The 288358-nt window shown below is 34.2% G+C and overlaps 4 protein-coding genes across 11 annotated transcripts; 1 reads left to right on the top strand and 3 right to left on the bottom strand.

Annotated features, from left to right (window-relative positions):
• The first annotated feature begins 28887 nt into the window (after positions 1-28887).
• LOC123552839 (uncharacterized) lies at positions 28888-30835 on the top strand. Its single transcript, XM_053550584.1, has 3 exons — positions 28888-29442; positions 29857-30004; positions 30576-30835. The coding sequence occupies exons 1-3, from the start codon at positions 28888-28890 to the stop codon at positions 30833-30835; spliced, it is 963 nt and encodes a 320-aa protein (XP_053406559.1).
• Positions 30836-31609: 774 nt separating this feature from the next.
• On the bottom strand, positions 31610-35658 carry LOC123547237 (uncharacterized). Of its 2 annotated transcripts, XM_053551517.1 has the most exons (4): positions 35548-35658; positions 34325-34716; positions 33745-33884; positions 31610-33291 (listed from the first exon to the last, which is right to left on the bottom strand). In XM_053551517.1, exon 4 carries the CDS (start codon positions 33241-33243, stop codon positions 31624-31626), a length of 1620 nt encoding a protein of 539 aa, XP_053407492.1. In that variant the 5' UTR covers positions 33244-33291; positions 33745-33884; positions 34325-34716; positions 35548-35658; the 3' UTR covers positions 31610-31623. The 2 variants fall into 2 exon arrangements, with proteins under 2 accessions (XP_053407492.1, XP_045190110.2); XM_045334175.2 differs by lacking the exon at positions 34325-34716 and having other exon boundaries at positions 35548-35629.
• Positions 35659-112534: 76876 nt separating this feature from the next.
• On the bottom strand, positions 112535-125248 carry LOC123548031 (ventral anterior homeobox 1a-like). Its single transcript, XM_045335265.2, has 3 exons — positions 124727-125248; positions 115817-116004; positions 112535-112824 (listed from the first exon to the last, which is right to left on the bottom strand). Exons 1-3 carry the CDS (start codon positions 124836-124838, stop codon positions 112609-112611), a joined length of 516 nt encoding a protein of 171 aa, XP_045191200.2. The 5' UTR covers positions 124839-125248; the 3' UTR covers positions 112535-112608.
• Positions 125249-159511: 34263 nt separating this feature from the next.
• Positions 159512-282978, bottom strand: LOC123547234 (TWiK family of potassium channels protein 18-like). Of its 7 annotated transcripts, XM_045334165.2 has the most exons (4): positions 282964-282978; positions 230100-230250; positions 162426-162929; positions 159512-161937 (listed from the first exon to the last, which is right to left on the bottom strand). In XM_045334165.2, the coding sequence occupies exons 2-4, from the start codon at positions 230221-230223 to the stop codon at positions 160937-160939; spliced, it is 1629 nt and encodes a 542-aa protein (XP_045190100.2). In that variant the 5' UTR covers positions 230224-230250; positions 282964-282978; the 3' UTR covers positions 159512-160936. The 7 variants fall into 7 exon arrangements, with proteins under 7 accessions (XP_045190100.2, XP_045190104.2, XP_045190103.2 ...); XM_045334169.2 differs by lacking the exons at positions 230100-230250; positions 282964-282978 and adding an exon at positions 207654-207827; XM_045334168.2 differs by lacking the exons at positions 230100-230250; positions 282964-282978 and adding an exon at positions 203082-203307.
• Positions 282979-288358: the final 5380 nt, after the last annotated feature.

The raw sequence follows: 288358 nt of genomic DNA, 5'->3' as shown, positions 1-288358 counted from the left end.
ATTCGAAATACCAAACTAATCTAGAATTGATCATACGTTCTATAGTTTTACATAAAAAGCTAGTAAGGGCTATCGGTCTATAATTACTTGTGTTCGTGCTATCTTTTCCGGGTTTTTGTATGGGAATTACAATAGCTTCTCTCCAGGAGTCTGGAAAAACACCAGTTTTCCATGTAATATTGTAGATTTCAAGGAGGTTTAATGATTCTTGTGGTAAGTGTTTTAAAAGTTGGTAATGTATTTGATCTGGGCCAGCTGCAGTATCATGACATTTGTCTAGAGAGGCAAGTTACTCTGTGATCGAAAAAGGTTTATTTGTTTTTATATTCTTATGAAAGAGACTTTATGTTGAGCCTTTCTCCAAATACGCAGGCAGATATTATAACTGCATTTAATGATACATCACGTTATCTGGATGATATTCTTTATATGGATAATCCGTTTTTTGGTCAATTAGTGGGTACTATGTATCCTAGGGAGCTTCAGTTAATTAAAACTAACAATTCGGATACTGATGCTTCAATTTTAGATTTACATCTCTCTATTACTGACAATATTATACGTAACAAAATTTATGACAAGAGGGATGATTTTAATTTTAGTATTGTAAATTTTCCCAATTTGGATGGGGATGTACCTCAGGCTACATTTCATGGGGTATATATTTCTCAATTAATTCGGTTTGCCAGAGCGTGTAGTCATGTCAAGCATTTCGATGAACGTAATCAATATATTACAAGTAAACTTCTTCAGCAAGGCTACCGTTATTACAAATAGCGTAAATGCTTTGTCAAGTTTTACTACCGTAATTCTGATTTAGTTTAAAAATTCAGTATTAATTTAAAGACACTTCTGCGAGAAGGTATTTCTAAACCCGTTTTGATTATTTGTCTTCTTGCCTGTTTCGTCGGGCCCTTAAGGGTGTTTCTCTTGTTGCTCTGTCTTCTGAAAAGGCATTGAGTACATACGTTTTTGGTTCTTAAGGTCTTATGTGTTGGCTTTGTGTACGTGTGTGTTGTTCGTTTTGTCCTTATGTGTTGGCTTTGGGTGTGTGTGTAGTGCACGCGTCTGCGTGCTGGGGGTTTCGTTTTGAGGAGGCTACGTTTTTGGTGCGTGGCATTCCCTGTTTGATATTTTTCTTTGTTTTTATGGGGATGTGGTTTACAGACTTCGTAAGATCTTGGGTCATGGTAATTTTCCAAATGTATTTGATAAAATTATAAAACGTTTCATTAAAAAAGGTTACGACCCAACTGTTTTGAGACATACCGCATGTTCAGTTTTCAACCCGTTTACAGTTGGACACTACGCTTCCCTCATTGATTGTGTCTGACGGAATAGGGGGAGGACTCTATGATAAGCAGTTTTTAAATCCTACCAGGACTGGACTGTTTTGATATCTGTCTTCTGGCCTGTTTCGTCGGGCCCTTAAGGGTGTTTCTCTTATTGCTCTGTCTTCTGAAAAGGCTTTGAGTACATACGTTTTTGGTTCTAAATGTTTGCTTTTTATATTTTTATACACGAGCATTTTTGTGTTTTACATGCCATGCCATTTTGTTTCCATTACGTGTGTTAGAGATTCACCTGGAGGGGATTACTTTTATTTACACTGTCCCGTGTCTTTGGAACATTGTGGGGGTAAGAGTGAGGTTGGGTGCGCACCATAAACCGATTTAAGCTCCCCCAGTGGTGTTTTTGCCACCGACAGTTCCAAGGCGGTGCCCCACTGTGTTCCTTTGTTTGCTCGTTTTGTCCTCTTGTGTAGGCTTTGTGTGTAAGCGCGTGTATGTGTGTGTGTTCCTTTGTTTGTTCGTTTTGTCCTCGTGTATTGGCTTTGTGTGTGTGTGTGTGTGGTGTGCACGTCTGCGTGCTGTAGGTTTCGTTTTGGGGAGGCTGCAATTTTGGTACGTGGCATTTCCCGTTTGATATTTTTCTTTGTTTAATCTCAGATCCCATTTCTAAATTCCAGTTTGTTTAGTTCTGCTCATTGTTTTCTCGTTTAGGGCAAACCCGTTATTTCAACTGGGGACCATACGCCGCTTTTCATGGAATTACACGCTAGAGTAGCATTGAACGTTCAATGTGCACCGCCGTATGAACACATCTGTGGATGTCTATAAATTGTTTTTTGTACTTTTAGCATGTGTAAATGTTGAGTTCTGCTCAACCCGGGGCTAGAAGGCGTGGACGGTAGCATGCATTTTAACTATCGTCCATGAACAGGCTCAATCAAACCGAGCCTGCAACATTTTCGTTTTTGTTGTGTTGAGCGACCTGTGGAGTTTCCACTTTTTCTATTTCATTAGTTGACTGTGTGTATGTGTTCGGGTTTAACGTCTTTTTCAACAATTTTTCAGTCATATAAACGACGGTGTCTACTTGTAGCAGTGAGCACAATGTCCAACTTTATAGGGCTGCCTCACTGGAATATCGCGCCGTAGACACGTGGCATGATACCCCACCTAGTCACATTATACTGACACCGGGCTGACCAGTCCCATCAGTTGACTGAATAAATAGAAATCTTGGAAATGCCATGTTGGATGTGTATGGTCGGTGAGAGGGATTTTCACCTTCCGTGCCGTCTGAGTCTGTTTCGATATGCGGTCGTTTGTTTTTATTTTGATTTTCCATGTTGAATCTGTTTAGATTCGTCACACGCAGCCCCCATCCGCCTTAGAGTCCAACAAGGGAACATGTAAGCAGAGCGGATATCCAGCTCAAACATGTTGGGGATACTGTAGTGATATACTCGGCCAGGTATTTTACAACCTTGTTTATATCACCAGCTGTATTGCAAAATTGAAATAAGGGGATTCAAGGAATTGCTACTTTACCCAACCAATTGACCCTAAGCCACCGCCTACTAGGAAATAGAAATTGTAATACATATTGCCGTGACGTGTTCAATACTTTTGTGTGAACGTACTATGAAGTTTGTTGAACGCAGTAAAATATGACAATAGAAGGAAAGTTCATTTGATTTTGTGTGACGTTAATTTGCCAAAAAGGGGCCTCCGTGGCCGAGTGGTTAAGGTCGCTGACTTCAAACCACTTGCCCTTCATCGATGTGGGTTCGAGCCTCACTCGGGGCGTTGAATTCTTCATGTGAGGAAGCCATCAAGCTGGCTTACGGAAGGTCGGTGATTCTACCCAGGTGCCCGCTCGTGATGAAATAATGCACGGAGGGGCACCTGGGGTCTTCCTCCACCATTAAAGCTGGAAAGTCGCCATATGACCTATTATGTGTCGGTGCGACGTTAAATCCAAAATAAAAAAAGAAAAAAAAATTGCCAAAAAAGATAATTGTGCATTGTCAAAAGGAAAAAGATATACAGATGTAATTTGATATGACGAATAAGATGTAAGGGTAATTAAAGTGAAATTTCCTAGGGCTTGGCATGACCAGCCGATTGATCGTATCGGGCCAATACGACCACAAAAAACGTCTAGACCGAATTAGAGGTCAAAAATGTGTGTTGGCACCCACACCCCGAAAAGGGGATGCACACAGGTAAACAAGCATGCATCACCTCCCCAGGGTGCTATGGGGTACCGCAACATTCAGGACCCTCCACTCCGGCTTACGGGCCGCCACCCACGGCAAACGGGCGGCTCCATTTTCGAGGGAGTCGTACCCCTCTGCATGAAGATACAGCCGGCATTTTCTATCCCCCCACCAGCAAGGGGCAACGACCGTTCATGTAAATGTACAGGCTCAAACCAAGCCTGCAACAACTTCGTTTATTTCGTGTCGGGCCTTACAGATCCACATAATTATGATGAATTCAAATGCAAAAGCCCCAAGTGTGCACATCTATACAACCAGTATATAACAATATTGCCCAATTTTTCAAACTTAATTTTGTCTTTTGGCAGTTCCTGTGATATGCAGGCTCCATAACCTCAGATCCCTTTCTAAATTCTAGTTTGTTTAGTTCTGCTCATTGTTTTCTCGTTTAGGGCAAACCCATTATTTTAACTGGGGACCATACGCCCCTTTTCATGGAATTACACACTAGTGTAGCATTGAAGGTTCCATGTGCACCGCCGTATGAACCCATCTGCGGATGTCTCTTAATTGTTTTTTTTTTTGTACTTTAAGCATGTGTAAATGTTGAGTTCTGCTCATCCCAGGGCTAGAGGGCGTGGACGGTAGCATGCATTTCCACTACAGTCCATGAACAGGCTCAATCAACCCGAGCCTGCAACAGTTTCGTTTTTGTTGTGTTGAGCGACCTGTGGAGTTTTCATTTTTTCTATTTTACAGAATTTTTCTCAAGCTTGGTATATTGACTTCTTATAGTCTTTGAAGTAGAAGTACGTGAGATGTGGAACCAGAATTTGTAGTCCTGTTTGGCGCCATATAACCAATACTGTGTTGGTGCGCCGTAAAAAAAAACAAGGAAAAATATCAAACAGGGAGTGCTTCGCACCAAAAGCGCAGCCTCCTCAAAACGAACCCCCAGCACGCAAACGCGTGCAAACGCGTGCACCACACACACTCAAAGCTTACACATCAGGACAAAACGAACAACACACACACACACACACTCAAGGCCAACACATAAGGACAAGACGAACAATAAGCATACACACACGCGCGCACACAAAGTCAACACAGAAGGACAAAACGAACAAACAAAGGAACACAGTGGGGCACCGCCTTGGAACGGTCAGTGGCAAAAACACCACTGGGGAGCTTAAACCGGTTTATGGTGCGCACCCAACCTCACTCTTATCCCCACCATGTTCCAAAGACATGGGACAGTGTAAATAAAAGTAATCCCCTCCAGGTGAATCTCTAACACACGTAAGGGAAACAAAAAGGCATGGCATGTACCCAAATAAATAAATAAATGAATAAATTTAAATGAAATTTGGAAAAAAATCACATGTCAAAATGCTTGTTTCTGAATTATATCTGTATGAAAATGGCAAATTTGCCAATTGCAAGGGGAAGTAACTAAACATAAGCATGGTGACATGAATCATATTTGATTTCTGTTAATCGGAAATTATAAGGAGTCAACATACCAAGTTCGAGAAAAACCTGTATGTTGAAAAAATTTGGCGTATAGTTATAAAGGAATAAATTTCAATTGAACACATTTATTACATGATATAAATGCAGAAAATAAATAGAGCATTTTAATGGCTTTCAGTACATAACTTTTACTCAAAACGAACAACAATAAGACCAGACACTAGTTCTTCAAACTCGTCTAAATACAACAAATTACAAAAGGGCCACGACTGATGGCCTACTTTTCAACTAAAACAAACAAGAGGGCAGTGAATGATGGCCTTGTACTGCTCATCTGAATAATTTGCCTTACAGAACCATATAATTATGAATTAAAACGCAAACAAGAGCACCGCCAAGCAGGGCAATATACGCCCGAAGGGTTACATCAATGGGTGAGGATGCGTGCACAATTTAAAGAAATTGACTGTTGCAGCCAAACGGAAAGGAACAACAAAGGGAAGAAATTCCAAACTAAATTTAAATAAGTCCACAAAATCCTTACCAGTTACAGGTATATCAAAATACACCTAAAAATTGGTGTTACCACCCATGTTGTACCACAGAAAAGTGGTCTTTGTTTTTCCCTACAGCCAATAATAAAAAGATTTGAAAATAAGCTATATATAGTAACATAAAAACGGAAGTAATTAAATTTGGTTTTTATTGAAAAACAAGAAGGCCATGATGGCCCTATATCGTTCATCTGAGTACTATTGGCATAGATCACATAGGCATACACATTCAATATCATCAGGATAAGTATTTTCTTCTAACAGTCCTTTTTGACCTATGGGCCACGTACTAGTTAGGGCCAATCTCCATTTTAAGCTTGAGGGTCGTAGGCTCAAATGTTGCATTTTTGTAATAGCATGACTATTCCTTACCCTGGAAGACTTATATAACATTTAAAACCAATCTCATTAGATGCTGCTGAGGTATATTTATTTACATAAAATAAAGGGAGTTAATTAGTCATAAATTCAGTCAAAAGTTATCTACCCTGATTGTCTCAGTCCATCTGATGGCATAAATGACATTCCAAATCGGTTTCTTCATTGGTTACTGAGATACATACATTTTAATTCGAAACTAGAATGCGTCTCGGGGATTATTTTGGCAAGTTCCCAATTACAATAAAGTATGTGTTTTCCCAATTAGTTGAAGAAAATTCCCAATGAATAGCCAATTTTAAATACTGCTGTTATCCATAGTGATAGAATGTGGTATTAAAATGAAATAAAGACCATTTGAAGAAGTTACAGAACTCTTGCAAAATTAATTATTCATTCTGTACTTTTTCCCAATTTTGTAGAAAACAACGAATAATTCCAAATTCAAAGGGTTGTACTGTGTTCCCAGCATGTCAAAAAAAATCCATGTGTCTGTAGGACACAGGGTGTGTTTCCCCCCCCCCCCCCCGCCCCCCACCACACACTAGTACATTTGTCACAAATAAAGGGTAACAATTCAAATGTGTGCGTTGTTAATGGGGTTTAGCCTAAACAAACATTTTATGAAAAGGATTTATTATTCAAGGCCATATATTTTGAGCTATGAGCATCACAAACAAAACATCCACTTTATTTCATCATCCATTTCAGCTATGTAGACTAAATAAGTAGGCCGTGGTCTTTAGTTCAATTATTGCCCTTGACATCCCACACCGAAGGCGGAGGAATATAGTTTTGCCGTTGTCTGCATAAAACTTTAACTGATTTCATAGTCCAAAAAGGGCCATAATTCATTTAAAATACTTAACAGAGTTATGTGCTTTGCCTACAGATGGAGATCATGACGATAAACGTTAGTGTTAAAGGTTTCAAAACCACATGTCAAATGGTTTTGACAAAACGTCGACTTGCATGAAAACTGAACCGATTTCCAAGTCCAAAACGGTCTATAATTCAGCTACAGTGGTTGACAAGAGTTATGTTCTAATCTAGTAGATGACATTTTGATGAGAAAGTTTTCATTGTTTCAACGCCACTTTTGACAAAACATAGACTTGTACGAAAACTGAACAAAATTCAAAGTCCAAAAATGGCCATAGGTCTGCCAAAATATTTAACAGAGTATGTACTCTTGATTACAATGACTGTTAAAATAAGCAAGTGTTTAAAGTTTGAAAGAAATATCTCTTGACAGTATATAAGATATAACCATTTCATTAAAACTTTAACCAATGCAGATGCCAGGATGAGTAGGATAGCTCTCCTTATTCTTTGAATAGTGCAGCTAAAAATAAGCCTTGTCCAGTTTTTCTGCGCTTAAGAATGTCAATATTTTTTTTTTCATATTCAATTGACCAAAGAACTGCACAAGAACTAACATCCATATTCACATATACAAAAATGTTTATGGAATAAAATATCTATCTATCTTTATTCACAAATAAAACTTAAAGGTCAGAATAAGAGGATAATAAATTTAAACTAGAGCTGCTTTTGAGCAAAAGTGCATGTCTCCCATAACTGCCTGATCATCTGAATAGTAGTATATGACTGAACCATACAACAAGACCTCTACTGCCTTATCAGACTTGTGTGCTTGTGTGCTCTGATTATCAAATACAAGTTTTAAAGGCCATGATACCAAAGTACCTGGGCTGATTCGGCTAGTTATCAAGATTGGCCGAGGACTTATTTGCAAACAAATTTTGTTCAAGTTTGGTGAAGATTGGATGAGAAATGTTCAACTTAAGAGTGCGGTCAAGATTTGTGACACACACACACACACACACACACACACACACGCACACACACACACACACAGACAGGAGTAAAGTCAATATGTCTCCCACACAGTGTTATGTCTCCCACACAACTGTGTGGTGGGGGACATTATAATAAATTCTGTTAAGTATATACCAAGACACCAAATTTCCAATAACTATGTTTATTAAAACGGCCTCGGTGAATAACAATTAGTTACAGAATTATCATTTAAATTGTATTGTGTAAGTAACACATACTTTAAAGAAAAAGTACGAGAAACTATTGTTTATCCCAGTGAAAACCTTTGATACTTCTTCCTGTAAGCGAACAAAGATGCTGGAAAATGTTTGTCCCTTCAGTCTTGTGGCTGCCATTTAAAGTTTTTCCTCATGGTCTGCTCTGCCCTACCCCTGTTATTATCTGTCTGCAAATTGAGCACAATCTCTGTTCACCCCACTCCTGTGCAACACAACATACCATACAGAAAGTATGTTCGCATGGAATAAGAAACGCGTCCCTGTCTCTATGCATGCAGATGCAGCGCACTGAATGCTCGAAGAATTGAAAGTTACTTGGAAAATAAAAGAAACAGGTCGGTAAAACCAGAAATGCTTCTGAATGCAAATATCAAAATATGCTGGAATTTTATGTCGATCAACATAAAAAGCTGTACTGATCGAGGTATTGTGTACATTGTGTTCTCAAATTGGTTCAAATTATCAAGAAAAACAAAACAGAGAACTACTAAATTGTAAACATTCTCACGTTAGTTATTAGCATGGGGTCTCAACACATGTCCCTCCAGCTGTGATACTAGTATGTAAAAAAAACAACAACAAAAAAAAAAACAACAATTCAACTACCTTTACTGTACTTTGCTTTATAAGATAGTAAGCCTGTAGCAAATACCCATCAGGGTACTCAGATATCGAAATTTACGGCCAGGAAATGAAGTATGGTTATTCTCTTTGCCAATATTGTTGGATCATGTTTTTTTATAAATAAACAGGATTATTTAGAAATGAACTTGAGATAAAAACAAGTTGATTAGCTTTATCACTGAATTCTAAACAAGGGCTGTCACTATTAGTGCCCAAGATGTGTGCCCAACAAAGCTAATTGTCTGCGTAAAATTTGCCAGAATAGTTTAGGTATGAATCATTTTGTGATCTTGGCCTTGACCTGAGAGACCCGGGTCATAAGCGTGACACACTTTCTCAATACTTGCAGTTTGTGTTCCAGCAGAAATATGAATGTTTTGTTGCATTTGTTGATCACATTGTTGGATGAGGTCGTGACGGATGCCTGATAATAAAATATACATGTTCATAAAATAAACTATCGTCATGAACAGCAATGACATTTAAAATTATCCAACCTTTGGTCCCACTAAAATAGCCATATAATTAATTAATTAATTAACAAATTTATCTAATCTAAAATGTGTTACGATGCAACTTTTTTGACGTCATTTATGAACTCTGTGAACAATATGTTTAAATTTTTTTCGGAATAAGCCGCCTGTCCGACAATACCACACCCACCCTTAACTATCAAATCTTAACTACCAAACTCAACTTACAGAAACGATTTCACTGCCGCCTTCGCTGTCCGCCATCTTCGCTCTTGACTGCTGGAAAACGCGCGCGCTGGTGATGTTATTTTGTAATTATAAACGAATACTTAATAGATGTTTATTTACGGAGATAAAAATCATCTTTAAAGAAGGGGTTATTTGTCTTCATAATATGTAAATTCTTTCATATAAGATTACAAGCATACATCAATATATACATCTGTTACATACACTCTCATGACTATTTATTTAATATTGAAAAGCAACGTCGCTGTTCGGCCAGCGTTCTGTTTATAAGCATAAACATGTTGGATCAAAACATTTTATATGATTTTACAAGAATAATATGTGGTAAATGTTATAGCATATATTTAGTTTCATATCTTAGAAATAAGATATTTCATTAATATTCAAGTTATATGATGCATATATAAGGGGGGGGGGGGGGGGGGGTTCAATATACGTTTCCCTACATAATATATACAATTGTAATCTTTTATCAATATATAAAGCAAAGAAATCTATTTTAGTTATATTGAACATAATTTTTCAAATACATGTTGAATTATATGCTCTATGATATATTTTCGAATAAATATAGACACGATTTATATAACATCTATTTAAAACTGAGAAAAACTGCGTTTATTTATTTCTTCGCGGAAAAGAAAGGCGCGAAAGCTGGCATACGGAGGTACTAATGAAGTTGAAACCTTGCAGGTATATTTTCTTTTTTTCCCGTGTTATTTCATGAGTTACCGTTAAAATTCACAGTTTTCCTTGACATGATGCTGTATGTTGCTGGGAGTAAGTATAGTCCGAGTGTTGTTTTTAAGATTATTTAATTTAAATTTCATATTGTTGTTGTTCTGTTTGCTTCAACATTTCAAGGACGTTTTTTGGTTATACAATAGTTGTCTTGCCATCTGATATATTTTACATTGTACTGTTATTTGTCATGCCTGTCACATACCCTTATGGGCCCTAAACAATAAAATAAGCTTGACCATGCTGTTGTTAACTCGGGCACGAGTGAATTGATATCATTGTCATCCTCTGTACTACAGTACTGCGTTCTCAAATTTAAATTAAACGAGTCTGATACTCGTGACTCTGGTATATAGATACTGTAAATAAAAAATTCCAACATGGGGGAAATGAACCTGAAAATGCTGTCAAGCTATGACTGTGTTGAATTGATTTTTTAGGAAGTGTCCCTGTCACTTGTGCCCTACTTAGGAAACTCCAGTATCCTCAGCCAAATCTATGCGAGGAGATATAATCATCATTATATTATATACCGATAGTAAACGATACTTAATATTAAGTATCAATATTGAAAAATATTTTTAGCAAAAATTTTCATCAAATAATGGTTTGTGCAAAAATAAAATGGTGCGTACTCTTACATAAAAACCATTTTGTAGCAGTATTGCCAAACACCCTTAAGATTTAGAAGGGGATTCCTTGTAAAAGAACCTCTGTCAGGGAGTTGGTTTCAAGTACTGCCTTCATGATGTAAATGTTATTGGATTGTCAGATCTTTGATAACAACAATAAAACTGCATGTTTGTAAACATGCCTGTTCGTACTCTGTTGCTGAAATAGAGTCCAGTATAGTACATGTAAAATTGCAGACTAATATTTATCTGACGGCCTAGATATAGGTTTTGTATTATTTAAATTGATATGCCGGAAATTTGTTTAAAAAAAATGGTTGTGCACATGCTGAATGCTTTTTTATATTCGAGAACTGGGCAAGGAGACCTGGAGTCTATTAAGCCAGGCCTTTGTGTGGAGATGCATTTCCATTTTCTTAAAACTGTCTAATGTTGCCTTACTTTGAGCATTTAAAAATATCAGGAAAGAAATCAGAAACTTCACCCAGTTTGAACTGCAAAATAACACTCCCCGAGTCAGTACTATCATACCATAGGCCATCAAATTTCACAAGAGCGTGTATTGCCATGTAAAATTGCGCACTTGGTACTGTAGTATGAAAAATAAACACTTCACAAGATAATACAAATGTATAGCCTTTTCATATTGATTGTGATACAGCATTTATTTAGCTATTTTTTTTTTAGAAAAGTGTGCTTGAAGCATTTTTAGCTTAGCTTTGATATTTGAAGAATTTGAAATTATAAATACATGACACTATTGATCATTTAAGCGTTTTCAGATCACCTGTCACATAGTGACAGGGTGAGATTTTGTGATCATCCTCCGTCTGTCGTCCGTCCACAGTTGCTTGTGAACACGATAGGGACATTTTGCAAGCAGTGTTAATCAAACTTGTACACAGCTTGTATTGGCATGATATCTCGGTTCCTTTTGAAAATCATGGGTTTAAGAGTTATGGCCCCTTAAATGGCCAAAATTTGCTATTATTTGCTCGTAAACACAATAGAGACCACATTTTGAATTCAGCTATCAAAACTTGCACACAACTTGTATTTGCATAATATCTTGGTTACTTTCGAATACGACATTTTATATTTGGCTTTAACCACACTTACACACATCTTGAGGCACAATCAGATTTTGGTTTCTTTAGAAAATGGCTAGATTCCATCATGGTTCTAGAGTTTAGTTACTGCCCCTGAAATAAAGGAAAAGCTTGTTAACAAGCTAGAGGCCACATTTACAACCCTATCTTCATGAAAATTTGTCAGAATGTTTGTCTTCTTGATTTATATGCCAAGTTTGAAATTAGGTTATATTGAGTCGACATCTAGGTAACTCGGGCAAATCAAAGGAAGAGCTTCTTAACACTCTTGAGGCCACAGAAATTGCCATATCTCCAAAAACCTTGGCCAGACTGTTTGTTATTATGACGTCTTGGATGATTTAAAATCTGGGTTACATGTGGTCAAAACCTAGGTCACTAGGTCAAATCAAACGAAAAGCTTGTATACACTCTAGAAGCCACTTTCTTGCTCCAGTCTTCCTGAAGATTTGTCAGAATGTTTGTTTTCATGAAATTTTTAACAAGTCTGAATATAGGTCAAGGTGGGTAAAAACTATGTCACTAGGTCAATAAAAAACATGGTTGTTTACACTCAAGAGGAATATTTTTTGGTCCAATCAAGGGTCTTATTTACAGATTTTATTAATGAAAATTGGTCACAATATTTGTCTCCATAACATCACTAGATAAAACATGTTTACACTGTTATGGTGTGTTACTCAGGTGAGCGACATAGGGCCATCTTGGCCCTCTCGTTTTAAAATGTAAACTGATGACAGGTTGTCAGAATGTATGTGGTGGAATAGTAAACACAAATTATTCTGATTAGATTATATGTTACTAGTTTGGCAACATTTGATACTGTCATTAAAGCTGTCTAAACATTGATTTCTAAATAAAATTAGCTTGCCTGAACAGAATTTTTAGTTGTCAAAACGGAATGCTGGCTGCACGGACAACAGAACGGCTGCAAATTTTGCTATGTTGTGTTGGTGTATTGTTAAAGTGCTGTCATTGATGAGTGGTCAGCAAGGATGCTGTCATTAACTCATTTGCTGTTGTGTTTCAGCTTAATGTTCATCTTAACAATTTCTCTTTAGGCTACAGATGTGTCAAATTCCATGGTCATGGCCATCTCACCCAAACAAGTACATTTGTTGCTGCAGGGACCCCAACTGTAAGTAGTATGCTAGTAATTTAAAGTAGGTGTTTTATCTCCATTGACTTACCAGATATGGATGTTTCAGTTACTTGACTGAAGTATTATTGGTTCCTGAAAGTACAAAGGCTATGGCAACAGTGCAGAAAAGAACTTATAACTGTGGCACACTTCAAATAAATCCCATATAATTTGAGAAATTGCAAATAATGAATACATATGATATGCCGTGTCGGAACATTTTCCATGGTGTTTATGCAGGAAGTTTTTTCTATGGCTACCATCCCCTACCTCTGTTCAAAGTATGGACATTTTTGGTTTGTATGGGAAATTTTTGTATAAGGTACTGGTAAACGACGTGGCTTGCCAAGGAACAGTATAAGCTGAGGTAACCGCCCTACATAACTGAAAGATTGTCGAAACAGGGCATTAAACTCCAAAACAAACAAACAGAAACATATGAAATGTACAAAAAAACCCTGTTTGATTTTGTTTATTTTTATTTCTAACTTCAGATGGAAATGAGAGCTGACAGAAAGTGCATTGTATGCTACGACCGGGATCCATTTGCAACTATTACATGAGTGTGTTATGTAACATTTGAATTGATTTAACCATCTATTACATGAGTGTGTTATGTTACATTTGAACTGATATAATAATCTATTACAGGAGTGCGTTATGTCACATTTGAACTGATTTAATCATCTATTACAAAATGTGTTATGTCACATTTGAACGGATTTAATCACCTATTACATGAGTGTGGTATGTCATATTTGAACTGATTTAATCATCTATTACACAGTGTGTGTTTTGTCACATTTGAACTGATTTAATTGTTAGCTCCACTGTTCAGAGAATAGGGGTGCTATTCTACTCGCCCAGGCGTCGGCATGAGCTGTTTTGGTTAGTGTTTTTCGGCAGCCTATATTTTTAGCTCGACTCTTCATAGAATAGTAGAGCTGCTGGACCCGCCCGTGTGTCGGAGTCCACGTCGGCGTCCCGATTAAGTTAATGTTTTGTATGTAAGCTGGTATCTCAGTTACCACTTGTGAGAATGGATTTAAACTTCACACCTTTTTACTGTGATCAACTAACTTAAATTGCACAGGTTTCATAACTTTGTTCTGCTTTTTTACAAAATAATGCCCCTTTTTCGACATGGAAATTTTTGGTTAAAGTTTTATATGTAAGCTAGTTTCTAAGTAACCACATGTGGGAATGGATTGAAACTTCACACTTTTATTCACTGTGATAAACTAACATACATTGTACAGGTTCCGTAGCTCTATTTTGCTTTTTAGCTCGACTATTCAAGAATAGTCTAGCTATTCTACTCACCCTCGCGCCGGCGTCACACCTTGGTTAAGTTTTAGCATGCAAGTACATACAGCTATCATTTAAAGGCATATAGCTTTGAAACTTACTTTATATTTTTTCTAGGTCAATTACCAACCTCACTAGGCCAAGTTCCATAACTCTGACATGTATATTGAGCAAATTATGCCCCCTTTTGGACTTAGAAAATCCTGGTTAAAGTTTAACATGCAAGTTACTATCTACAAAACTAATGCAGATATTGAATTGAAACTTCACATGTGTCTTCGGGGTTATAAAACTAGTTGATAGTATCAAGTCCCATAACTCTGACCTGCATTTGGCCAAATTATGCCCCCTTAGGACTTAGAAAATCGTGGTTAAAGTTTTGTGTGCAAGTACATACAGCTATTACTTAAAGGCATATAGATTTGAAACTTATTCTTTCATTTTCTAGATCAATTACCAACCTCACTGGGTCAAGTCCCATAACTCTGACATGTATTTTGGGCAAATTATGCCCCCGTTTTGACTTAGAAATTCTGGTTTAAAATGCAAGTTACTATCTCCATAACTAATGCAGATATCGAAACTTCACCTTTGCCTTCGGGGTTATAAAAGTAGTTGATAGCATCAAGTTTTATAACTCTGATATGCATTTTGGTCAAATTATGTCCCCTTGTGAACTTAAAACCCTTTTGATATTTTAACATTTTGGGTAATATTTTCTTGCTTCTGGGACAATATTTCGAATAGTCGAGCTTGGCTGTCTTACGGACAGCTCTTTTTCGACTTAGAAAGTTTTGGTAAAGATTTTGTATGTAAACTGGTATCTCAGTACTTTTTTATGGGAATGGATTGAAACTTCACATACTTGTTCACTGTCATGATCTTACATGCACTAAGCAAGGCCAATAACTCTACTTTTTTTCAAAATCATGCCCATATTTCGACTGAGTAGTGTTTGGTTAAGTTTTTGTATGTAAGCTGATATCTCAGTATCAACTAATTGGAAAGGATTAAAACTTCACACACTTGTTCACTGTTATGATATGACATGCAGTGCAGAGGTTCAATTACTCTACTTTGCGTTTTACAAAATTATTCCCCTTTTTCAACTTTTATATTCATTCAATTGACAAGGCTGTTGAATAGTCGAGCGTTGCTGTCCTCCGACAGCTCTTGTTTTTAGCTCACCTGTCACATAGTGACAGGGTGGGCTTTTGTGATCGCCCTTCGTCCGTCGTCCGTCCACAATTTCTTGTGAACAAGATAGAGACCACATTTTGCAAGCAATTTTGATCAAACTAGTACAAAACTTATATTGGCATGATATCTCATTTCCTTTCAAAAACTGGCCAGATCCCATCATTGGTTCTAGAGTTTTTGTCCCTTAAAGGGCCAGAATTTGCTATTTTTGTGCGTCAACATTTTCTTGTCATCACGATAGTGGTTTCATTTATGATTTTATTTTAACCAAACTTGCACACAACTTGTATCAACATAAGATCTTGGTTCCTTTTTTGAACTGGCCAGATCCCATCATGGGTTCCAGAGTTATGGCCCATGAAGTGCCAAAATGAGCTATTTTGACCTTGTCTGCACAATAACAGTTTATTTATGATTTGATTTTTACCAAACTTGCATACAACTTTTATCACCACAAGATCTTAGTTCCTTTCTTGAACTGGCCAGATTCCAGTATGGGTTATGGCCCCTGAAAGGGCCAGAATTAGCTATTTTGACCTTGTCTGCACAATAACAGCTTCATTTATGATTTGAATTTAACCAAACTTGCACAAAACTTGTGTCACCATAAGATCTTGGTTCCTTTATTAAAATCAACCAGATCCCATCATGGGTTCCAAAGTTATAGCCCCTGATAGGTCCAAAATTGGCTTTTTTGACCTTGTCTGCACAATAGCAGCTTCATTTATGATTTGATTTTAACCAAACTTGCACACAACTTGTATCACCACAAGATCTTGGTTTCTTTCTTCAACTGGCCAGATTCCTTTATAGGTTCCAGAGTAATGGCCCCTGATAGGACCAAAATTAGCTATTTTGACCTTGTCTGCACAAAAGCAGCTTCATTTATGATTTGAATTTAATCAAACTTGCACAAAACATATGTCACCATAAGATCTCGGTTCCTTTCTTGAACCAGATTCCATTATGGGTTCCAGAGTTATGGCCCCTGAAAGGGCCAAAATTAGCTATTTTGACCTTGTCTGCACAATAGCAGCTTCATTTATGATTTGATTTTAACCAAACTTACACACAACTTGTATCACCATAAGATCTCGATTTTTTTTATTCGCCCGAAGGGACATATTATGTTATCACCTCAGTGTTTGTCTGTCTGTATGTCTGTTGGTTAGCAATTTCCCTTCCACTCTGTAACTCTTGAACCCCTTGAAGGATTTCAAAGAAACCTGACACAAATGTTCACCTCATCAAAACAAGGTGCAGAGCGCATGTTTCGGATGGCTCACCTCAAGGTCGAGGTCACACTAAGGGGGCCAAAGGTCTTATGGCTTTGTTTTGTGTGTATATTGCTTTGCATTTGCGTAGATTGCAGTGCTCTTGTTTTTATTTGGCAGATCCTTTTGATCACTTACAATACTTTTTTTTTAACTACTTCCCTTTTATGTTACTATAAATAGCTTATTTAAGAAACTTCTTTATTATTGGCTGTAGGTAAAAACCGAGACCACTTTAATGTGGTACAACATGGATGGTACCTCCAATTTTTAGGTGTATTTTGACATATGTCTGTACCTTGTTAGAATTTTTTTTAAATTTTGGTTAAATTCTTCCCTTTGTTGTGTCCTTTTAATTTCTTCCCTTTGTTGTTCCTGTCCTTTGGGCTTCATCAGTTAAAATTTTGCTCCTAACCTCCTCTGATGTAATCCTTCAGGCATGAAACTACTGGCCTGATTTGAAAATAATTATGTCTCCCCCAGGAGACATATTGTTTTTGCCTTGCCCTGTCCGTCCGTCGGTCTGTCCGTCCGTCCTTCCGTCCTTCCGTCCGTACGTCACACTTCATTTCCGAGCAATAACTGGAGAACCATTTGACCTAGAACCTTCAAACTTCATAGGGTTGTAGGGCTGCTGTAGTAGACGACCCCTATTGTTTTTGGGGTCACTCCGTCAAAGGTCAAGGTCACAGGGGCCTGAACATTGAAAACCATTTCCGATCAATAACTAGAGAACCACTTGACCCAAAATGTTGAAACTTCATAGGATGATTGGCCATGCAAAGTAGATGACCCCTATTGATTTTGGGGTCACTCCGTCAAAGGTCAAGGTCACAGGGGCCTGAACATTGAAAACCATTTCCGATCAATAACTAGAGAACCACTTGACCCAGAATGTTGAAACTTCATAGGATGATTGGCCATGAAGAGAAGATGACCCCTATTGATTTTGGGGTCACTCCGTCAAAGGTCAAGGTCACAGGGGCCTGAACATTGAAAACCATTTCCGATCAATAACTAGAGAACCACTTGACCCAGAATGTTGAAACTTCATAGGATGATTGATCATGAAGAGTAGATGACCCCTATTGATTTTGGGGTCACTCCATCAAAGGTCAAGGTCACAGGGGCCTGAACATGGAAAACCATTTCCGATCAATAACTAGAGAACCACTTGACCCAGAATGTTGAAACTTCATAGGATGATTGTACATGCAAAGTAGATGACTCTATCGATTTTGGGGTCACTCCATTAAAGGTCAAGGTCACAGGGGCCTGAACATTGAAAACCATTTCCGGGTCAGTAACTTGAGAACCACTTGACCCAGAATGTTGAAACTTAATAGGATGATTGCTACATGCAAGTAGATGACCCTATGATTTTGGGGTCACTCATTAAAGGTCAAGGTCACAGGGGCCTGAACATTGAAAACCATTTCCGTCATAACTGAGAACCACTTGACCCAGAATGTTGAAACTTAATAGGATGATTGACTCATGCAGAGTAGATGACCCTATTGATTTTGGGGTCATCTATAAAGGTCAAGGTCACAGTGGCCTGATCATTAAAACCATTTTCCGATAATAACTTGAGAACCACTTGACCCAGAATGTGAATTATAGAATGACTGAATAGAGATTTATTGCATCATAGCCAGTGATGTAGATTGGACTCCCTACTATGATGATTTTGAGGTATACCACTTTTGAGTCACTTGGTCAAAGGTCAAGGTCCAGGAGCCTGAACAGTGACTTGAGAACCACTAGGCCAAGAGTGTTGAAATTTAGCAGGATGACTGGACATGCCAAGTAGATGATCCCTATTGCAGCCAACCATCGGTGTCTCTTTGACTTTCGCTCCTGACCCCTATAAACCTCTTGCCTATAGGACTTTGCATTGGGGGAGACATGCGCTTTATTACAAAAGCATTTTCTAGTTTTATTTGAAGTAACCTTAAGAAAATTTCAACTATATTTTGTCATAATTCTTTTGATTGATCTTGATTATGAGTTTTTGACCTTCTTGTCCTTAAGTGCAATGATAACAGGTGAGCGATATAGGGCCATTTTGGCCCTCTTGTTTTTTGTTATTATTACTTATATCTTAATGTAACTTCGCATTAACATTGCTCAGCATGCAAACAAAAATGTGCAGGGGCTGATCCCATTATACCCAAGGTCAAGGTCACTAAGGTGTTATATTTAGGTTACTTTTAAGGTCGAAAGTGTTTCGGCAACCTTCCTTTGTCTGTCATATCTTTGTTACTATTGCTTATATCTTATTGAATCTTCAATATAACATTGTGCAGCATACAAACAAAATATTTGCAGGGGCTGGGCCATTATACCCAAGGTCAAGGTCATCAAGGTGTAATACTTATTTTTAAGGTTAAGGTTTTTCGGCAACCTTTATTTTTCTGTCATACCTTTGTTACTATTGCCTATATCTTACTGTAACATCACATTAACACTGTACAGCATACAAAGTATTTTCAGGAGCTGGGCCCATTTTACCCAAGGTCAAAGTCTATAAGGCGTATTAAATAGGTTATTTTTAAGGTTAAATTTCTTGGCAAACTTTGTTTTTCTATCTGGTCTTTTGCTTATATCTTACTGTGATTTCATATAAACACTGTCCAGCGTACAAAAAAGTATATGTAGGGGCTGGGCCTATTATACCTGAGGTCAAGGTCACCAAGGTCTTATACTTTGTTTAAAAGGTTAAAGTTTTTTTCGGCAACCTTTGTTTTTCTGTCATATCTTTATTACTTCAGCTTATATCATACTGTAACTTCACATAAACATTGTCCAGCATGCAAAAATATATGTGCAAGGGCTGGGTCCATTATGCTCAAGGTCAAGTTCACCAAGGTGTTATATTTTTAGGTTATTTATCAGGTTAAGGTTTTTTCGGCAACCTTTATTTTTCTGTCATATTTTTGTTACTATTGCTTATGTCTTATAGTAACATCACTTTAACATTGTGTAGTAATCAAACAAAGTATTTGCAGGGGCCAGGCCAATTATTCTCAAGGTCAAGGTCACCAAGGTGTAATACTTAGGTTATTTTTAAGATTAAAGTTTTTTGGCAACCTTCTTTTTTTCTGTCATTTATTTGTTCCTATTGCTTATATCTTACTGTGATTTCATATAAACATGGTCCAGCATACTAAACAAAATGTATGTGTAGGGTTTGGGCCCATTATTCCCAAGGTCAAGGTCACCAAGGTGTTATACTTTGTTTTTTTATATGGTTAAAGTTTCTCGGTAACCTATATTTTTCTGTCATATCTTTGCTACTATTGCTTATATCTTACTTATTACACCAAGATGTAATACTAAGGTTACTTTTAAGGTTAAAGTTTTTTGGCAACCTTTGTTTTCCTGTCATTTCTTTGTTAATATTGCTTATATCTTACTGTCACTTCACAAAAACATTGTCCAGCATACAAACAAAATATTTGCAGGGGCTGGGCCCATTATACCCAAAGTTAAGGTCACAAAGGTGTTATACTTGGAATTATTTTCATTTACATTTTTCGAAAGCTTTGTTTAAAACATATCTTCGGTACTTTAACAGGCAATAACTTGAAATTAAAATTATTTCTTTATAATTATCATCTGCATGTGTGGTTACAATCAAAGTGTTTTGGCAATCTTTGCTTTCTGGATATAACTTGAGTACAATATAGGATAATGACTTGAAACTTAAAATGTATCGTTATCAGTACCATTTGCTTGTGTGGTAACAATCCACATAAATCTTATTTGTATTTGTGACCAAATAAGTCCCTTCCATAATTTAACAAGCTTTGTTTTCTGGTGCTATATAAGATAATGACTTAAAACTCTAAATATATCTTTACCATCTTCATCACCCTTTCCCTACTTGACCTTTAACCCCTCTAAGTAGAAGGATCTTTTTTATATTTTAGTGTATCTTCCTTTTAAAGTAGAGGTCTCTTATTGAGACATAAATTAAGTTTTATAGGATTGTAATTATTTTTATGTTATATGCAGTGGCATTTTTAATAAATTGGCTTAGTTTTGTGACAAGGCCATATTGTTTAAACAAAACATGAACATTATTCAGATTATCTTAGTTCCTTTTGATAACCAGCCAAATCCAGTCATGGGTTATAGCATTATTGTTCTCTGTGAAAAGCGCAGGGACCATGCTTTGGCACTGTCAGACCTTTCATCCTATTGAAGCTTTCTTTTACAGACCATAACTCGAAAATCTTTGGGAGGGAGTATACCTTTTAAATGCAACATATTCAGCAGCGCAATGTAATTCATTAAATTAAATGAAGGGATTTTGAAACAGCTTGGCATATATGTTTCCCATAATAAAACAATGTGTCCTGCGCAAGACCAAGACCCCTAGCTTCAAGGTCAAGGTCAGACGTGGAGGTCAAAGGTTAACAGAGTCTGTTTTGTGTCTCCATGAAGGGATTTTGAAATAACTTGGTATAAATGTTCACCATAATATAATAAGGTATCGTGTGCAAAACCCAGATCCCTACCGTCAAGGTCACACGTAGAGGTCAAAGGTTATCAGGGTCTGTTTGTGCCGGTCCCTCACTCTACCATCCATGAAGGGATTTTGAAATAACTTGGCATAAATGCTCACCATAATTAGACGACTTGTCCTGAGCAAGACCTGGACCCCTAGCTTTAAGGTCAAGGTCAAACTTTGATGCCAAAGTTCAGATATAAGAATGGCTGTCCGAGCATTCATTTTCTTCTCATGCATGGAGGGGATTTTGATACAACGTGACACAATTGTTTAACGTTATGAGGTGTAGTAACGTGCGCAAGAACCAGGCCCCTAATTAAGAATTTCTTCCCCATGTTGTTACTATAAATACTTTATATTATAATTATTTTTAGCCTACCTGAGCTCAGGGTGAGCTATTGTGATCGCTAACCATCCGTCGTCCGTCCGTCTACACTTTCCTTTAAATAACATCTCCTTAACCGTCAAGTCAATTTTGATGAAACTTCTTAGGGAAGATCCTTGGATGGTCTTCTTTAAAGAATTGAATTCCATGCAGAACTCTGGTTGCCATGCCAACTGAAATAAAAAACTTCAAAAATCTTCTTGTCCAAAACCACAAGGCCTAGGGCTTTGATATTTGAATGAGGCATCTGTCATCACACTTTATTTCCGATCAATAACTGGAGAAAAATTTGACAAAGGACATTGAAATGAAACTCCATATACCTATTAGGATTAGCCTTGAGTCGTATATGACCACTATTGATACTGGGGTCACTAGGTCAAAGTCGCATTGAAATTGGTTTCAGCTTAGTAACTGTCAAACAAAATCACCTAGGACCTAAAAACTTCAAGGGTGTATTGGTCTTGATGCTTAGATGACCGCTATATATATTTGGGTCATTTGGTCAAAGGTCAACGCCACAGGGACCTAACCATTGATAATATTTTTGGTAATTAACTTAAAAAGCGATGTGCATATGACCTGTAAAAGTCATAGACTTTATTAGAATATGACCCTGTTGATATTGAGGCCGCTGGGTCAGGGTCATAGGAACCTAAAACATTGGGAATGATTTCCGTTTAATAACCTGAGAACCATTTAAACTTACTGGGGCTAATGTGAAGATGAACCATATCGATATCATTGGGTCAAATATCAAAGCCACAGGTACTTGAATATTAACTACACTGACGAGATAAAGAAACGCCTCATTCAAACTCGGTATACAATTTTTCGTTAACCGTGATTCAAAATTAGAAAAGAACAATTCCATTCGCAAATTTGATGCTTTACAAGAATTTGTGGTCAATAAGAAATCATTTCATTGTCGCATTATGCTTAAATCTTGAATTTTAATAGCCCGGTCGGAGAAATTGCATTAGAAAAATCAGTAGCGCTTGTGGCCACCTCTGCTAGCAACCACAGCAGCAAGGCGACGCCTCATAGTGCCGCACCAGTTGCGTAACAGACACCGTGGGATTCTGGCCCACTCCTGGTGCTGCGCTGCTACCAGTTCCCGGACGTTTGCTGGCTGGGGTTGACGTTGGCGTAACCGCCGTCCGAGATAATCCCACGCGTGTTCAATCGGATTGCAGTCCGGTGAACACGCCGGCCAAGGTAAAACATTAATGTTTCTAGCCTGTAGAAAGTCCCTGGCAACGCGTGCTGGCCGCGATGGTTGCGGGCCCAAATAAGACGTTGGTGACGGTGGCGTAACGTTAGAATTAGACCGCGGTAGGGCCTACGACAGGTAATTCCACGTTCTCTGAGTCAATTTCTCACTGTATGTCGACTAATTGGACGTCCACGGTTACCTACAACTATACGTGACGTAAATTCCACCGTCACAAATCTGTCACGTAAATGACGCCGGCGTATATAATTATCCTTTCGTATTGACGCTACACGCGGTCTACCTGAACGTGGTCTATCGATAGACGTTCCCATGTCTCTAACACGTCGAATAAGACGCACAATTGTCGAACGAGAGACGTTAAAACGTCTAGCAACTTGTTCCTGCGTTCGCCCACATTCAAGCATAGCCAAAACCTGAACCCTCTCTTCAGAATAAAGCCTCGGCATTACGAAAACTAATGTTTTTTTCAGAGAATAGCTGAAAATATGGTTGTGTGTCGTATTACACATGTACCTGTGCAAAAATCGTTCAATCAAACCACATGGTTTACATGCACGGACTGCACGAGGAAATCATGACCAGGTACATGAAGTGAACAATTGGCTGAATGAAATCGCGCGAGTTTTTGTTCACTGTGTTTGTCGGTCAGAGTACATGAAGATTTACTACATTTTACAACAATTAAAAGCGTTAGGAAAAAAATAACGCCAAATTTCAATGAGGCGTTTCTTTATCTCGTCAGTATAGAATATGTCTGTAGGACACAGGGTTTGCCCCCTCACTCCCCTACTGGAAGATTTTTCACAAAAATGGGACATAATTCAAATGATTGCAGTCTAAATGAAGTTTAGCCTATTAGTAAACAAACATTTTATGAAATAGATTCATTATTCTAGGCCATATACTTTTTGAGCTAAAGTGTGCATGATAACATGATAAGGACTCTACCAAGGTTTCATGAATTTACATCAAATACTTTTTCAGCTAGGCACATTAATTAGGTGAAAGTGTGCATTTTTTTACTATTTCAGGGCCCATAACATAAAAATAGGGCAAGGAGCCAGCAAAAAAAAAAAAAAGAGGTGTGCAAGTTTATATCATGATAAAGACTCGTGCATGTTTTCATCCAATTATATCATATACTTCTTGCGCTAGGTGCATCATAAGGTGAAAATGCATTTTTGCTATTTTCATATCATGATAAAGACTGATGCAAGGTTTAATCAATTTATATGTAATACTTTTTGAGTTAGGTGCGTCACAGGGTGAAAATGTGCATTTTTGACTATTTCAGGGGCCATAACTCTGGATATAGGGTACTGACCCAGATAAAAATAGGATGTGCGCAAGGTCCTAACATGATTAAGACTCCTGCAAGGTTTAATAAATTGATAATAAACATTATATGAGTTAGGCGCGTCACAACGTGATAATGTGCATTGTTACTATTTCAGGGGCCATTACTCCATAAATTAGGGGGCATACCCAGATGAAAAAAGGAGGTGCGCAAGTTCATATCATGATTAAGACTCAAGCAAGATTGCATGAATCTACATCAAATACTTTTTAGCTAGGCATGTCACAAGCTGAAAATGTGCATTTCTGACTATTACAGGGGCCATAACACTAGAAATAGGGGGCGGAGTCAGACAAACTATAGGAGGTGTGCAAGTTCATATCATAATAAAAACTCACAAAAGGCTTCATCAATTCATATCAAATACTTTTTGAGCTAGGCGCATTACGAACTTCGGACGCTCGGACAAGACCAAATATGTATCCCCTTGCCACACATGGGGAGGGAGTGGGGGGGGGGGGGGGGGGGGGGGGAAAAATGCTTTCCACTCACTAATAAGAGGAGAACCGTTTCACCTAGAATGTTTAAACTTGATAGACTTATTGCTCATGATCAGTAAATGACACGTAGGTGCAGGTCACAGGGATCTGAAACATTGACAATGGTTTCACCTTGAATAACTTGAGGACCGTTTCACATACGACCTTCAGACTTTATAACCTTATCGGTCTTGACCTGTAGATGTATATTGAAAACACTGGTTCAAAGGCCAAGGTCACTGGGACCTGAAACATTGAGAATGGTTTCTACTTAACAACTAGAGAACCATTTCACGTAGGACCTTCAAACTTTATTGTCTTATTTTTCTTGATCAGTAGATGGGCCCTATCTATATAAGGTTTTTCAAGTCAATTGTCCTGGTCACAGAACCCAAAAATTGAAAATGGTTTAATGATATATCTGTGATATGGCAAAATAGCTAATTTCAATACTGTTTGAAAATTAGCAAAGTCAGTTTAAATTGACTTACATCAGACTTCACTTGATTGGCAAAAGATTTTGGAAAACTGAGCAGATTGGATAAAACTGTACAACCGAAAGTAATGCGCCATTGACATTGTAGAAATAGTTAAAATTTAAAAAGCTTTTGTGCATGTGACACCTTCATTTAACTTTTACCCCGCTAAATTTCTATAGCGAACTAGTCCATATTTCAATTTTGTATGTACCATTAACAGTCAAATGAGATGCTTTCCAAAGAGATACTGGCTGGTCGTAAAGGCAGAAGCAATCGTTTCCAGCATGATCAAAGGGTTAATATTTGAATTTTTTGAAACATTGCCAGGTCTGTAACATGTGTAAAACTTCACAGGTGTAGTGACTGCTTAACATTTTGGGATCTAGAGGTCAAAGCCAAAGGAACTGAATTTGAAACTAATTTGAGTGTACTCCATAATTAGAGATAACATAAACTTCATATACACTTTGGTCTTGGATAGAACTTTAAGAAACGGTACTTTTAAAAATGGTTTCCACTCCATACCATTTAGACTGTTGAACCTAAAATTTTCGGACTTCATTGGCTCATTAAGGCTTTATGAGTCAGATGAGTGCTAAATATATAAAAGCACTAAGCAACTACACCTAATTGAAAACCCTTAACTTTCGACAGATATATATGTAAACTGAACTTAAATGATATTAAATAGATTGCCAAGTGTGTTTGGTTTCATTAACGTTTTGTGCATACTTCTGTCATTTTATGGACAAAATGAAAGCTTGACAGAAATTAATTTCTCAGAGAAACATTAAGGTATTGCTGAATTTGTGTTAAGGAAGTAGGTTACCTTCATATTTGCATGTGCGCATGTCCAACCGGAAGCTAACGTGACTATTTACGACGACGTTTACGACAAACTAAATGTGTTTGTATATTCATTCTTCTGAAAACAAACCATGAACTTGTCTTCGATCTGATGCTTTATGGTTTAATAATGCAGAAATAATGAATAAATTGCCGCAGAAACGCTTCAAAACAATGTTGCCTTAAAATGACGTCATTGACGTCATAACGTTACGTGTCAGTTACCGCGCAAAATTAATAGCTTTTATCTTGAAAGTACGTAATTCTGTACATTTTCTTCATTTTAACTATTTTCAAACCATTATTTGCTCTGAATAATAAATCTTTTGCTTCTTTTATGTAGTTATATTGAAAGTGGATGATGGCAACCAATGTTATTTGGAATATAGTTAGGTGAAAGGTTGCTTGTTACTAGTCTGGTTCCCGTTGTACTATGTATTTTAGTACGTCAGGCAACTGAAAATAATGGCGGCGTCCAGTGTACGTATAAAATACCTAGAAAATGTAAATATTTTGATTAAGGTCAAATCCCTTGAGAATTAATTTCTGAGGAACATTATGGGGAAGGTCCTAGGACTATTTATACAATAGCTCATGCAAGCTGTGTTAGATTTTAAATGTGCCAGCACAGCTATCAAGAAAAAATGCATATGAGCCGTGCCACATGAAAACCAACATAGTGTGTTTGTGAACAGCATGGATCCAGACCAGCCTGTGCATCTGCACAGACAAATTATATTCCCAAATGTAGCGAGTGAGAAAAAATGTATATTTTGCCCTTATTTTATAATTACCTTGAACAGGAGACAAAAATTACATAATGGTGCGGCAATTTTTGGGTGGGAGCCGGGTACTCCCTCACCCCCAAACCCCTGGATCCATTAGTGGTAATGAGTGGTATATATTTCATCATCAGCTGATATACACATTTTGGATATGATTTGTTTACACAGAAGGTTTTGACAGGTCAATTAAATTGGACAATACAATATCAATATGTCTATATTTTTTTAAAAACAAGAGCTTCAGTAGACAACGTGCTCGACTATTCTCAGTGCTTGATAGTATAATTTAAGCTATGAGTAAAGCTGTAACATTAAAATAAGCATATTCTAAGTTGAAAAGGGGCCATAATTCAGTCAAATCGCTTGAAAGAGTTGTCGTCTCCTTTTTACAGACTAGGGCGATGGTGGTAAACAAGTATGCAAACTATCGAAGCTATATTTCAATGGATTTTAAGAATATTTGGGGAGATACGCAAACTTTAACATTACAATAAGCATATTCTAAGTTGAAAAGGGGTCATACTTTAGTCAAAATGCTTGATAGAGTTGTCTACTCCTGTTTACAGACTGGGGTCATGATGGTAAACAAGTATGCAAAATATGAAACTAATATCTCAATATGGACTTTGAAAATATTTGGGGTGGTATGCAAAATTTTAACCTTGGTGTGACGCTAATACCGACACTCGGGCGAGTAGGATAGCTCCCCTATTCTTTGAATAGTTGAGCTTATAACAGAAAGCGTGCTAGAATTTCCAATCATTGAAGAAAATGCTTAGTTTTACTGTCTCAAAAGTGCATACAAATGTAACTGTGTACAAAGCATGGGTAGTTAAATGGTAGAACACCATATGGGAGTAATCCCTGTGGAGATTCGGGTTCAAATCCTGACCCTTGCGTACAGACTGCACAAGGTATGCATTGAATCTAGTAAAATCAAGTCTTTTCTGTCTTTAAAAATTGAAATACAGGGAATCGAACCCAGGACCTGTCTCATCTAAGCCTAAGGCAGATATTCTATCACATTACTATGAAAGCTACCTCATATAGCAAGGCAGTATAAGTGCACCCTTACACATTACTATATACACACCCTAATTTTGTTCTCGTGAGTTGTTTATGTTGGGCGCCTGGATTTCTTATTTAGGGTGAAACAATCAGGACGTGGAAAGTTTACAGGAGAAATGTCTAGATGAAAACTCTTGATACCATAAAAGCTAGCTTACATGTATATAGCAATGTGGTGTAAGTGCACCAATATCCTATACCCAATTATGTTACCGGTAGGGCTTGAATCATAAGATAAGTTAAGATAAGATAATCTTTATTTAGCATTGGTTATAACAAACATTAGGTTATACAGGCTAATTTCCAACATAACGTGATTATCTTATAACAATACAATCTAACAAGATAAGAAAACCACATGGTTAAAGATAAGATACTTTAAATTAATGGTCAAAAGTTAGCATTGAAAGCACATACAGCTGCATATACAGGCTGGAAAAAAAATGCAAAGATATCTAACAATTAAACTACTGTATACTATAAGCAGATCTATTCTAAAAATTAATGCAAATTTCACATACATGTCAAGAAAATGGGATAAAATCATATTGCATTATTAATCATAATCAAGTATTCATTATTAATCATAATCAATTATTAAGACAAAATTAAATAATTGTTCCTAACATATGTATGTATAATATTCTTCCAGGGTAAAAAGATTTTTTAATGCATTGGCACTATACAATAAGGCAGTTGGTCTGAATATAGACAATTTGAAGGAACTTCAGACAGAAGCAATACTGACAATAACTGGAGGAAAGGATTGTATTTGTTCTTTGCCTACTGGTTATGGCAAACCTTTGATATATGAGCTCCTTCCTTTTTTTGACACTTGGTGTTTAGTTCTTATAATAGCTCCTCTCAATGCCATTATTGAACAACAGCTGGAAAAACTTGGTAGCATGGCGATGCGTCTAAAATCTGACCTTACATCAGTTAAAAACGGAGAGATTAATTACATGTTCAGTCATCCTGAGGATGTACTTGATAACAGAAACTTTAATGACTACTTCTCTTCAGAAAATTTCAGGCAAAGAAACATCAATGTACTTGGTGATTGATGAGGCTCATTGCATTTTAGAATGGGGCCAAGACTTCAGACCACAGTTCAAAAAACTTGCACAGATAAGGTCAGTACTTAAATGCAGAACCATTGCTCTGTCAGCAACAGTAACAGAATGTGGGCAGAAGCAGATCAGTCAGAGCCTTCTTATGAAAGACTTCTCTGCAATATGTGCAAGCCCTGCCAAAAATAACATTGCACTGATAGTTACCAGCAGGCCTAGTCCCAATGCAAAAGGAAACTGTGCAGAAACACCATACTATTACATATTCAGTCCTGTAATAGATGAACTGATGAAAAAACAGGATACCTTTCCTATCACCATCTATTGCAAATCAATGCAGTGGCTGGGTTATGGCTACCAGGTTGCAAGACAAAAATTGGGAAGTTATTTCTATGCTGGAGAGAGCAGACCTGAGAACTCCAGAGTCGTCATGTTTCACTCTTCTATGGAAAAAGATTCCGGAAAAGTAAGTTTTATGAAATAGCATTGCATATCAGCTATTATTAAACTCTCTAAGTTCAACTTAGTAATGTTTTCTAAACCCGATTTCTGAATTACAGTATTACAGTATGGTGGAACTTGTAATTGGCCACTGCATTAAATTCAACTAATATGGCTTACCAGAATTTTAAAAAAATTGAGCCGTGCCATGAGAAAACCAACATACCGTTAGTAGGTTTGCAAAGTCTGGTCAGGATCCATGCTGTTTGATAATGGTTTCTCTAACTGAAATTGTCTTTGAAAGCTAACAACATGGATCCTGGTCAGACTGTGCGGATGTGCTGACTGGTCTTGATCCATGCTGATTGCAAAGTCAATATTGGTTTTCAAATGGCGCAGCTCAATGAATTAATTATATAATATTGCTAAAACTTCACAGCTGAAAGAGGCCATTCTGTCAAACTTGCAAAAGCCAGATGGAGGTTGTCATATCAGGCTGATATTTTCAACTGTGGCACTAGGGATGGGAGCAGATCTGAAACAGGTTAAGAGAGTTATTCATGCCGGTCCACCAACTTCACTGGAAAGTATGTCTTAATTTTACATATAGCTTGCTCTTCAAAAAAAGGTACCATTAATTTTGTTCAACAGAGCCACTCCATTTAATGAAAAATCTGTAATATCCTTTCGAAGCACAGCAACCAAGCAAAATGATTGCAGACTCTGTTTGAATGCGACTGTTTGAGGACATGAATTGTGCAACACACCTTTGTGACAGCTTAAGTGGAAATCTGTTACAGTTAAATAGTATGGATGGACCATAAAATATACAAACAATGAATAACACTACACTTGTCCAGCATCATGTACTATTTCATTTCAGATCCAATATCCAAGATTATTTAAATACAAAAATGTAATTAAAATCACTTAAAGTCAATAACTGTGATTTCTTTTTTTCATTGGTCTTTGTCTTTGATAAACAATAACATCAGCAAATACTTCTTCTTCTGATATAAATTAGATAACATATTAAGATAATTTAAGGTTATACAATATCATAACAAATGCTTTTTGAAATATAAGAGTAATCACCTTGAATTTCATTCTACATATACACATCGTTATCTAAACTTCAAGCACAACTGTCTTTTTCAGCATATGTTCAAGAGATTGGACGCGCAGGAAGGACAGGTTCAGATTCACAGGCTATTCAGTATTTCAACAGAGGAGATTTAGCTTCAGGTTCAATGAGAAAAGAAATGAAGGAATATTGCACAGACACTTCCAAGTGTAAAAGGGAAATAATTAATAGCTACTTCGGCTTTCACACAACAGTTCAATTACAAACATGTTGCAGCATATGTAACCCTGATATTGCACTAGAGTGGCAGTTTGAACATATGGGTGTTAATTGAGATACTGCAATTTTTGAAGTGTTCCAATGTGTCATTGAAAAATAATGTACACTACAATTTGGAATGATACTAATATAAAAAGCCTTCAATTTGAGCAGGCAGTTTTTTACTGATAAAATGATAAAATTTGTGTTCTGAATATCCTTTCATTCTCCATGTGCAATAACATCATGTATCATTTTTTGTTTCAAGAACTGTAACTCCACTTTGGCTGAGTGAAGTCACAAACAGGGCCCAGTTGTTCGAAACTTTTACAGGCCCTTAAGCTGACAGCTGATTAACTTTTAGGGTTAGTTTTCGACATTTTAGAAAACTTCGAAAAACAAATGTTTTAGTTTAGAATGATGAAATCCGAAAATTCTTTACAATAAAATCGAAACATCATACTAGTCATCCCACCAAGACTAGTGTTTTGAATCAAAATTTAACAAGCGGTTACTTTAACAGCCGGTTAAAGTTTCGAACAACTGTCCCCAGAACACCAGGTGTGCAGCATTACATGCTATATAATCACCACTCTGGTCTGACTAAGTAATATCTCTAACAAAATCACAAATGCACAACTTCACATGCTAGTAATATTCCTTTAATGTATCATAAGTCTGGGACAAATACTTTATAAGATATATATGACACAAACTTAACCTGTTTTAATCCTATTTTAAAGTCAAGGGTAATAACTCTGGTCTTGCTGTACAAGATCCAAATTCAAACCTATCACGCCATAAAGTGTTGTCTACAGTTCATAGAACAAATTGACCTCATGGTTTTTAATCCACTTGATGAAATCATCCAAATTTAATTTGGTGATTGGAATTTTTGGGGGCTTTTTCCATCGATTCAACTTGACGACCTGGAGTTTTCAGAAAGGGTCTAATTTTCCTAAGATTTTTTATTATTTTATTTTCATCTTCAAAGGATGACAACCTCTTATGTTTTTGTGCTCGCGTGACTGTAGAAGTTTCTTTGTCAAAATGGTCGGATATTTCATTCATACCATAAAAGGAACTACTCCGTTTAACTAAGGATTGTTCTGTTACGTTTGAGCACATAGACCGTAAGCGACCTTTTGTAAGCCTCACTAAGTATTCCATTTGTAAGTCTGCTGGAATTATTGATTTTCCCGTATTTACGAAAAGACCATTAAGTGTCTCGTGCGCAGTTCTTTCACTCAGCAGTGCAAACTGATGACATAGCAACCTAAGTATATCAAGAGCATACTTTGACCTATTGTTGTGACCCTTCAACATCATCTTTAGATATTTCATAACATTCAGCAACCGGTCTCTGTTTGGGTTTTTTACAATGTTACAAAGGTTCATGAAAATTAATCCTAACTCAAGCACAATGTTTCCATAACTGTACACAGGATCTGGATTTTCTTCTTGAACATATGTGCCATTTAGAACATTTCTAGTTGATTTGGTAACCTTTTGTATGATAGGGGATACTTGACCAACTAACCAACTTCTGATCTCTTCAGATGACATTTGGGCAGTGTCTGGAATATTTTCAGGAACAATGTCTGTATCTGGCAGTCCTATATGCTCACAAGCTGCCTCAATCACATAGGCTTTTATCACTGATTCTGCAAGATCTTTGCAGCTATCATAATGGTTTTTAACATCATTTCCATCTGCTTCTTTTCGCAAAAGTCTGACCTTTTGGCTATATAATGTAAATGACTCTGTGCTTTGCGTACTACATAAAATTTGGTAAAAAGTATTCAATACAGTCATCTGTAAATGGAATAATTCAAATGTTATTGGATTAAGTCTTTCCAACCGCTCAGTTTCAGTAAAGGCTGCTGCTCGGAGGCGCCTAGCACCAGAAAATCTCTCACGGGTGAGCTGATCACCACCTATATGGACCTTCTGCGGTTCTATTTCAGCTTTTTCAAATGTTGAGTCACAAAGTTTCTGGTATGAATCCAGAATGTCAATGACATCTGCATACTTTTGCTCATTTTTGTGCAATATAGGCAGAGGTATCACTTTATTTCGCACATTCATACCAGGAATTTTGTCCTCTACTTCATTCATTGCAGCCTTAGCAAACTGCAACCACGGAAAATGCTCCACCATAATAGGCGCAGCAAGGTATGACATGTAATACACTTCTTCGTTCAAATCTGACTGAGACAGCAGAAAAGTATTACATGGCAGTTGGAGCAAATCACGCTGGGGAGCAATATCTGACAATGATGGGAATTCCACATTTTGAATTAATGCTGCTGATCCAAACCAATGTTCCATGTGTCCTGATTTACCAACATTTTTTCTTGCCTGTGCAACACCAGTGTGAAAGTTGATGTTATCACCAATGATCCTAAATCTTTTCCCATCCTTCACACTGTCGATAAGCTCAGAATTGAAGCTGCCAGATACACCCGTCATAAACTGTAGCATTCCATTATGGCTTAGACTGACACCTACTTTCTGCAGACGATCATACACCTGTGAAATGTATTATAATGTAAGTAAAATCAGTGGAATGAAATATGTCAAATCAGCATTTTTTTTTTCAATACATAAGCAGCTTATTCAATATGATGCAATGCAAATAGATGCTTAATTTAAGTATCTCTCAAAAAGTGGTCCATTTAAAAGAAAAATGTTCTGAAAACTGTGTAGTTTTATTCCAACACTGAGAGTTGTGGTTAGGTGCTAAGTTTTCTCTATACATTTACAATATGCTTACTACATTCTGTAGTCTGTTCTTTAAAAACCTCACTACATAAGACTGTTTTCAAAATATAACTCCAACATGGAAATATCTTATCGCACATGGAAACATTATCTCCAAAAGGATTGTAAAACATATGTCTGGTGATGTGAAAGGCAATGAATATGCAAATGTCTCAATGAACACTGGTAACAAAACTCCAATAGCAGAAAATATTACATTACCTAAATGGAAATATCTTATGGCACATGGAAACAGTACCACACATGTGCCATTGAGATTTTAACCAAAAGGATTGTTAACTGTGTGACAGGTGATGAAAGGTAATTAGGATCCAAATCTTTAACTGGAAACTTGTATCAAACTGCAACAACAAAACAGAAAATATAAAACAACTTGAAACTTTAAGGGAAAAACAGGAATACCATTCACCAAAAATATACATCATTGCTTTTTATACCTTTGCCCTTTTTTCAGAGTGAATTTCATGAAGCAAAAAATTACTACTTTGATAGTCAATGACTAAATGTGCCCAATTAATTTTCTTTTCAGGGCATTTAGACCATAAGACAAAATCAAGGTTATATTTACATCAGTATGCTACATAAATTACATAAGGACCCACAAGTCCTTATGTCTTCATGAGCCTGATTTCTTGGTCTGAAAACAATTTCATTTTTCAACTTCAAGATTTTATAGTTCTAAACTTTTTAGAGATACATTTTACATTATGCATAAATATATGTAATGGCATTCCAGATATCAAAAGAAAAACAAGATCAACATTGATAAAAGGTAACATACTATTTGATGTGTCTGCTCATTTGCAAGGCTGGCCGTAATAAACTTCTGAACTGCACTCAACTGACCAGACCGCTGCTTCATTAGCATTCCATAGACAGTTGCTACCACTGGACAGAGGGCTTCTGTAGGGTTTCTACAGCCAATTTTGCCAGTAGGCAAAGCCGCTGCTAACAGCACTTCAGCCAATGTGGATTGTCTTGTTACAAGCTCATTGAAAATATCTGACCATTTGAACTCTTTCAGATCTTTGTACTGCTTATGACTCAGGATACTATTTTTTGAGCAACATTCCCGTGCGTCCATTTCTATGTCAAAAATCAGGAGAGCCTTTATTTCTTCTGCTAATGATGATGACATCAGAGCTCTTGCAAATTGCCGTGGAGTACCAGAGCCTAATGATTAATAAAAAAGTCACTAGAAACTGAATGTTTTTTATGACAGCAATTCAAACTGTCTAACTAACTATACAAACAAATGCCAGCAATACAAATGTGTTACTGATGTAAGGATGTGTAGTAAATCAACCATGCCTTGTATACATCCGAGTTCTCTTTGCTAATCTTTGTCAGCTTGTATTACCTCAATGAAATTACTATTAAACAAGAGGTGTCAGAGATGACAGTACTTTTGACTATTTTGATGCTTGAGAGTGAAAGTACATAAAAATTTTAAAACGAAATTCTGAGTGAAACAGGGCCACTATTCATGAAATATTGTGTGAGAGTTGACATTTGTGTCATATGATATGAGTGATAATGAGAAACAACTAATTCAAGTCTGAAATAAATCCATAAAGTTAACTTAACTAAGACAAGAATGTTTGTCTTTATGATAACTTGGTTAAGTTCGACACTGGATCATGCGGAGTAAAAGTCTAGGTTAGTAAGCCAGACCAACTCTGGTGAGTGATATAGGGCCATCATGACCCTATTGTTACATTACTTTTTAGTAACTTATTTTTTTTGGAAGAACAATTATATTTTTGTCCAGTCCACATTTGTTTATGGTAAAATACTCTCCACTGGGACTTGAACCCAGACCTCTTCATACATGGTATAATATATGAAGCATTCTTACATTGAACTATAGAGAAGAAAACAAATTCGTGTATGCCTGGAAAATACTATAAGCAGATTTATCTGTAATATAGTGAAGAATCTGGGGAGATTAGGGTAGCTCTCTTTATACTTTGTATCGTGTAGGTTATAAAAATAATTACTTACAAAGCACATCAATCAGGCTTGCTTTTTCTCCGTCAGATATACCAAGATAATTCCTTAATCGCTTTAAAGCTGTTCTATGCAGGTATTCTGCACCAACACTGGCAACTGGCTGTAACAGGAAAATACAAACCAATAATTAGAACTCTAAATACCAATTAATTAAAGTTACATTCTGAAGAATGAAATAATAATTGCCAGTTTGACCACGAAAATTTTTGTATTTCTGTTGCCTTCTCAGTCACAAACGTTAATCTTTAGTTTGGGAATGTTTAGACTTCTGTACCTTTCTTTCAAACAGAATTTAACATTGATGTTTCAGGATTATTTTACTCTAAACAAAGTTTTGTTCAGTTTAACATCAAACTGACATAATTTAGGTCACATGGTGACTGTTCAGCTTTTTATGGTAAAGGAAGACTCTAATGGAGGAAGACCCTAGGTGCCCCTATAAAATTTATTTTATCCTGTAAACTACTGACTTACGGCAATTTAACAGCTTCCTCACATGAAAGAATTCCATGACAATTCAATGCAGACAAAACCAGTTAGTAAATCTAGTTTTTACAGTTCAGTAAGATTATATGTCGCAATTGACACTTAATTAAGTCTAAATACACTCCACCTTTGATATAATCTAATGTTTTTTAAGCTTTCGTGTGATATTTTAAACCTATACGAGTTAGTTGTATAAGTTTTATTACAATCGTACTCTTCACTTTAATAAAAGCATTGCCCGGCCATAATTTTAGGGATGACTGATTTATAGATATTACCTATTTGATATAAAAATAAAAAGCAAAACAAAAACTTGCACAAAGTATGTAATGCAAACTGAAAAAAAATGGGATTGAACTCCCGACGGAAAGGTATAATACGAATACCGTAATTACGGTGTTCCGTTTGGACAATCGTGACTTTTTATTGAATTGTATGATGGTACGATGGTGAAAACGCGATGGCACAATGATAAATCGCAATGATGCGATGGTACGATAGTGAATGTCGATGTAATATGTTTTCATCATCGTACCATCGCGTTTTCATTGCCGTACCATTGCGTTTTCAGCATCATACCATCACGTGTTCACCATCGTGCCGTCGCGTTTTCATCATCGTACCACCGCAATATCACCATCGTTCCATCGCGTTTTCACGATCGTACCGTCGCCATCCGGTGGTCATGCGCAGTGGTACCGTATATGTGTTAGTAAAATACACGCTTCATACATTTCCCCAGCATTTTATTTACTTTCATGCATACATAAAATAGTGCACGGAACTACACATTTCTAACTTGAAGGCGATGGTACGATGATGAAATCGCGTTGGTATGATGGTGCAATGTTGATGTAATACCGCGTTCTCATCATCGTACCATCGCGTTTTCACCAACGTTGTTTCACATTCCTACCACCGCGTTTTCACCATTGTACCATGGCGTTTTCACCAACGTTGTTTCACATTCGTACCACTTTTCAAGGTTGGACCGACGGTTTTTCCATTTCGTTGTTTAGGTTTGTGTTGTAAATATTTGCATGTTCTGTTTTGGCTTGTAATGTTTATTGTTTTGTTTAAATAATTGTTCTGTATAAGTTTTTCAAACGAATGGTGGACTCATTGGGAATGCTGAATTTATTGTACGTAGTGCTTCTTGGAATGGTACAGTGGTAAAAACGTGGTGGTACGAATGTGAAACAACGTTGGTGAAAACGCGATGGTACAATGGTGAAAACGCGGTGGTAGGAATGTGAAACAACGTTGGTGAAAACACGATGGTACATTGGTGAAAACGTGATTCTGGGAACTATAAACTGGACAACCATTATGTTTCATGCAAATATATGAAACAGTGGCGGCATTTTGCCTTTCGGTAATAAATTATTTTAAAAATTAAAAATCACAATGTGTGGGTTAGTCGCTTTAAAACCTGCAATGTGTTATTTGTTTGTACCTAGAAATTATATGCTATTTTAATGCGTTTAAACGGGCATAAACCACACTGGGCTTCTTGAGAGTTAAAATGTCAGTTCCAAACATAATAAAATCGAAAAAGATACAATGTTCCGATGTGGTTTGTACACGACTAAACGCACCAACATAGCATTCGAGTCTTATATTTACAATTTTACAATAGCTTGTTAATATAATAGGTAGTTTGCTTTCCAAAAGTATCAGAAAAATCAAAATGAATGTCGAAGAATGAAGTCGATCTTTTCAACATCAATATAGAACAGTGAAAAATGAGCCAAAAAGACCCGCCCACATTAACTTGTAATCAGTTTTCCAATATAAGTACAGTTCATAATTATTATCAAAAATATCTTTAAATCAAATGAAGAAAATTTTCGTCTCCAATTTTAAAGATTTCTTTTCGAAAGACGCCAGTTGAGAATGATTCAGGTCGCTTGTGCCATCTCGTTGAAAGGGACATACTTTATGTTATTGCGATAATAAACGATTTTCCTTTCTATACAATATTTAAACTGAATGTAAATTTTCCAATGTTGGAGCTATACCGTTTTTGTGACGAGGCAAACTAACTGGTCAGGATTTATATAAGAACTTCGCTCCCACTTTTCTGAAATTTCAGAAGTCTAAAATATATAATATATATGTGGTATGAAGAAAACGAGTAAAATTTATGAATTAAAGTTTTTTTTTTAATCAAAATATCTGTTATACTTCTGGATAGTTTCTTTTGCTGTTCAGTATAGTTTTTTTTCAAATTTCGAATAGAGAACTTGGAATTATGAGGTTATAAGGGTTTGATTCTTGGAATTTTATGCAAGATTTTAAGATTTTGAAAATATTCTTTTTCTATACAGTGAGAGCGCTTGGGTCTGCATTTTCTTTCCGACGCCATTTTTAGCTCACCTGTACACAAAGTGCTCATGGTGAGGTATTGTGATCACGCTGTGTCCGTCGTCCGTACGTGCGTCAAGTCGTCCGTCGTCTACATTTGTGTTTAAACGACATCTCCTCCAAAACCACTGAATAAATCTTGATGAAACTTGGCCATGGTGTTTTTTGTGTGGTCCTCTACCAATGTTGTTCAAACGGTTCCGCTTGCTTGTACATAGGGGCTGCCAGAGCTAAAAATAGAAAAAAAAACTTCAAACGACATCTCCTAAAACGATGGTTCGATTTTAAAATAATTTCACGCAAATGGTCCTTATGTCACCCTCTACCAAGAGTGTTCAAATTATTCTGATTCGTCAAAAACATGGCCGTGGTCACTTTTCTCTGTATGTATAAAGTGGAAACTTTAAAAAAAATCTTGTATGAAGCTGCTTGCCTGATTTTAGAATAATTTCACACAAATGGTCCTTATTTGACCCTCTACCAAGATTGTTTAAATTATTTTGATTTATCAAAAAACATGGCCGCCAGAGGGCGTGGTCACTTTTCCATATGTGTATATAGTGGAAACTTTAAAAATCTTGTTGTGTGAAACTGCTTGCCCGATTTTAAAATAATTTCACACCAATGGTCTTTGTGTGACCTTCTACCAAGATTGTTCAAATTATTTTGATTTGTCAAAAACATGGCCGCCAGAGGGCGTGGTCACATCTCCCTATATGTATATAGTGGAAACTTTAAAAATCTTGTGTGAAACTGATTGCCCGATTTTAAAATAATTTCACACCAATGGTCCTTGAGTGACCCTCTACCAAGATTATACAAATTATTTTAATTTGTCAAAAAACATGGCCGCCAGAGGGCGTGTTCACTTTTACCTATATGTATATAGTGGAAACTTTAAAAATCGTGTTTGTGTGAAACTGCTGGCCCGATTTTAAAATAATTTGTATAAATAGTTTTTATGTCACCCCCTACCAAGATTGTTCAAATTATTCCAATTCGTCAATAAGCATGCCTGCTAGTGGGCGTGGTCTCTTTTCTTCTCTGAATCAATAATAGCTGGAGCCTTGATATTTGGCGTGTGATAGCAGATTTGTAATGTCTACCATAATTGTTCAAATCATTGCCCTAGGTTCAAAAGTGTGTGTGACATGTATACAATATAGGCTAAAATAGAAGAAACCTAACTCTGTACTTATACAAACACACTTGAAGCCTTGTACACAGGTGAGCGCTTTAGGGTCAATGACCCTCTTGTTATTTAGAGACATGCTTCTACACGAAGGAATTCTATATTTGAAATTTAGAGAAAATGTTTTTGAAGCTTTTAACGTCAATATTTTTTTAGAATCACCCGTCATGATATGACCAGCCGGTAAATAACAGTATTTAGATTCTTTAAATTTACAACTTTGTCTGAAAAATTAAGCTCTATGTCTAAATCCGATGCAGTTGTATTGTTATTAAATATTACGTTTCTATTTGGTGTATTATATTTGTAACAGATAACAGGTGTTTCCGAATTCTTAAAATAAATTAAGTGACGTAACATAGTACTGAGCACTGTTATATTTTTAAAAACTGTATACATGCATACTGCCAGGATAATATAATCTATTTGTCATTGCGATTTACCGTGCAAGTCAAGTGAAACCAAATATATCACTAGAATGCGCCGAAGAAAACATGAAGAGTAAATTGGCCGAAAGTGTGGACACAATACAAGTGCTGTTTCGTTTTGTTTCATTTTGTGCGTCCTCGTGATAAATTCTTCGCATCTGAACTACAATGACTTTATTCAACGACAATCAGAAAATGAGAGATATATTAGTTTTTAAAATTAATAACAAAAAGGAATAGAAATTTTTGATGCACTTTTAGAAAATTACACCGAGGTTGAATGAATGATGAACGTAACACCAGAAATGTATTTTTTATTCTTAAACATTTCTTAACGGGTTGTTGGCATCATAATTGGGATTATATTATTATAATAGTAATTTTAGCGTGTGGTAATATTATATTTGAACTCATATCAAGTTAGTATGCTAATTTTTAACCAGATTATCTGTTAACATTTGTCATTTTTGTCGTATAATGCAGTGAATCTTTCCAACACTGCCGAAGCAGACTTTCTATTTTACTTTAATATTTAGGAACAGAAACTATTCTATTTCTGACAGCCGTAACTTTATTTAAAATGTAAACGCCAACGACAGAGTGGGATTCCTTTTCACATTCTATGATATCCTTAAACCCTCCTTACCTGAAGAATGCAAACAGCCTGCGTCATTAAAATAATATTGAGGCTATGTTGCACAATATATCCACTGTTTTCAGGTAAATTTAAATATATAAAGAATATTTAAAAGGTCTCCATACAGTTGTTTTAACGAGATTAATTTTTCTAATTTGAGCTCTTATAAAGGTACAAAACGCAAAGAACCAGTACAGTCATTATATTTTCACGGTGCTGGTCCATTGTTTTAAATGTCAAATCACAATTGTTACATAAAGTAATAAGTAAGAAATAAGTTTTGACTATGATCGCCTCGTGATATCTATCTTGACTGCCTAAATGTTGCTTAAAAAAAACATGGATGGAATTCTATATTAAACAGTGGGTTCATGTTCAAGGTCAAGATAGCTCAATTAAGCTTCATACTTAGAAAATTCCGCCATGGCGCAGTGGTCAATGTATTTTTTGGTGCTGTTGAACCGTGGGGCAGCGGTTTGAACCCTCTCAAATCCAATTCCTTTTTATGATAAACGAATCATAAATGAGTCATTCTATATTTTTGTCACATTTTTGATTTGGTAACTTTTTAAAATTAACCATCATCATTTGTTGTTTTCATCTGATGAATTGAATATGTAAATGTTATCTCAATATAGTATTAGCAGGTTGCAAGCTTAATACCTCTTTCTTTTGCCAAAATAGAACCCATTCTTGGGACAGAACAAGCATGTTTTTCCCTCTTGTAACGAAAATATCATTAACAAATACTTAATCATACATGCAAGATAAACAATTAAATTAAAACCATAACAGTATGAAAGTTTAAGGTTGATTTTTCTAGGAAAAAAAATCTACTACCTTTATGTATCACAAAACATATATTTTCACAATGTTTGGGATAATTTTTAAAAACACTTATATCCCTACATAACTTCTTCATTATACTGTTAATTCGATCATTGAAGCACAGTTACATATATAACACTGTTTATAAAGAGAAAACAAGTATTTCAAAGGCAGCTAGCAAATATATAGATCTATCACATTTAATATTATACAAGAGTTTTTTTGAGATTCTGTTTACAATACCATATTTATTTAATTTAACAAAATCGCAATATCATGAAAGTATTACTGGACACTTCTAAACAATTTTAACAACTATTCTAAAAAAAAACTCTTTGAGATTCAAAAAAAAAAGACTGAATGCACCAGTAAAGTTTGTTATCACAAAGGAAACATATGGACCACATGTCATAAAGCTTTCAACTGGCGTTCTAAGGAAAAATAACTCTGATGTTCCAAAATACATGGTCATAATGATAAGAGAATAATCGAAATATAAATTGAAGATAGGGTGGGGTGTTACAGCAGGGACAAACATGTAACAGTAAGGGCACCTTCTCTTACGGCAGGGACATTTAAAAAGAAAACTAAGATCTGTAACTATATTTATTCGAAATAAAATAAGAGCAATAACGTAATAAATTCGAAACATGTCTTGCAATAGAAATAGCTGAAATATTCACATTCCTGTGATTTTTCATAATTGCAGTAATTGAATGTTACACGAAGAACACTAACTGTTACAAGAGAGACAGTTAAACAGGAAACTTGTAGACTAAATGTACTTGTTTTAGAAAATCGGGTGATCATTTGATAAATTTGAAAAGAGACAGCATTTCTGTAAAACAGAACTTGAAAATTTGTGGAATATAGTAAAAGCTTATGAAAGAAAAAATATTGTTATATAACATGAGTGAACAATATGAATTTTTTCTTCTAACATTCTAACTAAACAGTGTTAACAAATATGTTTTGAAACAGTTAAAAACAGTATTTTCTGTAGAAAGAGATACTTGTCTCCTTAAACTTTGATTTAAATTTACTTAATATTAAAACTCTACATATAATGGTAAGAAGATACATGCGTTACTTATTGTAACATTAGGGACATATCCTAGTAGATACACAATAATGATTTATACTGTTGATCAGTTACAGCTTTGCGTCAATGCTGCCTAAGTGCAATGTGTCTACGGGGATAGCATTAAAATAGGTAATCAAGATTACGAAGATAAACGATAACTGATACCCTATCTTAACAATTTAACTAGATACATTTTACTTTTCTGTAATTTTAGACGAAATGTAATTCCAAATGTTTTCATTCATTCTATAACGGGTGTTGCTCCCGGTTACAACTTCCGGCGCGGGAATAATTCCAGTTATATTTCCTTTGTTATACCAGTTCTGATCCTTCACTCTCTGAGACAAAGTGAAAATGTTTTCATTTTTGATCCCAACTTTTTTGATACAATTAACAAACATTTATGTTTCGCCAGTTTCCTCGACTATACCTGGGTAAGGCCTTTTACTGTACCTTAATATAACGTATTTTCCACCACACGATTTCATATCTTAGATATCAGTGATCAACTGATTTGGGATTAATTCTGACATTTCTTTATCTGACATATCCGATTTAAAAACATCCTGAATTTCTAGTTCTTGCGTCATTACGCTTTCATTTCATTTGTCAATTCTGCGTGCATCTTCAGCATTTGTGTGTTCATATTTATCTGTCATTTCTTTATGTGCCGTATCTTCAGGCGGATTGGGCTCTTCTACTTCCAGCTCTGTTGGTTCTGTTTCTACAGGTGTCACTTCTACCGGAATTTATTGTTCATGAATCATTACGCTTTCATTTGTCAATTCTACTTGTATTTTATCTTCAGTATTTGTGTGTTCATACTTATCTGTCACTTCTTTATTTGCGGTATCTTCAGGTGGTTCTGACTCTTCTACGTCCAGCTCTGTTGGTTCTGTTTATACATGTGTCACTTCTACCGGAATTTCTTGTTCATGAGTCATTATGCTTTCATTTGTCAATTCTACTTGTATTTTATCTTCAGTATTTGTGTGTTCATATTTATCTGTCACTTCTTTATGTGCGGTATCTTCAGGTGGTTCTGACTCTTCTACGCCTAGCTCTGTTGGTTCTGTTTACACATGTGTCACTTCTACCGGAATTTCTTGTTCATGAGTCATTATGCTTTCATTTGTCAATTCTGCTTGCATTTTATCTTCAGTATTTGTGTGTTCATATTTACCTGTCATTTCTTTATGTGCCATATTTTCAGGCGGTTTTGGCTCTTCTACTTCCTACTCTGTTGGTTCTGTTTCTTCAGGTGTTACTTCTAGCTCATACAAAGACTTGTTTGTTTCTTGATCTTCACTTACTATTTGTTCATTTATCAACCCTTTGGTATCTTCATCGGCTCAGAACTGGAAGAATGATTGGTGCTTTCATTCATTTCGTACACAGTTTCATATGTGTAATCCTTTTCTTGTTCTTGTGTTCCTTCTGTTGACTTAGTGTCAAATGAAATATCATACACGCCATTTGCATTCTCTTGAACAAAAATTGTTATTACATTCTCGTCCTCATTTTTTTCAATTTGTCTGCTTTATTGTCTTTCACGGTACCATCCGTCTCGTTATTCAACTAATTTATATTGTTATTATTGTCAGTGTTGTCTTCAAATTTGTCGTTTTCTTTCTTGATAGCATGTGTTTCATATTTAATGTCTCTCACGTTCTTTTGTTCAGAATCACATTAACGGTCTTCCTTTTCTTTATTATCCTTATCTTTGTCTATTGGTATTACTATTTGTTTAGCTTTTGCATTCATTGTAACCGCAGATTCATGTGTTATGCCGCCATCAATCTTGTCTTCATCACGTAGTATAGGAAGTAATGGCACGAAATGAGTAAGGACCCAGTGCTCGTTTGTCATGTCATCTCTAATAGAACTCTAAAGAACAAACAAGGGATCTTTTTTAATTTCTGGCACATTTTGTAACGGAAAAATAAGCCTATTTAAGTCTTTCCTTACAAAATTGTTACCAAGTTTTGGATACACAGAATGAATATGTGTATTGAGAATTGTAGCCAAGGCGTGTATTTGCCAAATGCCCATAAATAATTTGTCTTCTGTTATTGACATAACCTCATTTCGGTACAGATCTTGAACTTTGTTTTTATTCAACTTTATTCCGAGAATACACTGATCTCTGTTACACTATCAGTTTCACCAAATACAAACACACTTCCACATGACGGAAGACAATTTCCATCTGCATTTACTATGCAAGGACATTGCTCTTTGACAGTAGGGATGTCATCAGGCATATAGCCCATTGCATGTAGTTCTGGATGTGAGCTAAAACTTATGTTTTGAGAAGAAAATGTATAATTTTCCGATGAAATTTTCTTGCACTTTTTCTTTAATGCCGTATATGTTTTACAAGCATTCTGTTCACTAAGTAGTCTACTGAACATTGCCCTTCTCTCTTCTACTTCACTTGTATGACACTGATTGTCTTTTACGTTTTCTTCTTGTTTTTCTGTATTTCTTGCTTCTGAAACACTCCAAGGACAGTCTTGGCCGGATTCATTTGTAGTGTTGTTTCTCTTTTTTTCTGTTATAGTTTCATGGTTTACTTCCTTATTTGTTTTATTATCACTTTTCTTTGTTTCATGTTCTATATCCTTACTAATCATTTTACTTTTGCGTGCTGTAGCTTTTATCAGTTTTGGGTTTATAAGGTCAGCCTGCTTTAAAGATTGTTTGCATAGGTCGAAGTCATTTTCGCACGTACAACTCTGAAGTTTTAATGTTCCTGATATTGGCTTTAAGTTATTATGTTCAAGTTTTGCTTGTGCTACTTCAATTTCTTTTTCAGTCACTTATATAACTTTTGTTTTTCCACCACTAATTTGTTCAACAAAGTTACCAGCAGAAGTAATGTTTTCTCCATACATAACTTTCCTATCTGCTTCGCCTTTTATGGAACCTCCTACTGCATCGGATATTCCTTTACCGTGCTCGGGTTAAAAAAAAAGACCGCTTGACTGATTTAAACCCCATCTGTTCAGGTTCGGTTGAAAGTAGAAAGAAATTTCCTTTTGTTTATATTGAGTAGTGGGACCATTATTAAAGAACTCTACATTGTTTATGTTTGGATTTTGTTTCCTGATGTCTATTAGCACTTTGCTCATATGAGCCCACACAGCACTTGGGCGGCCATGATTTAGGGGTTCGGACACTGCGCAAAATGTAGTTACCTTTTCCTGACCTACATATATCACTCCTGTTGTAATGTTAATTGCTTTTTGGAAGCACCAAAATGCATGCTTTGTATTTCCTGGGCCATTTTACATACATAATTTTCTGAAAAGTCTACATTATCTTTCAAATTTTCTCTCCTCTCCTTGAAATATTTGTATTGGGCCCATCGGTTAAACTCGTGTTTCATGTATGTTTCTAAAGCAGTACAGAATTTTTCAATAACCTTTAAGCTGAGTCAGTGATTTTCTCTTTTCCTGTAAATGCTATTTCTTTCTCTTTGCCTCAGCATTCTTTTCTCAGACTTAGTTTTCCATTCAAACCAACTAATTTCACCATTTGATGTTGTTTTTTTCTCCATTATTTGCTAATGGTTTACTTTACATGTGTTGCACTTACCATACATGCACTCATGCTTATTTACGTCACATACTTTTTCTTTCAGAATCTGTTCAGGGTTATCAAATGAAATGGCACATGATTTGTACGAAGCCAGAGTCATTAGTTCAATATTATCGCAAGTCTTGCACAAGCATGTATTTCTGTCAGTCTCAGACGGAAATAATACCCAGAGGGGCCCAAGACTACAAAATAGGGCGTAGCTCAGTTTTGTTTTACCTTGACAAAAAATTCCGATGAAGGTCTCTTAAATTATCACACAAAATGTGTCTTTGTTTTTTCTTCTTGCCTTTAGTGACAGTTTTTCCATACCGGTGATCACTCTTGAGTTATCTTCTCGAAGATAAAACTTTCTGACTTTTTCACACTCTCTTCTGGACAGGCTCGTTCTTTCTTTGAACTTTTTCCTTGAGGTATTGATTCCAAGCAATTTGAAGGTTTCTGTTTTAAGATGATACTTTCTTAAGATAGCTCCAGATATGTTCTTCGCGAACCTTAGTTTGTCTTCCTTTTTATTTTCTTCATACCTCCTTTTAAGATGTTGTACCAATACAGCATAATTATTATGTAAACAAAGTTCTCTGTACTTTTTTTTTAATTTCGTAAAAGTTTCCTTGTTTTGGCTCTTTGAGATTCCTTGTTCTGTGTACTCTTTACCCTTAGCCATCGTTACTTATACATTTTTACTTTCTTTAGCAGGTTTTTGATATCTAAGTCCTTTTCTTTATTATCTCTATATCATTTTGCGATTTCTTTTCTTTTCTTGTTTTTACTCTGTTGGTTTTGACTGCTAGGAGGACTCCCTTCTATGCCGTCTGGTGTTGATGGCGGGGTTATTAATTTTTCTTGTATTTATATCTTCTTTTTAGCCTTGCAATTCGCTTCCGAATTCGCCATTTCGTCCTAGCACTTCGCTTCTCTCTATCAGTCATGTCTTTCACATTTCTTTTTATTCCTACTTCTTTATCTTGTTTACATTTGTCCTTGCTTTTCTGCAAATATACACGTCCTGAGTCTCTGAGGATTCGGTATTTTCTCTGTCTTTCTGCATCTGACATTCCCATATTCTGTGCAAAATATACATGAAAATGTGTTAATTACTTAATGTTAGATTTCATTGAGAGATTTACAAGTTAGATAATTTTATTAACAGTTCGTAAATGCCATTAACTGTAAAAGAACACATATCTCAAGCAGTCATACATCTATAGATCTATTTGCTGTTACATGATTTGTCACACAATAATAATTTATAATTAAACGCAATACATATACAGACAAAAACAAGAAGTTCTGTTCAAATAAAATATCCATTCCATATTTTCATTCAATCATACAGGTAAAATATTATAACCGTAACAGCTTCCTGTCCCTCATCTTACAGGTCATGTTTCAAGTTTCCATGCATGTAAGTATAGCGTTGCAGTGATTTAAATTTCCCAATGGTGCAAATACAAAATGAACATCAAATTCTAATTTTGTTTTGAATTTTGAACACTCAAAGAGAGTTTTTTTATATTTACAGAATAAAAGTCTTTCCTGTAACAGAATTCAGTCTTTCCTGTTATAACTGTTTCTTTAAAGCAATAAAAATTACAAACTTCCTATTAATTAAATGAAAAACAAAGACAAATATCAAACAGGGAATGCCACGTACAAAAAACGCAGCCTCCCCAAAACGAAACCCACAGCACGCAGACGCGCACACCATAAACACACGCACACATACACATACACGCGCGCGCACACACACACAAAGCCAACACATTAGGGCAAAACGAACAAACAAAGGAACACAGTGGGGCACCGGCTTGGAACGGTCAGTGGCAAAAACACCACTGGGGAGTTTAAACCGGTTTATGGTGCGCACCCAACCTCACCCGTACCCCACCATGTTCCAAAGACACGGGACAGTGCAAACAAGTGAATGAAGTATTGCCATGCAATACAAAGTCCCCTACTGGAAGGCAACTAATTTTCTCTCCTCCAGTATAACATAATGAACTGATATCTGTCAATAATGTATAAACAATATTGTACTATATATACAATATGTTATAACAAAACACTTGGATTAAAATTTGTATACATGTATAAAAGCCTATAGTTTGGCCGATGATCAAAAAGGTATCATATAAGTTATTTATTATATAATAGTAAAAAAACAAACAAGAGTGCCAGAATGTCACAATATACGCCCGTCATAGCAAATGTCTTTACACTACTAGCACCTGTATTTGCAAATGGAATTTTAATTCTGTGGTTGTGTAGTAATTATTGTAATTATTTTGTTTTCCTGAATCCACAAAAAAACTCACCAGGAAGAGATACCTTAAAATTCGGCTAAAATTTGAAAGTAACATCCATGTTGTACCACAGAAAAGTGGTCTTGGTTTTTCCCTACGGTCAATTATAAAAAAAGTTACAATATAAGTTATTTATAGTAACAACTATGGGAAGTTAATCTTAAAAAAAATCTACACAAAAATCCTTACCCGAGGTAGAGATAGGTCAAAATACACCTCAAAATTGGATGTAACATACATGTTGTACTACAGAAAAGTGGTCTTGACTTTTTCCCTATGACTAGTAATGAAAAAGTTACAATATAAGCTATTTATAGTAACAACAAAGGGAAGTAATTCTAAAGAAGAGACCAGTGCATGACGCTCTGTCTCATGATGGTGTACAATTGTGCCAAGTTACATCAAAATCCTCCATGTATGAAGAAGAGATGCTCCGGACAAAGTCATTCTTGAATTTGGCATTTGACCTCTAAGTGTGACCTTGACCTTAGACCTAGGGACCTGGTTCTTGCGCACAACAATCCGTCTCATGGTAGTGAACATTTATGCCAAGTTACATCAAAATCCCTCCATGAATTAAGAAGAAATGCTCCAGATAAAGTAATTCTTGTATCTGACCTTTGGCCTCTGTGACCTTGATCTTCAACCTAGGGACCAAGTTCTTGCGCATGACACTCCGTCTCATAGTGGTGAACATTTGTGCCAAGTAATATTCAAATCCTATTTTGCATCACAAAGTTATACACCGGACAGGAAAAATGTCCAACTGACCTTTGATCTCCAATTGTGACCTTGACCTTTAAGCTAGGGTTCTGGGTGTTGTGCATGACAAATCATCTCACCATGGGGAACATTTATGCCAAGTTATATTAAAATCCCTTGATAAATGAGTTCTGGACCGGACAGGAAAAAACCCTATTTACCTTTGACCTCCAATTGTGACCTTGGCCTTTGAGCTAGGGGTCCGGGTTTTGCATATGACACGTTGTCTCATCATGGGGAACATTTGTCCTAAGTAATATTAAAATATCTTCATGGATGGTAGAGTTATGGTCCGGACAGGAAAAAAACCCTGTTGACCTTTGACCTCCAATTGTTTCCGCATGACACGTTGTCTCATCATGGGGAACATTTGTGCCATGTGATATTAAAATCCCTTAATGAATGACAAAGTTATGGACCGGACACGAAACAGACCCTGTTCATGCCATGTTAACATCTGACTGCCAAATGTGACCTTGACCTTTGAGCTAGGAGTCTGAAAGTTGTACATGACACATCGTCTTATGGTGCCAAATAATATTAAAATCCCTTCATGGATGACAGAGTTATGGACCGGACAGGAAAAAAGCCCTGTTGACCTTTGACCTCCAATTGTGACCTTGACCTTTAGGCTAAGGGTCCGGGGTTTGCGCATGCACGTCGTCTCATTATGGGGAACATTTGTGCCAAGTAATATTAAAATCCCTTCATGGAGTTATGGACCGGACACGAAATTTCGGACGGACGGAAAGACGGAATGAAAAGCGCATTCCTATAGCCCCCGAAACTGGTTTTCAACCAGTAGGGGACTAATAAAAGTAATCCCCTCCAGCTGAATCTCTAACACACGTAATGGAAACAAAAGGGCATGGCATGTACAAAAATGCTCGTGTATAAATATATAAAAAGCAAACATTTAGAACCAAAAACGTACGTATTCAATGCTTTTTCAAAAGACAGAGCAACAAGAGAAACACCCTTAAGGGCCCGACGAAACAGGTTAGAAGACAGATATCAAAACAGTTCAGTCCTGTCAGTCCTGTTAGGATTTAAAAACTGCTTATCATAGAGTCCTCCCCCTCTTCCGTCACTCACAATCAAAGAGGGAAGCGTAGTGTCCAACTGTAGTTTTACAGCTATCTTAAAAGGATTAGCCAACAGGTATTCAGGCTATTCAAATACAACTAATTTATGTGTTATTGACTTAGATATCACTTAAAATACGAAAAGTTGTCTTTCCTGTAACAACAAAATTAAATATTATGAAAGTAGAACCAAATGTATTAGTTTTATTTTTATCGGTGCATGTTTTTATTTGATAATACAGTCATGGAAATAGTGTTTTAATGTAAACCATATTCATTCTTCGCATATTTTACTTTCTTCGCTGTTTTACAAAAGAATTTCCTTCCTATAACATTTTGTGTCTTTACTGTTATGAAAATGGCCGTTATAGGAGTGACTGTAACAGGTGTGAATTATTTCAAGAATAAGAACAATTGAAATAATAACGGATCCCATAATGGATGCCTCATGTGCTATTTTTGAAACCATTCCAGTGAAAACACTTTCCTTCTCCTTAATGCAGCTTCAAGCCTTATTCACAATTAATAATAACTGTTACAGCAGAGAAGAGAAAAAGATACGCATCCACTTACCAACTTGAAATGTTATTTCCTCTATAAACAAATTAAAATGTCTTCCATGACACCTCACATGTTATGTGGAAATGGATACTCTTCAAACTGGAGATAATGTTTAGATAATATTACAGAGGGATCAGCTATTAATTTTATCAAACTGCAGTCTGTTACAGGAAAGACATAAAAGTTGGGTACAAACTTTAGTATTAATTTAAGGAACGAATTATTACCGGATTTGTTTTCTTTTGTACTCTGTCACTTAGGACATATGTTAAATAAATTTTGATGGTATAGTGTTTAGCAATTGAACTGCGAAGGTTTTTGAAATACAGCTTCAAACATCAAACAATGCACCTAGGGACAGCATAAAACGTCAATTTTAGAAGTTTCAACATACAATTAAATATATTAATAACATTAATCGGGTAAAACATCTTGGATAGGTAAGCAGAATAAGTCAAATAGTTTCACCAAAAACATATTTAAAAGTCATACGTTTACACTTCTTCGAAATATTATTCTGGGACAAAAAATGTGACGAAAATATAGAATGACGCAAATAACATATGGCAATGCCACATCTACTTTTCATACATCTGTACTTTTGAATGGCATGATTGGATGCAGTCAGATAGAACCGGACCCGTTTTTAAACAATCTGTAGATGTAATGCATAGTTTGAAAACCTGGTTTGACCATGTATTCCTAACAAGCGATTTGCAAGAAGAGTTTTGTAACGGTTTCAATTAAATTGGCGAAAAAATGTAAGTGTAACTCGCTTGTTTGAGTTCATGATAAGAAAAATGTGGCTGTTTAGTTGAATTAAATTTTTTTTTAACAGATTTTAAAAATCATACAGCACATTTTGGCTGTTGCCTACAATGAACAGTAGATTCTGTAAACGAACTTAAAAGAACTTTTGTATGAGCATACTGACAAAGTTTCGGAATGAACAAGCTTGAGAAAATTTATGACACTAACCTGTGATAGTACTAATATCTTATTGTTTTGCAATATATCTGCGAGTTTGTCTGGTAGATCATTGAACTGTTGTTTGCGGTAGTTGTCAAAATAAATCATGCAAAGAAACAGTCTTGCCCTCGGTGCAAATGCAATTTTCAACTCCATCTGCGTAGAATAACCTATGAATTAATCGCAATATTTATTTTTCTGCAGTCTGAAGGAGCGTCTATATCAGGCACGTGACTGGAAACGCCATAATAAACAAGTACGATTTTCCACCAAGGTGGTAGATAAATGTTAGCATTAACAGACAAACACTGAAATACTTTAATATTCCAAACTAACAGATACCTTTATATATCTTTCAAACATGTGTGCTTATTAACTCGCAAATGAATATTTGACATCAAGACCGAATGTATGTTTTATTACTTAGGAAAATGAACCTTTCGAGGTCTTCAAGACTATGCGGTCTTTAAGAGTCTGTATTTGAATACATGTCTCTCGAGTTAACAGTTTTCAAGTACCTGTAAATTCATATACATTGATGATTTAGGATCCTGTATATTTTGGAACGTGGGTTTCTGTTTGATGTTTATCCTTGTTTTTAACAATCAGAGCCTCGGATGTTTCGTTGAAATGATAAAATTGCAACATTCTTCATTTTAGTAAACAGTTATATAAAACCGGGCTACACTTCCTTTTTTAACGATTAATTTTAGGCTTATATTTCATTTTTTTTTTACTTTTGGTAAAATACAACAGTTAACACTTGAAATTGTATAAGCTGATTAGATAATTATATAATAGTTGTTGCTTGGGGATATCTGTCCATGTTTTGAAGTGTGTGTAAATGTTGATTGGTGTCGATTAAATTTTATCGGTAAAGGGATTATAACCATTGCTTATCAATAATTCCAGTGAAAACCATGTCTGTTTTGACAGACAGAACGAATTGGGCAGCATCTATTATTTTAGATGAAACAGACCTTGATTAATCTGCCTAGTTTATGGATTTTATTGGCCAGTTGTATATTTAAGTAAAATATCAGTATAATGCCAAAAAATTTGTTAGCCTTTGACTTCGCCTGACATTTCAGAAGCGTTTCATCAGACTGACAGTAACAAAAGTTCGGTTTCCTGAAATTTATTAGTAGACTCGATACAAAAATGCAAATTCAAATAGCAAAAAGAATGCGACAAAACAAATCAAATAGGCTTAAGAATGCATATTAGTCTGGATGGAAAAGAATTTACATTAAATACACTTGCTTTAAAAGAGTTTCTGGAGAATAAATACTTGAATGCTTTCGTAAATTTGTCTTCTATATTATTTCAGACAGAACAGATAAGAAACTATCCACTTGAGACTTGCTTTCCCTGAAAATAAATTGGGACAATGTTAACTAAAACTGTTCTTCAAACGTTTGTTGATAAATAAAATCATTGTACTGTCCAGACAAATATAGAAAGCTTGTTTCCGATTCCATTGTTATGTTGCTTCATTATCCTTATTTGGTTTGAGAAAGCAATAATTAAGGATGACAGGAAAAGGGTGTAAGAAAAGATATGTAACGTTACTACGCTTAATCATCGGATCATTAGAACACAAGATGAACCTGGTAGTTAACCAAATATATTTAGAACTACCCCATGTTATAATCAGACGTTATACTCGAAAAGTCAAACTCTGAATCTTACCAGTGCTTATTGAGTGACATTTATACCGATACACCTGAAGAATAAACATTTCATTGCACATAGACCGGTCATGATTTGAACAATGTTGGTAGAGGTCCACTAGACAATGCTACCTGCCAAATATCTAAGTTTTGTGCATTTTGGTTGAGACAAGAACATTTTTAAAGGTTTTCCTTATACAACTCTATGTAAAACTAAGTTTGCGCAGGGTGGGGCCAATTTCAACCTTAACCCTAACCCTAGAGCGGAATGATACCGATTATTTCGAATGTGAATACAAAGTTAATAATTATTCCAGAATCCGTTGCTGTTTGTTTTTGTTGTTTAAAACAGTAGTCCTGATCTGCTCACACAATATCAAGATTATAAAAAACAAGCACATTCGATGAATTGGTATCCCCCGCCGAAAGGGGTTGTGGTGAGGAATGGCAAAATATATATCCGGCAAAAAGTTAAGGATGTTACTAAGAAGCAAATAATTTCAATAGTCATAATCAATTTAACAGAAAATGAATGTTGTTTTTTTTTTGTTTGGGGGAGGGGGGGGGGGGGGGCGGGCAGCGGGGGTAACCGGGTGAGGGTATAAACATCACATGTTGATTATAAATATTGATGGAAAATTGAAAATAAAAAAAAAAAATTGGTTGGGGTGGGGATTGATGCATGATCGGGGTGGTGGGCATGACTCAGCGGGGTGGAGTGAGGCGGGAGCAGTACAACTTTGCATGTTGATAAATATTCATGGAAGGTTTGAAAAAAAATAATAAAAAGGAATGATTTTTTTTGGGGGGTGTGGGTGGAGGGGGAGGGGGTGTGACCATAGCAAGGTGGTGACCAGGTGTGGGTACACAACTTCACATGTTTATAAATTCTACCAGCTTGTTACTGAGAAATGGCTGCAGACGTGGATTTTTCATTAAATCAAGGGCAATAACTCTAAGGGAAATTGACCAATCAAAAACCAAAGTTTGACGGGCATCATCGCAGTATGTTGGTGCATGTTTATTTCAAGTTTTATGAAATTCTACCAGCTAGTTACTGAGAAATGGCTGCGGATGGACGTTTTTGGGCATTTTTCATTAAATCAAGGGCAATAACTCTAAAGGAAATTGACTAATCCAAAAACAAACTCCACAGGCATCATCACAGTGTGTTTGTTCATGTTTATTTCAAGTTTCATGAAATTCTACCTGCTAGTTACTTGGTAGTTGACTTAGAGCTATAGCCTTTTGCTAAAGTACTTTTCTCAGTAAGATAATAAACAAATCCTTTTAAATTATTTAGTGCGTGTTCATTCTATATTTAAAATGTCCGAAGCATTTCTTATTCATACTTCTCTATTAAATCAGTTACCATGTTTTCTCCGACCAAAGCTCGTCATGTGACCTAACAGTGTGATGTTTTAACAAAACAAGAGAAATAAGAACGCAATTCTTTGGCATTTTCTTGATACAGTGGTACGAGTACAGTACGACAACTAGCAATCATGGTTATGCCATTTATTTAGCGCATGTATTGGTACCGCAAATATTGATGAGAAACATAAATCCAAAATTTTAATATGATAAAGAGTCGTTGGTCGTTGATAGTTTTCTTTCAGAAGTAGGTTAGACATGAATGAATGAATATTGAAATACGCTTTCAGGGAAATTTACTGTTTGGCTTTATAACATCATTCCTTCAGTTTATTTAACGCAACTTTCCTCTTACTATCAGAACGTCAATTTATTTTCCACATTGATATATGAGTTAATACTTTTAATTAGAACGGCAACAAAATGTTGTTTTCACTTTACATAATACGCCTGAGTACGTTTTATATAAAAAGTATAACTGTTTACTGCAGAGTTCAATATTCATACATTTCTTGGTGTTATAGGAATAAAATGCCATAATTTCTACATCTAAAGATATTTAACGGTTTTGAGCCGCTTGTGGTAGGTATCTCAAAAAAACGCAGAAAAACGCCCTCGTAGCAAACATGAAACAGTCTGTTTCTGCGTTTCTGAATAGAGACGATAATAGCAGGGTTAAAGCGGGTAAACGGTCCACAAAAACTCAACATAATGTGAAGAAACAAATACGTTTGTTAAATGACACTATGAAAAATTTGCATATGAAATTCCTTGTAGAAGAAAAGAAAAGCATGTCCTATGCCATGTTTTGCCGTCTCAGGCCATTTCATATACGACCACCAACTGAAAAGGACAGGGAGACTTGCTTATGTCGCAGACATGAAAACTTGCAAATGAAATCAAGGCGACTTAAGGAAGAGCATGTGTTGCAAACAGAAAACATTTCTGATATAATGTCACGGGAGCACACCAACTATGTACACTGTTGAATACCACCAACCTACACGTACAGATGTTCTACATACCAGACGAGGAGTTTTCGGTGTCTACAAACCACAATCTACATACCGTTAAAGGAACATTGAAAATACACCAGGTATGAATGTTTTCCTTGTTTCAAAAGAAACATTAATGTCTATATATTATACTCAAACTTGACGAAGTATTGCTAATTACAAGAGCAGTATTATGTAATATAATAACCATTAACTGCTCATTAACTTAATACCCCATGGCCACGTGGTAACGCCCCTGTCTTGCAACCCTGAGGTCCCAAGATCTAGCCTCGGCTAGGCCTGTCGGCCACATTTGTTATGTAGTGATTGGTCATAAAACTATTTCTATGCCATTTGCTCCCTACCTCTGATTCAAGTATGGAAGTTGTCAGTTACTTGTGGGAGTATGTGCACTAAGTACTGGTAAACCGTTCAGGTCGGCTGATCCTGCGCAGGAACAGTGTGAGCAGGTTAATTGACCGCTGTGATATGACTGATATAATGTTGAAAAAGCCTTAAAACCCATTAAAACAAACAAACAACTACATACATGTTAATAGTAATAGCAATGTACAAACTATGTATGCATTTATGTAAGCCATTGTCGGGTCGTTTTTTCATCTCTATTGCAGGTGTTTTCGACATCGAAGCACGTGATCAGCTATCGGGACGTTAGCTGCTTTTGCAAGGCGCCAATGGCATGCAACTGTTATTCCCCAACGGTGAACAAATTTTCAATAGATACCGATTTCCTGCTTCCATGCTCAAGTGCAGGTAATTTATACAGTCTTTAGTTTAAAATATAACTCGGCCAACAATTATATGCCTGTAATTATTGCATTATTGTTTCGAAAGGTTAATCTTACATTGTTATTTGTATTTGAATATAGAGTCACAGATGCTACAGCCCACGAGTGACCAGCCTCTGCCGCCCACGAGTGACCAGCCCCTGCAGCCCACAAGTGACCAGCCTCTGCCGCCAACAAGTGACCAGTTTCTGCCACCCACGAGTAACCAGCCTCTGTCATCCACAAGCGTCTTGTCAGATATCACAGGTAGGTGGAATATTTCTATGGCTTTTCTCTCCATACCGCTGTTCCATGTAACTCATGGTTTCTTACAAAATAAACCTCACAATCGTTTACACAAGATAGATAGATAGATAGATAGATTTATTCAACATAAAATGTATATATTTACATGGCAATTATAATATTAAAACATGTCTAAATTAAATATTCATGGATTAATAGATTAGCCATGTCAAGTCAACATTAAATGTCAAGGATAACACAAAATAGGGTTAAAAATAAACCCTTGTTTCCATTGTGGTCCTTGAGATGTAGTGCTGATATGACATAGGAAATATCTCATAAGAATATCACAATAAGGATAACAGAAATAAATTAAGAGATTACATAAATAAAATTACTTATCACAGTTGGTTGTAATTTAAAAATTTATAACATGGATTAATTACAGAAAGCGTTTAATAATAACATATACATGTAGCTATAGTAAAGAGTTAAAATTAATACTAGCAATGGGTAAAAATCAATATCATATGATATGGTTGTAATGCTATATAAGTAGCGCAAGTAAGCCAATCGTCGATATCATTGAATTTACTTATTTCAGTTGATGACAACCTTCTCCATCAGTATTGTGTGGTGAAGTACGATAACGTGCCTTATCCTGGCTTAATCATGAACGTCGAGTCTAACGGTGACGGTCTTGAAGTCAGTGTATTACGTAGTGTTGGTGACATTAGATTCTTCTGGCCAAGGATGGAGGATGTGTGTGTTTATGCAATGGATGATGTGCTCACGCTGATTCCGCCTCCCAAGAAAATCACGCGCCACTACCAGGTGGACAGTGAGATTTGGAGAAATGTAAAGGAACACCTGAACATTTAATCCAATGCAATTATGTTACTGTTTGGTTTCAATTTGTTAAGACGTATTTGTGTTAATTACTTTTCTATCATACTGTGACATATTACGCGCAAACACCATTTCCAGGACACAAATTCAATACTGTGACGCAAACGTCCACTCCAGAACGCTCATTCCATACCGAAACGATGGTCAAATCTTAATTTAGCATTGCTTTCTAAATATATGCTGTGCTAGAATTTTTTTCAATGTGTATCTGGGCGCGAAATGTAGCTATATAGAGAAACACATCACACAAATTTAAAACCATGTTGAAATAAAAGAATTTTAAAAATCACTTTGAATGAGACTGTTTCAGTTTGATATGAATAATATTGAGTTTTGTTAGTTTTTTTAGCTCCAAATTCGTTTTTTCTTGTATTCAGTTAATATTCTCATAGGCACTAAAACATTTCACGTGATTTTGGGACAAAATCTGGTAAAATTAAAACGTTTTGGCTCATTTTCAGAACGTCACGGAGTGGAAAAATTTACATTGGGTCAATCTTTTCAATGTCATATTAAAGGTCCTTTACATCAATTTTTTTCATGGCCGATCATGATGTGTGCCACTTAATGTTATATGAATATAAACCACAAAAAAATCTATTTGAATTTGTTATATTTTTATTATCAGAATCAGTACAACGAAAGTTAACGCTAGTTGTAGAATAACCCATATCTCAAACAGTGATTGATCTTGAATAAAATCATTGTTTGGCAGTCTCGTGATGTAACTCCTTCGCATCTGAACTCAAAAGAATGAATTTATCCAACGACAAATCGCTGTTTAGGATATTTTATTTCTTAATTGTTCTGAAATTAAACTTGTAGTTTTCCTCCTCGTGTTTTTATTTTCAAAATTTACATTTATCTGCCCTAGTTGCATTTTGCATATGTTGTTCACTTGTTTCCCTATGACCCTGGCATTGAATTCTTCATGTGAGGAAGCCATCCAGTTGGCTTACGGAAGGTCGGTGTTTCTAACCAGGTGTCCGCTCGTGAAATAATGCACGGAGGGCCACCTGGGGTCTTCCTCCACCATCAAAGCTGTAAAGTCGCCATATGACCTATAATTGTGTCAGTGCGACGTTAAACCCAACAAAATAAATAAATAAATGTTTCCCTATGAATCGGTTTACTACATCGGTGCAATAATTAAAGGTATATGGATTTTGTTTCGTGGTGACTTGAGCACCTAACATTGGTTAAGTGTTTAGATTAAACAGTAAATGATTGTGCATCAACGTATGTAGGGCAATGGTATTATCAAAATGTTAATTTGAACTGTTCCAACATGCAGCGTATTGATGTGTGACATTTAACTGCTCTAAGGATACAACAAATTATTCCGTGTTCACTTCAATTCAAATGGCAATGTTCGGCAAAATGTGGTTTTCCACCTCTTCTATTCTTTAGAAAATGATCAGGTGGATAAACACGAGGAAGGCAAAGTTTTCCCGGTATATGTTTGTTGTAAATATGTTTTATGTGTTAGGTATGTTAAAAGGATACCGACCGTTAGAACATTGAACTGTTGTCTGAGGTAACTATGAATCATGCATTTAATTCTCGTTACAAATGTATTTATTCGCTTGGTAAACAAAATCTTAGAAATAACGTACGAATAATTCCTAACATCAATATTTCTGCAAGTCTGAATGATCTCCAAAGGGTGAATTCTTTTATCCGTCTGCAAAAAGAATATAGACTGTAGTACCATTTGGATTTCATAGCAGATATAATTACGCCTGGTTTCCTACGACAATGATTGATTACTTTTTACATTTGTACAAACATTTGTTAACTTATTATTTCTAAAACATTCTGATATGATTGATTTAGTAATGTAAACAAATAGTGCTTTCAAAACATAGTTTTATACAAAAATCAGGAATACTTCTGTTCTGACAGAAATCTGTCCCAAAAATGTAACAATGAAATACAATGTCCTTTTGGGTATTGCTTCTTGTGAACAGTACATTCTGATTGCATCTACTATATCTGAATTCTTATTACTCACTAAAACCACTTACTTTAAGTTTTGAAATTTTCCTCAAAGAATATGGTGACATTTGATTATACTTTAAAAATGCAGCATTGGAATCTGAAAAAGACACTGTTAAATACGAAAACTAAAACTCACATTATATTGCAATTAAATACAACAAGAAAGTGTAGTTTTCTGAGGTGTACAGTTGCCTGCGTTTTCTGCCATACAGTCCGTCAATCCATTCGTCCGTCCTGAAATTATTGTAAATATATCTTTTCCCAAACTAGCATAAATGTGCAACTATGGAGTGGACGTGTGCATATTGTTAGGAAATGAATGTATCACAGAAATTTTAGACATTTTTTTTTATATTGCGCGGAACTAATCTTTCTTCAGTTTTCAGATCTAAGATGGCCTTTAATACTGCACAAAACAAATATGTCTTGTCCGGGTAATATCTGCAGTTTTAAAGAATCCAGACCACACAATTACTGTGAAGAGAAATGCGCATATTGTCTATATTTAAACGCAAAAGCTAGTGTATATTTTAAGGACCTACCCCATGGGTAGTTGCACATCCTTATTAATCAGGATACCGATCTACTTAGTAATAACTGGTATTTGCACATCAACATCTACCCTTGATAAAGCATGCAAATACAAGTGTATGTTGGGATTAACACCAGATGCGTTGAAATGTATACCTGGGACAACCTCTTTGGATGCGTCGATATTGGACAGTCTCTGTAGATGCGTCAATATATATATCATATACCTTGGGAAAACCTTTTCGGTCCTATCTAGTCAGGATATCGGACCATAATGATAACCGATATACATACATCACCATCAGTTAAGATGAAGTGCATATATACAGGTACTCCTTTCTAGTTTACATCAATACCTTCAAATTACCACAGGAATCGGATGAACGGTTAAAAATAGCTCTTTAATATTGCGACATCATAATAATCGTGTAACACTTGTAAACATAACACAAAAGTACGTTCCAGAAGTTGACAATATGGCATCGTAGAAATGATATTACACCGTAGAAATAAATACATCGTCATAGATTAACAATGGAGGACCTAGGCCTATGTAATGAGATCTTCTTTAGTCAAAGCAGTTATATATAAAATCTACATCAGTAAAAAGCATTATAATATGTGAATATAAGTAGAATCACGGAGACCAATGCATCTCTTTGGTTCTGCCATAACGTGGTAGTTCAGACTAGGCATACTGCAAGGTTCGGTTTTACATGGTTTTGTATTTACTTCATAATATTGTTGTTGTTGTTGTTGTTGTTCTGTAAGGCTAAAAGTGCCTATTCTATGAATTTGACTTTCTGCTTTTAAAAATAAAGTTAAGACTGCCTAATAAGTGTTTCTTTTACCTTGCTAAAGAGCTTTTTGTGTATTTCTTAATAGAAAATGTATTTCTGAATAGAAATGTCTCGTCTGTGAGTTTTACTTCTCAAGGTTTTACGGTTGAGAAGAAGATACCACCTGAATGCAGACACCCGTATTTATAGTCTTTGGAGTGCCAATGGCAACGGCTTTGACCAATGAAAATCCTGGCTTAAGACTAGGTAATGTGATACGCCCAAAACAACATTTAACAATGAGAACAATAAAAGTGCATTACATTTCAGGCTCGAGTACTACAAGCACGGCTTAAAAGAAAAGCCACATAATTATACATGATATACATTATGAAATAACAAATTGACAAAAAGCCGGAGCATTATAAGCTGAGCGTAGTGATAAATGCAGACGAAATTTGTTACGCTAACAATATATAGTACATACATAGTAAAATGTTAAAATTGATGTGAAATATCCGGCTTACATCAGGCTTTAAGTTATTTAAATCCCTAAAAGTTTCATTCATAACAAAGATACATTCACGAAAAGCCGGACCCTAAAAATGTAGAAGTAGTCCAAAGTTCCGTGTCCGCCATTTTTAAATACCGTAAATGGCACAAGGCAGCATCGCCAGAAATGTTCCAATAGGTCTGTAGATAGTCTGATGTGGTAAAAATCTCTTCCTGTACATGTCGGGGAGTAATTAATTTATTCGCTAGAAGAACCATCTGCCTCCTGTACTAATTATGACAAGAGTTACGTATCCTAATGTAGAGTACTCTCTCACAATGAGAAATGTCAACAACGATGACATTCTAATTTTTATGAAGAATCTTTGTAGGAAACAGTTCATTCGAAGGAAAGTTACTTAGGTATGACGTATATAAACACTTTAAATATTGAAAACAGTCCTTGTATCAAGTTAAATTACTCTAGTTCAGCAGTTACTTGTATGCTAAATGTTTATTTGTCACATAATTTCATGACGTTCATTTTGTAAGGGGGAATTCCATTACACGATCATAACATTACCTGCGCTTCAAGTTATCGTCACTCCAAACACTCCATCATCTCATTTATCATAATGACATGATGAATAAGTGTCAAGTTTGAAAGCCATTCGTAAGATTTTGTAAATGGCCTTTATAAGAAAGATATTCATATTGTTTGAAAACAAATATACCTTTTGCAGCTGTTTTTGTTGTTATCATACTGAATTTGTCACAATAAAGTGTACCAGGATATCTACGACTTAGTACTGATGCAAGAAAAAAGAAATATGTCTTGTAAGAGCGCAGCCTTAATATGTTTGATCACACGGAAAAAGCGCGAAAAAAACCCAATTGGATAGGTATGCTTCCTATGTAGCTTAATCAAATTAATTCCATTCAAATGCTTACTTAAGAAATAGATTTATAATTTCGGAGCTTATTTGAAATGAATGACATAATACGATTGACAAAGCCTTGATTGGTTAATTTGCCGATCGTTTGTTTTGCATAACCTCCGAAAACAATAATTCCATTTCTTATATCCCGGTCCAGGCACTGGAATTTTTTTACGATCTCACTACGTAAGATGCCAGTACTGGTTCTTCCCAGGAAAGTCGGCTTCGCGTGTATCGGTGCTATACACCGGGCATGTTAAAGAACCAGACTGTCTACTTGCAAAGAGCTAGACAGGCCTATATCTAAACTCTGGTGGTGGGGGGGGGGAGGAGGGGTGTGAGTGGCTTTGTTTAAAACCGCGTCAGCTTTTATTGTGCTTGGTTTTATTCTATGCTTCTAAAACTTTTTTTCAGATTGTATTAACTATCACAACAGCAATCTTAAAATGCCGTGTGGCGGCTATTAAAAGTCTCCCTTTTCTGGTTCTTTGGGATCATTGAGTCCATTCAGGTTTGCTTTTTATGTAAATATACAGGAGCAGTTTTGTGTTTTACATGTCATGCCTTTTGTTTACATTAGCGGGGATTACTTTTATATATACAGTCCCTTGATTTAGAACATGGTTGGGATAAGAGTTGGGTCGTGTGATCACCATACACCGGTTTAAGCTCCCCACAGGTGTTTTGCCACTGACCGTTCTAAGGCGGTGTCCCGCTCAGTTCCTTTATTTATTTGTTTTGTCCTCGTGTTTCTTGCTTTGTATGCGTGTGTTTGTGCGTTTTGAGTGTGCACATCTGTGTGCCGGAGTTTTGTTTTTGGGAGGCTGCGCTTTTAGAACATATCATTCCCTGTTTTATATATATCCCTGTTTTTTATACAGAATGAACGGCATAATTACCAACGAGTCAAATAAGGAGAATGTAAATTTTTATCACTGTTAGAAAATACTGATAACTTGCACAGGCTAAATAAAGCGCAACATAACAAACTATTTAAGATAAATCTGCCATTTATCATTACTGGAAGCTTTGGCAAATTTGTAGGCATACGCTGAGTGTAACTACCGCCTAACACTGTTACATTTAATTCAGAGCTGAAAACCATTTCTGAATGTATGCGGATAACTTACCTGCTAGGGAAACATAGAAAATTACGAAATATTATTTAAAGGTAAACACCCATTATGAGACTTAAAGTGGGGAGAGAGAGGTTAATGTCACACTGACAATTATAACCATTTATTGACTTTACTCCTGCGCGGGCGGGCCACCTCTGTAGGACCATCGGGGAAGTGAAGTATTGAACCAACAGCTGTAGGGGCAAGTGTTATAAGCCAGCGACTTTATCCACTCGGTTTGGAGAAGAATCTTAAAAAACAATGAAGTTGCAGTATGTTAGTCGTTACAGTTTTATGAAATAGTGTTGTACTGACGAATGATTTTGGTTATATTTTAACTAATTATCTTTCAGTTTAATATGACATTTTGCGTGTTGGGTGTGTTTTTTTTTCAGACAAACCCGTAGCAACGAGCACACTACCATATTTTACAGTGGCGTCTAAATGGAATATCAGGCCATAGACACGTAACATGATACCCCCATTCAGACACACTAAAATGTAACTGGACTGACCATGCAGTCCTTGAACTATTCTGTTAGTGCGGAGTGCCAATCGAGGAAGATTCTGGTACCATTTGTTACGTCTTTGATATGATGCGACCAGGGATTGAAGCACGCAAAGCGGGCTCTCAACCACTTGGTCAACGAGGCGGTTAAGATGATGTTTGAACACTTCCCGTAATTGAAAATTCATGTGATGAGTAATAATACCGATGTTATAAGAAGTTGAAAACATACTTAATCTTGTCGTCAGATTGTTTCAACGTGAAGAGATAAGACACAAGCTTACTTATAATTGGTTTCTCTGCAAATAAATTGGAACAATGTTTACTTAGTATGTACTTTAAACTTACGCAGATAAAATAGATCGTTTTGCTTTCTTTTAATTGCTGTTTGTTTACGTTTCTCTTGTTTAGAGTATTGGCAAAGATGGGAAACGTTTTTTTCTCAAGTACGTCAAAGAGCGCATTGTACGAATATAGGCTGCCTGAACTTAAGCGGTGACCACATTTTCTTGTACAGTTTGCCAACTGTCAACATTTGCAGAATGCAAGTTATTTAAATGCAAACATAAATGGATTTGCTTGACCAAGGACAAAAAGCCATTAGACGTTGTTTTCGTAAAAACCGATTAAATGATTTTAACACACAGATTATGTTTGTGTCTGCGTACTTCTTCAATATGTATGTCTCGTAAAATACATACCAAAATCACATTCTAAACAGAATAGGCCTTACCTTTGAGACAGAATGTTTGAAAAGTTTAACATTTCTTGCCATATAAGCTATCGAAGAACGAATAATTATGAACTTGAATCCTTCGAAAATTTATCATTCAAATTGTTGAATATAAAAATCAAATAGTAGACAATTAAGAATTATTGCTGGAACACTTTATATATATAGTCTGCTGTTCAAACTCTCACTGAAGTAGAGACAAATAAATAAGTCAAAACTAAATTTCGTTTGAAATGAAATTTACAACACCATTTATTACAGCGATAATTAAGTCCGTTTTGCAGACCAAGAGAAGCAATATTTAATGGTGATAATAATGTAGATATTGGCTGATAAGGAAATACCAACTTCAAGTATATTTAGTTTGGAAGCTCTAAGGTGCTTTGTTACTGTAAAACTTTTGACCTTTACCAATAACCTTTCAGCAGAAAAAAATCTTAAATTCAAACTAAATTTCGAAGATATAAGGAGAAGAACAAAATTATTTTTGAACTATTACTGAAATACAAGTGCACTTTGGCACCTGGCAATATGGTCTTTGACATTTCCAGGGAACTGTAATTACATTTTATGTTATAAATGGGAACATCGAGACTGCATCGGAATAATTCATGAACCCGCAGAATAGAATAAACCGTATAATTTACATGAAAAATATGTTTATTGCCGTTGAACTTTACATTTCACATTTTCAGTTATTTAACGAATTATTAAGCATCATTCGAAGGAAATGATAAATTCTATACAGTGCATATGAAAATGAATAAGACTGCCTAAAACATTTAAACCAAATTGTTTTGCCCATTTAGGAGTCGGAGGAAAGCAATCTTCTCATTCTGCAGCTGTTAAATACTGCAGCTGTCACTCGTGGAGATTTTTTCTCAGTTCTTTCCATTCAGTATCACACTAAGTGTAACAAAAAACATTAATGGTAGTGACGACGGAATTGACCTTTTATCTTAGTAAACTTAAATCAAGCTTACTAAGTATTGATAATCTCATAAAAAAACCTTTGCGATTTTGTCCAACTTAGATATACCATTCATGTGTTTATATATCTGTACGTTTAACTCTTAACACAAGAATGAAGATCAAGCTCTCTTGTGAAAGTGCTGTTGCTGTGACATTATGCTATCATAATGAATAAACTATTGATAATGCTAAAAGAGGCATATTTATCAATCTGTGTGAAGTTAGCAGAATGGCAGAATAACTCCAGCAGAACAGCAGAATAACTCCAGCAGAATAGCATAACAGCAGAATTACTCCAGCAGAATAGTAGAATGGCAGAATAACTCCAGCAGAATAGCAGAACAGCAGAATAACTCCAGCAGAATGGCAGAATAACTCCAGCAGAATAGCAGAATGGCAGAACAACTCCAGCAGAATAGCGGAACAGCAGAATAACTCCAGCAGAATAGCAGAATAACTCCAGCAGAATAGCAGAATGGCAGAACAACTCCAGCAGAATAGCGGAACAGCAGAATAACTCCAGCAGAATAGCAGAGTGGCAGAATAACTCCAGCTGAATAGCAGAAAAACTCCAGCAGAATAGCAGAATGGCAGAATAACTCCAGCAGAATATCAGAATAGCAGAATAACTCCAGCAGAATAGCAGAATGGCAGAATAACTGCAGCAGAATGGCAGAACAGCAGAATAACTCCAGCAGAATAGCAGAATGGCAGAATAACTCCAGCAGAACAGCAGAATAACTCCAGCAGAATAGCAGAATGGCAGAACAACTCCAGCAGAATAGTAGAATAACTCCAGCAAAATAGCAGAATAACTCCAGCAGAATAGCAGAATAACTCCAGCAGACTATAGCAGAATGACTCAAGCAGAATAACTCCAGCAGAATAGCAGAATGATTCCAGCAGAATAGCAGAACAACATTAAAAAGACAAAAATTCTAAACGATTTTTGTGCCCCCCATGAGTGGGGGGGGTGGGGGGGCATATAGATTTGCTCTTGTCCGTCCGTCCTTCCGAGAATGTTGTGTTTCATTTTAATGTTGTGTCGCACATAGCTCCAAAAGTATTTGACCTAGAGTCACCAAAGTTTACAGGAATGTTGGTCAACATGTGCAGTTGTGCATCTTGGGTTTTGCGTCCGGATTCAATCAGTCTTGTAGGAGTTATGGCCCCTGACTTAGTTAAAAATTGGTCATTTTAATGTTGTGTCGCGCGTAGCTCCAAAAGTATTTGACCTAGAGTCACCAAAGTTTACAGGAATGTTGGTCAGCATGTGCAGTTGTGCATCTGGGGTTTCGCGTCCGGATTCATTCAGTATTGTAGGAGTTATTGCCTCCTGACCTAGGAAATCATTGCCATTTATTGTTGTGTCGCGCGTAGCTCCGAAAATATATATTTTACCTACAGTCATTATTTCACTATACAAAACAACTTCTTGTCCAGACTTACTCAAAAAAAATGTTTGTGAAACATGTCTGTTAAAATGTACTTTACCTAGAATCGTAAAACATTAGAGGATTGTTTTATAGCCTATGAAGTGTTCTCTTTAGGATGTTACTCAGCAAGGCCAGATTTATGGCCAACTAAGTGAAATATACACATAAGGTTCTAAAAAGTTTGTGTTGCAAACAACTTAAAAATTGTTTAACCCGAGTCATTAAACCATGTTACAGTGGCAGGAGTGGGGACCACTTTTCTGCTGGAGATATTCTGCTGGAGTTATTCTGCTGTTCTGCTATTCTGCTGGAGTTATTCTGCTGTTCTGCAATTCTGCTGGAGTTATTCTACTATTCTGCTGGAGTTATTCTGCCATTCTGCTATTCTGTAATGCTGCTGGAGTTATTCTGCTGTTCTGTCATTCTGCTATTCTGCTGGAGTTATTCTGCCATTCTGCTATTCTGTTATTCTGCTGGAGTTATTCTGCTGGAGTTATTCTGCCATTCTGCTGGAGTTTTTCTGCTATTCTGCTTGAGTTATTCTGCTATTCTGCTGGATTCTGCTTCTGCTATTCTGCTGGAGTTATTCTGCCATTCTGCTATTCTGCTGGAGTTATTCTACTGTTCTGCTATTCTGCTGGAGTTATTCTGCCATTCTGCTATTATGCTCACCTCACACAGATTATTTATCAAGACATTATCCGAAACTTTTCTCTCTTATTACCTAAACTATAAACGCTACGATTTATGAACGGACTCCGTGTTTTTTTAGTATTTCCGGCTTTTGGGGATCATGAAATTTATCAAAGTTAATACGTTTCAGCGATGACTGTTGGTAAAAAACGGAAATAGCCGAAAAAGCATACGGAGAATACACAATTTGGTGATTGTCATTTTGGCTCTTCTACCTTTTGAAGAAGATACTTAAGTTTTAAAGCCTGAAATAAATTTAAAAAAAATCCCATTATGACCGTCTGTCATTATCCGCAGCATGTTGACATAATCCCTTTTTTAACTTCCAATAAATGTATTCATATTTTTAGCTCACCTGTCACATAGTGACAAGGTGAGCTTTTGTGATCACGCGTCGTCCGTCCTTCCGTCCATGCGTCCGTAAACTTTTGCTTGTGACCACTGTAGAGGTCACATTTTTTTGTGGCATCTTTATGAAAGTTGGTAAGAATGTTCATCTTGATGATATCTAGGTCAAGTTCCAAACTGGGTCACGTGCCATCAAAAACTAGGTCAGTAGGTCTAAAAATAGAAAAACCTTGTGACCTCTCTAAAGGCCATATATTTCACAAGATCTTCATGAAAATTGGTCAGAATGTTCACCTCGATAATATCTAGATCAGGCTCGAAACTGGGTCACGTGCCTTCAAAAACTAGGTCAGTAGGTCTAAAAATAGAAAAACCTTGTGACCTCTCTAGAGGCCATATATTTCACAAGATCTTCATGAAAATTGGTCAGAACGTTCATCTTGATGATATCTAGGTCAAGTTTGAAACTGGGTCACGTGCCATCAAAAACTAGTTCAGTAGGTCAAATAATAGAAAAACGTTTTGACCTCTCTAAAGGCCATATTTTTCATGGGATCTGTATGAAAGTTGGTCTGAATGTTCATCTTGATGATATCTAGGTCATGTTCGAAAGTGGGTCAAGTGCCATCAAAAACTAGGTCAGTAGGTCAAAGAATAGATAAACCTTGTGACCTCTCTAGGGGCCATATTTTTCATGGGATCTGTATGAAAGTTGGTCTGAATGTTCATCTTGATGATTTCTAGGTCAAGTTCGAAAGTGGATCACGTGCCTTCAAAAACTAGGTCAGTAGGTCAAATAATAGAAAAACCTCGTGACCTCTCTAAAGGCCACATTTTTTTGTGGCATCTTTATGAAAGTTGGTAAGAATGTTCATCTTGATGATATCTAGGTCAAGTTCGAAACAGGGTCATGTGCGGTCAAAAACTAGGTCAGTAGGTCTAAAAATAGAAAAACCTTGTGACCTCTCTAGAGGCCATACTTGTGAATGGATCTCCATAAAAATTGGTCAGAATGTTCACCTTGATGATATCTAGGTCAAGTTCGAAAGTGGGTCACGTGCCGTCAAAAAGTAGGTCAAATGATGAAAAAAAAATTTGTGACCTCTATAGAGGCCATATTTTTCATGGGATCTGTATGGAAGTTGGTCTGAATGTTTATCTTGATGATATATAGGTCAAGTTTGAAACTGGGTTAACTGCAATCAAAAACTAGGTTAGTAGGTCTTGAAATAGAAAAACATTGTGACCTCTTTAGAGGCCATACCCTTGAATGGATCTTCATGAAAATTGGTCTGATGTTCATCTTGGTGATATCTAGGTCAAGTTCGAAAGTGGGTCACGTGCCGTCAAAAACTAGGCCAGTAGGTCAAATAATAGAAAAACCTTGTGACCTCTTTAAAGGCCACATTTTTCATGGGATCTGTATGAAAGTTGGTCTGAATGTTCATCTTGATGATATCTAGGTCAAGTTCAAAACAGGGTCATGTGCGGTCAAAAACTAGGTAAGTAGGTCTAAAAATAAAAAAAAAAACCTTGTGACCTCTCTAGAGGCCGTACTTGTGAATGGATCTCCATAAAAATTGGTCAGAATGTTCACCTTGATGATATCTAGGTCAAGTTCGAAAGTGGGTCACGTGCCGTTAAAAAGTAGGTCAAATGATGAAAAAAAAATTTGTGACCATTCTATAGAGGCCATATTTTTCATGGGATCTGTCTGAAAGTTGGTCTGAATGTTTATCTTGATGATATATTGGACAAGTTTGAAACTGGGTTAACTGCGATAAAAAACTAGGTCAGTAAGTCTTGAAATAGAAAAACATTGTGAACTCTTTAGAGGCCATACTCTTGAATGGATCTTCATGAAAATTGGTCAGAATTTTCAACTTGATGATATCTAGGTCAAGTTTGAAACTTGGTCACGTGCCATAAAAAACTAGGTCTGTAGGTCTTGAAATAGAAAAACCTTGTGACCTCTCTAGAGGCTATACCCTTCAATGGATCTTCATGAATATTGGCCAGAATGTTCATCTTGATGATATCAAGGTCAAGTTTGAAAATGGGTCGGGTGCCTTAAAAACTAGGTCATTAGGTCAAATAATAAAAAACCTTGTGACCTCTCTAGAGGCCATACTTTCCATGAGATCTGTGTGAAAGTTGGTCTGAATGTTTATCTTGATGATATCTAGGTCAAGTTTGAAACTGGGTCAACTATGATCAAAAACTAGGTCAGTAGGTCTAAAATATTAAAATCTTTTGACCTCTCTGGAGGCCATATTTTTCATTGGATCTTCATGAAAATTGATCTGAATGTTCACCTTGATGATATCTAGGTCAGTTTCGAAACTGGGTCACGTGCCGTCAACAACTAGGCCATTAGGTATAAAAATAGAAAAACCTTGTGACCTCTCCAGAGGCCATATTTTTCATGAGATCTTCATAAAAATTAGTGAGAATGTTCACCTTGATAATAACTAGGTAAAGTTCAAAACAGGGTCACGTACCTTGGAAAACTATGTCAATAGGTCAAATAATAGAAAAACCTTGTGACCTCTCTTGAGACCATATTTTTCAATGGATCTTCGTGAAAATTGGTTAGAATTTTTATCTTGATAATATCTAGGTCAAGTTTAAAACTGGGTCACATGAGCTCAAAAACTAGGTCACTATGTCAAATAATAGAAAAAACGACGTCACAATCAAAACTGGGTCATGTGGGAAGAGGTGAGCGATTCTGGACCATCATGGTCCTCTTGTTAAGTGATAGTCCTCTTTTTTTTTCCATTTTTGTATTTAATTACCACGTATTTAAAGAATTTATTGGTGACTTAAAGCACTATCTATTTCGTCTATGTAAGTTATTCAGACTGTTCAATATCCCTTTAAGAATTTATTTTATTTAAAGTTCCGATATGTCATCAACAATCTATATCTATTGAAATACTTTAGCATTATTGTAATCAACAATACCTATTGAAATATTATCACCAATATATCTTTTCATTAATTAAATCCTCAATATATATAATCTGAATTATGTAACTGCAACTCTGTGACAGTCACTGTTACAATTCATAAGAGCCTTTTTATGAAACTAAGTAGAAAAAACTGCAAACTTACGGTTATGACTCATTTCTACCCGAGTATCAATTTTTGTCATATTACTTTTCACGTCAAAATATTTTCATCTCTTTTCTTTATATGCAGTGCTTTTGTAAGTATCTTGGAGAAACATTAGAGTGCATTATAGTGTAAAACAATGCAATGAATTCCATACAAACAACATGTGTTTGAAATTGCTGAGATCAACACGTAGAAATTGATTTTAGGTTTTTGTTGGTAATTAGGGTACCTTAAGTCGAGCTTAAAGCATAAAACTGGCTCCCTTCCGATGGGTATAAACAAAAGAGGTTATACCATATCAGTACATTATTCTTTTGGAAAAATAAAACAATTTATTTCGCCATTCAACCGCAGCTCAAATTGAGACACCAGTTTAATACGACATGTGCGGTAGGTTTTTTCCATGACACATGATTCGGCTCTTGTACTTATCTAAATCTGATGTCTACAATGTAACGCTAGCGCATATCATGGCACATATGTTTATGTTCTCAATAATTGAATCTCGTTTAATATGTACTTAAATGTCATTTAAAACTGCATTGTCAAATAACGTCAACAGAACAAACCGATAGAAATAGCAAACACTCTACAATTACAAAGGAAAGCAACAGCAATATTTGATTGTATTTAATCAAACGACCATACGGTTTAATTATCTTTTAGACTTACATGTATCTCATAGCCATTGCCTCCAGCATCCTCCCGAATATGTTATGCGTTATAGTCACCTTTTTTACAACTAGTTAAAAACGATTATGGCTTACTATGTAGAATCGCTGCAGAATTTACTAAAGATCCAAGGACTTTAAAATAACGGTGCAAATTGAATGTTTCAGAGAGATTGACTGTATACTGCCTCATTTATTATCATGACCGATCCCACCTCTGAATGCTACGATTATAAATAAATTTTGAAACAGTAAAAAGAAATGATTCAGTTGCCACAATAGCATTTGCTTGCAAGCTACAGGTTTATACGGAACTACAGGCAAACTAGCCCTTACACGTCAAAAACGGTATACAAACAATGCAATCACAAAATTTAACATGGCAGTAATGAAATCTAAAACGCCTACCAGAGTATTGTACTGAGCTGATATATTACGACAACGTCCAATTAGGACATTCGTTTGAAAATGAAAAAGATTTATTGAGTTTGTTCCGACTGTTGAATATCGTTAGCATCTTGTTTATGCCATTATGCCATCACTGATGAATGCGTAATATTCGGATTAAAGTAATTACGGTAGCGCTCAAAAGGTTAGATAAGTCACACTTGTTACATCTTATATCGACTGCGTCGATGTTAAAACGACTAACCCACACATTGTGATTTTTAAAATAATTTATCACCGAAAGCAAAATGCTGCCACTGTTTCATATATTTACATGAAACTTAATGGTTGATCAGTTTCTAGTTTCCATAATTACGGGAACATTCGAGTTTTCGCATTTTTTCTCGTGCTCGTTTATAAGCTGTTGCACGATTTACTTTTGTAAACATTGATAAATTTAGAACGAGACGTGACAGTATTTTTAGACACTATCATCACGTGGGCAGCAAACCAGTGCTTCCTCCTTGGTCGAGCGGTTACGGTATTCGTATTATACTTTTTAGTCGGGACTTGTAAAATGTTTGTTTTTCAAATTGTGATTTCCTTTTCTTCAAAATCGATGTTATATTCACATATATAACATTTAAGACTGAGTATAATACTTTAGTCTCGATTTTATCATTTTGAGGCATTTATTTTCAGAAACTTCCTAATTAATTTTCATGTAGTCGCTGCTGGATAGTCCTTCCTATCAAACCATTGATACATATTTAATCCCCAATTACAACTAGATTATTGCTGGAAGAACTTATCGCAATGCAAAAAGAAAAACGTTGTCAGATACATGCATATTGCATGACAACAGAAAATGTTTTAAATCTAATGAAATATAATTCAGATCCACTATTTTAGGTGAAATTTAGATATATCGTGTATTTGTATAATTCCACACATCATATTTAAAAACAAGAAAAATAACTCCTCAGTATGTACGATGAACATTGACATTACAATGAAATGGCTTATCACTAAATCTTTAACCATAGAGTATTCTCACTTGTGCGATACAAGTGTATAGGTAAATGCAAGGTAGGATTATTATTTGTGTCATTGATTGAGTTCTAGTACTATATATTGAACTTGTTGGATTATTCTTGATTAATTATCTAACGCTCTAATGATTTAAAGAGGATATCTCAAGCGAAAAATAAACACACATTTCCTTTTTATGTTATGTTATGCTTTGCCATAGTTTTTACCAGTTTTATTCAAATTATTACATATTTTTAACTTCGTGAAAATGTACCAGATATTTTACCCTGAAATTAATAGATATGGCGTCTAGATTTTAATTTCATGTCCTACATGTCATTTTTACAAATTTTACTACATACAGACCTCACTCCAGAATTTTTTGGAACAGGCAAACAAAGAACTAAGTACACGTGACATGAATTTCTGAGTACTTTTAAAGAAATATAGCACAACATTCGTGTTGCTATAGGCGCTAAATGTATAAATAATTATTCTCTGTGACAAATTTCTTCCTCTGAATCATATAAATCTCTGAGAAATGTCTTAGTTTGAACATGATTATAAGTGATATGTCACTATCATTCGGTGGCAGACATATCGAAGGAAGTGTTCATGAAGCCGTTTGAGATAGATTTCTTCAACATGCATAGTGTTTTTGTAACGAATAGATGAATATCTAATACACTGTTGTTAAACTGAAATCCTGATATTTATTTCTTCTATTTATGTGAAGTATGTGAATTTAAAGCTACAAATGTGTCGTCTGTACAAGACCATGACAAACAAAACTAAAACGCACATAGTTTTTCGGATCAGAAGGTCATTGCTCAAGGTCACAATGACTCAAGTCTTAGACTGAAAACAGTTTATAATACAGATAGATACTTTATTTTATTATAAAATGGCCGTCAATTTTAATTTGCCACGCCAATATGTGGCAAAAACAGCAAGTACTTCTGTACACGCTATCTTAAAAAATCATTCACGAAAGTAAAGTTCTTTAAGTCCTCATGAACCCCATACATTTTAATTTGATTTAATCCACTAATCAAGCAGAAATCAAGATAGAAAACTAAACTTTCCCATGGGAAATACCATTTTCCCATGGGAAAATAACTTTGTTATGGGAAAGTGAATTTTCCATGGGAAATATATTTATTTCACAAAATGATAAATCATTATTTTATGGACTTATTCTACACTAGACATATCACAACATGGCTTGGGAAAAAGTTAGTTGTGTTTCTAACATTTTTAGATTTTCCAATGGGAAACCGTTTCAATATTTTGGCCACGGGAAGTATTTCCTATGGGAAATATTTTCGACGGGAAGACTTAAATTATTCTCATGAAGTATTTCCTATGGGAGTCATTTCCCATGGGAAGTATTTCTAAAGGGAAGGAATTCCGATGGGAATATTTTGTATAAAAATAAGTTATGAAGATGAAGATATACAGGAAAATACTTTATAAGAAACATAAAATCCTTTACTAAGTACCTATTTGCATATCACAAAATAATTCTGCAATTCTGAAATATACTACGCTAGCAGGTAATCAGCGGGTAAAGTAATACCGTCCCCCGAACTATGTATTTTCGGAAACTGCATTTAGTGTCATAATGAAATTTACACAAAACCATATATGTCTGACCCAGTTTATTGTTGCAAAAATAATATTTTGTCGTTAATAAAAGGTCTACACAGGCATCATTCGTTAGAGTATTTTAAAATAAATATATCTGTCATATAATCCTTTTAAATAGCACTTTCAGAAGAAGAAGAAAAAAGAATGTCCCTTATCTCTGACTGTTGAGATGAGTCTAGAGAGAAAAGGGTTTTCTAAGAAATTATCATTATGAAGAAAGAAATATTAAACTTTATCACAAATTACTTGATCTCAGTTGGTTCGCCATTTTAAGCTTTAAACTGAGTATCTTTTTATTTTGTTTTTCTTCTTTTTAACAAAATCTCCCCTGAAATTAACATAGATTACAAGTTGCATGTTACTTAAATTTCAAGACAACGTGACCGCGAATTTTTCAGTTCAAACTCTATAAATTTTGTTTATCGTCTTTTCGCCGCCAGATTTCATTATAAATGCTGTTCTTATGCCAAAGATTTGTAATTTGGAATAATTTTCGGTCTTTTTATAACAGCGTTCTTCGTGCTAAGACAAATTACAAAAAATTACCCATGAAGAGTTGCAATGATTTTTTTGATGGGTTTAATGTCGCACCGACACAATTATAGGTCACATGGCGACTTCCCAGCTTTGATGGTGGAGGAAGACCCCAGGTGCCCCTCCGTATATTGTTTCATCACGATCGGGCTCCTGCGAAAACAAAATATCTAAATTAAATTATCTAAACTGACACCATCCGAAAGGTAATCTTTTAGTGTAAATAAAATTTCTAATAATTCGAAATTGAACATGTAATATAAAACCATTACCTTACATTCTAATAGGAACTTTCCGGTTTATTTTCATTACAAAACGCCAATTTGGACGTTACGTCAGGTTGATGTCATTTTGACATTATACTGTTTGGCACCATACATGCTCAAAGAAGTTTTGCTTCGCCGTTTGACCCATCTTTGTACATTGAACATCACGGAATCGAAGCAATGTACAGCAGAGCCATGTTTTAATAAATTAAATTTACAATTGTCAAAGACCTCAGTAACCTTACAGAATACATTCTGTAAAAGATATCGTTAACAGACACAAATATAAAGTAAGATATATTAATCACAACGTTATATTGAAGCATATTTCTTTCTCACAAAATTTTTGCCAAACAATAATGCTAAATAATTAAAATATGGCTAATATGTACCAATTGACCAAACAGATTCTACTTGTTGCTAAAGAAAAACACCCTTATTTTGGCTGGCATTTGCTTAAAATTGATGTAAAATGTACAGTGGTTTAGGGGCGGTAATTTCAAATATCTATTAAAGTAAATTAGGTTTGGTTCTAATAATTTTCTAACTAATATATTATAATGATAAGCTACAACTGAATAAAAGTTTACAACATAGCGCTTAATATTATCTAGGAAGTATGAATTAAAACAAAAAGAAGTAAAAATATCACAATTTACCAGTTTTTAAAGGTTTACTTTTCTAAATGTGTCTCTTAGATGCACGAAGACCCCAACATATCAACATATTTTTTCTTCTCTTTTGAAGCATTTTTGTCTGTAATTAAAGCAGTAAAATATTTTTAAAATCTTAACAGAAGAGTTATTTTTAGATTGGAATACGCTTCTTTCCACTGAAAAAAGTGGGTGGTGTAATTATGCCAACAGGAAAAACGAAATACATTTGTTAGTGACGTGTATACTTATATAATACTGATATCACCTTGTATTCATAGTAGACTATAGTTACATGTAAGACCTGATATCCCTATAACTTTGAGTGGGATAATATATGTTACTTAATTTTAGAAATGCTTAAATAGTGGGTGAAAAAATGCACTATGAAATAAAAACGAGTACCGTAACGGTGACTTGTGCTTTTTCTGCCCTTATTTGTCTAATATTCTTCAAGCTCACAGAGTATTGAAAAAATTTTACACTACACTGACCGCGGCATTAGTGACCAAAAGAAGTCATGTCGAACAATCATATTTGAAGCGAAATATATAGATATAATTTAATTATATAGATCAACGTGTTGTAACATTAACATCAAACCATATATTGGGCAACTGTAGACAAATCCTATTTATACTGCATCTAAATTAGAAACAAAATCATGTCTAAACGGACGGAAAAAATTCGAAACCAACAGCTTATCTTCAGTAAACTTTTGCAGTAAACAGTTTGACAAAACATTAGTAATACGTAAATTCGGGTATAGTTTTATACTTTCAATACTTTCAACAGATTTATCGTTTTAGATGAAACATGACTTTTTTCAAGTATAAATAAGTAACGTTTTCATCCTCGCTCTTTAAATTTTGGTATAAACAACGAAGCATATAAAACTTCCATTGAAATGCTGGTTCCTCATACGGTAGGTCATTGTATCCTTCCTCAGAAAACATTTTTATCTTTAATTTCCAGTTTCTATCTTTACAGTGTATCTTTATTACCATGCTGAACTTTTCGTAATTATTAAAATGAAATTTGTTAGACAATATATCATGTTGAGAATGATACAAAATGCCCATAATGAGAAGTGATATTGGATACAGACGATTCTTATATGTTTGTATAGACAAATACCATTGCTTAAAACAGTTGCATAAAGGGAAAGGTATTAAGTTTGGTTTTATTGTATTATAAATAACAACGGTTAGGGAAAACGTTGGATTTTCTTTCTTATCACGGTACTATGAGCGTAATTACCCTATTATTACCCAACATATCAACACTATTTTTGCGAAATTGATATTAGTTTATAGTTGATTTATGAGAAAGCTTAAATGACAAAAGATATCTATTTTTAAGGTTACAAGTCAACGACCAGCTTGTAACGATCATGAAAATGTGCTCCAGTATTTGATCTTCTAATTTACATTATTGACGACATTGCGAAATTCCGCGAGACTTATGTGTGCTAAGCTAATTTTGTAAAATATCTAGAAAAATTGCACTTGACAACTGGCTATACCTACTCTATCTACAAATATTTGAAAGAGACCCGCTCTCAAATAAACGAAACCTAACAGCAGCGTATGTTTTTGTATGAACAGGATAAATGTATTATACACAGACAGTTAGAAAAAGTAAAATATACAAGACTCAACACAAAGTTGATTATGACACCGCCTCAGAGTGTAAGCTGCACAAATTCCATAGAAAAGGTATATTGGACCCACATTTCGGATCTGTAAGTATGTACAATCTCTACATACACATTTTGTAAATATAAAACTAACCGTTAACGTTTATTAACAGTACTATACTGTACACATTTAATACATGTATAGTTCAACTTACTAGTATCATTGTGTACTGAAAAAATGGAATTTATAACGATCTTATGGTACTGCATAGAACAGGGGCATTGGGTATCTTTAAACCAAAATCGACATATGGAAGGCAATATCATTAAAAAAATATGTTGTTTACGGGAACTTCCATACAATGATGTTGAAATATATCACATACTGTCAGACAGGGACATTCAAGTATGTATCTGAAGAAGGAACGCACAGTTAAATGCAAATTTGTTCCTAGAGTCCTTAATTAGCATACAAAAACGACGTAATTGTAGACTCGGCGGCAACTTATAGCCAAACAATGTTTAGTTGAATTTCGTGGGTTACTTGGATTTTACGGCGAATCGTTTCAATTGTTACAAGCAAGCAACAGGAAGAATAGTATAATCAAAACAACATAATACATTTAAATACGGTTATTGCTAACAGCGGAATAATTGATAAAACCGTAAAGAAAATGATTACCTTATTTTATCAGTATATATTTCTAACAAATACTATGCTAAAGAAATATGTCACAGAGAAAAGCGGTTGTTTGTTCTTTGTTTTGTTTAGTTTAATGTAGCACCGACACAATTTTAGGTCATATGGAGACTTTCCAGCTTTGATGGTGGAGGAAGACCCCCAAGTGCCCCTCTGTGCATTATTTCATCACGGGCGGGCACCTGGATAGAACTGCCGACCTTCCGTAAGCCAGCTGGATAACGTCCTCACATGAAGAATTCAACGCCCCGAGTGAGGCTCGAACCCACACCGATGAGGAGCAAATGATTTTAAGACCATTCGGTCACGGTGCCCCTCGAGAAAAGCGGTCGTATACAAATCAAGCGCCTAGGGTAGAAATATTTTCACTACCGGTCCCGATTGCGCAGTTTGTGTAAGTAGACATTTTTGTAGTTTAGTCAAAATCCAAATCAATTATAAGACAATTAGAATAACCAAAGTGGCAAAAGCTAACGTACACGTATAATCAAGACTTGAATTAGAATTATATAGATGTCTAAATGATATATGTACATGCTTTTGTTATGAACATGCTTTTAAAATTAAGATTCTAACTGAAAGTGATATGTATCTACTTCCGCCACAACAAAAAAAAAACAACACATTTGACGTTTAGATTAACATTCCGTCAGAAAGTAATATATCATCTCCCGCCTCCGACTAAAGATAAAAACACAATTAACGTGTAGTGCGGGGTTAAGACACTTTTATCTCAGACTTACTTCATTAATCAAGCATCCTAAAATCAAATGTTGATAATACAAATGTGACCTTATAACGTGTGCAATTTTCCCGTTAGATAAAAATCGCTATGCTTTTTTATTGAACAAGTGAAGCATTGAATCGCATGACAAACGGCAGTCATTGCACCCTAATTTGATGTCAGGTGAACACAACTCGTCTACATCACTGTCATAGTGAGATTTGATATATGAAATAGACTAAATACTCGTATATGAACTGAACTGTTAAAAAGGCAATATTCCTAATAGTATATGGTTTCATAACTAGGTGAAATATTTTAATATATATGCAACACAAATTTTTCATCACATTATGTGAATTTAAGAAAAACTGATCTGGTTGAGTAAAATCCGAAACAAAACACCACTAGCACAACTCCACATGTTATATAACAATTAATCCTTTTTATGACTCTAAGTAAAACACTTTTTGAGACACATGGCACAGAAATTTGTATGCCCATTATGCATTTTGACAAGAGTCATAACTCTGGTCTAACTGACAGAAATCCAAAACAAAATCCCAGGTGCACAACCCCACATGCTGAATAGTATTCCTATGATGTTTCATGACACTAGGTCACATACTTTAGTACAAAACATTAGTTGCCTAGCTAGCTATATTTTCTTTGTGTTATAGCTAACAATTTTGTACTACTTGTATCTCATTCAACACAAATCGAGATTCTGCCGCCAAGCCTTATCGAAATTTCATTCAGTAGAAAAAGGTTAGAGAAAGTATACAAACTCTGGCACAAAGCTAAAATATCAAGTAAAATAAGGCACTGAAACATGGAACTTTACGTAGTTTCAAGGACATTTATGTTTATATATAGCTGATCAGACGTTCCCTACATTTCAACATGATTGAATTTTGTTATTCTATAATGCAAATGAAATTGGAGAAGAGTCCATTTGAAAACGATAGACACGCTTTTATTTATTTAAGGTGTTTCTCTGCAAATACTAGCATGCATGGCCATTATGTGTACTACAATACTGCATACTAAACGTTGATTACACCATCATGTCCTTGCTAAATCATAGCATTTACTACGTCTCTGGTAAGATGAAGAATTGTCCCTCAGTTAGATACTTTATTCATATGTAAAAAAGAAACTGTTCAATTTTCTAGAAGTTTAGTAGTGATATCCTTTAAAAAGACTCAGTACTCTTATTTTCTGGTCCTATACGGCCATATAGTTCAAGCAATGTTTATGGATAATATAGTTCTGGTAACGCAGCTTCTAAGGGGCGTGAGAGGTGTTGTGCCTTTCAGAACCTCTCATGAACAGAACAAGTCTGCAGTTGCTTTAGCTTGGCTTCTTTCTATGCTTCCAAAAGACCTCGTACAAATTTTATTTGGTTCTTAGGATGTGGCGTTTTATCAAATTCCTTTGAAACAGTCGATTTTAAATTTAAAATAGCAATAACATATTGTAGTGCACACAGTGTAGAACAATGTTCTTGTGCTTACTAAATTACTAATTAGTAATGTTAAAATGGGCATGAACGACCATCTATCGTTCCTACAATACTATCTCATTATACAGAATGCTTCTATTTTCTTAGTAAGTAATTGGTTCTCTTATATTAAATAATAAACGTGTTTATATTACACTGCTTAACTGCAATGTTTTCCCAAATGAATAGAACCCTTGCTCTAGCGTACGATAAATTGATATTATATTTAGAACGATAATGAAAAATGTGGTTAACATGCGCTGGATTTTACGGTGTTCCGTTAGGGCCAGCGCCTGCTCCATGTGAACGCGAAGCGCGACAGTACGATGGCGAAGTGCGACAGAACGATGGTGACAACACGATAGTGCGATGGCGAAGCACGACAATACGATGGCGAAGCGCGACAGGACGATGGTGTCAGTCTTTCGTACTGTCGCGCTTCGCAATCGTACTGTCGCGCTTCACCATCGTACTGTCGCGCTTCGCCATCGTACTGTCGCGCTTCAACAACTTTCCTCTGTTTACTTAAGGGCCGACTTTAATGTATAGAATTGTGTGGCCAGACGGAGGGACGTGCTTTGGATGTACTTACTAATAGTCTTGTTTAACATAAATCTACATTTCTATCCAATACGTTTCTTCAATTAAAACCTTAGGGTCAGTGGTAAAAAGACAGGGTCGGTCGGGTAAGCGGAAACAAACTAATTTACACTTTTGCATAAAATTTACCCAAAAGCTTTACAAGCAAAATTTATACAACAATGTATTTTTATTATTTTTAGTTGACAATATATACTTTTAAAGTTTCATGGCTTGAAATATATGAGCTGATTAAACAACATTTTCTCACAAAACAATTAATTACATGTAAATACATTATCACTTATTTTTCCACAGAGAGGTTAATTTTGAATATAGTGTTATTTTGTTCATAAATAACATTCGGTTGGGTGATATTCGTTTTTATTATCCCTCAGGTAAACAATGTAAAATAGCCATAGACCAACGAAGCCTATTTTGGAATAAAACATTTCAAACAATATTAAGGTATGATATTTTTTTTAATATCATCATGCTAGATGATAATACTCATTTGAGTGACACACTGCCGGGGAATTTTCATTTGAATAACATCAGGTCTGGTACGGAATCCTGTTCGCGCCACTTAAATTGTCGCCTCGCCAACACGCGACAACGCGACAATTATCGCGTTCTCGCCCTGTCCAAAAACATATGTACAATGCGACAATGCGAGGTTTTACTAATTCTCGCAAGTATGTCTATTGGATTTCAATTTCACGACGCGAGAATTAAGAAAAACATGCGACAATTCAGACGATAATTATCGCCCTCTTAACCTCGCGAGGATTGTTAAATGTCGCATGTACATATGTTTTAGGACAGGGCGACAACGCGATAATTATCGCGTTGTCGCGTGTTGGCGAGGCGACAATTTAAGTGGCACGAACAGGATTCCGTAGGTCGGGTGATTTTTTCATTTCAATAATACCCGTGCCGAAAAGCGTCCCAATTATTTGATCATTGGACAGAGTTGACAATACTGTACCCCTTAAACAGAAAAAAGAAAGTGAAACGCGACAGTACGATGGCGAAGCGAGACAGTACGATGGTGACACTTCGATAGTGAAGCGCGACAGTGCGATGGCGAAGCGCGACAGTACGATGGTGACACTACGATGGTTAAGCGCGACAGTGCGATGGCGAAGCGCGACACTACGATGGTGAAGCACGACACTACGATGGCGAAGCGCGACAGTACGACGGGCTGTCACCATCGTACTGTCGCGCTTCGCCATCATACTGTCGCGCTTCGCCATCGCACTGTCGTGTTGTCACCATCGTACTGTCGCGCGTCGCCATCGTACCTTCGCGCTTCGCGTTCACAGGAAGCAAGCGCTGGCCCTAACGGAACACCGTAGGATTTGGAAATACTGTTGCAATTTCTCTTGTCTAAATCAGATAAGTATTCATATAAGGAAGCATATGACGAAGGCAATTTTAATAGCGGTTAAACAATAGTGGATTAAGATCAATATGGAAGATTACTTTATCTGTACGTGTTAAATACATGTGGATTATTTGTGTTTTTTATTCTATACAGTTCAAAGATACCGTATAATATCAGGGCCGGATCCAATATTTGAGTGGGGGGTGGGGCACGAATCGGGGTAGGTGCGGTAGGGGGTAAGGGGGTAGTCCCCTTGATAATTTTGATATATAGGTATGAAATGGTGGCCTCTGTGGTATTTTTGGTCTAAATTTTGAGTGATTATTTGATCTTTACCTGCCGAAATTTACTTGATATATGAAAACAAATGCACATTTCTATTCAAACACGAAAAATTTCGCGTCAGGTCGACATGTCATTTAAAAGTCCTTCCATATTTCATCTACCTATTTATATAAAAGACGTTTCAGAATCGAAATGATATAAACGGCGTTACACTTTATCAAAACTCTATTATTTAAATATTTCGAAACATGGTTCTGGCCATATATTATTTCTTAAATGATACGACTTTATAGATAAACAATGACTATACAATAGCATAGAAGGTTATACTGAAGTAACAATTGGTAAAACAAGTTTGCAGTATTACTGAAATATTGAATTGTCAATTCAGTCTAAGATATATATGTTTCAAAATACAACAATACATTGTTTTCAAATAACCAAATATTATGCATGCCGAAAATGGCAATGACTTTATTAGTGATAAAGACGTTCTGAAACGTCAGATTATTTATTTCTAATTTAATTCACTTATGTATTTTTACATTTGTCCCCTTTATGAAACTAATTTTGTGATATCTAGTTATTCCTGACTATAGACAACAGGTCTTAATTAAGCCATATTATTATTTTCCTCATCAGTGTCGCTACTGAGTAAATCTGGAAGACGCATCTTCCGATTATTGTTTGTTGCAAAGACGCTAACAACACTGTCTATATTCAGGTTTATGTCATGGTGGACCGACATAAGGCACAAACCCGTGAGTCTTGACTGTATCATTGTAGACCTTGTTGCAGTTTTGACAATTCCTAGAGTAGAGATGGATCGCTCACACTGGCAGCTGGCCACATGAAATATTGCGGTGATCCATAGCATGACGTTTATATTTGGATACATGTTTTTTTGTTGCACACAGTCGATGCTGTTGTTCTTGTGCCGCTCCACTTTCTTCTGATCAACAGGAATCAGTAGCAGAGCCATCGAAGCGCGTTCCTGAAGACCTGTGAAACACTGCTAGAACTGCTGGTATTGTAATAAATGTTCGAGAAATGGAATTGTTATCGCCCGCTTGTAGTAGTCTTCCGGAGTGTTATAATGAGTAGTTTGCCATTCACAGCGTCTTTCAACGACGAGGTCAACACCGACTTTGGCATCTAGGTTCACAGCCTCTGCGAATACCGTAGTGTGGAAAACGTCCACGTCTGTCCGCTTGTTCTGGATTACGTCTCTTACAACCTCAACATCCTTTAACGCTTCAACAACATCTAGTGCTCTTGCTGAGAATGCAAAATGTGTATCATATTAACAAATAGAATATGAATATTGTAGCCATAACAACTAAAGCCAGCTTTAACATGGCGACACAGTTTTCATAAATTAATGAGTACCACAGGCGTACAATTTATAGGCTGATATGGATATACAAGTCAATACTAATATTTATCACCAGAAATCCTACAAATCAATACTATACAATTATTGCCTGTTGGTGAGGTCGATATGTGGATTTATCGACCTGATAAAAGCGATATCAACCTCGGGCGCATATGTGGATTTATCGACCTGATAAAAGCGATATCAACCTCGGGCGCATATGTGGATTTATCGACCTGATAAAAGCGATATCAGCCGAGGGTGCAGACCAAGGTTGATATCGCTTTTATCAGGTCGATAAATCCACATTTCGACCGATCTTAAAAGGCAACAATTGTTTTATCATTAAATCCAGCCTACTCATAAGTATAACACTAAATACAAATATCTGCAGCCTTTGGTCATTTTTCGTGGTAAATTGTGTACGGCGTCGCATTGTCAAACCGTGTTGACGTCACAGCTGGAGGTCGATACGCGTTTTTTGGCTCCGCCTTCTTGTCAATACGACTTCTTATCATTGATCATGTGACTACATCTAGACCAATGGAAATGACTATAAATATAGATTTAATAATAATAATAATTATCACCAGCAATCCCAGTCTGCAAGAAAACTTTAATTTGCCAAACGTACATGTATCTTTAAAAACAATAGTTTTACAGCCGAAAAAACACACATATGTAAAGCTAATTTCGCAATAGTACCAACATTCTGTGTTATGTCAGTACAGATTGATACTGTGCTTAGCTATACATTTTTATCAACCTAACAGGTGGTACTGTTTTAAGCACAAATAATTAATTTTATGTTAGCCTAGATACTAAGAAGATTTTGGTCATATTTTCAAATTGAATTTGGGTGTAATCATATCTTTAATAATTACTATTACACTTGGTATATGTCAATCATGTGCATTGTTAGGTAGCACCTTTTTATTGAACACACCACGAGTCAACCGAACCCTAGGCAGTTTTACCTTGAAGTGAAGTGCTAAGGGCCTTCAAATACTACATGCATCACTTTACAAATAGCAGAGTTGCCACAAACTGGAGGTTGGTGGTGGCGTGAAGTATGCCATTCGTGTCTACAATAGCGTCTGGTCGCTTCTACATGTCCAGGATTGTTTGGAGGCGTCCTCAATAGCTGGATTGAAGTCGACGAACACATGAAACGCATCGTGACGCTGAATCCGACGCGTGCGACACGGCGTCTTCAGATCGGCCCGCTTCTCTTCTCGAATGATATTCATCTCGGTCTCGAGAAACGTCTGTCTCTTGGAAGAGTCGTTGAAGAAGCGGGCACACTGCAACAGGAAGAACAAGAGTACAGTTTATCATTATCGAATGGATGCCATTACCTACACATTTTAAGGTAATTAGTGTCGATTTTTTCATTTGCCAAAATAGTTGGGTGTAACTTTGACAAGAATAGGTCACTTCTCAGAGACACTAGCTTAAAGTTGTTTACATGTAGTATTGATTGTTTTAATTTAAGAATTCCGATTGTTCAATTTCAAGTTTTTCTTGGATCGTTTGCTCTAGGCAAAAATTATCTCGGAAAAGTTCGTCTTATTTCGAATTTTGTGTCAGGAACAGTTGCACAAGGAGATGCAGCTGTAATTTGTTCAGAGGATTAATTGACACGAGAAGAGCTACTTTTAAAGGAGACAACACTAACTAATTTAAAAGTAGATCTAGAAATGAATTTTGATTGGTACTGAGGTTAATACAAATTAAATGAACATTAAACAAGCATTTACATAATATCAGTGTTTACTGCTGCAGTAAATTGTCAACCCCGCCTTTTTACATTGTAGCTCAAAAGGGAGAGATTAGTGCATATCTGCTGGTCACGGAGTAACGAGCTCGATCTCATGTAAAGGCGCATGACGTAAGATATTTAGTCTTAAGACATTTTGTCCTCCACTATTATTCAATCCAAGAATTGCAGTTATATTGCGGAGGACTGGTTAGTACTGGTTCAGAATAAAGGAACACTGGTTAGGATTATTGCCCGCCGTTGCATATTATCAACTGAAATAGTGTTGGAAAACGGCGCTAGTCCCAACATAAAAGGCAGTGTAAATGTTACCAGCACATTACTTGAACGAACATCATCTTTACCAACAATTTACCTAACCATGTTCTGCCGTACTGTCCCGTACGATGGGTACTAAAGAATCTGAAAAAGTTGTCCACTTATAAAAATGAATGCCATTTATAAGAATTAAACAATTGCTGAAAACTACGTTCCTCCTAGTTATGTGAAATTCCAACACTGGGACATTATTGCAAATGCATCGAAAAGAAGATATGTAAGTTTGTTTGTAACTGGTGAGTTCAGACGCTGAACTGTCCGAAAGTGTGGCCCCTTGATTATGCAGTCCTATTCTTGAATTCAATGTATATATCAGTATACTGACATTTTTTTTGTATAGTAATACATGTTTTATATGTTGTTGAATTGTCATGTAAAACAACCCTTTCTTTCTATGATTTGGTTTTGTTTGATTTTTCTCAAAATGTAAGGCTAAGCGTTAACGTCTTTTTCAACAATTTTTTATTCATATAAACGCCGGTCTCTGCTAGCAGTGAGCACAATACTGAACTTTATAGCGCTGCCTCTGAGTAGACATGTGACATGATACCCTACCCAGTCACATATTGTCACTGGGCTGACCAGTCCTAGCACTATTCTCAATGCTTAGCGCCAAGCAAGGAAGCTACTAGTACCATTTTACATCTTTGGTAAGACGCGCCCAGGGATGGAACCCAAGACCTCCCGCACTCGAAGCGGGCACTCTTCCAATAGGCTACCGAGGCGTTAATTGTCACGGATACATGTGTCAAGAGTCAAAACTTTACAATGGGCCTTTACAATGGAACCATTTCTAGAAACTTGAGTGTACGAATATAATGTCCTTTGGCGAAAGAATATACTCTATATCACCAGTTTATACATTTTTATGTCTCCCCCAGGAGACATATGGTTTTTGCCCTGTCCGTCCGTCCGTCCTTCCGTCCGTCCGTACGTCACACTTCATTTCCGAGCAATAACTGGAGAACCATTTGACCTAGAACCTTCAAACTTCATAGGGTTGTAGGGCTGCTGGAGTAGACGATCCCTATTGTTTTTGGGGTCACTCCGTCAAAGGTCAAGGTCACAGGGGCCCGAACATTGAAAACCATTTCCGATCAATAACTAGAGAACCATTTGACCCAGAATGTTGAAACATCATAAGATGATTGGTCATAAAGAGTAGATGACCCACTATTGATGTTGGGGTCACTCCATCAAAGGTCAAGGTCACAGGGGCCTGAACATGGAAAACCATTTCCAATCAATAACTAGAGAACCACTTGACCCAGAATGTTGAAACTTCATAGGATGATTGTACATGCAAAGTAGATGACCCCTATTGATCTTGGAGTCACTCTGTCAAAAGTCAAGGTCACAGGGGCCTGAACATGGAAAACTATTTCTGATCAATAACTAGAGAACCACTTGACCCAGAATATTGAAACTTCATAAAATAATGGTACATGCAGAGTAGATGACCCCTATCGATTTTGGGGTCACTCTATCAAAGGTCAAGGTCACAGGGGCCTGAACATTGAAAACAATTTCCAATCAATAACTAGAGAACCATTTGACCCAGAATGTTGAAACTTCATACGATGATTGATCATGAAGAGTAGATGACCCCTATTGATTTTGGGGTCACTCCGTCAAAGGTCAAGGTCACAGGGGCCTGAACATTGAAAACCATTTCCGATCAAAAACTAGAGAACCACTTGACCCAGAATGTTGAAACTTCATAGGATGATTGGTCATAAAGAGTAGATGATCCCTATTGATTTTGGGATCACTCCATCAAAGGTCAAGGTCACAGGGGCCTGAACATGGAAAACCATTTCCGATCAATAACTAGAGAACCACTTGACCCAGAATGTTGAAACTTCACAGGATAATTGTACATGCAAAGTAGATGACCCCTATTGATTTTGGGGTCACTCTGTTAAAGGTCAAGGTCACAGGGGCCTGAACATTGAAAACCATTTCCTGTCAGTAACTTGAGAACCACTTGACCGAGAATGTTGAAACTTAATAGGATGATTGATCATGAAGAGTAGATGACCCATAATGATTTTGGGGTCACTCCGTCAAAGGTCAAGGTCACAGGGGCCTGAACATTGAAAACCATTTCCGATCAATAACTAGAGAACCACTTGACCCAGAATGTTGAAGCTTCATAGGATGATTGGTCATAAAGAGTAGATGACCCCTATTGTTTTTGGGGTCACTCCATCAAAGGTCAAGGTCACAGGGGCCTGAACATGGAAAACCATTTCCAATCAATAACTAGAGAACCACTTTACCCAGAATGTTGAAACTTCATAGGATGATTGTACATGCAGAGTAGATGACCCCTATTGATTTTGGGGTCACTCTGTTAAAGGTCAAGGTCACAGGGGCCTGAACATTGAAAACCATTTCCTGTCAGTAACTTGACAACCACTTGACCCAGAATGTTGAAACTTAATAGGATGATTGATCATGCAAAGTAGATGACCCGTAACGATTTTGGGGTCATTCTGTGAAAGGTCAAGGTCACAGGGGCCTGAACATTGAAAACCATTTCCGGTCAGTAACTTGAGAACCACGTGACCGGGAAAGATGAAACTTCATAGGATAATTGGTCATGCAGAGTAGATGACCCCTAACGATTTTAGGGTCACTCTGTTAAAGGTCAAGGCCACAGGGGCCTGAACATGGAAAACCATTTCCAATCAATAACTTAAGAACCTCTCGACCCAGAATGTTGAAACTTCATAGGATGATTGTTCATGCAGAGTAGATGACCCCTATTGTTTTTGGGGTCACTCCGTTAAAGGTCAAGGTCACAGGGGCCTGAACATTGATAACCAGTTCCGATCAATAACTTGAGAACCACTTAACCCAGAATGTTGAAACTTCATAGGATGATTGAACATGTAGAGTAGATGACCCCTATTGATTTTGGGGTCAGTCTATTAAAGGTCAAGGTCACAGTGGCCTGTTCATGTAAAATCATTTTTTGGAAATAACTTCAGAACCACTTGACCTACAATGTTGAAACTTAATAGGATGATTGGACATGCAGAGTAGATGACCCCTATTTATTTTGAGGTCACTTGATCAAAGGTCAAGGTCACAGAAGCCTGAACAGTGACTTGAGAACCACTAGGCCAAGAGTGTTGAAATTTAGCGGGATGATTGGACATGCCAAGTTGATGATCCCTATTGCAGCCAACCATCAGTGTCTCTTTGACTTTCGCTCCTGACCCCTATTGACTTCTTGCCTATAGGACTTTGCATTGGGGGAGACATGCGCTTTTTTACAAAAGCATTTTCTAGTTTTTTCTAAATTCATTCACAAGATAAATCACAATGATTTGCATCAGATCTACGCGTGCGGTTTATTTTGACCTACACGATTTACGCTTAAACCATTCTCTACGTTACGGAGAAGCTGTTTTGTTTCGCTTTGTGTTTTACGCTGTTTTGCAACATTTTTTCAGTCGTGTAACGGCGGAGAGTTAACGAAACCAGTGTTCTTGGATTCTGTACCAGTTCAAACCTGTCCTCAGCAAGTAACTGCAAACTTTCTAACATGAACCAGACGTAGACGCCGAATGATTTCAGGCACAATGACCTTCGATTGTAACATTTACCTTTTACCTACTTACCAAGATTCTGCATAATTCCAGCGGTTTAGAAGTTAAAGAACGGACACAAAGTTAATCTGCTTGATCTTTGACCTCCTAAAGCGACCTTGACCTTGGACCTAGTGATCCGGATTTTACAGTAAGCACGTCTTCTTGATAAGGTAAAGATTGTTGCTTGTTTTTTTTTCTAGTGATTGAAAAGACACGGAACAGACAAGAATTTGTGATTTTTGACCCGCGATCTCCAAAGTGTGACCTTGTTTTTGGATCATTTGCAAATAAAAGTGCTATTTTTCTATACCTAAAAAGCAAATTTTATCAAAAACTGTCAGCGGTTCTTTCAATACACATATAATTGGAGGGCTGATTTGAATAGCCTCTAGTTAAAGGCTTTTAATTTTAAACATGGCATCCTTAGCTGTGTCAATAAAATGACACCTATATACCGTAAAATGCAGTCACCGTCATTGTGGCAATCCCTTGTCACGCCTCATGTAATTAAGATAGGATATGTACTTTTTCCTATGTTCAATGTTGTTAAAGACAAATACATTTCAGCCCACGTACTCTTTTAATTATAATACAGAAGACAGTTCAACATCTTTGTAAACAGATGGGTTTAAATATCTTAACATCAGTCTAATTGAAATCGATTTTAGCATCTCTAACATACTTGTGGATGCTATGATGTTCAAGTATCAATTTATAATATAATTGGTGTTCCAACATTTAGAAAAGGGATGTCGATATGTAACAGCGTTTTTGTAACCATCAAACAATTGATAGCAAAACGAAATTGGTTTCAATTTATTTTATGTAAATTATATTGCACTAACACGCTTTAGGTTGAACGTATATACTATTAAATCATGTTATGTCGGCACAAAATTTCCTGGTTAAGCTAAAATTGGTATTTTGCGAGAATATGAATTCGTGGATTTCAAATGTGCAAGATAAAATGAGGCCACCTTTCATTTATTTTCTGTTTTACGAGAGATTTTTCAAAATATTTAGTATGCAGGGTAGGCATGGGGGTTCGAACAAACAAATAAAACCACATTTTTCCGTAGAAAACAATTCCTTTCAAGTTTAAAGTGTATTCACACTCGAAAATGGACTATTCTTAACTATCTTATAGCCAATCATATGAGTATATTGTTTTGTTCTGTACGTGTACCTTGCATACACAATGCCATTTTTGTTAACAAAGAGAGACGTAACATGTCAGTTAGTGCAATAATGCCTGACACCTTTATCAAGTTCAAGCCTACAAAGTGTATTACTGGTGTTGCAGTAACAACTTTGCACTAGAGTAACTTAGAAATACTTTTTCTTTCTATTTAAATTTCTTATTGTCCGATTGGAACAGAACATGACAGAAAAAAACACATTGATTGTTCCTATCTGAGGGACTAAGGTATAATATGACAAACCACTTATCAGATTTGAGCACCTTAAAGATTATTGCATGTTTTATGCTGCATTTAAAATTTCTCTTTATCTTATTATTCACCAAGGGTATCTATTATTTGTGTGTTTGTGTATCCATGTTATAAAAAAGGACTTGCAGAAACATTTTCATTGTAGACTACACACATACTACAGTTGACGTAACATTGAGTGAATGAGTTGTATTGAAAACGCAGATTAAAACCAATCTCTAAAATCATTCACAGAGACTTAAAAATATTAGTTACAAACATAATAAAATCACAAAATACGTAAATAAAAATGTATGAGGTTCAGATTGTGTGATAAGTCTCTGTCTGCTTTAAAAGGGATAAAACATTGCCGATTAAAACTTTTTTAAACAATTTTTAATGATTGAACGTCATAGTATGTACTGCGTTGTAGAGTGAAGACCAGATAGCCAATTAAAATATGTTAAATAGTAAGCGGAACTGGACATAGTACACATTCAGGCTGGTTTTCTTTGTTCAGAACGTAAGACAGTATGACCTATTCGTCAGCGAGAAAGTACAACCCCATACCTGCGAACAGATCTGTTCGCGTGTTGCCATTCTGCTATAATAGTAGGTTTTATTTCCCTGTTTGATACTTGTCTTTGTTTTTTATATACTAAGATATTGAATGAAATCCATGACGATTGTCATTTAGATAAAATGTATTTATAAAATCTGGTTTAAAATCAGTATATTGTGATTGCAAATTAGACTGAAACCATGAAAATAACTTGTGTATGAAAAGATTTGGAACCACTGCTTTACCCTTGCATGACGGCGAGGTGAACCACGTTTCGGTAATAAGTGTTATTCTAGCATGGAATAAATGTAAACAAAAGTAGTATTTGACCAAAAGGAGGTTCTGAGAAAATACATATTTAGCAATATTATGCTTCTTTACGAACTGAGTGTCAACCAAACAGCAAAATCAACCTTGCAATATTATTGACTGTTTAGCCAATCAATATTTGCGCTTTCTAATTTTCGTAATATATATTGCGGAAGTTAAGTATTGCCCATTCACGTCCAACGTTTGCTAATATTGTTCATTCAAGATATATTCGACCGCGATGGAATATCTTTAAATAAAGATTCTCTTGAAATTTTTATATTACGGTTTTCGGATGAAATATTTAGATTCAACAATACCTTTTTGTCAACTGAATTTGGAGAGTTTTCCTTCAATATCGGAAAAACCATTTTTCCGCTGAATACTTATTTACCGGAGACGATTTATGACGAGAAAAAAGCTCTGCTGTGATCAAAAGATTTAAATGTAAGAAACATGAAAATCAAACTTACGAATAAATATAAGGTTATAAATTGGGTCATTTAGATTAGATTAGATTTTTCTATCTTAATTTGCAAGTCCAAAATATACAAGTAATACAAGTATACAAGTAATGCTTGATTGCTGACACTTTTATAGACTTCCAGATATTTGCAATTCCCAAGGGGGGAAATGTGGCGCTTACAACTAAAGAAAAACCGTCTGGTCTTAAGAGAAGCTGTCGGGATGACTCCTGATAAAACGTGCATAGAATAAATCTGTCTGATAAAGCCTTACATTACATAACTGTAGAATCAAAATCAGTGTACAAAAGTAAAAGTAGAATCCCTAGGGACATTGAACATGTCACTGGCATCAGGAGGCACACACGAAAAAAAAAACAAAGACAAATATCAAACAGGGAATGCCACGTACCAAAAACGCAGCCTCCCAAAAACGAAACCTACAGCACGCAGAAGTTATGTTCTGAAGGCGTCAGTTGGAAAGTATGAAATTATTAGACGGAGTCCTCCTAGTCCTATACACACACCATGTGCAAAGGCAAACGATATTCTATTATTCGTATACAAGTGTACGTGCGGTGATGCCTGTGCGAGTGCCATACAAGGCACCGGCAAACACAATTTCGAAACGGACATCGCCTAAGAGCGGTTAACAACTAAGGTAACACGAAAGCAGTTCTTTTGAGTGCGTAAGTGGATAGCCAATTTTATTAATGATACTCCAATGAACTAAACTTTAGCACTAATGACAGTATTCATTATATATCTTCAGTCCGTTATGTTTGAGAACTAGGCGTTTAAAAATTGGAGTTTTTCAGGTGCCCTGATGTTCACAAGATGCTGTAACTTGTCAAAAGCCCTTTTTGCGACTTCTACGCCGATGTGTCAGTGGTTTTGTACAGGCAGGTAGAACATACAAATGAGATTTTTTTTTACATCTAGTCGACTAAAAATTAGATATAAAAGATTATGTAACCGAATGAGCTGTTGAACCCATTATTGACAACCAAAGCATTATATCGTACACTTAAACATGTTTATTCTTTTAATTCATTTGCAGAATAGTTTAGAATGAATAGTTAAAACGCAAGCTTTTAAATACGTTACAAATCAGATTATATGTATTAATATGGGTATACACCCGTTACACAACTGCAATACTGTTGAAAAACGGCGTTAAACTGAAACTATTGTCAAATCATAACTGAAATGGATAAAAATAAACAAAATCCTAATCATTATTTAGGACAATTAATTGACATACTTAGTTAAAGCTGGTGCCTGGATAGTTTCTTACTTTGACGTCATGGGTGTGTAATCATAATCTACGTATGCCAGGTTAGGAAAACCGAAGAACTGCTATGTGTCATATTTCTCTTTTCTTGCTAAAAGTACGATAAAATTCCAAGGTCGTGCATCATTTGATAACTGTTCACATTTTAGCAACTTCACAAATAGTCATATAGTCCTCATATTAACAAGATTTAATTTGATAAAACAGCCAATTACCTTAAATCTGAAAAGATAAAGGATCTACTGCTTGAGGTAAAATTGTTACTGGAAGCGTGTGCCGAAAATGTTCATTCAAAGTTGTGACCGATAAAATTTATGTAACCTACTGCAGCATATTTGCACACACATCTTGCAGTTTTCGAGAATTATTTTGGCCAGGGGTGAAACATGAAAAATGGGGGTGACAAAATGAAAGTGCTCAAATAAAAGAAATAAACAATTCTCTAAGTAACTATATTACTTGTTGTTTATTACGATAATGTGTAATAAGAAGTGTTTGACATCACAGACCAGACTTCAATGAAAGATGTCATTTCGTGTGTTTCACACTTAAGTTAACAGCTTCAGACTTTGCTAGCAGGCATGCTCTTGCAATGACTTCTTTTTCATCGAAGTCGGGTCTGTTGATAGCATTATCATTCTGTTTTCTGTTGGTTTTTTTTATTCCTTCTGTTTGTAAATCTTGTAACGTGTCTATTCTGTAATGCGAATCCACTCTCACTGGGCAAAGAAGTCATTGCTATTGTGAGCAGCAACTGAGCCATTTACAGAAGTCTGGAAAGTCATCTATGTAATCACTTAGTAGCAGAAAACACATCTCACTCAATGACTTCCGCCTTTTAACATTTACAAGATATTTTTATTGCAAATAGGATGCACGGGCTCTGTTACCATCAATTATGTCTAACCCCTGATAAAATTCTAACACACTCTAAAGGGAATCATTACCGTGGGCTACAAAGTCAAGCCTACCTGCTGGTTACTTCGAAGGACTGAGAATTTCATTTAAATGGTTCAAGATGTCTGTAACTGGAGAACCTTTTTCAAATTCTGATAAAATATGTCTTGCAAATTGCCTTCTCATATTGACAAGAACAAGGTGATCTCTCAAGAGCACAAGCCAGATCAATGCCTTTGTATTGATCTGTTTGGTCAGTTTCATGAATGAGATCGCGAACACTCTCAGGTTTGTAATCACAGAAATTATGTCTTTAGTGGCCTGAATCATGTTTGATACCTGCTCAATGTCTAAGGTGTCTTTCTGTAAAACTTGATACACCTGTACCTCATAAACATTAACTGGAATAGCAAATTACATATAAGCTTAGTACTGTACAAATGCCATTGTTTACAAAACAAAGTTCTTATTTATAAATATTCATGCCTAATTATACACAGGCTTTTACCGTTTCCATCCTGAGCCTCTGAAAAGTTGTATGTCTTCAGTTTTTCTCCAATCTCCTCATGTAAAGACATGGTTGTACTGGAGATTTTGTAACATCCAGCATTATCTGAAAAAATATTTACTCCATTCAACATAGGTAATTTGACCTCTAAGTCCTACACTACATCGCATATTACTGCGGCTGTCACTGGAGCATCCCGAGACACCCAATGGTTGAAGATGTGAATGTAAGTTACAGTTTGAAGTTCATCTTGCCGTTTGTACAGACATACAGATATGTGCCAGTTTACACACCCGCCCCCTCCCCCCCCCCCCCCCTCTTTGCAAACCAATCAATTTGCCCTTCTCTAGATCTTCTTGAAAGAAACTTCATAGTCCAGTCACAAGTAACTAGGACATCACCATCCTTTATGTTATGATGTATTGGTCACGTGCTTTAAACTGATTGTTGATCTTACAATGTGTGCCCGGGGCTATTTTATGTCATTAAAAGCATTTTTTGATCTGAATAAAAAAATGTATATACATCTTCATATTTAGAGGGGGCAACCGTGACCGAGTGGTTAAGGTCACTGACATCCAATTACTTGCCTCTCACCGATGTGGGTCCGAGCCTCTCTCTGGGCGTTGAATTCTTCATGTGAGGAAGCCATCCAGCTGGCTGGTGGAAGGTTAGTGGTTCTACCCAGGCACTCGCTCGTGATGGAATAATGCACGGAAGGGCACCTCCTCCACCATCAAAGCTGGAAAGTCGCCATATGACCTATAATTTTCTTGCCTACCTACGCGCTAGGGAAAGATATTCCTGTCTTTTCCTAGGGAAATACCTTGTCTAAAATAGTGTGCACTACGGGAGAAGTCACATACTACTGGCACTATTATGACGTCATAAACTAAGAAAATGATGCCAGGAAATACCTAAATCTATTCGTCATCTCGATCTATTTTGAACGTGGTAGGCAAGAAAAATTATCCAACGCTCGGTTACATTCCACACTGTCCCTTGGGCAGGAAAAAAGTGTGAGACAGGCATGTAAGATCCTTATAGTGTCAGTGCGACGTTGAACCAAACAAAACAAATCATACTTAGAAACGAATAAAAATGAATATTCTCTGACGCAGACAATACAACTATGAAAGGACAATGTTATATGAGAGAAATAAACACCATTTAAAACTTCTCTTTATTAATAAGTTGTTCCTAACAATCGAGGTTAAAATGTTCCTTATCTTACTCAATGGCGCAGTGATGAACATTTTGATTAAAGTAGAAGAACTGTACCTTAAATAATACCGCATCTTTGTCCATTCTTTCTCTTCAGTCACCTTTACACAATCACCCAAAACAGCATCTATGTTTACACAGTCACTGCAATTGCTATTATGAGATTCATTGCAGTTGACTTGAAAATAGGCTTCTTCAGGGGAGCTCAGAGCAACAGATAAACAGTGGTCTATTGTTGAACAGTGTTTGGTTAGATTTCCCTGTACAAAAAAATGCAAATCAATTTTCAAGAATATTTTGGACAGTGTCTTTTTTTGACAGCGTCTATATTTGGACAGTGTCTTTACGTCAGGTTTTCTTCAACGGTGTCCCTTTGGGTATTATTTTTTCACGGGCGGGCACCTGGGTAGATCCACAAACCTTCCGTAAGTCAGCTCGACGGCTTCCTCACATAAAGAATTCTATGTCCAAAGCGAGGTTCGAACCCACATCGGTGAGGGGCAAGTGATTGGAAGTCGGCGACCTTAACAACTCAGCTAAGAAGTCCCCTTCAGAAGCCATGTACAAATAAATCCGTTTGTTCAAGGTAGAAAGGTTTGTTATTACTGTAAATGGAAACTATTCACAAAATTTACATCAATTCGGACAATGTGACAACTTTAACAATACAAGTACTTTTAACAGGTAAAAAACTGTTGTATACGTTACTATAAATAGTAACAAAAAGCCGTTAAAAACGATCATTACGGCTTTTGTTGACGAATCCATAATGGCGCAGTGCGCCTCACGCGCCATAATCATAATGGCCCCGGGTACCCGGAATGTCATCACGTTCTGACGTTGACGTCATGTAGCAACGTCATTATGGCGGACCAAAGGGGGCTGATTCATTCTCAGATATTGTCAAATATTGATGCCACTGTTGATGAAAAAGCAATACAAATGATGCTTAGGTCCCATAAGTTTGTAAAAAAATTGTAAAATGAAAATACTAGGATGAATATGAAGCGAAGGTATATATAATAAAAAGGTCAATAAACGGTTGGCTGTGCCTTCTAGCCATAATGGCACACCTAGTTTCATAATGGCCCTCGGGCTAAAGCCCTCGGGCAATTATGACACTAGGTGTACCATTATGGCAAGAAGGCACAGCCAAGCCTTATATTAACCTCTTATTATTACACAAGTACCTATAAAAAGTCACAAATTTGTGCTGAAAATGCTCCTGTTGTCGCAATGCGTCATTCGTTATCACATTATTATAATTAGACCCTGAGCCATTATCGATAATGTCCCTGACATTAGCGCGGGAAATTAACGTCCGTAAACAGAAATGACGTTATGACGTTTCATGGAGGTAAAACAGCGGATATTTCAGTTTTAGTGTTGAGCCAAAAATTTATTTCAAGGCAATTTTTAAAGTTTCTAATACATACGTATAGGGAAAAGAGACCACGCCCTCTGGATGGCCATATTTCTTAAAAAATAAGAATAATTCTAACCATATCGGTAAAGGGCCACAAAATGACCACATGTGTGGAATCATTTCAAAATCTGACAATCGGTTTAGGAGACTGAGGTGGTTTGAATATTTTAGCTCGACTATTCGAAGAATAGTCGAGCTGTTCTATTCCCCTGCGTCGTTGTCGGCGTCGTCGTCACACCTTGGTTACAGTTTTGCATGCAAGTACATATGGCTATCATTTAAAGGCATATAGCTTTGAAACTTATTTTTTCTTTTTCTATGTCAATTACCAACCTCACTGGATCAAGTCCCATAACATGTATTTTGGCCAAATTATGCCCTCTTTTGGACTTAGAAAATTCTCCCTCTATCCGTCCGTGCTTCGGACATTGAAAATGGATGCTTATAGTTCAAAAAGTATTTTAGCTAGAATTATCAAACCTCACATGTAATATTACTCCCCTTGACCTAGTAAAACCATTATTTTCTCCTTGATTTGGTAAAAATAATTATATGTTTGTATCTCAAGGAAATTTAATACAAGTATAGATCACTTTATGGCAATGATGCGCGCGAATCGTTTATAATAATCTCTTCATAACTGCAGATTTATTGCCCTTCAGTTGTTTTAAAATTCTTAAATTCAAAGACAACAAAGTCATTGATGGATTTTGACTGTATCTAAATATTATTAACCTATTTATTGATGAAATTTGATAAAAAGATAAGATCTGTTGTCATGATATCTTAAGTAATTTAAAGTTGTTGCCCTTTGGTTATTTCAAATCCTGTAATGGTAGAATTTCATAACTGAAGTATTTCAAGGATGAAAACTTTATGGAGTTCGGCCAGGGATAGCAGTTCACTTAATTTGCCTGTTTGGAATGCGTTAAATGATTTACATGGGACTTAAGGTAGTTCTGCACATTCAAATCAAAATATTTTTTCTACACTATAGAATTTGATTTAACCTTGATTTTTCGAAACTTCGGATTGTACTCAGAAAATCAGGGAAATAAAAAGGTATGGCCGTATGCTAGATTTTTTGCTAGAACTAAAATACTACCTCACACAAGTTTTCTTAGTGGGAGTCTATCTAAAATTCACAATTTCAGTAATATTTTAGCGAATAGATAAATTTCTGAAATGTAATTTAAATGAAACTTCTCATAATTATAAACTAACGACGAAATAAAATGTATAGTTCGTGTGCTTGGTTCTAAGGTATTTGCCAAAGAGATGTGCTCATTTCAAGCTGATTTTGAGACATTAAAGTGTGTAACTATTAAACATCATATTTAACTTCTAAAAGTATAGTAACGTTGCCGTTTTAATATTTTCACGCACATGTAGCCATAAACGCATAAAATGATTTTCATTTCCGTATATCCAGTCCAGACTTTATTCTATATTATCCGGATAAATGCGTTACGCTATTACTTCCGGTTTATCAAACGTGCAGTACTACCTTAAACACGACATTTGCGTATATTCTTTAACCGATGCAATTTAAATAATTATGCTTTGTTATACATGGAAAGTGTGTATGGTTCAGTCTAACGCAGGTTCTGTCGTCTTTAATCGTTATATTCTTACTTTTATCCATTAATCCCGAAAAGAGAACTACAACGGTAAAAAATTATGTAAGTAGTCTTTATCAAATTAATATTATGAAATAGATATTTTAGAACCAATATGATCAGTGTGTCATTTCACTGCATCAGTATAACAAGAGACCATTAAAAAGACGCCCCCTACTGGCGGGTAATTGATGGAATAGAGTAGCAATGATCCATGAATTACATTGCATACAAAACGTATATCGGATGTTTATCGAACTAACTAACCACTGGAACGAATGTTACATTCTACTTTGTATGGAAAATGCAGCTGTGTATCTTGTTGTCTTTCCCATAAAAAAGAGATAAACAAATTAAATTTTCTTGGAACGGAGAACTTTGTAAGAGACCGGATATTAATTCTATTGACAGTGATCTGGAATTGATTGCTTTCATACATGTTATATTGAGTTCACAACACCAGGCGAACGGAGAGTGCTGTGCGTGTATTCTCTCCGATGCTTTTATAGGAAATATTTGTTACACGGTGATGAAGTTGTAATTGAATTTAAGTCACGAAACAATATATTTATAGCAAGCGCAGTCCACTTTGTCACAACACAGACGAACACTAGCAAACATTGGTAGGCTTACTAACAATAATTACTGACTGCTGAGCAAAGCTGTGAATATTGTTTAATCTGTATTGGCTCGCCAACTGCATGTGTCTTTAACCAGATTTTATATTGTCGAAGCCGGTAATATTTAACACGCACATTTTGTTTACAGTTACTGTAAAGATATTGCTTACCCGTATTCTAACTGTATACAACATGTTGATGAACGTTTCGATAGCTTTCTGATTTTATAATAGATACCCGATTGTTTTGAAAAGGACAAAATTGTTGCATTATTTGGCAAACGTAACTTTGACCGATGAAAGTGGCTGACAACAGCACGACCACTTTCGAAATATAAGTACTTGATTAATAATTTAATGAACCACGCAACTTTGTTCTTATTATCAATATTTATTAAGATCTAATCTGATTTAAATTATTTAGCATAGCATAATGTCAAAGTCTTAAGGGCGATACTACACTACCGACATGGCCAGTGCTGAAATCTACAGATACTGTGGATGCTCCTTGTTTGGAAAATAGTTTTTTTCTGATGGATATTCATCCTTTTCTTTATTTACTTCATATACATACCATAGTTGGATATCAGTGTTTTGGACTGTTCAACATTTTTTCGTTCTTTTCACATGATGACAGTTTTAAATAGACAACTGACAAGTGAAGCAATCCGTACAATTTCGTTTCCTTGTTAATAGTTCTTACATTAACGCTTTCCACTATAGATGAACAGACGTCCTCACTGAACCTATTCTCAGTTTCGTTGATAAAAGAAAGCTGTAAGAAAAATAGACCGGAAATTAATACGCCCAGAAATGTAATTGCACTTGAGTTGTTTCCTCGATATTCAAGAATTCAAAAACAAATACAGAGTTAAGTATTCTTTAAATATCTCAGTCAAGTTTATTTCAATTCTTATTGCTACAATTACCAATTCTATTCTTATTGTTACAGTTGTATATTACGCGTCGCTGACAACGGCAGATAAACTTCTGAAAACGTTTATTAATAAAATGTATCGTTTTTCCTCTATACAATCAGGAACTGAGGTGTATACAATTCTGATATATCGTTTAATAAAATGTCAAGAATCGTACATGGCTTTAATTCCTATTGTATTTCCCAGGTAAAAGTGAAAGGAGTTCACCTTTATTTATAGGCAATAAGTGTCATTTTGCTTTCACCCGTGGAATAATATAACATTACAAATAAACGGAAGTATTGTTGCCTGGATTCGTACCACGTTCATCAATCTTTTGGAAACATTAACGTTCTGAATAATTAATTGATTTTAGAGCTATAGTTCTGATACTGACAAAATGTTGTTATGGATATTGCAAAACATCGTTTTTACGACCTACATATGCAAAAAAAACACAATATCATGTGGCAATTAAAATATAGACTAAACCTACGCTGGCATAATCATTTCTTCTGGCATATTCGCTATCTTAACAGAAAATAAACAATTATATAGTTTGTCGTGTTGATTACACCACACTGATCAATAATGTAAATGATTGCAAAAAGTGTACAACACTACGTTACGTTACATGCAGTCAAAACATCGTTCACGGCCTTCTGCTTTATAGCCCTTGAACTATTAAAAGGTGAGAGATTCTTCTTAATAAATATTGTACATGATTAATTGTTAGACTTTCGAACAAATATGGTACTTGATCAAACTAATTAACAACCTTTAAAAAACGTCGTAGAATGTTTTGGCAATAATTTATTACAGTTATCAAACGTTTGACTAGCTATGATCATACTGAGCTCAGACACACTGAATGTTTCGTGTTCAGCCCTTTTACGCGACGAAGTTACAAATAGGGGATTGCACGGCAATTAGACTTTGGCCTGCATCGGCGTTGCTTTAGTTGTGTCTCTCTTAGCTCTGCGGAGACATTGAGTACATACGTTAACAGTAGCATGGATTTGTATTGTGTATATTTATATGAGCATATGAGCATATTTGTTTACAATTTTTTTTAGGGTTAATGTAGCTTATGTTAGTGTTCACAGGGTGAAGTGTAAGTTATTAACAATTAAATGTCTTGTAATGTGGGAACTTGGTGGAGATCAAATTGTTAGGTTTGGCGCCAGTTAACAAGTTTATAAACTACCCGACTGTTACAAGATGGTGCTCTGCTATGTTCCTTTTCATGTGTATTTGTGTCTGTTTATTGTTCGATGTGTTTAACTTATTCATGTCAAGCTGTTAGTATACTATTATTAGGTAGATGATCTTGTGTCAGTTGTAGACAAATTACATAAACATTTTCTCTTAAATTATTGGTAAGAATTACATCCAACCTGGTGTATAACATTTTTGAAAGGTTCTCACAGATTAGTTCAAATTTGATTTGCATAACAAAAATTAAAATGATGCAGACTCGGTTCGATTGAGCCTGTTCATGAACGATAGTTGAAATGCATGCTAGCGTTCACGCCCTCTAGGCACTGGTTGAACAGAACTCAACATTTAAACATGTTACAAGTACCAAAAACAAGTTAGAGACATCTGCAGGTGTGTTCACACGGCGGTGCATATGGCAACTTCAATGATACACTAGTGTGTAATTCCATCAAAAGCGGCGTATGGTCCCCAGTTATAATAATTGCCTTGCCCTAAACGACAACTAAACCAACTTGAATTTAGAAGGGAGGTCTGAGGTTACGGAGCCTGTAAATTATTAAACTGCCAGGGGGAAAATCCAGGCACTGTATCCAAGGGGTGGTTATACAATACCCAAAGCTACGAAAGCGGGAGTACTGGAACCACCTTAGCCAAAATATTCAAGTTAAAACTTAAAAGTACCAATAGCACTACATAAAAGTTGGCTGAACGATTTTAAAAGAACGAAATATAACAGCTAAAATCGACTTACTTAATATGAATTGCACTACGAAACCAGGTTTGTTCTCAGGAAGAAAGTTGTACTTTCTCCCAGTCGAATAGGTAGGATGTGTACCATATCAAGCACCGTTTACTACTAAACATATTTCAACTAGCAGCGCAGTACATACTATGACGTTCAATCTTTGAAAGAGTTGTTTGAAAAAGTTTCAATTGGCAATAGTTTGTCCTTTTTTAAACAAACAGGCATTTATCACAAGATCTGAACATCATACATTTTTATTCACATGTTTTGCGATTTTTATTATGTTTGCAAGTTAACTGATATTTTTATCTATTTTACTATATATATGTTTTACATCAATGAGTTTAGAGATGTTTTTCAATTTACTTTTTCAATACAACTTCTCGGTGATATATGGTGTTTTTGTGTCTATTCGTCGTAAAATCAAACTCACTCACATACTCACTCACTGTTTCACCTCCTCACAATATCTTTCAGACGGATACACGACAACAGATGAAATGCACTTGGTGTGTGTAAATTGCCACATTTATGAATAATTAAATTGAATGCAGAAACTGTACATATGAAACTGTGCATATGCTGTCTTTGCAAATGTCAGTAAAGACAGTTACAAGAGCGGTTGTTTACAAAATGATTTCTTTAATATTCCAGATATGTTTATTAACTCAAATCCGACTCTGAAGAGTCCCTCTGAATTATTTGCAAAGGAAAACTGAAAAAAATATTCTAACTGGAAATGTCAATTTCCATGAAGAACTCATCTCCTAAAATTGCAATCTACAACAGTGCTCACAATGATTTCACACGAACAGCAAACACAAAAGCAAAAGACAAAACGAAACAGACAGCGAGGATGAAATGACTACTAAAAGTAAGTAGTAGTGGTGAACCGCCTTGGAATGGTGAGTTGCACAAGCATCACTGGCGCATAGACACGCCCGGTAATCTCCAGATTCATAACCTTTAGGTTATGTATGGAAATGCTTCTGTTGTGATTTCCGGTTATGATGGTTTTCTCGTAAAAACGTGACACAGGTAAGGAATTCTTACGTTTTTTTCTAATAATACTATAAATGAAAAATCAGCGAATGCTGTTCTATGCAAGATTGAACAACGATTACATACATACAAGATTTTCCGTGCGGCGACCAACAATTTGCTTCCTGTAAACTTCAGAAGTTTTTGTGCCACCCATACAGCTTTCTGCTTTTCAAACGCATACATTTTCTTGCGCCAAATAGTCGGCGTCAGTCGATCAATGATCCACAAACATTTCAATTTATCACCACAAAAACGTGCGAGAGCGTTGTTTACGATGGAAATGTTGCAGTTTATTAGGTGTTATGATTCGGTTGATGAAGTTATGATTCTTCAAAGGGGGTTATGATTCTTCGTAAAACAAGATCTGCCGTAAGAAATCCAAACTATTCTGTCACGAAAATAAAAATAAAATCATGCATATGCGGATTACCATGTCTGCATTGAATGTCTATTTGTTGTTGCTAATATTATTTCCATTATCTCATTTGTTTTACGGTAAAGTCACGCTTTAAAATTTTCATATTAGAAATTATAGCATGATGGTACAAAACGTAAGCTTGTGAAACACTTCCGTTGGTGTCCGAAACATTTGTTTTAACAATTCCTCTGTCATGTTGAATTCATACTCATTTAGTGGCCTATAGCTTCGATCTATATATACGTAATGAAAATCTACATACGGAGAAATAATTTTTGCTACGAATACTGAGTATATTTACATAACCGAAATACAACTATTGATTTTTGTTTCAGAATGGGCTTTTTTAAAGGCAAGACGAAACGAAAACGAGGCTTAAGCCTGGTTAGAGTAAAACATCATCCAGTCTACAGCAGCAGATGTCAAAAACATTTTAATCTCCGACATACATAATGAAGTTTATTACATACTCGTTTCTATTCCCCGTTTAAGATAGTAATGTTTACAAAATGGCCTTTGCTTTGTATATTCTGAAAGGTAACCGTGTTTTGCACTATTTTGCAAAGTTTTAACAACTTTTACTGTGCCGTTTTTTTTATAAATTTTGTATAACTTAGTATCTCTTCAAGCTCAAGTAGAGACCAATTTCAAAGTGATAGCCACTATCCAAAACGTTTGCAGAGAACTCATTTTACCATTAATTTTAATAAAAGAAACATCAAACTGTTGGTAAACAATTATAAAACACAAAATAAAAATGTTAATATCATTTTTCCGATGGTGCCTCAAGTAAACGGATTTAATGAGACAGAATTCATACTTCAACATTGAAAAAATAAGGTCGAATGCTGTGTTTCTGTTTTGAATTTTGCTTACTCCATTTAAAAATAACCTTAGGGCAAACGTAAAACCTACCTAAATTTCTTCCACAATATATAATCTAAGAGTGAAAGCAAAATAGAGTACTTTCACCGCGTGTAACTCAATATTTTTAAAGATATGTAACTCTTCTCCTTCTGTTAAAGTAGTAAATTCACTTTGAACACCAAGAAATCGCTTATAAGATTCATTTTTTTCCATTTTTGTACAAGAAATCAATAATAAGTCTTGAAAGAAGTAAAAACTTACAGAAAAAAAGGAAAATAAGGGAAAAATTTTTTTGTCCCAGTAGGGCTTGAACCTACGCCCCACTAAGAATTGCAGTAAAAGTAGGTTTATGGTAGGAATTGAATACTCTTCAAAAAGGAGGTTCTCTATTAGTGATCTAATACCTTAAGTTACACTGGCACCGGAAACGTCAATATTTTTCCATACACTGACGCCTGAATTTCATATCGGGTGCTTGACTAGTTCAGTGTGTGTTGTTGCACTATTTTTTCTATTTAGTTCAGTATTGTCAATCCTATTCAGGCAATTGAACATATTATTGATATTTACAATATATTTAACGTGTAGATGGGTATGTAATAAAAAGGTTATTATCTTTGCATCGGGAAATATGCACTCGTTCTTCAGCGGAAGAATATTGCGCTCCTAAAGTCGCGCAATATTTCCGCTGAAGAACTCGTGCATATTTCCCGGTACAAAGCTAATAACCTATAAATATATTCGAACCAGCACTCCTGCAAAATCCAAAGAAGGCTTTATTTGACTAAAATTACAGATTCTTACGAAATGGAGACTTGAATGAGCTGTATAAATCGGGTGACTGTTTTTCGACATCTGCTGATGTAGACTGGTTGATGTGATCTAACCAGGCTTAAACCTCGTTTCGTCTTGCCTTTAAAAAGCCCATTCTGAAACAAGAATCAGTAATTGTATTTCGGTTATGTAAATATAATCAGTATTCGTAGCAAAAATTACTTCAAGCTCCGCATGTAGATATTCTCTACGTACATGTAGAAGCTATAGGCCACTAAATGTGTATAAATTCAATATAACAGAGGAATTGTTAAAAAAATGTTTCGGACACCAACGGAATGTTTCACAAGCTAACGTTTTGTACTATCATGCTATAATTTCTAAAATGAAAATTTTAAAGCGCGACTTTATCGTAAAACAACTGAGATAATGGAAATAATATTAGCATCAACACATAGACATTCAATGCAGACATGGTAATCCGCATATCCATGATTTTATTTTGCTTTTCATGACAGAATAGTTTGGATTTCCTACGGTAGATAATATTTTACGAAGAATCATAACCCCCTTTGAAGAATCATAACTTCATCAACCGAATCATAACACCTGATAAACTGCAACATTTCCATCGTAAACAACGCTCTCGCACGTTTTTGTGGTGATAAATTGAAACGTTTGTGGATCATTGATCGACTGACGCCGACTATTTGGCGCAAGAAAACGTAGGCGTTCGGAAACAACAGCAGAAAGCTGTATGGGTGGCACAAAAACGCTGAAATGTCATCATGTGTACAACTTCCAAAGTTGCAAATATATTGACAGGAAGCAAACTGTTGGTCGCTGCACGGAAAATCTTGTATGTATGTAATCATTGTTCAGTCGTGCATAGAATAGCATTCGTTTATTTTTCATTTAAAGTAATATTTAAAAAAAAATGTAAGAATTCCTTACCTGTGTCACTGTTTATACGTGAAAAAAATGTATACCCGGAAATCACAACAGAAGCATTTCCATACATAACCGAAAGGTTATGGTTCTGGAGATTACCGGGCGTGGTAGAGGTTAAACCGGTTTTCTTGTGCGCGTCCAGTCTCTCTCTTAGTCCCAACCTTGTTCTAAAACCACAGCAAAAATTATTGCCACCAGGTGAACCAGTTACATACGCAATGGCAACAGAAGGCATGACATGTGAAACACACAATTGCTCTCAGACTAGAAAACATGATAAAATTTTAAGACCGAATCTCAATTACGATAGTAAATATTAATGTATTTAAAAAGTTCATAATAACAGTCTAAAGAAACTAATCTGTAAACGTATTGATTACAAACCTCAATATGACATTAAATGCTTCTCCTTTAAGTTATTTATGACCAGGGACTACAATAAGTCTGATTACAGTAGCAAGATTACGCATTTTATGTTTTTCAAATACTTTCGTTGTCGAATATATATTTTGCAGATATGACCGGCAAGAAAATCCTAGAAATTCATAAAAACAAATTTGCAACAATAAATATGGATTTTGCATAATGGTAGAATTAAGTTCATTGACCTGTTTTCGTTTTCTGAGAATATCCTGAACTAAATTCAAGCATCTGCCTCTAAATTGATTCGTACGGGATTCGTTAAGTAATCCTCTTGACAGAATTATTTTCTGCGTAATCGGTTATGTAAATCTTGGCAGCAGTTCTTCTAATGATACTTTTTAAGTCAGTGACCCTAAACCTTCGCATTAAACCATTAAATGTTTTTGAAGGTTTTAAGGGACTATCCTTCAGAAATGTGCAAATGAGATAGACCAATTATACTTAAAATCTTTTTCAACACATTTTTTGAACATTAGCTCACTTGAAATGTTTCTAATTTTAGAAACATCTTTGAAGCTATATAGCGTACACAAGCGAGACATTTGTTATTTACAATTGTGAGATGAAGAATGTCTTAGAATATGGTCCTTAATCATGATTAAAAGGAATTAGACACTCTTTTTTTTAAAAAGTCCAGTTAGTATTGCGGTTAGGTCCCGGTTGATTCCCTTCAATAAAGACATTGACATCTGACGTTGTTGTCAAGAAAGTTTCGTAAGTAAGTAAATAGTTTATTATAGTGACATGTGCATATCATGTATTACAGACAAATAGTTATGTACAAAGAAAACAAGCAACCGACCCAATGGACCTATAAGTCACATCAACTATTAAGATAATAAATGTGCGTAAAAGTAAATAATGTTACAACATAATAAATGATTTTAATGGAAAAAGACATGTGATATCAAATTAAAACAGCTTCAGTTAACAGATATTTTAAACAAATGCAAATTAAAGACAAACTTATCGTGCAAAAAAACAACATTTGTTAGGAAGAAATGCTGATTTTTGGCTCACAATTATGACAGAGCATTTTTACTTTAATAGTTATGTTGTTGAACGCTACAAATTGTGGACTTTTGAAATTGTTTTCAAGACCTCCTTTTTACTAGACAACTTTTTGGGCACTTCTAGTAACAAAGCTTTACCTGTGATCATTTTCTTTAGAAAAGGAAATAGGAAAAGACACAGGGACGTACGTCAGGAAAATTAGGTGGGTGTTAAATAACTTTTTCATATTCTAAAAGGTTTTCTAGAAACTTTTCCCAGCTATAAATACTCTATTTTATTTTTTGTAGAACTTGCTCCTGATGGTTTTATCCTTTATGCATGGAATTTGAACGACGGGGCAATTAATACAACGGGGCCTTTTTCAATGACCGGTAAAATTGTAATTTAGTTTTTAGCTCACCTGTCACAAAGTGACAAGGTGCGCTTTTGTGATCGCGCAGCGTCCGTCGTCCGTCCGTTAGTCCCTCCGTAAACTTTTGCTTGTGACCACTAGAGGTCACATTTTTCATGGGGTCTTTATGAAAATTGGTCAGAAAGTTCGTCTTGATGATATCTAGGTCAAGTTCGAAACCGGGTCAGGTGCGGTCAAAAACTAGGTCAGTAGGTCAAATAATTAAAAACCTTTGTGACCTCTCTAGAAGCCATATTTTTCATGGGAACTGTATGAAAGTTGGTCTGAATGTTTATCTTGATGATATCTAGGTCAAGTTCGAAACTGGGTCAACTGCGATCAAAAACTAGGTCAGTATGTCTAAAAATAGAAAAACCTTGTGACCTCATTGTAGGCCATACTTTTGAATGGATCTTCATGAAAATTAGTCAGCTTGTTCATCTTAATGATATTTAGGTCAAGTTTGAAACTGGGTCACGTGCCTTCAATAACTAGGTCAGTAGGTCAAATGATAAAAAAAACTTGTGATCTCTCTAGAGGTCGTATTTTTCATGGGATCTGTATGAAAGTTGGTCTGAATGTTCATCTTGGTGATATCTAGGTCAAGTTCGAACTGGGTCAACTGTGGTCAAAAACTAGGTCAGTATGTCTAAAAATAGAAAAACCTTGTGACCTCTCTAGAGGCCATACTTTCGAATGGATCTTCATGAAAATTGGTTAGAATGTTCAACTTGATGACATCTAGGTCAAGTTTGAAACTGGGTCACGTGCCATCAATAACTAGGTCAGTAGGTCAAATAATATAAAACCTTGTGACCTCTCTAGAGGCCATATTTTTCATGGGATCTATATGAAAGTTGGTTTGAATGTTCATCTTGATGATATCTAGGTCAAGTTCGAAACTGGGTCAACTGCGATCAAAAACTAGGTCAGTAGGTCTAAAAATAGAAAAACATTGTGACCTCTCTAGAGGCCATACTTTTGGATGGATCGTCATGAAAATTGGTCAGAATGTTCACCTTGATGATATCTATGTCAGATTTGAAACTGGGTCATGTGCCGTCAATAACTAGGTCAGTAGGTTAAATAATAAAAAACCTTGTGACCTCTCTTGAGGCCATATTTTTCAATGGATCTTCATTAAAATTGGTTAGAATTTTTATCTTGATGATATCTAGTTCAGGTTCAAAACAGGGTCACATGAGCTCAAAAACTAGGACACTATGTCAAATTATAGAAAAAACAACGTCATACTCAGTTCAAAACTGGGTCGTGTGGGGACAGGTGAGCGGTTCAGGACCATCATGGTCCTCTTGTTTGCCAGTGTAACATTTTGAAATTTATCATTTATTATAATCAAAATCATTGCAAGAAGCATTATTAATTAATTTCTAAATTTCTTTATGCCCCCGCCCCCCTTCGAGGAGGGGTATATTGTTTTACAGACGTCGGTATGTCGGTCGGTATGTAGACCAATCAGTTTCCGGATGATAACTCAAGATCCCTTAGGCCTAAGATCATGAAAGTTGATAAGGTTGTTGATCATGACCAACAGATGACCCTATTTTGAGATCAGTAGGTCAAAGGTCACAAGGTCACAGTGACCAGGAACAGTTAAACTGTTTCCGGACGATAACTTGAGAACGCTTAAACTTAGGATCAAGAATAGGGAGGTTGATCATGAACAGCAAATGACCCATATTGATTTTAAGATCAAACTGGTCAAAGGTCAAGGTTACAGTGATCCGGAACAGTTAAACGGTTTTCGGACGATAACTTGAGAACGCTTGGGCCGAGGATCCGTTACTTGATAGGGAGGTTGATCATGACCAGCAGATGACCCCTATTGATTTTGAGATCCGTAAGTCAAAAGGTCAAGGTCACAGTGATACGGAACAGTTAAACCGTTTCCAGGCGATAACCTGAGAACACGTCAAACATCCAGTGCTTAGTGACCAAATAATTTCTGTTCCTTCTGCAGTTACTGAATGCATCATGGGGTGATTTCGTGTTCTACGAGCGCTTGTCTTACAAGGATATTGAATACAGTGAACATTTGTAAGAAGGCCTTGAGATCCTAGATACCAAACTAATCTTAAAATTAATCATGTGTTCTATAGTAAGGCCAATCGGTTTATAGTTGTTGGGGCTCGTGTTGTGCATAACATCACTTACGAAAGACCGATATCCATTAATCGAATAACGGATACCATAAAATTACATGCAGTTTGAAATAAATAAGATTATTGATATCATAAAGTGTTTCTTACAGATGTCAAAACCAAATTTAAGTATGATTAAGAAGAATAAAGGTTTGAGTAAGATAAAATATTATTTAGAGATATCCAAATTCCACTGCGGGATATCTTACTCATCTGATGAAATCTTTTAATCATTTTATGATATTAGTAAATACATTTAATGATATCTTAAAATACTATAATTCATGATATTATTAAATACACCATGTTTCAAGATATCACTATATGCATTAAATGATATCATTAAAGAAATAAAGGACATCACAAAAAGAATTCAAGATATAAAATAGTGAATAAAAAGTGAAACGGCATAGGAAACGGACAAACTTCTCTCCAAAGAGTCTAATAAAACCAGCGTAGGGAACATTCATTATTGTATAGTAACTGATTTGGCAAGGCTACAAATTCTTGCGGGATTTTGTGTATTATTTTAATGTTAGTGTATTTTTGATTCTGAACACTATGATGACTATAATGGTCTTTTTCCTACTACATGTAACTGCATTCAACTGTTGAAAAATAACAGCAAAACAAGATACGACAAAAGCAAACTTTAATTCTCACAAATTCAAACAGGTTATAAATAGTCATGATTTTATTTACATTACATGGAATACACTACGTTTTCACGTGGGACTATATCCTGATAAAGTATATGGGTGATACGCCGGAAGTAATGGAGTCAGTATCGGTGCACACTGGGTAACCGTTGGCGGATCTTGCTGGAGCATGCGCATAATGTTACATGCAGCGAAACTCTCCGATTTGGAGTCACGTACTTCGGCATCACGTACACGATCACGTTTGTACTTTGTCCGTCTGTTCTGGAACCACACTTTGACCTGAAATAAGGAAAGACAGATAATGGCCATACCCGATGATATAGACCTCCGAAACTTCATTTCGTACATGGGCTAATGAAAAATGAAAATTTATACAGAACCAAGCGTAGCGTATGTTGACATCAATGAAAAGGCTGAGTAACAGTTTATAACGCACACTGCATAATAATGCAGTTTTGAAACGTCCTAACGGCTTTTTTTCTCATAGTATATTCATTCGCGGGTATGGTGTATTATGAATTGAGACGTTGCCTTTTCTACAGGAACCCCCGGCCATGCAGCTTCATTTCAGTACTTTCCGAGAAACCAGTTCCTGCGTGGATAAGGGCCCTTTCGGAATTTTCTACGGAAAGGAGTCCATTTCGCTATTTCCCGAATGCCAAAGAAGGTATTTATGGGTAGAAACCTAGGAAATTGGACAGAGATGTCACATACTGGTGAAGTAGTAGAGAACTTTATAAGAGAACGAATAATGATACATACACATGCATTAAGATAAAACAAAGTCGGAAAATAAAACTTCCAAACAAACCCGTCTCACAAAAGGGTTGTCATAAATACATCCAGAAGCTCTAAATTCACATATTTATTTAACATGTCGTTCATTGATAAGTGTCTAAATTACGTTATCATGATCCTGGTGTCTAAAAGGAAGGAGTCTTAGGAAGACCACTTTTAATTGTTTAAAAAAAACTTTCTTACACATTTAAAGTCCTGAATCAAATATGAACTCTGAATTAAATATTAACTCCCCTGTGTGATATAAACAAACTCCCTTGAACGAACTACCTCTTTGAAGGAAGGGACACTACTACTAAATAAAATGCTTGACAATGGTTTCCCGATTTAAGTTTCTTTAATCAACTCATCTGATTTTTTTGGTTTAAACAATTTAAAAGGAAAATACTGATCAACATGACCAACCATTCAAAAGAATCTCAAAGGATGATAATGTCAACTTTTTTCATTTGTCGAAATACAATAATAAATACAATCATTTTCCATCGTAAACTTCCACCACATGAACTAAATTTTTTACTGCAAAATGAAACTTTGAATACCCTTGCCATATACATAGTACATATATATCTGAAATTAATTGTAAAAGAAGACACAACCAATATGAAATTTTAATTTTGTTAGTCACGTCAAAACATCTTTGATGCTTTGTTATTTTTGAACGATTGGTTGGATAATTTGCAAAGCAGATTTAAATGAAGTTCAATGTACCAAAGGCCAGTCTGACGAAACCCCATCTTAATCAAATCAGAGGATTTCATATTAACCAGATCATATATGCACGGGCCACTAACAAAGCAAAAACTGTTTTATTTTATTAAAGTCCGCTTATTTTAATACACGTATATATTTAATGGCGTTGTACAAAAAGTTTTGAAACAAAAAATGAAAATCGTTACGCCACATCTTGCCACAGCATGAAATAAAGATATCCGTATTGTGTAAAATTAGTGCATAAACACAATAATACAAAATATATCAAAAGTTGACTTGTACAATGCATAAACCTCTCTTGAATATTTTTTTTTTTATTTCAAAACATCTTTAAGTATTTTACACTGTCTGATACTCATACGTAACTTAGTACTGGACCTCCTGTACTTAATTTCTGTCACTAAAACACTTTCGGATTCCTTTGTTGTTTTCTACATAATAACATAGACCCCCTCCCAAATGTAGTGTCTGAAGACCATACAATAGAAGTCTGTATAGATTTTACTCTTGTAGCAATCAAGCATGGAGATTTTACAATAAGCCTTATGAGTCTTATCCAGTTTGGTTAAGACACTATCCTAGTGCCACGACTCCGCTTGAAATCACAATTTACATTCAAGATTACATTAATCTCTACTCCACCTTCCCCACATCGTAATAAAATACTTGAGAGTAACTAAATGTCCTTAAACGTTTTTATTCAGATCAGAATAATACAATAACCATTACAATGACTTTTATTCAATTCTGGATTGTTAAATTGCATTAAATCTTGAGGGAGGACTAATTGACAGTAACAGCACATCTTCAAATAGCAAAAACCATGATATTTGATAAAAATATTACTTTAAACAATAATATAACATCGGAAGTGTGCAAAGTATTAAATTCCACTTTCTTATACGACTTTCCTATTCCACTTGCGCGGTTAAATAAGTATCCAAACTGCTAAATACAAAAGTGGAATTCATATGGTTTTTATGATAATTTTAGGCGTATAATTTAACTATCATTTTCTTGCAATGAAGAATGGACCTGACTCTTGTTTAAAGGTATACTTGACACAAATTCCATATTGATTTAGCTTTGAAATAGTACTAGCTAGTATACGTACTAGCTAGTATACACATGTATATGAATAGCTAAATACAGTATACCAGAAAAAAACGTATATGTGTAGTACCACTAAAAATCTGGAAGTTTCTTAACAGTCGACTGTTGCTGCATAACATAAAATTAAGAAAGTAGCACGAGATACACATTTCATCATTTCATACCTCATGTTTTTATTTCGATGTAAATGAGATGTGAAACCAAAATTTGTAGTCCTGTTTGGCGCCATATAACCTATACTGTGTTGGTGCGCCGTCAAACCCAAATAAATAAATAAATAAACTGCCTCTTATATATGTGAAGAATTCGGAGTTACTTTGCGAAGAACATACAAGTAAATACTGATAAGAACTCCAGATGATAAAATATATCATATTTCACTAAAATATTTTATCTTTAGATATCTACTATATCGAATATAGAAAATTCACATCAAATGTATTTAACGTTACTACATATATAGATGAAATGTGTATCTCGTGCTACTTTTTTAATTAAATGTTATTCAGCAACAGTAGACAACAAACGACCTTAGACTGATTATCCTATGACAATTATTATTCAAAACATACACCTCAACCGTGACTCGAACTTACGACCTCTCCATGAGTTTGCCGTGCGCAATATAACGTTTGAAAATATTCACCTGAGTTTCTGATAACCTGAGTCGTTTTGCTAGCTCTGATCTCTCCTTCCCTACTAGGTACTGATTTCGTTGGAATTCCCGCTCCAGTTCATATAGTTGGTCGGGTGAGAATGTTGTTCGTGCCCGCTTTGGACGGTCAAGGTCTAACGCTTTTGGAAATACCAGTTCTTTTACTGTGCCATTTGCTTCTGAAAATAAAAAACAATTTCATACAGGGATATTGCACTACATGTAAACGATACCGGCGATTTTCTGATTCATACGATAGTTTTTGATGGCATGTAAATATATTTGTTATAATTCGTGCACACCGGATGCCTAAGTCGTGTGCACGGTATATCGAAATTAAGGTACCGGACCCGTAATGACAATCGGCTATTTCCGTTCTTTTACGTATCCCCTGCATGCGATTTCGGCATCCCTCGAGCATAACCGAAACTTATTTTTCATATCAACCGGAGAATGACGAAATTGCATACGGCGGATACGTAAACAAACGGAAATAGCCGAATGTGATTACGGGTCCACTACATTACTATTGGGAGATCCTTTGAAAGCATATTCTTGCACAGGCCAATTGAGTGTAGTCACATTTTGTAATAAAAATGATGTCAAAATTACACGTGTACAGTCAGCAGTTTTTGTCATGCGCAAGGTCATAATATTAGCTAAAACATGTATTATCCAATGATATTTTTTTCAGTCAGAAAACATTGTAACTAGTAGGTGTAATCAGATGATATGTTTTATTTGTCCATATATAGCGTATAGTACTATGTTAAAGCCTAAAATCTTTTGGAAAAGTTCATTTTTACTTTTGTTGTGCATTTACATATTAAATGAGATTAAGATGATTCACTAATTAGGCCTAAAAATGTTTGTTTCCGGTATCCCAACCTATCCTAAATTTTTGACCCGACCCTAAATGTTTTTATGGCCTTGGAGAAATTGTCGAAAACTTGCAAAACTGCATTTTTATGCTTTAAACATTGTCAGTGATGTTAGAAATCAGCTTACTGATGCTCCAAAGGCATAATCCCTTATTTGCATTCATTTTTTACCGAAAAATCCCACTTAATAAACAAAAATAAAAAAAAAAATATCGACCTACCGGAAACAAACAATCTTTTTTTTTTTTTAGGCAAAGTTTTCTATTCTATTGTTATAAAACAAAGGCGGGATACCACTGACCACTGACATTGTTATAAAGAACTCTAAAATATTCATGTATATATGTAGGATATACGAGGGTTAATCTATACGCGAAAAAAAAACGTGTGTAGATCAAAAACTCTTCTGATTTTGCATATACCGGTAAATTTATTGGTATATGTAACATGTAATTTTCACTACCATATCAATACACTACAATATAATACAAATAAAAGTAAAAAAAATACGATATTTTTGTTTGTTGTTATGAATAGACTGTTGATTATTGTATGCCAGAGAGTATTTTTCCGTGCGTTTTGCAGGTGCTTAAAAACATCTCATGCTGTAATTTATGAATGAATGCGTTAATTGATATGCTACTAAAATAAAAATGTTTAAAAAAGTATTCGTTTTATTTTTTGAAGAACAAGGTTTGCAAGAATGGTTGAAGATGCAGATTAATATCTGACTCTCAAGCAACTTTTTTGCGGTAACTCGACAGAGCCTTATTACCGCCTAAACAGTTACCCTTGAGCGAAATATTTCAGTTCCACCTTCAACCAGTGAAACATTCTTATAATATTCTATTCTACTTAACGACTTAAGAAGAGCCCTGCCTTCCATTAATGGAAGAGAGGCAATAATTGAAACTGATTTAGATTGTAAATGCAGCTCTTTAGCGCAATGGTTAAAACGAGCCTACATGACAAAATCGCAATTTGCGTCATGCTGGGAAATTCAATTGGCGGTTTCGGACCAAACCGATTTTAAGGTGTTACTATGATACGGGCGGTGATTGCTTACAGCGCATTATATAACACTAATGTCCGTCAACAATACGCGTCAAGACCGTATCCGTATTTTCACTGAAACGTCCGCGTAAAAGCAGAAATTACTAATACAAGAATTTGATCAACTTCAAATCTGACTGAAAGACCTTTTGTGTTAAACGCTACGGGATGCTATAACGGAACACATGTTCAAGAAAACACTGAAGAAAATTCAGTTTAACTGATCGTTATGAAAAAAATGTGTACTTAAATTATTTAATAATGCAGGTATAAAATCAACATAATTATCATTCCGAGTCAACAACGAAATGAATCGTAATATCAGATGCATTTCCTTTAGTTTTTTAGACAAATTCGAATAACCGCATAATACTTTAATACATATTACATCGCGAAAAAAGGTAGAAACATTCTGCCGTCAGTTCAGTTGCATTATCTATGATTATTTCCTTATAAAATATCTACAAAATTCCCAATTACAGTTATGACAAATAAACCGAATCACATAACTACAGCAAAGCTAACGATGTGAATATCCGAAGACAACTACTTTCGTTCAGTTTAAGTATTACTTTTAGGTTAACCAGATCAAAAACATACAAATACCTTACGTAAATATATACATTGGAGTAAGGTAAGGTTTAGTCCGTTCTGACTGTTCAGTAATAAGAGAAACTCAAGATTTTTTTTACTTCAAAATTGAACCATTTGTTCTGCATTTACAGTATTTTATCATACATTTTAATTTTTTTCTACATTAATACGCAGTGAAAACAGTTTAAAGAAAAGGTCTTCTCCACCAGACCAACGATGATCGTATCATTCCCGCGAAAAAAAAAACAAAAAAAAAACAACACTCAAAGTATTACTATTCATATCTTTTTTCGTCCATTATTTTGGTTAAACTTAGGTAGCACTTAAAACAAATGTGATCAAATATACACATTTCGCTTTATGGAAAGTCATACACGCCTATGTTATAATGGAAGTCTGTGTGAAAATCACTGGTGGTCTGCACCCTTTACATTCTATTTATACTAACTGAACTAGCACGGGATCCATCTGGCCTAGTCGCGTAATGGCGGGTAGGTTATGACACACAGCCATAGATGTTATAAATGCGAGGAGCGGTTTTGCTTAATTTTTTTACTGTAAATGTTTTTGACAGACATAAATTTCAGTACTACTAGTACCACAAGAGTGTATTGATTGCGATGCAAGTCTGTAAATTAAAAAAAAATCTCATATATGACTCATGACCTCTACCTTTATTAGCTTTACGAAAATTCTCCGAAGTGAGGTCTTAAGCAAACTGTAAAACGGTCCTGGCTGTGTGAACAAAAAAAATATGTACGGAACAGTACTTAGTGATCTAGTGTATTTAATTAATCTATACGTTTGCTCGCTATTTTTGTGATAACACGCCTCCCAAATCATTTTGCCCACAATTTTTACATGTTTGATAAGATATTGAAATAAATGATATGCAATGAGCATTTTGTGGCGATTTAAATCATTACGGTATCAGACGAATGCATTTGATTTTTTTTACATATAACATTTGGATGATCACGTCAAACACCTCATAGTGAATACATGTCATGACTAAATGTCACTTATTAAATTTTTCGCATGTATTTTCGTACAAACATCAAACGTTTGTTACATCCTCGGGGAATTTAGTTCAGTTCTCGAGACAATCGTGGAGTTTCTGTTTACAGTTTTTAATTTGTCTCTCCGCAGGACCTCGATATATGATCAAATCTGAAAATCTAATCTTTCAAATAAAATCGTTTGTACCATTCTAATCATTAGTATTGTTATCGAATTCTGCGACAGAATGTCATTAAAAGACAACTTCATTAAATTTGAAACCGACATTTAGTCCCAATTAATGTACGCACTTAAAAGGCCACGTTAAAACGTAATTCGCGGTGTCATGATTGGCAGGTATTCATTCTTTAATAAAGTGAAAACTGATTCATCCGAGATGTTATCAATATTATAACATTTTCCCCGCGAGAGATATTAGAATGAACAAGGGGTTGTCTTATAAAAGAATTTTCCGCAGATATTAAATTTCAAATTTCTTTTTCGTGTATCAAGAATAGATTTTTTTTTTGTTAATGAATTGTATATATAGGCTCATTTGGGTGGACAACAATTGTCCTCCTGTGATCTGCGCTACCGTTCTGTATGTACTTTAGAATTGATTTGAAAAGTATTCAGACATAAGAAACGTACCGGTTTCGTTATTATTTGCAAACATGACAACTATAATATCTTACGGTTTTATCTATCTAGTTTGTCTTCAAGGAGACTGCAGCTTCTCTACCTCTAATATTGTTTCAGATGACATAAGCATGTAACATTTGACCAGCGTACATAGTATGCTTTGCAATTTTACCGGAAAAGTTCATCATAAATTGTAGACAAAATGCCGTCCATTAAAATTATTTCTTATGTTTATATCGGATGAAAAAAAAATCAAAACCTTTTTGACTACCAGAAAAAAGAGCTTGAATAAACACTCATTTTAAGAGCCTTCCAGCGTGATGACAAACCATGAATGTTCTCTATTAGACATTGCAATCTGTTTATTTAGTTAATTTGTACGGTGTAATGTTACCGTCGCCCGCCATCATGACGATATTGATATCATCCTTCTACTTGTGTAATAAAGAAACCGGGTAATACAAAACTACACCCACCCTTCAGTAAGGATGCTACTTTTATGGTAAAATTGTTTAAAGGAGCCCTACCAGAGATCAAAGTAAAAAAAAAATCATAAATTTGATACTAGAACAGATTGTTCTATTGAGCTAAAATTATGAATTTTGATATATGTTACCGCCTGTTATTTTAAACTACAGCTAATATTGTGCGTAGGGGTCTCCGTGACCGAGTGGTTCGAGCCTCACTCGGGGCGTTGAATTATTCATGTGAGGAAGCCAACAAGTTGGCTTGCGGAAGGTAGATGGTTCTACACAGGTGCCCGCTTGTGATGAAATACTAAGAGCAAGAGCATCTGGGGTCTTCCTCCACCATCAAAAGCTGGAAAGTCGCAATGACATATAACAAAAACCGAGTTTTATCTCAAATATCACCGTTACTATAACATGGTAGAGTATTAAACAATCAAATAAATTTTTCAGCATCTAACGTAAAATTACATTCTCTAGATTTCAGCCGATTTGTTACAAATCTACGGGTGAATGTCTTTAATTTATAACTCATTATGAATTTACGCATCGCCATCCTATGAATAATGATTAGTCAGCAAATTTAGTGCGATTGTAGCCCTGTACGGATGACTCTTATTAAGGGGTTTCTGAGATAACTTAACGAATTTCTTCATAAATAAGATCAACAGCCATCGTATAAACAAAAGCACAGAAATAATTCTATCTAAATGTTTACATATTTGGCTTTACTTTCACATTTAGAGTTACGCGCGGAATACCACCTAAAGTATTACAATTCATTAATTCGCATTAGGGAAACTGCATTTACGGTGAAAGTATTTAATGCATGTATATATTCATGTACAAGTGAATGCGTGCAAATAAAACACGCTAGGATAAAAGTGTAAAACAGCTTCTATTACCATTTAAGAGCCTTTAGTATATGAGTTATCACTTTTCCGAATCAATATACATAAAATATATCAGACAGTTTCATAATACAAATTCAAATTATTTTATTATATTGTAACGTACAAATACACAGTTTCTTGTTACATACAAACATATTAAAATAATTTGATAATACACTTGTTTCCGAGTTGATTTGTCTGCTGGATAACAACAGATAATTGCACAGAACAACAATATCTAAACAAATTGATTTTTGTAAGAAATACAATCGCAATTATATATGTACACAACATTTGATTTGAAGTCAATTGTATGAATATAATAAACAGGGCGGCTAAAATTAATCGGCAGTCTACTAATGTCCAGCTGATATATTTGCCGTTTTGTGCCAATTTGCACTAAATTAGCGATCTACGATTACATGTTGTCTCGCACCGTTGTATGCTGATTGTATATAGATGTCTTTATCGCGTATTATTCAATGAAATCACTACATTAACGGTGAGATAAATATCTCAAAATTGCAAAACATACTACTTTCAGTAAAGAAAATCTTATAGTCTAGTGTTCATTTGAGATTTCGTGGCGGCAGTGTGCTCAAACCGTAGATATACTGTTTGCACTTTTCTGCGATTCTACGTTATGTTAGTGTTCCTTTAGTAAAAACAAAGTTAAATGGTTTAGAGACTATAACGTCAGTATCACCTAAGTAAGCAGTGACTCAGAGATAAATGTTGGTAATATAGACCATATTCATAAAGTACATCAAACCGCATTTTAGTGTACACTGTAACATATTAAGCTAATGAAAAACTTATATCTACAATACTTCCCTTTTTTCTTTCCCGCAAAAACGAAATTTAATTATTAATTTTGTATTCCGTGAAAGTCATTCAACGGAAAACGTAAAACATCAAAAAGAGACTAATTATGTCCCAGATCTATACAGTATTGTATCTAACTAATAAAACCAATGTTACTCCCATTCTATTAGTGTATTGTCAAAGTAGACACTTCACTTAATTAATTCTTACATTCAGTTCCTTTGAACAAATATCGTGAGAAAAGAAATTTAGCATTGCAGATTTACAAGATTATTCAAACAAATCCTGCCAAAGTGGTAATTTCGTACGCGGAGCACCACTTGCTATTACCGATTCACTTAAAGTAAAAATGTAACTTTGTGTAATTGCACAGTGAGAAATCAAATAATGGGCGAGCTTAGGTAGATGCTTTATTGTGGTGAAAAAAATGAAAGTGTTTTTGACAGATTGACTGTTCGCCACATGTAAAAAATGGCGGAACAATAACTGTTCAGCTCTTTTGTAATTTTTTTGTTTGAATCTATATTTTCACAGCAAATAAAATCTTGAAAACGACTGCCTTATATGAACTATTCTAGCAGATAAATTTTATATACGCGAATGAAATGTTCTATTTATTTTTGTTGTTTTAAAAAAATATTGAAATATATGAAAATAATTTAGGAAACGAAAAAATAAATACTGAAAAATGATAAACAGTTACTTCAGATTTAATTAAATTGATCTTGTGAGAAAGATGGAATTATTGATAAAAGAATCAAGTAAATGATTATTATAAAGATAAAAGAAAATCAGAAAATTGCAATGGAAAAAATATTCACAAAAACACAGACACCCGAAAAGAAGCAATAGTATTTTTCAGTTTCATCTGTACCCACCTTTGTCAAAGAGTGCAAAATATTTGAAATATTATAAGTAAAGTGCCGAATGGTAAACAGAATTTATAACATGTAAATTCCCGTTCTGCTGTAGCATTTACATAGATACCTCACTTAACTGACACAATATTAAGGTATTTGTTAAACATCAAGAAAACGTAAATTACTATAATATTACCTTCTTCTATGATATATAACGCATAAAAAATTAGCAGTTTTCTAAAAGAAACGCCGAATGTGAATGGATACGGTTCCGTCAAGAGTTTTCTTCTTTATTTAAAATAATTTGCGTGTTATGGTTTAGTTTCTGAAAAATTTAAATTTTACTCAGCGTATTCGCACACGTTCAGAAACAATTTACTGAAGTTTCAAACGTTTGAATGAAAATCCAACTGTGTGGTTTCATTTTTTATTATTAAATTGTTTATAGCTTTTTACTTTCTCACACAAAAATGTATTGAACGCTAACCTTGGGAGCTTTCATCCATCTACTATGGACTTCACCAGCCCCCTGATCTTCTTTACATTGACTGGGGATTAGGATTAACACCCCTCGCATTTTTGTGTGAGAAAGTTAAAAGCTATAAAACACTTTAATAAGTTTCAAACGTTTTGATTATCCTTTTCAGCGAGCAACTCATGTTTTCATAATTTTTAATTGTAATAGACGGTAGTAAAAATATTCCACTGTTTACTCAAAATTGTTCGGGAACATTTGTCTTTCTTCTTTTTTTCATCAGCTTTATCTATAACTATTGTTACAATCCTTGAATATTTGATAAGATTTGCTGAAACCTGACACAACAAGTGTGCTGTATTTGAACAAGAAATTCTTCATAATCTTGATTACAGTTTAAACAACGAAAGAAGTAAAAATACAAATGAAATCGTGATAAAATGTAATATATTGGAGTTAATTACCGAGTCAGTTTCAGCATGGCATTGCAATAGTAGATCGTCGCGTCTGCTTTTCTGCATTATGAAAATCCTGTTTTACATGGTCAAATGAAAGTATTTCTGTCTGTCAGTTCAATTGGGATAATTTAGAATATCAACTTAAGCCAGTCGACAGCCATTATTTCAGTAAAGCGTGGTATTATTGTAGCAACAAATTTAAAGAAAAGAAAATCAGGTAGTAAAATTAATTCTTTGTTTTTGTGTAACATTTTTATATCGTGAAGATTGCTCAAATTATCACAAGGGATGCATTGAAAGGGTCATTTAAATAATTTCCTCATCTAATTTTACTGCCTTTAAATTCTGGTAATTTAAACGTAAAACTTTTCATTTATTCAATAACGTGCATGACAGTCTTAATAATTTATGATATTCAAATAATAAATAGACTGTGACTTCAGTGCCAAGGGCGTCGTTTTGGCGACTCCGAACGACGAAAACGCATGTGCACTGAACGCGCTATGCTATAAAATTCGACATTCCATAAATACAAATGCATTGAATGTCTTTATGGTAGATAGAAATAAAAAAAAAGATGCGCAATCATAAAACCTACATATGGGCATGAAATGATATGATCATGACAAAATATTATTGCAATTTAAGACATACCTTTATGCGGTAAGCAATCAACAAAATAATTATTACTCCTCTGCATTAAAATATAACAACAAAACACACGCGTGTTGTATATACTGAGTAATTCACATACCTTGCACACGTATAGTACGGCAATATTCCGGGTATTTTCCCGAAGCCTCGTGACTTTCAAGATTCTGACACATCTCCGAAGAATTATACAACAACTCATTTCCTGGTCCCATGTTTAGCTTCTTATGCGGTAGATAAATTTATAAATAAGTTATATAATGTCATTCTACAGTAGCTTTCAAGTTGTCGGAATTAAGTTAACCACATAACTTACACAAACACATCAAGCTATAAATTTTTTTTGGTTTTGTCACTTTATTATAATTTTCAAATTGCACTGATTGTAAGTTTTATATTTATACTAATATCTTAATTTCTAAATTCAGCGATTCTCCTGTCTTGCGTCTTATAATCTTGAACAATTGCAAGACTTTATTAATTAGTGATAAACGAATTAAATCTGATATAATTGATGAATAATTCTGACCTTATATATAAAGTGTCTCAATATAATCAAAAACAAATCCTGACTTTATTAAATAATATTAAACTATACTATACATTGGTATCTTTTAAATTCCAATTACAGCGATATCATTAAACTCATTATAGAATACGATAACTTTAATCACTTCATGCCCTTATATCAACAGAACACGATATCGCCCCGCCTCCAAAATGTTGGCCATTATTTGCTAGCAGTTTTTCTCCCATTATCGCCATACGGGTAGAAAACACGTTTATTTGCTTTATCATTATTGGATAGCGAGATCAACGTTCATTATAAACCTAGGAATTAAATCATAAAAGTTTTCATCATATAAATCAGGTTATTAAGTGATAGTATAGTATTTGAAAGTTGCAAAAAGTTAAGCAGCATTAAAAGCCCAAAGCAAACAGAACTTAATAGGTGAATTGGAGAATAAAAATGAATGGGACAACAACGACAAAAACAACGACAACAACAATAAATACACATTGTAGCCCGATCTAAACTAACTGTTGAAGCTAAAGGTACTACATCTGTATTAGAGGATATTAATACAAACTAACTCTTAAATCACTTATCAATTAACCCGTTTATACAAGGAAGATGCCACATTTTAGAATCGAGAAAAGTTAACTTCACATATCTCACTTTACACTTCTGAGAACTGTGAAATGTGAAATTCACATTTCCTTACTTCTCATTTAATAGTTTTTATGTTTCATAGTGTATAATAAGAAATGATAAATGTGAACTTCACTTTTCTCAGTTTTGGTATCGAAAACGAGAAGTGAAAACTGTAAAATTAATGTGAAATTCACATTTCTCATTTCTCATTTTTGTATCGCAAACGAAATGTGGGATCTGTGGACTTTCTTAGCTCTAATTTCATAGTTTCTATATGTTTCATAGTGTATTGTAACAAATGGGAAATAAAAATATGAAATGTACATTTCCTGCTTCACTCTTCTCAATAATCGTATAAAAACGAGAAGTGTGAAGTGAGAAATGTGAAATTCAAAGTCTAATAAGGTTCAAAGACCTTTTAGAGAATGACCAAGACAAAATCGCCCAAACAGGCTTTCGTAGGTACGTAATAAAAAGGTACGTTTATATAATGGTACGTTATTTCGGTAAATAAACTCATTTTGAACTATGAAATGCAGTTGTGAAATTGCATGAAATAATACTTTCAATATAGATCTACAGGAAGCACGAAATAAAACGCACATCCCATATGAAATTATGTACGTTTTGCAGATACATGGCACATTTTATTACCTCTCATGATCAAACTTTGTCAAACCGAGTCTGCTTATATTTTGCTTGGTCTTCCAAATGACCTATTTTATACATTATATTACATATCCGCTTTCTTAGACTAGCCTGATAATAAAGATATTTCTACATTTTTCCTTAATGAGTTTTTTGTCTAATTCTATTTCCTACAGACAATAGCCAGTCTATTCTAGAGATTTTCTTAGAGAAATAATATTGAATGATATTGGACACTGGAAATAAACTGACTCAGTTCACTACTTTGAATCAAACAAATATAGAAGAAGAAGAAGAATCTTTATTATGCATTAAATCTTATAAGATCTATGAACATAGCATGATAAATACATGTATTCAGTTTATCTAAAAATCAAAAATCGTGGCAAGATGGCAAGACATTTCCTATTTAATACCCTGTAAATTCAAACTCCAAAATCATTTAGTTTCAAAAATGCAGAAATTGCTTTTGTGGGAGAGACAAAATAACATGAAAATGTTTTGCCTTTCACAATACAATACAATATGACAAAAAACAGAAGAGATTATATTTTGACAACAACAAGGGTCTTTAATAAAAGATTCTAGGTGTAAGTATCCATGTTGTTTCTAACAATATTCATTCGACTACCTTTTTGAAAAGCTTTATAGATGTATATCGAGAGATTTCGGATTTCTGTTGCGTTTTCACTTTTTAATAATTGCAAAAAAAATTACTCGGATTTTGCCAATAGTATTTTCTTATATATCATAGTCTATGAGCTAGTCTATCGCTTTCTGTATATTCTATTTGAACCGATTTTCTGAGAGGGAACGTATTATCTATTCTAATTAAAGACATGACTTGATCTAAAGAAGACTTCATAAGTATACTGTTTTATTCTAATATTTGTTATGTAAACCTATCATATATTTCAAGTGTTTCTCACATGTTAATCAAGACAGAACTATTCCAGATTTACTATGTCACACTACATGAGTAACTGCAAACCAGTATTTAGTCTGTATAAATTACTTTAACTAAAAGCACTTATTTACTTCATACTATCGAGAAAAATGTTGATGGACAGGAGAAATACTGTATAAACGTACTCAGCATTCAGTTGTAGACATTAGGCAGTAAACGTAAAAAGATATGTTTTCGCAGTGTATGAAAGTACATTTCGTGTAAATGCCATTAATAGTGGTATTCTTGTTGTAAACTAAGAATTGTTTCTTCCTTTCAACCAGGAGCTACACCAAATGGACAATAATCATTCATTCAGTTACTATATTCTCACAAGTAATATTAATTACAATCTTCATCCAAACCACAGAAGAAACATAATATATACATCACAATTTACGGGACTTTGACTGTGCTCCGTAAAGCGACAGACAGGCTGCCTTCTCTCTTAACTATATTCGATTTTGATTGAAACTAAATTTCAACCTATTGTCGCAATGCCCGCACAGCTAACTTAAGAGTCGTTCGCTTTCTAAAGCCACTTCAGTGAAGATCACTTGACGAAAATAGTGAAATAGAATGTTGGGGACGCTTGTCAGTTTTAATTAACATAAGGACATTAACTAATATTCTTAATGGAATATTAATTGTTAAAAGTGTGATTAATTTATGACCAAACTGTTCTTTCGATATTCAGCTTCTGTCACACACAGACCACCATGGTCATTTTAGCAAATCAAAATTAAAACTTCACTTAAGAGGTACATATGAGTGGGGTCATGAGGCTTATTTTGATGAAGCCAGTCAGATAATTTAGCTTTATATCAAACACATTTGACCATAATTCATCAATGATTTAGAATTTCTGTAAAAAAGATAAAGCATGTAGAGTTTCTACTTAATTTTATACCAATTTCTATGGAAAAAGAAATTATTTGGGGAGCAATGTTGTGTACACGAACGTGTTTTGGTCTCTTTATTTCTCAAAAGAAATTTAGGAAATGTAGTTGTCCGAATCCACTGCGAAAAAAATGTACAAGAAGGTGAAAGAATTCTCTCCCGCCCCCTTTTTACCGCCTAAATTTTCATTTAAAAGGGTCGTAAAGAAGTTACTTTTCTCTTTATTTTAAGTTTTGAGTTTACTACCGTGATGGAGATCCGGTATAACATTTCTGGTAAAGATAACAAAGTTGGCGGACGGGAACACAGTGAAAGTTACGACTTTGTTTTCTTGACTATTTTCTTTAACCACGGGAGAACCAAGCAAAGTGAAGCTCATATAGTTATGTTTTTGATTGCATGTATTCCCTAATTTTTTTAAGTAGATGATTTTTTAATCGGGAGACGGTCATTTCGTAATGTTTTCTCTTTAACACCCGTTTTCTTCCATCTACAGACTTCATGCCTAGATACTCTATGAAAAGCACGAGTTTGTTAGATCAATTAATGATTGACGAAATTAAGAACTTTCGGGTTAGATGGGAAACAGTATTTAACTTGGAAATGATGTGTCTATATATTTCTGGAGAAATTTGAAAAAGTAAGTTTTAATTTTAAAACCAGATTCTCACATTCGTACGAGAAAAGTGCTAAACAAATCAAAACTTAAGTTTTCCGCAATCAATCTTCTACGCGTGAACTAACTATTGGATTCGAAAACATATTAATAATCACTCTCGGATACACCACCATAGTGTTAACCTCCCCAACATGTCTTACTCTTATAAAAACTATGATTAAAAATCTGAAACGAATCCTGTAGTATCTAAATCCAAATATAGTGAGATCAAATCAGCATAATTATAAAAAAATCCTATTCATACCGATGGTTCAAAACGAGATAAAAGGCCACCAAAATCAATCAAAATTACGCGTACCAAATGATGCAGCAACATTTCCAGCTAAGGCACTTAATTGTATATTGAAATATACTATATTTCACCGAGAAAACATGTTTATTCTTTTCCGACCGACTTTCTCTTTTGCAATCGATTCATAACCGAAATAAAGAAACTACTTTCATTAAAAATATACCCTCAGGGTTTATACACTATCTTTAAAATGTTTATGATATTTTATTGGATTAAAATGAAATCTTTTAGAAGATCCATTGGAAGTAGGAAAACCAACCGATCAAAATAATAGACCGATTTGATTGAATCTGAATGTGCAACTTCCTGAAGCCTACTTGCACCGCCTTAAGCGGAATTCTATTTTAACTGAACGTACCCAACGATGAGAAAGGACCTGAAATTATAGCAACCCCAAGTCCAAGAAAGGAGAGACTTTTTACAGCTGCCAAATTGCACATAACGACTGCTGTTTTGATAGTTAATAAAGTCTACAGGAAGCTCATTTGGAAGCATAGAAGGCAACTAAGCAAAATAATAGTAGACTCAGTTTGATAGAGTCTGTTCACGAGAAGTAATAAGATGTGCAACACACCACACGCTCCTAATGAATTCTGATATAGTAAAATTGAATGTACTCTACTATTTGAAAAGACCAGAAAATATATCACTACTGAGTCTAAGTACAAAGAGATTTTTACAGCCGCGACAAGGCTCTTAAAGACAGCTCGTTTGATAGCTTATAAAATTCATAAGTCATAGAAAGCAACCTAGAAAAAAGTAGCAGACTCAATTTAATCGAGTCTATTCATAAGAGGTAATGAATTGTGCAACAGTCCTTACACCCCTAGCACCTGTCTGACTCATCCATATCTTCAGAAGACAGATCAATATGAAGGTATACCATGTCAAGGACCACTTACTATTAATCATATTTTAACTGACTGCGCAAACTTCCCTCCTCAACGTATAACATTCTTTGAAATGAAAGAGTTGTTTAAAACAGTTTCTGGTTGCAATATTTTATACTTTTTAAAACCGAGGGGATATCTATTTCAACATTTTAACAAGTAATACTTTTACTTAACTTTGTTGTGATATGAACTCATTAACTCTCGATTTTAGGTCACAATAGCCTAAATAGTTTTCCCTATATATTCTATATAAAACTGACCTTTTTCAAAGAGCTACCAAACATAGCTAGACCCATTTCAGAGAACAAATCCTTACCTCATTTTAAAGAGTTATGATAAAACTGATATAAAATGAAGAGAAAAGTAGGGGTCATGTATCTTCTAAGAGAGATTTCTCTGGTCACATTTGCTTACTGTAAACTGACATCAAAATCACACTGCTGTGACCTGGAAGTACTACTCATACTAAAATTGAGCTTGACTTCACCAAATACAACCTGCTCTCCCATTTTTCCTACCAAAATGTCAACAATACATCCACAATGAAATTTAAACAGAAAATAGCCTTAATTTAGACCTCTGTTGCCATGCCAAGTGAAAAATTAGTGTTCAAATACCTGGCAGCCATTACGCGACTAGACCAGATGGCTCCCACGCTGGTTCCTTTAGTTTATTTAGGCCTTTTATCAATAAGTAACTTAAGATTATTTGAAATATCAGTTAACGTGAAATCGTGACGTATGGAATCATGGACATCACGCTTGCAAAATTTATGAAATTTTAGAGAGCCTAAAGTGCTGAAGTGTGAAATCGTGAGCTTCGATATCACTTACTTTGAAAGAAGTGTGAAATAGTGAAGTACAGAATACATATTCCTTAAAAAATAGGTCATCCATGCAAAATTGTGGTGTCGCGGCATCTAAAACGAAAAACTAACAACTTCTTCCCAGAAACCGCTGCCACAATTTACAAAAGGTTTCACAGCTACGTTCTTTGGGTGACTCTCTACCCAAATCCCCCAAGTCTTGCTGAATTGTTAAATTAAATGGCCACCAGATGACAGGGCTAGTTTTTTTTCTATATAGCTGTTTGGAAAATTTTCTCCTCAGAAATTTCTGCCCGATTTCAAAACAAGTGTTCTTTGGGTGACCCTGTACCAAATTCCATCAAACTATTTTGATTTCGTTAAAACGTGGTTCGTCCGACAATTTCATCAAATGATGCTTAGTTCGCCCATTACCAAAATTGGTAAAGTCTTCTTTAAAACTCAGATCAGCGATCTAGGGTCATCATGTTCCCCTTATTAATAAGTTTTAGAAAAAATCTCGACATGTGCAGTGACATTTTCCCAGACGTTATCTCAAAAACTGCTCACTTGATCAGTAGGGGAAACTTCCCGGGAAGTCAACCACTGGGTTTTCCTTACTTCCTTAAACGGGAAACTTGATGCGAAATATAGTAACTTGTTTCCTGTTCGGGAAGTAAAATCATCGTTTTTTACTTGAATCTTTCCAATGCCAATGCCTAAGAATATGCATGCTATCATTATATGAAATGCACCATTGTAAACTTTAGAAATATATCTAAAGTTTTACCGTTAATTTCTTTTAGATATCCTAATATGAATTTTATTTACACTAAATTACTTAATGTTAAATTTCCCGAATTGGAAAGTTAAATTCCTGATTTGGAAGCTCATTATATATGTTTATACTGAATTGCTTGTTTTTCATAGAGTACAAATAATACAAATAATTAAAACACTTTTTAACATTGCCCTGCTTGATGATAGTTTAAACAATATAAATTTTCCAGGAGAGGAAACTTATCTAGTTATCAGTTATAGCAGACGCTATTTTCCTGTCCTGACACTGATACATGAAATCGGCTATGTTCCCACAAATCGAATGTAGTTCGCAACAACTTCTGGATTGTGCATAATAATGCTCATAACAACATGTGAAATGCACAAAACTACTTGTTGTCACTTCGCAACAACTTTAATAGTGCAAACACTTTTAAACTGTGCATAGGAGCTTACAAGCTGTACAGAACTGTTCGCAAACACAGAATAATTTGTAAAATTCAGATAACAGCATGTTTCCTCTATTAAACAAGTTATAAAAGTCACTGAACAGAACAATGAATGAACAAAATAGCTTATAAAATGCACGAAACACTGCTTCTGACACTATGTGAAACATACAGAATAATTTACAAAATACACAGAACTACCTGAAAGTGAATACAACAATTTATAAAGTTACACAGTAAGACACAGACCAACTTTGACAATGAAAGGAATAACATGTAAGATGTACCACCTAAAAACAAACAAAAATAAACACACACACACACACACACACACACACACACAAATCGAACGGAAGAACTTTTTAAATGTAAATGCACAGAACTTCCTGTAAAATACACAAAAACAAATTTCAAAATATACAGAACAACTTCAAGTCGAACGGAACAACTTCATGAATGTAAATAACATCTTGCCAAATGCCCGTAACAGCTTTCAATATGCTATGAACGATGTATAAAATGAACTTGTAGGCATCCTATATGTTCCTTAGTTTTGTCCTAGTTTTGTCAATGCTTTTAAGCATCTGTGGTGAGAGGATTTACTGTATTTGAAAATTTGAAACGATAGTGGTGAAAAAGTTTCAATGTCTCTTTTAGATCTGACTGAAAACATACGTTGAAACTGGTTTCCTGATGTATACAATGCACGCGTTCGCTCAGAGTAGCAGAGACATAAATGTAAAAGGGTGAGAACTACGCTATGTAACTCTAGAAGTTACATAACAGTTACTTCCCGTTTATATGTCTGATGTCTGTTTTAGTGGTTTATTTTATCTAAAAACCTTTATTATTAGTTTAACGGCATTTAAAAATAGTATTGCTGTATATTTACAACGTGTAGTAAAATTGTTCGGCGGACAAATATGACGTCACTACTCAAGAGTAGCCGGAAAGTTATGAGTGTATACCTCGCCAGATACTCTAGCATCTTGTTAGTAATACGGTACTCTACTTTAGATTTAGAGTAGCGTAACAAGACATCACTAGGTATGTACGACGATGTCCTGTCCTATACAGGACATTCCGAATTTGTTGGACCGCGGGGACCGGAAAACAAATAAATATCAACCATATGTGTATCTACATAAATACGAAATTGAAACCCCTGTTGTCTGTGAAGAGTCTTATTTCATATCCAGAATGTAGTTACCATTGCACAATCTGTAAATCCACTTCCTTTTCTTTTGACTTGTCAATTTGAAGACTGAAAGTTATTTCTGTTTCAGAATAATATTTATTAATATGCAATTTGCTCAATATCTTCTTAACATTAGTATTCCATTTCTTGTAAACTATTTGCGCTTAAAACCTAAGAGTAAACAAGAGCCATGTTAGACATGGCTAATGCCCCCGCCGGGCATATTATAATTGAAGGCTAAAGTTCCTGGCAAGTTAGTGTCTGAAAGTATTAATTTTGGGGAAAGCTTTGAAGAACCGTTTAGTTGTGGTCCGCATCAGGGGTTTTAAAGATGTGGAAGAAAGAATAAGTCAGTGGTGAGGTGGTTTACTGCTAAATTTTATTAATTTTCATGAACAGTATAGCTATGATGTTTTTCTATATGGCTACTGTAAAAAGAAGGAATGGAAAGCTAACAGTGAACAAGAGTGCCAGAATGTCACAATATACGCCCGTCACAGCAAATTTCTTTACTCTAGCAGCTGTATTTGCAAATGGAATTTTACTTTTGTGGTTGTTTAGTAATCATTGTTGGTATTTTATTTTTCTAAGTCCACAAAAAAACTCCTTACCAGGTAGAGATACCTTAAAATACACTTAAAATTGGAAAGTAACATCTATGTTGTACCACAGAAAAGTGGTCTTGTTTTTTTCCCTACGGTCAATTATAAAAATGTTACAATATAAGTTATTTATAGTAACAACTAAGGGAAGTTAATCTTTAAAAAAAAAATAAAAAAAAAAATTGTAAGTCCACACAAAAATCTTTACCAGGTAGAGATTGGTCAAAATACACCTCAAAATTGTATGTAGCATGCATGTGTGTACTACAGAAAAGTGGTCTTGATTTTTCCCTACGACTAGTAATGAAAAAGTTACAATAAAAGCTATTTAAAGTAACAACAAAGGGAAGTAATTCTAAAGAAGGGAACTGCGCATGACACTTTGTCTCATGATGGTGTATAATTGTGCCAAGTGATATCAAAATCCCTCCATGCATGAAGAAGAAATGCTTTGGACAAAATCATTCTTGTATCTGACCTTTGGCCTCTAAGTGTGACCTTGACCTTAGACCTAGGGACCTTGTTCTTGCGCAGGACACTCCGCCTCGTGGTGGTGAACATTTGTGCCAAGATATATCAAAATCCCTCCATACATGAAGAAGATATGCTCCGGACAAATTTTTTTAAGAAAATATGATGAAGGGGAATAACTAAAAAAATAGGCAAGGTAGAGTTATTGTTCTTGCACACTTCACTTTCTCCCAATGTGTTCTGTCAGTGTATAAAGTTTGAAGAAAATCCCTCCAGTACTTTTGGAGTTATGCTCCGGACAATTTTTTTTAAGAAAATAAGGTAAAGGGGAATAACTCAAAAAATAGGAAAGGTAGAGTTATTGTTCTTGCACACTGCACTTTCTCCCAATGTGTTCTATCAGTGTATGAAGTTTGAAGAAAATCCCTCCAGTACTTTTGAAGTTATGCTCCGGTCAAAGCCTGATAATCGTTGCGGACAGACGGACGCACGCACGCACGGACGGACGGGAAGCATTTCTAATATCCCCTTCGCCTTTGGCGGGGGATAAATTAGTTGGCCAGATTATACATTAAAACAGTAACGATTTGGATTCTCAGAAAAGGCGACATACGATAATTTCGACTACTCCAAGCAGACCACCAAATTCACAACCAAACAAAGATGGAACACATAAATTATTATAGAATATCATGCTTTGAGTGACATTAATTACTAGCAAAATGATGATATAATCCTGATGTTATAGAATTTTAATTGATTTTAAATCAATACAAATCAGGCAGTATATTACGTCCATGTTCCATAACTGACTGCAAAGGTTTTGGCCTGACATTTGCAGTTTAAATGTATTTGAAGTACATGTAGGTGCATTGTTTCTGTTTATTTTTGCAAATCCAGGCCCATATATGTTTGTTGCTTTAAGTTGGCTTAGCAAACTAATCAGCCGCCGGAACAACTTTTACAGCATACATCATACAAACTTACAATCTGGTTGATGCCTAACGTATTTATTTCTTTTACTGAGAGCAAATACTCCCTACAGTACCACACTCCAGTACAAAATTATCGAGTTTTGACAGCGGAAGTCATACATGAACGGAGATGAGGGACAGGAGTTACATCCCGTAATAAAGCATCTCCTTCAATTATGTTACCTGGTCTAAAAGTCACAGCTCAGTCGCTCTGAGTAAGAGTGAGAGTAAGCATTATAAATATCCATCATGCATCGGAGTAGGCAATGATCTTGTGTTTCTTTAATGACATAATTGAAATTGATCCATACTCCTCTAAAATCACGTCAATAAGCTTGGATACTATATTTCATCGTGTGCAATTGTGTTTGTTTGTTTGTATTGAGTCCTGTTCTCCGCAAGTAACTGCCAATTTTTGATACAGAAACCAAGGATGACGTTCCAAGAGGATCATACCTGCTATAAGAACGCATCCTCGTCAAATTGCAATGTACTGCAGTGCATGCATGGACGCGCACAAGACCAACACAGATGCACATGTTCGCGCGAACACACACATACACACACACACACACACACACATACACACAACAACATTAAGGGCCCGATGAAACAGCCCGGAAGACAATCATTAAAACAGCCCTGGTTCTTACCTCTGTTTAAACTAATACCTAATTCTACGGTAGTAAAATTATAGCAAAATATTTACACAGTTTGCTGAAGAAGTTTATTTTTCAAAAGTATAACTACAATATCAAAAATGGACATGCATTTTTCAGCAGGGTTGGTCCATCTATTTGATGCAACTGTTCGCATTGCTACGTGCATATCAGAGGTCTAAGCATGTATAACAGACATAAAATTGGATTATCCAATTTTAAAAGTCAACGTTATTTCCCAAATAACTAACAAATTACCCAAAAATACGTACTTGTCAATAAAGAGGTGATGACTACAAATAGCAGATACATGGTCGTCACATTGATCCGTCCCAAATCAAATTGTTTACAGCCTTTTCTGGACCAATAGCGACAAAAGCTGAACAAGGCTTCAAACATGCAAGTTGTGCTCATACTCAGCATATATATTGACCGCTACATTATTCTCAGCATTTTTATATTCCATCTTCTTTGTATAGCTTATAACCTATCTACTGAATTAATAATCAGTAACAATAAGAATTCTGTTGCTTATTTTTTATAATAAGAAAACATGCAGTTTGAAACCAGATGTTTACTAACAAATAATGCGACTCACGTTACATGTACTTTTACAAATGGCATATTTCGAATTTACGCGAAACATTAAAAGAACGATAAACATTGAATACAAAACTCAGTCAAGCTTATTTTATCCTCAAAGGTAAATAAAAAATGAATAAGATAATAATATACTAATAATAATAACAAGGAGCTGCATTTTTAAAACGCAAAATTATGTCCCTAAGTGTATGACAAAAATGTTGTTTTTAAGTTTCAATATCATATAAATGTCAATGTCATCTATATATAGGCCAGTTTGTAGGTCATGAAACATAGTTTGTTTAATGTGAGCACGATTGGTTCAACTATTTGGGTTATAGTACCAAAACTGTTGTTTATTAAGATTTTAAATTTGAAGGTGAAAGTCATTTGATGTTCAAGGTCATTTATACATTAGTAAGGTGTAGGTCTAGAGAGTGTGGGTATGAGCTAAATTGGGTCAACATTGTGAGCTGTAGGCAATATTGTTTTGACGGACGGATGAAGGTCAATGTCATCTATTATAAAGGTCAGTTTGTGCTTTTTTTCCAAAATGTTTGTTGAGTGTGAGTATATTAAACTAAACTGGGTCGTTGATGCGGACTGTAGGACTAAAACTGTTGTTTGTTAGGGGTTTTACATTTGAAGGTGAAGGTCATATTTTGGTCATGGTAATCTAGATATTAGTCAGTTTGTAGGTCTTGCCAGAAGGACTGTTTAGTGTTAGTATGAACTAAATCGAATCATAAATGCGGGCTGTAGACAATGTGGTTCGTACGGACGGACGGACGGACAGTTCAATCACTACTGTGAAATCATTATATTTTTTAGGGGGTTAATCTTCGTGGATTTTGTGGTTGGGATGATCCACGAATTCAAATCCCCTTAAAATTTCAGCCCGTCCGCTTAGCTCAATAGGGAGAGCGCATACCTATGGATCTCGGGGCCGTGTGTTCGAGCCCTGGGCGAGGCTAATGTTCTCCGTGACGATTTAATAAAAGACATTGTGTCTGAAATCATTCTTCCTCCAACTCTGATTCATGTGGGGAAGTTGGCAGTTACTTGCGGAGAACAGGTTTGTACTGGTACAGAATCCAGGAACACTGGTTATGTTAACTTTACATAAACGTTACATAACTGAAATACTGTTGAAAAACGGCGTTAAACGCAAAAAAAAAATCAAAACAAACCTTCAAAATTTGTGCCATCGATTTTAAATAATTTCACAGTATATATTAATAAGGATTAATAAGGATTACACATATTAATAAGGATACCAATTATAGATTCTTTATTTAAAAAGCGTAAAACTTTTTGCATTTTATACACAACATACAATTTTTTTTCAATAACTACTTCTAACAAATACAAAACCATTTTCACATACACATAAATATAGCACATTATATAGAGCAGACTTGTAAATAGAAATGAACACTTGTGTACCTAATGAATGTCTACACTGAATGAATAAAGAAATTGAGGAAGATCCGCCCTTTTTGTGTAATGTTCAAATCGGATTATTCATGATCAAGGTCGAGGTAGATCATTTGAACGGAATTTCAGTGCGAAAGTTTATGTATTATAGAATTGATAAAAGATTGTCTGCAGGCATTTTGCTATTTTCTTTTATCTTAACCTTGAAGGACTCTGTCTTTCATATAAAATTATTATTAAATTTATATATGCATTTTATTTGTCTAAATATAGTCACATAAGGAATGATAAAAAACGTCCTACTGACTCGAAGGCGGAGCCAATGCCACGTATTGACCTCATAACAGTTGACATCATAACAAAGTGACCTCGCACACCAGACCAAAACACTGGCAAAAAGACCGACCAACCGCTACAAATACTAATAAGCTTTGATAATGTGGAAGTTGAGTCCAATAAGTCCAGGGGTGTTCAAAGATAATCCGTCATAGATCCATTGTAAAGCAAATATTGGATTTACCTGTATTGGAAAGCAAACAGTGTCGATTGTATTGAGGTCAACTGCCACATTATCAAAGTTTATTAGTAGTTGGGAAAATATTCTTGCCTTTTACGTGCCATCAATTTTGGGTTTTATCGATCTCTCCAAAAGGCAATAACTGTATTTTGGAGTTAATGTGAGTTCATAAACTACTTCCGGGTCATAGCGGTCACGTTCAAAGTGGTTGTTACATTTACTTTGCCTGTTTATAGAATCTTTAAGAGTGTTTGTTGTTGTTTTTTTCGTTTTTACTATATATATGTAAAGCAAAATACGAATGGCAAGACTAACATAGAAATAGTTACAAAATGTGACTTATATAGGTAAGGAATGATAACTAAGAACTGCACTTTTTTTCTCTTAATATAGCAATCAAGTCGTAATCGACATTTAAAGCGATTTCTACAGGACTTAATACGGTTACAGACTATTTATCAAATTTATTTGCAGATCCGTATCAATCAGAATATTAAGTCTGAAATTTAGAATTAGACATTATTTTGGTTTGCTAATAATTCTGGCAATATCCTAGATAAAGTTAAAATTGTAGGGTTTCTTCTGTCAAGTCATATAATTGGCCTGCTTTATATACCTTTCAGCTACATTATTTGATAAGTCAATTAATGGCAAACTGCTATAATTAGAGAATGCTTTGCGAGGAAAATTCCACATTTCTCGCATGTAATTTCAACAAAAACGAGGACAAAAGTCCAGTTGGAAAAGTCACGATCAAAGAACGTAGCGACCCGTACAACAATCTAGCATTGTACTTTGGGTATGTATAAATATATACCCGTACACAGCGGCTGAAAATAAGTTACTATAAAACCACTTGCACATGGTAGCTGATTTGCACCATTTCGTTATTTCGTTCTGTCGCAGCTACAGAACGACAAACGTCGTTATGGCGCCCGGCCGAATGCAGCCCTGCCGAACGTGGCCCTGCCGATCATCGCCCTGCCGAATAACGCCCCGACAAAGGTCGCTCATCCGAAAGTTGCCCCGACAAACGTCACCCCACCGAATGTCGCCACGCCGAACGTAGCCCCGACAAACGTCACACCACCGAACGATGCCACGGCAAACGGCGTCCAGCCGAATGTCGCCCCGCCGCACGTAGCCCGCCAAACATCGTCTTTTCGCCTTCCGGAATGACATGGTACTTATATTAGTATTATTAATCAAGTTTTAGACAAAAAAAACAGTTAGATTTTAATAGTTATGATAAATTTGTTAGTTTCTAATGAAGTTTTACCAGAGGAAATTGCCCACTCTTACCCCCACTCCTCCATCCCCTCTCCCCACCCACCCCAACCCTCGACTTAACGGTTACAGTAGTACCCCTTGTGTAATTTGTAATTGGACTGGGTACTCATATGTTTAACATATTTAAATGACAAACAGATGTTGTCTTAACCTGTATAAGAATTTGACCTTCAGTTGATATGAAAATGTTCATTACATATTATTTTAATCAATTTTATCTGTTGATGTATGTTAAAAAGTCTCTGCCTAAAGACACGAAATAGCTGTACGAAAATCAATTTGAAAAAAAAAAAAACACCAGTTTATATGTCTCCCCGCAGTGAAAAGAAAGATTGGCATGAAATACATTTTTATATTTATATTATTTCAACGTCTGCTATGAGGCATGTATCAACGTCTCTGCCGAAGGATACGAAAACAGCTCTTAGACTAACAAAATAAAAAGTTGAATTTTGCTTTAAATGGGATGCCTTTCGTGATCTTGGCTGTTCTAAATAGTTTACAGGGAATAAATAAGAAATATCTATCGTTAAAGCAAGATATAACAAATGAGGTGCTTCATCATATTCGTACAGTAGACGTGAAAGTAATAACTGAGAGAAACCATTTCAAGCTTGGTTAATCATTATAATTGAAAATCATGGACATTGTCTGAGGAAATGGCAAATTTCCCAAGATATCCCATAGTGTCTAGATATTTTACATTAAGCACTTGGCAGGATAAATTGATAGATTTAACGAGACACTTTTCTTCAGCTCAAGTATTTTAGAAATCTTTCAGAAAGCTGTCAATGGAGAGTAATTTAGTTATTCGCGACAGTTCTGTCTTAAGCCCGCACCGTAGACGACATTTTCTGCTGTTCTTTTTTCTCGCACTGGAATTAAAAGGTATAATTTCGTATATATATTTTAGGTTAAAATCTCATGTTTCTATTCAGACTACAGAAATGAAAAAAAGAAATTTAATTTATAAAATTTATTGAACAAATATGTATGACTAATGGGATTCATTACAAAATTCTTAACAGGCTGCTTTTAATTAAAAATGTACGATAATTTCCTTAAATTTCAATGAACAAATCTACAAAATAAAGTTTTCATTTCAGAATCGGCACATTTTTCGAAAAATTGATAGGAATTATCTTGCCTGTTGAACAGACAACATGTGGCTACTTGCGTTAAAATCTCGAGCTCTCTTGGCAATAGTTGTGTACACAAACTTCTTGGATTACCTGCTCCTAACCGCGGTTGGTAAGGAACCTTTTTTGTAAATGTTAGTTAGTAAATTAGTAATGATCCACCGCTAATCGCTTTAAAAAAAGTCTAAACATCAAATTTATTCGCGCAAAAGTGCTTAAATATTTGCGCATTGATAAATATTCATATTGAGGATAAATGTACTAAACTATCTATTCTGCGTGCTTTACTGTAACGTAACATCAGAAATTGCATAATTGTGATAATAGTTGCATGTCTTGCTTACAGTCGTTTCATTCTTTGTGTCTGTTGGGGTTAAAAAGTCACAGCTTAAACTTGAATCTCTGAACATTTTCTGATTACATGTGACTTATGTGATGCTGTACAAAAATGTGTTCCATTCGTAATCAATGTCTTCCTTCAGTTTTTTTCCCTTTCCTTTATATTAAAAAGTACTAAAGGTTAAAAATCATATTTATTCATTTGTTTTGATAATTGTAATAATTGCATGGCTCCTTATATAAATCACCGATCAATAGTGTGTTCTATTGACTGGTCGATAGTTCAACTCGGGTTTGCCGAGCTAAAATCAAACCTAAAGAGAAGAAAAGTCTTAGAAATTTATTTCTGATGTCATGATATAAAACACTTATTGATCCTTCGGACCTCGGTCTAAAAGATTTGATTACTGACCCGCAAGCCATCCTGTAAGTGTATTATAGTTCGTACTCGATAGGAAATCCTGTTGTAAATACCGTCGCCATGTGATGCTAGTTATTACTTGAGTACGTTTTCTAACCAGTATCAACTGTTTTATAATTATAATTGAGCCGTGCCATGGTAAAACCAACATAGTGGGTTTGCGACCAGCATGGATCCAGACCAGCCTGCGCATCAGGATCCATGCTGTTCGCTTTCAAAGACTATTACAATTAGCGAAACCATTAGCGAACAGCATGGATCCTGACCAGACTGCGCGGATGCACAGGTTGGTCTGGATCCATGCTGGTCGCAAAGCCACTATGTTGGTTTTCTCACGACACGGCTCATATTACTTTTCTGAAATGTCGTGTATTTATTTTCCATATCTACAATAACAATCGTATTCTATCATAACCAACACAATATTTATGTAGCGTTTTCCAACGTGCTCCTACATGATACTTACGACATTCATATGTTTCATCTTATTAAAACGCGATAGAAACATTTCAAATTCAAAATTCCAAAAATTGATTAAAAAAGAAAAAGTTAAAACATAAGAATTTGAATTTTTAAACATACGAATATTGTAGTCAATACTTATCTCCTGGTGGTACTTTTCTTACAAAGATTTATTTACACCTGTTTTATCTGGATAGTTCCAATTATTCCTGATTTTCTGGTGGAAGCTGATTCAAGAGATGCCGAGAGCGAGATTGATTACAATCTGACCTCAGTTATGGACAATATTACAGACATCATGTCGCTGTTCAATGAAACGTTTCACAATGAAACCTCTACCGAAAGAACATTTATTGAAAAGGTGAGGTTATCTAAACATCTGTACACAAACTGAATTTGAATCAGTTGATTAGTTTCAATTTATTTACGATTTTTTTTTGGGTCTGTCAAGTATTACAAATATTTTTATGACATATAATTTATACTTCCTTTTTGAAAGTTTGAAGGAATTTTATCCCATCGGTAATCCTTCATTAGCAAGTATCATTCATTAATAAGACATGTTCTTACACATATTTCTTTTAGTGCTATCATTTTCTTTTAGGTACTGCATATTCCAGTTCGTGCAATTAACGAAAACAGTAAGGTCGGATGGCTTTTGGGATCCAAAGCTTTGGTTCAAATGGTGGCAAATCCTATCGTTGGCTACCTCTCAAACCGGTGACATTTTTACTTTAGTTCGATTCTAAATTTCTGTAAAAGAAACACATCTGAAAGCTATTGCTTATTTTTTTAATTTCTTTCCAAGGACACGCTAATGTATGCATCACACACTTTTATTTTTTACTTTGATAGACAGACAACATTTTCTTCTTAACACCATTTCAGAACGATCGTTCATTAAATTCAATGGAAAGTGTTAAATGAATCCGTACTAGGTCCTCAAGTATCCGAAACCGTCGTCATAACAAACTTTTATTCGTTCTTGTAGATTAAGTTTGTGATCTCATATATGCCCACATTGAACAAACAGAACAGCTCCAAAGAATATATGTACAAGTAAATTTATCAATCTCTTTTGTATTTATATAACTTATATGTTTGTATACAAAGTTACATTCTTTTCTTTTTTTTCAGTGTAAGTTACAGAAATCTCCTGCTGTTTGGAACTACCATATTTTTGATGTCTGCTTCACGTGAGTAAAATCAGATATGAAATAAAACATATCAAACCATTGTTGTAGTACATTACACACTCATTAATTTCTGATAGCTATTCTTTCTTTTCTATGGGGGATTACTTTATTTTTTTCGTACATTTATGTATAATAACTAAAGTATACTTTTGCAGAGTTTTGAGAATACAAATATTTGTATACCTTAAACATAACGTAAAATGTTATGTCCGCTTCCAAATGAGATCATTTCTGGATTTCGTTTAAGTGTTTGCGGTTGCGGAATCCTTCTGGCCTTTCCTGATTGCACGTGCATCACAAGGTATTGGGTCTGCTGCAACAACAATTGCAGGTATAGTAGACATTACTTGCCCATAGATGGGATGATCTTTTTCAGTATGTTAATTTCCACAAAAGGTTAACATAGAATGTATATATGACACTGATCATGTAATGTGTAAAAATAAGTGTTGGATATTGGTAAAAGTGCAAGAGGAATGTTTGTTTTCACCATCTTTTGAAAACCCTTGCAACAATTTACTCCATTCTGCACGGTTGTTTATCAGGATACCTTGCAAAAATATTACGTCAATAAGTTTATACTACTGGTCGCCTTCACAGTACCCAAATTGGATTTTGAGAGGAAAGATTTTTCGTCGAAAATGAATTAAGAGTCTTTTTATATGAACATGAAAGTCCTAATAACAATGATTAATAAAGCATTTTAAAACTTCAATTTATTTTACATAATAATTTTATGATTTCAACATTATAGTTTTAAATTATATTATGTTTCACACAGTTCTATGTTGCAGAATTACTGTCTTAATGTGTTTATAAAAAATATTTCGGTCATACATCAATTTGAAACATGAAGAAGTGTTGTTCAACGTTACCTTTTAAATTACTTAGTTTGATACGATATCACGAGTAACTGTACCTTTTTAGAAGAAATCCCTCAAAATGTTTGTAGGTATGAGTCTGATAGCCGAAAGTTACACGGATGACAATGAGAGGAGTAGAGCGATGGGAATTGCCATGGGAGGTTATGCTCTTGGTATTCTTGGTAAGAATTATTTTCTGTATTCAGTTATTTTCAGCCATTTTTGTTGTGTTCATTAATTGCCATTTGAAATAACTATATATGTTCATGAAATTTAAAGGTTGTCTATGTTTCTTTTAAACTTTGAATTATGTTATTTATGATATGTATTTTACTGATATTTTTTCGATTACTGATAGCAACGAAGCAACGCCTTTATTTCTGAAAAAATGTAACTATGCCGACATTTAAATTTTATGAGCTTCAAAATATTATTTTCAGCTACTGAAAAGGTAAGAATGAACAAATTGCAAGAAAGCTCTTGCAAATGTTTTACTGAATAAATTCTTCAAGAAAATCCTTTGTAAACATAGAAAGCAACCAAATACAAAATAGCAAGTTTGGTCTGATTGATTTTGTAAATGAGAGGTAATGTACTGTACAAACCACGACACATTTTTTTCTTATTTTGAAATAAAATACTTGCAATGGTTATGTTTTATATATCCTCATATAATAGAAATTAAATATATATTAATATGCTAATTATTTCTGTTTCCGTTTCTCTGCGACTGTTCAGTTCTATTCTAACATCAACTTACAGTAATTCGTATGTTACGTTTATCGACAGGGAAAATGACCATTTGGGGAAATGACCATTTAGTCTAAAGCATTATAAAAGTTCAGTTTCCTCTTCGCTACATGAATTACATTAAGAATTTTTCTTACGGAAAACTCTTACGGAAGGTGATGAATGCTTATAAGCTGTAATTACATTTATGTTATTGACCACAATGTCTGGCATAGCTGCAAAATGATTTAATGGACATAGTGTTGTTATATTTTTCGTGAGTGGTGGATGGATGTTGCACGTTTCATTATCTCTCTGAACAGACTCGTTCTAACGAGTCTGATAATATGTTGCTTGGCTGCATTCCATGCTTCCAAAGGATCAAAAAGATCTTATCGATTCTTTCTGATTTATTTCCATATACAGTCTTCTAAATCAGTGACATGGTATTTTCTGCAACATCTATGCTCTAAAATGAAATTATTTTCTTCTTCATATTGGTGTCACTGCTGTATCGGATGTTTTGTCTTTCATGTAATAATCATAAAAGGTACTGACAGTATGCTATTCGAAATAGACGCATTGCTTTTATACACTCTTTATTCGGATGCAGTTTTGTCTTTTGAATTGTGTGCGCTTTGTAGTAACAAGTGAAAGATCCAGTTCGAAGAAACACATTGTAAGAACTCCCCACGCTTCTGATCAAAATAACTGCATTTGTTTATATATATAAGTTTAGGTATGATTACCACGTACAAAAAAATTACTTTTATGTTAACCCTAATGCTAGATATTTCAAGCTAAATATTTATGTCAGATATTCTAGATACAAAACTGATTTGAAAACATATCAAAAGCTTTAACTTTGGCCTATAAGTACAATAGATATTCCAGGATTAATCAATGCAAGTTTGCAAAAGCAATATATCACAGCGGTAAACATTGTTTACGTAGAAGTCATTAACCGCCAGTTCCTTCTTTTGTTTAGTTCATATTCTTGTTTACAGTGGGTTATCCATTTGGAGGCATCCTGTATGCAATATCCAGTAAAACCGCTCCATTTCTAGGAATAATATTGTTCTGTCTTTTAAACATAGGTAAATATGTCCTTCCATAACTGTTACAATTATATAATTATATAAATATTATGAAGTTCCTAATAAGATGAAACTAAAAACTTAACTGAAATATATTTATTATTCAAGACATATATGAGTTATGTAAGATTAAGAAATATAGGAAATGTATATTAGTATTTTTAAACAAGATGTTGCCATTTACAAAACTATCTTTTTAATGTTTACAATTGTAACATAGTTGTTGAAAATGAAATCTAGTAAATTTTAGATGAGCGGTTTTCCTCGACTTATAAGCCATTTGTAAAAGGTAGAGATACTAATAAGAGTAATTGTTTTATGATTATTCTCACAGGTATTCAATTCTGGTTTCTTGACAGCATTGTGGGAATTAATCAGGTAAGAATTGCATGTTGTGTTAAACACAATTTCAGGGAGTGGACGTGCTGTGCAGTTTGCTCTTCCTAGGTGATACATGCGGTCTTTGACGATATTTTTTTACCATTTGGCATACTTGAGGATACATTTTCTTGCGTCTATGTTTTTATGCTTTGCGATCTTCCAAATGAAAACGCCCATTTAGTGTTCTTGTTTTAAATTAGTTCTTTGTCTGGCCTGTCTATCTTTATTGGTAAAACAATTATTGACGACACAATGCCCGTTCAAACTGGCGGGTCATGAAAATGGGATTTCCTTACAAAACAAACAGTATACGAGATATTTATAAGTTTGGTCTGGTGTTGTTTTTTTTATATGAATTGCATTTTCATACATGATTCATACATCGTTACGATTTGTATCGTCATTTTGAACGGCTACTGTACCTAAATAACTTTTTGCTATTAAAGATAAGAACCAAAAGTAGGTTATTTATGTAGACAAATGAACTTTATCATTTGAAAGATCAATATTCATTAACATACTTTTCAACGGACAATTTGCACCCTGATTTATCGAAAAGTAAACACGTTTCATCATGATTTTTAACTGTAAGAACATTGTTCAGCGAACTGAAAGAAACGTTCACCCCATCCTCCGTTTAAGTATATTAATTTACCAAATTACCAGTTACAGGTATATAATGATCGACATAATTGATTGTATTTTTCATTGCAGGTGCAAATGAAATCATCGTCTCTTCTTAAACTTCTTGTTGATCCTTACATCATCTTGTGTGCCGGTATGTTTCGTTTATATAGGCGTTAGATTGGAGGATATGCAACATACCATAATCCATTGGACTTGCGAGTTCCAGTCAGAATTCATTGGTGGTCTAGATTGCCCATATCAAATGCGTAATAATTATAATACCCCCAATTAAAACTAGATTTTAATTTCGGTAAACCAGCCTCCTAGCTAGCGTCTTGTGTATTTTTCGTGTCCGTTTAACTATGAGAGTTTTGTTTAAAAAACAACGAAAAATACCAAAAGTTTAGAATCTCACGGAGGCGTTTTATGCCCCGCTTTCTGTGCGAGTAATTGCAATGGGAAAAGCTATTGCAAAATACAAAACCAAAGAGACATTTCTTTAATGAAAGTTGGCTGGTTGATGGTAAACCAGTATATCTACTTCATAAATCTTTCAGCAAAGGTTATGTTGAACATTAGCATTATAAATGGACCAGTGCCTACTTTTTTACAGAAAGCTAACCTTGTTACTCTTCTTGGGTTTAAAATGTCCTATATTGAGAATAGTTAACTGTTAACTGGTTTTAATATATTTTATACTATAAGTTTTGAACTATGTGTTTCAGGTGCCATCATGATAACAAGTATGTCTTTGGCTGTATTGGAATCAACAGTACCTATATGGGTGATGGATACGATGGAAGCTCAACAGTGGCAGCTTGGTAGTATCATTCAGAACCGCTTACTCTCCTTTTTTAGTTTATTTGACTTACTAAAAACGCTGTATTTGTTGTACTGAATTGGTGTATTTTAAAACATTAGATTCGTTTTCCTCTCCGCCTCTCTCCGCCGACAGCACGTTTTAAGCCAAACTAAAGACCCAACTGGCAGTGACATTGTGATGACAGTAGGGAATTTATTCCTTCTTTTGTTTATGAAATGGTTTCTGTTTATATAGAAATAAATGATGTCCTGATCAAATAGAAGTGTGATGATCGTGTGTGTCCGCTACAGCGTCACGCCTCCATTAAAAGTTCATGAAAGTCCAAATTAGTGCTTAAGATTATTATGTGAAATTTTTATTGAACTATTTCAGGGCTTATATTCATACCTGACAGTGTGGGATACTTGTTTGGAACAAATGCTTTTCCAGTAATAGCGAGGAAATATGGACGGTAAATATAAAAACATTAATCGTTGACATACCTATCATTTAAATTCCTAGACTTACGAAATCGCATTTTTATTAAAGACAATGCTGTAGTCCACTTGGAGCATTAAAAGAGGAACATGTGTATGAGCTGGTTGTATTTCATAAAATCACAAGAAGGTAGGAACCGAAAGGACATTTTGATCATTTGTATGCAGTTGTAAAGTTCATGGCGCACAGCATTATATACATTTTTCAAACTCTTACAGAAATTCTATCTCCAATTATATTGATGTGCATGCGTATAGCTCTCGCCCAAACTCAGTTTAAATTCTACTGCTACTATGGTTATAACAATGATCACAATTGTAACAAATAATCATATTTGTAGTGACACTGACTTTGCCTTTACAATGTACGGTCTAATCTTCACGTTTGATTTTTCAGTTGGAAATTTACACTTGGGTCAATGTTCCTTATTGGAGTTGGTATGGTAGTGGTAAGTGCGTGTTGTCTTCGCATAACCTTATAATGTGCACATTTCGAAACCCAATTTATTTGTCAGTAATACTGCCAGTAATATCTGGTAATGGCTTGCAGATATTGTATCTAAGGCTTAAGAGATACAGAAATCAATGTGCATGGCGCAGAATTATTCATAAACAACTGTTACAGTCAAATATACGCAAAAGAGGAAGGAAACGATTTTCTGCTAAAGCAACCATTTTTTTTTATAGCAAATCTTTCCTCCATAAATATGGATTCATAACTTGAAATATCAGTTTGATACAACACATTATGTTTCCTGACTAACACAGACTGAAGAAATTGTTGAAAACAGTGTTATTTCTAATATCGTGGCATTGTTTCAGCTTAGCGTAAATGGGTATATAAAAGGTTAGTAATACCCTATAAATTAATAGAGACAATTATATTAATTTATCGAAAGTCCCTGACAAGATATGTATGGATGTATAGATGATCAAAATATAGACATAATACAGAGACAAAGTAAAACATATAGACAAGGAGGAAGAAACAAAAACGAACAAATAAAGGCCTTCTACGTCTCGGAACAGTCAGTGGCACGTTTTAATCAATTTATGGTAGAAGAAAATTACAGACTTATGTACAATATTGAAATATGTCAGACAAAAGTATACGTACCTAGTTTGAGTATAGCCCTTACTAGCACGAAATATATCGACCTTATTAATTAAGTGGTTTGTCAGTCAAATGGAGTATATAATTGTTTGCATTTCAGACTCTTATATTTCAAATTGTGTTCAGGTATACCTCTAAATACTACAGTGACAGTGAACAAACTTAATTAAACTGAGCCTGCAACATTTTCTTATGTCGTTTTATGTGTGATCTGTTGTTTTCCACTATTTCTACTTCACAGAAATGTCACTTTAATGTTTTGCCCCCGATTTTCCTCAATAAAACACTAATCTATATATTTTTCATAGTTTGATTTTACTTACTTATTAACATTACACAAACCTCTTTAAATGTTAAATCATGTGTTCAAATGAAGGGCAGTCCCTATTTTGGCTTGACCGATGTTCATTAATACATTTTAGACGACTGTTTGGAAATTCCACATTGACTGAGAAGATATTTCTTTTAACAGATCATTTAGATGTAGCTGTAATTTATAATGTTTAAGTAACATGCGAGTTATCCTCATCGTTAGCAACATAAATGATTATTTATATTATTCTTTATATCGTATTTTCAATAAACTTGTTTGACTGAATATTAACTTAAAGCACAACTTTGACTGTAGTGGTCATACGTCATAATCATTTGATCCTAGATAAAGCCCGAGAGTACAAAATATGGAAAGAAGAGGTACCCCATTTTCCTAGTGTGTTTAAATGACAAAAATAGCACAAAAACAAAACAAGGCGTGAGATCTAACCAACTGTGGGCTTTGTTTAGTATAGTCACTTGCTTTTTCTATAGCGATGTAACTCAAAGGCAGCCAAGTGTAACTCATGAAAGGAACCGCACTTTATATAGGAAATGGTTTATATCTTTTAAATACAAATTTTCTTATTTACAAGAATTGCCAATGTTTTTACACGTCTGTAACATGTCTGAATATGATAAGCATGTACAAACATCTCACAAGCATACTAAGTTCTTAGTGAGTTACATAACTAACAATGAAAATGAAGACTAACACAAAGTAAGTTCGACGTTTAGTTGCTTTCTAAGCAATATTTATAGATGCCACACACAAAAATTTGGCATGGATTAAAAATATGTTGTACCAAGTAACATTCCATTTTTCCTAGTGCCAGTAACAAAAAGCCCGGCGATAATTAATCAAAACATTTAATATAATATTAGAAATAACCATTCAAATAGATGTGATTTACTAGTACATTAGTAGGTTATATAATGTAAAATAATTATTATTCGTGGAGGACTACATTTAGCGGATTTCGCGGTTGAGTCAATCAACAAATATATTAAATAACAACGAAATAGTAAAATTCTCATGCATTCCATGTTCAGATATCAGAAGCCACGAATTCATATCCTCAAAATATAAAGATGCAAGACAAAATGGTTGCATACAAACTTACGGGAGTACAAAATTGTACTCATTGAAAGATCGATGTCGGTCGCATGGTTATAATAAATAAAACAGATTATTATGCCTCCATTTGAAACGGGTAAAAGGTAGAGAAATGGCTATTATGCACGGCCTTAAATGCACTCCCTTGCAGAAAATTACAATTTTCAGTAATAGCATTCAAAGAAACTTCCCCATGTTACAGTCAGGAAATAGAAAATATTCTAAAGTTTCACGTTTATTCCAGCTGTCACTCCGTTATATAAAGTTATGCCACTGCAATTTGAATGTATTTTCAAATTTTTAAAACCAAAATTCAGATTCGCTGATTGTAAGAGAAAAGTAGGTATAGAATAAAATTACCTTACTGAGTTTTACTTCTTTGACAATGGTTTGTTAGATATATTAAATTTTTGCTACCAGTAAGTAATGTTGTTAATAAATTTGTTTTTATTATACTTTCCTTTCTGCTACATATTGAAATTAGCGTTTCATACGCAGTCTTTATTTCTCACTGAATCAGATGTGATTCTCACTTTGTACAAATTCTTAAAATACTAATTTTCGGACATTACTGGAATCCTTAAAATGCACAGGACAATTCCAGAATGTTCCGTTTTCCCATACTGCGCATCACATAATTATATACTTTATTTCAGATACCGTTTTGCAAAAAGCTTGGACAGTTGTTAATTCCACATCTTTCACTTGGGCTTGGAGTAGGTGCGTATTAGATACTGTAATAAACTTAATAAAATAAGAACTATTTTACGGACATCATAATGAAATCTTTGTGTCGTTCTATATAACCCGGCTAGTACGTCAATGGATTTTTTTGTGTTTTCTAAATAACTTCTTCGACTAAATTATAAGCTGATGAAACCGGCTTTCTCGCAATTCTTTGCATCTTTCATCTCTGTTGGTTCGGGTCCCGCTTCGGTGGTTAATTGTGGAAGCCATCCAGCTGGCTTATAATTGACCACAGGTTCTATCCAGGAGACAGAAATAGGGGAGTATTTGAGGCCTTCTTAAGGGTAAGAAACTGCAGAAGTGAAAGGCAAGTAAACATCATGCAAATATTGGAATGGCAGTTGAGCTGTATTGCAGTGATAACTTTTTGATTAATGTTAATATTAACAGTAATCAAGTACACATGCCACTTTATATTTTAATGAAATTCATCTATGCAGTCAGTAGCTACCAAGTGTATCAGCTGGACGGAGAATTACTCCGGTTCAGCTATAATACTTACCTTGTGTTTTTTCGGCTGAGTTTTTTCAATGTACTTCAAAAACATATGGATACGCACTTCCACAGAAGCAACATGTCTTGCCCACTCAAAAGATCCCTTTACTTTGCGTGGAATTTCATCAGAGTCACATCTGAGCTTGGCATGGGTATTTCCTTCTTTTGATGTGGTGCAGAAAATCAGTAAGTGGATATTATTATGTGATGTTTTTAACCTAGATTAATCCCACCTGCTTTGCATATTCATTTTCTATTATTATCGAAATTTGTGGAGGGTCGTCTGAGCACTGTATCGTAACCTTCAAAAAACCAAGGTGTAATAAGAATATACATTTCTAAGCATGCAGAACAACTTTTAATTTGGCGTCTTTTATGTACTATTCATTTTGTATGTGTTTCAGGTGTGACTGATGCAGCAATTATGCCATTGCTGGCTCTGTTGATAGATCAACGACACGTATCAACATACGGAAGTGTTTATGCTATTGTTCAGCTGGCAGTATGTTTGGCATATTCCTTGGGCAAGTTCCATTATTTGTTATACAACATTGATTCTGTAGGTTTGTTTTCTCAAATAAACGAAAGCAGATATTACTATTTTCTTAGCGATATTATTGTATGTACAGAGTAAAACTACATAACTTGCTTTGGCAATAGTCAACATAATTTGCCGTCAGTGAGTCGTATAAAGGTCTTAAAAACTGTTGTCAATTTATATTTACACGGTATTTTAAGCAAATTAAATATATAATAAAACGTATGTGATTGTTTTTATCCTTCACATAAATGATTTAGACTCTCTAATTATCGACACATGAAGATTTGCATATTTGTTAGATATCATGTCTCGAGTGATCAACAAGGAACTGTTTTATCAATAATGCTATTACGAGTTTACAGCCAGATCGGTTCAACTCTACCGATCTCATCTCTCTAATGTTTCTATTAATATAGTAAATGAAATTTACATATGTCTTCATTTGTTTCTCTTATATTCGAAGTGCTTTCTTCGTATACTAAGTTGGCATGCAATGTAACCGACTTTGATCTAACCAGATTTTAAGTTAATTAAACACGCGCCACAGAATAACTGTAGTCTTCTGTATTTCCATGATGGTAATTATACATGATTTGCTTGGGAAAAAATTATTGAAATGGAAATACCTGGTTACAAACTGACTGTGAAATATGTTAGGCCAAGACAATGTGTTCAATGTCAAAACATTTTATTGTACGAGTGTAGCATTATAAGTTTAGACCGCACTTTGTTGTTACAGGGTAAGATAGTTATATAACTATGTTTTTGAAATTAAAGAGCTTGCAGATGAAGCTGTAAAAACACATGAATACAGGGAGGGCCTAATCTATCTGTCATATAGTAATAGAACTGTACTAAAATGATTTTCAGGTATTTCATGTGGGTGAATAAAAAGTAGGTCACTAGATTGTGGTAGGTCTTTAAAAGAGTTTAGTCACTGAACCATTCATACATATACTCAATCAGTAAACACCGATTTGATGTTAACGAGTAATTACGTAAAAACGCCTGTAATATAAAGTTTGCACCTAAAAACAATAATAAAAAAATATGAAACTATATTTTTTTTCTTGTAGGTCCGGCTGTAGCGGGTCAGGTTGTAAGGCTCGTAGGTTTCAGATGGTAAGTATATAATATACACTTACTTGATGATATGCTAGTCAGCAGTAAAAACACTTGTCCGAGATTAGAACGTCAAAATGTTTTGACTATTGACCGGCAAACCAGTTCAAAGGTGTTCTGTTACATGACATCACAAACTTCAATAAGATGTTGTTTTTTCCCCAAATTTTAGCTTTAGCGAAAAAATCTAGCTTTGAATTTTACATTAGTTTTAAAGCGCAAAATATGAACCGGCGTGTAATGGAATGGGTCATGTTATTATCTTTTAAATGAAATATGTTCTAAGTCAAAACAACATCATGTAATATGTTATATGCCAGCGATAAATAGATGATCAGTTCCAGACGTAACGATCAGTAAATAGCTCAAGGAAATATTCGATTAATAGGTAGCTTTTACATATTTATAAAAGTAACAGTTGTAGAAATTATGTATACCTTAGACTATGAGAAGAGTATTCATATTTTGACACAGTAACATGTTTCAATTATTTACGCGATTAAAGTTGTTTTGTTTTGATATATTCTCTAAATGCCAAAAAAGTGTAGTGTAATGCTTGTTTTTTTTTTTTTGTGCGTGTTATTTTTTTTTTCCTTTTTGGATCCCCGAAAATTGTTTGGGGCACTTAGAATTGCCCTTGTCTGTCCGTCTTTCCGTCCGTCCGAATTTGTGTCATGCATATCTGAAAAGGTATTTTCACACAGAGTCATCAAACCTCAACTGATTGTTATTTTGTTTGTGTGCAACTGGTGTTTAATTTGGATATCACAAAGCCAGACTTGACTCATGACTTAGTCAAACAAATGCATAAAAAGGACCTTAAATTTTGTGTTACATATATCTCAGAATGTATATAATCTAGGATCCTGAACTTTTTTAGGAACATTATTCAGCATGTGACGTTGTACACCTGGAGCTTAGTTTGAGATATCACTTAACCAGACCAGAGTTATGGCCCTGACTTAGTCATGAAAGGGCAATAAAGTGTGTGTCGCTTGCATTTAATCAGCATTTAATGTAGAACCATAAACATCAGATGATTGTTGTATAGCATGTTAAGTTTTGCAACTGGTGTTCTGTTTGGGGTTTTACTCAGTCAGACCAGAGTTATGGTACTTGACATAGTGAAAAATACACATCAAGTGCTTAAAAGTTTGTGTTGCATATATCTAAAATAACTTGATCTAGAGTCAAGAAACCATGTAGCAATATTATTCAGCAAGTAAATATGTGCACCTGAGTTCTGTTATTTATTTCGCTTTACATAACCAGAGTTATGGCCCTTGACTGACTCCAAAATAGGCATTAAACGCAAAAAAGTTGGTGTCCCACGTACCTCAAAAAGTAGTTGACCCATAGACATATATCATTTGAAGATTGTTATATAGCATGTGAAGTTGTGCACGTGTTGTCTCGAGTTATGGTCCTTGACTGAGGTAAATATACCAAAGTGTTTTTTATGTTGCATATATCTTAAAAAATATTTTTCACTTAAGAGTCATGAAACCATGTACAGTGACGAAAGAAACAGGGAAGAAACATCTAATTTACAAAGGAAATGCTCCGTAAATATAGTCTTAACTGAGTGCTTCAAAAATTATCTAATTCTCACTGTCCCGGTTGATTATATTATTTCGCATATTTGACAGACTTTTAATATTCAAAACACTTAATGATTTCTCTAAACTGACTTAGAAATAAATTAAAATGAGGATAGTTGTCTTGTGAATTGAGTGATCATTTTCGTTTCAGGTCAATGTGGGGAATGGCGATATTAAACTTAGTATACCTACCATTTTGTGTTTTCTTAAAGTCTCCGCCAGTTGAAGAGGATACTCAGGTAGGTCTTCTTTTAACTTTATTCTATCCATATCTCCAATCTATAATAGCTTGAAGTATCCATATGTTGTTTTTTTTTATATTCTTGCACTATAATGTTCAGTGTGTCACATTTCTGGAAACTCTTTTCTTCTATCATTTACGCCTAAAGTCAGAATAGTTCCTTACCATTTACATTAAAAAGCGGAAGCTAAGAGTTGATTCCCTGGAAGTTTTAACTGAGCACAGCAAACACAGCCAGAGCCACACATCGAAAAGTTGGAACAATAATGAAAAGCAGGTTGCTTCTAATACCAATCAACATTAACATTTAAATGACATGAAAGACATAAAAAGGAAAATGGGGTAACAAAGAAGAAGGGAAGGGAAATGTAAGTAAAAGGGGACATACAAGATTTAGGTAAAGGGAGGTTACACAACCAGCATACAAGAATATATAAATAACATGGAACGAAACGGACAAAAGCAAATTGAAAATTGGTTTAGGCTTAGTGTTAACTCTGTGCAGATTAATGGAGGCTTAAAAGTGTTTGGAACATGCTGACCTGCCACTTACCCTAGTTTCAACAACCATTTAATAGAAAAGCCGGCACTTAATTTGTTTGTTTGTTATGCTTTAGCGCCGTTTTTAGTGCTTTAATTTTGTAACGGCAAACAGTTAACCTAACCAATGTTCCTGGATTCTTTACAAGTACTCACTTGTCGTCAACACAATGCCTTATCAAATCGTCACGGAGAACATGAGCCTCTCCTTGGATATTATCTTACAACTCCTGGTCCGTAGATCCGTAGATTTGTGCTCTCTATATTGATCTAGACGGGCAATCCGGGTGCTTAATACATCTCAACATAGAACATTTTAACAACTGACTTAGTGTTGTTATATTTTCATGTCTTCAGAAATCATGGAGTCCAGTTCGATGTAATGTTTAACAGAATCCCATTATGCGGATGCTAAGCGGCATGTAGGGATGTTGATCTAATAAACAGACGAAATGAAACCAGAATCTTGTTTAGTTTGCTTGGTTGCGTTCTATTGTTCAAAAGTTTTTTCTGTATTATATCCTTCATAATTTGTTATAAATTATACTTGCCCCTAGCAAAAAGATGGTCTTTCAAATACTGTTATTTTAGGGATAATACACGTTTTTTTTGTATAAACGTCTGCAGAAGCCCGCGGGATCGTTTGTGACCGAGACCGAAGGTCGAGGTCACAAACATATCCCAAGGGCTTCTGCAGACGTTAATACACAAAACAAACGTGTATTGTCGCTATTCTTGCATAAAAAAATATTTTACGACGATTTATGTATTGTTTTCATATGTGATGACTTGACGATTCCGGTACATTTTTTATTTACCATTCCTGTTGTTCTTGGAAACAGTAAACATGTTTTAAATATCCGTATCCAGGGACGGAAATAAACAACACCATCAAAAGCACATCCTGGAGGTTTTTAAGTGATTTTTTTATCTCTCATTATTACAAACATAAAATTACCAATAACTGTTCATATCATTTCACTATTTGGTGGACTCGATCACAATTTCAAGAATAATAACTTTGCATTCAAGTTATATTGAGTGCGGGCACGCAGTTGGAGTACGGATAAGTACGAACGTAGTGTCAAGTTTCCAAGCTGTTTATATAAATTCTTCGAGAAATTAGATAAAAACATACCGACTGATACTTACCAAAATCATAAATATAATACCTAAAAACGAACAATAGCACAAGTTACACGCGATACTTATTTATTCACAGTTATTTACAATAACTGAACAGACGCTTTGTAAAGGGAGTGAACTCTAAGAGAAGCTAGTGCGTACATTGATGGGGGCAGTACGTTTGGGGCTGGAAATAGATACAGCTAAACATACTATGGATTACATTGTATCTATAATGCTACAAGATGAGGTTGTTAAGGAAAAAACAAGACGCAGATGCCAAATACCAGTGTGCGTAAAAATACATACATATATCCCTGGCAAAGCATTTCAAAAATAAAAGTCATGTATTAACAGCACGTGAATTGCCTTGTTTGCACACGATTTTTCTCCCGTTTATACATAGGCGGATCCAGTGAAAAAAGTAGTTTTTATGCAAGAATTGACTTTTCCGCTAAGGGACATCGACTATGGAATGGGCAAATCCGTTAGTCATGCTCAAACAGGTTAAACCTCTTGATATTTGATATCATGTCTGTACCATTGTTTCCATTTTCAGTGCATACTGCAAGATATACAAAACGATGAAATGAAGGAGGAAGAAAACAAAGAAAACAAAAGAGCTAGTGCAAAATATCAATCACTTTATTTGGAATGAAACAAGTCGGACAAATCCAAAACATGTGAACATATATATAATGAACATCCGTTTTATACAGTCGTGAAGGAACACACGCAACACCATAATAATTTAAAACAAATATGTAAGAAACTGGGTACGACAAACTGCTAAAAGAAAGGTTATAAAATAAGCTATAAAACAATGGAATCAAAACTTTATTTCAATGTATTTGACCTTTTAAATCATATCTGTAATATCCCGTTAATGAATATGATCTCTTCTGTACTTTAATTGTATACTGAATCTACTATTTCCGTTATTTAAAATGTCATCAATAATTCCTGTATATTGCTTGTTACATGCACGGCCTGATAGTCATTTAGATCTTATATTTAGGACTAGAATACATTGTAAGTGACAGGAAACAAAGTATTTATAACTTTTTAATCCAGGGAAATTTAGTGAAATATTAAAGTCATGAATATAAACAAAAAATAATTCACTTCTTTTTTAGAATATCAAGAATGCGCTGAACATTTCATTTACTCTCATCTCACAATACAAAGTTGTAAAATAATAATATCTGAAAAAAAAAAAAAATAAAAAGGATAAAAACATACAAAAGAAGTTAATGTTTACCAATAAAGCGCCGGTGTTCAACACTATTTCAGTTACATAACGAGGGAACCCGTCCGCTTAGCTCAGTAGGTAGAGCGTCGGTCTACGGATCGCGGGGTCGAATCGTCACGGAGAAAATACGCCTCGCCCAGATATTTAACTGACGCCTTTGTGATCTGTGAATCTGCTTTCTCCCTACTGAATTAAGCGAGCAGGCTCAATATTGTTTGTATCTAGTACGACTGGCCTAAACACACTTACATTTAACAATTGAATCATCATCTGTGCGTCTTGAATATATACCAGACTGTCGTCGCAGAAAGGAGCATAAATACTTCTTTATATTGTGTTAAACATTGAAATGCGTATATTTCACATTAAACAGGCAGATGACGCATTATTTTTCTACACAATGGCAAGAAACTGCAATCTTTAATTTACTACGTATTATACAAGGCCTTAATACAACGCAATGGAAATAAACACAGAAAAAAGATTAATGAATAAGCGACATTTTTGCTTAAAATATTATGTTGTAAAAATACAATTTATCAAATAAACACATAATTTACTACATACATCATACATGTACAAATGTTTCATGATATTATTTATAATGTTTAGTCACGCAACATTTGCTATAAAAATCGTTTAGCCAAGTTTAACGGATTTCAGTGACTAGAACAGTGTCTATCTTACTTCACAAACACAAGGGCCGAAGGATTGTTTAAACAAAACTTTTTAGCATCGTAACATCACTATTGTTTACCTGTTTAGTTATGTAGTTTGTATGTAATGGATAAGTTTAACTTAATGTGCTAAAATAATTCCAACCAAGTTATAAAAATGTTTATTTGAGACGGTATTACCGGCGACAATTCCTTAATACCATATGAAGTTACGAGGTATATGTTATTCATATGTTTATGTTTAAAACTTCAGGTATTCCTTCATTAATACAAGACAAAGCGGTATCATGTAGTTTTGTGTAAAGTAAAAGCACTTTGAAAAAAGGCTAGACGAAGAATGTAAATTAGTTGGTAAAATAAAAATGGCTGGATTTTAGACATGAAAGACCAGACACAACGTCATTTACGTTGCCGGCTGATTCTAACAAGAAACCTGTACAAGTTGTACCAGACGGCAGTTACATCTTAAATAGCAAACATTTTTATATATTTCTCTCTACACTTTGAATAATGTCCGGTATATGAAAACATATATATATTTGTTGTTGTTTTTTCTTCAAGAGTTTCTCAGTTATGTAACGGCAGGCAAATATACTTTAATATTATTAAAAAGAAAACAAAAAAGGCAAGCCATTTTGATTTCAAAATTTTAGTATATGGGTAAACATATCATAATGTTTCTTATACACATACATTGTAATACTATGTGGGCTACATTATGACCACATTGAATAACATGTATAATGTTTGCTAACGAAACACGTTTTTGCTATATGGGTTTCATTATATTACTTAAACATATAAGTTCTAAATTCTTATATCAGAAACATGAAAATGAATGACATGAAACATAATATACCTATTCTATTCTATTCTTTGTTTTGAATTATACATAATTATTTTGATCCAAGCCAGTCAGTGAACTAGGTCATAGTAAATAGATAGAAGATGTTTTATTAGAAATTAAATAAAGTTTCTGTGTAACCTTAGAAATAGCATTTTAGAAAATAACAAAGGAAATAATTTCGCAAGAATAGCTTTCACTGGTGATCCAAATAAAACATATAAAACTTTACTAAACACTATGAAATATGCTCGTGTCTGTTTTCCCGTTATTTGCGATAATTCGGTTTTTCTGATCCAAATACGAACATTGTTTTTGAAAAAGCATTGACTTTTTCTTGACGATCCGAACAAACTGCATCAGTTACAAGTAAAACTAGAACTGCGTCAGTTACAAGTAAAACTAGTAGCATCATACTTCCTGCTGTCTAATATTTTATGTTTCCAATAATATAAGAACTAAAGACCAATAAATCATATCAAACATTGGTCGTTTTAAAACAATATACCCCTTTAAGTTATCTTAAGGAATCTATCGAGCAAATACATGCTTCTTTTTCGAAGATATTGTGATCAAAATTGAACCGATACAGGAGTATACGAAACATTATGAAAATTTTACCCATGTATCCAAGTAAAATTTGAAAATGAACCTGCCCTTTCATGCGGTATTCCTCTGTCTGATTGATTTGTTGAAAATTTAATGTATGTTTTACAGGAATAACCAACTTGAAACGAGAAAACCGCTTAAATAATTATAATTTATCTATTTCAGTTTCGGACTTTACAGTTCCTATTTCATCATAAGTATCATCTGTTTGTTGCATTGGATGTCCTATCGATGGACTTGAATCTGCTCGGTCTTTGTTTTTCTTTCTGAATTTATCATCTGCCTTTTTACGAAACTTGGTAGTTTCTTCACTAATATTTGACTTAATCCCTGAAATTTTCTCATCCGTTTTATGTCGTAGTTTTGATGTTTCATCAGCAATATTTGTCTTTAGTTTTTTAACTTTGTCATCTGTTTTCTGTTTGAATTTCGTTGTTTCATCTGCAATATTTGTTTTGATATCTGCAACCTTTTCTTTTGCAGTCCTGTGTGCTTGTTTAGCTTTGTCGCCAATTTTCTTTTTAGCTTCTCCAACTTTTCGTTTAGCCCTAACTGCAGCGACATTAAAGAATTCAATTGCTACGTTTATACACATAGAAACAAGAGACAAACCAATAAACATGTAGATAGACGAGACAACGAAAAACTTTTGATGAGCCGGCAGAATGTCTCCAAAACCTATTGTTGAAAGAGAAACGAATACGAAGTAAATCGCTTCGATAAAGTCCCAGTCCTCCCAAATTGAGTACATCAGCGCACCAAGTAGGATATAAACAAACAAAATAAGTATCGCTATAGTTATGGGTACATTAAAAGCGTCGTCTACTTCGTATCCATATATAATTCTTGAACCACTTCTGCTTCTATCTTCAGATTTTCCGTCTTCACTTTTTGTTTCTTCGTCACCCTGTTGCTGTTGCTCTTCATTAAGTTCGTACTTTTTCTGGAAAGGGTTTCTTTCTCGAACTTTTCTGCAATATCCGTAGTTGTAATATCTCCTCCCATAAGCCCAAAGAAATTTTAGAACCACTGTGAACCGTCTTCCTAATTCTGCTAAAAGGAGTAAGGCAAGTGGTATACCTATGCCAGCGTAAACAATACACAAAACACGACCCAGTCCCGTCACTGGTGCCAAATTACCATAACCTGGAAACAAAATGTCAAGTAAATGAATATTTGATGCAAGAAATTAAGCTTTCAATATAAAGACAGTGTTAAATGTTGTTTATCAGTAATTCTGTTTCTGACCTATGTCGAAGAGCATATTAGCATTTGCCATTAAAATAAAAGGTTTGGGTAGATTTCCTGGAAGAAAAGAGCACCCGAACTACAGCCAGAGAGCAATGTGCATAGTAGGCTTGATACAAAATCTAAACTAATCGGCGACACACGGACCACCAGCGGTGCATGCTGGTGGTCCATACAAATGCTCAATTATTCTTAGGAATCAGGAATCGGGGTAACGTTTTACAGCTACCGCGTGGTACTAAATGTCCGCTGTTGTGAATATAAAAAAAATAAAAACACATACAAACCCGCATGAGCTCATCTAATATTTTCTATATAGAATGAACACAAACATTTATACCGATGCTATGAAAAAAACAAATTGAATATCTCTACAAGGCGCTTACCGATAGTAGTAAAAACTGTAAATACGAAGAACAAACTGCTCCACATGGTCCACACTTCTTCCGTTGAGTCCGTTGGTACATCGTTGTTTATGGCCTCGCGTATGGAACTTTCATATTCTAATAACAAAGCTTTCGTCTCCGTTTTCCACGTGACTTTATCAACGACGCCAGTAGATTTTAACAGCAGTCCTTCAATCATGTTTTCTCTTATATTTGTAATGTTAGATTTGTATTTCTGTTCATGTCTCGATTCAATCAGCATAAAAACAAGCGCACCTAGCAGTGCGTATACTATCAATATAACCGCTAAACCTACAAGAGATCTCGCCCCTTTGTAAACAGTTCTAAGTATACGTCTAGCTTTGCCTAAACAGCTGTTGTCTAGATTTTCCGTGGAATTATTTTTCGAATCATCAGCTTCCTCTACTTCCAATGTTTCTAAGCTTACACTTGTTGCCTTACCGTCTTCCATCGTCGTCAATTTTCTCAGGAGAACAGATTGTTCTAGAAAAGAAATGAATATATTACATTAGTAGGAGGAAACCACAGAAATATCATGTTATATTATAATGAATTGTATAGCGAATTTGGATTGCTTCGCCGTAACGACCGTTTCAGATTTCCAATGTTTGCATGTCGATAAAATTAACTGTTACTGTAACCAAAATTCAGTTTATCGTACAACATTTTTCTTTCAACTGTAAAAGAAATTCAAATTTAGCGTATTATAGAGGACATTGTATTTATAATATCGAATAAGAGTTCGCCTTGTAGGAAAAAATGTATTTCTTATTGTTGATATTTCTATCTTTTTGCGGTCTTGATCGAGAAGGGAATAATTTTCACAAATGGTGTGCAAAAACTGTGTGCAATTTAATGTGTTATGTGCATTATGGCACTTTTAGCAATTATATAAAGTAACATGCCATTGGATACTTTTAAAAAGTCTACAATTAGTATGTAACATAACTAAGTTTAACTTAAATGTTTCGTAACGTCATAAGATTTATGGATTTAATTTCAATTGTGACGCAACTACAGCCTAGTTACCACAACCGAATATAAGACTTGTCTGTTCACCGAGTACAAAGAACAACGGATTGACTGGTAACGAAGTTTCCGTGCAGAAATCTGAATAAAAATGCCAGGTTTGATTGTATGTGATGACAATATCATTCACAGTCAAGGAACATTAAACATTCTTGGCAATGCGTATGCTTTTAAGCTCCAACGCACGCATACTTTGGAAGGTATTCATGGCGGATACGTTACGTGCTCTTTCAGAGAGATATAAAGTTCAATGACATCTCTAGTTATAGGAACAAGGTCTTATCTTTCAGAATTGCGTTTATAGAAAAACAAAGACAAATATTTCAAATGTCATGGCAACATATTACTAGTTTATAGTTGCATATTTCTGTTTTTCTATTCATTATGAAATTGACTCTATCAGTGTAAAAATATGTTTTGCCATTTCACGAGTCTCCGCAAATCATCTATAACATTCTTTTTACCACATTCATATCAATTGTCAATGCACTGAAATCGAAGTAATTAGCGAAACTGCCCTTCAGCTATTTGTACCGATCAAGATAATGGCATATAATGCTACGTAAGGGGCGTGTCATGAACAGACTCAATCAAACCGAGTCTGTTATTATGTTGTTCGGTTGTGTTCTTTTTTTCCTAATAATGTTTTCACAGATCATAGGTCTATTGACATACATATACGCGTATATGATTTTTGACTAAATTTCTTCAAAATAACACTAGTTTGTTTTCTATCCAATATACTGCAATAAATCATTCCATTGTATATTGCTTGGTCAATTGACACAAAAAAAATCATTATAAACTGTACACTAGTCTTGTTCATTTGTAAATACAACTCGTATTTGGAAACTCTATATAAGCAGGCATACTTGAAAACATCAACGGGGCCTCCAAAGGAATCGAAGTAAATAAACATCAAAAATGCTGTACTTAGTGCAGATGCAAAAGAATTCTGTGTAAACAGAATGATTTTATTATTAGCCTTTAAGTTGCATTTGAACGTTTTAATGCTATCAGGATGAAATACATTATTACATACATCTAAATGAGTCTGTACGTGCTTAACAGACTGTATTTAGCTTTAAGAGACTTGGACGACGAATTAAAAAGAGGAATGTAAAAACTTTGTTTAAAGTGTTAGTGATGACTACCCGCTTTGGATAAAATCTATAAGCAATAATACTGTCACCTGGGTTACAACTGTCTGAGCAGAGTCACTAGCGTTCTGTGTTATTTAACTGAAAGTTTGAAACAAACATTGAGCCGGTGAATTTTTTATTTAAACACGTTACTGAAAATTCTGTCAGTACTTGGGAAAACTTCAATTATTGCTAACAACATCTACAGGGTGAGGGAGGGGGGTTGGGGGTGGGGTGGGGGTGTATCAAAGTTACGTTTCCTCATCTGATTTCTATTTTAAAAGTGGATCATTTACAAATCATGGTAGTTAAAGTAGTAGTATTTTGCTTCGTACACACTTACCAATGTTTGTGCCTATTGACTTTTCTCAACTAATTTGTTACATATAATAATCCAAATTAAATCTTAAAATCTTCTTCTGTAAATACTTAGATATGATAAAAATATTTTGAAAGTAAATCCAGCATCAGTTATCACAAATGAAAAGTCTCACAACAACGGAAGCGTTTTCAGTATCATTCAAATCCACGTTGGACTATATATTTGTGCCTTCTTCAGTCTCCGTTCCGGTATGGCAAAGAAAGAAAGTAGCTTGTATTTATATATGAACCAGCTAACAGAGCTGTCAATAATATGGCTAAAGATATTACTAATCTGTATTTACTCACAGAACTGTTCCTTACAATGTACTCTTGGTGAAATGTACACCAATATGCTAGTCATTTACTCTCAACAGGAAGTGAAATAAAATCCAGGAAACAATTTACTACGGAGAGATATAACGAATTTGTCACGTTTCTGTAATGCAATTATGACTGACTGTTATCTTCCCTTGTTTTATGATTGACATCTATCTTACATAACTGACAAAAAATGACAGCTTTCAAAGAAACCAAAACACAAAAAAGCAAGAACAAATGCTGGTAGCGATCAAGGCCGCACCTCAAGGAACAGTTTTTTTTATGTTTGCATCATTACCTTGCGTTTGTAAAGTTGATTAATTTGTATATACTTTGCCAATGATTTAACAGGAAATTGCTTTACACTATAATAACTACTGATTTTTATTACATTATTGTTCCAAGGCTGATAAGCAAAGCAAACAAACCGTGAATATAATGTTCTATTAGTCAGAAAACAATCAAGCTGGGAAAACATATTACGAAATATTATGACACCTGTTTATCAAAAGGCAAAATCTAGCAATGTCCTTGCTTGACTGATTGCTTCCGTCGCTTTTTTATGATTGCCGAACCACAGTCCCGCGTGTGTGTGTGTGTGTGTGTGTGTGTGTGTGTGTGTGTGTTCGGGTTTAACGTCTTTTTCAACAATTTATCAGTCATATAAACGACGGCCCACAGTCCCGTAAGTTGACTATGTTTATTATAAATTCAATTCAATGAATGAGTGCAAGCAGTCGAATTCTTGTGAGACTAGGTTTTGTTATATCATTTGCTCATTCTGGATCATGAAGTCCATTCAATGTTTTGAAAACACAAGTACCCTTAAGCCAATGCTAGGGGCGTGAGGGGTCTCGCATATTTCAGTACCATTTCATGAACAGTTTGAGTCATTTTTCTTAATTGTATTTCCAAATCAAATTGTTCTGTTCTTATCACTACTTGTATGCACAAATTTAAATAGAAATATAAAACAATATTTCTGTTGGGTTTAACGCCGTTTTTCAACAGTATTTCAGTCATGTAACGACGGGCAGTTAACCAAACGGCGGGCAGTTAACCTAACCAGTGTTCCTGGATTCTGTACCAGTACAAACCTGTTCTCCGCAAGTAACTGCCAACTTCCCCACATGAATCAGAGATGGAGGACAAATGATTTCAGACACAATGTCTTTTATCAAATCGTCATGGAGAACCTACGCCCCGCCCGGGAATCGAACTCACGACCCCGCGATCCGTAGATCAATGCTCTACCTACTAGGCTAAGCGGGCGGGTCAAATATAAAACAAATGCTATTTAGTCAGTTTCTCTGTAAACGTTCCCATATAATTTACTACAAACTAATTTAATGCATTTATACGAATCATATAAAACTTAAGAATCTTGCCACATTCACAATGTAATTTCCGGTATATGTAGACGGTTTTCGTGACAGCTTTAATATACTTACTGATTAGGTGTAATTGATATTGATTATATAAATATGGCAAATGGGACTTTCTCTTTTAAATCAGTACTAGGAAGCTGTCAACAAATCATCTGAAAACGAGTGTTCATTCTACTTTACCTTTCATGAACAGACTTAATCAAACCGAGCCTGCTGTTGTTTTGCTTGATTGCATTCTATGCTTCCGGAGTATTTTCTTACAGGTTTTATTTGAATTATACGTTACTCGAAATAGCTGCTGTATTAAAACGATATCTTATATTATTAAAACTTACAACTACATGTATAATATGCAGATTATGCAACAATATATTAACTTTCAATAAATTTATTTTCATAAAACTCCTGTTCATATATTCGAATAATATATGTTTAATATCTTACAAGAGATCAGTACGAAACAAATGGAAAATAGTATATGTTAAACCGTTCTTGGTTCTACTCATATCAATATTTCATTTCGTCTTTTTGCCACTATATATTATGTCCTGTATTACACCAGATTTCATATCACTTTTTTCATGATTGACACGTTCAAAGGCGCTTTACATAGCACAAAGACAGCAACACAGGGCACCAAATATATCCTCTACTACTTCTGTCCAGAGGGACAAAGCGAGAGACAGCTCCCACAACAGAAAGAGAGATGTGGCATAAGGAAGAAAGAGTACAGATTTACAAACTTACAATCAAATATAAGCTTATATTCCAACACACACTGCATAAGTAAACTTTTTCCAACGTTTAATGAGGAAATACAGACATGCTATACAAATGATTCACATTATTTCTCCCTTCAATATTAATCACGTTTCAATATTAATGACGTTTCATTATTATTCAACTTTACAATATTACACACTGTATTAGATCAATTGCAAGCATCATATGAAACAGACAGAGCTAATACAAAACATAACTGAGCCAATATGAGAAAAACAGGGCCAATACGAGAAAAACAGGGCCAATACGGAATTCAAGCATTTTGATTGCTTCAAAGGAGAGGGCCAATACGGAGAAGCCACTTCCGTTAAATTTTTAAATGACGCCATTTTGTTTTACATCAGAGTTATACATTACATTTTTTTTCACATTTTGACAAAAAATCATCCGACATATGTTCATTTAATAACCAAGTATGACTGAGCGGGATGTACGTCTTCAGAGATTACAACGATACTTTTGCTTATTCGGTGTTGTGTAAAATGCAGGTGTTTCCTGTCAGAAATTCTGGCAGTTGTCAAGGAAAATAATAAGAAAATATGGAAACACAGATTAATTAAAAGGATGAGGCTTATCTTTAACAGACATTTTGATAGTGTGGACTATTTGTGCAATGATAAATAGTGATTTAAATGCTGGAAAGTGGATGAATAAATTGGCGAACAAGAGTGTCAGTTGTGAACTGCAAACAATTCGGATAAGAATTAAACGAGGCATGGGACTATATAATATCCTTTCCGCAGCCTTAACGTACTAAAACGTATTAGCGTCTGATGGCCCTTTCACGCTTCCGTAGAAACAACATTTATTACACGAAACTTACTTCGAAAATATTTCTGAAATGTCTAGGTCTGCAGCCCTCAAATACGGTTATATCTTACATCTGAGGCATATACTGAAACTCTCAAACAACATCAAAAATGACATTTTGAGCGATTTAATGAAGTTCCAAAATTATCAATGTACCCTTGGTCCGTTACGGACCCCTGTGGGATTTTTGTTTATCCAGAGCTCAAATATTTTTTCATAGATTAAAAGCTGACATGCTGTACTAAAGCCCAGGTAATTTCAATTCGTAATAAAATGCTGAAAATTGGCTCCCCAATAGCAAAAAAAAAAAAAAAAAAGAAAAGTCCACGCGCATACATTTAGACGGGGTGACCCCTGCGCGTGACCCCTGACTATCTACGAATCCAAATGCGGCTTTCGTTTTCAAGTTTAGCATTTCTACTTTCATTTTATTTACTTCCGGAAATAGCTGAAGGTCGAGTGACGTTATTTTCTGTGTTGTCAAAAACATACATATGCCTGGCGAGATTGCATAAATATGTGCTGGCCGTCCAAAGGATATGTGCTTGGTTGGTTGTATTATCTTGATCAACACGTATGTGTATAATTTTGTGTCTCGTTGCTTGCAGCCTAAAAGGAAATGACTTTTAAAACAGTTATCACAGTTCAAATGATAAGATACTCGCTAAAGAAAATAAATACTAAAATAGGAATTCCAAAAAATAAGGTAAGTTCTAGTTACTCTTGATTATGTCGCATTAAAATTTCTCTCAAAATTATTCTCAAATACCTACATACAACTCATTCTGTTTTACTGGCGAAAATGAGCATGATTACGATCATGAATACGTCTAAACAACTTGTCAAGGATTTTCACCTGAATGTGCATAGCTGTCATAAGGTAACTCACAGAGTTCTTACGGTGTTACAACAGTCCAAAGTTGAATAATAATATTATCATTAATCAAGCGATTTCAAATTGGCCTAGTTATTTGTCCTCGGGCCAATACGACAACCCCTGAACAAATAACAAGGCCAATATGAAATCGCTTGATTAATAACATTATAATATTAATGTTTCAATATTAATGACGTTTCAATATTAATCACGTTCAAAAAGATTTATTTGTATGAATGATTTAACGTTTTGTTAGTCAAATAAAAAGGAACACATGTGATTACTGCTGTTAACTAACTTACGTGAAACAAGAGCTGTCTCCATAGGATGACACATGCCCCCGATGGCACTTTGAATGAATAGTTATGGCCGATGTTAGAGTTTAGGACCTTTGACCTACGGACCTGGGTCTTGCGCGCGATACGTCGTCTTACTGTGCCACACATTCATGCGTAGTTATTCTAAAATCCATGCATGAATGACAAAGATATGGACCGGACATGCCCATCATTGCACTATCATGAAATATGACCTTTAACGTCTAAGTGTGACCTTGACTTTTGAGCTACGGATCTGGGTCTTGCGCGCAACACGTCGTCTTACTGTGGTACATATTCATGCCAAGTTATTTGAAAATCCATCCATGGATGACAAATATATGGACCGGACACGAATGCACTATCATGAAAAATGACCTTTAACGTCTAAGTGTGACCTTGACCTTTGAGCTACGGACCTGGGTCTTGCGCGCGACACGTCGTCTTACTGTGTTACACATTCATGCCAAGTTATTTGAAAATCCATCCATGGATGACAAAGATATGGACCGGACACGAATGCACTATCATGAAAAATGACCTTTAACGTCTAAGTGTGACCTTGACCTTTGAGCTAGATAGATTCTTTATTTCCTCCAATAGTGGAGAGCATAACGTATATACATGAGCAACATGTGTCTAATAATATATATACATGAAGACAAGTATTAACACAATTATTTCAAGTAAAAAAGCATAAGCATCCATGGGCTAAAAAAAAATGAAAATCGAAAATAAACGAAATTAAAGGTTTAACGCCATGAATACCAGATGCTTTGACAAAACATAATATAGCAAGAGGAGTTTATGTAATTTCTCATTTAACACCACTATATGTACAGCCTAAACGACGAAATCGAAAACGTTAGACAGCTACTAAAGGTGTATATTTACAACTTGTATAGAGCTTTTTTGATAACTCCAGTAGAGAAATTAAAGCCAATATACGAGCTGAATATTGATCCAATTATAAGAAAATAAGCTATATAATTTAAGTAAACAGTATACGTTTAATTAATTTTGCAATATGGTAATAATTAAAGCAGTATTCATTGCTATCGATAGCGATCTGTGTAAAAAAACCAGCACTGATCTTTTGGAGACAAGTGGAACAAAATCTTGAACTTTTGTATTCCGCACGTGTCTATGACCGAGTCCCACAACAGAGTGCGTAACGATTCATTTCTTGGACAAAAACAGATACTATGTCGTCTTACTGTGTTACACATTCATGCCAAATTATTTGAAAATCCATCCATGGATGACAAAGATATGGACCGGACACGAAAATTGCGGACAGACTGACAGACCGACAGACGGCCAGACGGTTCAAAAACTATATGCCTCCCTTCGGGGGCATAAAAATGCACACAGTTTGGCCGGATACAACTATCCAAATAATCACACTTCGTCTATAAATAAATATCTTCATGTTAGGCAAAATTTTCGTTCAGCGTTATTTTACTATTAATAATTTGAATAAAAGTCTTATCAAATTGGGATTTTTACTAAACTGTGACGTAAAACATTTCTGGTAAATTGTGTTCCAACGTTCAAGGAAACGAGTTTTATTTGACAGGAAAACTTTACAATACAATGAAAATCCAACTAATATAGATTATGTACAAAATATAAATTATACATACGTTAAGACTAAATGCATGAATTGATATTTTGAATGCATATTTCTGCATTACAATCTCCTTAGATGTAAATTACAAAGTATTGCTACATGAAATGAAATGAGTCTAGATAAATGAGATGGTCGACTTATATTTATCTTTATACTTCTCGTTAATGATTGTTCGAGATAACTGTTTATACTTCCTCACTATTGCCTGGTGCAAATTCCCATGGCTCTCTTCCCTTTTCGTATATAAGTTTTCCAGGCTATTAGTTTCTTTCGTTAATAATACAAAATAAGAAATAAATATGAGCTGCGCCATGAGAAAACCAACACAGTGGCTTTGCGACCAGCATGGATCCAGACCAGCCTGCGCATCCGCGCAGTCTGATCAGTATAGACCTGTTCGCTAACGGTTTCTCTAATTGCAATAGGGTTTGAAAGCGAACAGGATGGATCCTGACCAGACTGCGCGGATGCGCAGGCTGGTCTGGATCCATGCTGGTCGCAAACGCACTATGTTAGTTTTCTCATGGCGCGGCTCATATATGATTACAAACAGATTGCATTTTACCACATATGTTTTTTTTCGCGGAATCTTCGCAGGCATTGCAAATTCACTGTTTACATAACTTGTTTATAGCAAATATTAGATTATACGTAATAAGAATGAACATACAATTTTTACTATCTCTCGTAAAAGTGTATTTTCCGTCTTATTACAAAATATCTCTCGTGAAACGCTGCAATACAACTTCTAACTGCATTTAGTCCCACAAACAATATTAAACAACCCATACTTCTAATGAATTGAACTTTAAAATTTATGTCAATCACTCGTACTTAAATCAAATATCAACATTTTTTAGCATATAACAATTCGTCTTTGAAACGAAACACAGGTTATACATACGACACTGACTTCTATATTGACAGAAAAATGGATCCCAAAGGAAGGAGATTCAATCGTATGTTTTAATTTACTGTAGTTATTTAGGGTTTATACTCTATTGCAACTAATGAGAGTAGTCCTATAAAAGATACAGTTTTAAATGGTACCAAGAGAATGAAACTTGTGATCCGAATCTTTGATGTTACACAGTTACTACGCGATATTGATATCTTGCCAAAAATAAAGATTACTAGTAGTACCTAATTTAAATTCATATCAGATATTTTTACGAGTCTTTTTTCACAGCATGTTGAATAGTACAAACTAACATTTAACAATTCATGCTATTAGAGACATACACTTAGGCAAACCTTATTTTTGCATTTTTATAATATTAATTACATAGAGGATATTAGTTTATTTCAGTGTAAGACTGAACTATCTTTCACGAGTGAACACCAAATGCAATATTTTAACGAGTGCCACAGCCACGAGCGAAAATGTAAGATATGGTGTTCATGAGTGAAAGATGATTTGATCTTACATGTAAAACAAACAGTTTTATTTTTATTTCAAGTTTTGACTAAACGTATCCATTTTATAGTTTCTTACCAGTGAAAAATATATTTGATATTTTTCACTGTGAAAATAACCAGATACATTTTACTCCGATATGACGGCAATTCACTGAAAAAGTGTTAAAAAACATTAAGTTATGATAGTTCTTTTCATGCGTTTATAGCCATATGAGCCGTGCCATAGGAAAACCAACATAGTGGCTTTGCGACCAGCATGGATCCATCCATGCTGTTCGCTAACGATTTCTCTAATTGCAGTAGGCTTTAAAAGCGAACAGCATGGATCCTGACCAGACTGCGCGGACGCGCAGGCTGGTCTGGATTCATGCTGGTCGCAAACCCACTATGTTGATTTTCTCATGGCGCGGCTCATATCATTATCAAAATATAGAAATATTAACATGAATATATGCCATTGTGTTACAAACATAGAAGCATCACAATGTCCTATTCCAAGAATATTTATGTGCAAAATCCATCGGAAAGAAGACTTATCAACGTCAAAATAACGTTATATTTGATTTGAGAAAAGCTATAAAACCACAAGAGATCATTTTAACTGTAAGAGTAAAACACAATAATTCCGAAACATACCTTCAATAGAAATATATTATGTCTCGGATGGCAAAACACTTAAAATGAGCCGTGCCATGGGAAAACCAACATAGTGGGTGTGCGACCAGCATGGATCCAGACCAGCCTGCGCATCCGCGCAGTCTGGTCAGGATCCATGCTGTTCGCTTTTAAAGCCTGTTGGAACTGGAGAAACTGTCAGCGAACAGCATGGATCCTGACCAGACTGCGCGGATGCTCAGGCTGGTCTGGATCCATGCTGGTCGCAAACCCACTGTGTTGGTTTTCCCATGGCACGGCTCAAATATATAATAATTAGAATTCCTGTCTCAGCAATTTTCTAGCAGCACTTCGTGTGCAATAGATGATCCCATTTCAGATATTTGTCATAGCAACAATTCTCCGATACTATTATAAAGAGTTCTTATAAGCACTAAGAAATATGTTATAACAATACATGAAGCCATTAGATGATGACAGACAAATGCTATTTCCAACTATAAGACTATTACGAACAAAAGCACATAATGTAACTTACACGGCGGATGGGTATTTGTGTTTTTCTTTTAACATATGCATACAGTAAGTGGTTATAAGAGGAGTTTAAATGGATATACCAAAATGAATAGTCCACAATTGACTTGAGCACTGTTTTGTATCATTGTGAAACATAAAATATACTATTTTCACGTGTAAATGAGACATCCGAATACAAACGACTAAGCATACAATAAAATTCGGCTTCAACCTGTGCCAAATTATCTCTCTCAATCTCTCTTCTACTATAGCTATTCATTATTAACTTGTAGATACATTAATTATATACGACCAGTAATGCAATTAGTTTTGTGAATACAAAACAAAAGCAAAGAAAATGTTATTATCACATACGTGATTGCCGTATACTAAAAACAACGTAAAGGAGGTCAACGTAGCTATTACTTTGTTTACGTACAGGAAACACAGTTTTGTCGAAGAAATGAAATGGCATCGTTCATTATTCTATAAAGCAACAATTTGATGTTCCCTCTAAAATCAAGGACAAAGAACCAATAGAAATAAACACAATTTAATGTTACCTATAAAATCTGGGACAATCGTCTAATAGAAATAACACTTCCAGATATTGCCTCTCCGACAAATTATCAAAGAATGAGAATGCTTTATCACACTTGTATCCACATTTAGAATCATATCTTAGTATCAAGTAAGTGTTATTCTTGCCAATACGATTTCGTTAGTTTATAATACTAATTTAATTGTGACATAAAAGCGAACTTGTTGAAGGACATTGTATCTGAAACCATGCATGTGGGGAAGATGGCAATTACTTGTGGAGAACAAGTTTGTACTGGTACAGAGTCCAGGAACACTGGTTAGATTAACTGTTCTCCGTTACATAACTGAAATATTAAATTACAATTAAACAAAACAAAAATAAACAACCAAAAAATCCCAAATAAAACAAACTCAAAACGTTTTTAAAGCTGCTGATACATGTAGAAAAATGTCCTCCTACTTTACAATGTATGGCTGCGGCCATGTTTGTTGTGCTCTGTGCTTCTTTTCTATAAAAACAATATCGTGCAGAAAGATTTAATATTCAGTTCAAATAGACGGTTATTCTTTTAATTTGTAACATTATGCTGATTTGGCGTATAATATCGTAACTGTATGCCTAATATTCACACGCACGAAAAACGCAAGTGATAAATAAAATATTTCCTATTTCCCCGCTATGCCACCGTACATATGTAAGATATTTCCAAGAAATATTTAGGTAGAAAACTTCATTGAACGTTTCATTGATACGGAGATATTCTATTTGGCGAGACTTTTATACAAGGACGTTGCCTAAAATGTTAATTCTAGAGCAAGTAGGTCTGGAGTTTAACCGACGATGTTCTTGTTTTAAAAAGAATTTCCAATAACATAAGCCTTTAAACGTCTCCGTATAAATAGCCGTTGTAGTAGTTCTAGATCAAATCGATAAATTTCATAGCAGAGTCATTACTAGTGTAATGGATAAAATATTTATAAACTTAAAATTTAAAGAAGTCATCGTATAAAATAACTTACGTTCAAGCACAAAAAACGATTTCCAACTTATATAAAAACTGCTGTCTCACTGACGTCTCAAGTTTGCCAATAAATAAATTCTTATATTCATTGCTTCATAAGCAATTTAATTTCCTTGCAACACTTTGTACTTATATTTACGCCGATCCGACTAAGAATTTGCTATAAATGTGCCGTAGGAACATTATATGACCAAAAAATAAATCCATGACACGTCTTACATGATTACAACTATTACAAAATATGACAAATATTTTGACCTCCATGGGTGTATTAAAAACTCTGAAGTGTTTGCTTCCTTTTTACGTAACTTTGTTATGAGTAACATGACTAGCAATATATTTAAGGCAATAGCGACATACCAATCGGATAATTATGTTATATGAAACATATTATTAAAAGTTCATGTTTCGGTACTTGTCTATCTGCTACAATGTTTCATATAATTTGGTACAATATTTTTAAAGCACAAGATGAATTTTAGACTACTGGTTGTTAACCAGTATCTGGACAGGATCGGTTTCCGGACACATGTGATAACCGCTTTATTTCGGCGTTATTCGCGTAATTGTTTCATCTGATCATTTGGATGTTTGTTCTTCATGTCTACATCTATACTTAAAAACACTACATACTTATCTGTTTTTTGATAAAACCACATAAATAAAGTTTTATATCACTGCTCATTAAATGGGAGATATAAGACAGATCTTAAAAAACTGTTATTAACACAAACCCATTGCTAAACATGTCGGCAACGCAAATATTTGCAAACCGCCGTTTCACATACACACTTTGAAAACATTAATGATAATTAATTCAAATAAACATTTATTTCTCCTCTTCCGTATGCTTTTAAAAAGAATTATGCAGTCAATGAATTTACATTGTATATGCAACATCAAGTGAACCATTTCTTATGATACCTGTAAACCAACTGCATCTGTTGCAGTTTGTGATGTACAGTTTAATTCCAATTATTTACCATGTTTACCACGAGACAAATTAAAAACAAATATGAAATGTAATAATTTCCCACGGGAGTTCGAAACTTGATTATATATGCTTGCAAACTATACTGCACTACCATAATATGTAAACACGCTCAAAATTATACATCCCTTATATATTATGATGCACATACTGAATGCCATATCAGGTCAACAGTCTACACTGGTTCCAAATGCCCAAGATCAAAGAATCAAAAGAAGTATTTCACTGGTTAATAAACAAGTTTAAAAATGTAGAAGTACAGGACCACTGGATTAGGCTAGCAGGCAGCGCAAATGTTTTGAATTTATATTTTTTGATCAGTACAAGTAAGCTATGAAATTATCAACTTGGCTAAATGCGCTTGCGAATGACAAGTAAACGTTCACACATTCCTCTCGTAGTTCTTCGTAAAGAACAATTGCAATATTTACACTTAGACAGATAATGCTTTTGGATATTATTGGGTGGCTAGTGCATTTCATTGTTAATACCTGTTGCTGGCTAGTTTATATCTAAAGGTCCGATTGCTTCTTGGATTTGCTTCCGTCTTTTAAGTACAAAGAGGAAATTAGTACGTAATTCAATAGTCAAATACATATACACTCCTTAATACAACAATCTCATTGTTTCGTCAATGTGGATTTTTTTTATTGTTACAGTGTACATCTCTATTAAATAACTATATTTTAAACATCTTATATATTAATATAACTATAACATTTTAACACAATTGTAAAGTACGTTATGTGATTTTGCCATTTTTCAGTAACTTTCAGTATCAATGTGCAGTTTAAAAAGTTGATAGTTTCGCAATTTGTTACGCGCCATAACAGAACTGTCATAGATTATGGCATGATTTAAGTCAGTTAATAACAAATAAATGCATAAACGTTCTTCAACCAGCTGTTTAATGTATTCTGTTTCAAAGCTACGTTAATTTATATTTTCATTCAAGTTACAAAGTTTGTTATTTTTCAGATGCCACAACTGTTGTTCAAGATACATTAAATTTATGTTAAGCACAGAGTGCCACATGTATGTGTTTCAAGCACTCTATTTTTAAACTATGACCAATAATGAAATCAGTTCTCAATACGTGTATATATAACTTAACATATCACCCATATAAAAGTTTAAATGACATTTAGATTAACATCAAACTATCATAATTTTCATGTATAATAAACGTTAAAGATATTTCTAGTTACTTAAAGTAGTCGACCAGAAATGAGAATTGGTAATTTCGGATCCATTCCGTTTTTTCGGCATTCACCAAATATAGTGGTCATATAAGCTATATTTTTGGCAGATGATTGCCGCAACAGCAGACGAGAATGAGAAATCGTACAGAAAATGCTTTTTGTTACCTTATCTTAAATCGATATTCAATTATAAAAAGATTATAATGTGACGTGCATCTTTATCTTCCATCACTTTTTTTCTGCATGACTGACAATTGTCAGTGATTCTACATATTTCACAGACGTGTTTTTATTTAACAAACACTTATATTCCAGCTTCCGGACTGGGCCGTTTGACCAGCATTATATTTTGAAAGATGATGATGTTCATCGTACACAAATGCTACTTGAAAATGTTTCCTCATAGCATTTCATACTTTTTTTTAAAGTAAACATAACAGTTTATAATATATTAAACAATGATTATCGAAAAATGTATATACTTACACGAATTTTCTTCTAATGTCACTTGCACAAAAGGAATATCCAGTTTTATTTTATCCTACACACAAACACATAAAATTACAAAAGTGCCATTTATGCAAATGTTTTAATCAGAAACTCATTCTCCTGTAATACTATAAATGCCTTAGAAAATGTCTTTCTCAGCGAATTCCTGGCAACACCTATATCGACATTTATTGTTTCATTGTTAGAGCAAATTGAAAGTGCTAATATCTTATTTTATGTCATAGCAACTGCTCACGGGAAATTCAAAACGGTACGAAGTTAAACAAGGTTCATAAAACTGAATATTTCATACAACAACAATGCTACAAAATATGTAACCATTTCGCATGATATTTAAATATGTAAAACGTTTACTTACTGAGACGTTAAACCTATGATTACACGTGAAAACGCTCTCTCCTCTGAAAACATCTAATCGGATAAAACACATAGCATAATTTACATTTCATTTCAGCATAGCATAATTTACATTTCATTTCAGCATACATGTCTTGAAATAAAATCAGATAAGAACTCATGTTCGGCGCCATGCAGCGGTTATGTTGCAATCAGCATGTACCTAATCTCAAGACTGTTTATTACGGCGTTTGTTATTAATAAGAACCGTGGAGCTATTGGAAAATGACAGTTGTATATTTCGTATCATGATACATTTTATCTCAACCAAGCAAAAAAACTGATATAGAAAAATATTTGGCTTCAATTTGGAGTTAAAATGTGACTTTTTTTTGTTACCTGAGGCCTGTATATTGGAATACATCAAGTAGTGTAGCACATGGGGAATGGGTGATATCATGTGATTTTTTACCGATATGTGATTGGTTTATCGCATTTATGGAACGCCGTTTTCGCAATATAGCTGGCGAGCTATATGATATATAGAGAAATGCTTGTGATCTGAATTCCTCATTCATTATTTCATATGATTTATTCAAACATTCAGCAATAATCAATATTGATATTTAGTTGTGCATAAGAGATTTTTGAATGCTCTTAAATTTCCTGGTTCTGTGTTGTTTTACTCTATATGTCAATGACGTCCAGGTGAAGGCATGAATCACATTTGTGACAGCTCTAATAAATGTTTCAGTAGTCGAGGAATGTGACCAGTTTGAGATAAAAGCTATGTTATACATAAAAGGGAAATATAGTTATTTTGCTCAAAACAGTGACTTTCAGAATTAAGAAATACCAAAGAGCTATAAAAATAAATTTAGATTAGATTAAAAATAGATTATCTCCTGTTGCGATTCTGTGTATTTCATACTTATTTGGAAATGTATATTTCATATATCTACTTACGTAAAACAGGTAGAATGGAGTAATATTTCCTACATTAAAGCGTAATGGTACGATAAAAAAAAACAAGCTCGCTTTTCACCCATAAATTACTTTTTAGACTGTGGTCACACAAACATCAATAATAATTTCTGGTCTGTTTAACTTCTGGCCGCAGGAAATCTTTCGACTTGTTAAGTAACTTACTCAAGATAACCTTACGTACTGTAGATGATTTTGATACTTAATGTATTTCAGGTAATACTACAGTTTTAGATTTCATAAAGAGTGCATTCGTGGCCAAGTGGTTAAAGTTGACGTCTTCGAATCTCTTGCCCCTCACCGATGTGGGTTCGAGCCCCGCTCGGGGCGTTGAATTCTTATGACCCCGAAAAAAATAAAACTATTTCAGAAGGTGTTTTGTTACTTTAAATTCTAGTTCTGACAAATTAAGAACCTAGTTTGTCTAGTCAGCTTTTCATTTTCCTCTATGAGGAGTTTTCTTTAAGCAAGTTTTACCTTTTTAACAGTGAGCTTGTCAGTATACTTCAGATTAATATGTATGATTTGTTGCATAGACATGGTAAAGTTTAAAAATAAACTGCAGCTGTATATGTTGCTAGAATATTGAACCATGCAATGTGTTTATGTTTAAGATGGAGGTAATAATTTATTTGTTTGTGATCAGTGGCAACTTCAATATCATAACAAGTACAAAGAAACAATCTCATTTCAGACAAATTTTGTCCATTATTAAAAAGACTATACTCTGAATTAAGTCTCAGGAAATTTGATTTGATAATAGTTACTATACAGTACAATAAAGGCAATTCAAAAAGACATGAAAAAATCTAAAAAATAACGTAACTGCAGCTATTTCCAAAAGCATGAAATAAATAGATTGTAAAACATGAAATTAATAGATTATCACCTATATAAATTCATCTTACTTGGAACAACTTGGCAGGTTAGAGAACACATTTAGTACATTTAAGTACTCATCTGACACAGAGTCACCCAAAACTTAGTGACCCTGCTTAACACCAACTCTTGGCAATAATTCCATAAAAAAAATGCTGATATGCAATAAGACAAAATCTATGGTATTTCAAAAGGGAAATAAAATAATCATACAGTAACAAACTTTTCTGTCACTGCAAACGACTTGGACAATTAAAAAAACAAAACAATTAAGACATAAGATGCATTTATAATAATAGGCTTGTAATTTACCCTGTACTCAGCAAAATGTTTATAGATAAAGATAACGGCAAGATCGCCAGCTCTGTCTTAATCACACACGATGGTTTTGCCTTCCCATTTGATGGTAAAATTTTTCGAACTTACGCAAACAGATATGTAAGTTACAAACAAAACCTAAACCACCCATGAAATAAAAAATGCTGCCAGTGTCATATATATATATTATTTTATATCAGTCTCTACCAATACATTACAAATATACACATATAAATTTTACAAAAACATAAAATACATAGTACTGGCCATTCTTGAAATAGAATTATAATAGACTTTGTATCATATAGCATATCAATGAGGAAAACAGAGACATGACGCTCACACAGTCAATGATACTGGTTAGGACATTATATAGGCACAAGCTACAAATATTTACACAAAATCATGTTAAAAATCAGCTTACCATTGCTAACCTTTTTATTAAAAAACTGCAATAAAAAAAGTTACGATTTAATAAGATACTGAAGACTGTAAATCGTGGCACTAGTGCGCAAAATAAAAAATAAAATATTTTAAAATACCAATTACCCTCCATGATCAGGTCATGAAGAGACTGGTTAGCAATGATAATCTGCACTGTCATAAAAGAATATCTTACGTCATATAAGAATTTAACTTAATCTATTCATTATTTACATAGTAAAATTTGGTTTACTACTAAAACAAGCCACATTTTCATACAAAAGTAGTCCTCGCATTACATAAAAAAATGACCATTTGTAAACATATACTTCCTGTCATATATGTGTCCTAATTTATATAATGTTATCCACATCAGACTAATAAGTGCTACAGAATGACAGAGGAATCTTGAATACAAGACTTATGCGTGTGCGGCCTGCAGGTACACAACAAGATGTAAACCACCTGCGTTAATTAGCTCTTCCTGCAATGTTATTGTAGTTAATAAATAATTAGTAGACATATGTTTTATTAATACCAGTAACGCAATCCGTAGGAAAGAAAAACTATGCATTATAATTGATTACTTTACGACTAAATCTGCGCTTTCCTGTCAAACAATGCAGTGAAGTTTTCTTTACAGCTTGTGTGGGTTAGGATTGTAAAAACAGAGATTTAAGGATTTTAATTACATAAATTTTTTCAGATAAAATTTACTAGATAGAATTCTGAGAATACAGGTTTACCTCGTGGATTGACAAGGCCGCTTATATGGAAATGGTGTATTTGTGTTAAATATTCACTTTACATCAAAGTTCTCAAATATGAAATAAAAGCAAATGATTAAAGTTTGATAGAACTGCAACCTCGAAAAAAAATAGAGATTTACAACCATCAAAAACCGTTCGGCTTTGAAACTTGAAAACGACATCTTGTACTTTAAAATATGCCATTTAACGGACATACAATAACAGAAAATACCTAGAGCTATATAATGCTACTACGATATTTATTATACAATCAACATCTAAAGATTTGTATACTGTCTTAATATGTAAGTAAGGTTTTTGTAAAAACACAAATGCGATTACGTTTGAATATTTCCAGAATCATGTACAATTAAACAGGCACAAAATATAAAACGGCACGGAAAGTCTTTGCTGTCAACCTATAGCTTCTTAAATCCAATTTGATTTATAGTCTTAAATCTATAACGTAAATCAAGCACGAGGTGACATTTTCACAGACCTGCGCTGCTGTAATATGTCTCTCTGTACTTTGACTTGGTGTTCGTATACCCAGATGGGTGTTGTACATTTCATTACCTTTCATCAACAGACCCAGCCCAACCGAGACTGCTATTATTTGCTTGACTGCATCTTACGCTTCCAAGGGATCTTCTTAATATATACTTCGATGATTTAGTAGCTATTTATTTACTCGTAACAAATAAATGAATATAAAATACCCGTTCTGAGCAGTCTTCTAGCAGCACATTTTATTAAATGAATAATTATATTTTAGGTATGATTTTAGCAACAACAATGTTCTTATAACCTTCATATAACTCAAGTATTATTAATAAATGAATCCAGAAATACATGCATTTATCTTTGACGAGTTTGTTTTCATAATTTTACATAAACATCACTATTATACAAACGACTGCCAGGTATACGAGTCTGTACCAACGTATCTTTTCCTCTGATACATTAGCTAATTAATAATTTGTTGACACATGAATTATTTACGCTCAGTAACACGATTTGCTAGTTGTGAATAAAACGAAACAAAATGTAATTGATCGATGAGGCCGCGATCATATTGAATAGGACAAGTATATATGCGCTGGGAAAAATATTTCATGATGGACCTGTGAATTCTTTACTTGTGGGTGAAACAGGTCTCATAAACGTAAAAACGACTAGCTTCTACTGATTATAAAACATACCGTACGATTTGTTGTGAATTAACTGTTGTTGTACTTTTAGTAGTTCAATCGCCACCCTTGTTTAAGAGCAACATCTAAAAAACACGTATTTTTCATCCTCAAGTAATAAGTAAGGAGACTCGCCCAGTTTAATCAATCTAGACGCATAATCTAACTTTGTACATAGAGCGCTTAACTTCACCCGATTTACATTCGGAACATTTTCACGCGTTTCGGGCTTTATCGTATGTTTAACATGGGAAAAGATGTTGGAAATGTTTGTCTCATTGTTTATTTTTTTTTTAATAAAAATGTTACTGCTTTCATTGTCTACCACTTTTTTCCACCCTTGCCTGAAAAAACAGTAATGAGTTTGTACACTGTTCAGACAATTGTGCTCTGTTGAAATTTAACCAAACACAAGTTTACCTGCATAAACAGAAAGCATGATATGTCACCATGCGCGGATCCAGATGGGGGGGGGGAGTAGGGTGGTGCGGGGGTCCGGACCCCCTCTGGAAAATCTTTAAAAAAGGAAAGAAGACAAGAAGGTAATAAAATGTTTTTCGAAAAAGGCAACATTAGGACTGCATGTAAAGTATATGCGGCTGCTGCTACATACGACCCCGACATAATTCATTTTATTATCTAAAAGAAACTAAGAATTTTACCTCCGAGAAAGCTTGATTTTTTTATTTTCCCAAATTTAACAGGTTAGTCCATAAAACTGTCCCAGAACGCAAAAAATGAAGTGCTAAATTTCAAAATTTCCAGGGGGGGGGGGGCAGGGGATCGGACCCCTCTGAGAAAATTGGCTGTGTCCGTGCATGGTCACTATACCTGTCCAGAACTGGACATTATAGTAAACGCTTCTTTCCTGCACAAATGACAATTTCGCAACTTCCGTCCGGTTTGTACAAACTTCAGGCCGCGATAACCATTTGACTTGTTATCACATATTGAGTAATTGTAGTATACGTCTTATAGAAGGTTTTAAGTAGCGATCATTTTCTTTACATACAGGAAAGACGGTTTGCAAACTTAATGAAACCAATTCTTTCATTATGTCAACAACTAGAAGTTATCTCTAAACCGAAGGACAAAGGCCAAAAATAAATAAGTGTACGATAATCATGTACGAATAAGTCTTACAGGTATTGCGTTTCTGACACTATGTATCACCTATCAGACAAAATATTCCCGTTTTATGTCTGGTAAAACCGTATTGTTTTGTCAGAATGAGGTGTTTAACATTTAAAAACTCCAACCTAATTGTAGCATAAAATCATAAAATCAATCACACGAAAAATAAATAAAGATTCTTATCAAACAGTATCAGATAAGCGGGACCACAGGTGCAATTTCGATACGATGCCCTACTCGAGTGCGAACATACTTTTCACACAATCATTTAATTAATATTTTCTAAACATATAATACTATTTTCGAGATAAACCTATTTACTCTAAAATAGAAATGTGAAAACAATCATATTCACATGTTGTTTTGAGAGTTGTCAGTACCCACTTCTCGGCGTATTGTTTTGAAATTAGTAAGCGATTCGCTTTAAATTATATATCATAGGCACAATTTGGCGTTACCACTGCAAATCATGAACATTTCTTAGTTAAGGTTCTGAAGGTACCTGATATGATTTTAAATTTATTTCAAATATGTGAAAACTACTTTACGAATAATGCTTTCACGGACAAAACCATTTTAGAGCTGATGATATGTATCATAGCATGTGTGTAAATTAAAACATATGACCTATTTAGAGGTTTAAATGTATTCGTTCATTGTCTTCTTTTGACATATAAGCATTCAAGGAGTACCAAATTTGATAACAATAATGATAACAATAATGAAAAGTACTTAACCACAGTTCGAACTCCACATTTGCTTTTCAGTTTTACCTTTACCAAATATTGAGCATTTTACGTAACTTCCCAGAGCCGTGTGTTTTTAATAAGGTAACCCTCAAATTCAGTCAACGTTTGTTATTGATGTAATTCGCATTTAATTTATCATTTTAACTTATAAAATTAGAATGGAATATCTGCTAGTATTTTCTATATTAACGTAGACATTTCCTAAGAGGTGTGTAATGTTATAAATGACATTACATTAATGGATGTATTAGCTTTAAAAGTACATTCAATAGTAAGTCAATAATTTTCAAATAGATAGAATGTGTATAATTTTATAAATTGAAAAATATGCAGCAAAACTTATTCGCACCGCAAAGTATTCACTCGTTCTTTCTCCAATATTTCCACTTCCTGCAGAGCTCGTTCATATTTCTCATACACATCTGATAACATACAAATGTACAATTGTGGAAATGTATTTAAAGTCCGAATAATTATTCTCCAGAACAGTGTTTGCCAAAAAGCGGCTGGCGACAAACTGATTTTTATTTTCGGGTTAACTAATTGACTGTCACAACTCAACGTTTTCAGGTCTGATTAACTTTCAAATTGTTAAAATTTATTTCAATCAAATTGACACGGAATAGTGTGTCCAATTCGAGATGTCGATATCTTATGATGATAACCATATACAAGATGCGGAGACAGAGAAGCTATTCAATATTATTCACCCGAAATTCTGCTATGGAATTAAAAGAATGTAATGATGTACATTTAAATATAAAACACTGTTAGAAGGATTTCAATGTTCGTGATGAAATACACTGATGAGATATGAAAACGCAACAAACATATGCCTGAATAAATTTTTACTTCAAAAAGCACCGCCTATGTTCAGCACACACACATCTCATTACTCTACTACCCATTGTGTTCAAGTTTACTCATCACAACAGACCGTAAAATTAACGCAATGGGTATAGAGTATAAAGATTTATCTTGCCTCCAACAAGTTTCTTGCATTTCTATTGGTCAATAGACGTCACGTGGAGACAGGATATATTCCATATCCTGCTAGTATATTTCAGATATGAATTTTGATTAAAACAAAATGGCTGCCACTCTGCTGGCGTAATTGAATCAAGTCAGATTATCTATTAGCTCCAGCGTTAGTATCATTTCTGAGAGTAAATTTAGGTGTTCTCTTGCCGATTTCATTCTACTTAAGTTGAGGCTCATGAAGTTTGACAAAAGTTAGCCGTAAAAGTGGAATAACTCTGTATGAAATACACGGACGTTGAAATCTTGTTTTAAGTTAAATCATCGTAAAATAAAGGAATTGACATATTTATTACTCAGCAGTTTGTTGTAGGATCATTTAATCTACGTGCAAGATAAATGATTTAACAGGAAACGGGATGAAAGCGGAAGTATCAAGACATTTGTGACATCGTGAAATCTGGTGACTTTCGAAGGGATGGAACAAGAAGCTTTTTTAGTGTTTCTGATCTAAACCAGTTCATAACCTGTATAAATGTGCATTTTATGGCTGGTGTAAATCAACTATAAACAAAACGTGATGACCAAACAAATGATTGTAGGATTCCAGTCTGCACTGTAAGTAGCTATGTTAATTTACAAAATATGTTGATTATAGCATGTAAGTAAAGGGTAGTCGGCAAGATAAAATCGTGACACTGCTTGTTGGTGACAGGATACGGGATATACGCTGTCCCGAAAATCCATATCAAGCTCGAGCTATTAATGTGATATCGAAATAAGTAATTAAACTATTATTACACATTTCTTTATCATTCATCTCTTCAAAAATGCACATGAAACATAACCTGACGTTCATTAGCAGCTACGAAAGCAAACCGAAGTTGACAATAAAAATCTCGAATTTCGACTAACGCGAATTCTTGATAATTCCAATAGATATAGAATAAAATTAGTGCAAAAATCGACAGCCCTTCATTTTATATAACTATTACCGTGAAATTATAAGTAGCACATGTTATCAGCAGACAATCAATGTGAAGTTTAATTATTTCTTCCCCACTTGATACCTCGGCAAGTGTGAACTACTGCGCATGCGCAATGCTATCTTCATGCCCCGTTAAGACAGAAAGTTGTTTTGTATACACAGGTGAGTTTTCGTCATAAAAAACTAACATAAAACAGTTTTGTAATATAGTGGTTTATTGTAGACATGAAGAACAAACACTTAAATGATCTAGATGAAACAATAACAGGAATAACAACGAAATAAAGCGATATTACATGTGTCCGGAAACTGGTCCTGTCCGGAAAATTTTTCCCAACCAGCATGTGTTGAATATTTCAAGCTGATGCTTTTTGTAGTAAAAATATATTCAGGCATATGTGTGTTGCGTTTTCATACCTCGTCAGTGTATATTAATCATTTTCATTTACTCACAGAAAATAAAAGTAAATCAATAATTTTAACTGAATAAAATGTATCTATAATTAGCAAATAAAAGTCACCCCATCTCGGTTAACTGATTATTACCCAAGTGTGATGACGTAACACTTATCTATTGAACAACAGGTCTTATTACGAACGCAAAAAATGTACCAGGACACTAATTAAATATCAAGGCAATTTGCATCTAGGAACACACTTCAAAGTTAAGTGATTATCTTAGAAAAAAGTAGCCTTCATCATATAATTCCAACTAAAACTCTTCCTTTCATTAAATAGGTTATAAATGCAGTCATGTTTTGTTCATTCTCGACTCAATTTATTTCACTTTGAATATATTTGAAAGACATACCTATGTGGAGTTATTTTTTTACGAATTAGTTTGTAGATAAATTGTGACAAACATGCAAGAACTGCATTTCATTTTATTTGATTACAAAGCCAAAAGTATAGAATAAAACGCGTGTACTTTTCTTTCCCACATTCAATGTGTTTCTACTTTTCAATGGGTTGTGAATGCAACTGAAGTTTTACTGATTTAGCCGGAGAAAGAAGAAAATATATAAGAATTCTACAGTGCCGATATTACAATTCAAATTAAAAACAAATGTCTACTGTTTTCCTTATCTTTGCGTAGATTTATAGCATTCTCTCAAAAAGTTCTTTATAAGTCTTTCAGACATATATGTCATTTAGTTCTCACAGCATTAGTTCATAATTTGAATAGCAGTAATCGTCCTACCACTGCAGTATCTATACTTAAGACGAACTGAACGGTTGAAATTGAAAAACAATTAGTGTTGCACATTTAATAACCACTCGTGCAAATATTCGATCATACCGAGTCGTGATTGCATTCTTTGCCCAAAAGGACTTTCTTATTGATTCTTTTCAAAGTATGTTTTCAAAAAAGCGAGTCAATAATGTGACTTATGAATCAAATGTATTTTATTCTTGAGCCCATTGCGCCAATTGGGTCCTTCGTAAATACTTATATTATATGTATGTCGTAGTTTTAGACAGCATCTTATGTTTGCAATATAGCGTTTTATTACATAACAACTTATATAGTTTGTGCTACATCACCCGTTTATATCTAACATTATGTGTACTGGACTAATAAGCCACATTTAAAGATGAAACAGTGAAAGTTAATTTCTTATTCTGTCTAATTAAACACTTATTGAAGGACTTGCCATTCAATAAGAGTATATAAAATAAAATATCTGACAGACTGGTATCCTTACCACATTTAGATCTATATATGAACAGGACAAAGTAATTACTTTAAAGCCATAACCTACGTTCGAGTACAAAGTACAATATCCAGGTTCTATTAAAAGTACAGTCTTGAATCACAGCTTAATGTGTACTGAAAGAACATCCGACTGTTTGCCATAATATCTAATAGAGAAAAACAAAATAAAACGATGTTGTAGTTGTACAACGGAAATTACTGCAAAATTTGACAATTAATTTGAAGTGCATATGAGCCACGCCGTGAGAAAACCAACATAGTGGGTATGCGACCAGCATGGATCCAGACCAGCCTGCGCATCCGCGCAGTCTGGTCAGGATCCATGCTGTTCGCTAACAGTTTCTCTAATTGCAATAGACTTTGAAACGAACGATGGATCTTGACAGACGCGCGATGGCAGGTGGTCAGATCCATTGGTCGCAACCATTATTGTGTTCCATGCACGGTCATATATGTATTTTACTTCAAACGTAAATAAGTACTCGCAATCGGATATGTTCAAGTGAAAACTGTATGCTTTCTATCTTCTAAAGTGTTTGAATATATTTGGTGCTTCTGTTACAGTGATAAAGATTGAGGAATGGCATATGAAAGGTCTTTCCTAAATAAACTCTCCCTTTTGCCCATCCGCTTTAGAAGGTTGATTGTCTTTAGAACTGCTAATAAATTCGTATATTTTACTAGACAGCTTTTATAAAGTTTAAGCCTATTCCTTTTCATTTTTAAAGGAATGTTTTTTTTTATTTTTTTTGCATTTCAATTACATTATCAGTCTAAAAATAAACTACTTACTGTACTTTTGTAAATAAAAGTTCATCTAGATATCCATAATTGCAATAATGTATCGGTAACTTATACAACTCGGTATGAACAAGTTTTCAAAATCATTTCTGTTTAAAATTATAAAGATGTGTTAGCAATTCAGCTTCTAAAATATTTATGCAGTCCATGAATTTATGTATCGAGTGAACGTTTTATTGTGTTTGCTAGTCGGCTACACCTTTGTGAATGTTAAATGCGGTTCATGTAATACATAAAATACACTTCCACGAGAGTAATTAAAAAAGGATATATGATATAGGCATTTCTACAACAGAACGAGCACAATTTCCCATGAGATTGATCATATAAGGTTACAAACTATACTACAATACCAAAGTATGTAAAAATGGTCTAAACTATATCTCCAGAATATATAGTAATTGTTTATTAATGGTATCTGCGTCATGAACGCGACTTATTTGACTCAACAGTTAAATGCATATCTTTTTACAAAAATTGAAACCAAACCTAAACAGGTTGAAAAACGAGAATATTTCGTTACCAGCAGTAAAACATCATTGACAATGATTGTCAAACAAATGGCACTTCATTTGTTTTGAAGAAGCAATTTGACAACTTGCAGACAACCTGTCAATGGCACAAAAACAAACAATTGATTTTTTTTATCATAACAGAAATTGGTAAGGGTAAGCTGCTTCTTAAAAATTCTTTTAAAAATGACCTGCCTCCAAAATGAGACTTGCAAGAACTGTATGAAACATGGATACTGTAGGAAAAACGGAAGCGTTTTAAACTGAATGTATTTTTTTTATATGTTTTAAAACAGTTTAGTGATATCGTAACGGAAGTGAAATCTGCTGATAATTGAGACTAATACAGTTGCATGTAAATGCACTTTTTTGTTCCAATGAAAGTGTGCCAGCAGTTTATGTTTTAGATTGTTTTAGTACTAATGGGAAGTTTAATGTAGTTATAAACAACCATATTACCTGGTAATAATGTAAGTATCTCGTTGGCACAGTTTATGAAATAACTATAACCATGACAAAGTACTTCCGGAAGTGATAGAAAAATTATAAGTACTCAAAAGTAAGCTGTCATTAACATCAATGCCATTCTTTGTACTACTTGCGTTTTGTTTACATTTATGATTAATTTTATTTTATGATATCACTCTATGCAAGAGGTTAAGTACTATAATGATGGATAAATTAGTCATCAACATTAAATATAAAACATCAGCCACATATCCTTTGACATTATATAGCATAATATAAAAAAAAACATAATACTTCTTCGCGATTGCACGTCTCCGTTCCTGTCAACATGTGCCGCAATCATACGGACAGTGCTTGAATAAGTATTTATTCTTTGTCTGATTCTTTACCACAGATGTGAGTTTTGTCATATGCGGGACGATGAAAATGAATTTGAGAACAAAATAAAAACGTTTTACTACTGCAGGAATATCGAAATGTAACCTGTAAATAGTTTTGAAATTTCTAAACTGACGTAGTGATGTTTACACTCAGTCACTGAAATATATAGAGACAGCGCAAAAGAGAGTTAATTTCGTTAAATCAATCTTTTTTTAGGGATATCAAGAATTGTTTTGTTATTTAACAAACACATTATATATGTGTAAACTTTACTTGTTATATCTAAAGTTATAAAGACAATATGATGGCGTCCGTGTTACACAAATGTAGGTGATATATAATATGAAGAGTAAATTTTATTTATGTTGTTTATTTTAATACAGACAGTAAAGGTAACAACGAAAACATATTGAGTTCAACTAACAGTCTGGATCTAAACTTATGCTAGTCTTTCTTTGTGCACTATTACAAAAAATGTAATAATTTTAATCTTCTGGTTTATTTCAGTTATTGTGACAGCCGTCTTGGTACTACCAAATATCAAATATCTGTTCTGCAGTGACATTTGTGTCTACTCTCAAATGATAAATTACCCTACAGTATTACTAGTTTCTACAAGTTATTGTCTAGATAGCTAGCCGAGGTTTCTCTATGATGCCAAGTAAAAATATTGGGAACACATGGCTGGATATCTGAATTATACAGCAAGTAAATTTTAAATCATTGTCAATTCTAACTAATGAAAAAAGCTTATCTAAATACTAGTATGTTGCTTATTAATAAACTATGTTATTTGTTGGATATCAGAAACCGTAAACAAGTACTTGCAACACAGCACACTTTCATTGCAAGAGATGATTCAAACACATTTTCCGGCAGTCTTGCTGTATTTTAAGAACGGAAACATCAAAATAGCGTGTTACTTATTAAGACATTTGATATACTAACGAAAACAACATAAAATGATTGCTTGTTTATAGCATAATGTTTTTAGCATACACAATTTAATAGAAAAACGCATAAAAAAAATCCGTTTAAATGAATCATGTCATATTTATCTTGCTGGGTATATTTTGGTGATATATATCTTTTGGCAAATCATAACATACCTGTATATATCAGTAACTGATCTTTGCCGATCACTGAACAACCAGATGCTGATGTGAAAGCACATACTGTTATCTTAGAAGGAAAACTAAATAAGTCAACTTTCTCACTGTGAACAACTAGGAATATTAATGACACAAACTAGGCATTTTGCCACATAACAGACATGCATCCCTATCTCAGTGAATGCTTGTAATTTATCCATCGTCACCTTATAACATTCATTCTATAGCCAGTTGCTGATAGTCAGCACAAAACATAACACTGATTCGACAAAAAACATATCACCAGGTACTCTACCTAACAGACACACGATAGTTTTACCTTCATATGAGATAATAATTATGTAGCAAAATAATGTAAACTTCAAACTCAATCACCCTTAAAATACTAAGCACTATTCGAGTCACATGTGGAGCCTTTAATATAACTAACATCAGCTTCATTGAAAATGAAATGAAAAACATGTACCTTGGAATGAACAAGGTTATCCATGTAAACAAGAGAACATTTTTGCAAGATAAAAACAATGGCTGTATGCGCTGATTTATTTCTTCTTCTCATATTGTTGTCTATCAATTATTTGTAGAAACACTCAATATTATTACAAGTAATGAATAAGAGAGAAACTACATAATTATCACGAATTATAATAACTGGTTACCAATATACGTCATTTCACGGTCAAGAGAGAAAACTAATTCCGTTTTGCTTTCCAGTCATACCGGCTGTCCGAAAACTAGTGCCTCTTTGTATAACAATAATTCCACTATTGTATAGATCAATTTGCACTTAGTGTAATTCTTGACAAAATGTGAGTTGTAAGTTCATTTTGCTATAAAATGCCGAGACTGTCAGTTTACTGCTGTTATTGATTGAAGTTTCATACAAACTGTTGCTAATAGAAAATTGTACGGATTGATATATTTAGCCAGTTTAAAAAAAGTTATATTTTGATTCAAATCCTTTTTTAGCATTAAATGCCGAAACTGCATGTGTAATGTAATTACAATGCAAACCTAGTGAGGTCGAATCATTCAGAAAATAAATGGAATGATATTGAAATATTTTCTATCAAACATTTGCAAAAAAACTGTTCATGATTAGGTATTCCTTTGATCGTCGTCGGATAAAATATTACAATGAATGAAATGGAAATTCACTGTAAACTAGAGATGCTTTTGAGAAAAGCGCAAGTCTCCCATAACTGCCCCTATCAAAAATGTCTAGTTTCTCTGGATGGTCTAGACGAATGGATCCAATTAGATAGTCTGGACGAGACGACCCAGTCAGTAATTCAAGGGCCAAAATACAAAAGGGCCTGGACGGATTTGGCTAGTTATCGAACTTGGCCGAGGTCTTATGGTCAAACACATTTTGTTTAAGTTAGGTTAAGATCGGATGACAAAGAGTTCGGACTTAGAGTTCGGACAAGCTTTGTGACAGACACACTGACACACAGACACATATACTGGAGTAAATCAATATGTCTCCCGCACCACTGTCTTGTAGGAGACATAATAAATCCCTTACGCTGGTTTTGCCATAGTTAGACAGCACATTTATACCATAATAGCATTTTGTATAAGCATCATGGTATGTAACAATATTTTGTAACATTTCTACTCTGTTTTATATTATTATCATTTATCGGTTATTTGTTACACATAATGTGTTTAAAAGGTTACAGGTTCCATAAATATATGAACTCTTTCGGACTCCTTACTTTTATAAATGAAAGAACATTTCTACTAAAACTAGATGTATTACCTGTGAACTTTATTTCCGAGTATTCTAAATTCATTTTCAAATTATATGAAGCACTGGCAATTCTGTTATGATAAAGGAAGAAGTATTATTGCAAACACTGTAAGTCAATATTCTGTAATTTACGTAATGACTGATTACTTCCCTTGATTTTTTAATGACGTAATGTTTACGTCTTCTTTAAAAGATAACATAACAAATGTTAAGACAAATATGGATTCTAATTAAATATCAAGGAAATCTACATTCTAAAGCACAGTTAAGGGGAGATATTTGCTTTCATCATTAAGCTCTTTCGTAACGTATACCTCGCTAATGGATGAAAGAGTACTTTACACTAAGATAACTATGAAGCATCTTTTTATATATTTTGTCACATACCAATAAACAGTCATGCTTAAAATATTACATTTGTGTCGCTAAACCGCCTATCATATAATGTGTACAAAAATCTTTATTATCTAAAAACACTTTTAGAGAAATACGGATTGTTTTTGTTCCGAAGAAATTGCGCTTTGAGAAATATGAATTGTTTAGTTAATGAAAAGTTAGTATGATACCTGATCACATACTCATATACTTCTGATTAGAAGGGTCACATCCATTTTATATAATTGTCGATTTGTATGTTACATTTTATGCATGTATGTGAATGAGACTTAAATAAAGATTGAAACTTGAAACTATTCTAGTGATAAACATTACCTGATAATGCAAGTATCTCACTGGCACAGGTTAAGTATCAATCTTTATGAAATAACTATATCATGACAAAGTACTGTCGTAAATGATAGATAATTATAAGTACTCTGATGTAAACTGTCATTAACATCAATGTCATTCTTTGTACCATTTGCGTCTAAAACCTGTGTCTGTGTTGTTCATTAGAATACGGACAGTCAAGTAATATTAGTAGAGGCCACTTTACGATAACTTATTAAACAATTAATTAGAAAATAAACGTACTAGAACAATCATAAGATTAGCTATCTTCTTGAATTTCTTCACCATCTCAAATAAATGATAGAATAGTATGCAACTAACGTAATTGCCTGAAGACCTTGTCCTTGAGAAACAAAACTCCATACCGTTATATTCCACAGAGAACGCTGTAGACAACTCTACCAATCATGCACGAATAAATAAAAAGTCCATATATCAGATATTAGTCTGCATTTTAGTCCATACTTTTTAACAATTGTCCACTAGAATATATTTGTATTTGTAGAAAATACCCACTACTTGGTAATGTTCAGTAGCGTGTATAATTATGTGGCATAAACAAAAAATAAAAAAAAGTTATTACAATTAAAAAAAATAATTTCCAATATATTTCTATAGTAGCAAAATCAATCGGATCGAGCAATCGATACGCCGATAGCGTAATTTCAAAGGAGACAATTTCATCGATAAGCCAGCGATTTGGCTATGAAAGCTGGCAAAGTTACGGACAAGATAAGATTTAAGCTTTTACCTTTACCCTGCTCAATTTCTAAAAATGGACTAGTCCATCATTTAATTTGGGCAGTACCGCTTACTTTTCTGTTTAAAGGGGTGTCCACTGAATACGTACTGAATGAATAGCGAACAGAGAAGACCATGATCAGACTGCACGGATGTGCAGGCCGATCTTGGTCTGCACTGGTCGCAAAATCAAAATCACTTGCCGCCGGCAGGCTAACGGTTAGGAGTTGAGAAACTGACAAATCATATTTAAAAAGCATACATTTAAGTATAAAGTATAACAAAACTGGCGTCTTCAGTCAAAACTGACGCCCCAATTTATCCAATAGATATGTTCCTATGAATAATTGTCTAGCAAGCTCTTAAACTGACGTTAATGCTTGTCGGAAGAACAATCCGATGTGATGATTTTTAGATATTTATCACAGCAACATCTGCTGGGTTAAATGAAACGCTGTTTCGTTTTATTTTATTCAGTATACGACTTGACAAGTGGTTCTACTGTCTGACAGCTTAAAAAAAGATATTTTAAATTATTTGGAGTACTTGTATTTATTGACAACCATTTATGAATTACTTGTGAAAGACCAGCTGCACATTTAAAACAATATTTCTGTATTCAGGATTGAAAACCTCCTCTGGAAAATATGATATAATTTACGAAGGAAATGTTTTAGATATAAGTATCTGGTGCTGTTAATAGTATTTGGGTACTAAATATTCTCACTGTTTAAGGAATGTTTACAATTTATCATGTACAATACATCAGAAATAAGTTGACAATATTTATATAGAAGAGTCAGAAGAAATTGCAAGGTCTTTGTCATATAAACTTAACACTGTGCCTGATGTACCCATTGCAATCAAATATTTCTGGTAACTAGATAGATAGGTAGATAGCGATGTTTACATGCTATATAAATGACATAATTAACCCGATTCAAAAAGTCTATTCATTTCACAAGTGAGACGTAAAACAACAAAAAGAAAGTTTTCTAAACTGAACTGGCTTCAATATTATGTTTGAAATCACTGAATCTTTTAACTGAAATTAATGTTGGCGGCAAGGCAATGTCTTAATGAAATAACTGATGATGCTACAGATCTGATCGATCCATTAGACAAATACAAAACGAACGTTTTCTTAGACATGATATGATAAGCAAATATAATGGGTTTGTAATACTCTGTCATTATACTTACACAAAATAGCATTTTCGTCTTTATTCAACAGATATGATTGGCGCCGTTCTGACTAATGGATTATTAGCGTTTATTAAACGTTCTTGTTATGATGTAATGATATTTTGTTTATTTACGTTTAAGTGCTTCTTGGATTTGTATCAGTTATTTTATGAATGGTTAAATATCTGATTCTCCTCTGCTTTTATGACATATAAGTATCCCATTGACACAGGTTAAGTGTCCATCTTTATTTAACAGCTGTTGACAGGATGAAGTACTTTCGAAAATGATAGCAAATAATAAGTACTACTGTGACAGTACACTAGAACTCGTTCAAAATTAATAAAATGTCGTTAACATCATAGCAATGCTAGTTATCATTTTCTTGTTTTTATTTATTTAGAAGCACGCGAGAACATTGTTCAATGATTAGATATATTATCATTGTAACACGCGGTAGCCCGCATGGAGAGCGCTGATCTACCGATCGCGGGTTCATGTGTTTCATCCCCGGGCGGGGTGTATGTTCTCTGTGACGATTCGATAAAGACACTGTGTCTGAAATCATTCGTTCTGCACCTCTGATTCATGAGGGGAAGTTGGCAGTTACTTGCGGAGAACAGGCATGTACTGGTACAGAATCCAAGAACGCTGGTTAAGTTTACTGCCCGCTGTTACATATAATAATAATAACAACTGAAATACTGTTGAATAACGGCGTATATAAAGGCAATTTGGGGGCAAAACTCCAATGATGAAGTTTAGATCGCGGGATTTGACACAATGTCATGAAAACCGAATCCTAAAATTTCAAAACTTCAATGTCATCGACAGTCTGGGGTTTACTTTCAAAATGCATAATTTGGAAAATCACCCAACGTCCTAAAATAATATCAAAGAAATAACAGACTTAAACAGACTTTAACATTTATGTCTATTTCATAATAAAACAGAACTTTGCATTGATGAAAAGAAACATAAATAGCGATTTAAGTGAACGATTCGACGTAGGGTCACATAATTATACAAAATTTGAATAGCCACAGGAGGTATCTCCTGTGAACAGAACATTCAGTCTGAACACAGACTAGAGGCGACGACGCATCTTTATCTTCTTAGAAATCTTCAGCAAATTATCGCTGCTGTTTAAACTGAAATCTTTACCAGTAGTTCTACTGGGCTGTGAGTTTTTAATTAACGACAGTTGAAAGGGCATTTATTTCTTTTACTTCGTACTTAGTCTAAATGATGAATTTATTTGCCAAATGTTTATCTTTTTAAGCTCTAATACGCACGTTTATTTCAGAGCAAATGATAAATACGTACATGTTTGTACATAGATAATATTGTTTTTATAATAAAGAATCACGAAATCAAAATTTCGAACATTAATTGATTAATAATTTATAGTTGCTATTAAGTTTTAAATTTGTGGCTCATGTGTTTCACTTTATTATCAGTTGGTTTTAAAATTAAATGAAAGAGAGCATGCGAATAAAATTGTTTGTCAGCATCTAGGTAATGATAGTATAAAATCATAATCGCATTTATTCTGCGAAAAATATTGTAATGAAACAGACATTATTTCAACGGTTAAAAACAATACAGATCAAATAATTTAAGATGTGTGAAATATTAAAACTTAATTAAACCCAAGACAGTCGTATTTCTAATTGTTATTGTCTGTTAAAAAATTTACTACATCAACAAATGTTTCAATTTAAGTTTACCGATCCACCCCCGTGAAATCTGATATGATAAATGTAGTTATGTAATTTGAAACTTCATCGGCCTATTAAAAATAACCTTAACTATTTTAAGAACAAGAATTTAATAGGTAACTCCCGCTCACAATGTACAACTTGGCAGAACAGAATCTCTTTCGTACACCGAAAATATACACCTGTATATACCTTTCGGGAACGCATGGAGATCATTCCGAGAATTGAGAATAAAACTTCAGTTATATACCATGCTATCCATGTAAACACGAGACAAGAACACAGTGATATGGCTGCCAGTCACACGGCAATATTGACTGTACCTCTTGTATGTCAGTGCTAAACTACGTTTTCCTATGATATTGTTGTTAATTGTTAATTAACTGTTAATTTAATATGACTGGTGTAGACAAATACAATATTATTACGCGTAATGCAATCTGTGGGAAAAACAAGAAAGAAAATATACCTATGTGATAACTGATTATTGGCAAAGGTCAAACGAAGCAATTATTTCGTTACCAAAGTCTCTCTCCCATAAATAAAGAAAATCGCTGCATACATAAGTAACATGTGTAATCCAGTCAGCTTCATATATTAAGCACGTATGCACTGCATATGAAAAGAAATAAAAATGAAATATAACAAGAAACCCTGAGGTTGACAAGTTTTTTCATCCAATTACAGAAGCAGATATTCACGACTTAGGTTCCCTCCTTTTTCAAATCGGATCAGTTCAACATCTGATGCAAAAATCACTGGTGTGTTTTATTATAACCTGAGTACGATGCAAATTTATAGATTAACAGGATAGTTATACTTTAACTGTCTTTTCCTCCTGCCTGACAACAGTTTAACAGTTTAACGAAGTTCATCACAGTTTGCTTGCCATGGATAAACAACCAAACTGAATACATGTACTATTGAATAACTTGACACATAAGTACTAAGGTTATAACTTGGATTTCCCTCCTTTTTTGTTGCTAGTTTTAGTACTGTGTGAATGCAAATTCAACACTTACTGTAGAAAGCGTTGTCGCCATCAAATAGGCGACATTAGTTCAAACTCTTCTGTCTTGTTAGAAGTTTATTTCCATTTAGACAGAAAGTAGCTAAAAATATTTTAGCCTGTTTCTCTGCAATTTAGGTGAATTATTTACACATAACGAGAGATAGATTTTTATTAGAATTTCAAATAAGCTTTTAGAAAAAAACAATCACATATAGTAGATCATGTTGGAATTACACTAATTTTGTAAATGTGATAATTAACTCTATAGTCAGTCATATGAATCTTTTAGAACAATTAAAAAAAACAAATCCGTTTAATATCAAACCTAACGTTTTGAATGAGAACTTTAGTTTCCAGAAAATTTATTTGACATTATATTTGCTGTAAAATCATTCTAGATCTGGGATATCATAGCAATGCCTGAAACTGACGTCTTAGCTAAAACAGATAAAAGTGTTTCTTTATAGGCAGGTAAATAGTTCAAACGTACATCAGTAACCTTTTAACGTATATAGCCATATTAATGCTGTTAAAGTCTTGTTTGATAATAATAATAACTGAATTATATATAGTTCGTTTTTGAGGTCAGCGATGTTTTTATACTTTTAAAAATGGAACGGTCCGTTATTTAGGTAATGTTATTCAGTACGATAGCGGTTCTTACCTAAATGAGGCAAAGTAAATCATGTCAATTTCCGTAATCGGCAGACCAGTCGATAAATTGAACTGTCAAACTCAAACGTCAAAATCAAACTATCCTATACAAAAATGTAAACAAAATTATTTACATACATGTCTCATAAAGTGTATTAATTGCCTGATTATAATAAGTTAATTCGTATAATATACGCATTTAGGTTTGTACTTACTTTTTATTTGCGACATGATGATACCGAACACCGAAACTACTTAATATATCCTATCATTTATTTACAATTTAATCAATATAATCGATCAGGATGCCTTTATATTCCAAATAATCCAATTTCATAATATATGAAATATGATATGATAATTATTACGTGTGCATTAAATATACTATACCCAATATTTTAAAAATAAACTTTACGGATCTTCTTACAGGCTTGATTTACGTACTTTAAAATTAAATCATTGTTTACCATTATCTCTGTGCACATAACTTTGCAAATTTGAGACAAATCTAAATATATATCAAAGTCATTTGGCATGCAGTTAAAGGTTTCCGTACTTAAACATACACAAAATATGCCACTGTATTGCCAGTTACTGATGTTCGATGACAGAAACTGACTGGTATTTGATGTATTGTATAATGTAATAACTAGGTGAAAACAGCATCAGCCACTGAAAGCATGTTACTCACAACCGATGGAGTTTAAAAGTTGTTTTTATATGTAATCTTAAACATTCAAACAATAGAAATAGAAGTCTGGTGAGTGTTTATATTTCTTTTTAAAAGCAATACTGTAGAGATACTGATTTACTACCAATTAATACACAATGCGTCTTTTTGCTATGAAAATTTGCTGAATGGTGGAATTCATATGAATAAAACGGCGTACACTATAAGGTAGCCCATTTATAGGTCATAATGCAGTAATTTGGTCCAAAATGTGCTTCCAAAATGTGCTTCCGTGGTGTAGTCGAAAGAAGTCCCTAATAAATAGATCCTATTTTTTCCATTTGAGCGTAAATAGGGGGCCAAATAGGCATTATTTCACTCGTGGAATGAATTTTACATAAAGTAGGACACTTTTCATGCTAATATTCGCATGTTTTCTGAGTTGTTTACTTGAAAACGAAAGTAGGGTGTTTATTCTGCGGACCGCTTTCTGAAATGCGGCAATATGAGGGTACCTGACTTCAGTTGACTTGCATTTCATTGCAAACTATACAACACCCCTTTTTCTTTTCGTTTTCTTGAAGCAAATGTATGGATATCGTGTGGAAAATAGGTCTACGACGGAGTGAATATCTAGAAACTGTAACAATATTGTTCTGAATTAGCTGAATTTTATATGAAACAAAGAACAATTTCTTTTATTGGTATAATTATAGTCTTAATAGGACGTTTTGGGACCGCGTGTTAACTTTTGACTGTCGCTGTCCCGTCACGTCCAAACATATTCTGCATATTTTTGTTAGGAAATCCCCAATGAAATCCCGTTGGGAACGTTTTCTGGTACATGTACAAGTACAATGTATTTGAAACGATTACATCTCTGATAATTAATTTATGTTGACATTAAAGCATACAATTGCCTCGCTGGCATTTTTTGAAAGTACATTTTATGTCCGATGTCACGGTAGATTCCTCCTCGCAGATTTAAGTATCTTTTCTTTAAAATTATGAATTATATTCAACCCATTTGAAGTTTCTACTTAAATATAAATGTTTAATTTATTGGAGCAAGTAAGTTTGACCAGTATTTTATGACTTAATATTGAGTTTTTAACGTGTTCGTTTTTCTAACAGTAAAATGCATATACGGGTAAGGCTTAGAGGGATGACAACTATAAAGTAACAGATCATAAAATAAATCATCCCGATAAGCCAATAAATAAGGCTAACTATGAAGGAAAATGAACCGTTATGACAATTGACCGATTCTGTACAATTACGAATTGTAGTACAAAGATGTCGGATTTCACCGTCAATATGGCCCATACAAGCACAGGACTTTCCGTTCTTGCTGAAGAATGCCGAAATGACATATTATGAGTAGATGTAATTACACGGACATGGGCGAATGCTATTACTGACTAGGGAGTTTTTACGGAACTTTTCAAAATTACATTCACATAGTCCAATGAAATTTACCAATAGGTACGGATTGCCATTTTTGAAAATAAAATTTAAATTAATTTGACGAAAGCTAAACATCTCTACACTTTTCATGGATTCCTAACACACTAACTATAAAATATAATATGCAAAATAACTTCAAGCTATGCTTAATCCGACATTACTGAGTGAAAACGATATATTGATTAACTTCGAAGGTATGGTCGTTATATGTAATTATAATTATTAAAATGTCTATTGTAGAACCATTCCAAGAAATGAGGCTTAGTATAAAAAACGTAAAACAATATGAACACTTTTAGCAAACTGTTATTTCAAATGACTAATTAAATTAATTGCTTAGCAATATACTTACTCAAAGAAGAATGCCAACGTCAGGAAATGCGAAAAGCAAGTATCAGTTAATTAGATATCAATATAATCGGCATCATGGAGAAAACATCAAAGTAGACGTTTTCGTTTGCATCATTTAGCTGTATTATATCTACGCTGTGCCATTGATTAAAATGATAATTTTTTATTTGCAATTTCGTTAAGATATTCGTTTTTGTGACTGGCTCACAAAGGGAAGAAAAAAATGTAGCTGAATTTTCCCATTTGTCAGTAATTTATCAAACGGATAAACACTTATTGCAAAGAAATCAGACATCTGGTTTACTAATTTTGCTATTAAATCATATCAAAGCAGGTTTATATTTACTTGTATTGTCATAAGTGGTTCCGCTCAACTTTGTGTGTTTCCAAGCATTAAAAAAGCTATTATATGTAAAACACATGTAACTGAGTATTATTAAGCTCTTGAAACGTAGGAAGTGGTAATAACTATTTAGCAGATGACATCAAAAATACTTGCTAAGTCAATTTTCTCGGTGTAAAAGTTTTCTACAGGTGTATAAACTACTAAATAGGGAAACAAGCAGTACTTCCGGTCTAGTCAGATAATGGAGCAAAGAAAAAAGTCTTCATTTTTTCCCACCTAAAGTGGCATTTTCGTGTTTAATTTAAGCCAGTATTTATTTCATTGCAAACATATACTTGACATTTTGATAGTATTTTCAGGCAGATTTTTTTTTTTTTTGCATTTGTAGAAATGTAAACCATTTTATACAGAAAATGTAGTAAATTTACTTACTAATGTGTTACCTATATGAAATAACTTAATTGTCATGGTGCATTTATACACACTACACAACTTACCACAATCACGGAATAATAATAATAATTATAATAACACAAGGTCATTCAATGTTCTAACTACAAATGCACATATAGTGTACTATCTACAACTTTTAGTTTGCTTTATTTTTTAAATATATGAATCTCGAATAAACGGAAATACACTTTCTCTTACTTTGATTCAGGAGAATATAATTTTGCTTGACATCGCAAGATTTTCAAAACAATTTACTATTCATAAATTTTAACAAGTGTCGATAGAGTATACATGTGGATAAAGTTTAAACATATGAAATTGTTATCGAAAATATAATCTGAACAAAGACTTACTTTCAAAAACTCAAGTAGAATGAATATTCAGCACTTAGATATTGGTCTTAAAATATCTCGTAGTCCAACATGCTTCGAATATAAATTCCGATAGCTGATGCGTTACAAGCAATTTCCTTTGACAATAACGTATAATTGAAGAAAAAGTGTTTTGTCATGGAAACTGAAGGAAAATCGTAAAATGTTTCTCTGTTTAATATGAAATACAAGATTTATTATGAGACATGAAATTGCAATGAACAAATGTTATCAACAATGAAGTATCTACTTACGTTTGGCATTTTTTGTTCAAGAGTAACTTGACAAGATACTTGATACAACATCAACGATTTTCCGTTGTTAAAAAGTGAACTAGACTTAGTGAAACATTTCTGTGGTATGTATATCACTTGAAGAAACTGTTGATCTTGATACCGAAGTACCTAGATTTATCGTTTGAATGTACTATACTTCTATACCGGCTTTCATTCAATGTTCAGAAATAACTGTATTATCAACTTCCACAAACCATTAAAAGTTAGAGAACGATAGAAAACCACATGAAACGAATCAAAACACAATAATCTGGTTTAATGTACGTAAAGCACATTCTTCGAACTATTTTATCATGGAATTGTAAGATCCACATCCAGGCGACTCGTGTCTTTTCTTTCAATCTATAATTTTTTTTATCCTTGTCTCAAACTATCAGGTACAGGTATAATTCTTAAATAAACGAAGTTTCAACTTATTTTTCATTTGCGACATGATACAAAAATATTTTCACTGACAAAAATGCGGCAGTCAGTTCATTACACTATACCATTTTTATTTATCAACGTGGTGTCTGGGAGAGACATTTTACAAAGTGGAGAGTTTAAGTATATATCTGACTTTCTGTAATGCATACCATTTGAAAACAGAATAAATCTTTATACGTCTGACAAGACAATACTTAAAAGTAAAAAAAAAATGATATCTCCCTTATCAAGTTTGCGTGATGGTTCTGACTCTGGCTAATGTAGTCTTTATATTTGCGGACAGTAATATTCAATTTTCAAAACGACAGATATCGACTATTACAATGACACTGTCAAAACAACATATATTGATCTGTGCTAGAACAGAAACGAAACATAGTCATTCTTGTTTGTGCAAAATTCCAAACTTTTCGCAGTACTCAAAATGATGTCAAACAATAAAATTGTATCAAAATTAGATTACACAGAAGAAAGGAAAAGCGTCTGCTGGTTATTTTAAAGCCATCTTTTCAATTTTGATAAACTTATCGCTAATCTACAGAAGCTTTGACGGACCAAGTAAGCGTGTTAATTTATCTCGAGGCCTGGAGGTACTAACACCGTATCGTGGCTTGGAGTTATCTTTGCTGTCTCGTTTCCACGATTTAATGTTTCGGTACATCGATTTGGACTCTTGTGCCCACGAGTTAATTAAACGGCAAGAACGACATGTTAGTTTTGTATATTAGTTTATTGTAGCGTGTTCATGATTGCTGTCACGAGTAAGTATTTAGTGGGCAAGAGATAACGAAAAGCAACCCTGCATATTTCCTCTCAGCTTCTGCACTAAACAATAATTATTATAATAGATTTTTATTAACAGTATCGCACTTTAATGTTAAACACGTACAGGTGCAAAGTACTAAATGTTCCTCGAAATGAATTCCTCTTGCGTCTGTTATACCATTTTGACTTACCGTGTAAAACAAAGATTTTAAAGATAGAACGTAAATATGAAAACATAGCTAAAATGCAATTAATAAATCATGAAGACAACCGCCGCCGTCAAGTAGCATCTCTGAGGTACTTTATTTTGTTTCATTTAGTTATTTCATTAAGCTTAGCTTAGATGAATATATACTTTGCTAAGAATCGAAATGAGAGTATTATTGTAGAAGCTCTTAGACGTATGAAATTGTTGCTTAAATGCGTTAATTATAAAAGGATAAAACACTTTTTTCAATTTACGTATAACTGTGTTAAAGACAACATGAACTAGATTTTCGTGTCTATGTTTTTTGATATACTTCTACATGCTGAATTCATGAACTAATGAAATTCTCGATTGTTTTAAGTAACGTTTTCTTAAAATAACATACAATATTTTATAGAACATGAATATTGATATCAATAGAAACTTAGATTTTATATGTCTTAGTATGCGAACTAACACAATTCTCAATCTATTTTTATATATCTTGACCGTTATAGGCTGTTCCTCATGCAATCTGACTAAAGTACATATCCTATTACGCTACGCATAGGATCTGAGAACGACCTATTCATAGCCTCGTTCTGACAACCCTTTCGCTAGCCAACCAGGGCTTAGCTTACAACATTTTGCAAATCTACCTGTAGCCTTGACTTTTGATATTTACAATTCTTATATCGTAATGTGTCAGATAGCCGGTTAGCTCAGTCGGTAGCCCGCTTGCTTTGTAAGCGAGGGCTCGCGGGTTCGAATCCTGGAATGAACGCACATTTTCTTACTCTTTGACTTTTAGAACAAGTCGTCTGATTGGTTAAAATAAAAATAGCTATACCGGAAATCCAAAATATACAGAAGACGTATGTGAATGGGTCGTTCTCAGATCTTCGTTTAGAAGATCAAGTACTTAAGTCAGATTGTTCCTCATGAGAATGCATATTTTATTATTTCTGTCCTAAGCATTTCACTATTTTGATGGGTGTACTGGCCGGAGGCCTAAATCACAATAAAGATTTCGATTTGATTTGATTTGATTCGTTATAAAACATCAATTAGAGTTGTTTCGTAGTATACGAAAAGAAAACCGGGTTACATGAGCGTCAACGACTGTTCAGTCAAAATATTAATCAAACTGGACCAGGTACTTTTGCTGTGAATTCTCTGTTTGAACCATTCTCTATCAACTTTTATTTTACTTTTGTACTAACTAAGCTTTCACAGAATGTAATGAAAATGATATCCATCACATCGCATCCATATTAAACTACGTTTCGACCTTAGCAGAAAATCTTTGGTTGTTTTGCAATATTTCATTGCATATCCTTTAGAAAATGTAAATAAATCTTTCACAAATGCAAATATAAATTAGAAATGCAAATGTATATGTTTTGGACATGTAATCATTATGTAAATCAAAACTGCTACTGAATTGTAATACATTCGAAGTCCCTATCTTTGCAAATATAATTTGTGTTACTGTCAACTTATCCTAAGAAACACCAATAGAGTATCTAGTCTTTACATGAGAACATCCAGTGTTTTATTCAAGGACATCAAGTGCTTATTTATCAAACGCGTTTTTTTTTTCTTTTCATTTCCACGTTCAAAAATGAGCACTGTTCACCGTATGTATACACTATAGCAACTAAAGGATACCCATTAATTTGTTTTCTGCAGGTGAGTTAATGGAGGGGCGTGAGGTCGCTGCACGTTTCATTAACTCTTACTATGATACAGAGTTTGCTGGTTAGGTTAATTGCCCGCCGTTTCATGACTGAAATACTGTTGAAAAACGGCGTTAAACCCAAAACAAACAAACAAAAACAGAGTTTGCTATTATTTTTAAATTAGTTTAGTTGCATTCTATGCTTCCAAATTACCACTTACAGATTACCAGAAGAGGTAAACACAATTGAGCCGTGCCATGGGAAAACCAACATAGTGGCTTTGCGACCAGCATGGATCCAGACCAGCCTGCGCATCCGCGCAGTCTGGTCAGGATACATGCTGTTCGCTAATGGTTTCTCTAATTGCTATAGACTTTGAAAGCGAACAGCATTGATCCTGACCAGACTGCGCGGATGCGCAGGCTGGTCTGGATCCATGCTGGTCGCAAAGCCACTATGTTGGTTTTCTTATTTCACGGCTCAATTGGTTTTTAATCTGATTTAGCGCAACACTATATTCATAAGTTACAAAACCGTAAAAAATAATTGAACAATCTTTCATTATTGTTTATCACATTCATTTATTATTTTTACAACTTGTGAAAGAGCTGCATGCTTTCTTGTAAAAACGAGATGTATTAATTGAAATGTATGTGAACCAACAACAGGGGCAATATAGAAATAAATAAACTTAAATACACGAGGAAAGTATGCTTATTAAAGAAATTATGATAAGCATGTCCCTGTATTACGAAATTACGATCTCGATTTTTTCAAATTTGTTAACTCGTCTCTGCTATTCCTCTTCATTGTCATTCTTTTTACTACAGTACAACCTCTCCAGAGTGGCCCTCTCTTATGCAAAAACCTCTTTACAACGTCATCATCAAAATTTCCCAAGCTGAAATATACTATCAAATTTACCTCTCCAGAACAGCAGCCTCTACATAACAGTCAATATTTGTATCTACCAAAGGGTGTTGCTCTACAGAGGTTGCACTGTATATGTTTATGTCAAAGTGATATTTGCATGTTATGGAAAATTATATCATGTATAATACACCTTCTTTCATTTAAAAATTATTCATAACTTTAACCTGTACATCAGCAATGAAAGCTTAATCAACCAGTCAAAAAGGAAAATGATGTAGGCAGTAACTGTAGTGAATCAAAAGTGAAACAAAAAAAATGTACGTACCACAATTCTTATAAAATGCCACTTAAAAATCCATCACTGACGAAGTCGTATCTCTCTGTGCACTATACTGCACTTACCATAAATACCGTCGGTCATTTGGCACATAGAGAATACATATCCTCCTTCAATATAATTATACAATAAACTTATGCTGATCATACAAGAGTCAGATGCTGATATTCAAGGATGGCAGAACTAATAAGAATCCAGACGAAAAATATCAACTACTACCTATTGTGTTAGGTATCTACCTCTCATGCATCAGATTCCCTGTGCGTATGATAGTAATTATGTTCCAAACATATGTCACTGATATACAATGCTTAGAGTAAGTGTTGAAAGGCCAATTCACCATCAATAGATTTCATGGCATTTTTGCATGAATTTGCAAATGTACATACACAATTACAACCTTTATGACAAGTCTGGAAACCTATGACACTTCTATTTTATTGACGTATGAATTTTTTAGACCATAAATAAGATAAAGTTCCTTACAAATGCAACATTTTCAAGACGTTTTGTTGAATGTCCTTGAGAAAATAAGTAAATACTTTAAAATGTAACAAACGTTTCTTGACATCAACACAGTCAAGCTATCAATTACTAGACTGTTCATAAAAAAAATAGAAAAAAACAAACAAACAAAAAACAGCAGTTTACAAGCTGCAGTATTTATCACAATCTGACTGGATAAAGCTGATAAGAAATCATCTTTCAACAATACTGCTGTTGAATGCCTGGCATATTAATAAATAGTAGAAATTTATCATTTTTGCTATTTGCAATCTTCTACGATATTAGTTTTACTCCATCCAATTTTAATGTATTGCATACAATGTATTAATAAAGTGTATTTAAAGCAACCCGTTTAATATATAATATATCTTTCCACTACAGATTCTTACTGATGTTGTCCTACTTTGCCGTGTGACTCTGGCTGTGTTTGTTGTGCTAAATGCTTGAGTCTACTTTATTAATATTTATCAAAACCGAAAAGAAATTAATAAACATTAGATGCCAACAGCAATGGGTCAAGTATATTCATCGATGTATTAATAATAACATTTGTAAGATGCGAGTGGAATAGAAATATGTAAGCTTTATTTACATCGCATATTTATCAAAGTATACCGATTCTTCTGTGAAAAAATTATATATCATTAAAATAAAACTGGGAGTAGTGTAGCATCGTGAAAAGTGCCAATAACATAAAGGAATTAAATTTTTAAGTCAAAGTGTTTCTAATACATTTACCGTTATTTTGAATTTACCATTTCAATGTAAACTCTCCTTTTTTTGCGTCTACATACTACTACATTTGTACTTTAACATAACTTCTGGAATCAGATACGGCTTATTCTACGTTATAGCTAGTCTGGCTACCGACTAGATAATCTTTTTTTTTTTTTTTTTTTTTTAGAAAAATATTCTGACTTCATCAGTCCTGGCTCTGACGTATGTTTTGAGAAGACAAGGGACATAATTATACAAAATTTGAATAGCCTCAGGAGTTATCTCCTTTGAACAAAACATACGGTCTGAACACAGACTACGTTATAGCCACCGTAGTAAACTGGGTAATATTCGAATTGGTTTATTTTTGCTTTTACTGCTAAACACTGGTCACTATTTAGTAGCACTATCTCATCTTCGGAGTACGAATTCTAAACATGATCATAAAAGGTTGGTGAAGTGTATAAAAATGTAGCACGGACTTCTAAGATATAAATCGCACTGTTTCTATAAAACAAGATGCTCCTATTAAAATGACATAAATGATCCAATGTATGTTCCAAAACAATAAAGTATGTGTTGATTGCAAGTATGTTATCAGTTAATTTGACTATACATATTACTCGTCAGAAAGACTCATTGAGAATTACAAAGTAGCAACTATTACTTTTGTAATTGTCAATTGCACTCTCGTAGGAAGGAGCACCTGTGTTGAACAACAATTATTCCACATAATAAATTCACCGTTAAACCTGCAATGTTTTATAACTAGTACGAGTAGTGACATGTTTTATGTGAAATAAAAATATACAAGAAAAGCTAAACAAAATACAGACAATTAAATATCAAAGCAATCATTAACATGAAACAACTGTAAAAAGTTTTTTGTTTGCTTCATTTAGTTAATTTGTCAACTTCAGTTTGATTTCTTACTTCGCCAAGAATTCTAATGAGGATTTCTTTACACAAGTATTGAGAGGTTCGATCGTATTGCTGACTTAAAAGTGAATACATGCGTTTGCAAGAACGCTATAAGACATTTCTGATAACGTCAACAATGTAACTGTACGCGGAGAATCTCGTATAAATCTCAAGTCCTCTCCGTCAATCAATAAACTTCCTGTGAATTTAGATTTCCTATAAAAGTTATTTTGTAACTAGATATGATATATAATTGTGATTGAGATTTGCATGTAGATTAAATGATATATTGAGCTTAGTTTTATACACTTAGTAAAGCAGAGTTTGTTTTGTAACACTTTTACAATAGTTCTTACTATGCAACTTCTATCCGAAACCAGCGATACTAGCAGAATTACTATTAAATGAACGTATAGTTGAAAACTGCATTTTATATGATTAGTAAATGATATTTAGAACTGGAATTATCACCAATATTCGTTCTGTTTACCTAAACACAACAAATGTTCACCTGGCGCATTTTATATTACTTGTTAATCTTTTTCTGTCGTGTTTTTTGCCCTGGATACGTTTCCTATAGAACTTTATCTGAAGCTATAAACCAAAGGTTGTATTTGCTTTTAAAACGAGATATGGCTTATATAAGAATTGTAGTCAATAGTGTATAACTGCATCAATTATCAATTACCAGATTGCGATCATGTGAAAAAACAGCTGTATTATATATCAATAATAAGCTTCGATTAAAAGTTCTATTTCAATCGTACTAAAGTTTGCTAAAATCTAGGAAGTGATTAATAAATCATGCACATATTTCATCAGAAAGTATTTATTTTTTGGTGTTTAGTATAACTTGCGCACGGGTAAATATGCTTGGAGCTAACGTCTAGAGAACTTCAATGTTTTCAGACTTGATATGTTACATAAGGACTACGCCCTGGGTAGTTGCACATTCTTATTAATCAGGATACCGGTCTACTTAGTAACACTGGTATTTGCATATCAACATTACCATTGATAGATCATGCAAACACAAGTGTTTATTGCGATTAACACCAGATACTATGATGAATACACCTGGGATAACCCCTTTGGATGCGTCGATATTGGACAATCACTGTAGGTGCGTCATTATAGATAATTTACCTTTGGCAAACCTTGCAGGACCTATTTAGTCTGGCTATAACCAGTTTACATACATCACCATATATGTACGTTTTGAAATAACATATTGACAAAAAGCCGGAGCATTATGTTCAGAACGTAGTGATACATGCAGACGTAATTTGGTACGCTAAATATATATAGTACATGCATACACAATAAAATGTTAGAATTAATATGAAATACCCTGCTTACATCAAGCTTTACGTTGTTAAAGCATAAATATAAATTCCTAAAAATTTCATTCATAACATTATGGGAAACATTTATGCCAAGTAATTTAAAATCTCTTCACCAATGGCAGAGTTATGGACCGGACAAGAAACAGACCCATTAACCTTTGACTTCTAAGTGTTACCTTGACCTTGGAACTAGAGGTCTGGGTATAGCGCAAGACACATCGTCTCATTATGGTGAACATATATGTCAAGTTATTCCAAAATACCTTCATAGATGGTAGAGTTATGGACCGGACACGAAACAGACCCTGTTAGCATTTGACCTCTAAGTGTGACCTTGACCTACTAGGTAGGGGTCTGAGTCTTGCGCATGACATGTCATCTCATTATGTTGAACATTTATGCTAAGTTATTTCAAAACCCCTTTATGGATGACAGAGTTACAGCCCAGACAGGAATTTACACGGACGCACGGACGCACGCACGGACGGTCCACTACTTTAGGTTTGTGGGCCAACAGCCAAAGAGCCATTTTAAGGGGCCAACAATGGCCCAAAATAACCTGCTGAACAACCAAAAAGGTCCCCCCACCAGTTTCGGATACATTGGGTAATGGGCCATATCTTGAAAACACATTTTATACCTCCCCTGAGGCCCTCTGATTTATTTACAGCAACAATCAAAGGGCCATGGCCCCTTGTTTATAAAAGGCCCCCTATTCACCTCTGGGCTACTAAAATGGCACCGCACGCACGCACGGACAGTGCGATTTTAATATGCCCACCTTCGGGGCATAATTAAATGTTTACCTAAAGCAGTGTATGCAATAAGAGAATATTTGATAATTGCCAAAAAAAAAAAAAACGTTATATTATAGCCTGACCCTTATAAGAATGGAATAGTCTGACCCTTGCGATTATGATATTATTTGAACCACATATATAACTGAAGTACTGTAACATTATTCTTTAAATTAATAACAAGGCTTAAACTCCTGCAGAAGGTGCTCTGGCTATCACTGAAATTGTGCTTACTTTCATTTATTTGTTTAAAAGACCTCTGATGTATGTGAACGTCTAAGTATGAGATCGGAAACATTTGACAGATGTGATGTTTAATCTGATATGAGTTGCAGACAAGTTATGCAGGCGAATAATGAAGATGAAACTGTTATTATTATCAAAGGATCTTATTTGCAGAATTATTCAGTGCAAGAACTTTGAATAGTCATAGCTTAGTGAACATCTCCTAGGAAACAGTTTTAATCAACCATATGACAGGAATTGTTCAATATATTACTAAGCAATAGTTACTCGAAAAGGAGTGTCCACTGTCTCAAGGTATATAACGTTAACACGAAAATCAAAACATCAGCTAATTATATAAATATGAAATTAATCGGCATATCGTGAAGCTGTAATTAAAGAAGAATTAAGTTTGTTTGCATCATTTAGTTGTATACTATAAATGTTTTTCCACAGATTAGAAACAGATTTTGTTTATATTGCAATATCAGTTGGAAATTCGTTTTTGTGAATGGCCTACAAAACAAAAAAGGAGTAATCAAATTATTCCATTTGTTAGTCATTTATCAAAATGGTAAAGATTTTGCTACGAAAACATCTGTTTTACTAATATTGCTATTGAATCATAATACAACAGATTTATCGAAAATTCCTGTATCTTCGTTAATGTTTCCTCTCATTGAGAAACTGCATAATATTATGATATTAAAGTTAACTTTAGAGTGGTATCAAGATAAATACAATCTTTCAACTACTAAATTTCTGGAGTTAAAGCATTATAACATAATGGTTAGTCGAAGTTCAAACTATACAAGGGGCCTCCGTGGCCTAGTGGTTAAGGTCGCTGACTTCCAATCACTTGCCCCTCACTGATGTGGGTTCGAGCCTCACTCGGGACATTGAATTCTTCATGTGAGGAAGCCATCCAGCTGGCTTGCGGAAGGTCGGTGGTTCTACCCAGGTGCCCGCTCGTGATGAAATAATGCACGGAGGGGCACCCGGGGTCTTCCTCCACCATCAAAGCTGAAAAGTCACCATATGACCTATAATTGTGTCGGTGTGACGTTAAACCCGACAAAAACAAAACAAAAATCAAACTATACAATGTAATGTTAATACACGTTATAATTCTCATATGTAGGTCTGGTACGACGGTTCACGGGTCTGTATTAGGGTCATTGTGTAACTGTTTAATTACATGGTCGCTTGCAAATTTCAATCAAATATATGTTAGTCTCGCCTGGAACATGTATTCAGCGTTTGCATTAAGCGGTGCCGAAGAGATTACGCGTTTGCATATGGAAAATGATATTTCCAATAACCTTGAACAAAGGCATTTTAACAGTCCAAAAGTAATGATTAAATACTATTTAACTTATTTGGTCATAGTCGAAAAAAAACAACCATTTTGTATATTGTGTGCGACAAGTATTTTAATCTATATGCGTATGAATCATATTTTAACAAAATTTTAAAATCTTCTACAGATATAAAAGACTGTACAACGCCGGACAATTCTAACAAAATCTGAGAAATTCCCGTATTTCTAGGTCATAAAAAATCTTAAAAATAATGCAATTGCTGGTATAAAAATTCATTGGTTGGACCAGGGCTTATCTATTATTGTATTTTTACTATGTCTTATTTGCATTGATAGTGTTAATATGAATTCATTCTTTATTGCTTGTCTCGGTGAAACGGAATTATACCTCTTTTTGATTCACGTCAGAAGAGCGTATTTTCTTTACTTTGGAACGTTTACAAAACATTAATTACTTATAAGTTTACATTATATGCATACATTCAGCATATTTCGTTACAATACTGTATAAGTTTAAACATTTTAAATCAAAATACAGCTAAGCAACGACTTACTTTAAAAAACAGCAGTGGAATAAAAAATATTTATGTATTCAGTTCAAAGAAATTTCCTCGCGATATTGGTTTTAATGTCACATGGCGCGACATGCTTCAACTGTTAATTTCGATTAATAATGCCTCATAAGCAATTCCCTAGCAATGCCATAATAATTTCTGGAAAGAAAAAAGTAACTTACCATGGAAACCTAAGCAGATCGCAAATGTCTTTCCTGATAGCTATTTGATATAATGTATTACAATGTAGCTTGATAATCTTACTAATTAATCAAAACAGCAGTGAGTTACAACTAGCTGACAGAACTATGTTCACTTTAGGAATTTAAAGTTCCGAACGGCTCATTTTATACCTTTCCTCTGTGGATACTTGTTTTGTTTTTCAAAATATTTCAGCTTCATCTAATATATTTGATTATACGAACTTATTATATATTTGCCATATGGTAAGGATGAAAGTTATTACTGACAAAACAGGGACGTTGGCAGTTACTTGCGGAGAACAGGTTTGTACTGGTACAGAATCCAGGAACACTGGTTAGGTTAACTGCCCGCCGTTACAGGACTTAAATACTGTTGAAAAACGGCGTTAAACCCAACACAAACAAAACAACAACATGCGAAATACATTCAGCCACTCAATTTCATTGTGTTTTGATCTATTTTCATTCATCTACCAACCATCTATTACCCACTATGGATAGATTAAATAAATGTATCTGCTACTGACTGAAGTTTGAATAATTATAGTAAAGTAAGTTTGCTAGACAGAATTAATTTAGTTATGTTCCGTTATAAAACGCAAATAGGTTTCTGAAGAACGCTACTGGATGCACATACCATTAAAAATGGTTTAAAACCCTGTAAAATATCCATTGAAATAGGAAAAACCGTTAATTAACCCCATTAATTCCTGCATCACTCTATTTAACAGGTTTCACAATATTAATGGGTTACATGTTAAAATACCATTAAAACACTCATTTTTGACCATGAATCATGCCATTAAAATTTTAGTTTGTTAGATAAAATAGTTAAAGGCTTTGAAAAAATAGTGAAATTCTGTATATCTTAAATTTAACAGGGTTATTCATGGCTCTTAACTTTGATTTAATGCCCATTAAATGTTCAGGCTCTGTACGATTTCATTTAAGGGTAAACTTAATGGCCCTTAACAGCAATGTGATTCCCATTGAATCCTACATTCTGTAAAATGTGATTCGTATATTTTCTTTTTTTTTTGTTTTTGGCTTGCACTCCTATTGAATGCTTATAATTCCATATATATTGTTCTAAAATGGACTTTAATCACAATAAATACATACTACGCACACATCGTCTATAATATATCATGATGTTATGTTGAGTTGCTTTAAAGCTATTTCCCCTTGATGCAGTTACGCCATTTTTTTTCAAATGTTTGCCAAATTGTGTTCCTACAAAAATCGGATTTATTTCAATGGAAGTCGGATGAAAACGTATTAATTTATTTAATAACATCAATCTACAATATTTTAGTAAGGGTAATTACGTATTGATGCATGCCACTTTTTCTGTTTTTTTGTTTTTGTTTTGTTTTTCTTGTCCAAATAATCAGCATTTGTATAAGAAAGTGGGTGGGGTAAGGAATTTACATTATAAAATGTGTTCAGACTAGTTTAGATTTCCAATCCTTGAGTAGAAATTAAGGTTTATAGAGAAGTGAACAGTACACATGGTTGTGAAGATTTACAATCTGATTTAAATACATTTGGAGCATGGGAAGATCAATCGCTTCTTCGTTTCAATGAATCAAAGAGTGTAGTACGCTTGATAAGGGATGGGGGAAGCTACTTGTGATGCAATCCCTCAAACATTTGCTCTTAGCTGTTTAAGTGCATGCACCTGAGCACAAAGTACTGAAGTAGAGCTAAATTGTGATTGCCCATTGTGCGCTGACATTGTCATCAACAGTTGCTTTTTCAATACACCTGATGCCTAATGTCTGTACCAATAAAAACTTGGTCAGAATGTTTGTCAATATTATAATGTTGAATAGTTAAAACTACCCATATGGTCACTTGATCTATTAAACCGGTACCTGTAAACCCTTCTCAGTAAAACACTTTACAATACAATATCCATTTAGTTTCTTATTTCATATGAACATATGACAGAATAAGGATACAATATGACAAATGTTTGTACGAGGCTGTTACAAGTGTTTACTTTACAAAATAATAAGAGAAAAAAAGAAGAAACAAATATTCTTCTAGCATTTTACAAAACAGTACGTATGTATAGATATTATTACATGTGTAGTAATACGTAGGTAAAATCAATACGGCAAAGATGTCTAATTCTGATGGCAAATTTTCTTGGCCCTTAATTTGATATACCATTAAAATATTACGAACCCACTGAAATTGAATCTGACATAAATAATGAGACCATTAATTAATTTTTAATAATTAACGGCCATTAACAGAGTATTAAAAAAAATAATGGCCCCATTAGTTCTTACAAATTAATGTGGAATTAAGGGGTACTTTTTAATGGCACATTAATTTCATGCCAATTAAAAATGTTCATGCAGTTTTAAGGAGCCTGTTAACTTACTTTAATGGATTATTTTAAGCAGCTTTTCATGGCCATCAAAGTCATTTTAACAAGGTATATTTTACCAGGGTTTTAAATACTTATTTCATGGCTTTTTAATGTATGGCATTAAAACCTGTGGTCATGAAAATCCCATTAAATAGTAAGAAGTAATGGGTGAATTTTCATGCTGACATGTTAAAAACGTTTGAAATAATTATGGCCAATTTCATGACCCTTTTAATGGCATGTGCATCCAGTAGTGGAAGGTGCTGTGTACATCATTTACTGATTCAGCAAACTGCAGTCCTTGCATATTGACGGGCAAGAATTTCTAGAATTGCAGAAACGATCAATTTAGAGATACACCTTAAATCTCAGACAGACATTGTTTATGAATGCGCCAAATTGTACTAGAACAAAACTGAAAAACAAGACGGTCGTCTTGTACACTTTCAAAGTACACAGCATAGTATAAATTAATAAAGAGGACACGTAAAATATCCGAAAACGAAAATTTACCAAGCAACACAACTGCTTTAAGATCATGAATGAGAATAAGAAAGTTTGTTATCGTTAATTGCGAAGTCTGTGAGGATTAAAATTGAATCTTATTTCCATGCATTCTCATAAGAAAGAAAATCGTAAAACACAAGGATTAAGTACAATTTCCACATAATTTCGTATTCATATGCGTTCGTGTTGTAAATATCAAAATGTATGGTATCCAACATCACCGCTAATACATCTTAAATACGAATGTAGGCAAGTTAGAGAATAGGCAAGTTTAACTTAGAGAAAGCATGATGCTCGAACTTGTTCCATTACGAAATTAAGACCCCGGGTTTACCATGGTTCGTGTTTCATCTTCGGTAACTTTTCTATTAGTTCTTTATTTCGCTTTTTCAATATCAAATAATGACATCTTAGCTAAGGAAAATCCGGATTCATCTGTAGAAACTTGATTTGTCATTAAAAAAACACGTAACTATGTAAACAGATATATAGCAACTGTCGCTTTGACATTCTGAGCATAATCTCGATCTAACGTGTTTGCAATGTTCTGACCGTGCTGTAAACCCCGATTCCTTTATTTCTGTCTGAAAACAGTTTACTCATTATGTTAATAGAATGCATTAATTTGAAGATTTTTATATAAGAAACGCGCAAAAGCGGCACCAACCATTCGATCTCAATACTTATCAAAGAATATACACTTTTATTTAATTATTTTATTTTCTGCCAATCCTTACTTTTCCTCAAGTCGAGATTATGAACTTGAAAAATCCCCTTGAAGGTTCTGTGGAAGCATAGAAAGCAACCAGGCGAAATAATTTCAGACCAGAATTAATGTGGTCGACACTGCATAATAGCAAGGTAGTAATATACCCTTAGTGAATTTGTTTGTTTTTTTTGGGGGGGAGGTGGGGGGGGGGGGGTTTAATGCCGTTTTTCAACAGTATTTCAGTCATGTAACGGCGGGCAGTTAACCTAACCAGTGTTCCTGGATTCTGTACCAGTACAAACCTGTTCTCCGCAAGTAACTACCAACTTCCCCACATGAATCAGAGGTGGAGGACTAATGATTTAAGACACAATGTCGTTTATCAAATAGTCACGGAGAACATGCGACCCGCCCGAGGATCAAAGTCGCGACCCCGCGATCAGTAGACCGACGCTCTTACCTACTGAGCTAAACGGGCGAGTCCCTTAGTGAATAGTTTGTTTGTCAATAGTCATAATTATTTGCCCTCGGTCAAAATGCCGGTTAATAGTCCAAAATATTTGCTATGTATTTCTATAGTTTTTATATATCGATTATTTATAAGTTCATATTATGTACATACTGAATGTCTCTCTAGAAAGATGAGTCACTTTAAACATTTGGAACCGTAATAAAAGTATGATTTAAGCAAAGACTTACTTATCAAAACCGGTGGAGTATCCAATCTTTATTCAGCAATTGTACAATTATTGTTCACAGACATTCACTCGAGATATTGGTCTTATAATCTGATAAAGTCTCTCGTAAGCCAACATATTCGAACATGAATCCCAGTAAATGATGTTTCTTCCTAAGCAATTTCCTACAAATACCGTTTATTGGGGTTTTCATACACAAACAGTGTTTTGTCATGGAAATTGAACGAATCTCGTTATTATATCCTCAAGCTCGTAGATATTAAATATACACTGAAACTTGATTAAACTATTGACAGCTAAAACAAATTTCACCAATTTTTAAATCTGGCATATTTTTTTCAGGAAAAACCTGACAAAAATTGCATACATCATACATTTATTTGTGAAAAAAAATAGACAAGTTCATTTCTCGTGCATTTTTATCAAATATTTTGTATTCAGATATCGCAAAACATGAACAATTCTAGGGTATGTATACGTGTACATATATAACGCGACCAAGACAAACTACATCTAGGTATGTTCTTTTAAAGAAATTGAAGTTTTGATTCCTGACAGTTCCTGACAGTACTTACTTTTGATGTCTTTCTTTCTTGCCTTTTTTTCAAAATGTTATCTGCATTTAGTATTCAATGGATTTAATTCTGTATCAGCGATAGGGTGACAGGCAAAACAGCGGCATGCGAAAAACACAAGTCGCTCTAAGTAAACACCTCTGTATTTACGATTTACCCATCACTGATACATTATAATAAATATTTCTCCTAATGTCGCCTGAAAACAGTAGACGGAATAAATCACCGTACGAAAACTAGCGGACGAAAACTAGACGGAATAGTTATGTGTGCTTATAACTATAAAGTAAAACCTTGTTTTATGACCCATAAACTGGTTTCGCTGTATTCAACAAATGTATTTCTTACATATTGACAGCGCTGCAAACCAAAATACGATTAATGATCAATTAAAAAATCAACTTGTAATCGAGGGAACACTTTGCTTATCATTACAACAATCTGTAACATAAGCGAGTGGATTGAGAAATGAACAGGCTCAATTTAATTTTCAATCTCCATCCGTGGAATGGTATGTGAAAACGACCTTGAGTCTCCTTAAGTCTCATTCATATTGTTAACCCAAATAATACTTTACTGATTGTCTCGGTAAAACGAATGGCACATCATTTTTATCTAATTTAGGAGAAAGAATTTTCTTCTTTGAATCGTTTTCAAATTTAAACATTAATTACTTATACGATTACATTATATACGTCCGTACCTTCTAGCATACTACGTTACAGTACTGTTAAAGTATAAACATTTTAAATCAATATTCATAAACAGCAATGGAACAACAAATATTTAAACATCTAGTTAAAAGAAATACCCTCAAGATATTTGTTTTAATGTCTCATATAACACGACATGCTTCAAGTGTTAATTTTGATTAATGATGCGTCATAAGCATTTCCCCTAGCAATGCCGTAATAATTTCTGGAAGGAACAAAGTGACCTGCCATGGAAACTTAAGCAGATCGCAAATGTCTTCCATGATAGCTATTTGATACAAAATATTACATTGAGACTTGATAATCTTACTAACTGTGCAAAACAACAGTGAACGACTGTAAAGAGTTATTTGTGATAACACATTAAATACGTAAAACGAGCCAAATTACAACTAGTTAACATATCTATGGTCACATTAGGGAATTAAAGATTCGGTTTCCGGACGGCTCATTTTCTACATTTCTTTTATGGATACTGTTTTTTTTAATGTTTTATCCACATTTCGTATTTTTGATTAAAGGAACTTATTACATATTTGCCATATGGTAAGCATGTAATTTATCATTGGCAAAACAACAACATGCAAAATACATTAAGGCACTCCATGGAAATCTGGAAATCAGTAATGGAAATCAGTAATGGAAATCAGTAATATCATTGCGTTTTGATCAAATTTCATTCAACTACCAACCTTTTACCCACTAAGTATAGATTATATAAATGTGTCTGCTATTGTCTTAGGATCGGGGACTGTAGTTGGAATATGGCATAATACATATGCTAGACATAATTATTTTAGTTATGTTCGGTTATAAAGCGCAAATAAGTTCCTGAAGAACGTGTTGTGCTGACACTGATTCAGCAAATTGCAGTCCTTGCATATTTACGGACATTAATTTCTAGAATTGCAGAAATGATCAATTTAAATCTCAATTTAAATCTCAGACAGACATTATTTATCAATGCGACAAATTGTGCTAGAACAAGTATGAAAAACAAGATGATCGGTTTGTACACTTTAAAGGTACACAGCATGGAATAAATTAATGACCAAGATTAAATCAAAGCGCTGAAAGGACAGATTGCCAGTGCTTATTGAATGATATTTCAACCAATACACCTGAAGAATCAACATTTCATTGTGCATAGACCGGTCAGGATTTGAACTATGTTGGTAGAGGTCCACTAGACAATGCTACATGCCAAATATCTTAGCTCTGTGCACTGTAGTTCAAGACAGGAAGATTTTTAAAGGTTTTCCCTATACAACTCTATGCAAAACTAAGTTTGCCTCAGGGTGGGGCCAATTTTAACCCTAACCCTTAATCCTAATATTTCGACAAACTCCCCGCAACGATTATTCCCCCTTATGGTACATCAAATATATCATAATGAACAAGGGAAGGTAACCGCTGTGAGGAGGAGGTTGATATTTTGAATGTGAATATAAAGTTCATAATAATTATAGAATCCGTTGCTTATTGTTTTGTTGCTTAAAATAGTAGTCGTCAATTGTCACACACTCGCACAATACCAAGAGTATAAAAAATAAATATGGGACTGTTTTTACACGTCCACAATATTTGTGTGATACGGTCACATAGAAATAGAAGGAAAACTCAAACGACGCGAGGTTGAACCTTGGTAGTTGATTTAGAGCTATAGCCAGTTGCTAAATGAGTAAGGTCACGCTAAATATAGGAAAAGCGAATAAGTATTGATCAAGCCATATAGCTGGATAAGGCTCTCTCAAAGAATAAGAAGGTTTGTTCATGGCAAGCGTACTGTTGTTTATTGCGAAGCCTAGAATATTCAGTTGGGGATAAAAGTGACAATACATGCATGCGTTCTCGTAAGAAGGAAGATCGTTTAACAGTTTGATTTAGTAATCTTGCACATGCATGGTGTTTCCGTATAAATATGCTATTTTACGTTCGAGTTTTATTTATTAAAATTTTTGGTATCCAACGTAAACGCCAATATATCTTAAATATGAACTGAATGCAGCCAACGTAGAGAAAGCATTATGCACTTCTGTATTTACGAGTTCCTGAGCTCGGTTCAAATTTATCAGGGTTCGTTTTTCATCATAGCTGATTTTTTCTATGTATTCATTCGTTCGTGTCGTCTGTTTTACTTATTACAAAGTGATCTATACAGATACTCGGGACGAGGTTTTATCTAAATATCATAAAGCAAATACGTCATGTAAATAAATATTTTCCATTCATAAATAGCCACACCATGAGAAAACCAACATAAACTTGCATTTGCGACCAGCATGGATCCAGACCAGCCTGCACATCCGCGCAGTCTGGTCAGGATCCATACTGTTCTCTTTCAAACCCTATTACAATTAGATAAACCATTAGCGAACAGTATGGATCCTGACCAGACTGCGCGGATGCGCAGGCTTGTCTGGATCCATTCTAGTCGCAAATGCACTATGTTGGTTTTCTCATGGTGCGGCTCAAATGGAATTCATTACATCAACCAGTACATCGCAACAGAAATGTTATAAGCAATTGCATAGAAAACAAGTACGAATATTAAGTAGGATTATGTAAGTGACACTCTGCATTTTTATAAACATAAATGCAGATCTTACTTGTAGAATCTTTACAAGCAAGAACTTTTAACAATCAAGGATCATAGGAATTTGCTTTAATCAATGATAGTTTTAAACGATTAAATAAGTGTATTATATTGATGTCTTCGCTTACAGGAAGGCATTTTAAGACGATCAGGATGTTACAAATAAAGAAAAATGTTAGCTAGCGATAAATAGGGTCGGATATGTGATCGATCTTTTGCTGTTTATATAGTAGCAAGAACTCTAAATAATCAAGGATCCTAGGAATTTGCTTTAATCAATGATATTTTTTTAAAACGACTGAATATATTACAAAACAACATTTACTCAAAAGGAGAACCCACAGTTGAGACAAAATATTCCCTAATAAAGGAATTGCATAACGAAATCGTCACATTTTACATGAAATTAAACAATGTATAAATGGACATTTTAAAACAATTCATAATGAATTATTTTAATCTTTAGCCCGCTGCCGGCAAGGGATTTTGCCTTTGCAACCAGTGCAGACCAAGATCAGTCTGCACATTCGTGCAGGCTAATCATGGTCTGCACTGTTCGCTATTCAGTCAGTAAATATTCAGTGAACACCCCTTCGTATAATAAATGGTATTGTCCAAATTGAATGATGGGCCGTCCATTATAGAAATTTAGCAGGATAAAGGTTAAAGAGCTATTGCAGAATGATCATAAGAAGTTAAAATAAATAATTTAGGTAATTTACCAATCCCTTAAGGAACTGCTTTAATCATTTCTGTTGAGTGAAATACGAAGAGTTAACTAATTAGTAGAGGCTGAAAATTTATATTATGAACTATATTTTTTTTTCTAAGGAGTGTCCAAAATTAAGTTTACAATGTAAACAGGAAATAGTAAAACTCACTTAATTTTACATCAAATTTGAAGGTAATCGCCATCACGCATTGACTCATTTAGATTCAATTCAATCTTCAAACTCCATGCTCCAGCCATGGAATGGTATGTGAAAACGACCTTAAGTCCACATAACCTATATCTTATTTGTGTCGGTGTGACGTTAAACTCAACAAAAAAAACAACAAAAAAACAAAAAAAAACAAAAAAAAAAAAAAAACAGAAAAAGAAATCGGCCAAAGGCAAAATAAAAGAATGCAGAAAATAACAAGAAAGCGAAATTTACATGTATTAACCACACGATTTTGCGAAAGTATTTATCACGAGTTCAGTTATTTTTTCCGAGACGAAGAAAGTAAGTAGGTAATTAGCATGATAACAAGTATGATAAATAGACATATCACTATAATCAGAAAACATCTTTTATGGTAAACCAACAAAATCGTATTCATAAACCCTCGTAAGAAGGAAAATGGGAAACTAAAGTACCCAAATTCTGCAAAATAAATTCATTTTCTGTCCGTAATGCTTAATGACTAACTGTGACAGTTTAAAGGATTCAACATTGATTATGAAAGGAAAATCAAAATCACCTTAATTAATACCAACATGAAACAACTAGAAAGAGGAGATTGTCATGCTTCATTTAGCTAATATTATATTCTTTACATCACCTTAAATCTTTACCACATTATCTTTTTTGTAAAAGGCGTATTCTAACACGATCAGATTTCTCATTTGTTAAAGAAAGAACGATTGAAAATAACCTTTAATTTAAAAATTAGCGATTAAGAACGGTTTACTTGCAGATCGGTGAGAGAACATGATGGCGACAGTTATGACGTCTTATGACGTCAGTTATGACGTCAAATTAATGCATAACTTCCACTTATTATTACCCTGAAAAATGAAGTCCACCATAAATATTTAATGATATTTCAATCAGCACGTGAGAGTGAAAATAAACAGGACATTTTGTGGATCGTCGTCTGCTTTACCCAGAGTACATTGTTAACAAGTTCAGATGCTCGGTTCGTCGTCTGCTTTACCCACAGTACATAGTTAACAAGTTCAGATACTCGGTTCGTCGTCTGCTTTACCCACAGTACATTGTTAACAAGTTCAGATGCTCGGTTCGTTGTCTGCTTTACCCATAGAATACTGTTAACAAGTTCAGATGCTCGGTTCGTCGTCTGTTTTACCCACAGTACATTGTTAACAAGTTCAAATGCTCGGATATTTAACCGCTCGGGCTGGAGCAGTCTTGGTGCAGTTTCTGCGCCTCTGAACTCTGATTCGTGGTAAATCAAACATTCTAACACGATCCGATTCATTTTCTTATTAAACAAAGAAGGTAGAAAACAGTGAATTATAATACAACAAATCACTGTTCTGAAGTCACAGTTATTACGTCATGGCGTCAAACGGCATAGCGGCGCGCTAGAAAAGAAATCGATTGAACATGGGCAAATATTTAATGAATGTCGTCAAGAATGTACTTAAAAATCCTTTTTAACGTGTTAGAATCGAAATAATATATCTCATCCTGAGATTTGCTCTTGAATAAATCATTGTTTGTCGTTCAGATGCGTACTATTATATCACTCGGGCTGCGGCCTCGTGATATAATTCCTTCGCATCTGAACTCCAAACAATGATTTATTCAACGACAAATCAGTGGATGAGATATATTATTTCTTAAATCTTAAATAAACCATGCAAAGACCTTGGTATTTTGATAAATAAATAAAAGGGTTAGCATGTACTTCGCACTTAGATCTATGCATATATTCAACATATGATGTTAACTTAGTAAAATATGAAATATACAATTTACAATTTGATCTGTACGCATAACAACTATACACTATCTCAAGTCTTAAGGAAAACTAAATTTTTAAGTAAAAAAAAGATTTATAACTATGTTGACAGCATTACATCGACCTCATATCCAAAGCTAATTATCCTGATAGTCTTTGAATATACTTCCTGTAAACGAAGACATCTCGCTCTTTTTATCAATATAATACATTTATTAGAGCTGTTTTATTTTGAAACACGCACAAGCTGATTCGATCGCAAAATTAATTGGAGCTTGACTTATTCTTTTTATAATCTGCTCGGGAAATGTAATATAAATGTTCCCCCGTTTTCCTTTCTTTCATGCACTTTGAGATTACGAGCTATACTTTTATTGGAATGTGTTCTCGAATAAAGCATGTTTTGACTTTTAGCAATTTCGTATGTCAAACAACGTCTCAGCAGAAAATTGTTCAAGCTGATAAAAGCTTGAAAATCTTACTTTCACTGGCCTTCGGTTTAGAGTATATCACCAAAACAAGAATCTTATAAACGGTATCGTTCAATATTTCCTTAAGGTCCATATAGGGAACAGTGGTTGGCATTTTTTTCTAGCCGGCTAGCTCGCAGCACTAATAATGAAGATTGGCGGTCAAATTACAGAGGTTTTGGACTCAAAAATGTGTGTATATGTTGAAATTCAATGAATCGACAGAATGACCCCAGGTCATTTTTAACTTTCTTCAATTCATAGAAATATTTACTATACTGTGTTTATTTCGAATTTCTAAACCAACTTTCATTTCAATAAAAGAATGTTTCCTGGTTTTTAAAAAATTAAAATGTTCACTTTCTTTGTATGGACTTAACCATACATGTTCTGCCGTACTGTCCCGTACTGAAAATATTCTGAAAAGTTGTCCCCCTTTGAAAATGAATGTCATTTGTAAAGAAATAAAAATGAACAATTGCTGAAAACTGTGTTCCACTTAATTATGTAAATTTCAACACTCGCATGCGATTGCAAATGAATCAAACTAACATGTGTAACAGTTCTTTGAAAATGGTGAGTTTTTGAAGGCGTTTGACTGCCCGGAAGTGGGTCCCATTAGGAAGTCTTTTTTTTTCGGAATTCAATGTTTATTTTAGTATACTGACACTTGTTTTGTTGTTTTTGTAATGATAGCGTGTATATTACTTATATTACTCTACAAAACAAGTGTCAGTATACTGATATAAGCATTGAATTCCGAAAAAAGAACTGTTTAAACAGGCCCCACTTCCAGACAGTCAAGCGCTTTTAAAAACTCACCATTTTCAAGGAATTGTTACACATGTTTGTTTTGATGCATTTGTAATAGCGTGCGAGTGTTGGAATTTCACATAACTAGGTGGAACACAGTTTTCAGCGATTTTTTATTTTTATTTCTTTACAAATGGCATTCATTTTCAAAGGGGGACAACTTTTTCAGAATATTTTCAGTACGGGACAGTACGGCAGAACATGTAATGGTCAGGTAAAATATTGGTAACAGTGTTGTTCGTTCATAAAATATTTCTGTGTTTTGGTAATATACTCCTAAACCTTCAGTTAGGTATAAAATACTAATAAAGCAAAACAGTTAAAAACAACTTCAAACAACAATCATCTACTTTGCGCACGTTACTCATATGTTACACAACCTGATTAAAAAAACAACAAAAAAACAAAAACAAAAAAAAAAAAAAAAAAAAAAAAAACAGTCATTAAACATCCTACCCTTGAAGTTGCAAATCCAAATGAATTATTCCTTTTCAAGACAAAATGGTTAAAACAATCATGTAAAAGTCCTACATATTTCATATGATCACGTGAATCTTTTATGTTTCTTTCGTGCAGTAGTGATTAAAGTGTTTGCAATCCAACACAACGCACAGAATGTAACTAGGCTGATTTTGCTTGTTTGATTACGAAATTAAGAAACCGGTTTTGCCACGGTTTGATCTTAATCTTTGGTTATATTAATATAACCATTCAGCCTTGGCCTCTGTTCTCTAATCACAAAGTGATATACATAGATAATCTTAACGACGAAAAATGTATTTTCCATTCAAAAATTGAATATATTACGACTATCATATCAGCAATGAAATGTTATACCAAGTTACATAAAGCCTCGTAGTAAGAAATTTAAAGACGATTAGTGTTTTATCCCTCTTTCATGATAACAAACATACATACTTACCAAATTTCATATTTGAAAAATACAATACCTACACAATACCTGTCTAAAAATACGATAACGTGTATAAAAGGTATGTGTTTTAGGTTATAAACACTACATACTTAAAACTGTATAAGTTAACACGAAATGCATATGTAATGAATATACATTGTTAATAAACAACAGCATTTTTTTCTTTACACATGACTGTAACATGATATGAGCCGCGCCATGAGAAAACCAACATAGTGGCTTTGTGACCAGCATGGATTCAGACCAGCCTGCGCATCCGCGCAGTCTGCGCAGTCTGGTCAGGATCCATGCTGTTCACTAACGGTTTCTCTAATTGCAATAGGCTTTAAAAGCAAACACCATGGATCCTGACCAGCCTGCGGATGTCTTGATCCATGCTGGTCGCAAACGCACTATGTTGGTTTTCTCATGGCGCGGCTCATATGATATTTAATTGTAATCGGGCTCTACATAGACTGTAAGTTATAGAGTCGGGTTTTTGTGTGTGTTTTATTTGGGTTTAGAGTCAATTCAACTCAGTTCATATCATATAGCGATTTTACAGCGTTTGATGGTAGCGAAAACCCTAAGTGACCCTCCGGGCATTGCTTCAGACATAGGCGGGCACCCGGATAGAATCATCCACCTTTCATAAGCCAACTAGATGACGTCTTCACATGAAATATTCTACACCACTAGCGAGGTGTAGACCCACATTAGTTAGAGCAAGTGATTCCAAGTCAGCGATCTTAACCGCTTAGCAGGGAGGTAGCCAGTAATGATTGTTTTTACTTTATACTAATTGATGAAAAACTGATTTTTCAGTGACTTATAATCGATATCACTTAAATATACTGCATATCACTCACTGTGATAGATCTACCTGGACTTTGTGAATAAAGAATATACTTTACCTCGAAGTAACAAAAAAATCACAATTTTACTCGCGCTACGCGCTCGTTAAAATATATGGAATGTTCTCACTTCCCATTGAAATGTTCCATGCGCACTCACACCAGTGTTTTATGCAGGGTGTTAAGCATATTTCGTGAAAATGTTTTAAATTTATCTCAGCACTCGGTGATAAAGAAAGGGAAGATGAACACAGCTCAGTTATGAAAACAACTTCTTAAAATGATAGTCAGAAAAAAGTAAATAAGCACTTATGTATTAAGGTTCAAATAGTAATTTAAACTTAATGCAAACTAGTAGTCAGGTCGAAGTTATAAAGAATTTCAGAAGATATTTTGCTCGTTCTGCTCTCAATAGATTTTACAGTATTTGTTTGTTGGGTTTAACGTCGCCCCGATACAATTATAGGTCGTATGGCGACTTTCTAGCTTTGATGATGGAGGAAGACTTTTCAGTAATTAACATATCCTACTGCTTCCCAGCCAAGGTCAGTTTACAATAAATAAATATGTTTATGTAAAATTTTAAAGAGCAATTACCAAGCTGTCTTATATGATGTAAATGGCTAAGAAAGTATATTTCAATCATATTGAAAATTCCTGAATGACTGATTTATTACCTCTACCGTTCCAAACAGGGTTGATTCACATCTCACATATTGGCAAATATAATTAGAAGTCATATTTTACGATAACTATCAAAATTTATATACGAAAATGTATTTATAGCACCAATGCCATCGATTAATGGTTAAGAACTATATCAAACTGATGGAATATACTCTTTAATATATTAATTGGAATGGAATAGATTAGTATTAAAATGGCTCTACTACTTCCGCAAACTTCAATAAGCCCAAATTAGCCTTCACGCATGCCCGAATGGTGAAATGATGATCGATTACATATTCGCTACATGCTGTAATGTTTCCTGTCGACACGTACTAGAAAAAGGTATATTTCTATTGTCACACAATTGTCTTTGAAACTGTGGCGGCTCGATAAGGTAGAATGCGAGCAATAAGCTGTTCAATCCATATTTAATGCTATAATTATACTTACAGAAGTTGTTCATTCCAAAATGATATCAGCTTCAAATTTAATAATAGTATGGTAGTGGACGAGTTAGTAGTTATTAGTTCTGCAGCGAAAATATTGCGCGTCTTTATGAGCGCAACATTATTCCGCGAAAGAGCGAGTTCATATTTCTAGATGCAAATCTAATTACCTTTTATTACATACACATCTACTTTAAAATTATTATATAAATGATTCAAATTTGTTATTAAGCCTGAGTGACATTGAAATATCGTCGTTAAAGAACTTTTAAATGCGACGGCACCTAGTACATGAAACTAACGTCACAAATGACGTCACACGCCCGATATGAAATTTGAATGTCAATATGGAAAAATATTGACGTTTCAGGTCCCATTGAAACTTTAAGGAGATTTTAGATTAGTATGTAATAATATGTATTCTCGTTAGGCTATTCGGAATTCTTCGGATGTAAATAAAGCGCATATGAGCCGCGCCATGAGAAAACCAACATAGTGGCTTTGCGACCAGCATGGAACCAGACCAGCCTGCGCATCCGCACAGTCTGGTCAGGATCCATGCTGTTCGCTAACGGTTTCTCTGATTGCAATAGGCTTTGGAAGCGAACAGCATGGATCCTGACCAGATTGCGCGGATGCGTAGGCTGGTCTGGATCCATGCTGGTCGCAAAGCCACTATGTTGGTTTTCTCATGGCGCGGGTCATATGACTTTCAGTAAAAACCAGAGAAAGCCGATGTCGCAGAAGGAGAATAAGTAATGTGGAGATTGTAATTATGGGTGTACAACTTCCAACTTAATATTTACCTTGTTCATCTTGAAATTCTGTCGGAACGTTGAGTTTCCTCTGTAGCCTTGGTGATCTGTTTGGCGTCCTTGGAGACCGTGACCCAGGACTGTCGAGCATACCGTTACTGTCTACTTTCTTCATACTTGGATACTAAAATACGTCGTCTTACTGTGAAACAAAAAAGAGTAAAAAATACTTTAATTTTTTATTGACAAACTTTTTGTAATGAAGGCCCATTTAACAGGGTTCTGTCATCCTATAGTCCTTAGTTTTAAAATTAGATGCCGTTGTTTCATGATACTGATAGATATTTCAACTATTTTATAAATACAATGAGATCAGAATTTAAATCAATATACTATGTCAATATTCTTAGAGTTTTTTAACAGAAATATTTTTGTTTGGGTTCTAGTTTTTCTAATTAAAACTAAAGGATTATATGTTAACCTGTTGTATTGCACTTAACAGATGAAATCATGTCTGATTAAGTTTAAATGTAATAAGTTTCAAGGATCAAGTTTACTGACAAAGCCATGACCCTTGTAGAAACATGATACAGCAAATGTACCTTAAAACTCTTACAGATGTGCATAATTTTAGGAATAATATTCTATAAATAATCCTAGAAAAGAAATTGGACACATGTAGTTTTTACATCCATCAGCAATCTTGCTTGTGCTGAATAAACCTCGGGTGTCCATGTTTCTAAGCACATTAATTATAAGGTAATATTTCCGGGAAGAATAAGGAGCTTTTAATGAAACACTCATCTCCAAAGCAGATTTAAAATTTGTACCTATACAAATACCAAAAGCTTAAGTTGTATGCACTTAGGAAATTGTATCTAAATTAAGGAGCAGAACTATCTCATCTGTTGAAATGTTGACAAGACACATTTAAAATGTTTCTGTTCTATGTATTACTTTCAAATTGGCTAAAACGTGGATGACCAATTTCAAAATCCATTGACCCTATCATTCATTTCAAGGGCAGTCTTCATAAACGTACATAATTATCTCATTTAATAATGTTTTTAAGTTAACAAAGTCAAAATCAACAGATATGGAAATTGATTCTCCGATATTCAAAGACAATATGCTGAGAATAAACACGGATGTCTTTTTACTTTGAAATTCCTAGAAAAGGACTGTCGATTTACAGACGTCACTTCCCTTTAATATCCGCCAAGTCGATTATTGAAAGGTGTTCTACTGTGAATAAAGAACTGAATATCTATTCTAATAGCTGACAAGGAATTTGCTGGAAGACTTAATACAAACTTTGTCATAATCAAATAAGCAATGTTCTATCCATATGAACATATTAAGAGATTTTCTTTATGCGCTGCCCCGAAGTCTGATGTAATGTCATGGAGTAAGTGCATTTAAGTCAATATAGTTCACTAAACTACAATGTCTATACCGAATACGATACTTGTCTGTACTGGCATACAGGTATCAACAAAAATGAAAATGAAACTTACATATAACTTTTTATCTGTCACGGTTTTTTTCTTTTAGTACTGATGTTAATAATATCTCTGTATGTTCCGTTAGTGTTTTTTTCATATTATTAATTTTATAACTTACAAAATATCCTAAATTAGTGGTCTGCATTATATATGTAAAAGTGTAAATACAACAAAAAGTAGGTTTAAGCTATATGTTGCAAAACACACATATATATATATGAGAAAAAAACATGTACTGATTCACACTGAATTATATCCAAGTTCATATGACCAATCTGGCCCGAAATATATTAATCATAGAAGAACAATTCCGAGACGTTTGGAGTTTTTTTAATAAAACAAACATTTAGCAAAAGAAAATATCCATATATCAACTACAGCGTAGGCAGACGCTTGTTGTACCAAGTCATCCGGGTGAGGTTTGTTTTTTATGGAGCCACTTACTTAGAAGTTTCAAGTGTCTATCTGTCTGATGTTAACAAGAAACAAGTATCCCGGCAAGGATGTTAGAACATTGGAACCTGAGTGCAAAGTTCTTGCACCTGTCTATAACCATTATCAACAGGTTGAACTTTCTATAACTTTATCAGAATGAATAACTCATGGTAACGTTTTTTGTGTGGGTTTTCCATAGTTTGGCAATTTACCCTGCATGGTTGCGTTCCAGTCTTTATGTTTAAATACAGAGTTTTGATCACTTTTACTAACATAATTATTATGTGATCTAGATATAAATAGGTGTAAGTCTCTTAAAGTCGATAACGATGTCCTAACTTAATGAAGGTCATTTATTACAGCAACTTCAAACAGACACCAGCGTTTTCTAATCATCATTATTTAAATTATACGATACATAAAATGTAATAAATATTTCTTGGGGAAATTCACAGCTCCATTTAATGCTTTAATCACTAAAAATGACAGCAACACCTTCCATGCAGATAAAGGTAAGTTTAGAGTCACGCTAATCAATGGAATCTATAATAACTTTTTCCTATTAACAGATTATAAATATACTGATGCCTTTCTGTTGGGTTGGTCTAGAAACAGTCGAATATTATGCAGAGACTTACCATAAGCCCTTTTTACACAAGGGAAACACTCGTATTTTAATCTTGTGAAATTCTGTTGATTTGGACTTTTTTATTAACATCGTCTGTTTGTTGATAAATTTCACCACAAAACAAATGTTAAACTTTCCTAAGGGCATTAACTGATTTGATCTTTACATAGTTTTCTTTTCAGACTGCTAATCCTTGTAGTAATTATGTATGCTCTTTTCATGGCTAGAGGTAAGAAGTGCATGGTTTGCATGAGGTACTAAGTCAATAGTCACATACGCCTGCAATAATGTCCTAGCGGAGTTGTCTCCATTTTGTTCCAAAGTGTTTACCCAGGATCTTTTTTTTTTTCAGCTCAAAAAAAAACCTTTTTCAGAAAATGATATTTTAATTATTTTTTTTCTGACTGTTTACTTCGATGCAGTTAGCTACATGTACATATATATCTAAAAAAGGTTTGCCTACTTAAAAGTTTTTTAGCTCCACTACCTATATCATAAGCAGTAAAAGAAATATGCACTCACAATATACCTACTTTAATTCCTAAAGATAATTTCTGGAATCAACTTAAAACTTTTTTTTTTATCTGAAACACTGAAAGTAATATCCAAACCTACATGACCACACAAACATACAAACTGCAATTAGAAAATCACTCTGATATTTAACAAACTCCACATTATATTGCTTCCTTTCAAATTCCAAATTTAATGACGCTGCAATATTCTGCACTTACTCATTTAAATGCTTATAAATATCTTCTCTCAGTAATTTGAACAATATACGGTTAATTGCAATAAACGTTACAGGCTGTCGATTTTCTGACTCAGTTACTAATTACAAAGTGTTGCAAAACATAATTGAGTATTACTGAAAAAAAAACAGATGCAGAGGTTCTTAGAAAATACTTGTTAATGCATCATTTGTCTTTACTTGTGCAGTGCTCGTATTTAGATCAATTCAAAGACATAATTTTGTGGTTATTTACTGAAACTTTGCTACATTTATTGACTTAATTGACTTAAAGGTATGTAGTTCCTTTGTTAGTACAAATATCATGTGAATACAGAACTTATCTGAGTCTTTATGACTGAAGTATCAAACTATGGTAGAATAAAGAAATTATTTCCGGTTATATCTAAAAATCATCCCCGGCATTATATTTTGCTTTAGCAGTGGCCAGATGACCATGTTTTGGACAACAAACCAAGATTTGGAATATTCATGTAAGCAAATAATCCCATGCCAATTTTGCAGGTATTACTAATTTCTAAAATTGGTACACGTTAGATATGTTTGTATAATACAGCCTAATAATACGTGTGTAAATGATGTATTTTGACCAAAACAGTTCTGTCTATGTAACTAATGTGTTAAGTTGTTCTCGTGTTCTGTATTTCGATGAGAATCCATATAACATAAGAACATAGTAAATCAATGAAATTGACACAGTCATGTCTAGACGGGTGCATGTCAAACTGGCCAATCAGAACAAGGCCAATGTTCCATATTCATTTACTTACAGCCTCTTTCAAAAAATGCAAAATCACCAAGTACAACGACATATCAAAATTTTCGGTTTCTTGATCTTTTTCGTTCTGTATGTCTGTATTGTATGTGTGTCTTTTACTACTTTTTTTCCCATATTGTTCTCAGTTTACAGTATGATTTACAACACTATGTGTGACGTGATCTGATGTTTAATTTTTGTATGGTGTGACTTTAATAAAGTGATGACTGAACTGTTAAGTTCTGCTCTGTCCTACTTTGAATAAGCAAAATTTCGTGGATATCTATATTATAAAGTGTAGCTGGTATGTGCTAGAGACAATTTCTGTAGTATCTAATTATGATTTTCCTAGCTCCATTAAAATATTCATCTGCAGCTGCGTTTATTGAATGTTGCAATTCGAGATTTAAGATTAACATTTCGTGTCCAGTAGCAATATTTTTAGAATTCCTCTTCGGCCAAAGTCCAATACATGCTGAACCATTTTCTACAATGTGAGAGTAACAACATTGCTTGTTTGATTCCTATAAAGCAGAGAGATGACACAGATTAGAATCAACTGTTGGCCTAAAACATATATCTCTCATAGAAGTAAATTTTCGAGAGGTTTGAAGAGTTTAAGAAACAGGTAATTTGAAAAAAAAATGTCAATACTTAAAATATAACGTGGGCATACACTTGTTTTTCAAACTTAGCCATCTTGATTGCTTCTATTGAGCTACTTAAAAGGTTTTAAGTTTCTGTCTTGATGATGTAACAAAGACAAGCAAGCCGCTAACGATGTTAAAGTATCGAAACCTGAGTGCAAATATATTGCATCTATTTAAAACTTGGATCAATATATTAGACGTTCTATAAAATTCATGGAATTATTCTGAAACTATACGGCTTTGTCGAAATTATACATGTACCCAATTCAAACTTATTTTACTACAGATGATGTCTGGGGTATTTCTTGGATTACTGTTAACTTGCATTGCCCGCGGGGTATCGACACTTTTCCTTTTCTCCTACACCCTTGTGCCAATTTTCCTAATATTCAATTGCAGAATTGTGGTCTGTTTCAAACAAAATATTGTTAGGAAATTGAGAATGCAGATATACCACAGTGCCGTATAAAGCAGATAGATACTTTAAAATCATTATTTTTCGCGGGGATCAATATAAGTGAATCCGCTGTTGCGGCAGTCCATGAAATAAAATTACAAAGAATAAGCATACTTTCCCTCAATTCAAACCTTACAATCTTATTCATTAATTTATTTTATTTTGTTGGGTTTAACGTCGCACCGACACAATTTTAGGTCATATGGCGACTTTCCAGCTTTAATGGTGGAGGAAGACCCCAGGTGCCCCTCCGTGCACTATTTCATCACGAGCGGGCACCTGGGTAGAACCACCGACCTTCCGTAAGCCAGCTGGATGGCTTCCTCATGTGAAGAATTCTACGCCCCAAATGAGGTTTCGAACCCACATCGATGAGGGGCAAATGGTTTTTCTAACCACTCGGCCACGGAGGCCCCCCTTACAATCTTATATCAACGAAATCATGTCCCCACAAAATCATTGTGTTTGCTAACCCTACGAGATTCAGCGCTTACGAAATTCAATAATTTCACAGTAGAAACTGAATGAAAAAAATACTTCAGTGTCTATAAACAAATAAAGTTTTCAGTAGGGAACTACAAGATACTGAGATTTTTTTCAAAATTCGTGGGGACTTATATTTGTGGATTTGGGGTTTGAGTAAAACCACGAAATATAATCCCGTAAAACAAATGAAATTTCAATCTATTTCATGTTCAGATTTATGTTCAATATTTGAAATCCACAAATTCATTTCTCCACAAAGCAGCCGTTTCTACAAAATCCATGGAAGTTCGTACTCACGGAATTAAGTGATTTCACAGTACTTCTGGATCAATTCCAGGCTTAATTCACTAAACTGAAAAAAGTCCGTACAGGTTGAGGAAGATTTTAAAAAGTAAAGAACGAATATCAAACAGGTAAAGCCACGTTCCAGAAATACGCAAGTCACGCTAATTAACAATTGTCATGGAATATATATTAGCTATTTCACATTAACAGATTACCACATATAAGTTTACTTTTCTGTTCACCACTAATCATCTTTACAATAATAGTATTTAAAAATGCACTAATAAAGCTCATGATACATTTCCCCAAAATAAACAAACTCTAGAATCGCCATAAATATATTGCAATTAAAAATCCTTGAAATAATATCCAAACACACATCCTCGCAGGTACAATTAATAAACCACTCGTACCGTTATCAAGCAGATTTTATATTATCTTCTTTCGTGATGTTATAAATAGTTTGTACTTTTAATTATTGAAATAGTTCTTCTATTATTTTGATACTGCAAGAAATGTTATAGGCATCAGGAATATTTACTGTTAAAACTGTATGCAATGTTTAAAACCAGCGCAAGAACATTTTCTTGGCGTTTTTGAATTTTGTATTTACGTATCTTGACGTTCAACATTACAGAAAAATGCACATGCTAACACCAATGCGGATGCTTTCTTACTCTAAAGCATTGTAACCAGAAAAACTCCATCCCTATTGAACTGGTCAGAAGAGAAAATATTCACTCATTGTATTCATATTCGTCAGACACAATCAAAGAGGCAAACGTTACGTCCTATTGTAAAAGGGCTGAATAACAAACCTGCAGTGTTTTTAAAATGGTCATATCATGACCTCTATTAATAAATCTTTTAATAACCTTACAAAAACATTTGGAAAGTTTCTATGACCCAGAATCTGTGTAAAAATTCAAAACGACAAACCTTTGGTTGTATGGCAACGTTTCCTGCTTTCTGTGGTAAAGTGTAGAAAGAACCAAGTGTCATTTAAAACGCCGCCACAAGTCCCTCAGCAGTGATAATTTCAATAATTATTGTACTGTGGCTTAACCAAAAATTTATTATCAGAGTTGCTGCATATGTACCAAAACGATTACTAGCATTGAATAGTGGTATAATTCTGCCAAGAGGTAGCTATCACGATACTTTAAACGTATCTTGACAAACAATGTTTCAAAAATAGATAATCTCAAATAGTGGAAAGTTTCCTTGAAGATATATTGCACTGATTTTACATCCTCATCTCGATACTTTTTGCTCAAGTGTCAACAGCTTCCATTTATTAGATAGATTGCCATCTAAATACTTATGTTTTCAGAAAACTGCACAGCTTTGCTGGGAAGTTTAGAATTTTATCGTGACAGCTATGTAGTTATCTTGTGGAAGTTTCGAGCATTAGCGCGAACTTTTTAGCGCTTAAATACATTCAGGAAATAACAAAAATATCTTTAGAGTATAACGTATCTATGACTGCATTATCTTAGAATACTGCACACGTGTCCTGGAAAGTTTGGAATGTAAACGTGATAGCTAGCTAGCAAGCCCATGGAGGAAATATGCTTCCGTAGCCTTGCATCAAGAAATATTCACTTTTTCTTTAGTTGAATGATATTGCGATCCTAACGTCGCGCGCAACATTTCCGCAGCAGAACCCCTGCACATATTTCTAGAAAGATTTTAACATATAAATACAATTTTTGTCATGCCTAAAAGGATCAGGCTAAAGTCGAACATATTCTGGCCTTTCTACAACTGTTGTTACGTACGCTGTTTGCCCTTATTACAACAAAATGAAATATCCAGTTTGGAAGATCGCTGTTTGTACAATGCGTCTGAAGATGTGTTAAGTGAATATTTGTTTGTATTTTTCTTGGTTGATTGGAACAGGATTTTATTTTAAATCGTAACATGTGACATGTAAATGTGCATGCGTCAATCGCAAATAGTTTTAAAACACAACAATTTAAATGATTTATTAGTGTAATCGTTTGAACCATTAATTAAGAGTTTTCATGATTCTGACACATTCAGATATGTTATGATGTTATGTAATCTTTGTTGTTCAATTTATCTGTCCAGACTTAAGTACAATCTTACAGACGCAAAATTAACCCATAACAATTAACAAATACATACAAAAATGCCATTCAGTATGACATCATATCGCAATATGCAGTTTCACAACTGTTACAGTGCACATTGTACATTAGGTTTTTAGTTAATTGCCTATTTGTAAGACAATCTGTGAAAGAGAGTACCATTCGCCACATTATCTGTGAAGATTGAAGATTAAAAACAGCATACCCGTTCGTCATTCCCTTTGTTCTGCGATTACTAATGATCATAAAGGAATGCATAAATCATCCAATGTCAGAATCAAACAATTATAATCGGAATGGCCTCTCGTCATTTGTCGGTAATCAACGAAAATAGTGGTATGACTACACTTACAGGCCTTTCCGATTCAGCAATGCTGATTAGCTAATCTATTCATGATATAATGTTTAAACAAGATATCCCTTATTGCATAACCTATCTAACTATTTATCTGTCTGTTTGTCTGTCTGTCTGTCTGTCTACTGTGGGTTGTGCGAAGACAACCTCCCTTTACCTAAGAAGTCTTTTTAGTGTTTATTTACATACAAATGTATCAACTGGCATATGACGCTGATAAATCTTATTCGTACGGAATATTGACTAACCGCATGACTGCTTATGCGGTAAATAGTTACTATTCAACTGCAATTGATTTAAAGATTCAACAAAGAGTTTGAATGAATTTGTAAGCATTTTAAAACTGTCCCACTGACATATACTTGTAAAAGGCGAACATTTGTAAGAGAAAAAAAGTTTAAGGAACCTCATAATATGCCATTTTCTTGTTCTGCTTCGGGTTTTCATATCTTATTTATGTTTACCATTAATAGTAATACGAAGTGTTCTCTGTTTGATGTAAAAGGCAGGAAAAAACATATGAAACTGAACAGGTCATTTAATAATAAATGACAGAGCAAATAAACATAATAATATACAAAAATATACAGTAACATCAAAAACATTTCACAGAATACTACAAAAAATAAAATTGAATAAATCTGTGTATATAAAATTATTTATTCTCTAAATAATAAACCTGTCATATAAAAGACTGGGTTCTGAAATACAGCCAACAAATTGTGGAACACAATTCCCCAACCAAAATTACCCACTTCATTGTCTTCACTGAAAACAATTGCCTTCACGTGCCTTTTGTGTTTTTGATAATTTATCTGTCATTTAAATACTGTATCCTTGGTATATACATTTTGTATTTTGTAATAATTAGGACAAAACATATTAATTCACGAACGTGCTATAAATTGAGACAATTTAACTAAGTTAAAATTTCGGTTTACTGAAAATGGTCTTGTTCTGGTAGTAAGATACATGTATTTACAATAAACTGCAAAATTGTGATATGATAAAACCATTTATAACAAGAAATATCTTTAAATAAAAAGGATGGTCGGCGAATTGTAATAAGACAAGAGGTTTATGAGGTTTTCATATTATTTGTGTTATTCTATCATCTACAATGTATCTTACATTTTGCAAATAGCAAAACTAAACACGACACTAACAATTTAAACGGTTCTCTTTTAATGTTTCACAAAGGTTTCCCAGGGGTGCAATTTTGTTTCGTTATTTTTTTACGACGAATAATTACAGCAGTGGTCTGGAAGACACTTCTCTACCTAGAAGAATTTAATCGATCGGCTAATCACACCCTTATTCATGTGATACGCAGACCGTATTCGTATTCAGCTCTCTCTCTGTAAATTGATATCTGTTGGTATTTGAACAGGTTTTTATTATATTTATGAAACTTACTTATCATTTTAGATATAACAATATTCTTGCTAAATATACTGAGTGACACGTAGCAGCTTTAAAACTGTTTAACAGCGTCATTAAGTATAAACGCTTTTTCTGACATTTCATTCGGCGTTGCACATTCAGCAGAGTGAAAAAATAGTCACTCTCGTCCAATCAGACAGAGTGTTGCATAAATCTTTCATTTTGATAAATTATCTATAATGCGTTATCAAGTAATCTGATTTGCAAACTTAAGTCACGTGGCATGGGTCAGTCTAGGTCACGAATTCGTTCGTAGACGGCGTTCGCCGAAAAATCACTTTCGCGAGTATTTATTTACGCGAAAATGTAAAGTATGCAAATAAAGCGTACAATAATCCTCCAGGAAATGCTCCATTTGTACAGGTTTCACACACATGGATATTACTGTTATATAAGCCTATCGTAGGGAAATAATGTATATTAAAACAATACCTTCTGCTCTAATCCTTTAATTTTGTCTCACATGTTTTTGTTTGGTTTTCTAGTTCTTATCTTGATTTATCCAATAACCAAAATCAACTTCTCATGTCCAATTTTATGTTATAGAAACAACCGCAGGGTTACCTAAATCAAAACTCAGAATTTGCAACAGATATTTTTAAACTACACTTTGCAAAAAGTATATTTTTAGAAATATCCGAAGAAACGTATACACATCCAAATGAAAATATATTCTTCTGAGAAATTTAACCTTAGCTCAACTCAAAAAGACGGTATGGATGCTTTGAAATATTGACAAGTTTAATGGTCATGAGGGTACGATTCACACACAGAGAAAACTGAGATAAAGTGGCTGTCCAATTATCCAACTTCTAAGAAATTTTGACTTGTATAATTAAACATTCAGTTGCAAAAGAGACTGATAAGCTGTGGCAGACACTAATTACCTCAACTCATTCATGTGTGATTAACCTCAATGAAACCACTTCGATGTTTCCAAGTATCTGTTTTGAAGAGGCAAACAGGGAAGGTTCTGAAAGTTTGTAAAGTGCAGAGCTTTATCATTTCTCTAAATATAGCATCTACTTTGCACTTTTAATTCAAGGTTTCAAATTTATTGACAAATCGACAATATAAATTGTCTTTTTCATACATATCTTTTACAATGCGGAGCATTTTACCTCTAATTCCACTCTAATACAACTTTAACCAAAGAGCATTTCTATATATACTATCAAAGCACTTTTTAAAATCAATAAAGACACAATAAAGGCGTTTGTTTTCATTGATATACTTCTGAACTAAAGTTAACAGAATAAACAATGCATCAACTGTCGATTTACCTTTTCTTAAACCAAACTGTGCATCAGATATAAGATTATTTTTTTCACAGTATGTCATTATCCTTTTATTTAAAATTGTTGTAAATAATTTCGACAAGCAGCTAACTAATGTAATTCCTCTATAATTATTGACATCGCTTTTATAGCCCTTTTTATGTAATGGTACAATTACGCCTTCAGTCCAGAATCTAGAATATATATAATTGAATATATCACATAAATGTGACGACAAAATATCAATCAATAGATTCTAAGAAATATTCATTCAATAACAAATCAATACCAGGTGATTTACCCCTCTTTAATGTCTTAACAGAATCCAATATTTCATTTACAGTTATAGGTCTATCTAGAAACTCATCAGATCCACTCAAATCATTGAAATCATAATTTGCTGAAAAACATTCTGCTTCTTCATCTTTTGCCTTAAATATGTCATCTCCAAGTTGTGAAAAATATTTCAAAAAAGTGAAAAGTGTCTAAACTTATATAATGCTGAGATTTACTTTTACTGGTAAAATACTTCCAAAACTCCTTCGGATTTGAATGGCGTAAATTTTCAATACGGGCTATATTTTTCAATTCGTATTTTCTTCGCTTCTGCTTAACAATCCTTTTATACTCATTTTTCAAAATAGAAAATTGCTCCCTATTATAATTTGTTTTATTCCTATTGTAGCTATTCAATGCATTAATATATACTTGTCTCGCTTGTATGCATTCATAATCAAACCAGTCTTTATTTGTAGAAATAGATACATCAATAAATTTTCGAGTTTTGTGACTTGTATGTTTTTTGCTAAACAAAGGATCAGCAACATCAGGTATAATAAAGGTAAATCCGTTGATAATACTATCAATGCATGTACTATCATTTAAATAAACTTCCCTTGTCAACGTATTTAATTCCGTCAGTTTCGATATAAGGCCAGACCGAAAGTCATTTCTCAAATCTTGTGACCATGTGTGTTTAACATAGTTCTCATTTTCTTCCGTATAATTATCATGACATAAAACGTTACAAAATAACGAGAACGTTAACGGATAATGATCACTCCATTCGTTAAAATCATGTACCGTAAATTCCTTTATATTCATAAAATTACATTCATTTGTTAACAGAAAATCTATAACTGACGACCCTTGTCTAGACGCATAGGTAAAAGAACCGTTACAATGGTCATTGCCTAAACGCCCATCCACAATGCGCAAATTTGTAGATTTACAAAGATCTAATAGTTTAATTCCAAACGCATTGCAATGTCTATCAAGTGAGGCCCTAGACAGGGGTATATCTGGAATATAATCATCAACATCTATGACATCGTTATACATATCACAAGAAATATAATCATTTCTTAGGCCTACCCGACTATTCCAGTCTCCAATTATATACAGTGACCCATAACTTTCAAAATCAAACACATCGTTTTGAATTAGATCAAATAGATCTACATTACATATATTGTAAGCTGGCGAATCTTCCGAGACAATTTGTGACAATCAATTGTTTTTGTGCTAACACTACGTTACGCAGCCATCTAGGCTACATATGTGAATTTGTTAAATATATAAAAGCTATTTCTCGAGTATCTATTTTTACAGAAGTACCGGACGAAAGCGAGCTTTTCCTTTATGGCAAATTACAATAACTGTTTAATGTTATTTATTGCTTGTATCAAGATTCACACAGAGAAACTTATTAATATGTGTCATGGTTCAATACGCGCATGCATGACAAATATAAATAATTCTCTAACCTCTTTCCTTCAGAAAACCATAAATTAATTGTAACATACACACGTTGTTTTTCTTTGAACTTCGTTGGATACTGTGACAACTTCTAGAATCATCCATGGCACGGGAGCAAATATTTTTCTATTCACAGCGGTATTAGTGTCAAACACTGTTTAACAGATGGTTTTATTGTAGAAATGACGTCATCAAATATGTTTTAATGTCACGATTACACAAAATAAGTAAGGCATACCGGTAATGCTGGTGGATAAATAAAAAGATAAATAAATAAAAGTTTCCTCATTATGCATAGTAGATTCTATGAAAGAAAGAAGACCTATATTTATTTCCCTTTGTCTCCATTCATTCAAGGGATGTAGGGAATGCTAAATATATTTGTTTAAACTTAAAATGATATATGTCCTAACACATGCGGCCACACATGCTGCAATTAGTAAATTACATTATTTAATTGCCTTACTCCAAGTAGATTTCACAAAACATTTCTTCCTTTGAAATTGAATATCGATGCTAATACGTTGCGTTTATTCTATTTCTTGCTGATATTTCTATAATTGTATCACAGCTCGGTGTTTTTCCTTAACAAATTTGGTGCAGGTAAATCGTATACACTGAGTACAGGGTGCGGTAACTAAAAGTGTGCAGGTATTTAATACCCGCACGCTAGTTACCGCACTATTGGATAGGAAAGTATGCCGGCATGTCTGGAACAGTAGACAGCGAAGTGTATCTTATTGATTTCTGCTCTCGCATTGGTTTATTTCACCTGGGCTTTACACATTTGTAAAGCAAAGATTTTTAGTACTTACTGAACTGCTGTATATGGCAATGTGGAACGCCTACAACTACCATATATGGATGGCTATGATACAAAACAGAAAGAACATTAAAACTCTCGGGTAAACGATTTATACTCGGGGGCTACGCCCCCTCGTACAAATCGTTTACCCTCGAGTTTCAATGCTCTTTCTATTACTTAAATTATAAAAACGATGAAATAACATTCAAGAACACTTGCGCACGATATTTTAAATGTTTAAAAATGTATTAAAGAAATTAAAAATTTTACAATCTGGAAAGTTGAATTCTAAGGAATAAGTAGAAAACGTGTCATACTGCTATACTGCTATATTACTGCTCTATGTGGGATTTCCATATATTTCTATTTATTTTTTCTTAGACACATACAGAATGCGGCTTAAATACAGTAGATGCAGCCGTTGTGATCCTATGAAATTTTGCTGATTACTTAAAACCAATTCTACATGACAGTATGATATTTTCGTCAGCTGATAATTTAATGAGATGTTGATTGTACACCATCATAACGGTATTACATAAATTTGACCACCTTGCATATTAATTGTTGTCATTCATGGGACAATTCTAGCACACATTTGCTAATATTCCGACAAATATATAAGACACCTGTTTTATCTCTTCCGGTATAGGATTTCTATTTTTTCAGGGGAAAACACATAAATCTTAAAATTTGGTTATATCCCGAAACGTGTTATTTCTTGTTTGGTGTTCAGCCCTTTTACAGTGAGACCCTTCGCTTTCCTTTTTGTTTCTGACGGAACAAATGGCAGACTACATAATCAGCAATTCATACAACCCATGTGACTGTGTTGTTTTTGTCGGGCTTTTGAAGGTGATTTTCTGGTTGCTTCCTGCAAAGGCATTGGATACACGAGGATATGGTTTGTTTGGTTATTTTATACATAGTTATTTTGACCAGCATTTTTTTTTTTGTTTTACAAATTATGTCTTCTTTTACCATTGCGTGTGTACAGATTATTTTGTCGGAGATAACTTTTATATACACTGATGTTAAGCCTACGGTTTGGTGTACAGTACTAACAGGTTAATGGTGTTTTGCCACTGACCGTTGTAAAGCGGAGCCCCTCTGTATTTCTTTATTTTTTAATTTTTTTTGTCTCATTATCTTAATTTGTCTATGTATTTATGTGAATATGTTAACCATATACTCATCCATACAAATGCTGCTGAAGGGTTTGATTTTGGGGAAGATATGTTCATGGAACATGGCTGCTGCTTTCGGAATCGTTTTTGTAACAAGGCGGTTTAACTAAAATGCTTTTGACATATATTGTACATGATACCATGCTATACAGAGTAAAACATACTTGCATCCTATCGTTGAATTACAAAATTGACTAATAGTGTGAATTATTAATTAGAATTTAGGACATACATGTATGTGAGCTGTAAGGCAGTTATTTTGTCTAAAGTTGATTGAAATGTAGCTGTTACACATTGAATTTTAAATTACTAAATCTTTTCTAATATATGTAAATGGACAAAATCCGTAAGTCTTAAGGGAAAGATAATCGTGATGTTTGAAAACTTGCCTTTTCCATTTTTAAGGCAAAATATTGAAGTAATATGGAACAAGTACTTTTGCTCGGTGTTTCCTTTTCACTTCACATATTACTCTATACTTCAACCACTCGCTATTTATGTTTTGCACTCTCTAGCCAATGTGATTAAACGAATGATGTTATAACAGAAATACGATTGAATGGCACTACAATGTTTCGATACATATGTTGTAACACTGTTGTTAAAATATCTTTCAAAACGTTCAATTTATTATAATAAAACTTGATTTCATATTAAACTGTTATCTTCACATTTTGACAATACAGTTCAACAAAGACAGCTGAATAACTAATTAAGGAAACACTCTAATTTGAAACGTAAATGTACGCTATTGCGTTACTGTCGCCTTATTTAAAAGTCTTATCATGAGACATGCTGGCGTGGGTCAATGAATCTACCCCGTTGCCTGCCAATGCCTGGAGGGGCACCTGAAGTCATCCTCTATTATCAAAAGCTGAAAGAGTCGCCTTATGACCTAAATTGAGTTGGCTTCAACCTTAACCAAACCAAAGCAAATAAAAGAACTTAATATTAGGCACAGGTAGAAAATTACATAAAACAAGTTTCTCATTTGTTCGCATTGATCAATATATTGCATGTTTTAACCTTTGTAATTAAATATTCAACAAATTTCCATTAAGATATTTGAAGAAATTGCATCGAATGAATAGGCCCGAAGGTCATACGATTTGCATCTTATTTAGAAGAGTAAATTTCCCACGAGATTCTTTATACAATATTTAGTTTCTATCCTGCTCTGTCATTTAAAATGGAGCCTTAAACCTTAATTGAACTTTATTATATTATCAAAGTTTGGCGAATGGCTCGTGTTACCGAGACAAAATCATTATTGTACAGAATTAAACGTTGTACAGACGCATCATAAACAAGATATTATAAATTTATGCCGAGAAATATGCGCCAGTTCTGCAGTGGAGATATTACGCGGCACGACTTTTCGTGACATTACTCCGCGAAAGAATTAGTGTTGTATTTTTTTCACGATGGAAAACTAAATTTTCATCTAAACTCATTATTACTAGTATTATTAAGTACATTGACAATTTTGAACCTATACAACTAAAACATAATTACGTGAAAACGACGTGAAAACTTACCTTCAATATAAAATTACGTGTCAGTATGGAAATTTGTTTAAGATTCCATTATAACTCAATGGAGTTCAAAAAATTCTTAAAATTTGTAAAAATTTCTTTTATTCTGTAAAACATCAGGTGTCACAGCTCCATTGGTTAAAGAACTATTTAGATTCGCAGTCCCATCTCAACTTATGAATAATGTTCAACGCAAAACTAGTCATTGCAATAATGATTTGGTACCTATTTCAATAAAAGTGATAAGTTTCAGTTTACATGTACTACGTTTAGTAGGTTCGATATTTTGAAGTGTCGCAATTGATATTATATTTTCGCCAAACTATGCCAGCATTCATTATAAAAGGAGAGAGGCGTAAATGCAAGGAGACAATGGTGAAGAGAGAAGAGGAAAGAAACACCAACAACAAACAAAACAATATAGGTAACATAGAAAACGAAACAGACAAAATACAAGTTGAAAATAGGCTCATCGCCTTGGAACTGTCAGACATATACAGACGTTTAAACAAAGTAATCCATTAATGGATCTTTATGACATTTAACACAAAAATAGATCACTAAAGAGAGGTAGTGCATGATTTATCAGAATAGTTTTAGAAACTGCAGAGTTATTGCCCTTTAGATATTTTAAAATTGATAAAACAAAATAGCCCATTGTTGGATCTTTATGAAACTTTATACAAATATAGATCACTTAAGGGCAGAGCTTTTCCTCTTGATTTTGTGAAAAGCCGTTGCACGGTCCTTTTGAACATAACTTGTAAACATCTGGAAATTTGATATCTTTATCTAGAATAAAAAATCATTGAATTTGCTTGGTCACAAAAAAAACAACAACATGATTTCAGCCTTCTGGAAGGTTTTAAGTAACAGCAGAGGGAACGAGCTCAAATAACTTTTCGAACTAAAACTTTGAGCTGGTATACGCATACGTATAATTTTCTGACAATAAGAGATTGATATTAACATTGCGTACAGATACATATTTAAATGGTCTTAAGTGATCACGTGCTCACTATTACTGGAAAAACAGCGATAAATCATGTCATTTTAAAGTGGAACTATAAGTAGGGAAATTAAAATACCATATACCAGGCTAAAACTTCATGATGCATTGCAACACTTAGCATGAGGATAAATGTTCATTGTAAAGCAAACGAATTCGTCTTAAATCTTATGAAAGTGCACTTTAATGTTAAATGAATGTTTACTATCTGACATGGTAAAGTCGATAATTGGTTTTCTCCTGTTTATAGTCGGAAGTATTTCTTTACCAATCACACATGATTTGAAACTTTTCAAGATGGGTAACCCTTTAATTTCATTATCTATATACTGTAATCATCGATGTGATAAGCATACATCTTGGTGGTTGTTGAAAGCCTTCGGGGCTAATTTTTTCTTAATAAAACAATTACCTCATAATGTACTGTATTTAAAGATCTAAAAACAGCATGCCTGTCTGTCATTTCCGTTCTTCTACGGTTACCATTTTTTTCTAAGGAAATGATGCTGTTATTGCATAAAATCAATCACTGTCCAAATCTAATTATCACCGTAAAAGGATGCTTGGTTTATAAAGAATTCTCATATTTTAAATGCACAGACAATCTGACTATAAAAATGCTTTGACTATACATACTTTATGTATCTGACCACGCAATGCTTACATAATGCAAAGAGAAACGTGTATAAATGCTACAATAAAACGTTCACTCATTACACGCCGCAGTATTGTTTTTGCCCCTTGCTGTCCCATTGTGTTCCTTATTTCACTGTCTATATATCTTAGTTTATCTGAATGTTTTTTTTGTGATTTTATATACACCTACAAATATTAACTACCTGAATTACAGGGTGGGTTGGATTTTACGGCGAATCGGCACAAAAAGGTCATATATCGCCAAGAAGATGTAGTGAAAACGTAAATTGTAAAGCATCTCTATAAACATTTAGATTTAAATATATACATAAAAAGGGTTAGAATTATCAGTGGCAAACAATTGTATTGTAAAATATGTAGTGTAACGATTACTGAATGCATAAAGGGAAATAATTCCATTAATATGCAAATTTGTAAACCTGTCCATTGTCATTGGAGTAAAATGACAGTATTTAGGCGCAATAAATCACCTTTGGTGATGAGCTAGCTTTTCACCAACGGGATTTGTGTGTGTCTGTCCGTGTGGATGCCAGTACATGGCACTAAAACGTTACAGAGAATAAAAACTTTTTCAAAGACTGAACGTCATAGTACATGTATGTACTGCGCTGTGGAGTGAAGTCCAAAAGGTCGATTACAAATGTTAAATAGTAAGCGGTGTTTGACATGGTACACATTCAGGTTGATCTTCTTTGTTCAGAAAAAAGAATGAGTCAAACGGGTACGAACTCACCGACAACGAGGCAGAACAGACCTGTTTATTTAGTGCCATTCACCTGAAGTAGGTTTAAATATCATGAGGTTTATTGAACGAAGCATTCTTCCATGACGATAGCAATTTACATAACATGTATCTATTTATATTTGTAAATTTCTAATTTCTAAATTAGATTGTGGCAATGAAAGGGATTTCTTTGCTGCAGTATAAGCATCCTTGTTTCCATTAATACCAAAATGAGTTTGAATCCAACAAAATATGATAAACTTTTTGATAGATAACGCATGAACCACGAGGGGAATATTTTGAATGTAAGGATTTTCCATATTTCGGTTACAAATTGACTCTAAAACAGAAAGTGAGTCGGACAGTATAATAAACTTTTCATCAGAATCTTTTGATACAACATTTAGAGCTTAATCGATAGCTTTTGAAAATGTTGTTGCGTCGTTTGGAAAACGTAATTTTGATCGATGAAGGTGGCTGACAGCAGCACAGATAACCCCTAAATCATCTTTCGAACCGACTGTGTAAATTGGGAAATAATCCTTGAAAGTTGACTTGAATTTGAATATTTCAAGGTTAGTTTTAGACTTTTTAAAGGCAGTTGTCATATCAAAAAGAACTGTAGGGTCAATGGTGGTGTATCCGGAAAGGATTTTTTTTTTATATCATTGAATTCATAAACAGTTTCATTCATGGAGGATTTTATGCGAAATCCAAACGGTTTGATTTGTTTGTTTTCGAAGTAATTCGGTTTAAAAATTACAAGTTACTCTTCGAACAGGAATGTATTCTGATGAATTGCCATTTAATATAGATTTCGTTGATTATTAACTATTCAGTCGTTATTTTTTTTGTTAAAATTCAATTTAGAGCCATTTTCCCTATTAGCAATCTTAAAACGTAAGGACGCAGGTATGTGTACACTGCAATGTTATTGTCATGTGATAGTGGACATACAGGTTTTAGGTATATTCAACCATCTGGAAAACATCATAAGAGAGCTGCTGATAGATACTGAACAAAAAACCGAAAAAAATGTAGATACTGAACAATCAACCGAAAAGTATATTTTGTCAGAAAGTTTTAATAGTTTTATACATACCGAAAGGCGATTCACTAATTTAGCCTCGCAGACTAAATGTTGGGCCCTAATTATATAATGCAATACCAAATAAAAGATGATTTTCAAATTTTGGTTGGGCATTTGTACGCTTCAATGGCTAAGGGTAATAAGAAAAACTTCCTGTCTCATTTCTCTTCAAGTCTTGCAAATAAAATTAAAATAATAATCCTGTTTTTATCGTAGAATAAAATATGCACTTTGAATAATTAATATCTCGAAGGGAAATATTACGAAACAGCTTAAACTTGTAAGATCTACTGGTATCTAAACGCAAGTGGCTACACATGTTGCAAATTAAATAATTATTAAGTTAACTGTATTTATCTACATTCCCCACGTTATTTCTTCCTTTGAAACTTAGGGTCGATTTTAATGCAATTACGTATTTAAAAAAAAAAAGATACATCACGGTTCCTTAAGTGTGTAGTATTTACCCATTGGAAACGTTTTGCTGGAATAAATGTTTTCCAGTTAGAGTCCATTAGAATGAATACTCGTACTTAACAAAATTGTTGGCTGACAGACTTTAACACTGATTTTAGAGTAACATTTTAAATTTAAGCATTTATAATAAAACTTTTCTTTTAGTCTTTGTGGATGTGTTCTGTTTATAATGAAAATGCCTGTTTAAGGAACATAATAACTATAGTTTGAGTTACTGTTACATAATCATGCGCACCAGAAAATTGAAGGCATTCACGTCCAAATCTGAATGATATTTTTAATATCATAAAATACAAACAAACGTAAACACAAAGCTCCTTTCTTTGGGGTTACCAAATCTTTTCATACTGCTACCAAAGGGGTTTAAATTACTTTTAAGACTGGTTTAAAATTGTCGAAAGAATGAAAGGCGTATATATATGATGCTGAATGATTGAAAACAACTATAAACACACTGAAATTGGGGTTAATTTTTTAAAAACTTTATTGTATTCCGGGTAGAGACAAGTAACATGTTTGATCCACATAAGTCTAGATTAACAGTTACAGTTACTTTACATTATTCTTGACTTCCTTGGAAGGTAAAATACAATGCCAATGCTACCATGACTACTGTGCAATCAGGATTGAGGAAAGCAGAGTCGGGAGATGTTAAGCACAAACACTCAGTATAAAAACTCGTGGAAGAAATTAAGGCTTTCTATTATTGGATTTAACGCTGAATGATATAGTGTTGGTGAATTGTTTTTGCCTAAATCTGGTCAAAGGATAAATAAGTTAGAAAAGATATGAATGGAATGGGCAACGAAACTGGTTACGAAGGACGAGGCTCAAGATCTGATGCAGACAATACGAGTTACGAGTTACAAATGGCCGGAGAACTTCGACTTGATTGACAGAATCAACAGAAAGTATGTTCTGTTTGTAACTGTGATAGTGTCACTGATCGGCAACTCCTTGATCGTTCTTATCTTAGCCCGAAAGAAGAATCGCAATAACTCGACAGCAGTGTATTTTCTAAGCCTTGCCGCTTCGGATTTGACAATAACTTTCTATATGTTCCTCAACTGGTTCGACTATGATTTCTTTGGGTATTTCCCCCTTAACACCTTTACATACCGGCTGTATAATAACGGATTATACACCAATCCGTGGATTATGTGCATCGTTGCTGTGGAGAGGGCTATAAGCGTAACCATACCGCACAAAGTAAAAACTATTTGTACAATGACTCTTGCGCTTGACATAACATGTTTTCTCTGTGTATTTTGTATAGTATTCTTTAGCTTATACAATCAAGTTATCGTAAGTGTAGTTGCTCCAGCAGGCAGTGTCGAATGCGGCATCTACGAAGAAAATTACGTTTTCTTAAATATTCATAATACTGCAAATATATTTCTTCAGTTTATTATTACATACATAGTAATATTGCCTTCTTGAATCATAATTCTTGTTGCTTTGTACCAGAAAAGTATAAGACAAAGCAAATCTGTAAGCAAACAGAGATTATCGGTTACTAAAAAACTTTTACTTATCAACTTTGCCTTAGTGTTCTGTGTCACACCAGTCATGGCGTTTGAATCTTTGGATGCGTACAAACAACAAATGGAAAGCTATTCGTTTGAGGATTTCTATACACAAGTTTTTATCTATACCTCTTCAGAACTCTAAGAGTCGTAAACAGCGGCGTTAATTTCTTCATATATTTCTTTAAGGGAACTCGCTTCCGTAAAGATACTTTAGACTTATTCAGGTGCAATTGCATTTCAAAAAGCTAAAATGAATATAGTTCGTAAGTAAATGCAGCTCTATGAACTAAGCGTGCTACACACACATTTATTGTTAATCTGACATGTGACTTTTAGATAGAAATTTTGAAGTTATTTAATTTTCAAAACAAATTGAAAAAATGAGTACTTCCAGCTTCATGTATTTTCTCGGTACAATACTTCTTTGTCTAAATAGAATCCAGTTTTAATCAAATCATCTGTTGATGATGACATGAAGTTGGTTCATGAACGAGCATTTTTTTTTTCATTTTTTAATTAGTTTTTTGTTGGTACAGCCAGCTAAAATTTTGGTATCCCCTAATATGTTGTATTATATGTGACTGTAAGTGAAAGTTACATTAACCCTTGTCATACTGGACACAATTTATTCTGCCTTTGCGACCAGGGTAGATCATGACTAGCCTGCACATTCGTGCAGTCTGATCATGATCTGCACTGTTCGCCATTCAATCAGTATCTTTTTGGTTAGCACCCCTTTTAACAGTTAATGGTACTGTCTAAATTGAAAGATGGACAAGTTCATTATAGAAATTTAACAGGGTAAGGGTTAAATCGTCATTTCATAGCAGTAAAAGTGTTAAGTTTGCTCCGTCTTACATTGACATCTCTATCGAAACTGTAATTGTAACACAATTACTTAGATAATCAGACTGATCTACTAATAGAGCATTTACGAATAATGTTGTATTATTAAGTGTGTTGATATACATTTTGTTGAACATCTTGCTGGGCAATAGTCAAAACATGTTGTTGTCGGTCTCTGAATGAACTAGCGAACTGTTGCCCTCTGTGTACCAAGAAATGTACTAAATATTTACCTGCCGTCTGATTAATAATGATATTCTGTAATGAATAGAATCTCAGAGTAGCTGGAGAATCAAGTCTGACAATTTGTAATTTTAAGTTCTGTTCGGCGAATTCATTATGTCACATTTAATCATTACAATATGTTGTCCACTATCCTGATATAGTATACCAAATTTATTGGCTATTTACATGATAAAACGTATCAAACTTAATCAATAAAATCTAACAGATTTTCTAGAACAATTCATTTTAGCTGTAATGAAAAGGAAACAATAAATCACCTTCGTACGTTTTTTATAGATGTGTTATAATCATTTGTAAATATTTTTGTTTATTTGTCTCAAGGGAAATACACGTTTAGATATTATTGTAGAAGCAGCAGAAAATGATAATAGGTCGAAATATTACGATTTGTTTCAAAATGAATAGAATTGACTATTTAAAATACAAAAGATATTTCATTAACAATATAAGATGCATTCCGAAACTTTAAAGGAATTAACACAATACATGAAACAGAATAATGGTAACACCATACCATAGGTTAAACGTTGTCATCTTCAAGTTCAACTTCGAAGAATTCAACAAATACTGTTTTTAACATTAAAACAAAGACATTATCTTGAATATACATGAATACAACCGATAGAATGCCAATAATGTCAATTATTTATTTAAGATTTGTATACTCGTATAACTTAAATATGTTAAGCAAATGGTGTAACACAGGCTTCTTCTTCAATTTTCTCACAAACAGAATATTTGATGAGCATTATATGTTTTACATCTGTTATTTATTCAACAAAGATTTATTAAATGTTTGAAGAAATTGCATTTATATATAAAAAAATCATACGATCTGTATCATATCTTAGAAAAGTAAATTTTCCCATATTATTTGTTATGAAATATTTAGCGCATTATTTGAAATATCGAATCAAAAATAAGTAAAACTGTGTCTCTATGACGGCTTTTTTGTTCTATAGAGATGACGAATTATAAACAATAGATGAATTCAAATATTCAAGAAGCTCAACTGAACAAACCAGGTTTGTTTCAAGCGTTCACATACCTCGTGCCAACATGCGCGAAAGTACCAATATGTGTAGACTGAACCTTCTGTACGTTAAGTTCTTCTAGTAAACGAGGTCAATTTTGAATTATATCTCATAATTATTAATATATTATATAGATAACCGTGGTTTCCTGAAGTTCAGCAATAGACATTTATACTTCTCAAAGCAAAGATCGCAACCTTACAAAATGATACAAGCCTAAATACATACTAATGCAGCAGACCTTACTTAGTCTTCAATACAGCATAACTGACATAATCTTTAACGCATCATTCGTAACTTAATTTTCAACACAGCATATCTAACCAAATATTTTATGCAACCGATGTAATGTAATCCTCAATTCAGCAATCATATACTGTCCTTAAAGTGTGTTAAATTGGATAATTTTGTAAACGATATACCCGATATAATATTGAATATGTTCTTAAACTGCATTCAAGACTCGGCTTGAAAAATTCTAGAACAACCACAAGCAGCGTTATGGCAAGTAGAAGGCTCAACATTGAAACACCACCGTTCAAGTAAAATGAAAGCACATCGAAACATAGTATCTGGATTATTTTTAGAAATTCGACCCTGAAAGGCCCGAAGTAAGGGCAGATAAGACTATCTGATAAATTTTAACTTTATTTAGCTTTCAGCGAATTCAATGTTAGATATGTAATAACGCTATAAGGTCCGCTATCCAGATAGTATACTTCATACGATGACCATTAACATTCAAACAAATGATCGAATAAGTGTCGAACATATGTTTTAGAATTTAACCTGTAACTGAAATGAAATACTGATATGATTTTGGTGTGGAAACACATCATCAATTAAACACGTAAATATGAGTGAAGTTTAAACATAACTGTCTGATATTTAAAATCAACAGCATCTGATGCATATTTAAAATAGAGTAAAATTAACAACATACCGTTAATCGTTGTGAAAGTTCAGGTCAGCGGTGATTAGATCACGAAATGAAGGTTTGTATTTTATCATTTCGACAGTATTCTGTTAATCCTGGGTGAAACATCATAATAATGATCTTAAATACCTTTATTAATAATTTCAAACCCGTGTAATAAATATTTGCTAGCAAGTTATATTCCATGCTCGCATTAACAGATCGTTTTACGAGCATTTGTTTTACATCTGTTATTAAATATTCAACACACTGTCATCAAATATTCGAAGAAATTGCATCAAATGTATTGGATCACAGATCATAGGATTTCAATCATATTTAAAAGGGAACATTTTCCTTGATATTGATTATTCAACAGTTAGCACATGTCAGTATTTGTCGTTTGAAATTGAGTTATACTTAACGTCACTGAATAATCAAATCTTGAACGAATGCTGAAATGTTGTTAAGAAGCCTTATGAACGATATATTTATCATTCATTATTTAAATCGAAACGTAAGAATGTAGAACGAAACCATGCAATTGATTTGTTTGAATTATCTCCCCTGATAGGTTATGGAATTGCAAGATCCCCCGTGCCCGTAGCACTGACTCGTGTCAGTATCACCAGCGTAAGCGGAGCTCTGTTATATAATAGCAATGAATGAAGACTTTTGCCCCAAAGGACCAGGGTACTTTTTTCGCAAAAATTCATGACTTATATTTCATGGTCACTCTTAGGTTCGATCTTAAGACAAACCTATGTTTTACTAGAATTCAGCATGGATTATAGTTTATCTGCAACTCTACGCTATTTTTAAGCAGTTGCCCGCCCTGTGCAGGCGTGCTTAAAACAGTGATATTTACTGTTAGGATTTAACCCGGAGTATTTGAGGCCAACTTCTTCAGTTGTGTCTTTACAATAGCAGTTGAATAGTCACAACACAATACTCTGGTGCTCTTTAGTGTTATTTTAGCAGACGGGTCTCAAATTGTCAACGCCTTTGATAAACGTTTATTGTTGTGTCATTTTATGACAGGTCAAGAGGTTTTCGTGTTTCGACCTAGGCAAAATAATATTGTGTTTTTGCTTCTCTGCCTCGCTCTTTCAATTCGACAATATATGTATTTAGATATGATTTAAACATTTTTTTCGCGGATCAGTTAAGGCAGAATTCTAACAACAAATGAGCACCCCCCCCCCCCCCCCCCCCCCCACCACCTTTATTCTCCTTTATCAGTTGTAAATGTGTTAATTCAGAACTTTAAAAAAAGAAGAAACAACTTGCATGTGAACCAAACAATATTTTACATACGAAAATATGAACCTGAATCCCAGAGAATCGCACGTTTTTTTACCACGCGTTTTTTTTCCATTGACGATAAGACGAGTTGTCACTGGTCCAGGTAGACATGCTTAATTTGCATATTCAATGCAAACAAACGGCGGCGCAGAAAAATATAGTAAAACCATGAAAATTAATTTCTAATCTCATGTAGTAAAACACCTACTAAATACCTTGCCTTCGGACCCCGGGCAACAGTTTTGGCTATGGCCGGCAGGCCATTTAGTAACTGTATAATATATAATTATACACAAAGGAATCCCTTAAGTTATTAAATTAATCCCAATATGTTTTTTACAAAACACAATAACCCTATAAGTCATTGGTATAAACGATTCTAAACCATAATGCTCTTTGCAAAGAAGCGATTAACCACTTTTCGTTTGTTGGACGACGCACAGAACTGGAGGCTGCTTCTTGAAAAATTGATAGAAAAAAATACCCATAATAATATAACGATCACTTTTATAAACGCCATTGTAAAATATACATACATTCTTCGATTAATTTCATTACTGATATGGAAATTTCAAGACAACTCTTTGTATAACGTTTCATACTCCTGTCTTCATTGCATAGTATGTAATGCCAGAGGTTTCAGATCTTATTTATTCAAGATGACATTTCGAAAAGATTTGGAATCAGATAACGTGTAGTATAGCTTTAATGTGAAAACTGATAACTTAAGTTTATTAAGTCAAATAAGTTACTTTTATTTTTATCGACAATGCAGAATAAGCTAATTAAAAGCGGGCTATTTCTGAATGTCTTAAACCGTTATACGAGGTGTGAAGTGAAAGACAGGTTTTACGAAGAGGCCTTTTTCTTACAGATACTTGCCAGTAAGTCATTTATTTTTGTGTATCCTGATTTTTTCCGAGGACCTCTCTATTCTGTGGAATGCACGTATACAATAAGTGAAACAAATGTACTTAACACTTCGAAAATAATCGGCTAACCTTTTCCCTCAACATAATCAGGAATGATTGTTATATATTTTTAGCTCTGTCAGATGTCAAACCGATCTACTGTGACAAGTTCTAAAGAAATCACTGGCATCAAAGTCAGCTTTTGTAGTTGCTTACATATGAATATCTATGAATAGCTGAATTAGTGTCCAACACCATCAACGTATGTTTTAGAAATGACGTTTTCCCACCAGATGCCAGATGTTAATGTCAACTAGGTATATAGGCAGGTTAAACTGAGAAAGCAGTTAGTAAATGTAACAGTGTAAAATGCAGTTCTTCACAATTAACGTATGTATACAATTTATTGTTAGGCTACCTCCCCTGAAGTGAGTAACCTTTTTGGAGTTTTATTCTTCGTAAACCATTGCTAAATAATACTGTCGTAACAAATTTCGAAGAACAGGTAGGAACAATTATCTGAGAAAATTGTTGTGTTATTATTTAAAGAAATGCCATGACATGTAAAGGAACAAAGATCATATTAGTCTAGTCCAAATTTCAATAAATGTGAGAGGTACAGGCATTTTGTTAGTATTTGGTCCCATATACTTTTTTAGTATAATTTGGGTATGCTGAATTCAAAAATATATGTTGGCCATCTGACAAATGATTTTTTATAGGTCAAAATGGCGGAAAACAAAATGGCCGCCAAATTATGATATTTCTAATAGAAATGGGTAATATTATTACAATTATCCAGACATATGTGGGTTTCTTTGTTAGTATTTGGTCCCATATACTTTTTTAGTATAATTTGGGTATGCCGAATTCAAAAATTTATATTGGCTAGCTGACAAGTGATTTGTTATAGGTTAAAATGGCGGAAAACAAAATGGCCGCCAAATTATGATATTTCTAATAGAAATGGGTAATATTATTACAATTATCCAGAAATATGTGGGTTTCTTTATCAAAGCGATGTGTAACATAGTAACAAATGAAAGAAACAACACTCTTGATCAAAAATAAATACTTTTTAATCCAAATGTGTGCTCTGTTCAGAGAAAAAAAAAGCTTAAAAAAAACTTTTAACTTGATTATTTTTATATTATTCAACTCAAATTGGTTATATTTGCAAAGCTATTTTTGATACAGTACACTAATTTTTTTATGTTTTGAATCAGTTTACAGTTTAACTGTTTATCATATAATTATTTCAAAATCATAGATTGAAATATTTGAACCTTAAGGTATGCGTTCACAGTCCCATTTCATATGTTAATTTACTGCCTCGAGTTCATACAGCTGGTAATGCTTTTATCGCATTAACATATATCTGTGCATAAAAGCCCAGTCTTTTTACATCTACATCTGAGAGTCCTACATCCAGATGTACACTTGCAAGCAATGAACTCCATACAAGCTTGAGGAATCGGATCACAGGTAAGAAGAACTGGCTTAAGTGTGTCATCTGCCACCTACCATCCCGTGTCAGTAGGTGCAGGCAGATCTGGATTAGGAACAATTGCTTGGTTCCATACCAGAGCTTGATAATGAGCTCTTTTAATATGAAATGAGCAAGCATCACTGGTTGGGGGCATGTGTTCAGGACTTGTAGACCTGCCAAACATAACATTTCGAGCACTGTCAGTACTAACAGTATCTTGGCCATACATCTTGCAAGTAAAGTATTCACAGTTTTTCATTACTTCATCAGACAGTTGTCCATATCCGAGACCTTCTATCAGTTTTGCATTGCCTATAATGACCTTAAATGCAGATCTTTTAGAGATTCCACAGAAATACGATGTTGTGTCACAGCCAGTGAGTGCATGGAAGGCAAGTAAATTTCTACGTAACTCTTCAGTTATTGATAATTTATCTAACACTGTGTTGACTTGAATGTATTTTCGTTTTTTTGCTGTTCCATCCATCATCCATACTGTTGTATTTATTTCCTGCAGATGGCACAGTAAGAGCAAAAATACATCAGAGTCTCTGGCAGAAACAACAACAGTGTTGAAACTTGATCGTTTACTGCAGTGAACAGCATGAAGAATAATTCTTGTGTCAGCTTCCTCATGTTAAGCCTTTAATTCATCCAAATTTAGGTCACTGACATTGCTTTCAACAATTTCTTCCTGAAAGCCACCACCAACAACCAATGTCTTTTCAGTAGGGGCTTGCATGATCAGCTCCTCTGATAAAAATCTAGCCAGGTCAATTTTATTTGCAGGAAGTGCTAAAAAGTTACTCCAGACTTTTGGTAACGGTACATCCCTACTTTCAATTACTCTCCTCACTGGTTGATATGTCCTTGTGCGTTGTTTCCTGGTGTTTGATTTTATTGTGATGCCTATATCGGTCAAACACTACATCTATTCTTTCATACTTTTTTCCTTTGTTTAAAACTGCAGCAACAAATAAATCAGCATACTGACCAAATGTTGTTTCTCCTTCTATTTTCAGACTTTGTACTAAAGCTTGGCCATCGACAATATATGCAGACTTTCCTTGTATGTTTATTCGGTCACTCAACTCAATATCCTTGACAAGCTCATCCAGCAATATGGATTGTTTGCCCATTCTGAGAGTTCCATTGGTTTCGGAAATGGAAACTGGAACTGGCAACAGTTCATGTTTTAGTATTTCCTCCGTATTAACATCTTTGCCTGCCTTATATGCTGTCACTAAACGATGAAGTGTATTTCGATCTGCTCTTAATATTTTGCCCTTTTCAACTGTTGACTTCGATGCTTTATCACTGATGTACAAAGAAGCAAATGTAGATGGATTATTCTTTTTGATTTTATCGCGTAGCTGAACTTTTGATACATTATCACTGTTTTCAAACTGTAGTCTCTCTCTTACAAAACAATCAAGTTTTTCCTGGCCAAATTGCAGGGCAGACAGTAGAGACTTTTCTATGGTATCAGTTACTATGTCTTTAGTTGCTACATTCAGCAAACTTTCACCTTGCAGATGTGGATCAGCCACATTATATCTTTGTAATACATTTAGAACTGCTTCTTCAGATTGCTGGTCCACAGCTTGCCTGCTCTTTGATTTTTCCTTATGCACAAGTATGTCCTCGTCATTGACTTTTTACATACACTTGGTTAGAAGGCTTATATGAGACCTCAGGTTGTACGATAAAGACCATCTAGTCAAAGCTGTAGGGGTTCTTGATATACCAATTATTCCTCCACCTTTCTTCCCAGTTGAATTCAGCCATTCTTGACTTTGATCAGGATCCACCTGATTGAATTTTGAGTTTGACCTCTTAACAACAAAGTTGCCATTTCTGAACTCTTGCAACACCTCTTGAGGAAGCTGATGTGCATCTGCCAGATAGACAGTTCCCCAACGTGCATAATTCGTATGATCATACCTATGAAATAAAGGGAACATGCACCGAAACGCATATAGGTATAGATCCCAAAGACCATCCCTTACAGCTCGCGTGAACATCAGAAGCACTGAAACCATTTCCAGGTATGCCCACCAAAACTGGTAGTTAGGATTTTGATCATTCTTAACAAAATCGTCAAGGTGGCTTCTGAAGTTGTCATTTTGCAATTCAGCTACAAGATTTTCTACGCTCCCAGAATACTTCACTTCCATTAATTTCCCATGCAAGTAAATGTCTCCTTCTTCAATGTAAGTCAGTAATTGTGGAAGAAACAATGTCCAGAGAGCCTGTGTTGTTATCTTGTGAGCCCTCATTCCTCTGTTGTAGTGCTTTTTCTGCCAAGACCTGATATGCGGCTATAGGACCCAGAATATTGGATTCAACCCATATTTCATGTAAACCTGACCCTTTCATATGGTCACCTATTACTTTCAGATAGTTCATTGATATATGCAAACCACCCATTCTAGGTATAAGCTTGTCCCTGTATGCAGGCACTGCCCATTTCAAATCCATAAGCTTAAAGTAAAGAGCCTGGTCTACAGTTATAACTGTATGTGACTGCCCCAGTCTTTCTGATATATGCATACACTTCTGAACAACAGTGTTTAATGTGTCGATATCATGGGCTGGTGCTTGTATAATCGGCATGTATCCAACTTTTGTCATATTTGAGTCAGTTCTACAGATAGACTGGTTGAAAGATGACCAGGTTGGACGAGTATCTGCATTATTCCGAAATAGATGGAATGCCATATCAAGGGCTCTTGCTTGTATATAAAGCTAGCTTTAACAGATACTTTTTAATAAACGTATCACAATATTAAAAGTTAAAATAAATGCAATTTCACCAAATATTAAAATTTAACGATGTATATGAAACAAAGCATTTCTAAAATTTTATAGAAAAAATACGTATAAATTTTTCCTACCTGCAAAATATCCTGCAAAACGCAGTGATTCCATGAGGTATTCTTGACACCTCTAAAACCGTAATGACCACAAGAGTGTGTCCTTGTCAGAATTAATGTAGATTAATTAACAGGTAAAGCATTCCAGAGTGTTTAGATAAGGACTTTACAATAACATGATCAGACTCAGATTATTATTGTAACAGAGACCTGGATTGTTTATATTAATTAAGTTCACATTAGCCATAATCTTAATCCCTGTCACACTTAATTTTCACCAATTATTATGATGCTTAGGTATTAAAAAGTCTATTGTTCAATAAAATCTTACAAGGATTACATAATGTTATACATGTTATTCTTTTCTCTATTAAAGACAATGTTATGTTAATTTTTAAAAGTTTTAATTTCTCCATTATTTTTGTCTTAAATGATTTTTCTAAAAAATGCATTTCATCAAAAGTATTATTTTCTTTTTGACAAAATTCCAGCAGAAGCTTTTAATCTTTTAATCTTATACTTATTCTCATTTTTTTTCTATTCTATGAATGACATTGAATATTTCTAAAAAATTAAAATGTCTTCAAATTCCCCTTTTTGAGCCCCTGAAGTACAAATTTTTAACTTGTAAAATAGTTTACTGATAAATATTAACTCAATTATACTTAAATATGAAACAATATTTTCAAACATAATCTAAAGATAAACATTTGTATCATAAAATAATATCAATGGAAATAAAAATTGTAAAAACAGTGGTCATTTTTGCCCCTATTTTTAACCCTTTCAGAGGCATTTGCCAGATGGCCAACATATATTTTTGGATTCAGCATACCCAAAATATGTTAAAAAAGTATGTTGGACCAAATACTAACAAAAAATGCTCGTAACTTCTTAAATAAGCATATATCTAAAAAAAATCGGACTAGACTATATTACTTGCATCATAGTTTCTCATAAGATTCATTATATTATTTAACACTGTTTCTCATAAGATTCATTATAATATTTAACACTATCATACATGTACGAGGGCTGTTCAAAAATAACGTAGACTTTTGCTGTCAAATGTTGCTTATTGTGTAAATAATAATGTGAAATATATCGTTGTAATTCGGAATCTCTCTGTAACTTGGTCATATATTTTTTGTAACATTTTTGCTGATAGGCGAAGTGCGTCGAACGTTTTTATTACCATAGCTACACATAACCGGCGCAGTCGCTTTTTGATCTGTCGCGATTTGAATTCGATCGCTAATGTTCACAGCTAAAAGTAAATTTTTTGGCCAAAATTTACGCCAAAGTGCAGCAACATGTCAGGGCGACATGTACTTAGAGTATGGCGTCATTCCGACGTGGGAGACGGAAAAAAACTGAGTGAGAACTACTGTTTATAATGCATGTAATGTTGTCAACGACTAACATAGATGATAAGACAGTTGCTTAGTTATGGCGAACAGCAACTGCAAATTATAATTCAATGAAGCAGCCGCAACAACAGTGTTCAGTCACCTGTGTCTTTACCTTAAACAGGTATAAACGATTCTCAAATGGTCCAGAATTGCTTAAAAGCAGCGGATATCGAGGGAGAAAAGGAAAAACTGCGAATGGACGTTAACGCCAATGTATGACGCCGTAGATAAGGACTAAGTACTCACGTTGAGTACCGTGTCTGAGATGCATGTCGTAAGTGTTCAAACATATTTAGTATTCTAACCAAACAACTTGTTTTGACTTAAGTATTGCTCATGAAAATTTATAAAATAAACTTATAAATATGAATTAATGCAAACTTAATGAAAGCATCACACTGAAAGCACGACGTCGTTAAGGTCGTTGAAATATGATCGCCGTGCGCCGGGTAAGTGACTGTTTTCGAGGATGCATAACTCCTGAACGCATTATCATAATCACGTCAAATTTGCGGTGCAGTTAGTAGAAAGACTGCAAATCATGATGGTATATTTCTTGTTTTCCTTCATTAAAGTATATAAACGCTAAAGAAAAAGTCTACGTAATTTTTGAAGAGCCCTCGGCTCGTACTTTATTAAATGATCAAATCAAAAACGACTGAATTTTATAATTTATACGTCTCCAGCATTCTGCTAAATAAAACGTTATAAAGATTTATTATGAACATGACAGTTTCATGTAGTATCATTTAAATCTACAACAAGAGCCTTTGCTAACATAGCACACCGCAAAACTAAATTCACTCTCGTTTTGAACCTGCTCAAGAGACGTTACGGAATGAACAACATCTCTATTACCCGTAGTACCGGCGTCATCGGAAATTTGTTGTCAAAGCTAAGAAACTAAGATAATCCTTTTAAAAAGAAGTATATGTTGCCTGTTGAATCTTATTTATGATGATTTGCTTTTTGCAAATGTTCCATAAGTGCAAAGAAATAGCTTTATGTCGATAAGAATGATCTAAGTATAACGTAAATCTTGTATGTTTTACAAGCCTGCATTCAGTATACATCGAGAAAAAGTATGTCCTTACGATACCAATCTAGAACTCGGCAATATAAGACATTGTTGCTTCGAATCTCATTCAAATCTAACTCACTCACTAACAAATCTATAGATACATATTCTATAATGACAATTTCATAATTACCAGCGTCTCCTGGGAAATAAGGCAATATAGCATTTTACATTTAAGTCAACATATGTACAAAATGCATTATATGTAAAAAAAAAACTATGCAAATATGGAATGTTCGATGACTAATAGATCAAGTTCAAAAATGTATTTCAGAAAACGTTTTTTTTTTTCTGAAAAGTATATATCTAAAAAGCAGATGACAGAAAATATCTCTACAAGAAACCATGTTTATCAAGGGTAAAAACCATCCCTGTAATGTTGTAGAATAATAGAAAGAACTAACAACCTATCTTCGTAATTAACTAATGAAAGCCTTGCGAAAATGGAAACTCCAACGATAACATGCATAACTGTCTATGTAAAACATTACCAAAATCAAAACTTGCATTTATAAACTATAAAATCAATATTTGAAGAATGACAAATGAAGACATCTCCAGCATATTTCAGAAAGCGCGCCATACAACACGGTATGTCTTAAAGCTACTTAAATAAACATACGTCTTACAAGATACAAGGTATTGTAGGGAATATTTTGAAGCATTTTTTGTATTGAAAACTTGTATATACCGGAAATTGTTTTTCCAAACCAAAAGTTGAAATACCCAGAGGTCAGATTTCACAAACGCCGAATTCACGAATGTGAAAGCTTACAAACCACCGTCATATGAAAATGTATCTGACTTGACAGTATGTACGAGACTGAATAATAATCTTTATATTATTTCCGTCTGGGTTTTGTTTCTTTTCTCTTCTTTACTTTTGCATTGTAACCGAGTGCGTTTTACTATCCGAAACTTACTTACTAGAATAAATGTACTTTGACGTAAATGTCCATTTAGTGATACACAGGTATATTTCCTGATATTTTGAACGTAAACGACCAATTTTTGATTACTCAGTAGGTAACATGTAGCTTGTTTTTTTCTTGTTTTCGTTGGGTCTAACGTCGCATCGACACAATTATAGGTCATATGGCGACTTTCCAGCTTTGATTGTGGAGAAGGACCCCTGGTGCCCCTCCGTGCATTAGTTCATCACCACCGGCCTTCCGTAAGCCAGCTTGATGGCTTCCTCACATGAAGAATTCAACGCCCCGAGTGAAGCTCGGATCAACATCGGTAAGGGGCAAGTGATTTGAAGTCAGCGTCTTTAACCACTAGGCCACGGAGGCCCTAGAAAAGTTTGAAATATATCATTTTTCTAAATTAAATATGCAATATCAGGGCAATTATGAACTATGGCTTTAAGCTAAAAAAGTAGATATGGCCGTGATGCACATCCCCTACATACAGACGATGTGGCCTAGTTCCGTTTTGAGGAGGCAAAGTTTCTAGATCGTGACCCTTTGGGGGAAAATCTCGTTTTTCACGCTATACGTTATTACGGCCGCTGTCAATCAGTTTGGATTTTCAGTTGAAGTTATGAATATCCTCAGAAATGTATACAAAAACTCATTTTGATCGCGTACAAAACGTACTTGCTCTTACATCGATAAACATTATCAGGGTATGTTTCGTATTTGTGTGTTTGTATTCTTTCTTAAAAGATGTATTGTACCAATTAACGGTATAGGTTGATCATTACCAGATCAAGTAATCTTAATAGAAATAGTCCTAACTTTCTTCCTTTTCTTGTGCCCTATCTCCTAGCATCGTGTTTTATGTTACTCTTCTGTACGGAAGCCTGTTCATACCACTTTAATTCTCGCCTCGCCAACAGGCGACAATGTGATTATTATCGCATTCATTTTTTGTCGCCTTGTCCAAAAACATATATACATGCGAGATTTAACAATCCTCGCATGTTTTTTTGGGCGATAATAATCGTCTTCATTTTCGCATGTTTTTCTTAATTCTCGCAGCGGGAAATTAAAATTCTGCTAGAATACCAATACATAGTTGCGACAATTAGTAAAACCTCGCATTGTCGCATTGTCGCCCAGTGTTATAGGTTATTTCTAACTGTAACACTGTGGATGAAAATTTCTGTTACACCATTAAAAAGGGCAGGGATTGTCATTATAAATTTGTTTCGGTGTATTGATTCATAATACCCAGGAAGAATTATATCGATCAGTTGTCCAGAACTTTTATACCAAGCGACAGTGCGACAATGCGAAGGTTTACTATAATTATCGCATTGTCGCGTGTTGGTAAGGCAAGAATATAAGTGACACGAACCGGATTCCGTACTTCTGCGTTTCAGTATGCATACATTGTATGTAGCATTCTATCGGAGCCTGCATACTACTATCTTCCGCTAAATCAAAATGTCGGTGTAAGAAAGGTATGTCTTATACATCGAAAGAAACGAAAAAGAGTGATTTTTATTGGGCTTTAATTGTTGCATATACATCTTGTTTTGAACAGTTGGATTTAGTGGTTTTCAACCTCTTGGCTAACAAATAGCGGTGTTATATGCAACTCTTGTACATAACATACCGCTATGTAAAATGGCGAAAAAAAGAGAGAAACAATCGAGGAAGAAAATAGTGTCTTTATATTTATATATGCAAGCAGTCCCTGAAACATTTGTGTCTACTGATATATCTAAATGGCAATTTGTTAATTACCAGCGTCTCGAGGGAAATATGGCAGTTCAAAAGCAAGTTATGTTTATAACTCGTTATATTTTCACAAATATTGTATGCGCGTTAGCTGTTCAGTCAATTTGAAAATATATTTCGCATTTGCCATAATTCAAAGGAAGAAAATGATACGACTTATTAATAAGTTCTTCATTGGTTACCGGAAGGCAAAAGTACGTTCGACACTGCACTTTCATTGTATACAGAGTCTTTCGGTATAGAAGTAATGTTCTCATTTAATAATTAACTAAACAATACATGGAATCATTCATACCGGAACTATGGACTTTGCTTCACAACGCAGTACATACTATGACGTTCAATCTTGAAAGAGTTATTTGAAAAAGTTTCAGTCGGAAATATTTTATCGTTTTTAAAGCAGATAGGAATTTATCAAAAAATCTGACATTTCATATTTTTATCCACATTTGTTGCAATATTATTATGTTTGTAACATACGTAAATTCATTTTTACATAAATGATTTTAGATATACTTTACTTTTTTACATATTAAATGATTTTAGATATGCTTAAAAGTTTACATTTTTACATAATGTGCTTTACATTTTTACATAAATGATTTTAGATATGCTTTTATTACATTTTTACATAAATGATTTAAGGTATGCTTTACAGTTGGCGTTTTCAATATAACTTCGTATCGGCGATATATGACCATTTTGTGTCGATTCGCCGTAAAACCCAACTCACTCACTCGCTCACTCATACCGGAACAGATTGGTTGATTATATATAAAAGTTTAGACCAAGTATAATACTTAAGTCTTGACTTGATCATTTTAAAGCACGTTGTTTTAGATTTTCAGAAACTTTCAGTTTAATTTCCATGAAGCCGCTCTTGCAGACAAGCCATTGACTAATATTTAATCCCCAATTACAACTGGATTATTGTCGGAAGAACTTATATTAATGCAAAAACGTTTTCATATACGTACATGCATATTGTTTGACATAAAACAATGTTATAAAATAAAAAAATAAATTCAGATTCACTATTTGAGCTGAAATTCATATATGATGTTAATGTTACATATCACACAACTGTATGGTTGAAAACAAAAGTCATTTAATTGTAATGTCAATTTTCATGACAAAAATTTCTTGTTTATATATATATATTATATAAACAAGAAAGTTTTGTCATGAAAATTGACATTACAATTAAATGACCTTTGTTTTCAACCATACAGTTACTTCTTTGATCATTTTAACTTGTCTCATACAGGTGTATAGATAAATTCAAGGTAGCACTCTTGTTTGAATCATTGATTTGATCTCGAATACTATAATATATCCTACATCAATCAAGTTTATCCATTAAAAATATTTGTTTGTGTGAGTTTTATTGAACAGGATTAAGTCAAACATTTTTATATCAATTCCAATTCAAAAGGTAACTTTGAACATCATTTTAAGCACTGTTGCCAGTATATCAGCCGCTTGTGAGAATATTAAATGATCCATTGTAATAGTATCACTTATGAGTACAATTTTAACAATTGACACTCACCTGGTTCAGCTAGCACACAATGTTAAAACTCGTTCATCAAAGTTCGGCTATTTCACAAAACAGTCGCGAAGGCAAAATGCTATATTCACAATCTGTCTTCAATTATAGCTTCAACGTAGATCCAAATCAAATAGCTGATGAATTTCAATATTAAGTGCCAATAAATATTTTAATAGTTCTAAGAGTTTACGATTTCCAGAAAACAGCTATAAATCTTATGATTTTGAAGTAGAACTAAAATGTGTTCCTTGTTCAACTTTGTAATTGCACTGGAATGTTAAACTGAAACTTCGCAACAGGTCAAAGTAATTTTACCTGGCTCGAATATAAAAATGTACCGCAGTGTCATCTGCTTTCTAACACTTGCTTCACATTTATAGTAGGTATGGTGAGACTGTATAAGTCACAGGTAATGCGAAGAGAGTGTACTCTGGAAGTGAAACTCACGATCTCCAAGTAAGGCACGCTATTCTTAGACCACAATGTCAGTGAGCCACAATGCCAATGAAACCTTTAATACAAATTTCATCAACAATACTTAAACTTCCTTGAAAGTCTTGGAAAAGGAGGAATAACAGAACCTTATACCCTAAATTATCTAAAATTGAAGTGAAAAGAAACAAAGTATTAAGCTCTTTCAATATCAATTATATATCCAACATTAACGCACGAGTAACATTCATCGTTTGAACTTAGATATTGTATCAAGTGAAACCATACCATTCTCAGACACAGAATATTTGGTCCAGGAATAAATTATTCGTTTATCACCATTCGTTTAAACTAGCATTTTCCAACCATAAAATAATATCTAACTATGCACCAATCAGTAAGTAATATTCATAGATTTATATTGAAGGATATGAATGCATTTGATCTTAATGCCAATATAAATATCCATTGCTTATTCATTACATTGCTCATAATGAATTATAAATGTATTACAGAGAACGTTATGGGCTGTCAATCTTCTGAGTTTCCAGTTCTACTTCTTCTTAACTCCGGCAAACTTCTGCAGTGCATTCGAACAAATTACAAAGATATTGTAATAAACATGTGTGTCAATTAAGAAAAGAGCGATGAACGTTCGTTTCTTTCGTATAGATCAGTATATTATTGAACATTTTCTGTAACAGTAACGTAAATACAAGTGTCATGGTGAAAATGAAATTGAAACAGACTGCTTTTATATTGCTTGTTTGTATTTTATGCTTCTTAAGGATGGACTGAACAGCGCAGCAGTCTTTCATTTTCGAAACAATTGAGTGAATAAATAGAGATAAATCAAGTATCTCGAATCCTTGAAGAAATAAGAACATATTTTTAAACATATGCAATAACAGAACGGCTACATAAATACATCATTATATTGAATGGCTTGAGGACAGGAGGACCGATGACCAGTTGTTCTGAATATCGACTGGCAAGCCATTTTACATGACATCAAAATTCAATTTGCTCATTTTCCCCCACATGAATCAGACTGCTCTCCCATTTATGCATGCCAAAGAATTACATTTACATTGATATTTTAGACTAACTTTAAAAAATTAGATTTGTCATTTTTAAAGAATTGAAAGGTATTTAGTGTATGTTTACACCAGTATAGATACTTAAGAAATATCAATGACATTTTAACCTTCGAATTTTACGAGATTATTAAGTTCTTTTCCATACACATGCGTTAATTATATAAAATCTTCGACAATCGATCAATACATAGACAGAACAGCTGAACAGACCCGCCCCCATGTTTAATCTTAATTCGCCATCCGATGAAAATACAGTTCCAGTATCCTTAGAGTCAAGGAATATCAGATAGTCGAGTCGATACAGTTTTGCTCATTACCACAGGAAAAGTGAATTTTATGTATTATTGAATGTTCTTTTCAAAAGTTTGTGTGCCGAGTTTCAAAGACTTTTAAAACAACGACATATTGTATATGTTTTTTCTTTTTTTGTGAACGTATAGCAAATAAATGAACGTTTTTGTAAAAAAAAAATGGTCATTTATTTGCTATATTTTGACATCTACTCAATCATTTCAAGTATAGTCAGGTACCTTTGTAGACATGTTGAATATTTGCAAAGCAGTTACAGAGAGTCCCTACATTAATGACAAAATGAACAAACAATGATAACTGAAAAAAGCAAACTTTGTTTGATTCCTTCTGCCGTGGAACTAAGTACGACATGCTATGGTGTTCCATTAGGATCGGCGTATGCTTCTTATTATATACTCAATTTGCAGTGGTACGATGCAGAAGCGAAACATTTTTATCATTGTGGTGCGTTTTAACATCGTTATTCTCGCTACGTTAAGCTGCCTGGATGGTACAATAGAGAAGCACGAATGTACAGTGGAGAGGCGCAGAGATGCGATTGCCAAGCGCAAAGTTTTTACCATCATAGCTTCGGGCTTCACCATCGTACTTTCGAGTTTCGAACTTGGGTACACGTGAAGCACGAAGTGAGAATGTACACTAATGGAGTGCGGTGTACGACGACGAAGCGCGGAGCCACTAGGTAGCATGTCCGTGGTATTGCCACTGGGAAAAAATGTAGGTTCATTATACTGAACCTGAAATGTAAGCTCAGTCAAAGGGTTCGATCCCCGGCCGCGTCATACCAAAGACGTAAAAATTTGTACTAGTAGCTTCCTCGCTTGACACTCAGCATTAAGAGGATAGTGCTAGGACTGGCCAGCCCGGTGTCAGTATAATGTGACTGGGTGGGGTATCATGCCACGTGTCTACGGTGTAATATTCTAGTGAGGCAGCTCTTTAAAGTTGGGCATTGTGCTCACTGCTACAAGTAGACACCGTTTTTCATATGACTGAAAAATTGTTGAAAAAGACGTTAAACCCGAAGACACACACACACACGAGTCGAAACGAGCTAGTTCCCCACATTTCAAGAATTTTAAGCTGTCTTCCTCTGTTGGCAAGGTTATGCTGGTTGCTTTTGGGATTCACGTTGAGCAATACTTTTCATGCCAAAAGGTCAAACTGTGATTGCTAGATACTGTTCAGAAGTAAGTGTGAAATAACTAAAGAAAATGAAAAAGTTACGTCCTGGGCTAGCCCAGAAAGAAATTCTTCTTTTTTACAAGACAATGCTCCCTCTCATACTGCCTCATCTACAGTAAAGCTAATCAACTCCTTCAAGCGGCAATTGTTGTCCAAACCGCCATACAGCGGTGACCTTGCCCCTGCGACTTTTATTTGTTTCCAGAGTTGAAAAAAGTCACCCTGGAAACAATTATGAGACCAAGGAATACAAAAGCTCCTACGAAGATGGTAGAAGTGTATAGACGTAGGTTGGGAAAACTTTGAAAATGAATAAAACAGAATAATTATTTGAATTTTTTTTAACGGTTTTTTAGAAAGAGCAAAAAGTCCGGATATTTTCCAACCACCCCTCGTATTTATCACCAAGTACAAAAAAAGAAGATTCCGAAAAAAAAGACAAGTACAGGCTTTTGCAATAATGTTAACACCCTATGTATCAGTATTTGTGATGGGACATTCTAGAAAACCAAAGAATATAAATAACTTATTGACATACATGATGTCCCAAGACAAGGACAGATGTAGTAAACAATGAGTCATCAAAATAACACAAATGATAAAGTGACGCATAATGGGGATTGCGATGTACATTAAAGTATGTAAAAAGGATGTACGCAGGATAACAAATACATGTGTATTAACAAAATTCAGAAAGGCAAATTAAAAACACACTGTTCAAAGACAATTAAACGAAACTACCACAATTAGTTAATCAAATTCTTAAGCTGCTTTTCAAGTGGTTCTATTGTATTTCCTCTTAATTTCATAATTTCATATCGATGTAAATATAAATGCTTTATTGCTAGTATTACTGAAAATGATTATTAAAACAATAAGCTATCAGCAAGAAACTTAATAGTCGGTGTATTGCGTCAGGGGCTCTACTTAATCAGAAACATCTCCAACAGTTGGTTTTGCTATGACTATATTACCATCTAACGGTTCTGAAGTAATAAATTTTGGGATAAAAAGGACTGTATTCAAAAACCTTGCCATGGTTGTCTACACATTATGACATTTCCTATTTTAAATGATTCATAAAGACTAAGTCTATTCGTCTATAGGAACTTGTGCACTGTTACACTTTACAAGGAACGTAAGAATAAGGACAAAGTTGTAACAACTGTTATAACACAGAATGGCCCATGAGTAGGACGTAATGTTTTCCATCAATCAGTTATCAGACGCTTGCAATTTCTAACAAGATTATGGAGACGATTATATAGAATATTTATGTTAGAGGCATTCTTAACCAATACCATCAACTTGAACAGTGACCTAAAATACTGACTAATATTACTAGGGAAAGACATATTATAGAAGTGTGTCGTGGTATCTAGTGAGTATGAGTTTAATAATGTTAATGCAATGATTGCTTACTCCTATTTAAACAAAATGTAACGACAGCTACTATAAAATGCACAACGTTTCGTATCTTTGCGCTCTACTAACTTATAATTGACTATTATCAAGATGTTACATCATCAAGTCCAACGCATCATTTAAAAAAAACAATCCTGTCTAACTTCATTTTTCTTCGCCTGAAACCCCAAAAATTATTCAAGCATTTAGTTACAGCATGATTTTAGATACAAAATCAAAGACTGAGGTGTTTTAATATTGTAATATACTTTTTACCACATTGCGGGTTGCTCATAGCATTTATGACTTATTGCTCATCTGCTACACAATAAAGTAGCGTAAATTTAGCAGAAAGAGGATCGTAGTACATTTGCAATGGGATCAGCAATAATTTTTGTAGGAAGCAAGTAATTTTAGTGATTCCTACATGAATCAAATTACGTTCGATGCCGAAACTAAGCAACAAAATAATCATAAACATTGCAGAGCCTGACGAATGCACTGTTTATATTATCACCTGCATTCAATTTGGTAATCTTGTTACTTCAATAATTATGTGATGACTATTTCTTACCACACACTTCAATCTTCACTAATGATATGATTTTTAAAAATTAAGGAATGAGGCATTTGCTAATTTAAATGTTATTCATTGAATGTCTTAGTAGAGCTGATACAGTAACATTACAGACTATTAACCAGCAACTGTTAAATGTTTAGTATAATTTCTTGTTTACTGTAAGATTAGAAATTTTCAAGAGGGGTTAATTTTCGCTTTATTCGCTTATTGTAAATCTTCTCGAATATACTCCAGAAAGTGCTATTACTACTATTGATTATACTTGGGGTTTAATAAGCCATGTTTCTCTCAAACGAATCTGTCAGTTTCAAACGTAAAGATCTCTTGGTCTTGCTAAAATATCGGATTTTTTTCCAGAATTTAATGAGTCTTATAGAAATAGCAACATTATTATGCAATCGTAAGTATGTTTAACTGTATACGCTTAAGTATTACATTGTAGTAATATGTTCAAGATATAAAACAGATAAGGGAAAACTGAAACATACCAAAAATAAAGAATGATAGTTCTTACGAATTGTTTGTAACCTGATGCCTTAAGGTTACATTATGAACTCAACAAAGATAGAGATATTTCACTTTTAAACCGCTGTGGACTGACAAGTAATATCTTAATGTAACAAAATAATATCTTAGAAAATGCTACAAATGTAGAGAGCCCTATCACAACCCTTATCTACTTTTATGCCAAATAACAGCGAAATGTTATTAAGTCAGTCGAATTAAATATTAACATACAAGCGCTAGGTCGTATAGGTGCTAAATTCAACAATTGGTAATGACATCGGTAAGTTTTGAAGCTGCTGTTCGATATTCTTGTCAAAAACTATAACAAATTCTAATGAAATAACCTCCCTTTTCAAATGACGTCTTCCGAGGTTTTTGTCAAAAACGAAAAATAAAATAAAGTTTAACACACACCTAAGTAATCAAGGCAAATATTACCTAGCAGAAGCTTTGCAATGCAGCATTCAAACACTAACAATCTGTTCTAACATATATATCCATTATCGGTTTTCAAAATTAGAACTGTATTGATGCCAATTTATAATGATGGTTTGCCAGCAGTGCATTCAAGTAAACATTTTAATATTATTATTGGTATAATGCGAATATGTATTGTATTAGCTATTAAACGAAAACATTTTAATTAGTTTGTGAAAACACATTGGCATTCAACGTTAGCGGCTTAATATGAAACAATTAAAGCATAATGTGAAGGTGTCTCTTTAATATTTATTATGTACTACAAGTATTAAACTCAGGTAACAGGTATCATTCAGGCATCACATTTTATTTCTCATGTCAGATGTCAATATGTGTTTAAGAAAATACTGTTCAAACAATCAGTCATGCGAAAATATAACAGTTACTAAAAAGAGAATTATTATTTTCGAACATTTCAATAGGTATGGTAGGTAAGGAAATATCCAGTCAGAAGTATAAGTAGTGTCTACATTTAAAAAAAGATGCAAAATGAAACTACATGCACTATCAATAATGAAATATATGTTTATTTATTTTACCACACTTGAACCCTTAGGACTGGCCTTAATTCATGTTATACATATTAGTAAGCAATATCTACTCTAAATGATAGCAATTTGGCAATTATCAGTCTCTAGGGAAGAATTATGTCGATTGTTTATCTTGCTGCAATTAGGCAGTTTTATATTCCTTTGGGCTTCTGTTTGTTTCATATACAGTTCGGTTTCACAAATACAACGCCAAAATCGTGTGTTGTGCTGATTATTCAGCATGTTTTTTAACTGATAAATGAGAACATTTGGAAGCAGATGTTTTGGAAGCATAGAACGCAACCAAACGAAGTAATAACTGACTCACGTTCCCTAGCACTGGTTTGAATTGAACTATATTATGAACATGAAGAAAATCGGATGCATCTATGTCGTCTTGTGGTCATAATATCTTTATTTTATCGCATTCTATCAATGGCACAACATAGATGTAGTGTTTTAATGAGTTATGATGAAAGTAAACTCATAGAAAAAGTTTTAGTAGGTAGTGTCCTACAAAGATATAGAGTAGAAAAACCTATCAGGTCTCCAACAAGTGTGCGGCATATCTGTAGCCAAGAGATCACGGGCTAACATATTATGTTTTATATCATGTTATGAATTACAACGGGACAGATACCGACCAATATAGATTGTGTAATGTTATACATAATATCCCACCTATGATAAATGCAGAAAATAAAGAGATTGTCATGTGAATAGGCATCGGACATTGATTTCCATGCCAAATTGTACCCCTTGCCAAGTCACCGGCAAACCGTGTACGGAAATCGTAAGCAGGAAATCTAAACAGTACGTGTTGATCCTAAAATTCTACCAATTAATTTAAATGCACTGTTCTTAAAAACAAAGAAAATCAAGACAAAAAATTTTCTAGAAACTATTTGTTGGACAAATTACAAAAGACGTATAAACAAATGTAAGAGATAACGTCTTAACAATGATTTGGCTAAGTAATTGATGTCTTAATTAAACCATCATGTGTATAAACTATTTTACAAATGTTTACGATAAGGTTCCAAAAACAATAGGACATGCAGCTCGCTTTCTTTGTTCAATTATCATCAGCATTATAGCTACAAGTATTGATATCTTTGGCAATCTGGCTATTTTTGTCACATAAAATATTTGAAGGAAAATTTTGTGAATCGTTTACCTCTTGTTGGCGGTACTCAGCACATGGCAGAAGGGACCATTTGAATCGCAGCAGTTGTTAAAAGATAGCGTTACATAAGTTTATAATATACTCAGTACATCTAGAAACGCAACGTTTTTACCCTCGATTTTTTCATACTTTGTAAAATTGTATTGAAACCTGACCATCATCCAAAACCAAAAGAAAAAATCAAAAGTGCAGTTTTCTTGTCATTTATCAGGTTAAAACAATATTGACTGTAGACCAAGTGTTGCGTTTCTAGATGTACTCAGTATATAAGTAAATATTTTGCTTTGTCTATGTTGGATTAACATATCTTTCCACATTTTACCCGAATCACAACTTTGGCAGTTTTTAACAAAATTTAGGTTATGAAATGCCAAGCTGTTAAGTTAGGGAGTATTTCTAGTCCCTATTGTTCTTACCCAAACTGTAAACATATCTGCAGGCTTCGTGAAGTTATGTCAGACTCGGTTTCACAAATCATGTTCTTGAAAGCTAATGGACTATGGGACATGTCTCACAAGCGCAAGCAGAACTATTGTAACAAAACAATTAATGAGACTCTGCGATTCAAAAGAACCCAAAGTAATAACAAACCCAAAGCAATTTAAAAGAACCTTCCTTGCTCTGTTTTCACAAAATGTTTACATTAATTTTTTAATTGCTTATACTGATAAAAACAGCCAGTTTAAGCTCAATGTAAGACTGTTGTAAGCCAAGCTTATCAACTTTAAGTTAGTCCTTGACTTGTATTAGCTGTTCTAAAATGTAGCAATAATATATACTTTTGACAAAAATGTATGTTTGTCTTAGTGGCATTTTCAAAGATTAAGAAAATTTTTAAATAGACAAAAAGTAACATTCACAAACACATAAGTTAGAGCTACTACAATAAGTAAGCTAGTTACAAAAAAAATGAGATTTAGGAATGGATTCAGTGTTTTTCCTGATTTATACTGTTATTGTTCCCTTCCCTATTACTAAATCTACCACTAAACGGAATACAAGGGCTCTGATAACCTGCAAATCGCTTAAGCAATTAACTAATCAAATAATATAATAAATAATTATATAACATAAAATAAAATTTGTTAATTGTACCTGGAAATAAGTAATTAAAGGATTGTGGAGTCGTTTTACATAGTCAGCACGGGTAAAATAATGTAATACTGTGATTGCTTTAACAATTTCTAAAAAAATAAAACGGATTTTCTTTTAAGAATGCACTCCATTGAATTTAAATTCTCATCTGAACACATACTTTATTTTGCATTTCTAAGATTAGTGAGACAATTTACCATTTTCAGTTAGTATCGGTATGCATATAAATGTACACATGAAATAGGTCTTTTACTGTAATATATTTAACCGCAACGTATTTTTTTCCAAGCGTTTATAACTAATAGCGAATTTTGGCAGCAAGTCTTTTTTTTTTTTTTTTTTTTTTGAATATAAGCATTTTAACAGAATATGGTCACATTTGTAGTGGGACGTACTATCACTGTTTTAAGTAGTTAAATCAATTAAATAAATAAAAAATTAAATCAATTTATGTAAGAATCATTACCTAATTATACACATTTCAAAATCTAGACAAATGTTCTGTATATTATTCCTATCCTTATATTTACACCTGTACCGGTAATCTAATTACAGAAACAACATTTCTTGATCTACTACACGTGGTACTAACAAGACATTTGATTCATAGTTAGTAATGAGGTATTTCTGTATGTCAAAAATAAAAATAATGACTTGTCAGCTATAATAGTTATCTGAACTAGTGTATACTAGGCGATCCACTGCGAATGATATTATATAACACCTCTTAATGTACAGACTATTGATCATTATCCTATTCCCTGGTCGGATATGCAAGAAACAGTTCACGTGACTCCTTATGTAATATCGTCCGTCCATAGTTTGTGCTATAATTTAAGGCCCGGAGTTTAATGGGCTTGTCTATTCGCCGGCAAGCCATATTACGAAAAGTGTAAACACTTCAACGACAATGAACAGAAAGAGTGAAACTAGCAACATAATTTTTTAAATGATTATTAAAAACTAGGAATGTGTGACATACTTCACTGTTTAAGATAACGCCAATTATGCACACTTTTAAAAAATAAATAAAATCTTATAATGCCAACGGAAATGTGATGACTTATCCCATTGCATCATTAACTAGAGTGATGTTTCGAGTCACGTTGTCTAAGTTACCACCGAGTGATGTCAGAAGAATATAGTGACTAATTTTTTCGTGAGAAAGTATTCTTACTTTCTTATAAAGAAGTTTGGAACACAGGATACAATGATATGAAATATAGTGCCTTATCCTTAGTCCTTGTCAGTCAAGGGAAACAACCATTTTGTTGAATATTTTGACCATTGACGGATGAACCATTTAGAATGAGCACTGCCTTTCAATATTAATTGCATCATTTTGTTGTAATTCAAATATAACCTATAATACAGGATAGGATTGAATATGGTTTGATGACACGTGTCTACTCTAACAAGTTCGAATAAGCGATGGCTAAGACAAAAAATTCGTATTAAAAAGATTTATTCTGTACATACTAAGAGACATTATTGTTACTTGTAACTTGTAACTTGTAACTATTGTTAAAACATCGCAAACTCATTCTATGAAATAATGACCCATATTAAGATATGACTTTCTTGAAAACTGAAGTTTTATGTCAAGAAAAGAAGAAAAAAAATCTTACACCTTATGAATTAAGAAACACATTAATTGCTAACACTTTGGCATGCATAATAGTAAGATAGTATGATAATTGACAATGGAATGCATTAATTGACTGGTGCGCGAGATCAGTGTCAAGAAACTAGTGCAAATTGTTTATCAGTCATATAGTACTCAAATGCACACAAACGACGTTACGTTTCTTAAACTTGTTTTTCCATAGAAGAAATTAATACGTTATTTGATATTAATTACTTTATAACGTATGAAACTTTACTTTAGCTGTCATTATATTTAGATATCAAATCATGCTAAGGAGATTAGTATTTTAACCTATGCAGACAAGTAATGCAAACAGCACATTACCATTCTCACTGCAACAAGCTTGTTCGGTGTTGTACTTCTGTAGTTACGTATATTACGTCATGTAACAACGGAAAACATATTATGAAAAATACACCACTCGTTTTTTTTTTCAATGTACAGAAAAAGTGAAGACGTTTTTTTCACTAATTTCTGACAGCAGTACTGGGTGCATTACCATTAAATGCGAAGTCGCGTAAACATGTGACTCTCCCTGTCCGTATTTTGACCATATTATTCATATAAGCAAATAATATAACCTTGTCCGTGGTACAAATAAGTAACATTAGAAATGTTAATTGAATGTGACATTTGTAGCAAATTTCAGTTTTTATTTTAACCTGACATGCGTTCATCAGGTAGCACGATCAAGGAAACAGCGCAGGTGTGTCATAAAAAGATAAGAAATAATTATCTTTTGTAACTAAGCATGTCAGTAAATGGGAGATATATTGCTTATACAATGAATAAAATTGTTTTAAGTCCTTTATTTCACCTGTGTATCCCTTTAAGTGAGTGAGAGTGACTTGGGTTTTACGGCGAATCGACACAAAATGGTCATAATTATATCGCCGAGAAGAAGTCATATTACAAACGCCAACTGTAAAGCATAAACATTTATGTAAAAATGTAAAACATACCTAAAACATCCATGTAAAAATGTAAAGCGCACTAAGTATGCATAATGTAAAGCATATCTAAAAGCAGTTATGAAAAAATGTATATACGTATGTGTTAAAATATCAGCTGCAAACATAATAATATTGCAAAAGATGTAAATAAAAATATGAAATATTAGATTTTTTGATAAATTCCTATCTGCTTTATAAACGATAAGATATTTCCGACTGAAACGTTTTCAAATAACTCTAAGTGTATTGCTTGTTTAATGCGAAGGAAATATTTTATCATCACATGATAACCTTGTAAGGATATTCATCCTTGTAGCAACACGCAGTACCTCAAATTACTCTATTTATTCATATCTGGCGTCAATATATGTGTTTTAGAATGTCCAGGTATCAAATAAGTATTATAAGAATTCAAAATTTTCTTTATTTCATTATTTCAATACTATTCCATCATTAGGTCTTGTTCTAAGGAACTGTTGATTCGAACATGTTTAACTTAGTGCTATCCGTCAAAAGTTACATTGTAATAATTGATATTTTAATAATCTGCAGATGATTGGGAGTTTGAAGTATTTTTAATAATGTCTAAGCTACGATAAATGCACTAAATACTGCTTATGATCAGTTGATCTCCTCAGTTGTCCGTTTATTGTATGAAATTATGCACGGAAGGGACAACTGGAGTACATATCTACTGAACAGTGTACGTCGGTGTTACTGAACAAAACATACAAACGCAATATAAATATATAGGGTAAAATGCCCTGCGTCTGGTTTCCAGAAATGCATTTATCTAATTATACCAAGCAAGATTTGAATGAAATCATTGAAATAACATCTTTTCATTATGCCAGTCCGAGAGCGAGAAAAAAATCTGACGGTGTGAGGAAAATCTAAACGCACTGCTCTTAACTGGATACATCGCTAAATGCAAGTCTTCCTGTGAAACATATGTCGCAAAATCTTCAAGAGATAAACATACAGATTGTGAAACGCATCTTCAAAAGGCATGAGATAAAATAATGCCAATGTTTTGACTAACATTCCTGACGTAACTCAGTCATCCTGACGTATAAAAGTTTACAAATGTTTACGATAAGATTCCAAAAACAACAATGGCATGCAGATCGCTCTCTATGATAGAGGTAATGTTGTTCCATTCTCATTAACATTACAGCTACAGAGCTTGATATCTGGCGATCTCGCTAATTTTGTTACACTGTCTTGAGCGGACATGATGTTGTTTCTAAGCTTGCTGAATCATTAACCTCATGCCTCAGTTAAATAATACTGATTTCATGGAGTACGTAACTAGTTTAACTAGTATTTGTAAATAATAATTTTAGAAAAAAATGCTTTTCTTCTTGTGTCTGTTATTTTTCTCTCTTTATTAGATAAAATGATTTTACGCTGCGATTACAGCTTATATGACACAGATTTCTTCGGTTTAACATTTTAATGACGTGACAAACATAATGAGCCTCCCTTTCGTGCCTTCGTAGTGGTCGTGCCTTCGTGGTGGGGAAAGGCAACGTTATCTGAGTAGTATAGTTTTTATTATCACACGTTTTTCCTTGAAAAAAAGACAAGCTTTATGTGCACATTGTGGTGTCATAATCTCCATGCGTTATTTTAAGCGATCTTTATATATCCTGCAAATTAATGAAAAGGAAAGAGATTTTACATGTGTTCTCCCGCCCATGGAACAATGTGCAGATAAGTGACAGCATTATCGCTCAGTTTCTCTCTGATTTGGACATCCGTGCCCCACCAAGGCAGACATGTAAGATTCTAATACAGATGTACATTCTTCAAATAAAGAGATTGCAGGAAGAATAAGAACATAAAGTAATGCATATAAAATTTCAGTACTTCGCGCTTCTTCACCTGGGACAAGCCATTTGTAACATCAGATAATTTCAATGGAAAAATACTTATTAGTTTTCCTTTTTTGAAAAAATAAAGGTCTTATTACGTTAGATATTTGCTTAGTTTAAGAGTGAAAATAATACCTTAATTTGGCGCATGCATAGTGAAAATACAGGATAGTTAAAGTGTTATATGCCTAATTATATGTTTGAATTGTGCAATATTAAGTGGATATTTTAAAATCATAATGAAGTTTAATTTCATTAAGCTTAGAATCCTGTCATGGATTCACTCCTTTGTCCTGTAATCAAATATTGCACTTCTTTCAATGGAACTCGGTACTCGTACATTACACGTTGCGTCCAATTTTTGTTTAATATTTTACTATTTATTTAATACTCGGTTGCATGAGGAAACATGCGTGTGTAAGGAAACAATAAATGTACACATTCATTTTACTCGACTAGTCAAATATTTAACAATGATTTTAATAGCAATTTCCAATTCTTTGCATGCGTCGACGTAGTCAGACTCCCTAAACGACACCTTTCTTGGACACCAACCCCGAATGAAAAATATTGTTTTGGTTTCAGGTATGAACTGTGTAAGATTTTGACCCTATCTATATCAAAAATAGTTCATAAAACCAATGATATTAGTTCTGAGAGGATGTACCGCATTAAGCTTATGTCCAAGGTGCTGCGTCAAACAGTCCAGCAGTTGCCTGCTGCTTGCATCAACTTAAAATAATCATGAACATGGCATTCATACACGTCTTGGCCGTTCATGTAGGCGCATGCCAAATGCACTTTTATTTTGAGTATTGTGCGGAATATTTAGCATTAGCCATAAAATTCATATACATTTATGTTTATCTAAATGTACATGTTCATGTCTTAATTGAATTATTAATAAATGTACCTACAAGACAAAATACTGTGGCAAAGATGATGCATTCAGATAGGTTTTCTATGGAATGCCGGTCAAAAGTTCACCGTTCAAAATAAAAATGTTTATTCAGATGACTAGTTCTATGTTCTTTTAAGCAATTTTACCAAAAAGTCTACTATTCGAGAGAAAATAGATATGAACTGAATTAAAACAAGTAGTGAAGAGCTTTTATATTAATAAAATAAAATTGTACATATTTTTTTAAATAAATGAGAAATGTTCCTTCAACCGGTTGATAATATACGTTACGTGTATATCATGGAAATTAAAGCTTAAACTGAATTTATATTGGTACTGAAAACTAGAATTATAAGAGATGATGACGCCTTGTCTTGTGAACAATAATAATTAAGTATCCAGCATACGCAATCAAATTTAAACAGATTAATTGTGCTAATAATAAAAATGTCTTACCTTAACTTGCGATCATTCTAACCATGTCAATCTTGTATTCTTTCGTATCCGCTTAACTGTTTTTATAGTAAATTGTTGCGTAAGGCATAAAAAATTTACCAACTTATTGCCAAAATGCTGATTAATTCAGTCCCAGTGAGAAAAAGTCCCTGAATGTCAATGTCAAAGAGCATTCAGCTATTGTCAGTAATGTTAACATGTTTATATCCATGATCCAACATAATATTCTGCTATTATTTCAGTGCACAAATAGCATTAACAGATGTACGAGAACAATGGAAGATTCATCATACATGCTAGACGTTATCGATGAAAAGATAAAAAATAACATTTCTTACTGTGACATTTAGTGTTATTTGTAAGTCTTCTTTGCAACTCATAGCTAGTATACGATAAAACTATGTAAAATGTCTGAACCGTACACACCACTTCCGGTTGTACAACATTTCATGTATTTGTTCCTATGATTTGGTCATTCAGAGATTGAAAACATTACAAATGTAACTAAGATAATCATTTATTTGATGAATAAATTTCATTCGGTAGATGATGTTTTAATAAATTATCTTTTATATTTACCATAGTGGTTTGACTGAGGTTGATGTTTTAAAACTACAAGAGACCATTCTTTGTTCAATAAATGTCTATTGTGATACAAAATATTTGAGGAACCAATTCACATAAAACGAGTGTCGGAATGTTTAATTATTTTACGCTCTTTATTATTTGTTTGTAGATGTTTATTTGCGGCATTATTTTTTATTCTTTGTAGGTTGAAACAAATAAAACGATTGACTAAATGTGTTTGAAATATTGTCTTTCTTTAAGTTAGAAAGTCATGACATTTTTACTCTAACAAAGGGTATAATCATTTAATCTGTGTTTTATATATTACTGCATGTGTACAGGTACGATAATGAAATCAAATTTCTTTCCTATGTCGGTCCTTTTGATAAATATAGCATGAATACATGGTCTTTTTTAAGTTTGTTAGGCTGTTGGTGAAGTCTTGTTTATTGTTTTATCAACCTCTTTTGCATAGGCACTCGGAGAAATGTCACCTCCTCAGTAGGTTCCAATGCATTTTCATTTCTTTACAGGTGTCTAGATGGCTCACGGAAGATACACGCCCATGTCTGAAACGTCCCAGCGGTTAATATTGATCCGTATTATTCATTGAAGCTTGTAATGGTCGAATGGCCTACATTATTTACATTGCAACTAACGAAATTGAGCTCCCGATGTACACATTTTGTGGAGATGGTACCTAAAATTTTAAATTATGAAAAACAATTAAAAAATAAACTTTGATAGCTTAAATATAAAATTTAAGACCGAATATAATACTTAAATCTTGATTTGATCATTTTGAAGCATGTTGTTTAAGATTTTCTGAAACTTTTTATTTAATTTCCATGTAGCCGCCCTTGCAGATAGTCCTACTCATGTTATTGATCAATATAAAATGCCCAGTTAGACCTGGATTATTGCGGAGAGAATTTATCTCAATGCAAAAAAAAAAAAATGGTCAAATACATTATTATTGTATGACATCGGAAAATGTTTTACGTCTAATAAAATAAATTCGGATCCACTTTCCAAGCTGAAATTTAGATATAATGTTATTTCTACCATATCACACATCATATATAAAAACAAGAAAAACATCTTCAGCATTAATCATGAAATTTGACATTACAATGAAATGATTTATCACTAAGATTTTATCGATATAGTTACTTCATTCTTCCTATTAACTTGTGTCATACAGATGTACAGGTAAATGCAGGGAAGGATTATTATTTGTGTCATTGATTGATCTCTAGTACTCTGTGTACGTGACATTGCATATATTTCTATCTCAATATCTTTGAGAAGTAAAATGATATAGCCTGTACCCTGAACATATCAAGACTTCTGCAAGGTACAAAATGCAGTAAACAAATCAAATGAATCAAATAAAAGTATCAGGACAATTATCACGTCTTTCTCTAACAAATAATTTGTTTAAAGACGTGCCACAAAATAACTGTGTTCTTTTGTATTTCCGTGATGGTAGTTATACACAATTTGCATGAAAAACAAACCTATAATATTGTAAAAGGAGCCAAAATTTTGTGCTCTGAAAATCCCAGGTTCGATCAATTTTATTTTATAGTTTCGGAATATTTTTTGAAGGAAAACAAAAGATTCTTTACAGTCCACACTTTGATTGATTGCAAAACTCACTAAAATAACAAAACCAAATGTCTGATTTCTCAAAAAAAACACCTCAAAATAAAGCATATAAATTTTCCATTAAAATATCTGTGGGGAGAGAGAGAGAGAGAATGGTTCAGGCAGGTCTGTGAAAAGGAGGTAAACACTTTACCTTTCGTTTCGGCGACAAAGCACAGAACAAACCCACCACTGGACAAAGGTGAATTAAGGTGAATGTATCCCAGTGAATGGTTGACTTCTTGTAAAGAGCTGAAATAAGAAAATACTGACAGGTATGTACTTGAAGATATCATTCCTGCTACAATATTATAAAGTCTTCAAATTTTGCTTATATTCAATGTTGTTTTCGCGAAATATAAAGGGAGATAAATTTGGTGTCATTTTATAAAAATGACATTTAAGCACAAGCACAATTAAAAGTTTTAAGTTTTTGGTGGTATTCAATGTTGTTGTTCTTTTTTAAAAAAAAAACAACAAGTAATATCTTTAAAAAGATAAACGGCGCATTATATTAAATACATTAGCAAGTGTGCTATATAACAAGAGCTGTCGGAGGACAGCAACGCTCGACTATTCAACAGCCTTGTCGATTGAATAAATACGAAGTCGAAAACGGGGCATAATTTAGTAAAAAAGCAAAATAGGGTTATGGAACCTGCATAGTGCTTATCAGCTCATGACAGTGGAGAAGTGTGTGAAGTTTCAATCCATTCCCATTAGTGGGTACTGAGATACCAGCTTACATATAAGAATTTCACCAAAAACTCCTTAGTTGAAAAAGGGGCACAATTTTGTAAAATGCGAAGTTGAGTTATTGACCCCTTGCACTGCATGTTATATCATGACAGTGAACAAGTGTGTGAAGTTTCAATCCTTTCCCATTAGTGGATACTGAGATACCAGCTTACATAAAAAACTTAACCAAAAATTTCTATGTTGAAAAAGGGGCATAATTTTGTAAAAAAGCAAAATAGAGTTATGGGACCTGCTTTGTGCATGTCAGATTATGACAATGAACAAGTGTGTGAAGTTTCAATCCATTCCCGTTAGTGACTACTGAGATACCAGCTTACATACAAAACCTTAACCAAAATTGTCGAAAAAGGGACAAAATTTTGTAAAAAAGCAAAATAGAGTTATGGAACCTTTGCAGTGTAAGTCAGTTTATCACAGTAAATAAGTGTGTGAAGTTTCAATCCATTCCCACAAGTGGTTACTAAGATACCAGCTTACATACAAAACCTTAACCAAAACTTTCTAAGTCAAAAAAGGGGCATAATTTTGTAAAAAAGCAAAATAGAGTTATGGAACTTGCGCAGTGTAAGTTAGTTTTTCACAGTGAATAAGTGTGCGAAGTTTCAATCCATTCCCACATGTGGTTGTTGAGTTACCAGCTTACATACAAAAACATAACCAAATCGGGACGCGGACGCCGACGCGGACTCGGACGCCGACGCATGGGCGAGTCCAATAGCTCTACTATTCTATGAATAGTCGAGCTAAAAATAAACGCAGTGGTACTTATACATGTTTTTCTTGCCCGCCCTGTGCAAGCGTGCTTAAAACTGATATTTACTGTTAGGATTTAACCCGTGATATTTGAGGCCCACTGCTTCAGTTGTGTCTTTACAAAAAAAGCCTTGATTTTCTATGCAGTTGAATAGTCACAACACAATACTCTGGTGCGCTTTAATGTTATTTTAGCAGACGGGCCTCAAATTGTCAACGTCTTTTAATAAAGGTTTATTATTGTGTCATTTTATGACAGATCACGAGGTTTTCGTGTTTCGACCTAGGCCAAGTAATTGTGTGATTTTGCTTCTCTGTCACGCTCTATCGATTCGAGAATATATGTATTTAGATATAATTTAAACATTATTTTCGCGGATCAGTTATGGCAGAATTTTATCACCCACCTTTAATCTCCTGTATCAATTGTAAATGTGTTGATTTAGAACTTAAAAAAAGAAATAGTTTGCATGTGAACCAAACAATATTTTTCATATGTAAATATGAATCTGAAATCCCGGGGAATCACACATTCGTCTAATCGGCACAGACATAATATGTGATTTTTACTGTCTTTCCCGCGCGTTTGTCCATAGACGATAAGGCGAGTTTTCATTGGTCCAGGGAGACATGCTTAATTTGCATATTCAGTGAAAACAAACGGCGGCGCCGAAACTAAAAAAAAAGACAACAACAGATAAGTATCACAGTTTTATCTGTAACTCGTAGTCTTCCATTATACATCTTTTACTGCGTCTGTGTTTAAATATTTGCATAAGAATGCGTCAACTAATTTGTAACGTAGTTTGTTACTTTTTCTGAGGAGCTTCAATAATAATGATGTTAATTGATTTCTAGTGTTCTGTGTTTACACAAAGTGATTAACTAACAAAGACGGAATTCAAGAAATAATACTGTAATGAAAAATATGTTTTGTTTGAAAGATTCAGAGATAGACAAATAATATCTGGACATCAGATACATAATAAGAGCCTTTGGAAGTATAACCCACAATCAAACAATATGGTAGCAGATTCTGTTTCAGTTAATTATGTACCACGCCCCTTAGCACCGAGTGAAGTAAAACTCTATTATGAGGAAACACTAACATAAATGATTAGAAAAAAATAACAACATCACTTATAAGTCTAAGTTTTTAGTCTAGATCGATTCCTATGCTCGTCGTTTCTTTTTCAACTTTATTTCTTGGTAATGAGCAGGAAACTATTAATTTGAAAAGTGTATAATTTCATGACTTCGCACGTTCCAATAAAACAAGTAGACACACTCATTGGAAAAGCGTACGGCAATACAACATATTACTTGAACATTATCAAAATAAATAATCAACATGGAACAAGCACATAAATTCTTAAAACTCTATGTTACAACTTTTCCAACTGTAATGACGGTATATACTGACTAATATATTTGTATTAACATTGTATTAGGAAGCTTTACAGCATTAACACGGTCGGAGTGGCGGCAAAATATTGTAAATAGATAGGAAGAAGTATTTTTGTACTCCGCGTTACATCGTATAGCGGAGTACCTTTGTCCTAGCGTTATTATCTTTCAAAACCTGTTTTGAATGCTCGAGTGATTCGAGATCAGATATAAATAAGATTTTTGGCGGTAAGAAATTAGTTCTAGCGATTCACTCTGT

This window comes from Mercenaria mercenaria, chromosome 9 (assembly GCF_021730395.1).
Source record: "Mercenaria mercenaria strain notata chromosome 9, MADL_Memer_1, whole genome shotgun sequence".
Classification (NCBI taxonomy): Eukaryota; Metazoa; Mollusca; class Bivalvia; order Venerida; family Veneridae; genus Mercenaria; species Mercenaria mercenaria.
This window is presented reverse-complemented; position numbering and strand designations above follow the sequence as displayed.

Bases quoted from the DNA above. Each gene is read 5' to 3' on its own strand.
- LOC123552839 (XM_053550584.1), top strand. From the start codon at position 28,888: ATGTACTTGATAACAGAAACTTTAATGACTACTTCTCTTCAGAAAATT. The intron at 29,443-29,856 runs GTAAGTTTTATG...AAAACTTCACAG, and splicing joins TGGAAAAAGATTCCGGAAAA to CTGAAAGAGGCCATTCTGTC. The intron at 30,005-30,575 runs GTATGTCTTAAT...TGTCTTTTTCAG, and splicing joins TCCACCAACTTCACTGGAAA to CATATGTTCAAGAGATTGGA.
- LOC123547234 (XM_045334165.2), bottom strand. From the start codon at position 230,223: ATGAAGAAAGTAGACAGTAACGGTATGCTCGACAGTCCTGGGTCACGG. The intron at 162,930-230,099 runs GTAAATATTAAG...TTTCTTTTCTAG, and splicing joins AGAATTTCAAGATGAACAAG to AACAATCTGTTCTCCTGAGA. The intron at 161,938-162,425 runs GTAAGCGCCTTG...TTTTGTTTCCAG, and splicing joins TACAGTTTTTACTACTATCG to GTTATGGTAATTTGGCACCA.
- LOC123548031 (XM_045335265.2), bottom strand. From the start codon at position 124,838: ATGGGACCAGGAAATGAGTTGTTGTATAATTCTTCGGAGATGTGTCAG. The intron at 116,005-124,726 runs GTATGTGAATTA...TTTTATTTTCAG, and splicing joins CCGTACTATACGTGTGCAAG to AAGCAAATGGCACAGTAAAA. The intron at 112,825-115,816 runs GTGAATATTTTC...TCCTTATTTCAG, and splicing joins TCAGGTTATCAGAAACTCAG to GTCAAAGTGTGGTTCCAGAA.
- LOC123547237 (XM_053551517.1), bottom strand. From the start codon at position 33,243: ATGCTACAGTTTATGACGGGTGTATCTGGCAGCTTCAATTCTGAGCTT.